Here is a 282,929-nt window from a genome sequence, read left to right as displayed (position 1 = left end):
CAAAGCAAGGCCAAACCGGGGCCAAGCTATGGCCAAGAAACCCCATACTCGCAGGATTTCCACCAACTAGTGCTTGCTTGAAGCAAGTCCACTTCCAACTTCACACCAAATCAAAACAAAACAAGATCAAACCAAATAAGGTTGGTTAAATTTAACAAGTTGGAATTCTGGCAAACAAGACAAAAATCAAAAGAAACAACAAGCTCTAACTTAATTGCAGAGTGAAATTTTGGACATAATAATTTAAATTTTTTTCAGGAATAATTGACAAAGCAGAGGCAATATGTTGATCCCTCTGAATCATTTTCCTACAGCCACCACAACCACCAGAGTCATCAGGTGAGGAAAAAAAAGGAATCTCTGCAATGTTCGCTTAATTCTTACACATCGACCTATAAAAACAACATAGATGTTCAAAGAGCTGGGCTACTCCTTAGTCATGGCAATCAACAGAGTAGCTCTTCAGCAACACAGAATGAGGAAAATAGTACATAGTCATGGCAATCAACAGAGTAGTTCTTCAGCAACACAGAATGAGGAAAATAGTACACATCAGTTACATGACTGGGAGCAAAACTTTACTGCCAATAACAACTGGCATTACCTAGCAAGATACACACCGTGGAAGATACTTCGCCGAATGGATATCACAGAACAAGATGAAACCTAAAGCAAAATAAGTCATTTTCCATTGAGCAACACTACCTACAACACTAGAACAGGGCAAAATTACAAATTAAATTTATGGCCCATCGTATATAGAGAGCCATGGCCAAATAAAGTACTGGAAGTAGACTGATCAAATCTAAAAACCAGGCATGCAAGCCTGAAAACAAAAAATAGAAACCAAAAAGGGAAGGTCGCTTAATCAACCTCCTCGATCTTCCCACTGCCGCCAGGAGCATCATAATCCATTCCACCAGCCATGTCAGCACCTGCACCCTAGTCCATCTTGGCAATAATAGGTTGCAGATGCTTTCCAGCTCCATTTTGTCCTCAAACTCATCAGCCTCAGCCAATCCGTTGCCATCCAGCCACTCAATAGCCTGCTCAATTGCATTCTCGGTCCTCCTCTTTTCTGCAGCAGCCAGCTTGGACAAAATCTCATCATCCCCGACAATGTTCGTCATATTGTAGGCATAAGTTTCCAAGGCATTCTTAGCCTCAACCTTCTTCTTGTACTCCTCATCGTCAGACTTGTACTTCTCAGCTTCTTGGACCATCTTCCCAATCTCCTCCTTGCTCAACCTACCCTTGTCATTGGTGATGGTGATCTTGTTCTTTTGTCGGGTGGTCTTGTCCTCTGCAGAGACATTCAAGATACTATTTGCATTGATGTCAAAGCAAACCGTGATCTGAGGAATGCCCCCTGGACCAGGAGGAATGCCAGAGTTCAAATTTACCAAGAGGTTGTTGTCCTGGGTCCTGGTCTTTTCACCTTCATAAACCTGAATCAAGACACCAGGCTGCTTGTCAGAGTAGGCTGAGAAGACCTGCTCCTCCTTGGTGCGAGTGGTTGTGTTTCTTGGAATTACGACGGTCATGACACCTCCTGCAGTCTCCAGTCCAACGGAAAAAAATTTTCGAAGAAAAAAAGATTCTGACGACAACCAACAGAAGAAGGTCCTGCACCTTCTCATTACCCTCACCACTCAAAATGGCAGCCTGGACTGCAGCTCCATAGGCTACAGCCTCGCCAGGGTTGATATTCTTGCATAACCCCTTCCCATTGAAGTCCTGCAACAACTGCTGCACCCTAGGAATTTTTGTGGGTCCACCAACAAGGACAACATCATGGACACTTCTCCACGGGCTCCATACATTTCCTGAATAGATCGATGTTAAGCTCCTCAAACCTGGCTCGGGCGGAGTAGAAATCAATGCCCGCATACAGGGAATCGATATCGATTGAGGTTTGTGCAGTAGATGAAAGGATCCTCTTTGCCTTCTCACAGGATATCCTCAGCCACCTAAGAGCCCTAGGCTTTCCGTGGTTGTCTTTCTTGTGTTTCCTCTTGAACTCTTGGACAAAGTGGTTCACCAAGCAGCTCTCAAAGCCCTCTCCACCAAGGTGGGTGTTCCCAGCAGTGGCCTTCGCCTCAAAGATATCCTCCTCGATAGTAGGGGGCGACATATTGAAGGTGCCTCCACCAAGGTCAAAGATAAGAACATTCTTCCCACCAACACTGCTTATCAAGACCATAAGCAATAGCAGCAGCTATCGGCTCATTGATAATCTGCATGACATTTAGGCCAGCAATAACTCCAGCATCCTTTGTTGCTCAGTACTGAGTCTCATTGACGTAGGCAGGTACAGCGACAACAGCATTCTTGACAGTAGATCCCAGGTAGGCTTCTGCAATCTTGCGCATCTTCATTAGGACCATAGATGAGATTTCTTCTGCCGCAAACTGCTTCTCCTCACCTTTTGTACTGGAAAACAATCATGGGCTTGTCCCCAGGGCTAGCAATAACCTTGAAGGGCCAGAGCTTCAAATCACTCTGGACAGAAGCATCAGAGAACGCCTGCCAATCAAGTGCTTGGTATCTGCGAAGCAAAGAACAGTGTCATAAGGCAAAAAAATACCTAAACAACAATGAGCCTAAAAAGATGCCATGTGAAGGACGCAAAAAGATCCAAATAAGAAATACGCTTATTTCAAATGCAAAAGAAAAAAGCAGCATCACAAGGGCCTATCTTGACCATGGTAAAAATTTCAGAACCAGTACGCCTAATTCTCTAGTTTAAGGATATTCTGAATTATAAAAGATGACATAAAATTAACTTCAGTAGAAACAATTCACGTGCATTAACTAAACAATTTCCCCAATCAAGATGTATCACAATGTCAAGACCACTATCTATCAAGGGCACTGGTAACCTCTTATCAGATATGGAAATCGTGCTCTTGACAAGATGAAATATTACCGTAGGCATATTAGTTTTTCAAAATAACCCAACTTCAGCTTATTGAACACTTAAAAAGCTATAATATATCTTATATGTCACAAGACAATTTTATGGAATCTATCCTGCTCCTAGATAATTTTCTCTATTAGATAATACAAGGAAATATAGAATAAGAAATGAAGTCATCCATAAATGGATGTAGCATTATAGAGGACAATTTGAGAGAAGAACGACTTAGATAGTTTGGACATGTACGATGTAGGCAATGGGATGCATCAGTATAAATAAGTGATTTAATATATTTAAAAGTAATGATAAACAAATAAAGATAGACCAAAAAATCACATTGGATGTAGTAATAAGAAAGTACTTGATATCTCAACATCTTTAAAAAACTTAATGTTCATGTAGCCAAATCCAACTAGAATGGGATTAAGGCATAGCTGACTTGAGCTGGGTTGGAGATGTGCCATTGTCAAAATCCAAACAACTTGATGGAAAAGACTTCCACTCATAGACCCCAAAGAAGAAAATATTAATTAAATATGACTATCTATAGTTTGCTATTTCAAAACCCTATCTATTCTATATGTGACATGGACACCTAGGACCATCCCCATATGCCCCCTTCACCATCCACTTGGACCCCACTACAAAAGTTACTCCACTTATGGCATGTTTGGTGTTGCTTTTGCTTTATAAAAAGAGGAGAAACCAAAAGCTAGAATTCTCCTAAAAGCACTCTTGTAACTTCTGTTCTTGTAGAAGTACCTTAAAAAGAATGATACCAAACATTTATATTTCCAGAAAATGCTTTTTTTTGCTTTACAAGTCCAAAAGACTTTTTATGCAGTACCAAATACATCCTTAGAGTTATCTTCCTCCACTACCTGATGAACAAATGGACTACTATAAAGAGTCAAATGTTAGTAAGCAAGAACCGCTTCTCAACTACTCGGTTGGAAAACACTAGCCACATTGGAAGAGGCCACATTGGAAGAGGGGACATGTAACAGGATAAAGGATACACAGAGAAACCTGATACTTAATTTCCTATTATAGATAGGTATAATAGACACATACACACATCTTCTAGCATTTATTCAGCCTCCGTATTTTACTAAGAAACAGAAGGAAAAACACTGCATAAACCAAAGCAAAGAGTTTTTTTAGTGAATCTACATTGAAAAATTGAGAATGATATAGCCATCTATCCTATCATATATTAAATAAAAAGATGCACTTTGATCATACGGCATCACAACCATTTACACTGCATATCTTGATATCCAATGCTCTCGATTCATTTGCTCTTAGTATCTTGAAATCCAACGTCCTCAATATGTATGTGTGTATATACATATAAAGCGCACAGGCAGCAAGAGGTAAAATGACAATTATTTTTGGAAAAGACCATGCATAGTTTAAATTATAAAAAAAATATACTCATATCAAGATGCTATTGCCACTGGATGTTCAGTGCTTGCACAACCACTGGTTCCATGGACAGCACCCATGATCATGTCTCCCTTAGAACCATGGTAGATTTTAGGCATCTAAAGGCATGAAAAAATTGTCCGGCCAACGCAACCAACCCAACCCAACCCTCTCCCCACCCAAACAGCAAAAGAACAAGAAAATGAAAAAGGAAAGAGAATATGACATAGAAACTGTCAATTAGGTCTGGCTCCAAACATAGTTATTTCACCAAATACAAAACCATGTCAGATCCATGTTACAAATTCAAATCTGTGTGTCAGATGGAGAGCTATTGTCCAATGTAGACCTAACACGACAGAGCATTAAATTGCATTGTGCTAATAAATCAGGCAAAGAACACCAGACCCAGGTCAACCATACTTAATCCAGGTCACAGTTGGGTCAACATCAGCCAGAAAACCATGGTTACAGGTTGCTGCCCAACCTAAAAATACTTAAACCCAATGTTCTGTACAGCTATGCATCTGAAGTGCTGGGTACATCGGTAGAGCCTCGCCTATGTAGCACCCATAAAAGCCAAAATAAAACCTAAGAAATTGCAAATTCCCACACGTGACATGCTAAACTCCTTGTTTTAATGGAAACAGGCCTAAAGACTTCTCTCTTTCTCTGTGTGAAGGTAAAGGCTCCCTCTTCTGATCATTTATGCAAGCTTCTGAACTGAGGCATTCTTGCAAAAATTTACGTTATTTTCCTTCTATGATGCATAAAAATGGACAAATTAATAATGCTAACTATTACAGGGAGAAAAAAAGTTGATATGACCATAAATGAAGAGTGAGAATTAATTTCTCAAAATATTTCATCTCGCAGCAATACAAATTTAGTGCTATAACAGTATGTTCAATATGATTCCCAATATGAACCTAAATACATATTCAAGGCAGACTGAAAGCATAAAATTTAGAAAAAAGGTTCTGGAATTGGCAAAGTGAAGTCTAGCATTTATCCATGTGTACATCTGCTTAGAATTTATGCACGCCTAAATAAACAGGGTGAAACATGTTTCCAATATGACGATTTCCTGTAAGTTAGACAAACTAGGGCATCATAAGTTTCAAAAAAGATTAAGCTTATATGACACCTTTCTAACTCTTCAATACAAGTTTTGCACAAGCGAGCGGTGGTTTCTATGTGAAATCACACAGAGTAGCATGAGAGTACACGGATTTAAAAACTAAAACTTTAATGTTCCAATAAGATTGTTTGCTAGTGTTGCTAGAGTACTCTATCCTTTGCTTTACCATCATCAATTTATTTTAGTATCACCATCAACCTGTTTGTATATAAAGAACTATTTCAGATTGAAAAGCAGATCTCGTTGTTATAAAATAATTAGATTTTCATGCAGCTTCCTCTTTCTCTTTCTCAACAATTTGACCTTTTCTTCTTTTACTTAAAAATATAGCATCTTACGAATAAAATACAATTTCATGAATTGAGCCACAACGAGATGAAAATAAAGATTATGCAGGCTAAATAATGTAGAATTCGGTCCCACAAATGTTGCTTTAATACATGATGTGGATCTAACTAATAGAAAGCACTAACAATTAATCAACCCCGCCAATAAATAGTTGGGAACCAAAAAAATCGCTTTTTTAATTAGTAAAAAGCATTAATAGATCAGATATTGAAAGAAAAGATTCAGGGAACCAAATAGAACCAGATACATCAACGCGATTCGAATCAACCTCATAAAACACGCACCAGATCATAGATCTGATACGTTTAAGATCGACATAACAGAAATCTGCGAAAATGAACACAGATCTACTCAATGTACCAACAGTAAATCGAACAAAAGAGACATCGGAGGGCGAGAAACTCACCGAAGATGGTGTTGGTGGGATCCTGGCAACCTCGTTCTTGGCGGCGTCGGCAACAAGCCGCTCGGTGTCGGTGAAGGCGACGTAGGAAGGGGTGATGCGGTTCCCCGGATCGTTGGCGATGATCTCCACCCGATCGTGCTTTCACACTCCGACGCTCGAGACAACAAGAAGAAGAAGAGAAGACGAGAGCGAGAGAATCGAGCGGGATTATTCTGCTAGGGTTTCTGAGAGGGAGAGAACGAGGAGGGCGAGGTTGCACTGGCTTGTATACGTGAGATTCTAGGGTTCTGAAACGTTCCGAGGACTGTGGTGGGCCGCCCGATCTAATTGGACGGTTGCTGCTGGTCCAAGGGAAGGAGAAGACTTGGACCCTGACTCTCACTCCTCTCCCAGAGGCTACCTCACGAAACCCTACTTCCGGGATCATTTTTAACAAGGATCTCACCAAAAGATATTTTTTTAGATTACTTAATTCTTTATAAATATCCAACATTTCTTCGATAAATAATTAATATAGAACTAAATACACGCTTGCATGGATCCTAACAATCTTCCTTCATTTAATCTCTAACATTTTTATCAGGCTAAGAATTCAACTCCATTCAAATCTAATCATAAGCACCATGATCGGCTTCGCAGTCAGCCTCTATTAATTTGTATTGTAGTATCTCCTAGTCCATATAAATTATAAGTCGAGTTCTCTGATACCATTTTTCGATTTATGGGTATCATCCTTGCGCAGGGACATGCTAATCTTCTCTGTATGCTCCAATTTTATCAAATATCTCCGACCGGCTTGCCGTGAATAAGACCAATCACGTCATGCCACGTTAGTAGAGGATCCAATGTGTTTTAGATAAATCTCGCATTGCCTGGATTAAAAAGCTGCAAATAAAATAAATCTGTTCTGGTATCACTTTCTCATAAAATTTTTATGAAAAATTTTGAACCATTCTAGTTATGATATCACCTTTTCTTTTTTTGATATATTACTTTTCATTGAGCAAAACATACCGGTCCGTATTTGCCCAACCATACCTCTTTTTTTTATGTGGTTAAAGTAGACATTTCATATATTATGTGTATGAATATATCCAATAAAGCTAGAAAACAACAAATCACGGAGTGCCCGAGGTAACTCCCCCTCTCCGGCCCACATAGGCTTCTGACATGGCTGGCCACATAGGCAGCCATCCAATCTGCAACTCTGTTGGCCTCTCTAAATACATGCTTGGCTTAAAAGGTTCCTCCATTTCTTACCATCATCCAAATACTTCGAAGTAAGAGGTGATCCAAACCAGCATCTCTCGAACCTCTTGGATCCGCCTGATCCCAACCATGCCTTTAGACCAAACTTTTTTTTATCTCCACCCAGTGAAAAGCCCTCAAACAGTTGATTTCAACTGTTGTAATTAGATATCAATCCTAATAATGGTTAAATAAGAATTTTTATTAGGACACCATCCATGCACTAAAATATCTTCCAAAATGCAAAACTAGATGACACGAAAATATTTTAGTCCCCCCCCCCCCCACCGCCCAAAAAAAAAAAAAAAAAAACTTCTCCCGGAACATTCCAGCGAGTTCTAGAGGATCTTAGGAATCTTCCCCCGTGGCTCGATCTCCTCGGACACGGCCTGACGGTCCCACCAGAAAGTTCTAGAAAAAACGCATCCTTAGATTAGAAAAAGCTATAAATACCCGCCTATCTCCGCTCTCCTTCAATGGTACCCTTCAAGAACCTACTAGGGTCTCCTCGCTCCTCCAAATCTCCGATCCTTTCCGTTCTCCCTCTCTTCTCCAAGGTTTTCTTACGTCTCGTTCCTTACCTGTTTTCTTCGTTCATTCCTTGCCGAGATCCATGGCAGGCAAGGGTGAAGGTCCGGCGATCGGGATCGATCTCGGGACGACCTACTCGTGCGTCGGCGTGTGGCAGCACGATCGGGTGGAGATCATCGCCAACGACCAGGGGAACCGGACTACTCCCTCCTACGTCGCCTTCACCGATAGCGAGCGGCTCATCGGCGATGCCGCCAAGAACCAGGTTGCCATAAACCCCATCAACACCGTCTTCGGTGAGACTCTCTCTGCCTACGATCTCAGTTTAAGCTCTTTCATTCCCCACCCTTTTTCTCGATTGCGAGTTTTTAGGGTGGAATTTGCGGTTAAAAAATGCATCTCATTTGAATGTTGTTAAATCTACTGTTCCTTAAGTTTAATTTTGTCATAAGCAATGCTGATTTCTGGCTAGATCTCTCCGATACATTATTTTGGTGTATATCATTGCCTTGATTTGATATCGTTGTGTTGATGCTTGTTATTGAAACCTTTCTGGCTAAATCTTCACAGATCTGGTTTATCTGTCGAGATCTTTATACTCGAATTATTGGTAAAGCTATGCAATCAACATGCTGAAAGTGAAGAATTCATGCGGCTCTGATCTGTTTCTTCTGATACTGTCACTTCTTAGCGTTTGATCTTATTATGTGCTACATATATTAAATCCTTATCTGCAAGACATTAAACGAATATGATAAAAGAAAAACTGAGAGCAGCCTGATATCCACCGGAGTGTTGTTTGTTTTTGTTTTTTAGTATTACGTTCTTCTCTATTGGTAGATACTATCTGTCTTCTTGTTCCCTCTTTAGCGAATTAAACTGTCTACTGTTGTCATTTTCCTTCTTCACTTGGCTTGTACATGTTAGGGACTTGCGATTGTTTACTGCTGAATGACTTTCACATGGCCCATGCTTTCTTAGTAGTCTGTCTCTCAAGATGTTTCACTGTGAAATAGTTTAGGTGTGGAAGAATCTTGATATCACCATGATCCAGTTGAGACCAAATTCTTTTCCAGACTTCTGCAACGTAGATCTTTTAGGTTTTGTATGTGGTGTTGAACGAAACCCCTCGTCCTAAGTTTGAGTCATGAAAGTTAGAACTTTTGGTAGGTCAAATGAGGGGAGGGAGAGATATATATATACTAGGATCAAAGTGGTGGGGCCTTGCCGAGGACCAGAAAGGTCATCATGGGTATGCTAAGGTTTGATCACTTCATATCTAAAAGTCTTCTCTTAATGGTTAACCTCATCATGGCAATCAATCTCAAAATGTGGGATTTTCATGGACGCCGTGCACGAGATTAGAACACAAGGCATATCTTGACATCCCTGAGAAGTCATTGATAATCGCTGGAGCAGTATCTTGCGGAAGAAGAAAACACAAGAATGGGATAGATCTTCCTCACCTTTTCCTCGTTGATTCCTGTCTTCTCAATTCGATAGGTGCTCCCTAATAGAAATTTGGATGCCTTACGGTTTCATATCAGATGAATATATATATATAAGCATGGAGTGGAGACCTAGTCCAATTAGTATAATGCTAATGGGTCCACCATTTCATAGCCCATTAACCAATCTAGGCCTACACCAATACTCACCATATCTTATAATTTAGACGGCATGGACTAAATTAACAATATAATCATTAAATTAATTTTGGGCTTCTTAAGTATTCATTTAGATGATAACTTAGCCCATATTACGTAATAAAACAAAATAAAATCAGTTCATAATCAATGGAATCCCACCTTTATGAGAAATTTCGACACAAAATCCGAATCCTTTCAACTTTAATCAATGGCTAGAGGACTTATATGTATCGGATTGTAGAATGACAAAGAATTGCTCTGAAATATGATTGAGCTATTCAATCAGAATAGATTATGAGACATAGACTTTGATTTGTTGACCAGATATTTACTACATGATGCATCTTATGGTGATCTTAACCATGATCGGTCGGAGTGGATTTTGCAATAAAGAAACAATTCTTATCATATTAACCTGTAATATATGTCTCTCCTGTTAGTACTCTTTGGGTTATTAACAAAACAATTATGTCCTTTGATGTTTATTCTTCCTTGAATTTTGATGTTATTGGAAAATGTTTCTTATGTGAAATGATTGTGTTAACCATGGTAGTTCAGAAGTTGATTTATCCTAACATGTGTTTCATGTTCATATTGTGTCAGATGCAAAGCGTTTGATTGGCAGACGGTTCAGTGATGCTTCCGTGCAGAATGACATGAAGCTATGGCCCTTTAAGGTGGTTGCTGGTCCTGGAGATAAGCCTTTGATAGCTGTCCAATATAAGGGGGAGGAGAAACAATTTGCTGCAGAAGAAATATCCTCTATGGTGTTGATAAAAATGCGCGAAATTGCAGAGGCTTACCTTGGTTCTACAGTTAAGAATGCTGTTGTTACTGTCCCTGCTTACTTCAATGACTCACAACGGCAAGCTACAAAGGATGCTGGTGTCATTGCAGGCCTCAGTGTCATGCGTATCGTTAATGAGCCTACAGCTGCTGCCATTGCCTATGGTCTTGACAGGAAGGCTGGCAGCGCTGGGGAGAAGAATATTCTCATTTTTGACCTTGGTGGTGGCACTTTTGATGTCTCCCTCCTCACCATCGAAGAGGGAATTTTTGAGGTGAAGGCCACTGCTGGTGACACCCATTTGGGTGGTGAAGACTTTGACAGCCGTATGGTGAGCCACTTTGTTCAGGAGTTCAAGAGGAAGCACAAGAAGGATATCAGTGGCAATCCTAGGGCTCTTAGGAGGCTGAGGACAGCTTGTGAAAGGGCAAAGAGAAATTTATCATCTACTGCCCAAACAACAATCGAGATTGATTCCCTATTTGAAGGCATTGATTTCTACTCAACCATCACCCGTGCAAGGTTCGAGGAACTCAACATGGATCTTTTCAGAAAGTGCATGGAGCCTGTTGAAAAGTGCCTGAGAGATGCTAAGATGGACAAGAGTTCAGTCCATGAAGTTGTTCTTGTTGGTGGATCGACCAGGATACCCAGAGTCCAGCAAATGCTGCAGGATTTCTTTAATGGGAAGGAACTCTGCAAGAGTATCAACCCTGATGAAGCTGTTGCATATGGTGCTGCTGTTCAAGCCGCCATCTTGAGTGGTGAGGGCAATGAAAAAGTGCAGGACCTTCTGTTGCTGGATGTCACTCCTCTTTCCCTTGGATTGGAGACTGCTGGAGGAGTCATGACAGTGTTGATTCCAAGGAACACCACCATCCCCACCAAGAAGGAGCAAGTCTTTTCCACCTACTCTGACAATCAACCTGGTGTCTTGGTCCAGGTCTACGAGGGGGAGAGGACAAGGACAAAGGACAACAACCTGCTAGGGAAATTTGAGCTTTCTGGGATCCCGCCTGCTCCGAGGGGCGTACCTCAAATCACTGTCTGCTTCGATATCGATGCCAACGGTATTTTGAATGTCTCAGCAGAGGATAAGGACACCAGGCAGAAGAACAAGATAACTATTACTAATGATAAGGGTAGGCTGAGCAAGGAGGAAATTGAGAAGATGGTTCGAGAGGCTGAAAAATACAAAGCTGAGGATGAGAAGCACAAGAAGAAGGTGGAGGCCAAGAATGCACTGGAGAATTATGCATACAACATGAGAAACACCATTAGGGATGATAAGATTGCGTCCAAACTGGCTGCAGCTGACAAGAAGAAGATTGAGGATGCAATCGAGCAGGCCATCAATTGGCCGGACAGCAACCAGCGAGCTGAGGCTGATGAATTTGAGGACAAGTTGAAGGAGCTGGAGGGCATCTGCAATCCGATTATCGCCAATATGTACCAGGGTGCAGGTGCTGATATGGCTGGTGGCATGGCCGAAGATGGTACTGCTGCTGGTGGAAGTGGTGCAGGTCCCAAGATTGAGGAGGTCGATTAGGAAGTTTCTGTTTCGGGCAGGGGGTCTCATTTCATATTAGCTTTTCCTAGGTTCTGTAGGATTTCTGGATTGGTGAACATTTGAGTTTGAAATTTTCACTTTCTATGTGGCCTTATAGAGATGGCCCATGGATTTTTTGTTGATACTTTTAATGCTGATACCCAGAATAATTGCTACTCTTTTAAGCACATGCTATGTGTTTGTGCTCTGGTTCTGGCTGCCTTTGCTATTGCCTTTAATATTCTGTCCTTTAGTCTTATTAATTATTTAAGGGTTAACAAAAATTTAGTTATTCAAGTATTTGGTCGACATCTTTGATATCTGATCAACAGTGGTAAACAGATGAAGAGGTTTAATTGGCTGGTATGATGTTACCATTTCTCATTGAAACTGTTTTATTTGAACTTTACTCATATGAAAGTATCTTGAATACAAACTTAAGCTGGTCCGCAGGGTCATTCTATGTATCCTGATTAAGTGCACATTGGCCTTGCTATGGTTATGTTTTATCAACATGCTTGGTAAAGATTGGACTGTACCAACTGATTCTTTAGCAAGGTAGTTGTAGGGATTTGCTATGACTGCAACTGCAGAACTTTCTACTCGGATTTTGTATACATGTACGCCTTTAAGAGCTTGCATCCCAGTTGGGGAGAGTTCAAGTATCTACTGCTAAGCCTTCACTTTGTTCATATTGTTCTCTCTTTTTTCTTGGATCCAGTATTGCATGAATGTTGGACGCAAACTATCTGAATGCTGGAGGTCCCCTAGATGATGCTCTAAATTGTGGAAGGATGTGATTTAATCTCTTCCCCCTTTGAGGAACAGATGTAATTTTCTCATCGGCAACAGGCAGCCTGTGTCCTTTTGGTCCGGTAGTTGGTTATCCCATGCACCTCTATTCATGGTGTAGGCTTCGTTATCAGAGGCTCGGACTTCAGGGTAGTTGTTGCTGGCAGGTGCCAAATCTTTGGCACATTTATTCCGGAAGTGGAGCTAAGGGCGGCATGGGCTGGTTTGGGTTATGCATGGCGTGTTCTGCGAGTTAGAGCAGTCCTGCTCGAGAGTAACTCGACCACGGTAATCGGCTGAATTCAGAGGGGCATCGATAGCATAGGTGGGTGCCACCTCCTACTCCGAAACATACGGGCCATGGTTAGTGGCGACATTACTTTCCAGGTCGAGCATGTTTACAGAGAGGCTAACGAGGCTATGGATTGGGTGGCTTCATATATGGCCGATCACCCAGGGAGGCCTGTGGGTTGGAAAAAGGAAGGTGCTTAGAGTACTTTGAGACTTGCTATTTTTTGATTTTTTTGGATGTATCCACACTAGAAGTGTATGAACCATGAACTGTAGGGGAAAAAAAAGGATAGATGCTTTAAGTGGTCAATATTAATTCAACCCAAAGTTGAGAAACCTTAAGCAGCCTAGTGGGAGGTATGCTTGCATTTTAGCAAGTCATGCCTTGTGAATTGATCCAACTCTTTTAGCATAAAAGTGAAATTGTAAGATTTGCGATGGTTGTTATTCACTTCATATAATTGATACTTTCATGATTTTGCAGTCTTCTTGTGCATGATGTGCTATTATACAATGCATCACACCAGACACATTTGCAGTAAGTTCTCAGCTCTCGTTTTACCTGGGAGCAATTTACCGGATTCCATGTTTTTACAACTTTCTAGTGATGGCACCAGCTATGTGTCAACAAATTATTGTATTCTGATGCTGATTTAACTGACCTTCAACATTTCGAATCCACATTGCCCCCTTAATTAGCTTATCATAAGTTACTTATCAGGACAGAAGGTATTTGATTCATAATGGTAGTCATTTAGAAACTATAGTAGTTTAATTGATGAGGAAGGTTTGCTCCAGCTTGTCCGGCATCAAGCTGGAGTCATGCTCTTTATGATAAATTGTTGGTTGCATGAATACACTTGCATTGTCAAAGCTGAGGTATAAAAATTTGCATTTATTTTTAATTGAAAAACATGTACCTTGTTTCTTTCCCAATAGGTGTTTTTTTTCCAAGAGAAGACTTTGCATTCTGTGTAAACATGCATATTCTATAGTGCTCCTTGCTCATTTGCACTATACTCTTAATTAAAGTAGGACATGAAACACACTTCCTTCAAACAAGATATCAAATAATTTTTCCATGTACCACAAGAAATCTCAAAAATTGCTTTTTTTTGTTATTCACATTTCTGTATTTCTTTATTTATTCGTGCTGAGGTGGATGTTTAACCTAAGTAGAAATTCAGGATCAGATATATATATAAGTGGTTGTCCAACTTGTTTCATAATTTTTTTTAGGAAAGAAATTATATACATCAAGGTGGTCCAGATAGTTAAGATAAGGTTAATTATGGGATATTCTTGTTGGTTTAATTAATTACTCTTCAATTTTTAAGTGTTGTTTAAAAAGGAAAACTTATAATACTAAATTGTTGTATTATGTCTCTAATTCTATGTGACTGTATATGTTCATATTTATCTGCCTTGTCATTTCCAGAAATTTATGACTAACAGGTGCTTATTTTGTTCTTTCCTGCTAATGGATGATTTAACAGGAGGGGAAAGCAACCCATCTTCCCTCATTTTCATGTTGACAGATATCCTTGTCATGTGGATCTGAAATTGAGGATCAAACTGTGGGTGCAAATTGTATCATGGGCTTATGATTTTACTGCTACTGTTTTACATATAGAGGTCACTTCATAGTCAATTTAAGTTACCGATTCAAATCGATATCTTTTAGGTAACTTTATGCCTTTTCACTGCAGCTAAACTACAGACTTTGATTTGGATATTTTGCTGGTAAATTAAAATCCTATTTGCAGATGCTTGTATCTTATAATATGTCTCTCTCTCCATATTTGTGGTTGCCAGAGTCATGTTTGATTTGATTTGAGCTACCTCTGCTTAGTGGTTGTGGTTGATGCTTGATAACTTTCTCCATTTGGTTATTCTAACACAAATTCTGTACTGCTTCCAGCGATTGCTTTTTGTCACATATTCGTGTCTATCATTTTGGATCTGGCACAGAACCTCATCCTTGTATTAGTAGATGATATGATGTCTAGCTCTACGGGTCCCTCTCATCCCCAAGCAAGGGTAATCAGCAGCTTAGCTTGGTGCGCTTTGAGAACGATGTAATCATTATAATTTGTTGAATTCGCTCATAGAGGCATAGCATAACATGCCGGACTCATTGGTCTCCAGGAAAGGTGGTCGTGAGGACAAGCCACGTAAAAGTACCAGCTTTATATTTTTGGTTTGATGCGTAGAAGTGGCGAGGTCCCCGGCTTCATTTATAGATTGAAAAGGTTGGGGTGGTCCTCCAACTTCTTTCTTTTGGTTAGATTCCCTCTCCGGAGAGGGAGACTGGAGAATAATACTACGTACGTACAAGCCAAGGGCCCAAGGGGTTGGGATTTTGATCTCCATTGCTTTTGTGTATATATTCTTCCATATTTTCCGCATCGTTTTCTTGCTTTAGGAATTAGGAAAATCAGTCCAGCGATTCTTCTTCGAACTTGTCCCCAAGGAAAAAACCTAAGGTGCATGAAAACTGTGTTTCAAGTTGTGAGTTCTGTGTTACTCTCTATTACATGAAAAGATACATTGCGTTCCGAGACAGTTTCTGTATGTGAGACAAACTTGGATGCGACTCTATTGGATAGCCAGGGAGGGGATAGCATGGTTTATGTTATCCTTCCTGGGTCCACTAGGCCGAGATATTATATCCTACGCCACATTGCTGCTCCATGCCAATCGTCTCATCTCATCTCATTTCTATGGGCTCCATTTGTTTTGCTCTTTTTTTGGATTGCCGAGCTGCCTTCCTGATCACCTCCTCTTAGGTTATTCCTGTGGCGCACTGTTGACGTGATACAGGATATAATTTCTCCTAGGTTGCCGGGGAAGAGAACACAGAAGAAAAGCCTCAAGCAAATAAAAGAGAGGTATCTTTCTGAAACACTAGAACTAGGGAATAATGGAAACTGGACGATGGCACCTTGAATCAGAGAATTTGGTACTAGTGCACAGTAGGATGAGTTGGCTGGATGACTTGCTAGCTGGAGGGATCCAATTCTCTACAGGAGGACAGGTTAGGCTCGTTTCCTCGACAGAGAGAAGCTTGTCGCATGCGACATGGGGTCACGGCGTATGATTCCAAGATAACCAGACTCTTTCATCAAAAGATAAAGAAGAGGAGCAGCAGGAGGATGACGATCAAGACTCCAAGATGCATTTATTCCTTCATCTTTTATTCTATCGGGATCGACCTCATTGCTCGCAGTTGTCACACATAACACTTGTCCCGAATCCTGCTTCAAGAGCGTGGAAAGATGTATGGATATCACGGTTGGTTCACAATTACAACCACTGCTTTGGTGCTTAGCAAGAGTCCAAGTGATCATCACCACCTCCATGGCTTTCCATGCTGTTACTCTGTTAAAAGACCTAGCTAGGCCTGTCCTGGGTAAGTCTCCATTAGCATTTCTTTTTGATGATTCTCCTAGCTTGCACCCACTGCCTCTAACCAACCATCCCCTATTCTAATGATTTTTTTCGGATATCTTATGCTAATACCATACATTCAACTAATACATACCCACCCACAAGATTCCATAATTTAGAGCATAATATTAATTTGTTATGCAAATGTACTAAAGACCTTGTCCTACCTGCTATGATAAAAATATTCATTTCAGAGCCAAGGTTTAAATTACATGGGAAATAAAATTTTGAATACAAAAAGGATGCACTTGTATTTTCTTTTTCTGTGCAAGGATGGAATAAAGGGTAAAGCCACTGAGTAAGATGCTGCAGAGCGTTGATGCTATTTCCAATTGAATTACCAAGGACCTGGTGCAGGATTATCAGATTAAAGAATTAAAGTTCGACCGAAAAGGAATTGGTCTTGGCTAAAAGGAAGCAGGGAATAGGGGTTCTGCCACAGCCTTGGTTGTTGACCATAAGTAGCACATTGTATTGCCGGTTAGCACAAACAAAGGTGCAGCAAAGGCTACAAATCCAGGTGGTTTGCATATTGCTGTAAGGTCACACCAAACCTGAATTGGGATTAGAAGAAGGCATTGGAGATTCCAACAAAGCAACACCAGCTTTTTAACCCTTTCCCTCCTAGTGGGAAAGCAATTAAGTCGACAGTAAAATTGTTCAATTGGGATCACACCAATCCTGAGGCTAATGGCAGAGAATTAGAATTTTTAACAAACAAAGAACTCAAGCATTCAATCCTTCCCCTCTTAGCAGGTAAAACTATCTTAAATTGACAGCCCCAGCTTCCCATCAACCTCAAAAACATCTGGTATATTTGCTTCACCTTGCAAGGGAATTACAAAGTCCCATTTTAAAAAATAGTAGTGACTTTACTGCAACTTTATCCCTACAGTAATCTTATCTTGAATACTGAAAACCTGCTCCTCTAATGTCAAGGGCCTTGCGTCTCCTTTTTGACCAAGCATTTCTACATCCCTTCCAATGGTGGGATGAATGAATAAGTGTAATATTTTACTATGCAACAAAGAAAGAAAAGAAAGGATTGATGGACTCGTCTAAAAGTAATGGAAAGAGTCGGTAGGGTCTTTCTCTTGAGATTAAAAAAAAAAAAAACACAGCTGCCTCTTCTTTTGACAAAGCAGCAGCAGCAGCAGCAGCAGCAGGCAGCACCAAGCACCACCCCGCATGAATAATTATAGGCTCAGACACTGGAAGACAAGAGGATGGAAACTATACTTCCTTTCGGTGTCTTTGCAGTAGGCAATCTCTAAATATCCAATTGGGGGCTTGAAAAATATAAAATTGGAATGATGGCAAACAGAACTTCATGAAAAAAAATCTTGCAGTATATGAGTGGAGAAACTAAGATACCAAAAACCTGAATGGGCTACTGAACTCACAGCCAAATTGAGAAGCAAATGAAAGCTTGCTTTATATTCCACACTCTACAACCTTCACAGAAAAATATAACGGCAGATTAAAGATCAAACAACAACTAAAAACACAACCACTTCTCATTCCTTGGAACTCAGGTGGGAAGTAGGCTTCCCATGTGTTGCTTTAACATTTGAAGGGGAAGAAGGTAATGGAATTACCTGGGAGGAGCATGAATGGTGTAGGTGCCCCTTCTCTCTATTCTTTCCAATGACTATATTGACGAAAGAACCATTCTCCTCTTCTGCTGGGCCTGTGGGAGGAGAAGGAAGAGAAGCATGTTGCTTGGCCAAATCCTCAACAACTCCCCCATTTCTGTGAGACTTCAGGGCTTCCTCCATCAGTGTCTTCCTTAAGAGCTTCTCCTCGGCATCCTTCAAAAACTTGAACTTTGGAGGGGGTGAGGACCTGACCCTGTTCAATTCATCTTCTTTTGAGGATTCAAAGAGGGGGTTGAATCCATGTCGACTGCAGCAATCAAAGGGGGTCAGAGGTGGGGTGAAGAAAGGAGGGGAAGAGAGAGGAGTTAAAAATGGGGTCTCAGCAGAGACAAGCACATCACTCAAGCTCCTCCCCCTCGAACCTTTCCTGCTCCTCCCTCCTCTGGATCTCCCATCCTCTGACTCCAAGTCCTCCTTTGTCTCCTCTTTGATGGTGAAGAGAAATCTTGGAGGCCCTGAGAGGCTGTGTAGCCTCATAAGCTCTGCCTCCATACTCTCTTCTCCTCCTCCAAATGGATTCAACAGAAGATCTTTTCCTGAGTTCGAGTGGAGGTAAAGCTGACTATCATCAGAGTGATCTGTAGCATTAGCTGAAGTGGAGATTTCTTGGGGGTTGAGAGCTGTGGAGCTTAGAGAAGATGGCTTCTTCCAGCAAAAGAGACAGAGTAGCTCTCTCCCTGGGTTGGTGTAGTTATCCTCTATATCTCCATTAGCTCCTCTCTTCTTCCACCAAAACAAGTAGTAAAGCTCTGCTGCCAGCGCCAAGAACAGGAACCCTGAGACAAGGCTCAGCCCTATGCCCAAACTGCTCAAACGTCGCATCTTTTTGCCTCCAAATCACGCCCCCCAAGCCACCAAAACACTAATATCGTTCCACAGCAGCCCAAAAAATCACCACCCTGGCTCTAAAAATTCCATTTTTTGGCTCATCCCTGAAGCCAATAATAGTTCTAGCAAACAGAACAACAACAAAAAAAAACAAAAAGCCTACTCTTGGGAGGAGGAATCTTCACAATCCCAAAACCCCATACATATGCTGAAACAAACGCAACATTTCCCAGAATCCAAAAGCAGAAATCAAGGCAGAAATTACGCCGATTCTTTTTCTTTTTTTTTTAAAAAAAAAAAACCGCACCTCCTTTTAAAACCCAGAAACACTAAAACCACAATAAAAATCCCAACTTTACCATCGAGACCACATTCTGAGAACCACCAGCCATTAATGGCACCTCCAAAGCTCCCAAAAAAAACTCAGCTTTTGCTGGAACCCGCCATTCCCACCCTAATTTCCCAGCTTTTGCTCCCAAAAATCCTTGCTTGGACCCGGCAATCGTTCATGGAGTGCAAGAAAACCGCCACCACCAACTTGCGAGCTCAGAAAGGCCGGTAAGCATCGCGACATTCGAGAGCCGATCACATGGGCTGGAGTTGAAAAGGGGACGGCGTCGTTTCTCCAAAGCCAGCGAACTCCAAAAAAATACAATAAAAACAGAGAACGACACCGCCTTTGGTCTTCGCCGCAATAAAGCTGCCCGTTACGTTACCTCGCGGAGACGCTTGTGCATCGCGGTATGACTCGATCTCGACCGTTGAATTGGCGAAGCTTACGCTTGGGTTTGTGATTAACTTGCGCGGGACGAGTTGTCATTGCACGTGATGCTCTCTCTGTTCTGCAGGTACACGGACCAATGAAAGACGGACGCCCGGAGGTGTGGTTTAAAAATGTTCCCGCATAACGGTCAAGTGCTGGGTTGGTGCTTTACGACCGTTGAGTTTTGGAAGAACGGCAGGGATTGGATGGACGCATGAGATCGCCACGGATGCCAAAAATAATTATATTGTTAAAACGGCGAACTTTTGAGAATTTAAACTGGAAACCGCTCCCCACCCCGCTCCCGTCGGATGTGGACGCGATGGCGGAGGAGAGCGCGGAAAAAAAAAAAGAAAAGGCTCGAGCAAAACCTTAGACGAAACTTATAAATTATATGAGATGATATCTATCTAACCAAAGCCTTGGTGTAATATCCGAATGGTCATATTTGTGGCGGCCGGCAGGTCGTTGGATCTTCAAGCAGTCTGTAGTCAGGGTTGAGGTCAGAGCTGTGTAAGAGAAGGTCTCCTACGTGAGGCAAGTGCTAGACGCAGACCGCATTGTCCTTGAAGAAAATTCTGCTATGGTGATATCGTGGATTCATAATTTGGGCGGTGCGGCCGGTGAGATGGACTGGCCTATGACATCCGTCAACTCTTAGGTGAGTACACCATATATCGAGCCACTCATGCCTACAGGAAGGTGAATAGTGCGGCTGACTGGATGGTATCCTTTGCAGCTTAGCATTCCGGAGGTTTTATTTAGGACAATCACTCTTTGGTTCCGACGTTTTCGTTTTTTCTTCTCCTCTTTGATTTTATAGGCTGCACTCACACCCACTGTGTGTGAGTCGCTGTTACACCAAAAAAAAAATGGTCATATTTGGAAGGTGTAAATTGAAGAGAATTTAAGCTGGCTTGTGGTGTGGTAGTTTAAGACTACCACATAGGATTTGATTGATGAAACGATCATTGATCACATTTTTTTTTTAAATTAAGCTATGCAGAAGCCGCTCCAATTATATTGACCCACTTGCAGATCACAGACATAGTTATTTGAGAGTTGGAATGAGCAAAAAATCCTATAAAAATGAACCCTCATGCCCTCCCTAACAAGGATGGTATCAAGATTTTTATTTCAGTCAAGATCTCTATCATACATGAAAAACTACCTGGCCAATATAAATTTGGATCGGTATTGCATATGTATCAACATATATTTTTAATTATTTTTTATTTTTAATAATTTTTAATTTATAAATATTGAAATTAATGCTTAAATATAGTTGATAATTTTAGATTTACCATGTAGGCCGAGCATTTAACATCTAGCCGAGATCTCGAAAAATTGAGATCTCTACTTGCCATATAAGCCATGATAAATCAAGATCTTGGCTCATCTATCAAGATAATTGAGATCCCACAATTTAAAAAATTTAGGATTATACCGTCCAAATAAAATTGTGCGGATAGTTTTTTTTAATTATATTTATATAACATTTTTTGATATTTTTTTTCGAAAAAACTCAATCAAGGACTGAAATGACAAATATCATTGGTAATTGAAGATATTGTAATGATAAATACCAACTTCACTATTTCAGTTAGAAGGTTCAAAGCTACTATGAAGTTCGAAAACTGCAAATTAATATAGTCCCTGAAAAACCTAAAATTCTAAAACCGAACAGCTAGGTAAATTGTACAAGGGCATATATGCGCGCATGAAGGGATGGGCCAGTGAATTGCCAGGTGTCAACCATCTGATCTAATACTCCATGGTTTAGATTGTCCTCGCTTCTAGGGTTAGGTCTGAGAATAGGGCAGAGGGAGATGAGATCTTGGTCGTCCCAAGCCAGGGCACCTCGCCATTAGGGCATCCTAACCAACGGCTTATAGATATTACCTTGACTTGAACAAAGGCATCCTTTTGGCTTCTAACTACTGGATCTTTTTCAATAGAATGGACCACAGCTTTCAAAGGGACCAGCTTTCAAAGGGACCACAAGCAACTGAGTGGATTCCCAAATATTCCAAAGCCAAAGCTACTTTTTCTCTCTAGCATTACTAACATGACCAAAGGAAGTTGTAGAAGGAAGTCATTTTTATGACCCAAAGAAGGGCATGAAAAAGATACCAAAGCAGAACTATATTCTTACAAGAAGGATTTATGAAGATGACTTCATGTTAGGTTGGATGCTAAATGTGAGGCATCTAGGAGCATCTAATAAACACACCCTGCCTAGCTCTCCTGCATAATTCCATGGAAATCAATGAAGGAGGGTTGATAAAGGAAGAGATTTGTGGAAGCCACTAATCAACAATTAGATTTTATTGGAAAAACATCTATGAAAAGTAAGCAGAGACATAATTTTCATGGAAGTTCTTTCCAGGTTTTATGACCAGTCTAATTACCAAAACCAGTTTTATGAAACATATAAAATATCTACATCTAAGCACATATATAAGGCTAAGAATTGAACTGGTCATGATGTGACCGGCCACATGCCTCACGTATGTGCATGGGCCCATGCTAATGTGCATTATTGTGCATGCAAACATAGTAGCTACTAGATTTTTATGGAAAATAGTTAAACAAATATTCTTCACAAGACTCATTTATTTTTGGTTCTATAGAAACTCATTCTTGATAATACTGGACGGACGACTGATTGGATGATGATATGGATTTCTCCAATTACCATTCCAGCAGCACCCCACAAATATCATGAGTAGGAATTCAAAGAACTAGGTCATTGTATGGATGCATCCAATTTGCTTTTCTTCTCCACTTCATTGAGTTTTCTAGAGCTGCCATGTCCGCAATTTGCTCTTTCATAAACAAGCATCATCTGAACCTCATGTATAAGGCCACAATGCAATGGCAATAAATGATGCCATTAGCTAACCTTTTATAAGACCTCTTATATATGTTTCTCATATAATCTCGAGCCTTCAAGAAAGCAAGCAGCTTGAAATAAGTTTACCTTGACCTTGCTCCTTCACAAAGTTACCCATTCTGATTTCAAAGAATTGCATGGTGCTTGCAAGTACGTACTTCTTGCCAAGCTCGTCAGAGAGTCAAATTTAATTATTTTGGAGGTAGGAATGATTGCATGTAGCTTGGAAACTCAAATTGATAGATTAGCAAAAGAAAGGAAGCTGGTTATGATCACTTTTCAGACCACTAAAAAATATGAAACTGCATCCGACGATTTTTCACTATACACAAATGATGTTTTCTTCCAGTTCATCTTAAGATAAGCACCTGCTCCTTAATAATATACTTTCAATTTTTCTGCCATGCCTGCGCAGAATTAGGGACTTTGTTCTTGCTGCTGCTGAATATTTGTGCAACAAATTAAGGATGCATACTAACAAAACTTGGAGGACCATAAGAGTTTGGCTTAAACTGGTCTTTAGAGGAAATATGAAAAAGCTGTACAGATCAAGTTGAGACAATTTATTCTGAAGTCCCACTAAACTGAAATTTACCGATCAGCAGCCTGGATAACCAATATGTACACCATATGGCAATCCCCACAAACTCAAAAGATTCGCAATAGCCTCACTATAGATTCTTATGACACATGCCTTATCCCAAAAGCCAGAGCCAGCTTTCTCTGTGGTTCCACAAGTTATATTCTTTCTGTTCTTCATCCGTGTTGTGCAAAGTGAGGGAGGTATCAGCAACATAACCCACTTGTTTAAACATTTGCAAGGTCTCTTCCAACTTTGAACAGAACTGCTGGACCTGTGGATGGCTTCTGTCCCCAGTGCCAAAGGAAGTTGCATCATTCTTTACCTCAATCCAACAGCAAGCTGTTCTCTCTATTTCAAATTGATTAACTTCATATGTATTCTCAATTTGTCAGCTGCATTACATTTGATGTAGAAACAGAAGCTGAGTGTTCTAAAGGGTCTAACTCAAATAAGGCATTGGGTAGCTTTCCTATCAAAATCTGAATTTCTGTGAGATCTGATGTTAAGACAGTGAAGTACACCGAATGACATAATTCGGCAACACGGGCATGTCTTTGATGAACTTCTCTGCTTCAACAAGCCTCCATGAATATCCAAGTAGATCAACCACACAAACACAGTGCTCTATTCCTGAGGAGATACCAAACTCTGAAGTCATAGCGTTGTAGTAACTGATACCTTTGTCTACTAGGCAAGCATGATTGGAAGCAGGGAGAATAGAAGCCAAAGGTAACATAATCTGGTTTCCACCTGGTAAAAGCATCCGTTTAGAGGTTTTTTCAACCTTCTCAAAGCAACCATGTCTTGCATGCATCTTCTTGGTATCAAAATACTCTAAGATTACCATGATTGATCCTTAAGTTCAGGAAGTAACTTCAACATATGATGCATCTCTTCCACATTTAACCATACATATCCACAGCAGCACTTATCACGTGAAGGTCTGACTCAAAACCAAATTTAGTAATCAGACCATGATGTTGCTCTCCATTCTCAAGTGATGCCAAACTTCTGCTAGCTGCGAGGCTCCTAGCGAGGCTGAACTCATCTAGAGAACTTTCTGCATGCTTCATTTCCATAAAAAGCTTTAAAGCATCCTCTCCATGACCATGGTGAACGGTTATACAAATCCTTGATTTTCTTTCAGTCATTTAATCAAACAGTTGAGTCACTTTGTATTATTATATGCAATTGGAGTAGATCCAGGTAAAGGCAAAGGAGTAGGACGAGATAACAATAGATCAGACAAAGTGAAACAAGAGAGGTAAGAGAGATGACGAAAGGGGATGAGGATGAAAGGAAGGAGGTAGAGACGATAATGCAAGTGAGGGATTTGGGAAATTGATTCGTAAGATTCGCCGTTTCGGCATCCGACTCCGTAACATTCGACTGAGTTTTTTTTAAAAAAATTATTATTAAAGCCTTGATCCAATGACTAAATATCTTATAGTCTATAATATTATAAATACTTTTGTGACTCTTGTTTTACTCTGAAACTGTTTCTCAAAAACATCAGCCTTCCAAGATATGATTTGTCACCTTATATATTGGCCATTCACGAGCAGCGCCAATAATTCATTAAGATTTTCTTCATCCTTCCATAACCATGAACTTTTATTGCCTTATAAAGAGCAAATAGCATTATCTTTAACTCTAGTTTTATGGCCTTATCAAGAGTTTAGTTGCCCTAGCAAGCAACGGGCTTTTAATTTATATCACAAAGCAGTTGTTGGCTGGTTGCTGGTGGGGCGGCTCAATTTTTAAGATGATTAAGACGGTCGTCTAGGGTCCCACCGTCCCAGTCTAAAGACTTAGCTATAAATGTATGGAGGCTCCAAAAAAATTCTTAGCTATAAATGCATTGAGACTTTTACGTAATTTCTAAATATATTTATTATTATTATTAGTGAGTTCGTCTTAGATCTCGATATGTATTAAGCCGCTTCTGATTGCCGAAGCTAAAGCTAGAGGTTGTATTTTTGGTTTATGAAGGACCGGGCCGTTAATGATCATGATAACAAACTGAAAGCACGTAGAAAGACGATCCTATGTCTTTGAAATATAAGAAAATTCACTCGAAAGATCATGTGCGATTCACCATGTAAGGAGGTGAGTCTGCTCATATTGCAATGTCACCAGAAAGACTTGTTAAGGGCCGTCTGACTTCATAGTTGTTGCTGGAGGTCACGAGGCGACGCTAAAAGGTGGCGCTGCCTCGCCCAGTTGGAAAATCCCCGGCCACCCTTTCTCCCACGCTTTCTCCGACTCCCTTCCCAACAAAACCACCACCATCTCGTCTCGTTCTCTTTCCCTCCATACATAACATAAGCATTTGCAGAGATTCCCAGTATCCCCCTCGCTGTTTGGTCTCCCTCTCACGTCCCGCCCAGCCTACTGCAAAAAGCCATCTCTCCATTTCCCAAAGCTCCCTCGTTTCTCTTCTGCTATCCTACGGATAGCTCCTCTCAGCCATAAGAACCTATTACCTATATCCTGGCCGCTGATAAGAGGCCTGACCCCTTCCTCTCCGTAACTCGGCTGCTGACTACCATGCACACAAACATGCCCTTTTCCGCATTAACTTTCTCTTTTTGTATTTGGCTGGTTTCTTTGTTTGCTTGCCTACGAATTCCCACCGAATCTCCTGGTGATTGGAATGGATTTCGTGCCATCATTCATGTCCCTGGGGGAAGCCAAGCATGCTGCGGGGCGCTGGCACTCATCCACCCTGAACTGCTGCTCCCTTTAACTATTTGGTGTGTACGGGTTGGTGCATGCGATTCCAAGAATAACCCTCCGTACGTGGTTTGCTCTGCTAGATTTAGTCCGATTAGATGAAAGAACGTATTTCATGGGCGCAAACCGGATTTAGGATGAAGCACAGGTTAGAATTGATGTATCCCTTATCCTTTGTAGCCTATCTAGATTAGGTGCCCCATGTGGAATTAATTATATTAGATTTAAGAGAAGGAAGGAACATTTAAAGACATTTAAAGCATGCAGGAGTTGCACGTTAGAAAAGTCTGCAAATAAAAGGAAAGAACATTTAAAGCACATTTGAAATCAAACTTTTAAGATCCAGATGAGCAAATTCGAGCCTCACAAACATATGTAGAGATTGCTTTTAATGCTGACAATTTAAATCTGGCACATGCAATACATGTATTTTCCATAAAGATAAATTTTCGAGCAGCCTCACACATCATTGGGGAGTTTCATTTTAATAATAAAAATATATAATAGATCATTTACAATAAAATTTTTTACGGATAATTATGTCGTAGAATAAACTTTAAGCCACATCATGTATTTTGTGTCAAGGTTATCCGACGATACGCGTGGATTGCACTACAATCCCATATAGTCACAAGTTAAGTAATACTTTTATGAGGGATAAAAATTAGAAAAAAGCATTAATTGATTTAAAGTAGGTCATCAACTCATTCTAACCAAGAGAAAGGAACTGAAGTGAAAAATAATTATATTATGCATCGTATTGGGTAATGAGATCACAATCATTCATTAACAACTACTTATCATGTATTATGCATCTTTGAGAATAATTTATTAGATAGTTTAATTTTGTTCTTAAAGTCGCCATTTGAACACTTATTGAGTTCGGATTCTTGTGCCATAGAGTCATGTCTGCCATATCCTCCATCTTGTAGACGAAAAGCTCTTATTTATCTCGGAAGATGTCCACGTACTTTTTAGTGTGATACACAATGCATCGAAGAGTTAAAGATGAGCCAAACATCTCCAAGATGGGAGATTTATACATCGCCAGGTGTACAATCATGATTACCATGTATATTAATGAAATCAATAGGTACGTTAAACTACATGATAATCATGAATATAATCTACCAAATGAATCACTACAAATACTACATAAATAATTACTTTTATATGCAATATATAGAAGAAAAGAGATCAAGGCCCGATCAAGTCTAATTACACAATGAAAGAGTTTATATCATCTCCAAGGGGATAAAAAGCCTACTCAGGGCTTATTCGGGTGCCTAGAATTTTATAACCTTAGGATAAAATTCATGATGGGATGTGGGTGTTGATCCTACAGGATTATACACAAAATCCTACTGGGAGAAAAAAATCCGTATAACCAATTCTACTCTATGTTTGGATAATAAATTAGGATTTCCTCACCCTCCCTCCTTCCTCTTGCCCTTTCTCTCTCTACCCCTTATTTTACCCTTTTCAATGTTTCCGACAATCAGGTACATGACTCAATTAGACATAGTTTTAAGTACCAAAATTATTGCATAGGTTACATGGAGAAAGATATAACCTAGAAATAAAATTTAATTTGCCTATCATTGGAAGCTCTTTAAAATTATTTAATTTAATAAAAAGGGTCTTGAATTTTAAAATATTCTTCTAATAAAAAAGATCTTTGAATTTCAAGGGCACCACATGAATCGGACGATCCAGACTGTTCCTTAGCACACCATTTGTGTCAAGATCGTGAACTTTATAGTCGCCCTTTCTCTATCCATGCTCCTGGATAGCTGCGGTTGTTATATTAGTGCAGCAGATTGAGGGACGTCTATTCAATGGTCCTCTATCTCCTCCATCTATCTCTTTTTTCCCACCTCTCTCTCTCTCTCTCTCTCTCTCTGAGGGTTTCGAGGCTCGAAGTCCTCTCTTCACCTTTTGGTTCTGGGAACGAGCTATGGGATCCGAATCGCCATCGATCTTCAGGAGAAATCTCCGCCTTTCTTCCTTCTCTAATCAGTCTTGAGCTCTAGAGTGAGGGATTTGGAGCTCGATCCTAATCTATATAGACGTGGATTTGCACAACCATAAGAATTTCATTGTTCTTCAAGCTTTGGCGCTAGAAATTTAGAGCTTTTCTATTGTGTTCTATTGTGTTTCCTTCCGATGGTGGTATTCCAATGGCAGGAAAGCTAGGGGTTGCAAGAAAAAAAAATCTTTCCAGATTTTATTTTATTTTTTTCTATAGGATTCTGGATCCACTTTCCATGGTTCTATTATCTCATGGTTCAGCCAGCCAGAGCCCAAAGGGCATCCAAGAATAGAATTAGAATTTTCATCCATTGGACCATTAATATGAGCTCCAATCCAAAAGTAACCCATAGTCATTGGCCATTCCCCAAAACCCAAAACCCAATTCCGTAATCTCCCATCCCAATTGCTGCCCACCTACAACATTCAATGCCCAGATCCGGGCCAAACAAGCGACGCGGCACCCGCGCCCCTCGGCCGCTCCCGGCCATGTTTTCAGAGCTGTCCGCCACCAGAAACCACCCGCATGTCAAACTCCAACCCACCCCTTCCCCCCTCTCACGCTCTTTGACCCCACTACACGACAAATACATATCACACTCCCAGCCCCCACCACCCTTCATGCATGCATAAAAGAGGCCAGCCCCTGCCCCCACAAAACAAAACCCTACTTCACATCAAGCAGCTCCTCCCCTTAGCTCTCTATAGCCTCCTCCAACCATGGAGGAATGCAAGGGATCGGCATCGGCCTCGCCGCCGTCGTCGTCCGCCTCTCGGTGGAGTCCGACCAAGGAGCAGATTGCGATACTGGAGGGTTTCTACCGGCAGGGGATGCGGACGCCGAGCGCCGAGCAGATACAGCAGATAACTAGCCTGCTGAGGGAGTACGGGAGTATCGAGGGGAAGAATGTGTTCTACTGGTTTCAAAACCACAAGGCTCGCCAGCGGCAGAAGCAGAAGCAGGAGAGCTTTGCCTCCTATAGCCCACTCCTCCACCTGCAGGCACCCCCGGCACCCGTCCTCTCACCACCTCCTCCACCAACTTGCACCAATGGTGAGCCTCTTGGGCTCTCTGTTCTTCGTTTATTCTTTTATTTTAAGTTGGCTAATTATTTTTTGAAGGGTCTAAGGTGATCCGTCCTTTCTTTTTTATTTGCTTGAGATAAGATTTTTTTCAGTTCTTGTTTTTACTCCCTCGCCTAAAAACCGTATTTATCGCGCAGGTTGTCATTGTGGTTCCATTTATATATTGGTTATATTTCCAATCTGTAATTAATGCATCATTTTTGCTTAAGCTGGAAATATAATTAATGATCCTTTACTTGTTTGCGTGCATAAGAGATTGTGCACTTCTCTTTCCTTGTGTAATTTCTTAAATTTACTTTTACCTTTCTGTTTGCTTCTTTGTTATAATATCTCCTTTCTCGTTTTGGGTCTGATGCTTCTCTCGCTTTACTACCATTCTCATGCTTTTGCTCATGTTTTAACTAGCCTTCAGTAACTGCATAATAATAATAATAATAAGAATTATAAAAACTAGCCATCTCTTCTTCCCTTAGCAGTTACTTTTTTATTTGCTCCAGATTGAACAACTATCCTATTCTAAGCTGTCCTTCAGGCTTCTCCCTCAATTACTTCCCCTTCATTTTTTTGTGTGAATTTTCAGATAACAGCAGATCTCCTACTTTTATCTCTAGTAGCTCTTATGTTAATTTTCCAGGCAACTTATAATTGTTTTTTTTTTCGTACACCGGAATAAAAATTTTGTACTGCTAATCACCTTTTGTATTGCTGTGTTACAGTTGGAATCATCTTAAAGTTTCAAGTAAAACTACATTATTTCTCTCTCTCTCTCTCTCTCTCTCTCTGTCATAGCTTTCCTATTTGTTAAACAAGCTCTCTTTTCCCCCCCTCATCATATCATCTATCGGATGGTTTTCTGGCCCATCTTTCACGCAGTTGTCCGCGGCCCATATTACTTTCCGGTACCACAGGTTGGTGGAGTTGGCTGGCACCAACCACAGTTCCCTAGCATTTTCTTACCCGGAGCTGGGAACATGAAACCAAGACCAGAGTTTCAAGTGAACCAAGAGAGAATCCCACAGGCATGCAGCAACTCACATCATCGAGCTTACCATTATGATCATCTTGCCACTGGAACGGACCACAGCGATGTTGGTCATGCCGACATGAACGGCCCCCATGAGACGCTGCAGCTGTTCCCATTGCACCCCACGGGAACATTGGAGGAGAGATCCGGAAGCACTCTAACCTCTGCCTCAGCAGAGGCCGAGAGCGTGGACGATGGAGAAGAAGAGGTCGGTGGTGATGAGAGCCAACCACCCTTCGATTTCTTCAGTGCTCCTAAGAAGCCATACTAAGAAAACCAGTACTGTTCTGGGTGTTTCAAAAAAAAAAAAGGACTGGACGTTTGCTGCTTGGATCTCATCTCCTTTGCCTTTTATGTTTTGCTACCGTTTTGTGTCTTTTAGGCCATGGTGAATAAATGAATGTATAGAGAGATTGGAGGGAACAAGGAATGGTTGGTTTTGTTGGCTTTGTTCCTCTAGTTTGAGGAAATGTCGTCAAATGTTCAGGACTGGTGATGTTGCCCGGCTTTGTTTATCTTCTTTTATTTTCTATGTCTGTGAACGCCGGAAGGGGCCGGACAGTGTGGGTCATGCGCCTGAGGTCGCATTTTTGGACTGAAACGTGAAATCGCTTGAAAACGAAGCGGGTTCGTGTGAGTTATTTATGATTTGGAAGTCCTACGATTGCTATTCGCCAATATAGTTGTAGCTTTGTATGGTTTCTTTACCGTCTGCAACCAGTAGTCCCGTTTTTTAATCCAAAACAAGACAGTAGTCCCGTTTCAGCGCCTGTCATTGGTGTAATACCAACAGCTTTGCAAATGGCTTAAAACATCTTTGTGCTCCAAGAAAGAAATTCCAAGTTGTGAAATTTTAAAAAAAAAATTAAAAAAATACATGTATGTACCAAAGGATTTTCATAAGAAATGAATTCTAATCAATATCCAATATCTAATCCTAACACTGTATAACAGCAGATTAATTTCTCAAGTTTTGAATTCCCATGATAACCCTAATTGGATTACTTTCTCGTCGATTTAACTATGCTAAATTTCTGTAAAGAAGGATTTTGACATTGCTGTACTCCGAGGTGTCCAAAGGAGAAGCTCTTCTTAAGTTGAAATTTCCATAATTTTACGTACAATATGCTGGAGGAATATGGCATAGAGACTGCTATGTTGCTATTGTTATAATTTTAGAATAGTATTATAAAAGAATAAAAATTATTAAAAGATCTTTCCCGAATCAATGCATATGATTAACACTATCCTAAAAATATAATTTACCTCACACACGTGCAGGTCTACGGTGATCTTATCCTTAATATCTAAATTGATAGGGGTTTATTGGTTCTAGCAAAAAAATAAAATTTATCTTAATTAAGTATACTAACTAGATCGATATTAAACAATTTCATGAACATGACATATTAATACCAAATCTACAATATTTTTTAAAATTAAATGCGTATACTTTATATATATGCAAACTTTAGCAGTAATCACATGTATTTGCGCATGCATTATAACTAATAAATATAATGGCAGGAAACTAAATATGGGTCCAACGTTGAAAGAAAATATATTAAAATTAAAATAAGGAAATAGAAACAAGAGGACATAGATTGGACTAGACATGCATTGGGAGCGTTATTGGACTTCTTAAATGCCAATACTATTTTGATCTTGAATAATGTTTTCGTATAACAACTTCCATACAAAGTGACATACAAATGATATAGATATGTTATCAATCGTGGAAATATGATGATATCTATTTAATTTTTCCTAATGCAATAAATGAATTTGAGTTTATGATATATGTGTTTAGGATATATAAACAATGAATTAGAATTTTAAGAACATATCATGGTTAAGCTTCTCAATTGTTAACACAGATAGTGCACTTATCAAGTTACCAATGAAGGTTCAACAATTATTTTATATATACCAAAGGTGGACATTGGTATTTGCTTGTTTGTATAGTATAAAAAATAGTTATTCTAATGGATTAAACGTCTTTTTTTAAGAAAAAAAGGACCATCAATATTATAGTTATCCAAGTCCATATTTTTTTTTTGGTAACATGGATAGTATCATACCATTATAGTAACCAACAAAATCAGAAAAGAGAAGAAGACGAAGGGCAAGAGGAGAAGGCTACAGGCTATCCCGCAATAGACCATCAGAATGCTGGGTGACGTAAGATGCCACCCAAGCAGCCATTCTATTCACCTCCTAGAACACATGAGTGATCCAAGTGTCCAGACAATCCCGTAGAAGACCACAAATATCATACAGTAAAGGATGGTCAACACTAGCCCTAGCGTGACTCTGGATCCATTGGATGACAGTCGTCTAATCTCCTTCAAGTTGAATCTGATCGACCTTTAGGACAAGGCAAGCATAACAGATACCCTCTCAGGCTGCTCTCATCTCCACCTCAAAAATGAAAGTGGCATGAAGTCGACATCCCCCTACCGCAATCAACACTAGCCCTGGCATGACCCTGGATCCGCTAGATGACAGTCAGCAAATCTCCTTTGAGCTGAATCCGATCAGTCCCTAGGACAAGGCGAGCATAAGAGATATCCTCCTAGGCTGCTCTCATCTCTGCCTCAAAAATAAAAGTGTCATGAAGTTGATATCCCCCTGCTGCAATCAAGCTGGACTTAAAATTTCTGATGACAAAAGTACTCTGAAAATTACGATCAAGGATTGCTCTATCAATCACCATCTACTTCAGAGATGCCTTCTGAAACATTTTTCAAATCCAAAAGTTCAATATCTTCCCACGAATTAGTGAATCAGGCAGGGTTTTTTTGTGCAGAATAAGAAACGGCGGGTCAATCTTTGAAAATTTCATTTGCCGCCTCCTCTTCCATCTTCCAATACACTGCCGCCAAAATTCATCTTAAGAAGGCTCGGGGATGGGGGCTCTCAGGTAATAAATATTGCCCGAGGCACCATCAGAGCTAAATGAAAGCCCCAGATATTCCTCACCATTTCGGTTCGATCGACGGACTCAGCCTAGTCATGCTCTGCTGCATGGATGAGTGCCATGTTTGCTACACACCTTGGGCACTACCACCTGCCCTCAAAAACTCTAGCGTTCCTGCTTAACTAGACATGATAAGCAATATAGGCGCATCTAGTACCACTAGCCGAGCTGGCAGGTCTCTTCACGAATTTCTTCAAGTAATCAAGAAAAGTTGTGGCCGAAGATGGAGAATGCAGAAAATTATAGGCTGCTCCTGTTTGGCGCCACACTAGTACAACCCTTGGGCAACCGAAGAGAACATGATCCATTGATTTCTCGACCTCCGAGCAACTATCATAACTAAGGGAGAGACTCACCATCTTCTACAAAGCACCCCCCAAGTCAGCAGCCTCGTCCATGCTACCTTAGGAACAAGGCTACCCTTGGGTGGATTCGGAGCTTCCATAGCTAGCTTCCATCAGTCGGTCGCAACGCTGTGACTCTATACAACACTCTAAAATCAATGCCCCTCACCTTACACTGACAGGTCAAGCCCTAGATACTTCTATTGTGCCCCCATCTTGCTGAAGGCCAACGGTGGAGATGAAGAAGGGGGTGGATGTACCATTCACAATGAAGGAAGGTGCTTGAACACATCCATAACCCAACAGATCTAGGCCTCACCAAATCCGAAACTCTCCATTTAAGGAGTAGGTAAGAAAACACCAGCTCATCCGATCATAAGCCTTCTCCATATTCAGCTTAACGACATTAGGCTCTGTCTGCATAAGGCTCTCGATAAGTCATGCATGAACTCCTAGACGATGAGGATATTGTCCTCAGGAACTCAAACTCGAAACTTTTACTTTCAAAGCAAATATGTGTGACTATTAGTGCATGCCCCAATTCATTGCATAGATTAAAAATCGTCATCATGTGCAACATGCGTACAAATTTTATTTGCTTTCTTAAAGGAAAAAAGAATCCATTTTGCTTAAGCATATTGCAAATATAACTGTATAGATAAAGTTTATTATGATACATAAATAGCTAGTAATATGATTATGTTATATATATGTGTACATATTGGTTTTATTAATATAAATCCTCCTTATATAAGTTGTATTTCAATATAGAAAGGTCTATGTTATTATTCAAAGAACAATATCATAATGAAGAAGTAACATATATTAGTTTACACCATATTTATAATATTATCTAAATTATCAAAAAAATCTTAAACTATTTTATCCTCTTGGTTGAACAATTCCGGAATGAATTAGTTCAAAGTTATTCATTTTTTCTTGAATTATAGACTAATTTTATGATTTATTCATAAGTTATTATAACTAATTTTAAAAATATATATTGCAAGTTAATGATATAGACCATATATTGTTGCTAAGAACGATGGTTTTATTATCATTCATTTTTTTTGCCTCTCATAACTTTTTGATTAATAAGTTTCTAAATATTCAAAAAATGCCGTCTGTTCAATTTTTTTCGTTATCCAAACTTCTTTAAAGTTGTCAGATTTTTCCAAAATTTTGAACCATTACCTCAAGCCAAATTGTTTCCAAACGTTGAAATTGTGACTATTGTTTAGGTGCTCAAATAAAAGGTAATAGATATCAGGGTAGTCGACATAAAATATTTCTCTAATGACTTAAAACTATGTCGTATAAGACTTATAAAAAAAGTTAAAATTAGAACTTTCCTCCAACATACCTCATATAATACTTGGCATAATAAATTAACAAGGGTCAAACAGTAATTTCATTTAAAGTACACGGCGTGCGAACTTTCTCTACTAGTAGACCTGAAAAAAAGTTGTAACATGTTCAGGCATCCCTGGATAATTCTCTTAAAGCAATTTTCACGTAAAGACGGCAGATCACGCGCAGTGTTTACCTGCGAAACATGCTTTAGAAGAATTATTTCTAGGTCCCTACATATTATGATAATTAATGTTAGGTGTCTACTAAGTTTATAGAGAGGCCGTATTGGATTAAAATTCCCAATTCGCCCGCTACCGACAGCCCCTTACCGCGTGAGGAAGGAGGAAGGTCGATCGATCGAACCTAGCCTTTTCGAAGAGAAATTTAAAAAAAAGAAAAGAAAAGGAAACAGCGGAGAAGAACGACGAGAGAAACGAAGAGAAGCTCACGCCCTTTCCTCTTATAATTCTCTCCATCAGATCGATCTAGCAACAAAAGGAGAGAGTGGAAAGAGAACAAATCGGAATTTCCAACTATGAGTTTTCTCTTCGGCAAGAAGAAAACCCCCGCAGGTACTCTTTCCCTTAACCCGTCCATGATCCTTTTGGTTTTCTTTTTGTTGATTTTGTAAATCTATTTGAACGCAGGCAAGTAAATATCATGTTATTTCCCTGTTTTTGTCACCAATTCGATAATGTTTTCGGCTTGCGATTCGATTAGGGCTGTTAACCATATTTTCTTAAAATTAAATTTATTTATTCTCTAATTTTGAGGTTTTTTCCATTTTTTAAGTACAAATGGATCTTTTGTGTATAATTTTATCTTTAGCTATGAAAAAAATTATGATTTCGTCTCTAATACCCTCCCAAAAGTGGAGGACATTTTGAGGATTTAATGGTTGCTATGTTTAATTACAGAGCTGCTGAGGGAGAACAAGCGAATGTTGGATAGATCGATAAGAGAAATCGAAAGGGAGAGGCAAGGACTGCAAACCCAGGAGAAAAAGCTTATCACGGAGATCAAGAAAGCGGCCAAGCAAGGGCAGATGGTATGCCCCTTTTGCGACTTCTCCGATGCTCCTATCGAACAGTTCAGATCTTTGAGTTTTGCTTCGGTCTAGCTTGGTCTTCAAATTATTATGTGTTACTTACTGCTCCAATACTTCCATGTTACCATTAAAATTCGTTCTGCATCCTTTTAAAGGTCATATCTCTTGTTGATGTTTTCTCGGTTGCCTTGGGATAGCTGGGGCAATAAGTGATAGTGTGATACTTTCTGGAAAAGGTAGATCATGGATGATTAAGCTGAATTGTGAATCATTTAGTTTACAAGTTGGAAAGAGAAAGGAACAAAGAAGTTTGAGGCTAGGACAAGCAGGTTGATTTGTCAGATAGGCGTGAGCTATATCCCATGATCCCACATTTTAGATCTGTTATATCTGGAATGATGAATAAGCAGGAATATACATGTAAAGGTCTGCCTCTTGTGTTTCCTTCTTATGACCTTTTAGGTTATGCTTCATGTTTACCTCAAGCAGTATTTTTTTTCCTTGAGCTCTCTAGTGATTTTCCATGCTGTTCTATATTTTCAATTAAATTTCATATTCTATGATGATGAATGAGTCGTGTTCTTGGCTTGTTTGATCCAGGTTTTGGCAGTCTTGGTTTATTTATGGCTTGACTTATGACCCAGACCCAGGAATTTATAGCTTTGGGTGGGCTCTGTTATTATAGATGATGAACCCATTGATCTACCTTGGTCAGGATTATTAGATGTAGACTGATTAGATCCAAATCCAACCTACTACATTCATATTTGGGTTGGGATTGGGATTGGGATTAAGCTGGGGGAAGTTATGTTGGTCGTTGGAGGGGGAAGAGAAGTGATGGTGATTATTAACATTGTAGGTTATGGACAATATGCAATGTAATTGCTGGTGGTAAAAGTTTGAGGGTAGCAAACATGAGAACCAATGATCAAGGCCACATATTGTATTGAAGCGAGATATTATCTTTATCTTTTTGAAGTCAGTACAACAGGTTAATCGTCACATAATATTTATCTTTTATCAGAACTTATTTATAAAAGCTAGATTCTATATCATGCATGCAGTCATACACATTGTAACATCTTAAGTACATTTTGATGCTGATAAACATAACTAAGACAAAAACTTTGTACTTATAATAACCATATCCATGACCAAAACCTTCAAGCTTTGCCCCAACTATCTTTGTGAATCCTTGTTTGCCTCCGATTTCTTTTAATGTTTACATTTTGACGCAACCAGAAGCTTTTGCAACTCTTTTCCTTGGATTTTAAATAAACTTAGGTCTTCCTCTCCTCTCTTTCGACTACTACAAGAAGTTCGAGCACCCGTCCCTATGAAGCCTCCTATTATCTATGCCAAACATGATCATGCCATCTCAATCAGTTTTCATTATTTTGTCTTCAATAAACCAAACATTCTATGACATACTGAAAACCCCAGTCCATTAACCAACACCTATCCAATTCTCTTAAGGGAAACAAATATTTCAGAAAATAGTAATATTTGAATTGAACAAATATTTTGTTTCTTGTACCTATCACTCCCTAGTATAGTATGCCATCCTATATATATAAATTCTGAACTGTGCTGAGCAATAATTCTTCTAGTAAGCTTAGAAACTGTTGTGGATAACTGTAAGTATTTAACTATTTATGTGGACACCAGGAATTTGAACATTCACTGCTTTTTTTTTTGGAAGTTAAAAATTAAAGGCAGCTCTGCTTTTATCAATGGATTAAAATTGATGCCTGTGCGGTGATTTCACCATCCTGCCATATCTAAAGATGGCTGTAAAATTATATTGCTTGCGTTTTCTGGCATTGTTATGTAACTACTAAGTTGGATGCTTTGTTACTATATTTTTAATGTCAACTTAGATTTTCAGAAGGCTGTATGAGTTCCTTGTGCAGCTGATGATTTAAAGTATTTGGACTTGCCATTACTGATGCAGGACAAGTCACTCTGACTTTCTTTCGTCATCAGATAAGTGGGTACACATAAACGCATTCAACATCGAACATGTCCCTTTCTTTTATCATAATATCAGCGAAACTGAGATATTTGACCCTGCTAAACCAACATATATTTCAAGTTTTCATTCTGAGGGCACCAAGGAGTATGCTTTACTTATTTTCAGAATGTATCTTGAATTCTGTGCTAATTGTTACTTTAAAGTATTTGTTACTCTCAATCATCTAGTTACTTGTATTTGGAACATCTGAAATCTTTTAGCTGTGATCTTTTTTTGGCTTCCCTGTTTACCTTTTTATTTGGTCCTTTGCTGTATTCTTTTGTTTGAGAATTAATCTATGAGCATTATTTTTATGTCTAACTTACAGTAAGCTTCACCGTTTCCTGAGCCGTATCTCTTTCTTGTTGTATAAATATTTTGTTATAGGGAGCTGTAAAAGTTATGGCCAAAGATCTTATTCGAACAAGACATCAGATCACAAAGTTTTATGCTCTGAAATCACAGCTCCAAGGTGTATCTCTTAGAATTCAGGTAAATCAAGTCTCTTCACTTGCTTTTGATGTGAAAATGGTGATGAAGAAGGCCAGAAATTACATTTTGTTCATTAAATTTTGTCTGATACGATTAGTTTGATTCTTTGATATAATAATAGTCAGTCGACCGTTCCTTTATGAAAGTGCCTATTATAACTACTTTTGATGCTGAGAAGGTGAAAATGTTGTGCACAAGCTCTGTTTTAAAACATACTTCATGCTTGTTAAAGATTCAATTCTTGTCATGCTTGGAATTAAAATGATCTGGAAACTGCAGACATCTCTCAGAGGGCCTCTCTAACAATTAAATAATTGAATATGCTATGATTATACTGGGGTGCTGAATACTAGAAGACTATCAAACTGTAGGATGCCTGTGCCTCCAATTAGAAGGTTTTGTGGACTTAAATAAAATTGAATTGAAGCAACAAATATCATGCGCTGAACGGATCAAGCAACCATTTAGGCTCTATATTGATGACTATAGAATCTTTGCAGTAAATGTGTGATGTATGGCAGGCATCAAATTTTTATATTGTATAAAATTTTTTGAGCAATCCACTTCATAGTAATACAATGGTGTTTAAGAGAATCATTTGTGCAATATCTTGCAATCCAATTTAGTTGTTGTTCTTCATGACAGCTAGAGCTGATCATGGGCCGGGCTTGGGCACAAAGAAGATCAAATTTTAAACAGGCCCGGCCCGAAACCCGATTAAAAAAGAATAAAATTTAGGCCCGAGGCATGGCCCGTGATCAGCTATATTTACAGCTAACAAAATGAAAGAAAATAAGTAGATCTAATTATATTATTTCTGGTAGTAATTCAATTATTAAATGTTTTCCAATGGTTGCAAAATAATTCAAAGCCAGATGAGCTGGCTTCGTTCCCATCAATTTACAAATTCAGCCATAAAAATGTGTAGATGTCGGAAAACAAAAGATTGGAGGAAAAAAAGAAATTAAGAATGGAAAAAAAGAAGGAAACAGATAAAAAGGAAAGAGAATGAAAAGAAAAAGGGAATAAAAAGAAATTAAGAGGTAGCGGGCAAGTTGAGATAAAGGCATGAAAGGAAAAGAAGAGAAAGATGAGTAGGCAGCTAGAAATGAGAAGAGAGAGATACAGATAGATAAATAGAGAGAGAGAGAGAGATGAGTGGAAGGAAGTTGGCTAGGTTTATAGATTCCATCGCTTTCTAATGGAAACAAGTGCTCATTGGACATGGGTAGGGCAAGGGGTATTTTTTTGGTTCTGTTGTTTGTGTGTGGGTTGGGATGTTGACTTGTAAATAATTAACAATTATTGTGTTAAAAAAAATGTAATATCCTTGATCACATAGGTGATCAATATAAGTGGTGTACAAGTTGCATTGATCGATGATAAGGCTGAAAACGGATTGGATATTGTTGTATCTATATTTTTCAACGAATACGGATATGGATGCGGATATTAAACAGATATCAAAATTAATATTCATATTTGTTCTAAATGGATACAGATATGAATCGGATATTAAGCGTATCCATATTTGTTATAAACGGATATAAATACAAATCGGATATTAAATATATTCATATTTTTTTATCTGTATACAGATATAAATCGAATATCTTTTCGGATATTAATCAAATTTGAGCAAAATTCAATGATGAAAACTAGTAATGAAGACATGATCGTAAAAGAAAGATTCAATAAAAAAAATAATTTTGACAAGTATTTATCGATAATAAAAACTAACAATGTCATAAAGGATATACCGCTCGAGGTTGCTCATCACCGAAGTAGACGAGCTCTATGCCGCCTCCAAGGCGTCTCACGGTTGTCACTGGTTTGCAATTGCTGGGTGAAAATTCAAAAGTGGACGGGATCTTCGAGACCCTAATAGCTTGAAGACGACGAAGAGGAAAAAGGGATGAAATGGATGAATAAGAGGTTTGAGCTTTTCAGGCGTGTGAGGTGATTCGAAAGATTTTATTCAAATCGAGTATTCTATATTCGGGTTATTGTCTTAAGTAACGGTCATTCGATATCTAAATTTGTTTTAGTTTAGGTTTGGTTAACCACTTAATTGGTTCTCTAATTTAACTTAATTTAAACTTTTTCTTTTCACCTATCTTTGTTATACGGATATCCGGATCCCGAAAATCAAATATATCCGCATCTGTATCCGTATCTGGGAGATTTTTGATCTGACTATCTGGATTTGAATCCGATCGGACCAATAAAATAGTATCCAATCCGACCCGAATCGTATACGGAAACGGATACAGTCGAATATAATCTGATATGCTTTCAGCCCTAATTGATGAAGTTTTACAATTTCCACTCCTTCAAAGTTGCTTGAGAGGATGATAGAACTGATATGAAAGTTGCAGAAGACTTAATAAGCAAGTCTGACTCTGAACGTGCAAGCAACCATACTTTTGCCAATTCCATGGAGAATTAAATATTCCGCATGCAGTGTGAGGTTCTCTAATCCAATATAAGTTGGTTGAATCAGCAGATGCATGCTGTTTGTGATTTTTTTTTTTTACTAGAGTTGGAACAGATTTAAAATTCGGAAGCTGTTAATCTCACCATTCGGTTTTCGACTGATGACAGCTATAACTATTTGTGCTTCTTGCAGACATTGAAATCAACCCAAGCCATGGGTGAGGCTATGAAAGGTGTTACTAAGGCAATGGGACAGATGAACAGGCAGATGAACATACCAGCAATGCAGAAGATAATGCAAGAATTTGAACGGCAAAATGAGAGGATGGAAATGGTCAGCGAGGTGATGGGAGATGCCATTGATGATGCCTTGGAAGGTGACGAGGAAGAAGAAGAAACAGAAGAACTTGTGAACCAGGTCCTTGATGAAATTGGAATTGACATTAATGCCGAGGTATATTTTTATTTATCTGTTTACCTTTCCCTTCCTTGAAACCAGAGAATTTTCTTAAGCTTGCTTCATAGATGATGTACTGAGATCCATTGGTTTTTGTAATTTGTGCACAGCTTGTCAAAGCACCAACATCTGCTGTGGCTCAACCAGTGGCAACTAACAAGGTTGCTCAAGCTGAAACATCTGGGACCGTTGACAGCGCAATTGACAGTGAACTGCAGGCAAGATTAGACAATCTAAGAAAAATGTAGTAATCTTAATAGCGTGTGACTGATGAAGCAATGACACAATGGATCACTAGCATCTAGCATCATGTATTGTAGTCTGATTGTGAAAAATTTCCCCCATACAAAGTTGCACCAGTGTATGTTTTATCAAGACATTTAATAAATTATGTTTTATCAAGACATCCAATAGATTATCGCTTGCAAGCCTATCATCTCCATTCTTGTTCTCTCAGAGAAGCGGTTCTAAGATTCTGAGAAACGACAGGTCTCTTGTTGAGGATCTTTTAACCAGAAATATTTGATAGGGTTTTCCAAAACTAAGGTGTGCTGGTAGGCAATTAGCTTGCTGAGGTCCTACGTCATACTTTTGTGCTGCCTCGCTCGTTGAGGATCTTGTGTTTCTTCTCTCTATTTGAAATAAATTTTGGGTCGTTTCACCTTCGTTTTTCCTGAAAAAAAAAAAAAGAAGAGAAACGGCTGTAGGATGAACAATTAACATATTAGCATGTGATTTTACAACTTTTGTTTAAAACTAATGCATTTCCTTAGAATTTGTGAACATCTCTGAAAACGCATGGAATTCATGTCACCAGTTTGCAGGTGAAGATGCTCTGATACTTCGGCTCTTGTATCAGGCAGATTGATGAAATTAGTCACACAGAACCTAAAAAGGGAAAACAAAATGAAAAAAATTAAGAACAAAGCTGATGATCATGTCACAATATCACACAAGATCGCCGGCGATGCTGACCATTTCGCCATATCTGGAACCCTAGCATGGCAAAGGGGACAATTTTATTCCTTCGGTGCCTGAAAGAGCTAATGCATGCAATAGTCTTCTTATTGTTTGCTTGATCATTATGCTAATAGATTGCATGAACAATTCCTGACTAGGTAAAGAAAGGGGATGGAAATCAACAACTGTCGAGTATCTCATGACTAAGTTTGTTGGCACTTATTGGTTTTTCGATCATAAACACAAAGCGAATGATGCTTAGATATAAGGAGGGAATAAGCTCAATGGAGAAAAGGTGATCAAATATGTTACCTAAACTTTCATAAAAATATTAAGCTCAAGAGATTATCCATCAAAGCTTGGCATTCCACCACTACCCTGATGCCTGATGGTGATGCACCGGAGTTGTCTCCGCACGGCACACCAGGAAAGTTGAATGCAACCGGAGCCGGGTATCAATGCAAGGCACATGGATGTAACGTACAACGTTACAATTGGTCTAAATGGAAGCCTAGCCACACATTTCTTCTGGTGTGACCAAGGCAAATAGTAGGATAACTTAAAAAGTTGATGATAATTGAAGTTTCCTCTTTTATCATGCAATGGGCACTCCAAAGAGAGAGAGAGAGAGAGATGGAGCAAATTTCGTAAATGCCTCAGTCTCTACCTCTAATCTCATTTCTTTTGGTTGTGCCCCTAGAGAGATGGATATACAGTGCACTCCATCCCTTAATCAGTCATCACAGTGAGGTGTAGAGCGTGTTACTGTAGCCAATCACGTCCTCATCGAGAAATAGATTTTATGGGTTCGCATGAGCCTTGATTTAACCAAGATTGCAACTCAATGTTCAAAAAACTCAAACAAGAATACAACTAGCCTGGATTTTTTGAGTCCATCAGTTGCCGACAACAACATTTAGTGGTGAAAGTCCAACTGAAATTTACCCTAAAGACGCAGAACATCCGTTTAGAGCCACTCTCAAACCTACGAACTGAGATAAGAGAAGATTTTATCTCTTTGGCCACACTGATTGGCTCCTATGAAGTCCTACAACGAAAGCCTAATTGAAGGAGAGAGCGGCATCCAATGAACCTATAAATGTCACATGATAGGCAAAAGCTATTGCAAAACTGCATTCGGACCATGTTAGATCACAGTGGCGTGCTCCCAAAGTTCAGATCCGTTCAAATCAATCACAAGCATCATGATTGACCTGTGGTCAGTCCTAATGAACCTATATTGATGTAGTGTCCTCTGGTGCATATAGGTCATGGGCCGAGTTCGCTCATTTGTAACAATTCATGACCTCACCTAAAATAGCTAATCGTAAGGTATTTTTTGTATTTTTTGTTCCTGTATAAATATCTAAAATCTTTCTAGTGAATAACTGATATGTGACTAAATATACGCTTGCACGGATCCTCACATCTCCATTTAGGAACTAGTACCATCCATTCCAAAAATTTTGTTGGCTGACTTTTGTTTGAACAACGAGGAGTCTCACATGGTATGATGAGAACAAAGGCAAGCCACGTAGAAAAGGTAACTATCAAGATGCAATAGACACAGCCAATCAGCCTACCCAGGGGGGAGTGCATTTGGGATCATCATAGACATACATCATTTGGCTCCTCAAAAGAACTCTGCTATCAATTGCTATTCTACTCCATTATGACATGTTCCCCTTTGTCCCTGGAGAATGCACCGAGGTTTCGTGCAGTTGGACGCATGGGAGCACCAAGATAATATGGACAATGAGTTCCCACTCACCCCTCTTTGGAGTAATATTTTAGGGTGGTAAGTATGCACTTTTACTCCGGCCTATTGTACTTTTGCTCGGGTTTAAAATAACTACAATTATTGGTATATTTTTTTTGGTGGAAACCCTAGTCATTGAGTCGTGGCTGATTGCTAATGTGGAGTGCGCATTGAACTTTCTTGCTTGGAGATCTTCAAAGCACGATGTGTGCCACTGCCCGAACGACAAGTGTCTAATGTCATTAGTCTACTTCATTTTTTATGATCATTAACCTACAAAATATTGTCTCTACTTTTTTGGTGTAAATTAAAGTTGTCTCTATTATTTCAGTAGTTATCCACAAGCTGGTTGGGGAACACGTCATGGGCCATGAATGTTGATCAATAGGAGAATCTTGGCTAAGAGAGTGGAAAACTAGTGGTTGCTAATACTAAACGGCTTGAGTTCTTGTTATATAAGATTGCTTAGATTGGTTTTATAGTGCAAATGGTCTCGAGGATAGTGATATTTTGTAGCTAGTCTAAGATTCCATAGCATGCAACACGTTAAATAAGCTTGGTTGGCGAAGTCAAGACGGAAGAGCTGCCTTGCTTTGATTGTCTCATAAACTTTGTTGTACCCCTAACCCAAATTACTTGTGCCAAGCTTCTTTTTTTTTTCTTTTCTTTTTTTTTCCTATGTGTTATATTTGAAAAGAGTAATACTACCTTTGCGCTCCCCCATTTTTAACTTAATGCTCCCCATTCAAGATATTTCCTTCTTCCTTTTGTGAACTTATATAAGGGGATGAAGTAGTTACCTCCACCTTCTACATGTGTGATGCAAAGCATTTCATAAATACCTCACAGGTCAGTTGCTTGGCCACTTCTACTCATCCATTAATGCAAGGATTTGCAAGTGGCAGTGGATACATGGGAATTAACCTTTTTTTTTCCTTTTGAGTCATCATTTTAATACTAACCACACCTCTATAGCCTAATCATAAAATTAAGCCCATTGTATTGGGAATACTGTTGGCAAATTAGGATTACTTTACTGCAATGCATAGTGGTCTTTCATCAACCAAGGATGGATAAAGTTGCCTTGTTAAGCTATAGTAATAGAGACGCAACCCATAATACACGCTATCCTAGACTCTATGCAACATGGCTCTTTCCACAACTTATCAAATAAGAAATCTAGCATATGCCACCCTCAATTTAGCATCTTATTGTATTTTATCAATTAGTGACAGCTAACTAGTCATTATCTCCATTGAATGCCTTCTATCAATTAAAATTATATCCTACTCTAGGTTACGTTTGATGCACCATGTCGGCGATTTTTCGTTTCTGTGGATTTCATTTATCATGCAACTTATCTCAAATTATCGCTCTTCTCATTCTATCTCAGCGGTGCATCTAGTGTAGGATATAATTTTTTTCCGAATCAGTAAAGCTATCCTACCGTCCGCGGGTTAGGTTATTCTAATTTTCAGCAAAAAGATCACAAACATAATTTTTTTTGTCAAGTCCATCGCCAACAACCACTTCTTTTCGTCAAGGTCCGTCGCCAACAACTACTATGATAAGAGGGGAGGGAGAGTTGATAGGGTGCTTTCATCATTTAAAAGCGAGATATGAGCTCACCGACAGCCACTTTGACGAGCCTCTTTTTTGACCCAAACACTCCGCCCCCCGGGTAACGGACCCAACCCTTTCGCCGTTTCGCCATATGATGGAAGAGAGTTAAACTTGGTCACCGTCACTTAACGGCGAGGTTGGCCTGGTTCTTTAAACAGAGACGTTAACGTTCTCCCCTTCTTTCTTCTCACTTCGCCACTTCGCTCTCTCGATCTCGGGGGGGGTGTTAACTCCGATGAAAACCTCGAATGGGGAAGGAATTCGAGTTCTAGCAGTCTCCTATGGAATCCAAGAGGTAATCATGATGCAATCTGTTTTTCAGGGTTAGGTTTTCGATTTCCTTTCGCTTTTTTTTTTTCTGCACCTTTTGATCTTTATATGGATAGTCGGGTTTGATCTCCCCGATTCGGTGTTTTCCTCCCGATTTCGGAGGATTCTGGGGACTTTGTGGTCGTAGGATGATAAAGATCTTCCGTCTTTTTTGTTTTGTGGGATTGCTGGTTTAAGGCTCGCGAAGGATTTGCAAGAATATCATGATTTTAGGGATTTTCTTTCTCGTTGTTGGGGGTTCTGGGATTCCATAGTGGTAGACCGAGATAGATCTCATCTTTTATAGTTATCTACTTAGTTTGTTAGATTAAGGCCTGGAAAGGGTTTCCAAGAAATTAACGGGGGCTCGTCTCTACGCTTATTGGAGGATTTGGGAATTCCTTCGCTGCAGATCGAGCAAGGTTTGATCTTTCTTGTCATCTGATCAGTTCATTTCTAATCCTAAGAGTTTGTTAAAGGGCTTCTGAGAAATCTCCAGGGCTAGCCTTTTTTCTCTCATAAAAATTCCGTTTTGCTTCTTCTGGCGAAGATTTGTTGGGTTTGGGGGTATTGGGTATCGTTTGGTTGATAGGATTTCGTGTAGTGGGATTTATGGAATGGATCTGTGAGTGTTTTCTATGGGATGCGTTCATTGAATGCGGAGGAATTCGAAACCCACCAGACAGATAGCATCTAAGGAAGAGGAGGAGGAGGAGGCTGTTAGAGAGCACAAAGAGATAGCAGAGAAAGAGCCATGGGGGAAGATCTCCTCACCACTTTGTCCATGGAGAACCACCACCCGTCCACTCTCCTTTCCATGGACCCATCCGGCGGCCCGGCCTTGTTTTCCTCCCATGAGGACTTCACCGACCGCGAGCTGATGATCCAGCGCCCGCAGATGGTCCTCTCCGGCCCGCCCGACATCAACCTCCCTCTCTCTGCCGAGCGCTCCCCTCCCCAGCAATCTTGGAACCCTGACCCCTGCGACATCTTGGACGTCGGCCTCGGCTCTCAGGTGTATGATACTGAGGCTATCCTGCACCTCCCCAAGGTCAGCGCCGCCCGCAAGTGCGCCAAGAGAGGCGACAGCATCTGGGGCGCATGGTTCTTCTTCAACTTCTATTTCAAGCCGGCGCTCTCTGAGAAATCCAAGGCCAAGGTAACAAGGGACGGGAATGGTTTCTTGGGCTTTGACAAGTCTGACCTTCGGCTTGATGTGTTCCTGGTCCAGCATGACATGGAGAACATGTACATGTGGGTCTTCAAGGAGAGGCCGGAGAATGCACTAGGCAAGATGCAGCTGAGGAGCTACATGAATGGGCACTCCCGCCTTGGTGAACCCCAATTCCCATTCGGCGTTGACAAGGGCTTTGTCCGGTCCCACCGGATGCAGCGCAAGCAGTACCGTGGGCTGTCGAACCCTCAGTGTGTGCATGGTATTGAGGTGGTGAGGTCACCCAACTTGGCGGTGGTCGCCGAGGAGGACCGCAAGAAGTGGATGGAGCTCACTGGTAGGGAGCTTAATTTCTCTATCCCGTTGGAAGCCAGTGATTTTGAGACATGGAGGAATCTTCCTAACACTGAATTTGAGCTTGAAAGGCCTTCTCCTCCTTGGAAGAGCACTTTGCATCCCCACCCAAAGAAATTGCTTAATGGATCAGGTTTGAACTTGTTGTCGCAGTCGAATCATTCCAATGGTGATGGGATGGACCTTTCTCCGGAATGCAGCAAACGCAGGAAGGATCTCTTCCCCCATAGGATAGATGAGGATTGCGGCTTGCCTATGAACTCTTTTTCAGAAAAAGCCCAAGATATGGACATGCACCCGGTCGAGCCATCGTGGCTGAATGAGTTTAGTGGTGTAATGAGGAATGCCTATGGGCCGGTGACTGCTGCGAAGACAATTTATGAGGATGAGCAAGGTTACTTGATAACGGTTAGCTTGCCCTTTGTTGATCAACAGAGTGTGAAGGTTTCTTGGAGGAACAGTCTTACTCATGGGATAGTGAAGATACTTTGTGTCAGTACCGCCCGGATGCCATATATAAAGAGGCATGATAGAACATTCAAGCTGACCGATCCATCTCCCGAGCACTGCCTGCCAGGGGAATTCATAAGAGAGATACCGCTTGCCACCCGAATCCCTGAAGATGCTAAGTTGGAAGCCTACTATGATGAGACTGGTGCCGTGCTAGAAATAATGGTTCCTAAACACCGTGTTGGGCCAGAAGAACATGAAGTGCGTGTGTGCATGCGCCCTCCTCACCTTGGTGCCAATAATCTTATGTTGACCTGAATAAGTGGGAATAATATGTGATGGGTTGTTCCTTTGGCCAGTTTCTGTTGTTTACTAACTCTGTAGCATAAAAGGATATCTGTGCAATGGAAGCGCATCCTTACCATATTTAACTCTCTTTTGCAATTTGGTGTTCTTTCATGTTTTTTGGATATTTCTACCGAGCTGCATGCTTGAAGGTCCCAACAAAATGTTGAGCTTTGAGGCCATACTCTGCAGTTCATGTTGAAATACTTTTGAGAATGTCTTTATGGTTCATGTTGAAATATTTGACATGATGAATCTAGTTAAATCAAAATTTTCTTCTGTCATCTGGTTGATTGTTTTGTTGGCATAGCTATAAACCAGATTTGTGGTTCAATGACACATTTGCTTGGAATTTCGTAAACTTCCAGTAAAAATCTATCAGGCTTCTGCTCTGTATGTGGTAGGGGGATGCCTCTGCGTCCTTGTATGCATTCTCAAAGTACGATTATCCAGTGAAATCCCTTATTCGTTTTTCTAATGGATATTTATGCTTGTGTCAGTTTAAAGAAGACCGGTGATAAAAAAATGTGTGGCTAGTTAAAGTGAACCCGTTACTTAGTATATCTAAAGGCCTTCAGGATATTTGGATGCATCTAATAATGGTGTAACACTGTAACTTTTGATTCCATCTGATGATGTATTTTAATATCAAAGGTTTCTGCCGGCGCCCCTCAATGTCAACAACTTCTCCTGTTCATTTTGTGTTTGTAGCTTCTTTGCCAATCAACTTATATACTTGTGTTCTGCTTACATACTTATATACTTAGTTCATTTGGTGTAGTCTTTGATTCAATGAATGTATTGGTTTTCTCTTCATGGTGCGCACAGGGTGTGTTGCCCTCTTGACCTGCAATTAGACATTTTATGTGAATTGGTGCTTGGAATGGCAGAAACGATTTTTCTGCACACTGTCCTTTTTTAATTTCTGAGCGCATCCAAACTGCTCTGCTTAAAGTCACTCGGCTGGACGGTCACGGATAATGTTGATTGACCCATGAGGTCTTTGCTTGTGTGGTTTTACTAAGTGCCCTCTAAATATGGAATTTGTGTTCATTGCTCAATGGTAGATATATTTGGATTGTTCCATTTCTTTCTTTAGTTTTTATGTCCATATGCATGTGCTTGTCCCACGTATGGGTTGTGTGATGAATTTTTTTTAATTAATGTTGCTGGTTTTTAGCTATTTCTTAACTATTTTTGTAACTTTTCTTCGCTGATAGCTTCTGGTGACTATCTAGGATAACCATCGATCTTTGTTTTTATGGTGTTAATAAGTGAAATTGATTATATTGGTTTCTCTTTTTTTTTTCTTTCCCCCATTTCTGGACACAAAGTACTACAGGATACACGATATCATAGATTGTCAGTTCTGGACGATCACAATTAGATAAGTGCTGGTCCTAGAGATCTTACGCTGTGTTAATCTTGCAATGAGAGACTAGCTTAGTCTCTGTTTGCAGCTAGATTTATATTCGTGGAAAGACTAAGGTCTCGAAATTGCTTTGACAATTTTCACAATTTAGAGTAGAATAATTGTAGGCGAAGATATTTAGGGTTCTAAACGAAGACTCCTCATCCAAAATTTGCTGACTCAGGTATGGTCCAAATCCAAAACACCAAATCCAACCACGAAACGGTATTTTAAAAATATTAAAGAAAGATATCGTGGAGATTGAGTTTTAAAAGGATATGCTAAGATTTGTCTCGATATCCTATGCAAATGTATGTAAATTGTCACACTAAATACAAGAGTCCTGAATTTCATAATCTGCAAATATTGCCATCGGCTGCCGTTTATCCCGATTGTACGCATTATAATATCATTGTATCCTGACGAACAGATCTTTGCAATTGAGTAGAAGAAAGAGGAAAATTCCTCTTTGAAGTCTTCTGGTACGCGGTTCTAAATTATTTTGACAGACCTTCAACCGAGACGCATTGAACTTCAATTTCCTCTGTGCCTCATCTTCGCACAATAGGCATCTTATTTTGCATTAGACCATTCTGCAAGTTCTTCCCAAATTGCTCGAGACTCGAAGCCGAAAGAACCATCTTCCGACCTGGTATACACGTAAATTATCTTCGATAAGAAACTTTATACACCATGGCAGTGACATTGTAAACATACATTAATCCATGGTCCACAACTTAGATTCATTTCCGGGCATTCTCGTATCTTGCCTTTTCTCCTTCGTTACGAGCTGAACCTGCAGCCTCTACCCCTTGCCACATACCATCACAGTTTCAATTTCCTTCCATCAATTAATAAAAAAAAATTCTCGAATATTTCGAGATAAAAATCATCTTCGGTTTTAGGGTCAATAATATTTAACTGCACGCATTAAAGACAAAGATAATATTATAGATGCAATGGTCGCTGCAGCCACCCAAAAGTTAAAGAAAAAAAAGAAAGAAAGAGAGCTTAAACAAAGAGGAAAAAATACAGAGCTCAAACTGAGAAGGTGGGGGGTGGGAACGAGTTCGGGTGAGAACTGCAAGAGACACCATGACTACAACGACAGCAAACACCTTAATCAACTTCCTCAATTTTTGGCCCTGCACCGCTGCTGCTGCCGCCGGCAGCCGGAGCATCCTCATCCATCCCGGCGTCCATTCCAGCGCCTGCACCCTGATACATCTTGGCAATGATCGGGTTGCAGATGCTCTCCAGCTCCTTCATTTTGTCCTCAAACTCATCGGCCTCAGCTAGCTGGTTGCCGTCCAGCCAATTGATGGCCTGCTCGATGGCATCCTCAATCTTCTTCTTGTCGGCCGGCGGCAACTTGGCAGCAATCTTCTCATCCTTGATGGTATTCCTCATGTTGTAGGCATAGTTCTCCAAGGCATTCTTGGCCTCAATCTTCTTCTTGTGCTCCTCGTCTTCAGCCTTGTACTTCTCGGCCTCTTGGACCATCTTCTCGATCTCTTCCTTGCTCAGCCTGCCCTTGTCGTTGGTGATGGTGATCTTGTTCTTTTGCCCGGTGGTCTTATCCTCAGCAGTCACATTCAAGATGCCATTCGCGTCTATATCGAAGCACACATTGATCTGAGGCACGCCTCTTGGAGCAGGAGGAATGCCGGATAGCTCAAATTTTCCAAGGAGGTTGTTGTCCCTGGTCCTGGTTCTCTCGCCCTCGTAGACTTGAATCAAGACTCCGGGCTGGTTGTCGGAGTAGGTGGAGAAGACCTGCTCCTTCTTGGTTGGGATGGTGGTGTTCCTCGGAATCAAGACGGTCATGACCCCCCCAGCCGTCTCCAGACCTAGGGAGAGAGGGGTGACATCCAGCAGCAGCAAGTCCTGGACCTTCTCATTGCCCTCGCCGCTCAAGATGGCAGCTTGGACAGCAGCACCATAGGCAACGGCCTCATCGGGGTTGATGCTCTTGCAGAGCTCCTTCCCATTAAAGAAGTCCTGAAGAAGCTGCTGCACCTTGGGAATCCTGGTCGACCCACCAACCAGGACAACGTCGTGGATGCCGCTCTTGTCCATCTTAGCATCTCTCAGGCACTTCTCCACCGGCTCCATGCACTTCCTGAACAGGTCCATATTGAGCTCCTCGAATCTGGCACGGGTGATGGTGGAGTAGAAATCGATGCCCTCGTACAGGGAATCGATCTCGATAGTGGTCTGGGCGGTGGAAGAGAGGGTCCTCTTGGCCCGCTCGCAGGCTGTCCTCAGTCTCCTCAGGGCCCTTGGGTTGCCACTGATGTCCTTCTTGTGCTTCCTCTTGAACTCCTGAACGAAGTGGTTGACCATCCGGTTGTCGAAGTCCTCGCCGCCAAGGTGGGTGTCACCAGCGGTAGCCTTCACCTCGAAGATACCCTCTTCAATGGTGAGAATAGAGACATCGAAGGTGCCACCGCCGAGGTCGAAGATGAGAACATTCTTCTCGCCAGAGCTGCTGGCCTTCTTGTCGAGACCATAGGCGATGGCAGCGGCGGTAGGCTCGTTGATAATTCGCATGACATTGAGGCCAGAAATGACTCCGGCATCCTTGGTGGCCTGGCGCTGGGAGTCATTGAAGTAGGCAGGGACTGTCACCACTGCGTTCTTAATAGTAGAACCAAGGTAGGCTTCGGCGATCTCCTTCATCTTCATGAGCACCATGGATGAAATCTCCTCTGCAGAAAACTGCTTCTCCTCGCCCTTGTACTGCACCACGATCATGGGCTTGTCACCAGGGCCTGCGATGACCTTGAACGGCCATAGCTTCATGTCACTCTGGACAGAGGGATCGCTGAAACGTCTACCAATCAACCGCTTCGCATCTGTTGTAGAAGAAGATAAGCACAAACAGAAAAAAAATTATCAGAAAAAAAATTGCAAAAAAAAAAAAAAAGAAGATGTAAGGTACTTCACAAAGATAAAATAAACACAAATCATTACAAGTAGACAAAATTCTTAATAAATCATGATAAGTTAAAGTTAAGAAACAAGGTTTTAAAGTTGATCGGATTTAAAATTCTAGCCTTCTTTTAATTTCTCATTGATAACTATATATTCCAAAACTAGACTACCTGCAATAGCTTTCAAAGTACATAACCTTACAAACAACACGGGTTATTTGATATAAAGCAGATCACTCGGACTAAAGTACACGCTCTCTCTTTTCATTTAAAAATCTCATTATATATATTGAATTTTTCACAACGAAAAATTTATGCATTATTTGGTCCGATCCGGATGCACAAAACTAGAACAAACACAGAATTTTCTGTTCACAATCATATCTAACATCCACGGAAAAAAAAAAAGACGCCTCTAAATAATAAACATCACAAAAACTACGCAAATCCCAAATTATTTCCCAAACGGACCCATGAATCATGCAAAAAAAAAAAAAAAAAATACAACGGCCCGAAAAAAAAAATGAAAAATTTCCGAATATCAACAGTAAATGAGCAATTAATTCAAACTTATGGAATTAAAAATTAACTTCATAACAACAAATAGAACTATTAACGCTATGACTACCCAAACATAGAGAAGAGAGCTCACCGAAGACGGTGTTGGTGGGGTTCATGGCAACCTGGTTCTTGGCAGCGTCGCCGATGAGCCGCTCGGTGTCTGTGAAGGCGACATAAGATGGGGTGGTGCGGTTTCCTTGGTCATTGGCGATGATCTCCACCCGATCGTGCTGCCACACCCCGACGCACGAGTAGGTCGTCCCGAGATCGATCCCGATCGCCGGACCCTCGCCTTTCGCCATGAATCACGATCTCTCAGAGCTAATCGAAGAGAAGAAGAGAACAGAGCAAAGAGAACAGGAAAAGAGATCAAAAAAACCACAGTGGAACGGAGACTTCTGCGGAGAAGAGTAGGAATTCGGTTCAGTATGAGTTGGGGAGGAGGTGTAAGGGCTCGCTTTTATTGGATGGCTCGTATTTCCGGAAGGTTCGAATGGGGGAATCGTGGCCGTCGGGTTGGTTGTGGATCGACGGTGGGAGAGGGGCCACCCGCGCTCGGAAGGCGTGGAATGGTTCTCGCGAAGTCTGGCGAATTCTGGAACCGTCTTTTGCTTCGTGTCTTGTGAAAAACCCGGGGGCGAGCGTGGGTCTCCTCGCGCCTGCCGCCTTACCGTATTCCACCGATGACGGAATCCGGCCCGTACCTGGCCCCACCGCTTCTGATTTTTTTGTGTTGGGTTCAGTTGGGCCGGGCCGACCGGCCTGGAGGACAAACCTGGTTCCACTAAACAGCACCGGCCCTATTTTTTTTCATAAATATTCTTGTAAATATTATTTTTTTATAAATATCCTTTCTAATTTATATTTACATATATATCTTCCTCAAACACTTGTTTTGTTATTTTATCCCATTTTTATCCTTATTTTTGCATATATACCTACACCATCTAATATGGTTAAAAATTAACGGTTTCAAATTAAAATAACTAAAATATCTAGAATGGATAGATGTGCAAAAAAAAATATTTATAAGGCGATCGCAATGAAAGATAAAAAGTAATTTCAAAGTTTTATTTTATTTTTAATTAAAATAAATATGATTGTTATTAACGGTGTTAGAAGAACCGTTATATTATGGGCATTTGTGTAAAAATAGTATTTTATGAGTTACATAAATAAATATAAATTGTAAAAGAATATTCATGTAAATTGAATGTTTAGAAGAATATTTATGAAAAAAAATATGGTAATATATTTTAACTATAGGATTGAATTATAATTAGAAATTTGACAAAAAGTTTATAAATTAAAAGTTGTAAATGTTTGCCGCATTTCTACATGAAGCAATACTTTTTGAATCCAAGTCCCTGGAGTTTTCTTATATAAACCAAGTGAGCTAAAAGCTAAAGAAATTATCATATATAACAATAACCAAGTTTGAGCGGGCAAATTATCAACATGACATGTGTGGACTTAAAATTAAATCACTGATTGTGAAAAATGTGGAACAAGCCAGCTAACCATTCACTGCATATTTGGGTTTAAGTAAAGTACTTTCTGTTTCTGGCAAGAAAATAAAACAGACTTTGAAGAAAAATTAGATTCCTCCCAAACCACAATTTGAATAGCTCTTGGACTAAACAACTCTTTTCATAAGGGAGGGGTGAAAAATAAATATTGCCTTATTTCTTTTCCTTCGTGCAACTTGTAATCTATTTCTTGTTTTCTTAAGATTTAAGCCTTTTGATGATGTAATTGATTATATGAAACAATTGCAAATGAGATAACTTGATAGACGACAAATTCCAAACAAATTAAGGCTAATCGTCTGGAGACTTTACAAGTGCAAGGGGGATCGATGTATAAGTGACTCAACTTGCAGAAATGGTTTGGCTAACCTCCTACTGTCTTCTAGTTGGTTGTTTAGCCATCCCCGACCTTAGGGGTCTTAAAGGTCAACTTTGATGGGTCAATGGAATTCCATTGCAGATGCTGGTTTTATCATCAGAGACTAATCGGGTAAGCTGATTCACGTTGCTTCCAAGTCTTTAAGTGATGTCTCTGCACCAAACAAAAAGCAGCATGTGAAGGACCGAGTGGATCGGTCTACATCTATGAAGCCTCTAAGGTGTGGGTTGAGGAAGATTCACTTACCACAGTTCAATGGCAGTTTAATTGGTCTCTATAGGCATCGAAAGCTACATATTTTTTTCGAGAGGGTAACCAATTAGCTGATTGGTTAGCTAATGTTGGTGTATCTACAAAAGCTTACATGGAGGACGGTATTCTTCCAACTCAGTTAGCATATTTGACAGCTCCTGAGGCTAATGGCTGCAGCTTTATCGCAAAATGCTGGCCTCCTGGCTCTAATCGAAAAGAAGCCCAAACCACCGTTCTCCTTAGGGTTGCAGTTATGCTGTCCCATGCTATAAGTTGAAGTTTCCTCTTATCCCCATAATTGCCCAATAAAAATGATTTGTATCTTAATTCCAATTTGTCCAAAATCCTCAAGGGTACAACGCAATAAGATGACATGGAGATAAGAATGCAATATAGCAAAGACTATAGCATTGCAGCTCTACTAGCGAAGGACAATACTTCGTTGAGATTCATTGCCAAGTTTTAATTTTATTAGGATTTATGTTTAGTTGGTCATTAGTTTTAATGACGTTATGATTCTATTTCTAGTTTTATTCTACTTAGTTATTCTTTCTATAATAGTTATTCTTAGCTTTTAATGGAGATCAAGTTTTATATTTTAGTAAATATTGGTTTTTAAATTTAAGTATAAGTCAAACATCATATCCATATAGTACTTTATTTAAAAGGACATTTGGTGTCTTCTTTAGTGTGGCGTGAGAAGAGAGAGAAGGAGAGAGTGTGAGTCGTCCTTTTGGTGAAGAGTGAGAGAGAGCAAGTTTTCTTCCAGTTTCTTTTTTTTGTTTTTTGTTTAGTGTTTGTTCTAGATCTTAGGTCGACACAGTCGATCTACTCCGTATAGCATGGCATTTTACATACTCTCCATTCCTGGCTATTTAGTTTGTTGTGCACCTTTTCAAATATGAAATTAGAGTGAGAAGATCATGAGATGGTGGATGGATTTTCTTGACAAGACCAAACTCCCATTTCAGTGGTAATTCTTCTACAACTACTGATGTCAAATTGAACAGCCTATGATATAGTAGACTACAATATGCAGGATTTTAAAATACTTTTAGAGTCTATTTGGATATTTCTATAGGATTGTGCAGAAAATTATATGAAAATCCAGTTCGTTAGCCCATCTATCTTATATTATCTAAGAGCCTATCCAGACTTAGTCCAGATTCTAGCATTTGTACTGCAGAAAGAAAGAAAAAATATTTTTTTGGATAAAATTCTGGCTAGGTGAAGTTTGGTTGATGCATGACTATACTTTAATGGAAAAAATATTTTTTTGGACAAAATTCTGGCTAGGTGAAGTTTGGTTGATGCATAACTATACTTTAATGGATAGCTGGGTCCATAAATCCTACAAGATATTCATTCCAGTTCTATAAAAATAACCAAAGAGATCTCTAGTAATTAATTAATTTTCTAATAAAGTTGGAGAAAGTGCCTCACTTCCTCCATTTTCTTCGGCCCAATTCTATAAAAATAGCCAAAGAGATCTCTAGTAATTAATTAATTTTTTAATAAAGTTGGAGAAAGTACCTCACTTTCTCTATTTTCCTCGGTCTAATTCTATAGAAATAGCTAAAGAGATCTCAGATAATTAATTAATTTTCTTATAAAGTTGGAGAAAGTGCCTACTTCCTCCATTTTCCTCAAAATACATGGAATTTCTGCAAATTGACTTGCTGACCCGAAGCTGTAATCTAGAATAAATTGTTTAAAACATAAGCAATCCTCCTTACTAGTTTGATGAACTTTACTGGTAACAAACACTCATCAACAAACAAAATATGGGAAACCTTGGGTCCAGTTAGAATAGTCTGATGAACTTCAATTGCCATTCCCCTACAGTCTTATTAAGAGTCATTAAAGAGAAATGGTGACAGGGGACACCCCTGTCTAGGTCCCATTAAAGAATCAAATCAACTTGTTGGGTTACCATTCATGTATGCATCCAGTGATCCGAGAAATAAATCCATGAGAAGCCAAGCTTGTGCAGTGCCTGCCAAAGATAATTCCAATATATCCATCCTGTCATTGAGTCCTTTTCATGTCAACTTTCACTACCATTAAAGCTTTTGATTTAGGAGCCTCGAGCCAAGCAAGTATTGTTTGATATGTTAATACTCTGAACAAATGCTCCTTAGCTCCCAGAAATTAGTTTGTGTAATAAAGGTTTCAATCTAATAACCAGGACTTCAGCCATTACCATATAGGTTGGACTCAAAATACTAATTGCCCTGCAATCTTTGGCACCCAAAGGACTACTTTTCTTTGGAATCAAAGTAATGATGGTTGCATCCCAATCTTAGGCATATTAGCTGTCCTTGAAAGGTCCTGGACTACGTCGATCATATCATTTCTTATGACAGGCCAAAATATTTCTGAAAAAAAAAGGATTGAAAGCCATCAAATCCATGGGCATCCACCAGTGCCATACCTGTCACTGTGTTTTCTATTTCATCTAAGCTAACAGCATACGCTAGAATTTCATTCTCCACTTCATTGACCTTACATGGGGTTCCATCGCCTGCATCAAACCATTTTCTTCATTTGTCATCATTCGCAGTTAAAACTTTCTATCCACGAATTGAAGTTTTATTATTTCTTCCTCTTATAACATGGTATAAAAAGGATGTGCTACAATCTTCCTCTCTGTAACGTACCTAAAAAATGTCTATAGAACGGAAGATTTAAAGACTGTTTTTAGAAGAAAGAAAGTCCAAATCCTGTCTTTTCCTTTTGTGATAAGAACTTTAAAAAAAAACATCAAACAAGTCCATTCAAGCCTCAAAAATCTACAAGGATAAAGAATTGAACTAATAATAATTTTTTTAAAAAAAATAAACTAGGGATCACTTGTAATCATCAGTTCACTGATTCGGTGTGGAAATCTGTGATTGGCTGAATGGAGACAGGATTCGACCGATACCAAGAACTCCTGTTCATCGTACAATTACGCTTCCATATGATATTGATAAACATAAACCGAGCAGTATTCACGGAAACACGGGCTCAAATTCATGTGCACCAAAACGGAAGTAATTAGCTGTCTTTCCTTTTCTTTTCATATCTCCTTCCTTTCACATACCCCGAATTAAAGGCACCGCGTAATGAGATTCAGAAAATATTCGCCCAATGATATTGAGATATTAATACTCGAAGTTTTCGTGATTCCTCGCTTCCGTCTCTCCTATATAAATCTCTTATACCCGGCCTGTCCTCCTCCCCAGGTCCTCTCTCTCTCTCTCTCTCTCTCTCTCTCTCTCTCTCTTTCAAGATGCATGGTCTCTTCGTGGTGGTTATGGCGGTAGGATTACTTGCCGGAACTAGTGTCTCGCATTCTTGTCCTTCGCCGTCCCCGTCGCCGTCAACTCCTTCGCCGTCCCCTTCGCCGTCAACTCCTTCGCCGTCCCCGTCGCGGTCAACTCCTCCTCCCTCCCCGTCGCCGTCAACTCCTTCGCCGCCCCCGTCGCCGTCAACTCCATCGACGCCCCCGTCGCCGACCGCGACACCACCGTCGATCGCTGCACCACCGTCGGAGCCTCCGGCGTCGGATGTCAGTGCGGCCGTTCTGCAGTCCGCTCCGGTCTTCGCGCTGCTCGGAATCCTTGCCAGTTCTTTCTTCTTCTACTATTAATTGATGGATGCATCGTCGCACTCTCTTTCTTTAGCCATCTTCATGGTCGTGCGGCTTGTGCCATTTCTGGTTGTCCAGCTTTTATGCTTTTCTTCGTTTAGTTCTTGATATCTCTTCTCTGGTATAAACGCGAGATTGGTTATATTTGATTATTGAATATTTGATCAATAATGGTACAATTATTTGTTCTTCTTACGTACCTCTATTTTCTACACGGCATTCAAAAAAAAGAAAAGAAAAAAAGAAAAAAAAAAACTATTTACAGTTTAGTAGTAGTTGCATTGGTGCCTATGCCTTTCTTGGTGGATCTCTGAAGACTCCGCTTGTTCTACTTTGTGATGGAAGTGAGAAATCGTTCTACTTTCAGAGTTCTCTGATAACAATTAAATTGGATGAGTTTGAAAAATCAAGAAAAAACGACATCGTCTTGCAATACTTTCGCATCTTCCCTGCAGTGTACCTCGCAAGCAAACTTTAGCGATCAAATCTTGAGGCTCAACAAAGGAAGTCCAGGTTCGAATCCTGGGAATTGCTTAAAAACAACACTAATATGCTTGATCATCTGGCACAATTAAACATGAAAAGCTTGTTCGAAGGCCAGTTATATTATTCATCGAATTATAATTAAGGTTGGAGAGAGAGAATTAGTTGTGAGAGTGAAAACGTCCATAACCTACACTCATTGGAACACCAGTATTATTTGGGTTAGAGAGAGAGGATGGAGTTGAAAGGCTAGATAGCCTCAATCCACTGTTTGATCCAAAAAAAACAAAAAACAAAAAAAATGGATGAAAAAAAGATAATTGTCCATACACCAATTTCTACCCTCCCAATAAGGATGGATGAAGCATGTGAATGGTGGATTTTTGCATTAACAAAATTACTTTTTATTAATTTTTTGACAAAAGATAAGCAACCCATATGCCATCTTTTTTATTAAAGGATAATTTAGTAAAAATATCACATAAATATGATTCATCCTCTCTTTCATTCTTCCCAAAATAAATAGAGAAGGAATCTTCGTCCATCCTTTTATATTTCACCAAAACACACCGAAGGATAGATAGAAGATCCATCCATCCTTCCTCCAATTAACTATGGCCCTTGTTCTTTCCTTCGTGCAGGCTACTAACAAACGCTAGAATTTGGGTTAGAATTTTGGTGGGCTCTTTACAAGATACATGCTAGGCAGAATATTCTTGCAGGAATATCCAAACAAGCCTTTAAGGATTGAACTTTCTCATTAAGGTTAATTATTCCCTCCATGCAACAAAACAAGGTTTATGCACTACAAGAAAATACATATTCCGCGACTAAGATTCGAGTCGCCGAATAACCATATTTGGTCGCCGAAACCTTTTCGCGACTAAAATACTCTTCGTCGCCGAACCCTAGTCACTGAAAGGTTTTGGCGACCAATATTGTGTGGTCACCTAAGGTACACCAACAACGACCAACGTTTGGTTGCCGAAGCAACTTTTCAGCGACCAAATTTGTTGTCGCTAATTCCCACGCCGACCAAATAGTTGGTCGTGGAATGTTTGTCTTCCGCTACCAAAAATATGGTCACTGAATGTCTATCTTCCCCCACCAATAGTTTGGTCGTAGAATGTATTGGAATGCATTGGCAACAAACATTTTTTGGTGGCAGAAAGTATTAACCTGTATTTAATTAATAATTCAAATTATAAGCTTAATATTTATTTTGAGCTCGTTCCAAATCCTGTACAACCAACACAGCCAGCCTATCCATTATGCATATTGCACAATACATTTGCTCATCCAAATAGAAGTATACACAATGTTGGAGAATCCATAATCATTCATTATAAATATCATTCATACACAAAGTCAAGCAAACCTATTAACCATTCATCAAAATGTTTCATCCATACCATATGTTAAGGTGATAATCATCACCAAACACATCAAAATGTAAATTAAAAATTCCAAAATATCTGATCTTGCAATTCATCCAAACAACCATCATGTAGATAAAAATATGAATAAACAAAAAACTGATTTCTGCTTGTAGACAACTCCACCATGATCATCTGAACAAAAGCTATCCATGTACCAAAAACTAGATTCACATGCTCATAACTCCACCATGTATCTGAGAAAGCAAAAAAGAATACACAATCAATAACCACATGTGAAAAATAATAAACTAAAATTCAAGTATAAGTTCACAATGATATTTCGCTTAACTTGGTCCAAATCTCTAAATAACCTACGTAATATAAATGAGAATACATACCAACGAGTATTTGTGCCACCAGTTGAATACATGGCCCCATCATGATGGATAGACGACTTATGCGTTTGAGTCTTTTCCTTTAAGAACTCTGTCACCAAACTTGTAAGATGTGCAATTTGCTTCTGTTCTTCCTCTCGCTCTCTCCTCTCCTGTTCCAATTGCCTCCGCAGCTCCTCACGCTCCATCTCACGCTCCATCTTCATCTCCTCCATCTCAGCTTTAAGTTTCTGTAACTCCCCAACATGGTCTTGTGACACACGACTAGGTGTGGAAGAAGATGAAGAGGGCTTCGGCCCATCCCCAAATCCAAGAATGTATCTCTTCCTTTTTTCAAGTGCCTGCCTAGACATCTCCTCTGATGTTAATTGCACACCGGATTGGGAAGATTCTTCTCGCAAGCTCAACATCTTTGACTGTCAATGCAAAGGTAACAACAGAATTAAATGTATATATAATCTTGCAAAAGCATAAAGTGATTTAAATTATTATTGAGATTTTAGATACCTACATGTTTCACGGCGCAAATAGGATCAATCCACTCTTTGTTCTTCTTGGTATGAGTTTTCTTATAGAATTCTGGAAATTTAAGGTTTTCAGAACCATTAAACTCCGGCTGCAAAGTGTAATTTAGATTAGCATATAGCCACTATATAATAAAAAAACTAGAATAACTGTCAGATCTACTTGCATAAATGATTCCAAAAATATACATGCAGCAAACTAGAATAAAAAATCTACTTGCAGCAAATTATCTGTTTTACAATAGCCAAAACTATCCCATAGACTGTTTCACAGGCAATTCACTAAAAATATAGCCAGTACATACTCAAAAATATATTACCTGTATAGTCATTGTTGCAACAAATGACCGAGATCCTGAACAATGATTGTACTCAAGCTTTTTCCTATTCTTTTTGCCAGCTTTTGATCTCACCTTCAAAAAAAATACAAATTAAAAATCAAAAGAAAACATTATGATCAAATATTTTACTTATAAACTCTGAAGCACTAAATATGTAAGTTACCTTGTGTTCTTTGCTTTTCCACACATCGTCAATTAAGTGGCGCCAATCCTCTTGAGTCACATGTTCGTATGGATGACTATAAGGATCCACATGTAAGACGTTCTTAACATGCTTGTAATGCAATTTAATATTGTGCCTCCAATTTCTGTGAATATTGTAGCATTTTCTATGGACAGCTTGCTGAGCTACTAGATTGCCATAATAATCATCCGAGATTTTGAACTTGTCCTAAAAACATAAGTAAAATCATTATGTAGTATGATCAATGCAACTATTACAAGTATGTAAAAAAATATTATGCAATAAATAATTACAAGGACAGATTGTATGATAGCAGATTGAGTAGCCTCGTCTACATGCCGCCACGTCGGTATGCCCTTAATTGGACACATTCCCATCTACGCCCAGTAATGTCCCAACAATATTTTCTGCAATGTTCTTTTCTATGTGCATGACATCCAAGTTGTGACGCAGATTGAGTGTTTTCCAATAAGGGAGATCAAACAAAATGCTTTTCTTGGCCCAAATCGTGTCAGCATCTTTGCCCCTTTTTCTTTTCTTATTAATGCTTGGATGCTTGCCCAACGGCTTGTATGTCCCTGAATTAATTTGCTCCAAGATCTCTTCTCCCGTGAACTCTCGTGGCCTTGACCTGTCCTCACTTTTACCATTAAAGAGCTTGCTCTTTCGCCATGTGTGGTTCTCAGGCAAGAAACGCCTCGCACCCATATAGCCAATCTTACTCCTCAAACATTCTGATGAAGCATCTTCGTTACAAATGGGACAAGCCAAATAACCTTTTGTTGGCCATCCAGACATATTACCATATGCAGGAAAGTCATTAATGGTCCACATGAGAGCAGCACGCATTCTAAATGTACTTCCACTAGAGGCATCATAAGTTTGCACGCCATCCTTCCAAAGCTCTTTCAACTCATCAATTAATGGCCTCAAGTAAACATCTATTTCTTTACCGGGAGCTGTTTTTCCGGGAATAAGCAATGACAACATACAAAATTGCTCTTTCATACACTTCCAAGGTGGAAGATTATAAGGCATCACGATAACAGGCCACATACTGTACGATGTGCTCATATTTCCAAAAGGATTGAAACCATCGGTGGCTAGCCCTAACCTCACATTCCGCGGATCCTTGGAAAACTCAGGATGTTGCCGATCAAAGTTCTTCCATTCCTCCCCATCAGCCGGATGTCTTAATATTTCGTCATCCACTCGCTTCTTCTTGTGCCATCTCATATCTACAGCTATTTTCGGAGACAAAAATAAGCGCTTCAATCTCGGTGTCAGGGGAAAGTACCGCAAAATTTTATGAGGAATCTTCTTACCGTTACCATCATTCAGCTTATATCTAGGCTCATCACATATAGGGCATTTCTCCAGGTTCGCATTCTCCTTCCAAAAAAGAACACAATCATATTTGCATGCATGAATTAGCACATATCCCAAACCCAAATCTCGTAAAAATTTCTTGACTTCATAAAGGGTCCATGGAACAGACTTATCACACTCCGGTAGAATTTCCTTGTATACCTTCATGTTCATGTCAAAAGAGGAATTGCTCCACTGGTTGTACACCTTAATATGAAGCATCTTAATAACGAATGATAATACTGTAAAAGTTTTGCAATCATTCTATTTTTTATTGTCATCCAACTCTTGTCCATTTTGACTGACCTACAAAGTACTTCATCAAGTTAAATTGATTAGTTTATAGATTTATTTTTGTATCCTGCAAAAAAAAGTTGCAGCAAAAAACCAGGGGCGGCCCAATACATTTGGGGGCCTAAGACAAATTCAGTGAATGAGGCCTTTTCTTTTTTTATTATTATAATAATAATAAATTTTAATAAGTATAAAATAGTTAAAAAAATGATATGAAAATAGATAGCTGTCAAGTATACTATTTCAACAAAGATGCATGAATCTAACAATGATAGACAAGAAGCCTCTTCAGTTTAATATAATCCTTAAATAGAAGCATGGAAAAATAATTAATTTAAAAGAAGTCCCATCCCACCATCTCCCATCTCCCATCTCCCATCTCCCATCTCTCCTTCGATACCCAAGCTACCTCACAGCACGGCAACCATTCAACCCAAACAGAAAGGAGTAGAAACAATTAAAAGAATCTCCACCCTCTAAGAAGTCCATCTCTAATCCCCATCTTTCTTCCCGATGGCCCAGCTGGATAAGGAGTAACGTGAGGGAAGGAAAACCAAGACCAAAACCAAAATAGTGATGGTCCCCACCCTCTAAGAATCTCCACCCTCTAAGAAATCCATCTCTAATCCCCCTACTTTCTTCCCGATGGTCCATCTCTAATCCCCCTATCTTTCTTCTCTCCACCCAAAACAAAACTACTCCACCCAAATCCCTCTGACCGGAAGCCCTGCGGTGGCTGCGGCGGCGAAGGAGGCGAAGCCCTCCCGCCTCACCTCCAAATCTCCTGACAACTCAGCCCTGACGACCCCCACCACTCCGCGGTGGCAGCGGCGGCGGCGAAGGAGGAGAAGCCCTCCCGCTTCGCCTCCAAACCTCCCGACGACCCGGCCCCAACGACCCCCACCTCTCCGTGGTGGCTGCGGCGGCGGCGAAGGAGGAGAAGCCCTCCCGCTTCGCCTCCAAACCTCCCGACGACCCGGCCCCGACAACCCCCACCTCTCCGCGGTGGCTGCGGCGGCGGCCAAGGAGGAGAAGCCCTCCTGGGTTTCTTCTTCTCCCGCCTCGCCTCCAAATCTCCCGACAACCCCCGACGACCACCACCTCTCCCTCTTCCTCTCCCTCTCCCTCCCGGCCTCTGTTAAATCAAATAACAGAGGACCCCCGGCCACCTCTCCCTCTCCCTCTCCCTCTCCCTCCCGGCCTCTGCTAATTAAATCAAATAAGGGAGGACACATACCTTGGACGCCGACGGCGAAGAGCTGAGCGAACGGGCGAACGGGCGAAGGCGATGGGTGAAGGTGACGGGTGAAGGCAAAAAGATAAAGCAGAAATTACCCCAAAAAAAAAAGTTAAAGTAGAGAAATAGGAAATTAGGGTTTGTTTGGTTTCTCAAACCCCCTACATACATACTTTTCTCGACTAAATTTTTTTTAGTCGCTGGAGGTGAACCTTTAGGGGCCAAAATTTAGTCGCCAAAAATTTCCGTGACCAAATATACATTTAGTCGGTGTAGGATAATTATTCTGTAACTAACAAGAATATTGGTCGCAGATAGCCTTATTTTCCGCGACCAAACTTTAGTCGCCAAACGTTTTACCTCCACCTCGCCAACTTGGTTTTGATTTTCCGCGACCAAATATACATTTAGTCGGTGTAGGACAGTCATTCAGTAACTAACAAGAATATTGGTCGCAGATAGCCTTATTTGCCGCGACCAAACTTTAGTCGCCAAACGTTTTACCTCCACTCCGCCAACTTGGTTTTGATTTTCCGCGACCAAATATACATTTAGTCGGTGTAGGACAGTCATTCAGTAACTAATAAGGATGTTGGTCGCAGATAGCCTTATTTTCCGCGACCAAACTTTAGTCGCCAAACGTTTTACCTCCACCCCGCCAACTTGGTTTTGATTTTCCGCGACCAAATATACATTTAGTCGGTGTAGGACAGTCATTCAGTAACTAACAAGGATGTTGGTCGCAGATAACCTTATTTGCAGCGACCACTATTCATTTAGTCGCCGAAAGTGGTCGCTGAAAGTGTATTTTCTTGCAACCTTACTCATGGCAACCTTCCGGCCGCCCAACGTAGTGATGATCTGGGAGGATTAAGAAAGGGAAAAGAATTGAGAAGTTAGGGCTGCTTTGTGTCCATCAGAAATTAAGCCTGCCCTTCCTTCATGCTTCGTATTGGAACCCAGGCGGTCTAGTATCTCCCCAGGAAAACCCGGCATGCAAAGGTAATACGCCAGGCAGCTCTCATGACAAAATTAATCGTACACATCCGAATTTGAAACCGCGTTCTTCGGCAAAGCGAAGGTCTGATCCCTAAAGCTAGTAACCAAACCTAATCACGTAAACAAAGCCTAAGATAGGAAAGAAGAGCGCTTTAATTGGTAACGTAGAGCCGTGAATCGTGTAATGACCTGCTCGCTTACTAATGCGGACATGCGTAGGTCCAAGCCTGCATGGGACTTGCCGATAGTGTCATGGTGCAACCGGCTCGGTCACCAATCACAATCCTAACTTAGAGAAACTTCTATGATATCATTCAGCCTCGGGTCCCGCTAATTAGGTTAACCTATTCCTAAATCAGCCCTCCAAGCTGTCACGTATCAAAAGTTGCTACAACTTAGCAGAGAAGCTTTCTCACAATTTTACAACTCACCATCTCGTTCTTTAATTAGTTCTACGTTTATTGGCAACATCACCGACTTTCTTTCCATCTCTATTGGTACTACCTAAACGAGAAAGCCGTGTCAAGAAACGAAAAAACTCTTCAGTTTTGGAATAAATATTTCTTTCGTTAATTTGATCTCGGCGAGAAAATTGCTTACCAAAACTAATCTCGGCGAGAATAAAGCAGGCACCACCTCCTCCTCTATACTATATAAACCCTGAACCCCCTCGCTTTCTTTCACTTCTATTCCAACCGCCTTTCTTTCTCTCTCTCACTCTCTCTCTCGCAGTGGCCATGTCGATCTCGTGCAATACTCTCCTCATGGTGGTTTTGATGGCGGTAGCATTACTCGCGGGAACAGCTGCGTCGAACTCACCGGCGCCAGCCCCTTACCACCCCAAGCATCCTCCAGCTCCGTCTCCGTCACCTTCTGCGGTTCCACCGTCAGGCAACGTTTCTCCCCCGGTTTCTCCTCCATCCCCGGCGGCGTCTCCATCATCCCCTCCCGGAGCTAGCAGCGCTGCTTCGGCTGTGGTATCGGTGCCTGCTGTCCTCGCCGGTGTTGTGGCCGCTGGTTTCTTCTTCTTGATTTAGGAGATCAAATAAATGAAGATTATTAGTTCTTCCCCACCAGCCCCAACCATTGTTCGTATGTTGGTGAATTAATTAAGTTTTATTAGTATTTCATCCTGCGGACCTTATGGTTTGGACTTTGGTGCTTTAGATTTATTTGTTGGGGACTGCTTAGTAATAATCCATTCATATTATTATATGTTTGTTCCTTCACTTTTTTGCATGATTTATTTGCTGTCTAGCACTTTAGCTTTATGTTGATATGAAAAGTAAGCTGTTGATTTGTTTTATCCCTAGTTTTTATTTGATTTAACGAGATCTAATGAATTTTGCATGCCTGATTTTTCCATGAGTAGTTGATTAGCGATCTACAGTGCTCAAAAAGTTTCCTTGGAATGGTTTGAGGTGTGGGCTTGGAACTTTGCTTATAAATGAAACACTGTTGATTGGAAACCCCTGGTGTCCGCTTCGACCGTTTGAGTGTTGAGGCAGACTTTCCGATACGTGTTCATGTGCATGATCACTTTTTCATGGAGCCTTTTGACAACGTTTTACGTAAACAAATTGAAGTTTTCTAGGCATCACGCATGCAGCTGGTGGAAACAAAGTGTTATCATTTTGCTTTCGATGAAAACCCCTCGTGGTCTTCCATTAAAGTTTTACTTCTTCGCAGGAATTTTTACGCGCATGAACAATTATTGGTACCTCTAGTTAGATGGTTAGGAGCAGTTTCCTGTTTTCTCCATCATTTGTGTCTCCGTTTGTCCTCGTAATTACTGTAGGACGTCAATTATTTGATGCATACATCAGTTATTTATTAAGATAACTCTACTTTTTCCCTTTTTCGCTTGGTAGAAATTTTGGCAGTCGGAAGCTTTTGAGTTGATTTGATCAAATTTATGGTTGGATATGAATCTTTGTATGTACGATTTTTTTAGTTTTTCGCCAAAATTAATCTTCAATCTACTGTCCGGTGGGGTCCATGTTTAAATCTTATTCCTTAAAAAGGTTGGCCGATACCAGTTTATAACATTATTTAAGTTTACTTAAGCAAAAGCATTGCTTGAGTTTATGCTGATTTGTTCCCAATTAATTGCATCTCTTTGTGACTATTTTTATAAAAGGAGTGGATCCATTGATAGTATATGATAGAAAAAATATTGGATATCTTGACCTCGGCCTTAACCGATCTTTTTGACCTTGGTATTAATCAAGGCGAACAACCTCATGTAAACCGAGGTGCCAATCGGCTTGGTCTAATAAAGACTAACAGCTTGGTATCAATGCATGATCAACGTAATTACCGATAATTTTTATGCTGTTAACATACAGCCGCTCATTACCTTACAATTAAAATACGTCACACCAAATTAGAAAATGAGGATCCTTAAGTAGTCTCATTTTGGAAATTTTTTTCTATATTTTTTTTCTCTTATATATATTATTGCTCTGTTATTTTGACTTATATTTGGTAGGTGGGACGAGTCCCACCCCGTCCTCGGCATGCTTTTTATTTTATTTTATTTTATTTTAAATAAATCGGTTACTCACATGGCAGTATAGCCAGCTAGATCATTAATAAGAAGATTATATAAAATAGAAAAAAAAGTCTATTAGAATCATAGAAAATTTTTCGAAAGATGAATAGCAAGGAAGACGATTTAATCTGGAACTCGATTTATCTTTCGTGTCACTGAGAAATGGATGTTCTGGGGCCTCCCGCCCTTTCTTTCGTAATTGTCCAATTAATGCAGCTTTTCTTCGGACGATACAGTGAACTTCTAGTACATATCTCGCGAAGCGTGCATTAAATGACATGGTAGAACTTGGGTTTACTGCTGAGAGCTCATCGTAAATAGGAAGTGACACCAACACCATGAGTGTAAAAATCAGGGAGCAGACACCTCCCAGTCAGCAAGCGCGTGAAGATAAAAACGAAGGCCACCCTTTCTTTTTTCTTTCTTTTTTTTTATTTATGGCAGTGGAGGAATCTATCCCCGCGGCGCGTCCTTATCCTCTGCTGGTGCTCACGCGGACATGTCTTTCGTGCGAACCTTCCCATCAAAAAAAAAACTTTTGCTTCCTTTTTTTTTGCTAAAAAAAAAAAAAAAAAGGAAGCAAAAGTTTTTTTTATGAGTTGGGTCCGCAGCTTTCGTACCTTTAGTTGTTTTTTTATGGCCATGTCCTCGACTTCTCGATTCTTCCGCATTTAATTAAATCCAAAAGAATATCCGTTGGGACACCGGTGCAGCACCATAATTTTGTCAAGAATATATGCACCGTGCGGCCGATATCAGTGAGTAAATTAGAGGAAGCCTGAAACGTTGCAAAATGGAGTTTCAAAGTTTTGAGCAGCTAGCTCTCTAGGGAGACTCCACTCCCGTGAACGACTAGATACAAAGATAGGTTGTCATAATAATGGTTATCCATTACTTTGCGAGACTTGTAATCTGATTAAAAAAATAAATTTTTTTTATGCAGCACATGTACATCAAGAGATGAATAGTATGGCAAGCTGGATCGTTTCTTATGTTGCTCGACATTTCAAAAAATATATCTGAATGAGTATCAGTTTTTTTTTAATATATTTGACAGGTAATACTTACATTCGAATAATTTAGATGCCGTTTTCACGGAAAAAAAAAAAGTTTGATATCAATTAAGCACGCTCTCTAGAAGTTTTGAAGTCACGTTCTTTACTAATTAAATCATTTTTCTGGCAACTAGCATAAGGACACATGATAAGAGATCGAATTTTTTTTATACCCAGCGTCTTGCGCACGTTGCTTTCATTTCAAAATTTAAAATTCAAAATTACATGTCGACGTACGACAATCTGAACATCTTAGTGATGAACGATGACCATTAATGCCCATTTCCTCTGGCATCCACTGTTCAAATACGGATACCCAGCAATGCCCCAAACAATGTGCATGCTTAGCCACTGGAAAACGACGAAAACCTAAATAAAGAAAACAAAGGGAAGTAGCACCCCTTTTTCAAAAGAAAACCAAAGCATCAAACTGCCTCAAAATACGAGCCCCAGACGCCGCATTCTTCCCCCTCTTCATTCGCCCAGAAGAAAACCCACTGCCACTGTAACACGATAAACACACTGAAAGATACGACAGTCGGCCACGTAGACAGTCAAAACCACGTTTAAATGGGCCGCCGGAACACCGCACTGCACACCTTCCCAAGAGCCCAGAAGCTCCTCGAAAAGCCTATAAATCCTCCCATTAGCCCCCCCATCTCTCTACCCACCAACCCCACCAACCAGCTCTCAGCCATGGCTTCTTCTTCTAGCTTTACGTTCTTCTCATTAACCTTCTACTCCTTGTTCTTGGTTTTCGTGGTCCAGCAGGTAGCGGCCCAGTACCCGGCGATGATGTTGACCGTGGTCAACAACTGTCCCTTCACGGTGTGGCCGGCCATCCAGCCCAACTCTGGCCACGACCTCCTCGAGAAGGGAGGCTTCGCCCTCCCGACTCTGACCCACCGGTCCTTTCAGGCCCCGACCCACCACTGGTCCGGCCGCATCTGGGCCCGGACCGGCTGCACCTTCTCCGGCGGCCGCTTCTCCTGCAGCACCGGTGACTGCGGCGGCCGTCTCGAATGCGGCGGCCTCGGCGGCGCCGTCCCCTCCACCCTTGCCCAGATCACCCTCCACCACGGCGGCCGCCGCGACCTCACCTCCTACGGCGTCAGCCTCGTCGACGGCTTCAACGTGGGCATGACCGTCACCCCGCACGAGGGCAAGGGCCAGTGTCCCGTCGTCGGATGCCGCGCCAACCTCCTCGCCACGTGTCCCGACGTGCTCCAGGTGCGGGCCCCGGCGGGGGGGGCTGTGATTGGGTGCAAGAGCGGTTGCCAGGCCTTCGGTACCGACGAGCTGTGCTGCCGGAACAAGTTCAACGACCCTCGCACGTGCCGGGCGTCGACGTACTCGGAGTTCTTCAAGCACGCGTGCCCGGCCACCTTTACGTACGCTCACGACAGCCCTTCCCTCACCCATGACTGCGCATCTCCCAAAGAACTTAAGGTCATCTTCTGTCACTGATCCTGAATCCTGCTTTCACTACATCTCTATGTTGTTAGGAACTTGTTGCTCTTTAACGTTCTAGTAGTCTATATGTTGTTATGTTCTTCTGCTAAGGTTAAGGTGTGGATGAAGTTGATGTAATGGCCGGCTATGGTTGTATGGTAATTTGGTTTGGTTAAAAGAAGATGTATTTAACTTTGAACTTCTACAGAAGAAGTGGTTTGATTTGGGAATGGGGAACTCAAGACGCCCATGCTTTCTGTAGGAAAGCCTGGCTTTTCCAGTGCTTGGAGGGGAAAGGTGGCGTGTCGTCTGTTCTGTTGTGGGGCAGGCTTTGTTGGTTTTCTTCATGGGGAGCGGTGCAAAGCGGAGCTGGCGGAACGGTGGTACGCCGCTTGGAAAAAAGAGAGATGTTGCGTGGCGCGCAGCAAAAAGCTTTTTTAAAAAAGTTGTTTAGACGAAAAAACTAAAAGTAGAAAAAAAATATTTTACTTGAACCAAAAATAATTTGTTAGAAGTACCGTAACTTTTTTTTAAAAAAAAATGGTTGTTTAGACGAAAATATGGAAGGGCTCGAAACAACTAAATGTAAAAAAAAAAAAAAAAAAAAAAAAACGGAAAAGTTAAAGGCAGAGGATTCGGGAATACGTTTCTTTTACTTAATTGTTTTGCTAAAAAGCTTCCACTTATTCAGACCAAACAGTAGAAGTTCGTGGGCTTTTTTAAATTAGGGTGCCGAAGGGTTCGCTGCCGTGAAGGTTGTACGTCAGACCCAGAGGGCGGCAACGTCTCTCTTCGTGTAAACGTTGTGGAAAAAGGGGCCCACATTTCGGTGGGACCCAATGTTTGTGCTCGGGACTGATGTACGGTTTTTTTTCCGAAAAATTTAGCGTCTTTTTAAAAAATTTTAGGGAAGGCTACGGGAACGGCTTCCTAAACTACGCTCCCTTGGCTTTAAAAGTTTCAAAAAAGGATGTTTCAAATTTGCAAGCCCGGATATCATATGACCGTCAGCACAAAATTGTATTATTATCAAACTTCTTTCCCATCAAAAAAGGATCCGGTGTTGGAATCGTTCGTTGTACAGTGCTGTTAGAAATTTTTGTATGTAAAGATCTTAAAGTGCTCCAATTTTTTTTTATTTATCTACTGTATCGATCTCAAACCATCCATGTAATCGGGATCACTTGTCCATCTACCAAAATCTTAAAGTGCAAAGATCTTAAAGCAACGATGATCTAAATTATTCATCCACTTGCATAAGTCTTAAAGTCATCCTATTGTTGTTTCAAATTATTCGTCTTTTTGCGTAGATCTTAAGGTGACCAATAGATGATTAGAATTATTCATTCAACTGTATAGATTATAAAACTTAAATTATTCATCCATCTGCATGGATCTTAATGCTAGATGAATGATTCGAATTTTTACGAATCGAAAGATGGGAGAGGGCTTCTCCTCCACTTAGGCCACCACTAGGGCCACCCCGTCCCTCGACGAAAGGCTCCAGTTATCAGAGATCCCAATGCTGCCAACGGAGACGAGATAGCGGGGGCTGCGGATGGTTCGAGCTTGAGATATTAGGGTTTGGTAGGGTGAGAATGGATCAAAGTGGCCATAAAGGTCAAAGCTAGGTTGTGTGGGAGATCATCAGGTCGGAATTCGGAGTCGGAGATTGAGAAGAAATTGGAGGGAATTAGGGTTTGGGCAAGTAGAAAGCTCTGGACTTTATGGAGAAAAGAGAGATTTGCCACAAACGGGGGAGTGATGCATCGGTACTCCTAATGCTGCTATGAGATGTTCACTGGTCTTGATAAATATGCTCTCCATCGGCCGTTGGCAAACGCGGAGAAAGAGAAAGAAGAGGCGATTCAAGGAGAAGAAAGGGATGATATATGCATAGATCTCTAAGTATCGGTGGATAATCCAGATATTCATCCGCTCACATAGATCTCAAAATGATCAATAGATGTTCGGGATTATTCATCCACTACACAGATCTTGAAGCAATTCATATATTCATTCGTGTGCACAAATCTCTAAGCAACAAATGGATAATTCGAATATTCATCCACTTGCATAGCTCTCAAAGCAATCGGTAGATGATCAAGATTATTCGTCCATCTATACAATTTGAAAACTTCAAACATCTGTTTGAAACTTATTAAAGCCGAGAGAGTATCTTTCAAATTGGCCCAAAGTTGAGAAGGTGTTCTTGTAATTTTTCCAAAATTTTACATGGTATCCGCACTCAAGCCCAGCCTGTCTCAGGACCTTGATAAATTGGATTTCAATCATGCTTAATCCAACCTAGCTAGAACTGTCATGAGTCAAAATTATATCTCCGGACATGACCTGATCCGATTACCTAACTTACGGGGCTTGGGTTTAAAACCATGAACAGAAAGAATAAACCAAGTTGGTTCCGAATCATGTTCGTCCTGACCTAGTTATATCATTTGCACTAAGCCCAGGAGGTATTATTAGATATATATGACCAGTTACAACAAGGAAGTGCATTAAGTGGACACCCATAGCCTTGCGTTCCTATGTGCTCTAATATATAACTCACCGCGTGACTGGAGATCTCAATTCTGGAAGAGAGAATCCATTCAAAACCGCACTCGTGATTGCAATTCTGCATGCTTCCAATTAGTGCTGGTTAAAGTCTTTGGCCAATTAACTTGCTGTAGTTACGGATATCCAGGGTCAGGTGAACGCACATTCTTGTGCCGACTAGGTTTTTCTCGTCTGTCCTTAGGTGAATAGTGTAGCTGATTGGATTGCTTTCTACGTAGCTAAGCATTATGAAGACATCAGATAGGAGACTTATGATGCCCTCTCATTCTAGTTTCAGGATATTTGTTTTTTAATTTTATTGAGTATATCCATACTAGAATTTTATGATCCATCCAATCTGAGAAAATTTTTTTTGTAACAACCATGCCCTTTTAGGCTGGGTTGTTCAGTGGGTTATAAGTCCGGCCCGCCTTGTGGCACCAACACTTCATTTATGGGCTGATAGTGAAAGACATGCCCAGCCCGGTAACCATGGGGCCGAAGCCTATTCAGTGAATCACAAAGGTGGCGCGCTTCCTTTTTAAGTCCTGGGGGATTTAGACAATGAGACATGTTAGTAAAATAGCTGCCTTTTTTAGAAAGAGTATTGTAACTTATCTGAAACCAAGTAGAGCATGAATCCTTTGCAAAGTCAAAGGGCTATCATATAAAACGGCTTTAAGCATTATTTATGGTGTGTTGCTATCTTACATGTTCATCTCCTGATAGCGGCTATATAGTACTCTGCGGTGCATTTCGTGCACTTCTGAAGATCGTAGGGCAACCAAGTTTCAAAAAACATAAATAATAGTATTTCTGAAATCAAAGAAGGCAATTATCATTGTTATCTTTTTCTCCGAGAATGCATTACTTGTATATATCTCTACAACGATTTGAACTAAACTCTCATGTGGGCTGCATTAATCTAGTTCTTTATCAATTATCATACTCCCAAGACTGATAAACGCACCTCCAATTTGGAAGATGTAATTCCTTGGTACCATATAGAGAAATAATCATAGTGAGAAGAAGAACACTTACATCCAAGAACAATGATGTCATATGATTTCATATCTAGGAATACTTGCTCATTTCATGAATGATCGGTTATCCTGGAATCATGCACCACTATAATCAACGTATCATTACATTGAATACTCATAATTATTTGGAATATTACTTTGGACTTGATTTGTCCCGATCAAACCTAAGTTGGCTATACTACCTCCTTGATCATATGCCCATCGTCTTGCATCATGAACATTATTGATAAGGATGGCAATGCTTAACCGTTCAACTTATTTAATTTATTTCAACCTATTGTGAGTCAAAGTAGATTATCTATTTAATAAAATAGTCAGATTTGGATCTAAGTTTTTGACATGTTTAATTAACCGTTCGAATTTGGATAGACCGGCTTGATCTATCATATATCCAATCCAACTCCAACCATATTCAATCTGACCCGATTGCCGTATGCCGCTGGCATCTAGGGCTCGTTTGGTTCGCGGGAAAAGAAGGGGGGAAAGTGTGGTCAACGGGAAAGTAATGAGATGGCTCTTATTTGGTTGGAGTTTTCAAAGGAGAGAGACAGGAAAGTTGTATTCCCGTGGAAATATGATTCTCACATTTCATGGGAAAGTCTTTTCCATTAGAAACTTTCCTATGAGACGGGAATCACTCTATTTTTACTTTTTCCCAAAAAGATCCTTCAGCATTAAAGAAGCATTAAAGAGGCATTAAAGAGGCATTAAAGACCTAATTTTTATTAAGGGCATAATAGAAATTATACATAACTTTTCCAGAAAAATGGATGGCCAACCAAACATAAGCACTTTGGAAATTTGTCACTTTTCCATGGTCAATCAAACATGCCAAAAGTACTTTCCTAGGCATTCTCTTTCTAAGAATTTGTTTTCCAGGAATTATATTTCTAGAAGAAAAAATGCTTTCCGCGAACCAAACGAGCCCCTCGACTTTAAGGAGGAGTCGGTGGCATAAATAATCTAAGGATATGTGACGTGAAAAACTAAACTGCGGCCTTGTAGTTTTTGTGGTCGCGGACTGGATTCCATTTCTCCTGTCCCAACTTACTGCGGCCTTGTAGTTTTTGTGGTCGCGGACTGGATTCCATTTCTCCTGTCCCAACTTTTTTTTCCTTGTAGCCTGTTGGTTTGATCTGGAAAAGCAGGAGGGAGAGGAATGGTCGCAACCCCCTTTTGCAAGCTAATGGTCACCTCAAGCAGCAAAAGAAGACAAAGGCTCCTAAACCTTGCCCTGTCCCACAACTATTCATGCTTTAAGAGGGATCCATTCATAATTGAACCAAACGATGTGGGGAAAAATCAAATGAACGGCTAAGGAACGTTTAAGGATAGAAAAGGTGGATGTAGCTGCTGCAAGTTGGAGAAAGGGAGGGTTCATAAGAATCCTTTTAAAAAGGTAACCGGAGACAGTAGGGTCACAGTTGTATGTCTGCAAGCTAAATGATTTGATCTTCCTTGGAGCCACCTCGGCGGATTTTGATCCTGCTAGCTTGATTTTTGCATTATGTTTTCTGTGGATGGCGACGGTAGTAATGATTTTTAGTTTTCAGAACCATCAGCGAGTCGAGCCCTCTCGCCTGATTATGTTCTTGCCTGAATTGGGTCGTGATGGGGGATGAGCCTAAATTTAGTCTCATACCGATTACCGACTAGGCAGCGGAAATGTCTGTGCCTTATAAAGAGGGGAAACCTCTTTCCTCACGAGGCGCCTTTTGAAGGGCAAAACTGTGAGGGTATCCCCCGTCAGCGTTGGACGCGCAGGCCGGAGAAAATTCCCTCCGTAGCGCTGGACGCGCGGGCCGGAGTCCCAGAGCGGACAATACCTCGTGAGGGACATGGGATGTTCCCTGTCGCCAGTTGGTTGGGGCTACGCTGTTGTTGGGTCGAAGATCTGCAACAGATGGCGCTAGAAGGAGGGCCCGAATCTCCGCTCTCCGTTGACTACCCCTCAAGTTGCCTGGGGGGCTAGTAAAGTCGGGTTAAACCGGCACAGGACCTTCCCGCTAGGGGGGCTATGTTGTGGAGGGGGAGGGGGCTTTGAATTTAGTCCCACATTGGCTAGTAGCGGAAAGGTTCTGTGCCTTAAATGGAGGGTGGAAATCCTTTCCTTTCGAGGGCCCTTTTGTGGGACAAAACCGTGAGGACACCAGTCTCCCCCCGTCTGTGTTGGACGTGCTGGCCGGAGCGCCCAAAGCGGACAATACCTCGGAAGGAATATAGTTCTCTTTCTCTGTTAGCTTAATGTGGGCTAACTATTGCATGAGGCTCCGGCCAAAGCATCCGTCCGTGAAAATTAAAAATCAAATCATAATTTATTAAAGAGAAGTATCATTTAGGTAACGTCATGTTGATTCAAATTATTTCAGCGAGGCTTGGATGCTTAAATTCGGACCAATCAAATACCGTGCTATCTGAAGTTTGGATCCCCTGCAGTGCATTGCAAAGGTCTTACAACGCTGGATAGCATGAATTAATTTGAACCTATGGCTCTTAAAATTCCTATGCTAGGCAATTTTTATTTTAAATTGAATAAATATTAATAACTTATAATGGATTGTTTTTATTTATATTTCTAGTATTTGTCAGCTCAAAAACTTAGCATGAAACTACATAAAATATTAATATTATTGCAAATTGACATGCAAGAAAACAAGAACGGGACAACGGAGAATGCTTTCAGCATGGATATACGGGTTTTAGAGATTTTCATATTGCTAGAAATATTAAGTATAATAAACATTATTGATCCATTCACCAATTAATTTAGGTCTTAAGAGTTAATTAGTTAGTTGGAGATAATTCACTGGCTTAGTTGTATTTCCATGCACATGAATTGGACCATACACAGCAGAAAGTGTTTATTTTTACAGATATTATTAATATATTCTATTAACCTAAAATTTTTACGTCAATTAATTAGTTCACAAAAAGAAGTGATCCATTGCTCGTGCTGCTTCTCTCTCTCTCTCTCTCTCTCTCTGCACCCCTTGATTTCCCCGTTAGTTTCTTCTTTTTTTTTTAAAAAAAAGCAATCTTGATTTATCAAGTTGCATGGAAGGTGAGTTATCTAGAAACTATTTGATGCTTCTAAAAAGATACCATGACGTGTTCTTTTTGTTTGTGCACAAATGCGTCAAATGTAACACCGCATCAGCCACACGACCCTATCCCAAAGTTCAAATTGAATTCACCCATGTCCTAGACCGACTAAAAATGCTATCTACTTTTATCGCAAATGGCCCATATATAAAATGGTGCACATTTAGCTATGCTATTTTGGTACTGAGCTTCATACCGATATCATTACTGTATCAAAATTGTATGAAATCGGTTCCGACTATATACCTTTCATATCATATATCAGTATCGAATTGGTACAGTATGATACACTCTATATCACATTCTTTGGTCAACTGAATTCTAGTGGCTTGTGACCTACAACAGCGCACCTACGGCCTAACTCGCTCCCATTCACTACCAAGTAACCCAACCCAACCAAATTATGACTCCCCTGCCCATCAGACGGCCAGGATCATCCGACCCAAAGTAGCTCCCGTTGCCAGCTGCCGGCAAAACGGCGTCGTCCCGACCACGCCGTTTAGTTTGCCCCGTAAGTTTGCGGGTTTGCGTTTGGATATAACCATTCGACGTCGAACGGATCACCACGCAATATATTTACCGAAAAAAAGGAAATCAAATAATATAAATGTATTTCTAAATTTTTTTAATATATTTTTCTTTATTTTATTTAAAATTAAAATTTTCTTCTCTTTCTCGCCCGTCGCCCGTCGCCCATTGCATCCCCTTCTCTTTCCGGAATCCGCACACGGCAACTCGTGTCTTTTTGGAAGCCCGGTCCTCCTCCTCCTCGCCTTCCCCTCTTTCCCATTTCGGTCGGAAGCTCTTCTTATCGGCCGCTCTCGTATCCCTATCTCTATCAATTGGGTTGGGTTGTTGATGGCCGCGACGAGCCAAGCGAGCCTGCTCCTCGCGAAGCAGCTGAAAGGTGCGGATAAGATCATTTCTGCGTCGATTCTGATGGTTTCAAGGGTTTTCTTTTGGAGATTTGCTTTCTTGGCGTGCATCGATCGGATGAAATGTTTTGTTTTTCTTGTTGTTGGATCAGATCTTACCAAGAATCCTGTGGACGGGTTCTCGGCCGGCCTGGTTGATGATACCAATATTTTTGAGTGGAACGTGACTATCATCGGCCCCCCCGATACGCTCTAGTGAGTCGTGGCTTCCCACCTCGTGTAATCATGGTTTTATCTCTTCTTTCTTTTGTTCATCTCTTTTCGTTCTAGTTATTGTGAATTCTGTTGGTAGAAACGTGAATCTTTTTGTTGTTTTCGCTGGTTGACTGTTTGGACTGCTTGAAAATTAGGATTTTTATGGATTCTGTCGAGCTACGGCTGGTTTGTGTGGTGAAGTTAGGGTTTTAGTTCGATTGCTTGGGGTTTTGCATGACTTGGAACATGGAAAGATAGGATCTTTGATCGCGATGCCTCAAAAGAAACTTTAGTTTCTGGTTATCTTTTACCTCATCCAAAGCTCTTTGATTTGGTCCTGCGAGGCCTTTATTATTCATTTTCTCGTAATTATTTGATTCTCGATATGGAGATGAGTCCGTCAGAGAATTTTCTAATCTGAGTTTTGGAGTGCAATTCATAGTTGTATGAATGAACTCATGATTTTTGAGGTCCTGGCTTGGGATAGGAACCCATAGCAAAGCGGGATCTTTTAAGCTAAGCCAAAATTGATGAGTCAGCGATTTGATGACACTGTGGGCTATGAGTGGGAACTGTAAACCATCTTTTCAATTTTGTTTGACCCTTTGTACCTGCAGAAATTAATTTTCTTACAATTGTCAGGTTCTCTGATATTTAGATGGATGTTTGTAGAAGTCCATACAGCGTGTTAGCATATGTTTAGAAGTGATTTCAAGGCGTTCTCCATCTTGATGGTGGCAATGATAAGGAACCAATAGTCAAGTGGGATCATGATGCCCACCCCACTGTTGATAGGCTAATGCCTGTATAATTTTTTATGCTAAGGCCCATGTATTGGAATTTGAAAATGGTTTTCTGAATTCAAAACTTTTGCAGGAAATTCTTCTCTTGCATCTTATATTCCATGACATTTGATGATGATTTGTTAGTGAACCTATAGGAATCAGAAAATAAGATTACAGTAAATGTAGGAGAGAATATCAAACTGTTATATAGTGGCTTAAATGTTGTTGTCATTTTTTATTATTCAAAGGCAGTTCTTAGACTTCGATAAATTTCCTTTTTTTTTTTGTTTTTGCTACCTTGTTGGTATCTAATCTTGCAGTGATGGTGGCTATTTTAATGCAATTATGAGCTTTCCTGCCAACTATCCCAATAGCCCTCCAACAGTCAGATTTACATCAGAGATGTGGCATCCAAATGGTTAGTTTCTAAAGCGTGTTTTTATAAATCATCCTGTTTACCTTACCATGTGAAACAGTATATAAGAATGTCTTGTTTCTTATTGGAACTTCAGTTTATCCTGATGGCCGTGTTTGCATATCAATTCTTCATCCACCTGGGGAAGACCCAAATGGATATGAGCTCGCAAGTGAGCGTTGGACACCTGTGCATACAGTATGGCTTTTCACATGTTATAATGGTGTATTCTCTTTTGTTTATATTGATTTTTCTTTTCTTAATTGGCTTCCTATTAAGAGTGTTCTAATTATCTCGCGAATGGTGCAGATAGTATCCCATATTTGTATTCATTTTTGATATTGAACAAATAGCCAATCCAAATGTCATATAAATTCCAAATTCTGCTAATTGTAGTAAATCTGAATATCATCATTCGCACATGATCTGGTCATCTTCAAGCTCAAAAAAATCGGGCCTACATTAGAAGTCGAATTTAGTGATATAAGGATTGTTTCACTGGGTAAGTAATTCCCTATGTTATACTATACAAACATTTTCTCTTTATTTGGTACAGCAATGAAGGATTATGTTCTAACATTCATCTTTTGGGTGATAGGATATGTATTCAATGGAACCTTTTCTGGTCATTTCAAATGACTGGAATCATTTGTTTTATAGAGAGGTTGAGATTATTTTAGCATAACTTTTGACATTGGAACTTCATTGATCGTTAACTAGTAGAAGAAACTTGAGGGCTGCTGGAACTTATGGAGATAAACCAAAGTAATTTTTAAATTTTGAAACAATGAAAGTTATTCAAGAATTGTGGCATATTAAAAATATTTTAAGGCTCCATAAATTTAACCATCAACAGTATTTAAAACTCAAAGTTTTTTCTTATTTTATAATTATACATTCTTGATTTTATTTCTACTAGTTGTCCCAATTTATAACAATACTATTTAACAGACACAAAGTTGATCGATTTGTATTGATTAATGATAAGTTATATGTAGTTGTTGGTTAATCCTATGTGGAACTGGTTGTTGTTAATGCTTGTATGTTATAATAATGCCTGTTTTTCAAGATTTGACCCAAAAATAACTAGATAGATCAATAAAATAAATCTCAAACCAATTCAACTTGCCCTGGAGGGAAGCGGACCAATCTTGGATTTATATCTTTTTGTGGCAATTCAAACATGGATGAAGCTTAGGTTGTGCTGAAACCACATCCTGCCTGACCTGCTTGCAGCCCTTCAAGTCAGAGGGATTAAACTTCAATAGAGAAAGTAAATTGATACCTAGGGGATCATAACTTCTGTAATTTTTAGGAAAATAGTCCTATGATAAAATAAATCAAGGAGTTATTTAAATGTGTGGGTGCAGTATTCCCTGTAGGATTGCAGGATTCATTTTCATTATTTTACCGATAATGGTTTGCCTATAATGCTTATTTTGACTGTAAAGATATCAACATTCTGCAGCATTGTGTATCTATTTATTTATGATTGCAATCATCTGAAGGTGTAAAATCTTCATCTGTATTTCAATATTTAACTTTCTATATATTTTGTTATTGGAGCATGTTACTACATCAGAATAATGGGATACGTGAAATATGCAGGTTGAGAGCATAGTACTGAGTATTATCTCTATGCTTTCTAGTCCTAATGATGAATCTCCAGCTAACATTGAAGCTGCTGTAAGTGAAAATTTTGCGTTTTTAGATACTGTTTTTCTAATTTTTATTATTCTTGGTTTCTCTTTATTAATTGTCAGTCATTTATTCATTATTTATGAAAATCTATCTCTGGGTTGCAGCCCATTGAGGGCTGCAAGAAACAGTGGACATAAGAAAATGTTTTGTTTTCAATTTGCTACGTTTTATATATATATTATAAATTGATGTGTTCCTTTTAAGATCTCGTCTATTTACTGATGGTGTCCAATATGCTGTAAAGTTTGTCTTCCTGGATATACTCTGGACTTGCATTAATAAGAGAATTTGAACAAATATCATTGTAAAATGTGAAAATCACACTAATATCATTGATTAGTTTTGCTTATTCATAGACAATTATCCAAAGTAAATCTTTGTTTGAGATGGATTTGTGAATATACTAGCTTATTAAATATGAAGAGTGAAAGGCCAGAAGTCTAGTGCAGTAAAAGTTGTCCCTAAGCAGTTAGTTATGAGTGTTTGTAGTAATTTGTGGCTTGAAGTGCTTAACCTGGTGAATGGAAAAACAACACTATATTTATAAGTTGCATCTCCTTTTATGTCAGAGGCAGTGCAATTAGAAAGATCATATAAACTTTTGTTTAAGATTTGACAACATTAATGTTGCCTAAGCTTGACCAATGGTCAATGATTCACTCTCACATTGATTATCAATGACAATGGTTTCTATTTTTTGTATATTTATTACATGAATATCAATATCCTTATTTGAATTTTAAAAAACCATATACATAGTTGACTCCATGGGATATATTCAGTTGAAATATGATACAAGCATTGCATCTGTTCAGATAAACCCTGTCTGGATCATAAGAATTGTTGTGATCCTCTGATGGACTTGGGTTTATTCTCCAATTAGGCTACAAATGGTTCCAACAACAATGGACCTGAGTCTTAATTGGCTATGATTAGAAGTGATTTGAGATGTCTCAAAGAATTTGGGGCCATAAGCTTGACCACTTCAATGCAACAGTTGGAATTATTCCATGCTCTAATTTGAAACATGTGAACAATTCAGGATTAGGTGGGGTCTACACCTTTATACAAGGGATTAGTCCAGGTCCAATTGCAGAATCTATAAGATACAAGTCAACATCAGACTTGACCAGACTGCTGATTGCTTATGTTGCTTAAAACTCAATTCTGAGCTGATCAGATATGTTATTTTGGGTTTCCGGTGGCTCCTGGAGCTGCCGAACCTATATGCTCTATGGTTTAGGCATTTGGCTCATGAGAGGGAATTTAATTTGGAATTCTAATAATTTCATATTGCTGCAGCACTCATGATGCCAATAAGACTTGAAATTTGAATTGTTTGACCATTGCTGGCATTCGCTGCTGCTGCCACAAACTGGGTCATAACAGTGAGACCAGCCAGCTGATGTCCAAAATGTTCTATACTCACTTTGCACTCCACGAAGCCAATGGACATTTACAGAAGAGTGTGATTGCTGAAGATTTGAAGATTTGAGATAATGTCTTAACAAAGAAGTACCTAGCTGAGTTAAATTTTCTTAGTTTATGTGTGAGGTGTCACTTGTGCCGCGGAAGTTTTGATTACCTAATGGTTCAAGTAAATAACATGTCCTCATTCAAGTTATTTTCTTTGTTCAAGTGTTATTTCCCAAGGACAGTAAAGCCCCTTCTTTCTACTGGAGAACAGAACCTGTCAGATCTTGTGTCTGTGCTGTTGAATGCTTAGGTGTCTCTTTTATTCTTAACAGATATTTTTCCTTAATGCACTTTTGAGTATTTGAGAATCCATCTGATGCTTCTACTTATCGATTTTCATGCTAGAGTCTTAGGACAGTCCAAATATGATGGTTAGAAAACTTTTGGTGGGAATTTATTTTAAATCAAGTAGAACTAAATGCTATCTTGGAGATATAAAGGCTGAATGTGATAAAGGAGCACAAAATCTCAAGCGAACTTAATGTACAGAAGCCTTGTTTTAGGTGCTGGAAGGCTACTGTTTCGTAGGTACCTTGGATCTTTTAAAGGGCAATTTCAAGAGGAAGGCTTGAGAAAGCAGAAAACTGTCTTGTACCTGTGCATTGTGATGATTTTGGATGTTGGTTTAAGGACCAGCATTTGGAAACATAATTTTTAAGTTACTTGTATCAATATGTTACTTTAGACATTGTTTTCTTTTGGTCATTTTTGGTTGCTTAGAAGCAGTATCTTAGTTTTGTTTATATATATTTTTTCCTAATATGTGTTCCGGTTGTATGGTGGAACAACATAACAACACATGCCCATGCATTTACCTAACTGGTTCCATATCTGACTGCTCAAGTGGCCTGATGGCCCTGGATCCTGTCTCTGATCCCTTGTGCCTAGAAACTAATCTGAAATTATATATCAACTTGTACCACGAAGTCATAAGTTTTTAGGTCTAGTTTTCGTTTACAGAGAGAAGATTATAAATTATTAAATTGTTCAATTAATTCTTATTTTTCTTATGATGTTTTTAGCTAAATTTATAAATTGTTGGTTAGAAAATGATGCTGCATTACCTATAATTATTGAGCACCAAAAAGGAAATGGCCGAATCACTTATTGTTGTAGTAACTTAAATGTCAAATGATACCCTTGAATTTTTCATCATATTTCTGGTGAGGGACACATTACACCTTCCAAGGAAAATTAATTTTAGAATGATGCTGCTGTACTTTCTTAATAATTTTGGTCAGTGTTTACAAGGGAACTCAGCTTCATTTGTTCTTCATGCACAAATATAGAATTAATATATGACACAATTGGATTTTGCTTAGAGTTTTTAGCAAAATGTGTAAAAATATTGTTCTGTATGTCAGGGGTCTTTGCCTCTGAAGAGCTGGCAAATCCGACAGTTTAGTGTGGATATTCCTCCCATACTTCAGCATTGGTTAAATTTGAGTTACATTGTAACTTCAGGTTTCCCTGTCAATTTTATTATTGGAATTTGATATTTGTTGCTTGTTTGGAATTTGATGCCATGTTCCACCATATTTTTAGTTTCTGATTTGCTTATCCTTCTTTCATACACCAGTGTCATAATTTTTCAATAAGGTTAGTCCAATCTGCAGTCGCCTCTGAATTTTGTCATGGAAGTTGATCCGATGTGAATTTACTTAAATTGCCATGCAGAAGGAATGGAGGGAGAGGAGGGATGAATTTAAGAAGAAAGTCAGCCGCATTGTTAGACGATCCCAAGAAATTCTGTAAGAGCTTGAAAGAGTGGAGCTTTGTCGGAGATAAAAGGGTCTGCCCAGCTTCATGCTGGTCTCTGTGGAAGTCTTGTGGTATGGGAGAGATGCTGCATATCCAGTGGCAGTCTCTTACAACTCTTGTAGATTTTCCATTGTCTTCCAGTGGTGGTCTCGTTTTTGTCTCTCAACAAACTGCGGTTGCACGCTATTTGGTCGTTTGCTTATCTAATGTGGGTTTGGTGAGTTTCAAGTGTCTTGGTCTGTTGTAATGATTCTAGGGGACACATCTCACTACTGTAACCCTCTTCATTTCTATAAATTATGATCGCTTCAGTTTAGTGAAGTTGGGCCTTCTTCTTTTTCATCTCTCTCTCTCCCCTTTTTGTATTTTAAGTTTGTGGCATTTGAATCCATATGTTGGTTGCAGTTTTTTTTTTTCAGACGTTAGTTCGTCATGTTTGGTTTGAACTGTTTTGCTTGTAGCAGTAAGTTACTGTTCAGATAATTATCATGGCTAAAACTAGGTGACTGTTGACTGTGGGTTCCACATATTCTGGTTATAGTTTATCGTTTGTAGCAGCAACAATACTTGTTATTTTTTATCGCAAGAAAAGTTTGAAAGATGCTGATTATTTGGCATCATCTTGCTCTTAAAGGGTTGTCGGCTATCCAATTAAAAAACTTTAATGAGTTCTCATTAGGCTTCACTTGAGTGATTTTTTTGAAAATATCTGCTTGTTTGCTTTTCATATAATCTCTGGTGGAAAGTCTGACAGGTCATAAAGTCCAAATGAAGAAATTTAGGACAAACAGATCTTTGTTAACTTTATGGAACCTTTTGTTGAACCTTTTATGTTACTCTATGGTATTGTAAATGTTGAACACACACTATGGAAGAAATCACTAAACTTGCACTATTTTAGCTCATCCAATGCTAAGTTTTCCAACATTCTGTGTTATTAACATAGCTGTTGGCTGACTTGTCGAGGATTCAATGTCTGGTAATTTCTGTACTCCTGCAATTAACTTCAAAATCTCTAACAAGGAAACGTGGCAGATAATTTTGGCTCTGACTTTGACCCTCATTCAACTCACCCTGGGGTGGTTGGTCTCAGGGGGAAAGGAAAAGAGTTTGGATCCTTTCAAGTTTGTGTGTGAACCAGAGTATCTTAATCCTGGACGGAGATGCAGCACCTTGAACTTTTGGTCTATCAATATGTGCATGTGCAACTTACTACAGTCCTTGTCCCTTGAACAAGGATTTGAAGTCATCCATGGAGCAGGTTGTAGTTGCTTGGACCTTGATGGTCTTTCAATATGAATTTTTCCTTAGAAGTCGGATTCTGGAAGATTACTTTGAGCTTTTTTTTTTTGTGAGAGGACATTGGACCAATAAGATTTAACATGGGCATGTTCTTTATAGAGCTCCCTGTCACTGATCAGTACGCAAATACTTGGAACAATGATTTGAAAAGTAAGAGGTTCTGTTTGTGGATCTCCTTGGACTCTGCCAGGTCTGATTGCTGAACAACTTTCTTCTGTTCTCGAGCTTCTCCCATTGACCAATCCTCAGACCAGTCTTGGCCCCCTCCTCCAAAGTCCATATTTACGGCATACAATTATAAATCCCCTCTTAATTGACAGAATTAATTATATAACTTATCATGGTTGACAAAGTGAAATTTTAATAATGCTCCAGTCTTTGGTTTGGCAGCTTAATGTTCAACTATTTCCATGTACCCTATCAATTGCTGCAAGTTACTGCTATTTTCTTTGGAAACACTTTCATATGTACCTTTAGTGTTGCTCTTAAAATTATTTCCAGCGCAATGCTGGGGGGTTGGCCATTCACGGGATGCCACATCCGTTTGGAACCAGTCTGCTATGGAATCATGTAAGAGTTAATGATGCGTGGGGTTGCGACATCGGATTGGAACCTTATTGTTTGTTCCGAGTCATAATAATAGGATCCATGATGCAAGTACAAGCTCATCAAAACAAATCAAATGTGACCGTCTAGCGACCTAAACAATGGCATAAATTCCCATTTCCCATTCACATGATGACTCCTGGATGATATGACTCGGGTTTGCGGTGTCCGGGAAGTTTAATTTCAAGTGGTGCTGCCTTTTTTTATTTTGGCTCCGACACATTGCAGTCTCTTTTCAGCGATGGGACACCCATATAACTCCACGGCATCTCTAACTCCGAGCCCCTTAATAGCATACTTCATTGGCAACTACATCTTTGGACTGAAATAGATTATAGACTTAAAAAAGGTTTGCTCCCTGACCTGATGATCTTTTGCAAACAAGAGATGGAAGATTTGTCGGACACCAAAGATTTACCCGTAAGCATTCATCCTTTGTCTTCATCCTGACTAGAAGAAGACAGTCATCTGCAAACAAAAAACAGAAGATCGGTCAGACATCGGGGGCTAGCCTGTAGGCGACTATCTTCCACTCCCAATACGCAGCTCGCAGAGCACGAGATAACACATCAGCGCAAAAAATAAATAGATAATGGGATAAGGGGCAACCTTGACGTAGCTCAATGGTGGAATGGAAGAACGACGATGACGTCCCTTTGATCATGATGGAGAAGGACGACCTCTATACACAGCCAAGAACTCAACCAATCCAAATCTCGTGGAGGCCAAAGCTCTCCAGCACAAACCTGAGGAAGTCTCAGTAGACTCTATTGGAGGCTCTCTCCATATCCAGCTTTACTGCCATGTAGCTCTGTCGCCTCGGGGCACGCTGTAGATCTCACATCACCTCATAGGCAATTAGGACGTTGTTAATACGGCGACTCCCCACAAACGCCTCCTGCTCCTGGCTGATGAGCTCAACAGCAACAACTTCATCCCGTCCACCATAATCTTTGCCACTATTTTGTAAAGAGTAGTGCAAAAACTGATCGACCCAAAATGGCTAAGCTCCATCGCATCCTAGCGCTTCGGAATAAGAGCGACGTAGGTTGCCTTCCAGGAATATGCCATCGACACCGTGCTGAAAAATGGTTGCACTGCCTCTATTACTATCCTCTAAGTGATGCACCAATACCTCCTTAAAAAAAAGGAGGAAACCATCTAGACTCGGGCCTTTGTCCTCTGCTAAGGCTCAAAGAGCCCCCATCACCTCACTCTTAGAGACCGGCCGAATCAGGCCCGCATTCTCCACCATCCCAACTCCGACGTCCGGCGGCGAAAAGCTGGTGGCCATCTCAGGCTGCTATCCCCCATCCACCTGGATCTAAAAAAAAGTCAATCAAGGAGATTAAAATTTTTCTATGGGTGTGAGAATGAATGAAGGGTTATGTGAGAAACGGCTCATGATAGCAATTTCCTTGCTTTATTGTTGAACAAAATACTGCCTAAGGTATCAAACAACTCTCACAAGCAGCCTTGAAAAAATAATATTAGTGTCTAAGGAATTAAATTGGGTTCTTAATATAGTTGGTTGGTACCTCATTCCTAAGAGCTTACCTTTCAGAAAGTTTGGGGTTCAAATCTTAGGTATTTTGAAAGAAAATAGTAATTACACTAGGGTTAAGACTAATGGCTTTATAAGTAGATAGTTTAAGGAGCGTTAAGCAAGGTTGGTGCTCTAAGTGGGGAACGTTGCGGTGCCCCATGACGCTGATCAGCAGTTTAATTTAATTGTTGCAAGTGCGCTATTAACATCGCAAGGTTAAACAATCAAAGGAGCCTTAAGCGCTTCACCAGGATCCTGGAGTTCGGCCAAATCAAGCCTTTTCAAGCCCATGGCCGGCCACCATAATAAATATATTTCTAATGAGGGAACCCCCTTTTTTTTTGATACTGAAAAAAAAGACCCAATCTAGGACTTTGACCGTATTCATTGTTCGCTTCCACGTCACCTGTAGATGGCAATCTACCTGAAGGGTAATCAACCTGCTGCTGAACCCAGATAGGACTCTTGTAACAGCGAAGACTCAATCTAACTTTACTCCCCATGCCCCAACCCTAACTGATTTCTTTCAACCAGCTTTTAGATGACATAGAGGTTCCTGAAAAAGTGTGATGCCTATCAAATTGTGTATTTCGAAAGATAAATTGAGCTGCTGATTGAGTCTGAAAATTTTTTTCTGAACCCACTTTGTATATGTTCCTTTACCTATTTTGTTTCTTGATTTTGATGATAATGCTCATTCGAGACTAGTATAAGCTGCCGATGTAACTAACAAAAAAAAAATAAATAAAAACAAATACACCAGTTCCGAGTTGAATCAAAATTCTAATCCATACTCTGACCTGTCTAACATCCAGGTCAAAGTATGTAATTTAAAAACTCCACCCGACAGACCCAAACTCAGACACTAATAAACCCGGTTCCAATGTCATGCGGTCAGACCAGGAAATTCTGCGTCGGCTCAGTTCTCACCTCCCCTTACGACGACAACCAACCAAACAAACAAACATTAAAAAAAATAGAGAGAGAGAGAGAGAGAGAGAGAGAGAGAGAGAGAGAGAGAAAGGCCTGAAAAGGATGTGGGTCCCACTCCGACTTCCTCCTCGTGCTCTGTCCTGTGCCGTTGCCATCTCCATCTGTCTCTTGCCGTCCTTTTTAACTCGTGACGGACCTCATCGCTCGTCTTGCGATTCCAACGGCGATCCAAGATCATTAGAAAAAAAGAAGGCTCGCTTTGTCTCGCCTCGCCTTTCCCCTCCCGCTGTCTCCTTTTCTCTCTCATGACCCTTCTTCCCCCACGATGCCATCCCCTCTCCGCAACGGCGACGCACCCCCTCCCCGCCTCCCCTCACCCGCCGTCGGCCGCCACCCCCATCACTTCCACTCCACCGTCTCCGAGCAGAAGATCCGCCGCCTCAACGCGCTTATCCTCCTCCTCCGCCTCGCCGCCTTCTGCTTCTCCCTCGCCGCCGCCATCTTCATGGGCACCAACACCTCCCGCTCCCCTGGTTCCCCTTCCTGGCTCCACTTCCACCCCTTCAGGTACTATTATATTCCAACTCAGTCCCTCCCCTTCCTCCCTATTTACCAAAACTGCCACCCCTGAGCTCCCGGCCTGCTGAGGGGCAAATCGGTAATCTCGCAGGCTCGTGTTCGCGGCGAACGCCATCATGGCCGCCTATTCCTTGTTCGCGATGGGGTTTTCCATCTCGGAGATCCTAAAGGGCGCCACCCTCTTCCCCGAGCCCCTCCAGCTCTGGTTCGACTTCGCCCACGACCAGGTAAATTACTCGTTGCTCTCTAATTAATTCCGTAAAGATTCGATTTTTTATGAAGATGGGAGTTTTATTGTGGCGAATTAGGTTTTCTCGTACCTGGTGCTGGCGGCGGAGGCGGCGGGGACCGTGGAGGCCCGGGGGCTGGTGGGGGCGCACGTGTGCACGGCGGAGAGCGCCTTCTGCGTGCAGGCCTACATCTCCGTCGCTCTCGGCTTCGCCGGATTCGTCTTCCTTGCCCTTTCCGCGCTCGTCTCCGGCTTCCGCGTCGCCTGCTACGTCATCACCGGCTCTCGGTTCCACCTCTAGGACGGTCACTTCTCCCTCGCTCGCTCGTCAAATGGCCTTCCATCACCTGACTGACGTGGCAGCAGTAGACTGGTGCACTACACGGACGAGCTCCGCCAATCGCTCAAGCAATCGCCGAACGGTAGACGATGAACTGAACGGTGATCTGATATGATCTCTAGTTTTTTTTATAATAAGTTTTTGTAGAAGAGTGTTTTTTTCCGAATCTTTGAGTCCATCGTGCGGTTGTGATCCCCTTCGATCCGAAAGACGAAGGCTCCACTAATTTTGTGTAGATATATTGTTTTAATCGCTCGTCACCTGGTCTGTACAAAATGTGATCCTGGGAGTTCAATTTGAAATATTTTCTTTGGTACAAAAAAAAAACTTTAGATCTTTTGTGAAGTATGGTGCCAGTGTAACACAACTTTCCCTGCCCCCGCCGGTTCTCGTCCTACGTGGCAGGAGTTCGGAACGTGTCAAGCTCGGGAAATTATTAATCGGGCGCCACGTTATCGCGACGCAATCGGCACGTCAGGCGGGAGGCGCCGCGTAGCCTACTTGAGTTTTTTTGATTGGACGTACCTCTCCGAGTACGGGCTCTTGCCGCGCTTCAGACGGAATAGTTTCCCAGGCTCCGTTTGAGTTGGTCAACGGCAGCAGCCGTTCCCTGGCACATGCCTCGCGAAGTGGGGCCATCGCATTTTTTTCGCCGGTCGGTGGACCCTGGCGAATCAATTGAGATTTTTTTTCTCTGGACGGTGATGCCATGGTTCGGGTTGTATCCTTGGCGCAGAATATTGATTGATTTTCTTTCGCCACGATGACCATTGGATCGCGCCCTGGCATTCCGATCTCGCGATCAAACCGTGGATTCTTACGAAGAAAGGTTGATCTTTTTTTTTCGTGCGAAAGGTATAACCCGACCCTGCATTGAATCGTGGCGGGCAATAACTGGGCTGGGGGTTTGGCTGGGATCGTGAAAGGAAGGGTGGAAAAGATTGAAAAAATAATTGGTCTCCGTCCGCGATCTAGTTTAAATTTTTTTAAAAAGGATGAATTAAAAAGAATAAAATTATTCATCTATCCTATTCCACCAATTTATATCCTTTCAAATAAAAAAATATAAATAATAATAATAAAGTATATAAAAAATAGATATTAATATTAATAAAAAATATCTTTATTAATTTTTTTTGGGGCAAAACTCTAACACAACTTCTATTTTCCTATTTATATTCACCATTTTTTAAAGTAAACTATTTATATAAAATTAATTAACTGTTTAAATTAAATTATAAAATATTTAATTATTTTTATATAAAATTAGTTTATAATTTTTTTATTTTTTTTAATGTAATAAAAAGTAAATATTTATATAATTATAAATTATAAAAAACAATTTTATATAGTGTTTTGCTTGTTTAGTACGAATAAGTATTATAAATTGATAATAATAATAATATTTTTATATTAAATGATAGTTTAATAAAAATATTATATAAATAACAAATAGAGGGAAAAATTATTCACATCCAATTTTTTTTATGTTTCACCAAATATATAAAAAATGAATGGATTTTTCTCCTGATCTATCCTCTCCCCCAATTTACTCTTCGTACGTACCAAAACAGAGAATACAGCATTGGAATTGGGGAATAGCCGATGGCTATGGATTTCTTTTGGATTCGAGCATTGCTTTTGGTGCTGCTCCTATTAGTGTTACATCAGCGCACAGTTTGCCAGAATAGCATCCAAAGTTTTTTTTTTTTTTTTTTAGTACACCAACCGGTCGTGCCATCCTTGCATGAGCGCAACTAGCTACATTACCATCAAAAAAATAGATAAATATGAAACGACAGAAGACAGCTAAATTTATAGAAAATTTTTAAAATAATGAACAATAGATAAGGCGTCTCAATCTGCAGCTCAGTTCGCTTTCCGAAAAACATGCCTGATCTAAACAACACGGCACTCCCGCAGCATGCCACGTAACTCAGTTTATTTTGATATATGCTTCTGAACATGCCACATTCGGATCAACCATAGCTTTCCGGCTTGATATCTACCGTATGTAGCAGGTAACGTTATCGGTTCATCTTTTTTTCTAATTTTCTCCTCATTGGCGTGTGTTGGACTGTCGTTCGACTCGTCAACTGCTGAGCTTTCAGCCAATAATTTCGGGTTGCTTATGGAGTTTTCTTAACGGGCAAGCCCACGGGGAGGCAGTTGCTCGTGTCCGAAATTGCCTTGAATCGAGCGAGGATCCCAGGAATTATTTCTCTTCATCTTTAGGGGAGGAATCGGTTGCTCAGGGTGATCAAAACTCCTACTATTTTCATATGCCTACTCGTATTCATGAAAGCAGAAATGCTATTTGGTCTTTTGAAATGCCTAATGGTGTCAGAATCCCTGATGGTAGGACAATTGAGAATGAATCTGCTCACCTTTAACCTGAACTTTGGGTTGCTTCTTCTAAATTAATTCTAATGATACCGTGCTTGTTGACTGCTCTGTGCTTCTTGTGTTGCCAGTTGGTTATCATGAGATGCTTGTTGGATCTTTCAATGTCCCAAAAACTTAAGTTAATAGGATGAAATAGATTTATTTATATATTTTATATATACCATATTAAAATTACAATTTGTCTCAAAAACTTAAGCTGATAGAATAAAGTAGATTTATTTATATATTTTATATTTTCTTATATTCATCAATTATTAATAGTCTATGGTGTTCTTTCTCCACTGTGGTGCAATATTTATATTGTATTGATACCGAAAACAGAACACGCACAAAATGTTCAAGATTAAGGTTCATTTCCTTATGTATTGTTTGCTGCCATTTATTAGCTATGCTCTTGTTCAATATTTCCGCTATTCGGAAAGTTCTATGTTCCATGAATGTTAATAGGGAGGAACATCCTATGTCATTCAAGTTTGATATGGAAAAAGCATATGATTGTCTCAGCCGAGAGGCTATTTATCCAAGTGCTTGGCAGTACGAATTTTACCCGAAACCCGGATTTCTTTGGATTCAGACCTGTATATCATGTGTTCACACCTCAGTGAATTACAGCTAGTAGATGTATTAAGCAAGGCCGCTCTTTATCGCCTTATCTATTTATCCTACATTTCTACCTCCCATTATTTAACTGCTTGGTGGTATCCTTGATGGTCAATTGCAGATAGGAAGAATTAAAGGTCCGAAGCTTGCTGATGATTCCAATTTATCTTTTTTTTTTATGCTAATGATGTCATTCGTTGTGCTAGAGCTTCATTGGAGGACCGTTGTTAGGTTTGGAAACCTATCAGGTGATATATAGATTAGAAGGTAAATAAGAGTATGTCCATTCTGTTGCTCACTAAATCTCATCCACCTCCAGATTGAAATGTATGATTAGGAGGAACCTTCAATTGGAGATTACTGATAAGTCCTTGAATTACCTTGGGGTCACTATATCTTCTAATAGAATTATCAAAGAAGGACTCTGCTGAGTTGATTGACAAGGTTTCATGAGAACGTAAGCAGTTGTGGTTGAAGCCATCTCTCTCAAGATGGCCAAATCACTTTTAACTCGATGTTTTGAATTCCATCCTAAATTATCGTACGGCAGTGACATGGATTCTTAATGGTATTCTCGATGAATATTGAAAAAGTAAAACGGGACTATATTTGTTGCAAAGGTGAGCCAAATTCTTGTATACATTATTGTTAAAGCAAAAAAATGAGACTGCATTCCTATAGAAGGTATTGTCCGCTTTGAGGTAGGTACCGCACGAGTTGGTCTTCCTCACGGAGTTGTCCTTTAAAAGACGCCCTTGAGATAAGAGTAATCGAGTCCTCCATTAAAGGCACAATCTTTTTCGCTACTTAACTGATGTGGGACTAAAGTTTCGGATCCTCCATCCACCTTCCAACACTAGCCCCCCAACGGGAAGGATTCGTGACAATCTGAAAGTTTTACATGGATGAAGACCCAACACTAGCCCCCCCAAACCAGAGAGGATTCGTGCGAGGAAGTTACGACGGGACCATTCCTCTAGCGCCATCTGTTAGAGCGGAGAAATGGGACTGCGTCCCCACAGGAGGTATTATCCGCTTTAGGCCAGATACCGCACGAATCGGCCTTCCTCACGGTTTTGCCCTTTACAAGATGCCTCATGAGGGAAAGATAATCGAGCCCTCCATTTAAAGCACAATTTTTTTTTTTGCTACTCAATCGATGTTTTAAATAATCTTTTTTGGACGAGCCATTGATTCTGGATGTGATACATTTGACTAGCACAAAGTGCCGGCACATCTAACATGCCGACAAAAACATGGGATGTGTTTGTTGTTATCCATATCAAGGAGATATCTCATTTTTCATGTGATTATTTAAAACATGAAAAATATTGGATTACTATTGCTGCTAAAATCTGAGTTGAACTATGGTTGGGTAAAGACCGATGTGAAGCAATGAGCTCGGCTCCAAACTGGAGAGTTTGGCTGGAGGAACTCTTATGATATTTCATGTTTCAACCTGAAATCAGAAAAGAAAGTCTATTTGTTGGAATTTACGTAGTAAGAGATCATCCGATACTTAGGCCAATCGGATTTGGATAGAATTAGGAAAAATATGAGAGAGCTCATTTTATAGAAATGTGGAAGTGGGCTTTGACTGCTCAGAAACGGCGTCATGTTGTACGCATAAGAAATATTAACTTTACTAATCATGTAGTAATGGCGGATCTATTTGGGATGAGCCGTAATTGCCTCTCGATTGGTGGAACCATGATCGTGTCTTTAATGATGGTTAGTTGCTTTAAATACATTTGAATTAGAGACATGATTTATTGCTGTTAGTTGGCCAGCTCACTTTGATTAGCTTGATGGTTCAAGTCGGCTTCTTGGTAAGCACTGAGGTTAACAGTTCAGTCGACTACCATGGCTGGTGGCTTGGTTCGCTACTAAGTTCGTCAGCTCAATTTATGCCGAGGTAATCACTTTGGCCAGCTGGCGAGATCAGGTTGATGAATATAAGCCGTATTAATTATTAAAAAATATTTAAAATAATCATATCCAATAGTTAAAGTTTATATTAATTCACTTTTATCCATGTAGATGTAACATATTTCATATCATCAGTATGAATCTTGTTGGTCATCTAATCTAATTGTTGTCGGTAGATTCTGAGCTGAGGTCAGTCTTTGCAGGTTGTGCACTAAGGTCGGTGAGAACCGAGGATAATTGAGGTCTAGTGAGACCGAGGAGAATTGAGACTGGTTGTAACTAAGGCCAACATGCAAAAAGTCGGTTTGCCAGAAGGTTTTCGACAGGAGACCCTCTGATGCCTAAGCTAGAAACCTAGAGCAGCGGTAGAAGAAAGAAAAAAATGTCGAGAGAAGTCTATGTGAGCTCACCTGAGGATCTCCAAATTACTCCTTTATATATGGTTAAGATAAACGTTCGTTATCTGATTTGGCACGACATGTCTTAACTGTGTGGTAACGATGAGTTGTGCATTAACGACGTAATAACCGCTTTGCGTAAGTAGCATGCGGTCACATTCGTGTTGAGTATGTCTTAACTGTAGCTTTGGCATAATTATTAATCTTTATTGCTTCGAATAGGATAATGTCTCGATCTACTTTGAAGTCATACGTCTTATTTACGACTAAAGTTAGGAAGGTCGGTCCAACCTAGTGTTAAGATGTCAAGATGTGCGGTATTTTCCTCCTCATCAACTATATGAAAACACAGGAGATGGTTGATAGCCAAAAAAAGAGAGAAACCAATTAAAATAATTAAATTTAGTAGTTAATTGTTTTTTTGGGTTACAAAGAGGAGCTGATGACGAACACCGTAGGTGACGGTAGTTGGCGGAGGGAGACGCGAGGTCGTAGAAGGGTATCGCGATTGGACCCTTGCGCGGAAGAAGGATTCAATTCCAAAGCGATCCGCTTGCACGGCTTTTAAAGTAAGCAGTAGATGATCCAACGGTGGATTCGTGCGAGGGAAGAATACAAGGACAAGTCCGCTCGTAGGTTCTGTGAAGGAGGGCGGTGAAGACCACGGGTCATCCCGTCACGTGCAGCTGACCTCCTTGGGTTCCCCTTGGGCCCCGCGCTCCCCTCTCTCGGTTACGACCCAAATCATCGCGCAGCTGAGAGAAGAGCAGCAAAATTCCCGGGTTCCAGAATTCTTCTCTTGTTTCAGCCCTATTTTTTCTTCTTTCACAGCTCAGATCTACAAATCGGCGAGGATCTGGAAGGATCATTCCCTGAATTTCTGGAGGCAAGTTTTTTTTAAAAAAATCCCCGATCTATTTATTTTTTCTGGAATTTTAGCTATTCTGTTCCGAAAATTTTCCATGATTTCGTTTCTCGAATTCATCCGTTTTAGGCTCATGCTTTCTTTGCGGTTCTTGATTTTCTCTTGTTGGATCCCTCTTTTAAATTCCAGTTGTAGTTGGAGTAATGAAATGGCTGGGCTTAGAAAAATCAACGGTCTAATGCTTGGACGATGGCCACGGGATCAGGATCTCGCGGCCACGAGGCTGACCTCCTGCGTCTGGGTTTCTGGAGATTTGTTGCCTCCATGGTTGGAGTGTTGCCTCGTAGTCTTGATTGTGTTGTTGAAAATTTACTATTCTATTTTTTTTCTGACACATTTTTGAACAGACTATGTACTGCAACAAATTTGAAGTTATAGATGTATTAACTTATTAGTGATTTAAGTATGAAAATTATATCATGGATGTGAATCATCAAGGTCAATAGCAGAGTGGCGATTCAACTGCATAGTGCACATAATGAAATAAAGAAAATTTGAGATTAAGATATTGACTTTAGGCATGTTCGTATGAATGTTAGGGTATCAATTCTGGTTGGCATAAAGGCAATACGGTTTGCTAAAAGGTGTCTTGATATTGTTAAAAACATCTGAAAGATAAATGTCCTCGAAGTTGTTGTCTGGTAGGTCTTTTTGTCATGGTGGGGCTTCCCCTATGGGTCTTAAGACCGCATTTTGTCAAGCTTTTCGTCATGAGCTTTTTGCTAATATAGGAGGAGGTGCCATTGTATATCTAGTTGAAGATGATTTAGTGTAGAAAAATCCCAACCCGAGGTAACGAAGAAGCCAACTCCATGATTTCGTTAACTGATGAAGTACAGTTTATAATTACAAAATAAAATTATAGAGAACATTTTGAAAGAAAAGGATCTCAAATGTGGTGGAAGTATTAAAACTCGAGCACAATGTTGATAACGCAATTTTAGTGCCAAGATAAATGGGCGAAAGAGACCATAATCTGTTAACTTTTGCTTTCTTGAAATATTTTCTAGAAAAATATATGTGCAGAGAGAGAAGGTAAATGAAGTCAGCGATGCTGTCGTGTAACTGTGACATCATTGAGACATAGAAAACATTTTATAATACAACTACAAGGCAATTAATGTTTCATGAATCAGAACTTCTGGAAATTAAGAGGTGCTGGCAATATGTGATACATGAGGATAAGAGCCTAGTACATTTTACAGCCAGAAGTGCATGTGCGTTGCAACAATAGCGAATATAAATTGCGATAAACCAGCTGAGTTCTTATAGGCATGGTGAGTGAAAATATGTATGCACCTCAATAACATGGATGAAGATTAAGACATAGGATTTGTAACGAGCTGGTATAGCCAAAGGATGTGGTACTTGATAGTTCTTAAAAAGGCGCTATTGTTACATGGCCCAAGATGGATGGTAATCAGATTTTATTGCTATGGTTAAGTTGCCTGAAACATTAATCATTAGAGTTATGCAATGGAAGGCATCCCAACTATGCATACAGTCTTACAGTGCTTACTAAATACATGCATCAGATATGTGCATACCTCACACACACAGAGAGAGAGGGGAAGTTTTCTTTTTTACTTGCTATCTGTTCTTCGACATGTCATATGCATTCTGTACTTTCTGTACTTTGGATTTGCTGAGTTTGATAACTTCTCACTTGGTTACAACTTTTTAATGGGATGATAATATAGAACGGTAATATAATTTTTCATTCTTGCATATGTCCTGAAATTCTGCACAGCAATAATAGCATCATTTTGGACAGATTAAAATACCAGATTAAATGTTGTTTTATCTATGTTGGACATATTAAGATACCTTATTAATTATTCTTTTGTATTTTGCAGGTCATAATTCAGTGAAACCTCGATCTATATTTCAACTAGTCAATATGGAGACAGTAAATGTTTACCTGTGAGGGTAATAAGGTACAATCACTGAGATGGAGTCCACCAGTATGGAACTTTACTGCTCCATTCCATTTTGATCTGTTTGCTCAGGCAAAAACCTTCAATCAAGAAACCTTACTGGGGAGAAGATGCCTAAAAGAACCCTAGTTGCTTCTTCCCCGGGATATATTTCTCCTAAGACTTTCAAACACATATCACCTCCAAAACCTCTAAGCTTGAGAAGAGGACCTACAAGGGAGATAGCGTTCTTCTTACTGAAAGTTGCTGCTCTAGAGGCTGTAAGAAGACTCTCCAGAGCAAGGTGTCCATTTGTATGGCGGGCTGTTCAGGCTTTTCAATGTCTTTGCTATCCACCATTCAAATGGATTCAAAGATGGACACCCCTTAGGATATTGGTCAAAGGTGCACAGGTTCGTTTGATTGAGTTAACTTTAAAATTGCTTAATTGATTTAGTCTATTCATTGTTCTCTATTCGGATATGCTTAGATGGTTAATGTTGTCTGTAATCCCTGACTAGAAAATTATGGCAAGAATAATTTTACTAACTGCTTTTTTCTGATGTTACATGGACGTGGCCAGAGGTGGTCCAAAATTTGGAAAACTTCATATGTTATTTTACCTTCTTGATTGTGTTTGATGTTCTTGGTGCATCTTCTCCCCCCTCCCTCCCTTCCTCCCGCACCCCCCCCCCCACCCCCCACGCCCACCTTCCCTCTCCCCTGCTCTCCCTCTCATGCACATGCATGCTACGTTGTAACCTGGGCAGTTTTGGTTACGGGGCAATCTAAGTATAACTTAACCAAGTAAGTATCCAATCATAGGCCAACTTAACTTGGTCATAGACATTACTTGCCCCAACCAGTTGAAGTTAGCTTTATGGATATTTCCTGACCAACAACATCCAGTGCCTTTGCTGATTTTTTCAAATCTTCTCTGGCATTTTGGCCTCTTTTATGTAGTATATTGAAATTTTAGGTTTATAGGATATAGAGATGCGACACCCTTTTTCCAAGTATATTGACTTCTATATAGTAGACTTTTACATTTCTGACCTATAGAAATTGACTTTCTTGTTTGTAAGTATCTTCAAAATTACTGACTAGCGTTTTATGTGTTATATTTTCTAACCTCTAATACAGATAGATTTATCAACGGATGTTTCCCACATATATTTGTTCGAATGAGAATGATGTATATTGGTGTCTGCCATTATATTTTAGTTCTTCTATTTTTTTTTCATTTTTTTCGTGCTGACATTGTTCATACTGACAGAATGTTTCAAGCCCATTAGTGTTTCTCTCGATTGCAACAACTTTTTCTGATCATTTTGCAAATTGTAAAAGGACATCTGATAGTGTGGATGATGCCGAAGCACATTGTGAATCACCTAGTAGGTCATCAGCTTCTGAGATGAGGTAGGTGAAAGAATATAAAGAGGTATTTTCATATTTGTCCCTGCTGTTCTAATTGCTCTGATATTTGTGACAATGTGCTCTGGATTCCTGTGCTGTGACAGAGTTTAAAAGCAATCCTTGAACACTGACTTAGCAAGACATGTTAGTAGGTGACCATAAATAATTGGAGAAATAAAATTAAGAAGCTGGCCAAGATGCAAGTCTTTACCAGTGAAAGGCATAGGTTTCACAAGAAAGGCATAGGTTTCTGTGTTAGGACTTTGGGCTAAAACAAAAGTTACTGCTGCATGAATATTTAATATGACTTTAGATGCTAGTATAAAATCTTCAGAAAGTTCTGAAACGTGGAAAAAAAAGACAAAACTGTAGCATAAATTGCATTCCACAGATTTGATTGCACATGTTTCCACTTGAATCAGACTAGCCAGAACAGCTATTTCTGACAACAGTTTTCAACTCTGTATAATTTTGATTAGAACTTTTGTCAAAAGTTCATTGATTGTTTATAGAAACCTCAAAATGAGAATGATGAGTACTAGCCATCTGTGTAAGGATATTATTGACCAATCATTGGCGGAAAGATAATGCTGTTCATGTTGGAGAGCAGTAGAAGAGTTAATGCAATATTCATGAAATATTTATACGCGTCCCCGAGACCAGCTGCTTCTGCTATATATGATAAGGCATCTATCGAGGTTCATCATTTCAATGGATCTCCTAGAGGCAGTTGACAACTCTGATAGATAGGTTGATTTTGTTATTCCAAATTGCTTCAGACCTGTTTATGCTTGAAAGTGATGGGTGATAAGTCAACTCCACTAATACAGAAGAAACTAATGAAGTGATATCTAAGGAATGTCTGAAACTTTCATGACAAATAATCTAATGCTTTGATTGTTTCTTCCTTGAAATACAGAAACACATGAATACTGTTTTTCCCCCTCAAAGAAAGATTATTCTACCAATAGCCTCTGATGCATTCTGATGGTTCATTGATAAAATTTGCTTTTCAGGAACTTTGATGAATCTCCTAAGGATACATTGCCCGAATCTTGGTTGGTTCAACTTTCTAGAGAATTGGAAAAACAGGGAATTACTTTACCTGAAAGGTCATCTTCTCATCCATGTTCCTGTCTGCTAATGATCTTGTATGTTTTGTGTATAAAATATGTAGTAGAATCTCTGCTTAGAAAGTTAGAGGCTGTTGGTCCTTTGCTTATATCTTGTATGCCATTGTAATTTAAGTTGTTCTCTACATATTTAAGAATTGGGAAGAATATACTAATTATATAAAAGGATAAAGAAATGAGGTGGTTGTATTTAGCTTGTGTTCCCTCTTCAAGTAATAGAATATTTGGTAATATGTTTTACTTATGAAAGGAATATATCCATGGATGGCTTTAACTAGTTTAGACATATTTACATGCATATATACATACATAGTATGTGCATACATGCATACATAATTGCATGCATACATATAATTTGAGAAAAGTTAACCGAATGTGGCACTGGATAGAAATAAACATACATGATATGTATGTCTGGCCATGTATTTATTTCTATATATGCACAAATGCACATATGGGTATGCACATAGGTCAGTATGTATTCGTGATATCTACATATTACCTAGCTTGAGCAGGCTAATCACAGCTTGCTATTAAAAAGCTACCTAGATATCAGAATCAAAGGGAAGACTTTGGCTGTCATTGCTCTGATATTTTTCAGTAGCACGAAGCTTCCAAATGGTACCATAACATTATTTAATAATCACCGGATAAATTTACTAAGTAATGACCATGGGTTAGGATTCTTGCACACTGGATCTGCTATAGATCTTGTCAGATTCTGACCTAATAAACCGACCCAGTTATTAACCTTGTCATATCATATGTAAAGTAATTCTTGTGAAATTCTACTTTATCTCCTTTTCAGAAGTTGCTTGTTGGAGTAGTGCCATGAAGTAAATTTCATGTGCTGAATCTCTTGATACCGCAGAATAACAACCAGAGGACTGAAGATAAGAATAGTTTATGCCTACACTTAGTCAAATCTTACAAACAATTTACAGGAAATGCTAGCGCCTTTTCTGTTTAGCTACTTGGCATAAATATATTCTTCTGCTTAATGCATATCAAATAAAATGACATAGTGCAATCTTTTTTTGTCTATTAATCTTGAAGGCTTGCATATTAATTTGAGGCTGGAGCATAATGATGTAATTATTAGCAGAATGCAATATGACCGAAGATTGCAAGTAGTTCAAGTTTCTGGATGCCTTTGTCAAGTTTGGACTATGAGCAGTGCAAAAAATTCTTTTCCCATCCTTTTGGAGTTGGCGCTATTCTATTTTTTGAAAATTTAAGTAAAATTGGTTCTATTTCCTCTGTCTGATTTGGGATCTTGTATCGTCAAGCGCCTTAGGAGATTTTATGGAGTTTTTGTATGTGAAATTCATGATTGTCAAACAATTCTTTGAGTGTCATTATAGTTAATGTTCTCATTCTTGGTCCATACCTCTATATAGGCATGGACAACACACTTTGTCTAGACATAGAGACCCATCTGACCCCAAGCCTCCCACTCTCTTTCTCTTACCAACCCCCTAACCCACATACGGTCTCCGAACTTTGTACTGCATCATAAATGTGTCCACAAAAGCAGCCTGTTGGATTTTTTTTGCTGATATCAACAAGACAGTGTCTAGCCATATTTATACCTTTGATTCATAATCATATATATTATAGGTATTATGATATAAATTATCATATTTGGCAATAAGTTTCACCTTAGTAGCATAGACATATATAAATGCATATATTTATCTGAACTAAAATACTGTTATTTTACCAATTTAAATGCATCCCATGATGTATGAGACAATATTAAGTGTAAGTTTTAGAGGCTCAGTAATTTCCACATTTTATGCTATAACCAACAAAAGTTATCATACATATTGCCTTTGAATACCTCCACAATTTTAGTGAAATTATGTTGAGGTCACAGCTCTTTTCATGTATAAAGTTCGAATTCTTTGCAAGTGCATACAATTTAAATTGGTTATCATGATGTACACAGCATGTATAGATGCATTTTCATATAGCATGTTGATGTGTTTACATTCAATATTCACATACTTCATATATGTACATAGAAAATACATATTATATGCGCGCACACACACACAGATACATATTCTGAGTGACTATGCGTATCCTTGTATCATTTAAATTTAATGCCCATCTAGAGGAAATGAGTGAGATAATCATTTTATACAGGATCGATGAGGATGAGCTTCACAGATTCTATACTGCATCAAATGGTGACATTTCATGCTTGCTTTCATCTCTCAAGAGGACCATTCGTTGGAGGGAAACTTACAACATACTCTCATCACAAGAACTAGAAACGTGGTCACATTTGATTTTTTGGCATGGATTTGATGTGATGTTTCGACCTTGCCTTGTCATCCGCATTGGACTTGCATGCTCTAGTTTAATGCCTCATAATAGGCCACGCTTTGTTCAAGCTATTGGTATGGCTTTTCTTTGAATTAGCCACTTTTACGTTATTTGTAATCATACTGACAACCATAACTTTTTACCAACTGCATACATTTATCAATTCATAGGTAGAATTGAATCTGGGTAAGCATGTCATGGGAACAAAGCCGAAGAAGCAAGCCAACCTAAACAGTTGAGAGGAGAACTTGTTATGGTTGTGGTCATGGATTTAGAACAAACTACAAGATTTTGTTGTTTTTGGGTTTTATTAGCTGCTGCATAATTGTGCTTGCACGTGTGATTGACCATAGCTGTTTCATGTTCATTTTACATCTCACACATTATATCAGGTGATACTGTCTGCCTTTTGCCAATTTGGTGAACACATCAGCTATCAAATCCCTTCAATCTGATTCTAGATAGATGGAAAAGGCTTCTTGATCATGACCCATGGCAAAAACATGACCATTTTCGCAGCTGTTTTTTCAAGTCTTCATATTTGTCAGGAGGATCTGTGGCCCTATGTTCATGGTGCATTTTTGTTGTTGCTGCAGTTTCTCAAATAGAACAAGGAGTCCTGCATTTGGTTCATGAAGAAAATCCACGCATTACAGTTTTAGTGGATTGTGAAGGGTTATCTCCACTCAAATTTCCAATGCAAATGATGAGATCTTGTTCCACTCTTGTACAAGATCATTATCCAGATCGCCTTGGGGCTTTATTCGTTATGCGTCTTCCTCCGGTTGTTCGAGTTATTGCACAGACATTTTTTCAAGTAAGATGCTTGTTTTGATTAAAAAAAATCTGTTTTGCTATATTCAAATATCTTCTTGATGTTGTAGATTTTTGAGGACTATATTGAACATGTGGAACTAGTTGTCTTTGTATTTAAATTTGTGCAATATCATCTGCCTATGTAGCAGAACATGATTTTGGCCATGCAAATATTTTTTTTTACATTTGTAGCATGATATGCATAGTTGTGCATGGAATTGACTTGGTTACTTGTTACTAGTTTGCTCTCTGGTGCAGTTAAGCACAAGATCACAAAATAATTGGGTCTGCATGTCTCCCAGATTTGGCCTTCTAAGAGATAATCACCGCCAACTTCAAACAGAGAACTGTCAATAAACTAAATTTTTTATAACATACACTTCCAAAGTTACATGTTCACAAATCTAGAAAAAGTGTATGGAATGTAGGCTTGTTGGATCTTAATGGTAGAATATTTTTCTTTTTTTTTTTGAGAAAAAAGATTTTCTCAGTTTTCTCCCAAATATGACCATGTTTCTTAGTTATATATATAGAAAAAGTCTGTTTCTTGTTGCTAGTATTGATAAATGCATTTAAGTTGTCATGTTACAGATGGCCTATCTTTTGACAACACTTTAGATTTCTACTTGTAGTTGGCAAATTTTGTTATGCACTGTAATTTTCTTCTACAAAGAACTCAGGTCCATATCTATGTGGCTGGTAGCATCTCTGTTAACCGTTGCTTGCTTATGAGACCATGCTTTGCTATATCATTCTGAAAAATGCTACCTACTCTAGTAAGCTATGGAGAAATCACTGCTTCCAGTATATCTTCATCTGAGGGACATTAAATTTACAGAGCTGAGTAGGTAGCTGTGATGACAGAATTTTATCTATTCATTGGATATTGTATTTTTCTTACTATGCATATCGTAGTGCAATTGCATCTCAGATCGGCATTAAGTTCACTTTATATGGATTACTTTGCATTATCTAGAAGTTGTTGTTGCTTGAATAAATTTTCTTTCTTGCATATATTCCATCATAAAGTAGCCACATGTCTCAATTACTGTTATAGCCAAACAACCATATGAAGGGCTAGAAGTAGGTAGTGCAATGGAAATCCTAGTAAACGCATTATTCCATTGTTAGTAGATTATATCTTATTAACCATCATGAGCTGTGATATGATGAGATTTTCCCTTGGTAATTAATCTTAATTATAGAAAAACTGAAAAAGGTAAAGGGTTAGGATGAAGGCTGCATTAGAGCATCATTGAGAGAAACAGTATAAATCAATAGATCTAACTTAGTTAAAATGACAAACTAACTTTAAGTTCAGAGGTCCAATGAGAGTGCAGCATATCGATTTCTCACATTTAGATATCAGGACTCGAAAGAGAAAAATTTTGGCCTGAGACTTCTGTTTGGTCCTCCGGCAGAAGGTAGAATCACTTAACAAGATCATCTTGTGCATCCTGTGAGGTAGTTGGAGAGAGGAATAACCAATTTCTCATGCATCCTATGTGGGCCTGGGGACCGATTTTTCCTATAACACAGCTGATTTGGTGTACGTCTTTCTTCTCCTGGTGCCCCTTTCGATATTTTACTTTCATAGTTTCAATATAGACTTCTATAACCTGTTTGGATGCCAGAGCATGGTATTTGCCTGTTATATCTCCTGCAGGGTAGGGATAGGTAAAGAGAGAATGGAGGTTGTTCATATTGATCAGGTGGAGGTTGAGAACTACAATCAGCTGAGGTTGTTCATACTGAGATTTCTTGGATAGCAAAATCAGCTTTTCATGCGATGCCATCCTTGAAAAAATTGGGATTCTTTCTGATTTTGAGCCTCCCCTCAATCCTGTTCTTTTTCTGCCTCTTCACTTGGGGACCCCTGAGCCTCCCATCAATTCTTTTCTTTTTCTGCCTCTTCACTTGGGGGGACCCCATATACCTAAAAGATACCTTTTGGTGGGACAACTATGTTTTCATGCAAGCATGCCCAGGAAGGGAGGGAGGCATGATCATCCTATTGCCAAGAGAGGTTTTGATAGATGATAGATAAAATGGCTTGATTCAGATATTGGCAAATGTACACAGCTCAGAGCCTCTTGCCTTAAATTGGGTTTTGGCCCTCTCTTTAAGATCACACCAATTAGGCTTAGGGTGGATCGTGTAGTCTTATTGGAGTAGATTTCCTTAGGGTGAATTGTCTAGCCATGTTTGGAGTTGATTTAGTTTCCTGTGCACTTGTTTTCGTTAGTTTTGTTCTTGTAGCTTCTTGCAAAACTTGGAGCTGCTTCTTGCCAAACTGTAGTTATGGACAAAGCATCTAGGGACACAGTTTGCATGTAAAAGTTGGCCCTTGCCTTTTGTTAAGCATGCTCTGAAACGCACCCAGCAAGCCCATCCTGATTTGTTTTCCAAGTTACAGTCATTTACTCTATTTAAATTAGAAATACTTAATCAGATGAGATTTTCTGCTATATTGTTTTATAGTTTTAGACGGAAGATTGAATATTCAGAAATATCCTGGGTGTTTAAACTGATTGTTCTATAACTTGTTCTGATCAAACATTGATCTGACAAGTTCCATAAGGATGTTGCCATCACTCAAATTACAGACTTGTGATTATTTTTATGTAATGACAGCCTTGTGATTGTTAAAAATTTAACGGAATAGGAACTGCATATTGTTCCTTGTTAAAAGTTTTATAATTTTTACTTAATGCAATGTAATTACTGGTTTGGAGTGCCTTGCGAACAAGTTAGGTATGTGTTCTGTCGAGTATAATACTACCTCATATGAAGCCTACCTTTATAAGATTAGCTAGGTGTTCATGTAATTTTTAGCTAATGATCATGTGTCAAGATATGCATGCAGCTTGCTATACTGGACTTGCTTAATTGGATTTACAATGCCTTGATATATTAGGTTCTGAAGCCCACAACTCGGCAAAAATTGCGTGTTGAGGGACCAACATACCTGAAGGTTCTTTCTGAATTCCTTCAGACTGTGCCGGCTTGTTTAGGTGGGAACTGCACTTGTTCACATTGCAGGAGGCTTGTTGCTGGCAGCTCTCTAGGCCGAATGGAAGATACGAGCAGAAGCCAGCATCACAGAAATGTTTCAGATGATGATGCAGCTGTCAATGGTTACCCAAACACTGATCTTCCAATGAATGTTAACTGCGACCATGTACTGAGGGCTGTAATAGTAGTCTTCCTCATGCTGTGGATTCTCATTTCATTTTTTGCAGGGATGAATGATACTGAATCTCCTTCATCGCAACTATCATAAAGTGCTACATTTGCTCAATTTCTTTTTTGAATATTCTGTCATTAGCTAACAATATCCCTACTAAGTATCTTTATTGAAAATAATGGATATATTACAGAGCTATGTGTGATTAGTATACCTGGTATGTTGTTGTCAAGTTGTCTAGAAATTATGTCTTACATATTTAGTCATCCATTTAACAGTGGCCTTTATGTGTATCTTTCTTGAATGAGTTACGACATGCCTTGTGTAAATTTGTTGAACTCTGAAGTGCTAGATTTAGTATTATACATCAGATCTGAATTTGTAGAACTGCTGCCGGAACAGGCCGCTAGGGTGATTGACATTCTACAAAGGTTGGCTGCGCGGTAGCCAACCTCTACATGCAGCAACTTCGGATGTGATAATTTGAATTGGTACTGAACCCATCTGTCAAGTTCCAGTTTTTGGTCTTCCTGAGATTAGGTTTAGATGGTTCAGCTCTAATCACGGTCTATGCTTTCATTTTTCTTGTTTTTTCAAAAATAAGGTCTAGTTAATTTTCACAAAAAGATAAGGTCTAGTTTGTTAGAACCGAACAGGATTGGGAATTTGATTCAGAAGCCGGACAAAGATTGACCTGCAAATCTAAATGTCCGAATCACAGCCCAGCAGATATCATATCCACCTGAGGATTCTCTATTCTTCTTTCTTCTTTGTTATACCGTTTATTTGCTACTAAATTAACTGTGCATCAACTTTGAACAATGTCCGGTAGAAGGCAATTCTGTATTCAATTTTAATTCCACAAAGAGTCAAGAATCTAACAAAAGCTGCAGTTATCGGTTATTCCTTATTGGCATACTGTTTATTTAGGAATTTAATTAGATTCTTGATTTGGTTTGTTGGAACTATGTGGATTATTTTGTAATTTTATTGTTTTTAACAATTCATACTAGTGCGGTAATCTTGAACTCCTTAAATGAGATTAGCGACCATGCGTGCATAACGCGCATTTGGGAGTAAAGAATAAAGAATAAAGCTTTAGGTTATGTTATATGCAAATTGTAGGTACTACTGATTACTGAAGCTATATATATATATATATATATATATATAGAGAGAGAGAGAGAGAGAGAGAGAGAGAGAGAGAGAGAGAGAGAGAGAGAGAGATTAAATTTTAAAAATAAAATTTAAAAATAAGATTTGATTTAGGGAAAATATTTATATATTTTTATCAAGTTGGATTTTCAAGAGTAATCTAATTTTTTTTTCATATTTTTATCACATCATTTAAAAAAAAATGATTTTCAGAAATAATCTTTTCAATCTCTAATTTTTAGAACCTGGTCCTATTTTCAAATTTTTGACTCAATGTACATCCAATATGATCAGTATCAGATTTGATCCGACCCAATTGCCGCTGCTAATTATGACATTTAACCATTCCATCAGAGAACGCTGCTGCTTGATGACCGGACCCGTTAATAGCGAACCCGTTAATCATGGCCGTCCAAAGGACGAGAGTTGGAACCGGCGTGCTCTCGAAGGTCGAGGGAGCCACAAGAGCGGTACAAATGGAACGGCGCGCGCGGACGGGTACATCAAAGCCGCGGCCGGATTCGAGGGCGTGGGCGTGGATCGGGTTCCCTTGACCCTTGTAGGAAGGCGCGGAGGCGGAAGCGGGCCTGGAGGAGCGCGGGGAAGGCGTGTTGGTTGGTGGGACGGCGGAGTAGAAGCGGAGGGCGCGGTCAGGGGAAGAGGTGGCGGCGAGGGACTGGACGATGGTGTTGCTCAGCAGGGGTTGGGCTCGCCGGAGCGGGGGAAGAGGAGTGCATGGTCGATGGCGGGGTCGGGCTGGCGGGCGTGGTTGGCGGCGGCGGAGTAGAGGGCGACGAGGCGGTTGGGGGGGGGGGGGGGGGGGGGGGGGGGGGTGCTGGTGTGGGCGACTCCGGCTTCGATGAGAGTGTGCCCTGAAGGTGTTTGATCTCCGAGAGGGTGGCGGGGCCGTCGTTGGACTCGGAGGAGTGTGGCCTTGGTCATGGCAAATCTAAATGGTTCCGGGGTGATACGGGTTTGGCAAAGAAGGTAAACTAGGATCAGAGCTCCGGGGAAACTTCCAACGGATAGTTTCCTGCCGGAGAACTGCCCGTCGGTGTCAACGCCGGCCTAGGCGAAGTGGTCTTCGGCGTCGCGGGAGACCGGTCGTCCATCCGGGTGGCGGGACTTGCGACGGAACAAGCTAACAGCTCGACGGAACTTGCCGTCTTCTTCCTTGCAGGGCGCCCAATGGATCGGAGGGGGAAGCAATCGACGGGGACGGCAACGGAGGGAGCGGCGAGAGGCACTGGTAAGGGGTCTGGAGCCTGGACGAGGCCGGGGCCGTGGGTGACTCAATGGCCCACGGCCGCGGAGGTCGAGCGGCTGAGCCGCTGCTTCCCGGAGGTGTTGCATCCTCCGGAGGAGCCGATCGCGGCGGCCCGGCTCGAATGGGAAGGGCGGGCAGCGGTGGTCCGGAGCTTCGGCCGCCGTGTCCCAGCCGAGTGGGTGGCGAAGGAAGTCGCTGCTCGGACCAAGTTGACAGAGGTGGTGGCCGTCCCGCTTGCGGACGGCTACCTCGCCCTGAGGTTCCGGTCGACGGAGGACCGGGACCGGGCGTTGAGCGAGGGCCCGTGGGTGGTGGCCGGGCAACTCCTCGCTATGACCCCATGGGTTCCGGATTTTGAACCTGGGGAGGAGGCTGTGCAGACGGCAATGGTGTGGCTCCGCCTGCCTCGTCTGCCGCCGGAATATTGGTCGACGTCGACCATCTTCTTTATAGCCGCTCGGGCGGGCCGGCCGGTAGCTGTGGACAGCTTCACAGAGCAGCGGCAAGCGATGGGTTTCGCCCGGGTGAGGGTGGTGGTTGACACCACCAAACCATTGCTGCCGGGCGTGCTTATCCAGGGGAAGACGAAGGTGAGATGGCCCTTCGTCTTCGAAAATGCCCCGGTGTGCTCCCGATGTGGGCGTATGGGCCACCAGGTAGCGGCTTGCCGCTCTCCGGCGACCGCTACCGCTGAGGGGGGCTCGGGTTCGGCGGGTTCGGCTTCGGCTTCGGCCTCTGCGGCGGCGGTGGACCCGGGGGGCGGGCCTGCCCAGCCAGCTTCGGGCGTCGGGGAGAACGTACAGGGACCGATCTACGGTCCCTGGATGGTGGCGACACGGCAGCGTATCTCGCGGGAGAACCGGCCCCCGTGGCCGGGGAAGACGACCGAGGCGCACTCGGGGCCCGGGTTGTCCTCGACTCGGCCGCTGTCTCCGGCGGCTCGACCAACTACGCCGGTGTCCCCGGCGGACACCGATGGCTGGCAGAAGCCGGCGAAGGTGGCTCGCCGCCGGTCCCCGCTAGCCGTTGGGGGGGACGGCCACCCGGATGCATCCTTCGGCCCCCTTCTGGTGGACTCGGCCGATGACCTCCTGACCGAGTCTGCGGACCCGGGGCTGAGTCGACGACTCGGCAAAGCCCCGATCGTGGCTGACTCTGAGCCCAGCCGGGCGGCCGCGGCCCGGGCCAAAACCCAAAAGCGGCCCAGGCCGCAGGCGGGCCTTGGCCCACTTGGGGGTACCGGGCGGGGGGCCCAGTTGGCCCTTGTACCTGTGGGCCGAGGGAACCCAACCGGGCCCCCCCAGCACAGCCGGGCCCACGAGGCTGGGCGCCGGGGTCGTAGGCCGGTGGGGGCGGGCCGGGGCGCGAACCGCGACGCGGGCGTGGCCCACGCGGTCGGCGCAACCGGCGCTGTTGGCGCGCTTTGCGCCAGCAGCGCGCCGGGTTCTAGGGACGCGCCGGGCGCGCTGAAAGCGCCCAGTGCTGGGGTCGAGCGGGCCCAGGATACGCTGGGCCCGTGCGATGATGCGCGCGGCCGATGGGCCGCACGGTCTGTTGGGAACCGCGGGCGCTGGGCCCTCAGGCCCAGCCCGCGGTTGGCTCTTTGGGCCACGCTGTATTAGGCCCACAGGCCCACTCAGATACGGGCCTGGGGGGTCAGACGGGACCTGCGCTGCAGGGCCAGAGCGAGGAACCAGCTGGGCCTTTTCGGTTTAGGCGTCCTCATCAGGGAGCAGATTCGGAGATGGGTCCCCCCGTACACGACGATCATGCTTTTCTCACTTTGGGTGTGACGAGTGGGGTTCCGCCTGGGGATGTGCGGGTGGGCACTGACCATGATGGAGTCTTCCGGTTTGGCCCTTGGCCTCCGGTTGGAGATGAGCAGCGGGAGGATGCACCCAGTGGGAGCGGGGCCAGGGACCACATCGTGCCGCTTTCGCAGGGGTGCCAGGCCGAACCGATGGTGACGGGAGGGGGCACTGACCACACGACTGCTGTGCAGCGTATTAGGTCGGCAGTCATGCAGGTCGTATCTGCTGAGTAGCGGGAGGGCCCAGGTAGCACGCTTGAGGCTGGCCCCGCGGCCCAGGGGGAGGATGGGTCAGAGGCCGACTATGTGGACTGTGATCCATGAGGATCCTAGCCTGGAATTGTAGGGGGGCGGCCAAGCCGTCCTTCATGTCATCCTTCAAACGGTTGGTGCAAGTTCATTGTCCGGAGATCTGCTTCATCAGCGAGACCCGGCTATCTGGTGAGGGGCTTGTACGCTTGAGACGGCATTTAGGGAGGGACTGGGAGTCATACGCAGTCGATTCCCGAGGGCTGTCGGGAGGTATCCTGCTACTGTGGAGGCGAGGGGTGGCGACCTTTGATGTCTTCCACAACTGCCCCCAACAGGTAGTTATGGTTGTTTCGGCACCGGATGTTGCCCCATGGGTTTTGTGTGGGGTGTATGTGAGCACGGATTATAGGGTCAGGAGAGTCCTCTGGCAGGAGATTACCAGCCTTACAGCCCAGGGTGTCCCGACAGTTGTAGTTGGCGACTTTAATTGCATATTGAGCTCGAGCGACAAGAGGGGCGGGGCAGCCGTTATGGATAGAGCGGATAGGAGGGAGTTTCGCGATTTTGTGTCGCGTACTGGCCTAGTGGACTTAGGGTTCTCTGGACCTCAGTTTACTTGGTGCAATAATCAGCTTGGCAGTGCTAGGGTTTGGGAGCGTCTTGATAGGGCCTTTGCGTCCCCGGACTGGATCCTCCGTTTTCCTACCTGCAGAGTTAGTCACCTACCTCGGATCGCCTCAGACCATTGCCCCCTGCTGATTTCCACATCATCGGGACCTAGTCATCATAGCCCCTTCTGCTTTGAGAAGGTTTGGCTATCATACCCCCAGTCCTGGGATATTGTCCGTGAGGCATGACGCATCCCGGTGCGTGGAGACGCTATGCACCGGCTGTCGCGCAAACTAGAATTGGCCAAGAGGCGTCTTCGGCAGTGGAACCATGAGACTGTGGGTGATATCTTCCGGAGAGTAGAGGGGGTAGAGACTGCGATCTCTGAATTACAGCGGAAAGAAGATCTAGAAGGTGAGCTCTCGGTGGATGACATGGGTGATCTCCGGGGGCTTCTAGCGACCCACCACTCACTACTACGGCAGCACGAGATCTTCTGGCGACAGAAATCTCGAGTTCAGTGGGTACATGAGGGTGACCGCAATACTAGCTTCTTCCACCGGTCTACGATTATCCGGAGGCAGCGGAGCACTATCCACTCGCTGCGAGACGGGTCTGGACATCGGGTGGAAGGTGAGCCTGCCATTCGCCAGGTCTTACTGGACTTCTTCCGTGACAGATGGACGGCGGATGAGGAGTCCGGCGACAGAGACCATCCCATGAGGATGGATGCGAGGATCGAGGACACTGAGAACGCAACCCTGGTCCGACCAGTGTCTGCTCAGGAGGTTCAGGAGGCAGTCTGGGCTTTGGCTCCAGACAAGGCTCCGGGTCCGGACGGGTTCCCCCCGTTCTTTTTCCGACAGTATTGGGGTATCATTCGGACAGCAGTGATAAAGGCTATTCAGTGCTTTTTCTCTCAGGAGAGGATGCCGGATGACTGGAAGGCTACCTTCATCACGCTCATTCCGAAGCGTCAGGAGGCGGCGGAGCCTGGCCATTTCAGACCCATTAGTTTGTGCACAACCTTGTATAAGGTTGTGGCCAGAATAATGGTCCGTAGGATGAAGCCCTTACTGCCTGGCATTATCAGTCAGGAGCAGGGGGCTTTTATAGCTGGCAGAAACATCTCCCATAATGTGCTGTTGGCCCAGGAGATGATGTGGGATCTGCAGCAAGCATCGAAGCGACGAAGCTTGATGGCTATTAAGCTGGATATGGAGAGAGCTTACGACAGGATCAGATGGAGATTTCTTCAGCAGGTACTCGAGGCATACGGCTTCCACAGACAGTGGATCGGTTGGATCATGGGGTGTGTCGGGGGGCCAAGGTTTTCTATCTTGGTCAACGGCACACCTTCTCCTTTTTTCGAGTCCACCATGGGGCTGCGCCAGGGATACCCTCTATCGCCTTATTTGTTTATTCTTTGTGCTGACATTTTGTCTCGTGATTTGCAGAGGGTGTGTGCCCGTAGAGAGCTCGAGGCCTATGTCCCCGCCCCGGGGGCTAGTCCTCTTTCCCATTTACTTTTCGCTGATGATTGACTTCTTTTGGCCAGGGCGCGGGTTTCTGATGCACGGGTCCTTCGGAGGGTAGTGGCGGACTATTGCGCGGCGTCAGGTCAGAGAGTTAATTTCCACAAGTCAGCAGTCCACTTCAGCCCGAGCACGGAGAGCAGGGTCAGACAGGAGATCCGAGGGATTCTACAGATACCTCAGCAGGAGGAGACATTGACTTACCTGGGAGTTTCTATCACAGGCCGCAGACTGCGGGTGGCAGAGTGCTCCTACCTAGTGCAGCGGGTGGAGAGCAGGTTGGAGGGATGGAGAGCGGCCTCCCTGTCTATGATGGGGAGACTGACCTTGATCAGATCAGTGTTGGGGTCCATGCCAGTATACCTCATGGCCAACACCGTGGTTCCGAAGATGACCTTGCTGAGGGTCGAGCGATTGCTGCGGTGTTTTCTGTGGGGGTCATACGGCGGAGGCCACGGGGTGCATTTGGTGGCCTGGGAGCATGTCTGCCGGCCTACCAGTGAGGGTGGCCTCGGGGTGCAGTCCCTACTGGAGCGGCGCGAGCTTTTCATTGCTCGGCATGCAGCTCGGTTCTTGTTACAGCCACACGAGCTGTGGAGTCAGGTGATGGCGGCCAGATATGGCCGTGGGGGCTCAGAGGCGGCACGGAGAGCGCGACGAGTCTCCTTCATGTGGCGGGAGATTGGGAGGTATCTGCCGACGGTGTCAGCAAATACCAGGTGGCTGATTGGCGATGGGCGGAGTATTGATATGACTACGGACCCATGGGTGGATACTGTTCCACTGAGGTGCTGGCCGACCATGATCGATGCTGAGGCAGCGGAGGGGTTGCGGGTCTCCGATCTTCTTGCCCCAGGAGAGTCTGCATGGGATGACGCTAGGCTATGTCAGCTGTTTGGAGGATGTCTAGCCGAGAGGATCCGGTCCCTTCCGGTGCCAGGTTGCGGGGGGCCTGATGTCAGGGTTTGGGGCACCTCTTGCCGGTCCAGTGTCAGTCTGGGAGACCTCGCCGATGTTATCCTGCAGGAGCATGAGCCGGGGCAGGACTATGCTTGGATCTGGAGGTCTGGGCTTCACCCGAGGGCGGCACTCTTCTTATGGAAGGTGGCATGGGACCGCCTGCCGACGAGAGCAATGCTGAGCAGGCGAGGTTGGGGGATCCCCGCGGAGTGCGGGACATGTAGTGTCGAGGAGTCGACCGACCACGTGCTCTTCCAGTGTACGTGGGCGAGGTCGGCATGGCTGTGGGCAGGGTTCCCGCAGGAGGTTTGGTGTGGGAGGCCTCAGTTTGTACAGATGATGCAGCAGTGGCTGGCCCGGCCTCGGACATGTCAGGAGGCTATTCGAGCGACCTGCACAGCACATCAGATCTGGCTGGCGAGGAACGCCCGCACCTTCGGTGAGCGCAGGGTGTCACCGAGGTTCGTTGCGGAGTTCGCGCGAGTCCAGGCATTGGAGATCAGACTTTCTTCAGATAGACCTCTGATAGCTCGGGACACCTGGGGTTCCCTCTCTGCTCCGGCAGCTCCTCAGCAGGTGTTTTTCACCTGGGAACCCCCACCCCCGAGCTTCCTCAAGGTCAATTTCGACGGATCGGTCATGGAGGGAGGCGCGCGAGGAGGTGCGGGTTTTGTGACACGGGATCCGCACTCCAGAGTGGTGGCAGCAGGAGGCTGTCAACTTTTCGGTACGTCGGTTCCCGGGGCAGAGCTACGGAGCCGCCTGGGCGGGTCTTCGATATGCGAGGCAGGTACTGCAGGCTGGTGCGATTATCTTGGAGGGCGACTCAGCCACAGTTATCAGTTGGATCCAGGAGGAGCTGAGGGGTGGGGGCTCAGACCATCCCTTGGTTCGGGATATAGGGACGATGTGTGGGGTTGGGGTGGCCATCCAGGCCAAACATGTATTCAGAGAAGCCAATGGGGCAGCCGACTGGGTGGCTGCCTTCGCGGCTCATCATTCAGGGTACACTTTTTGGGTGGGGGAGGGGGAGCTGCCACTGGCTCTCCGTGAGCTAGTCTTTTTTGACTTTATTGGGTGTATTCGTACACGTACTGTATGAAAACCCGTTTTTAGCCAAAAAAAAAAAAAAAAAAAAAAAAAAAGTACATTAGATGATGACAAGTTCTGAAAAGGGCACGAGTGGGTGGTGTATACCGAGTTAAGGGAGGGGGAGGGATGATTTCAAAGTCGCGGGATTTCAGTCCAGCAAACGCGGTAGCGGGAGTATGTTTAGCTTCGAGCATTTGGATTGAGTGGTCCAACTAGAGACAGGTACAGAACTACAAGATATTTACAACGGACACAAAACAAATCCAACGCGACGATCGCAGTGGGATTTGAACCCACGACCTTTAGATCCGGAGTCTAACGCGATATCCACTTCGCTATGCGATCCTTCCATCATTGACTGTGCTACATCAAAAATCTTTATGTACAATTTTGTAATTTCTTTTCTACCTATAACGTGAATTATATAAAAAAATGTGGAATAAACTTTTTATGCCTATAGTGTAAATTTGAAGGAAGAAATGTATGAGTTATTAATAATGGTCTAGAAGAGCAAGCCACAAATCTAGAACATAACATTAGTTTAATTTAGGCAACTATATTCATTATATTTATTTCTCTTGTCATTGAATTGCCTCGCAATCAATGAGCATTGGGTAGAAAGTTGATTAGCAAATATAACAAACATAACAATATATCAAGCTCCTAAAATTTCTAACTCATCAAATCTATACTATACTATTAAATGAGAGATATATTAAATATTAGATTCTCCCGGTCAAAATTTTTTGGTTAGAGTCTCTATTTATTTGTGTGTCTTAATCTCTTATCTTTAGATCTTAATTTAGCCGGACTCTAGTTTTAAAGAAATTCTATTCATTTCTCATTCACATTCTTAATCCATTGGTTTCTATTTAAAATACTAAAAATAAAAAAAGGTATTGATGCTCTTTCTCTAACCCATTTATTTATCCCTTAATTCCTTGATTTTTTTATTAATTTATTTTTTCTTATATGTGCAGTAAATTGATGATCATAAATGTAGGTTTGGTTTGACAATTAGTACAAGATAAATATGTTTTGAAGGTTGTTATATTACTCATCTTTTAAAAAGCAAGCGACAATTCAAATCTAAAACATTCGCAAAAATAAATAATAACTCAAAATGGATAGTTTGAAAGAGCTGCATAATTGTCTGTTTTTTTAAGACCTAGATCAATAGATATATAAATATTTATTACAACATATTTAGAAGATTTAATTGCTCATCCTTCAGGAAACAAGGGACAATTTAAATCAATAAAATAAAAATAGATATATTAATTTATTTTTTCTTATATGTGCAGTAAATTGATGATCATAAATGTAGGTTTGGTTTGACAATTAGTACAAGATAAATATGTTTTGAAGGTTGTTATATTACTCATCTTTTAAAATGCAAGCGACAATTCAAATCTAAAACATTCACAAAAATAAATAATAACTCAAAATAGATAGTTTGAAAGAGCTGCATAATTGTCTGTTTTTTTAAGACCTAGATCAATAGATATATAAATATTTATTACAACATATTTAGAAGATTTAATTGCTCATCCTTCAGGAAACAAGGGACAATTTAAGTCAATAAAATAAAAAATAATGTGGCTGCTGGGATTCGAGCCCAGGTCTTCACGGCCACAACGTGAAATTCTCACCACTAAACTACAGCCACAAGCGGTGCAATAGGATTTTAACTTTTCTATTGAGATCAAGTACAGTTAATAAGATAACTATTACATTTACTGCAATTGCTCTACAATGGGACCCATAGATTTGTATCAAAAGCTCATGCAATTCATTCATATATGTTCAGCTTCAAAATGATTTATAAAATGTCATTGGATTTAAAAGACCGACATAATTTTTGTTGGATCCACAACTGCATTCTTTATATTGGTATGCATGTTTGATTTCCTTTACCATCTGCATTCAAGTTTTTCAAGCAAATTTGAGCTGGCTACCAATTTTGAATACATTGCTTATTGGATTTGGCTGGCAAGGAATAATTTGCTCTTCCATGGAGTATCTTCTCCAATTTCTGTTGTCCAACATGCTATTTCATATGCTCCTAAATTACTCTCCTTGTCTCTAACTCCTGCAGCTCGATCTATTTCTTAAGAACTTATCGCTCACTCGGGATCTCTGGCTAAGCAAAGCTTCTTAAATCAATTTTGATAGAGGATCACGAAAGGATAGGGCAGGCAGGGGCTTCATCATTCATGATTATGGAGGAATTATTTTTCTTGCTGCTGGTTTTAGTTTATCTAAGTGTTATGTTCCTCTAGAGAATTGCGAGGAGCATGGAAGGGCATATCAGTTGCTATTAAACTTCTCAATGCAAAGCGGTGGAGTAACTTCTTGTATTTATGATCCTACATTTGGAGCTGTTCTTCTTTGGTTATTACTCTATATGTGTCGCATGTCTATCGAGAAGGCAAGCAAACAAGCTGCAGATTTTGGTGAAACTTGTTATGGAATTGGTATCAAAAGAAACTCCGTTTCTCAAAAAAATACTCTCATCTTTAGCATAAGTGGTATCACAAGATCTATTTGGAGGGATGCCAGTATCTGTTGTAGAACCATATTGGATCATCGATAGCCTTTGTGTGATTGAGATGCCATGTATGGTAGGCATGCATCCTGTTTTTTTATCTCAAGAATTCAGTGTCCAAACTTGCTTCTCCATATGCTGAGTAGTTGGCTTGTGGTTGAGTAAAGCTGCAACATTGAGTTCATATGTTAGATCCGATAAGACTTAAGAAGAATAAAATATTAAAGATACCTCTCTTTATTGGAGAGATAGTTGGCTTTGTGATTCACCCCTCAAATTGGTCTTCCCTACGCTCCCGGCATAAAAACAAAATTGGCACTGTATCTGATTTTCTTAATTGTAGAAGTATGTCGTGGGAATTTAGATCATCGAGCAATCAATAAGTGGAGATCTTTCAATAGCAAAATCATTTGCTCTCTTTGTTCGCCTTGGTAACTTTGATAGAGATGAGGATAAGATTGTTTGGAAACTAAGCAGTAAAGGAAAGTTCAACTCTGCATCTCACTATTAGTTCATTAATTTTAGAGGAGTGAAGGACAACTTTGTCTCCTTACTTTGAAACCTTTTAGTGCCACTTAAAGTAAAATGCTTCTTACGGCTTTGTTGGAAAAAACGGTTCAATACTAGAGATAGCATTTGAAGAAAATTTAGAAAAAATATGGGAGAATGCATATTGTGTTGCCACTCAATCGAATTTGTGAACTATTTGTTTCTGGAATGCAACTTTTTTTGCTACCATCTAGAAAGGATTTTGTCTTTTAACTGGTGTGCTGCAATCGCACAGAACTTTTGAAGAATTATGTTTACTGCCATTTCATAAACATGCTAAAAAGAAAGAAATATTAGAATTTTTATAAATAAACAATCTCTATAAGATCCATTGCTACAGAAAGTTTACAACCATTCTCTTTTTGGTCCAACCTCTGTAACACAAAATTGCTTAATAAGCATGCAAAAATTTGGCACAAAATAAGAAAATTATCTATCCTGATAAATGGAGCTTGACGTCGCTCATACTTTACCAAATAGGTTACTTAATATGAACAACAAGCTGATTTTTTGTTGAGCTAAAGTTGCATCATTTTTTTATTTTTTTTATTTTTTATTTCTGCAACCGTTTTATTTTTGTCATATTGCCTTCCTCTATTCTAATACCTGTTAGATGCTGATTTTTTTTTTTTTGTAATTTTTTTTTTCTTCAATAAAAGCTGTGCGGCTGTTATCATATAAAAAAGAAAAAGAAAAAGAAAAAGAAAAAGAAAAAGAAATCTTCACTCGCGCGATTTTTAAAAAGAAAGCAAACTCTTTTACAGTCTGCCAATTCTTTCATAAATCTCATATCCAATCCCATTCTTCTCGTCTCACCGCATCCTGTCACCATTTATCTCCTGGTTATTAAATCTGGATCAAAAATTCTAAAACTGCGGTAAATCCAATCCAAAGTATTTGGTCAATTTTCGCTCTAATTCTGTGTTTGTTAATAAAATAGTTTGATTTTTAGAATGCTGGATTCCGGAATCGTTTGGTGTCTAACGGGAGGGCTTTCGCTCTCGAGAGTTTCCTTTGCGTGTATCCTAAGCATTTTCAACTCCCCGATCTCTGTGCTCGCTTGATTTTTAATGGAATGTACGGATTTGGTTACATCGGTATCGGTTGGTGCCGGTGGTTGCGGTCTATATAAGCCCCTCTGGATCTCGAGGTTTTCTGCGAGCCTTCCTCTGTCCGACATATAGATATTATTATTTTTTTATTCCGACATTAAATAGGTTTTTCCCCTAATTTCCACCATTTCTTATTTTGTTTAATCATTCTGGTTTGTTTTCGATTAGATCTGAAGAGGTTAGGGTTTAAAATCATTGGTGCAGGCTCGTTTGTTCGACAAGTGATCGGAGCAATGGCGAAGGAATCTTCCAACGGGGTGTCAAAGCCGCCTCCGATGCCTTCCCCACTGCGGAATTCCAAATTTTTTCAGGTAGATTTGCTTCCTGTTTTACTACCGATCCGATCCGGTTGGTGCTGTTTACCTTCTTGATTTTATGAGTTCTATAGAAGTATGATCGAGGTCTCACCAAGTGGATCGGCTACGTATTCAAACGGACATTTCTGGATGTTATTTTAGAGAAGAATTATCTTAGCAAGGGGTTCGTTCTTCCCTCGTGTTGTCTAAAATAGAGGATTGTTTTCATGATGGAGACGCTTTTTTTTCTTCACCAAAATGTAGTAGGGATTTTTTGAACCACCTCATTTGGTGTAGAGTGGTATTTTTCTGGCAATCATATCTGTGATCTAAGTGATTAACTTGATATAAAATCTTCCCTCTCTGATCTCTCCGATCTGTATATGAAAATCGAAATGCATTGTTTATATGATACGGGCGGAGATTGGTTTGTTCTCGACTGAATATTTGGAAGGCATTCTTGTTTGACAGTCCAATATGAGAATCTTGGTGACGGGGGGCGCTGGATTCATTGGGTCTCATTTGGTGGACAAGTTGATGGAGAATGAAAAGAACGAGGTATTTCTTACTGTAATTTTTATGCCTTATTTTTTTCATTATAATTGGTTTTGGCTGTGTTTTGGTGGTCATTATGGAACTTGTGGTCGCTAGACAAGTTACATTTTTCGGAACGCGACTTATTTCTGAGCCAATACTTTGATCTCTCCTGTGGTTCCAACTGGACAAACAGACCTATTTGACTTGCATGCAGTCAACAAATAAGTTGTTGGAGACTTCACTCCTTTGCTGTGTCATAAATGGGATTATCTGTGCGCATATTGGTGATGATATTACATGCACATGTTGCCTCAGTGATATTAACATGCAATGCAGCATTCACACTCTTTGATTCTTTCAACTGCATTTATCGCATCACTACCTGTTATGATTCAGTAGTTCAGATTTATATGATTTTATATGGAGGGGTTTTTTGGATTGCAGCTACCATTGCCTGTTATCCATATGACATGGCTCATGCATAGACGGGAAGCATTATTTGAAATCTAAAACCAGTTATGAATGAGCCTGATAAAGGTTGATGCTAACAAACAAATTATTGTTCGATGTCTCCAAGCCGTATGTCCTTATCTAACTCTAGCTGTTGAATCAAATTAGGCTTGAATGAATAAGTATTTGGTTTCTCATCTTTGAATCATCCTTTTGTTGTTTTCAATCAATAATAAGGGAAAATAATCTGATATATAAGCCCACAATTTTGGGATACCACAATTTACGCTTGGGATGCATGAACTTTATCCTGTTTATACATCATATTTGTCGAGTGGAACTCCTAATCAAATTCATGGCACCCCTTCTGCTGTAATGCCACAGTTGTTTCTCCCATCCATAACTTGGGGTCAAAAAAATCCCCCAGAAGTACAGCAATGTATATGTGTCTGCTAATTTCAATTGTATGCATGTTCATCGTTAATTTTTCTGAACACACATTCATGTGTTTCTTTCTACCCATGTTGTGCAGGTAATTGTTGCTGACAACTTTTTCACTGGTTCAAAGGACAATCTTAGAAAATGGATTGGTCATCCAAGATTTGAGCTAATTCGACATGGTACTGTTACTTACATTCATCTGGTTAAATTAATCAAGACGAGCTGGAAGTTTATTTTTTGTAACTGATTGTGAGATTCTGTGCTCAGACTTCAGACCCTTGCTTAAGTACTCTTCTATCATCTTTTCTAATGTGAATTTGTTCTTTTGCCTACTTGCGACTTCTGGTTATGGTTCTCCAGATATAACATGATTTAGGAATTCAGTGCTTCTACCTTTTTTATGCAGTTTGCATTTTTTTGTCAGTATTGGAAGATTTTCCTGGTAGCTAACTAAATTCACTTTGCACTTGCCTGACTTTGCTTTTTTTTTTTTTCTGCTGACTCTCAGATGTCACAGAGCCATTGCTGGTAGAGGTGGATCAAATCTATCATCTTGCTTGCCCTGCCTCTCCAATTTTCTACAAATACAACCCTGTGAAGGTGTGTTTGTCTAGTCCAAAATTTAGGGTGACATGTCATGCTGAGCATCTATGTCAGTGACAAGTATGAACCTAGCACGGTTTTACTAGTTGATCAGTTGATTGCTGGAAGAAGCTTAGAGTACATAGTATGTATAAAAAAGAAATTACTTTATAATAAATTGGCCTGTCCGAATAGTTGCCAGCTCCTGAAGTGATTGAATTTTGAAACTCATGTTAGCCAGACAGTAATCAAAGAACATTACCTGACTTTGGGTGTCAGAAGTTTGAGACAATGTACATATTCTGGCACAGTGCCTCTTAGTTAAATTTTACCATTTCCCAGGTTTTCCTTCCTCACCTCCATTCATTCAGCTAGTATCTTGATCCTAGTTATGTCTTGTGCTGCACACACGTATTTGTATTCTCTCAACTAATCTGTGACATGATACATTTGCACTCCATCCCCCAGAAGGAAATCTTCTGCCATAGTCATATTTTTGCTTTATAAAAAATAGTAGCTTGAATTGTATTGTTTCAATTTTCTTCACGTAATTGTCACTAGTTGCCCATTCTGTTGCTGTAACATTACAGCTCATCTATTGTAGCTGTATGCATGTATATATGAATGACGAGTACTGAACTAGAAAGCAAATCTAGCTTGAAATGATTTTTTTTACAACAGACGATAAAGACAAATGTCATTGGCACACTAAACATGTTGGGACTTGCAAAGCGGGTTGGAGCAAGGTAGTGTTTAAACTGCTTTTATTGGACAATTTGAAATCTCTAGCAAGAATAACTAGTGATATTTTACTGCACTATTTTCTTCCCTTGCAGGATTTTGCTGACCTCAACCTCAGAGGTTTATGGTGATCCTCTTGAGCATCCTCAGAAGGAGGAGTACTGGGGAAATGTTAACCCAATCGGTAAGACTCTTTTCTTGAAGTGTTTGCATTTTGTTAGCGATCTTCTACATTGCTTTCCTGTCTCTGGCTCCTTATTGGTAATTGGTTATTCCTTGTACCACAGGAGTCAGGAGTTGCTATGATGAGGGCAAGCGTGTGGCAGAGACTTTAATGTTTGACTATCATAGGCAGCATGGCATAGGTGATTGATTATCTGTGAATTAGAAATCCAACTTGCTGGTTTTGCACATCCTGGAAGATGTTCTAGTGGCATGAGAGATGGGAGGCATATGATCATAAATCATCTTTTAACTTTGGACTTATTGTATTCAACAGAGATTCGTATTGCTAGAATTTTTAACACATATGGACCACGCATGAACATCGATGATGGTCGTGTTGTCAGTAACTTTATAGCTCAGGCGCTTCGGTAACCTCTTTGCCGTCATCTGTTATTTCCGCTTTGCATTCCATCCAAGATTGTCTGCATATCTCATTTATTCTGATTTCATACAGGGGCGAGTCCTTAACTGTTCAAGCACCTGGAACGCAAACTCGAAGTTTCTGTTATGTTTCTGATATGGTAAAAAAGTAGTGCTTTATTTGGTGATATTCAGTTTCTTAAGTACAATCTGGTTATTTAATGCTCTGGGAATTCACTTCTCTATAAACTCTGAAGGTTGATGGACTTATTAGGCTGATGGAAGGAGATAACACAGGCCCTATCAATTTAGGAAACCCTGGTAATTTGCTTAATTATCTCGAACTTGCATGATTGACTGTTATGTGAATTAAGAAGCATATTGCATTATTGCTGCATGATATCCAAGCATGCAGCTGACAACCAAATGAAACAAGTCCTGGACCTGGGATCTGTAGCTCTCCACATGGGGGCAAATGCTTGATGTGTTGGAATTCTCTTAATTCAAGACTATAACCTAACCAAGGGTCAGTGTTGATGATCATTTTATCTAATGTAAGTATGCATTGCCAATGCTGCAGGAGAATTTACAATGATGGAACTTGCTGAAACCATTAAGGAGGTAAGCTTTTACCTGGTCCTTTTAGTCCAATATCCAAACTCTGTTTTTTATTCTTAAATTGCACTATCCTCCCCTCATTTAAATAGTTTAATGACAAACTTTAACTTAAATGCAGTTAATTGATCCCACGGTGCCTGTGAAAGTAGTGGAGAATACACCTGATGATCCTCGCCAAAGGAAGCCAGACATCACAAAAGCCAAGGAGTTACTAGGATGGGAGCACAAGGTTACACTACGGCAGGGCCTTCCTCTCATGGAAGAGGACTTCCGACGGCGTCTTGGCGTGCCCAAAAAAGCATAAATTTGAGCATCAATTTTTCCCTCTGGATTGAAGCTTTGTTTTCAGAGATGCCAGCATTCTGCATCGCATGCCTTGTCATCTTAGAATAAATGATTGCTCATTATGGTGGTGGTTTGTCAACAAGGATTTTAAAAGAGAAAAAACAGTAGCTGTATGATGAGTAATTTGAGCAAAGGAGGGTCTTTTTTTGCTTCATTTGATGTTGTTATTTCAGTTATTGGATCATGTGAGGACTTATTTTTCCAGCAAAATGGCTATAGAAAATAATGGTTGTTCTAGCTGTTTCTTGTGTCATGAATGTCTACTGCATGGATATTTGCTAACTCAACTTCTGGAAAGATGCCAGGTTTGTTCTGCCATCTTACGCATGTTGCGGCACCTCTCAACCATGACATCATGTATATATTTATTATCTTTTTCAGAGCTCTAGAGCAAAACTATTGCAATATCATCAGGAATACTATTGAGTGTTGTAGGTAGGAAGAAGCGCCACATCCGCAATTCGTTATTGCTTTTGACATTATAACAAATGATTTGCAATTATGTAATTTAAAAAATCTTTTTTTTTAAAAAAAAGAAAGAGCTTAATAATGTTTCTCATCTGAAAATCTTGGTAACTTTGGAGTATGCTTTGAGGAATGGCAAAATCTAATGTGAATAGATATAATTTGATCTTAGCAGATATAATCAGATGTGAATAGACATTACTGGCAGAAATATGAATCAGATATAATCTGATCTTAGCAGGCTTAGGCTGGAAGAGCAAATGACAATTGAGGGATCACAGGCTGAATCGGCTCTGATCGAACCAAGATAACTGCAAATTAGAATTCGCAATAACGATCCTCTTCCTACTTAAAAATAACTTTCGGAAATCGTATTGAGGCTAATGAGACTCTAAGCTGGTCAGACCCGTGGTCTTCTCTGCACTTATTTATGATGTATCGGACAGCAGACAAGATTTCAGTCTGCGGACTGAATGGGAGATAAATCAAACACGATAAGTTTTATTTATTAAGAATAAGCCAAGAAAAATTACAAAACTTCTGCACGGATGGTATCACCTTTGCCACTTGGATCAAGCGGACAATTCTGGTTAGCGTTGGCCCTCGAGGATGGAAGTAGAAGGTGAGGATCAATTCCTCCTAACCTCAAAAAGAGAGAATAAAAAAAAGTAATAAAAATAAACAGAAAGGAAAATTATGTAAGAAGGTGAAGCAGAGGCATTGGCGATGGTGTAGGTTTCAGAATCTAAAAACCTATCCAAGGTGCTATGATGCAACTTGATGAGATTTGCGCAGAAAAATCCACTAAAATTCATAAAATATTCTTGAAGGGTATAGAACTCCTATCTGATGAAATCTAGGCCAGTTGGACCAGCATATGTTCTTGCCAACTGCGTTCACAAGACATCCACAAACTGATCATCAAAAAAGAGGGAAATTACTATGCAATTCAGGTAATCTGATCTTCCGTGTGTAATGCGTAAGCCCCCAAAAATGATTTTTTTCGAAAAATGAATTTTCAAAAGATCGAATCACTATGCACATCTTAGTGGTCGTGACTTTTGGGGGCCTTTATTTTATCCTCTTCCTGCTCTATGGATCAAAAGGCAGTGCCACGCCGGTTTAGAATTCGGATTAAGGCTCCCTACCCTTTTTCTTAAGAGAAAAAAAGAAATAGGACCAAACCTCCAAAAAGAAGTCTGAGCACTGGACTGGACGAAGTGTTTTTCACTGTATGATGAAGAAATAAAAAAGATGAGACAACGGTAGCGCAAACAAGCATGCAATGCTTCTCTGCTGACCTGATGAAAGAGCCAGTGACAACAACTCTGCGAGAAGATTTTAGAAGATGAACTGCCAAATGGAAATCAAAATGCCTCACATACAAGGAAGTTCCAATCATCTATTTATGTCCTATACCCTGTACCACTGTTAGCAACTGCTTTTGGAAATCATCTTTATATCCAGTCTTCCAAACCGAATGCAGCACATGAACCCTTTGGAGAGTCATTGAATCACACACTCTCCTATCACAACCTCAGCCAACTAGAACGTTACCTCAGCCAACTGGGATACTGGATTCACTTTAAAGTGGGATGAACGGACTAACAAAGATCATAACCTTGTATGTATCCCTTTGAAGCAACCAACAACATATCATTGTGCATCTGTTGAAACCGAGCACAGACCATAATTTCAAGTTACATGGAATAAGTGCAGTCATTCCAAAGGGGTTGTATTCAGCCAGAAGGCCGAACCAGACAGGCACAATCTGGAAGGAAGTCCAACAAATCATAGCTATGTTAGTCGATTTCCAACTGCGTTTAGGCATTGCCATCACCAGCGTCCACCAAAAGAAGGGAAGTTCATGTTGATGTCAGAACAGAGGCCAGCGGCTGATTCAAAGCATATATCAGCCGAGAGCACCAGCATGCCAGTAGTATGATAACCTTATTATAAGGCAACAAACATGCACAAATGACTATTAGACTAAGTGGCAGTTTAACACTCTTTCAACTTACAATAAAATCCTTCAAGGAACTGTCCATATACCATCCATCAGTCTTTATTTTCAATTGAAAAATACTAAGAAGTTTTCAACAAAACGCACATAGACCATGCTCAGTTTTTATGCAGAACAACGAGGGACTTGGCCAGCCTCATCATGGAAACAAACTCAAACTAGCAACCAAATCAGCTTTAGTTTACCTACAAAAAATTGACGCTTTTAGTCTGCTTGTTTACAATGGGAAATATACATATCATACATGTGTCCAACAAAAATAATTCAAACATTTGAACCCACTCGTTCAGCTGTTAAAAAAAGCATTTTGACAACAAAATTGAGAAAAATCAGAATAATCTTTGCATGATCGCTAGGAACATGGACTACCAGGCCTATTTTAATATAATTGTTAGAATGCCATTGCGCTTCCTCAAATCATCAAGACAGCCTTCTCTAAGTCTTGGAAATGTTGAATAACATTAAGCATGCGCATGGATACACAAAATTCTAATAAAACTGGATAGAACAACATGTACTGGTTGGCATGGCACGCAAGCAATCAGCAAAAGGCTAAAGACAAGAAAACACCCAAACCATGTATCGAGGGGCAAAAGACAGTGAAAGAATAGTTTTTTTTTTCTGAGTAAAAGGCTATAACAGCCACTTGCACACCACACTTGTTCATGTTTTTAATCTGAACTGACTTATCACATTTTATAACTTAGTATAATATTTTTGACACATGTTCCCCCCTTGCAATATCAAAGTAACAATTTGCTTTTGTCTCAGGAAATTCAACATATTCAAAAATAAAAGACAACTAACAAGCAGCTTAACCAATAAAAATGGCAATGTTGCAAGTGACCACTACGATCAGCAAGTTTGCTAAGTGCACGAACTTTACACTTGAATAATAGCAGTGGTGATCATTTTGCTATACCAAAATCATAGACGTGCAGCATGAATTCAAAATTATTCTTCAACGTATAAACATTTGCATCTCCAAAATGCGAAGGCTGTATCATACTACTGTTTGCAAAAGTGCGTTTTCATCTTGACAGAAAAACTACTGTACTTGCTCTATACCCCTCACGTGTTACATGATATCGAGACAGTCCTAATCATGAATGTAGGTTTACCATTGAAGTTTTGGTTAGCATTTCCAGATTTGGGAGTGCTAACTGCAGAGCAGTATGGAATGGTAAGGGCGTTGGAAGCAGGCAGCTCAATAAGCAAATCTGTCCCGGATTCAATAAGTGCATCGCTTGATGAAAGTTGGATGAAACAAGAGAGTGAGGTCCCAACGAATCGATTTTGGTTAGAATCATTAACCGAATAAAGAAAATAATTCTGTTGATACATTCGACGAAAATTGGAGACCAAAAAAAGATATCAATAATCCATTCAATATCTCCACAACACATTTTAGGCATCTCTCAAACCAACATTGTGTCCTGAGACTGCTCATCATTAACATCAACTTCTAATTACAGACATTGGCAATCTACATAGCCTTCATTGAAAAATGCGAAAGAGTATAATAGAACTGCAATTTAAATCCTTGCATAACCAGCCATCATCTAGAAAATCCTATTTTCCACATAACCCAGTTGCACGGCATTGATTAATTAAAACTATATGAAAAGGGTACTTTTTGCCACTCATTCCTTTAGAAGCATGCCAAATCTTTCCTCATTAAGTACTGATAAATATGGTTAAATCAAGTTAGGGTTTGTTAGGGTTTAAAATGAGTTTAATAAATATTTCTTTTTCCTTGTTAGGGTTTGTTACCTTGTTTTCAGTAATCAAATAAGCTATCACAAGAACTCAATTTGCCAGCCTCATTTGACAAAGCAACTCCTGTATATCCTTTCCAAATTATGGTGGTTTCATGATAGGTACCTTATGGTCAGTTTTTCAATTCCTGTGGGCTTCTGGCACAACTGCACGGCATCTAAATCTTACAAGGCATCATAGTGAAACCGCACTAACAAATTGGTATCCAGTCAACTTAGTTCTTCTTGCATAATCAGTCAATACTGTTGGCACTACCATTACCTTCTTGCAAATTTCGATTAATCATCTAATGTCACAATGCTTCAATCAACAAATTGTTATCATTCCTTAGCAACCAATGCACTTACGGATTGAAATTATTTATTTTAAAAAAAAAGAATGAAATGAGACTTGCCTTTCCATACTCTTCGATATATTCCAAGAAACATTAGGATATCATCAGCATACAAAACTAGCCTCTGTATTAGCTCTTAACAAATAAAAGGGAACAGATAGAACTTCTTATGGCCCTCTGCTCTACACCTTTACTCTATCAAAATATCCTTTCCAATATTTATTAGAACTGAAATCCCTGCAATCATTTTGTTCTTGGATATTTCTAAAGCCATATAATCCAAGTGCCCTTCTTTCCATCTCTAGATTCATATTTTTGTAATCATCCCCATGAATTCTAGACTTCATCCGGGAAGAGTAACACACACCAAATTAGAACTACACCTTTGGTAATCAAAAAGCCTTAGAATAAGATACGTCCATGTCTCCTTAAATTTTTTGCCAAAACACATGCGACTCTCAAATCATTCATTTAGCGGACATTATCTATAACACAAAACCGGTCGTTTGTAAAACTTGTTTTTACCAGCAAAATGGGAGAACAACATTAACAATAAAGAAAAGACTTCACACTGAACTCCAATACAAGGGAATCCAAGATGCAATCATTAGGGGGAAACGGAACCAGAGCAATTTTTAACTTGGAGATTCTGTACAACATATATGCCACAAAAATCGAACAAAAGAGAAGACGATGCAACCTTTGTTTGAAAAGAAAACCCAAAAACATTTGTACCAGATGTAGCACCAAATCTTCGCTAATCTAACATATCCTAACACCCAAACATCAAGCACCGCGAGATCATACGTCCATATAAGGTGATAAATCGAAATAATATCCAAAGGGCATCCAAAATTTCTTTTTTTAAAAAAAAAAAAAGGAAAAGAAAAACTAGGATTTGAGATAAGACTGAACCTGTTGTGCTCCTGCACGAAGCGAGAGTTCTTGGCGTCCTCCTCTGGCGCACCAAAGAAAAAACAAAGAAGAAAAATTAGTAGACAAGACAAAAATGACGAAGACAAAAAGGGAGGACGAGATCGCCGCGGGGGGGTAAACAGGCGGAAATTTAATCACCGGTGAGGCCGGCGGTGAGCTTGACGATGACGGCGCCGGTGATGGCGAAGCCGACGAGGAAGGGCCAGTTGCGGTTGAACTCCCTCCGGAAAAACACCGGCCATGGATCGAACTTCCTCATCCTTCCTTTTCTCCCCCCCCCCCCTCTCTCTCTCTCTCTCTCTCTCGCCCAAGCGAGGAAATGAAAGACGCAGTTCCGGGGACAACTTTTGCTTGTTTCCATAGCCAAATGAACGGTGCCGATGAATTAGGGATTTTCGCATTTTTTACTGCTGGATGTTCTCAACTTCAAGTTAGGGCTATATGAATTGCTGTTTTCATAAAAATAATAATAATAATAATAATAATAATAATAAACAACAACCACCGGTGTCGATGTGATGCTGGGCCTTCGTACGCATCAAATGGGCGCATCTATGATTTCATTTTAGGTCAGGACCCAGTAGTAGTTGACCGGAATATGGGCTAAAAAGCTAAGGCCTTGAGTTGGGCTGGACTATGTCTTCGGTTTTCGGGCTCGAAACTTTGGGCTGCGCAAGGTGAGCTTCAGCCCAGGCCTTTGGGTCCAGCCCCTGGATGGGCTGGGGTAGAATGTTATAACCATGTTTATCTCAGCATTTTGCCTATGATCAAGTTGTATCTATTAAGTTTTTATGAGCCCCACGTTGGAATGCCTTTAATATCTACGCTGGTAAATCCTTGCCATCATACTTCACATGTCATGCCAACACATTAATTATTACATTTGCAGGATGAAATCATCACACATAAACATTCACTCCATCTCGATATCTAAAACAAGAATCACTTGTGAGATGTACTTATGCAAGACACCATATAAACATTCAAGGTTTCTTATACTTCAGTGTGTATAAAGACAGTGTAACGGCATGTAGGAACAATACAACTACATAGAAGATCTAGCATAAATATATATGATATACTTGTAAATGCGCGCAGATCTTGTTTAAATGCATGCATGACTAAAAACTAAATGCCAATGATCAAGGAACCCCATATTAAACTCCAGTCAAAGAAACGATTGGAACTGTGGTTGCCGCGCAATAAACACGCTTATAAGCTGTGCGCGTTGGCCATAAACCCAGAGCCATGACGCCATTCAGGGCTCTCAGAGGCGGCTCGGGCGGTGATTGCCGAGAGAATCCCTCCGTTGACAAGATCCCGGTGCGACCCATCATCCATCGAGACTACACGACGCAAAACGCCTACCCCGACGAGATTGTGCCCAGAGGGTCAATTTCCGTCGTCAGGGAAAGAAAACGGAGTGCCGAGTCCCGATCACGTCCCCAAATCCACCGCCATGGAGGTTTATCTTGTCCGTCTGTGGAAGTCCTCTCTTGCCCCCGTGCATTGCTCTCAATCTCGATCGTGTTTCTCTCTCTTCAGAGCACCGCGGCCAAGGGGCGAGCCTTGATCGCTTCGGACCTCAATACACGGTATCGGCCCCCCAACTCAATCCCTTTTTTTTCCCGCGATTCGATGGCATTTCTCTCGCATTTTAGGTCGCACTCGAGATTTCTTGGGACTGATTTGCGGGAGGACGGATCTGCTTGTTAAATCTTTCTTTAGGTTTATGTTTCCGAGTCTTCCGATCGTTTTCTGCTACGAGAATTAGTTTCTAACGCTCTGGTCTTTGATTAGTTGCACTTCTTGAAGACTTTTGGGGTTTCTTGAAGAAAAGAGACCGGATTCTTGATAAATTGATTGGTCTAGTTTTGTTTATACTGTTTATATTCATGACAAGGTGTGGGCTTTTTTCTGAAAAAAAAATCACTAGAATGGAGTTTTACGACAGGATAAAGTTTGGGTGAGAAGCTGGAGCTGGAGTCGGAGTAGCAGGAGGGGTTGTTTAGTGGAGAGGTTGTGATTTGTGGGGTTATCAGTATGAGTCCGGACAGCGGCAGAAGCCCTCCTCGAGCACGTCGGTTCCGCACCGAGCGCATGTCCTATCGTGACGCCCCCTACGAGAGGGAACGCCGCAGCTACCGGTGAGCTTGCGTTTATGTTACTGGATTTGCTTTCATGTATTCCACTCTTCGAACTCGTAGTAGATGGAATGTTGTTCCTTTTGTATTCGAATGAATTGGACTTGCCCTTTCTAACTCAGGAGTCAATCTATCCACATTTGTTCATTTTAATGTTGTGAAATGCGAAATCCCTTATTTTCAAAATTGCTTGAGAACTACTACAATAGATGGATAGATAACTAATGGATGGTCATGAGCTTAAAATTCCAATTCACCACCTTGTGGGATCTGGCATTTAGAGCCCTTAAATGATTGATATTTCATGTTTTTTTAAGGAGGGGAAAAAAACTTGATGCTGATTCTGATAATGATATTTCTTTGTCAGTACATTTGTCAGAATGTTGATTAACATTTGCCTTCTTACTAAGTATAGCACAAACTTACCAGCATAGGCAATAAACACATTGTAGCATCAATAGCATGTATTTGCATAAGAAGATCTCTGTCAATCTCACCAACAAAATTAGCATCAATATCAATGTTACTTTCATTGCATTATTTTGACCAGAACAATCATAGTGGTGCAATATTGTTTTAATATACCAAACCAATGTTGTCATCTTTGTTATCGGCTTGGCTTTTAGTTTTACATTATTGTTATGAACACCCTTCTCAGTATTGGTATCTGTTGTATTATCTTTACAATACCATCTGTATGTACATGCACATTGACATACACACACATAGAGAGAGGGTGAGTGTGTGTGTGAGAGAGACAGAGAGATGCACAGATGGGTTTTGTTATAAATTTACCAAGTCTTAAACATGTTAGCATATTTGCTCTTATCTTAATTTATGAATCTTGCCTTTGCATTATAGAAATTTTGAGTACCAAGCCATTTGTAGCACCACATAAATGCAATCTATTGAAAAAATAGTTTCGAGTTATCAGCCAAAAAAAAAAAAAAAAAGTTTCGAGTTAATGTGATGCTTCTTCCAAAAAACCATAAGTTGAGTCTTGGAACTCTACTCTGTCAAGGACTTCCTTAAGAGCCACGTGTGATGTTCCCCCTCCTAGTTTTCATTGAATGTTTACCTATTTGGCCATGTGATTGCCTCCGACCAGCTTACTCTTAACTGTTAATTAATACGATGATTTCAGCATGGTACATCATACTGAATCAACAACCAGCTAGCTTGCATCCGCAGTATGAGAAATACTGAATCAACAACCAGCTAGCTTGCATCCGCAGTATGAGAACATTTGAGGTAAAGATAGAAGTACATGGTTTTTTATTTTTTTCTTTTGGTACAAAAGATAGAAGTACATATTCACACGCACATTTCATGACACATAAGAGTATGCATCCTTTTTAAGATAGTGTGGTATTCTGTTGGCCTTGATGCTTCCATTGCCTTTATCAGGGAACATTATTATGGCTAGAACAGACTGGTCTCCGAAACATAATGCTATCAATACCCACCAACCTGCCTAGCTAAAAATAGTGATTGACAACGACTGCTACCAAATAACAGGGGCTTGCAAAGGCTTTGGAATGCCATCCAAAAATAAATTTTGAAAGGCATACCAAATAGAAGTTTCAGCCATCTGAGTGTCATGGCATAGTTTAGTTGACTGCAGAAGATAAGGGAGCCCAGTCACTAATTGAGAAGTAAAATACTTATGCAATGATCAAACTATCTCAAGGACAACAGAAACCATCTATTTAGGTGATCAATTATATAGTACGCAAGCACTGTAGCCAATGTTATAGGAGGGAGAATATAACAAAACCTTCAAATCAAGATCTGCTGAACCGGCCCAACCCGGCCGGTTCAGCGCGTACCGTACCAGTACCGATACCCACCGGTATGATTCGACTATTGAAAACGGTTCCGGCACTACAGGGGTCGGAATTGACCAATTTCCGCTGTGTATCGGGGCGAACCGAGCCGGTTTGCACAGGTCCAAGCGTGGGCGCTCTGCGCGCCCACGCGTAGGGAAGAGCACCCACGCAGGCGCAGGGGGCAGGTCGCCCATGCGGGCGCGCTGGACAGCTCGCCCAATTCAATGCCTCAGAGTGGCATTTAATGCCACTTTGTGGCATTTAACGTGGACCGCATCCGCGCGCGCGTCCGTGCGTTAATTTTTTTTTTGTCTTCGCCGGTTTGGTACTGGTTTGGTTCGGTATTGTACCGGTATCGACGCCCACCAGTATGTCGGTATAATCGGTACGGTAGACCTTGCTTCAAATGCTAAGAAAAGTATTGCTAGTTTTGTTGATATAAAATTATCTTATTTGCCTCACAATTTACCAGACACGCAACTTCCTAAAATAACATCTATTACCACATAACTGAATCATACAAAGGCTCAACAATCTCAAGAATCAATGGTATAGACCTAATGATGCCCTAGAACCTAAAGACTTAAGGCTAGCTAGAAAAACAATAGCCACGTGTGCCATAGTTATTGTCTAAATGTTGATGCAGAACAACATTTCAGACAATGCAAATACTAGAAATCCACCAATAGAGCGTTCGGAATCCACCGAACAATGGTAACTAAACCTACGAAATCCACCAATGGGGTATCGGGGTTGAGGCGGGTGGCGGTGTCGAGGTAGATGGGATGTGGCATCGAGTTGGGTGGCGGCGTAACAAAATCATGTGGATTTGGGTTGTTTGGATTGTTATGGATAGTTAGAATTTGAGGAGCAAATTTAGTTTGAAATATTTGGGGGAAAAGGCCAAATCTGAAATTTGTTAGCCAAATTTTAATTCTAAATGAGCTGTAATTTGTTAAGAAAACTAATTACACTTTTCTTGGGAGGTGGGACACGCGGAAGAAAGAAAAGGAAGGAAGTGGTGATGGATTTCAAAATTTGGGGAGAAGATTATGGATAGTTGGAATTTGAGGAGCAAATTTAGTTTCAAAGACATTTGGGGGGAAAGGCCAAATTCAAATTTGTTAGCCAAATTCAAATTCTAGATGAGTTGTAATCTATTAAGGAAACTAATTACACTCTCTTTGAGTGGTGGCACACATGGAGGGAAGAAAAGAAAAGCAGTGGTGATGGATTTCGAGATTTGGGGAGAAGATTAAGAAAAAAGAAACTGAAATCTGCTAGTCTTTTTTTTTTCTTTTTTTTTGGTGCTCTCTGTTTGCCTTTTTTTTCAACTAAGGCGATGGCGACGATGAAGATGGGGAAGGACTTGGCAGCCGGCGTCTATTGGATGACGCAAAAACAACACGACAGTGACGACGGAGGAACCGGAGGAGATGGCTGTCGAATCTCGCTTCGTGGTTCGGCGGTGACGATGAGTTCTTCTTGTTGTTCGATGAGGATGATCTCTTCGTGCGGCTCGGTGATGGCAATGATCTTTTCTTGCGGCTTAGCGAGGGCGTCGAAGTCTTCTCCAAGTTCGGAACTTGTGCTTGATGAGCGACGGATTTTGATACGATCCGGCGTTCGCGGTGCGAGTGCTTGATCGAAGAACAAGTGAGGAAATGCGTACACGTGAGGAAGTGGGAGTGGGGGTGGACCATCCATAAACTAGGATCTTCGACGAAGAAGCGAAGGATGATCAAATGATGAGTAGTAGGATCTTCGGCTCTGATACCAATTTGATGCAGAACAACGCCTCGGACGATACAAATACTAGGAGTCCACCAATAAGGCATCCAGAATCCACTGAATAATGGTAACTAAACCCACAGAGTCCACCAACAAAAGAAAATATGAGGAAGCTCTCAAAATTAATCATCATCCTTTTAACAAAGCCTTATAAGCCTTTATATAGGCAAAAACTAAAAAAAAAAAAGAGAAACCAAAATATCCCTACAGAAAAGATCAATGTACCCAACAAATAAAACATAAAAAACTCTCTCTCTCTCTCTCATAATCTGTCACCTAGCCAAAGTGCCACTGCGTGGGCTGCCCTCCTATGCATGCGATTGTAGACATGTCTAATTGATGATCTGGGACTAGTGTCCGCACCAAATGTCCTCATATGCTTCCGTAGCATCCTGATGAGGCATGGTATTTCTTGGCTCAATGATCATTAGAGGTTTAAGGATTGTAAGGAAGTTGGATGTTGATAGGAAGAAAAGGGAAGAGGTGACTAAATTATGGAAAAGGGATTTTTTACATTTTTTTTGCATCATCTTTAAGGAGAGTATTCAATTGGTCTTTTTCCCCACATCTTCACATCCCACATTAGTAAATAATCTTTTTAAAATGCAGATGCCTGATTATCCGTCTCGTTATCTTTCATCCGAACATCATATAATGAAATGCTGAACTCATTTTCTTTCCATTCTTCGAATCATCACAATGGAGATGGAATTTCTTGCATGTTGGAAGAAAAAGACCCAAGTGACTATGTTTTTGTTTACTTTTTTTATGGAGCTGCCTTTTAGGCACCCTGCCTAACGCTGGGTGATTTGCCTAGGCAACATAGATCTTGGGGCACGTACATGGGCAGTTTGCTAGGCCTAGTGCAAGTCTTTGGCGGCATGCTTGGACCAAGGTGCATCATGATATGTTGGTCGGGTGCATTTCAAGGTACCATAACCATCTAGTCTTTTCCCAACTATTTGGGATTAGCTTTATGGATTCTCAATCGCCTAGTTATTCCTATTTTGGATTTGGTTCATCTCTAGGCATATAGATTAAAAGGAGGAAGAAGAAAGGGGGGTGGTGATGACACCAAAGTTCCAATGACCAATGATGACACTGAACAATGGCGCTTTTGCATAACTGCACACACTGAACCTGTTTTTCTCCCATTAAATCTTGTCCCCACTTCCTCCATCTCTTCTTCTTATTCTTCTTCCATTTTTCGTCCTCCTGCCCTCAGCACAACCTCCCACCTCCAACAAAAAAAAACACTAAAAAAGGAACAATTATGATCATTGTTGCCATGGTGATGGTGGTTGCTGCAGCAGGTCTTGGTGGCAGAAAATGTGTTGGATATCAAGCAAAGAAGCTCATTTACAATAGGCAACTGATATTGTGTGGCTTGGGATCATATCAACTTCATGCATTTAAGGTAGGAAACAATATTGAATGGATTGTCTATCATGGATTTGTTTCTAGCCTAACAAGGGGGTAAGAATAAGAGGAAAAAGAACAGAAATGGAAAGAGAGTAAAAAAATTAAAAATTACAATCTGCTTATGGATTTACAACCATTAGGTCTGGTGTTATGCTTATTTTAAATTTAGCTAGTTTAAAGCCCTGATTGGGTTTGTTACAAGCATAATCGTGAAAGTCTGATTCTAAATTTCATTGCAGCCTCAGTTATAATAAGGAGTTCATGATATACTCTAGAGGGGCATAGGTTTGAAATCCCTTTGTCAATTCTCTCATTTTTGTATATGTTCAATGAAAAAGAAAAACTGAAAGTGTCAAATTACCAGAAGAGTCTGTCTTGACAAAGTTATTGGGCCCTACATAGTCAATATGCTAGCCTTTTTCTTCTGTTCTTTTTATCCTTCTCGCATTTTGTTTGTTTGTAGATGGCTCAGATTGATCCAAAAGGAGCTGGTTTGGATTGTTATGAGGGTTAACTCAAGTCTCCCAAATAATTGTTTATCTACCGTGAATATACTTTTTCCCTCTTTATTTATTTATTTTTTAGTGTTGCGGCTTTGTCATTTTGGTGCTGCAAGCGCATGGAGGCCTTGGTTGAGAGCTAAGTTAAACACTTCAATCTTGATTGAAAAAAATGGGTGAGAATCCTGGAATTATCCTTCTGATTCTTTTTTATACCTAAATCCTAGTCTTGTGTTCTGCACTTGTTCTTCCGGTGAGCTAATTGTTTGTAGGAGGCTGGGATCCTTGGTTGATAAGGTGTAAGCTCTGTTCAGAATGTATGTTCTATATAGACAGTTGCTGCCTTCATATATAAATTAACTCTCCTTTCCCTTTGACGAATATGTCATGTTATAGTTTATCTGTACATCATTCATTTCTGTCACCTAAAGCTCATGCTTGTCCTTTATACTTTTGGAAAAAATATTTTTGAAAGGTGTTTGTGACGTATTGTTACATGTTTCACTTTGTTCAGTTGGTTAACTTTGATTTGTTAATGAAATTCTATATGAGATTCATTTTCATGTGCTGAAATCAAATGCCATCAATGCTGATTGCGACCTGGATGAAGAACGTGGAATGTATACATTAAGTTGGATCCTAGTTGTAGAAAGAAGCTCAAACTATAAATTGTTTTGAAATGAACATTACTTCTGCAAGAAATAGAGTACATTTTATCTGACTATAAATTTTATGAGTAAATTTAGAAAGAGAGTCCGTCTTATTTAATAAATAGTAAGATATCACTATCAAGGTTCTTTCATCTATGAGCAATTTGATGTTGCCATGTTTTTTTTATCATAAGTTTGCACATTTTAACTAATTTATAATAACCGCTAACCATTATAGTTGCCTTTATCTTTTTCCCTTTTAAGATGGTAATGGATAATGTCTCTCTTAAGTTACGTGATTTGGAGTGATGATACATTGCTCACTGGCATCGAACATGTCATGCATTGTTGGCAGCGATATTTCATCAAACTATTTGCACGAATACTTTATTGTACACATGGGATTGTTTAAAGCTGGTGGTTCTATGTTCTTTGTCGTTGTCTTCCAGGGATTATCTCTGCAATAACTGTAAGCGTCCTGGACACTATGCTAGAGACTGTCCAAATGCAGCTGTCTGCAACAATTGTGCACTCCCAGGGTAAGTGATCATATTTGGTTTCAAAAAAAAAATGTTCAACAACTTTAATGGATTAAATCATCTAAAACTAAAACAAGTGCCGAACATGGGGGGCCTTCTATGAGTTGTTGGGTCATACAGTAATGCAGAATAGCAACCATCAGTTTATTTCCAACATGACCATAAATACTTGCTGTCGGCGCTTTGTCTGCAGGCACATTGCAGCAGAGTACACTACAAAGACCCTGTGCTGGAATTGCGAGGAGCCTGGACATGTTGCCAGTGAGTGCAGCAATGAACCTGTCTGCCACATGTGTAACAAAACAGGCCACCTGGCTCGAGATTGCCACAGCTCAAGATTAGTCCCCTTCAACTCCAGGCTCTGCAAAAACTGCTACAAGCCAGGCCATATTGCCACAGACTGCACCAATGACAAGGCTTGGAACAACTGCCGCAAGACTGGTCACCTGGCTCGTGAATGCCCTAACGACCCAGTATGCAATATCTGCAATGTTTCAGGCCATGTGGCATGCAACTGTCCCAAGGCAAGCGTGGCATCAGAGATCCAAGGTGGGCCCTTCTGCGGCATCATATGCCATATCTGTGGCCAGCCAGGTCACATCAGCCGTGACTGTCTTGGTATTGTTGTCTGCAACAACTGTGGTGGGCGCGGCCATCTGTCTTATGAGTGCCCCTCTGGCAGGTTTTTGGGTGATGATCTTCGAAGATACTTATGGTAAACTTGGTTCCATTGTTGGGTATCGGATGCTGCAAGGTTGGGCTGCTGTGACTATTCTAGTTGATGCTTTTTCCGAAATTTTGGGTTCATGTTATTGAGGAGGTGTTTACTCTGGTGGGCATATATTTTGGCCAGAATTGAAGATTGAAACTTCTTTGCTTGAGCTGATATAGAATATTCTGACATTTTTACGTTTTTCTTTTCTTCTCTTACATGCTCCTGCAGCCTGCATGGTTTTGTTCGCTGTGTAGTTGGTAACCAGTTAGTGAGTGCTAAGTTTTTGTTGCATTGCAGTGGTAACACGCCACCAAGTGATGACAGGTTCTCTGGATTCTGTTAATCCATTCCAAACTCCTATGGATAAGAGCAAGTTGGACTGCTGATCCATATATGCTTTTTTGGTAGTCATATGCACCTGATCTGCATGGTATCCTTTACAGTTTCAGTTTCTTTCCAGGTTCTTGAACGTGATTTGTGAAGATGTCATGGTAGCCCCACAGTTATGGTTAATATTATACGGCTTTGAAATCTCGTGCTTGCCTCAATACTTTTGTTTCCAGATCACCTCCATATTTCTGGTACAGAGAACACTTTCAAGCCAACTCTGATTTAAGGACAAATTCTCTGGCTTGGATACAGATGACAATCTCAATGTCGCTTGGGTGTTTGTTGACGTGCATTGCATTGATTCACAGTGATGATAACCCAAAGACTGCCAGTTAATTCAAATTAATATAACAGCCTGACTAGCCAATACGTAACAGCACCAGGCTCAAGATCGTGGTCTTTTATGTACGAAGCTAAGACAAGACGGAAGCGTAGTTCATTTGGTCCACTAGTCAGTTAGTTTGATTATACTTTAACCGAGCAGGATCTTCTTGCGTGTGATCAATTTATGCCATACTTCATGGATTCATTCAGAAGGGAGAGAAACTACCAGAAAATGAGTTGTGAAAATGCAAAATGCATCACCAATCATGAAAAATTATTGTACAGACATCAAAAATGATAAATTGTTGGCACATGGACTTGCCTCCTTTCTTTTGTATTTTTGTGCAATATAATAGTAAAATGCCATTTCCAGGGTTAAAACCTGGACCTCTCCCGTGGGCGAGAGATGCCCATCACCTGAACCAACAGTTGATTCGAGTTATTATAGCCCAACTCAGAGTAATGTCATAAGATACACGACTCGCGCTTCAAAGACGACAGCTGAATTTCACGGTTTCCTACTCTCCCCTCTCCCTTATGGCCAAACTTAATGTTTCCTTGATGCTCGTGCTGTTCCCAGAAAAAAATAAGCATAAGAAAAAGAAACTTCACTTTGATACATCCGTCAAATAACCTGACAGAACTGTGTCAATGTCTCCTGCTTAACTACTCTTTCACAGAAGATGTAATGGCATGACAAAAAATAATCTGCAAATACATCGACTTCTGGGGAAAACTCACTGGTCGCTGAATGCTACGTGTTTTATACCAATTTTCCATCTGTCAAATGCTTTTCCACAACCACGCCCCAGGGCGTTCAACCGGATGCTGCCAGGATACTGTGAAATCCAAAATTTTCCTGAACGAGCAAATAGATACACAACCATGTGCCTTGACATGAGCACCGAATTCAGCTTAATCAAACTATCAGCTACTGCAACGATACCCAAGTTGAGTAAGCTTGAAGTCATCAGCACCAATTGATGTCGCTCAAACTTAGTTCATAGATTTGGCTTTAGTAAAAACACCAAACATTATGGCAATTGGCTTTATGGGGAAAATCACATTGAAAAGCAAATCATCCATAGGTATTGATTAGCGTAGTAGTTTGTGCAATAAAAAGGAATGATAATCTCGGAAACAACTCCAACACTCAGGTATATGCTGAAGTATCGGTCCTCAACATACATAAGGGATTAAAACAGAAGTTTACAGACTCAGCTTTCAGACTGAAACACAAACCAAAATACATCATCAATATGTAAAAATAGAACAAAACATAAAGATATTCAGTTGTTATGGTTTGGGAATCAGGAGAAGAAACTACGGATTCACATGTATCAGATTGCTCCAAACTGATTACCTCCAACATATTACTTCTTGGCTGCATTGTGCAAGCATTAAACCTAATGGGAGAATATCTAAGCTACATGAATCCATAACGGCAATCACTAGTTGTCCATTTAACAGATGTAGCACATTGAAATCAAAAGGAGCAGATAACAGTAAAAACCAAAGTCCCACAAACCAGTAACAATACTAAAGATTCATGATCCCCCTCCCTAATGTCACACAATTATAGAAATATACCACTTTCGAGCAGATCCAACCAAGTGGACAAAACATGCAAAGCACCAAGGTGTAATAACTTTCAGTTGATTTGCATTGCCTCTGCATGGTATTTTTCCAAGTCAGCATCAAGATCTGAAGCAGAAAGCTGATCACCACGGCCTCTACCTCGTCCACGACCTCTTGCCCGTCCACGGCCACCACCACCTCGTGGCCATCCTGTAGAGCCACCCCTTCCAGGTGCACTGTTACATTACAATGGCAGTACAGTTAGGACCAGATTGTTTGCTGTAGTAATGGATTTTTAGAAGAAAGACATGATAAAACAAGCTAAACTAGCACGACAAAATAGTAGAGTGGGAAGAGATGAGAACATTAAGTAAAAGAGCAAACTCGGACCTTATACAACATGAAGAACCTTGTTTAGGCATAAAACATAAAGAACCTTGTTTTGGTATAAAACAAAAGCACTTCAGCAATCAATCAGCATTTCTTTGTAAGATCACCAGTCTTTAAATTAACAGTGATTACAATGTCAAGCCAGAGAGGCTACTAAAACTAAAACGTTTGACAATCTTCAGACCTTATTGCCACGACAGCGCTAGAAGGGAGTAATCCAAGCAATAAAGCATAGGCACCACCCCAAACTGCTAAATTACGACACCAGTTGATGATGATTCCATGTGTTATTGCTTCAAATTGATGAAAGATTCAGAAGTCCTATCAGATCTTGTTTCAGAGATAAATCTCATGATAAACAACAAGACATATCCAGCTAAAGGCAGTAAGAAATATAATGAAGAAGTTTGGTGGGGGGAAAAAAAGAGCAGGTCTCGCGTCCTTGAAATTCCAAGAGGAGGAAAAGAAACCTCAAACTATCCATCAATCTGTTTTCAGTTAAAAGATAGAATTCAACTAATTGAAGGGAGCTTTTGTCGCTCACATAAACAAAATAGGACTTATGATTTGCCAGGATAAAAAACAAGTGCATAAGATGAACTGGAAACTGGAACAGTTATTCGAGGCCAAATAAGTTTCACGGGAAATATGAAACATTCCGGAGAATACAAAGAATTGCACAACCACCCAAATAAACAAGCAAACAAAGTATGTGGACTCGTTCCGTGCAATCAAAAATTATAAATTTATTAAAAAAAGTCACTAGAATGTGCCGTCTTAAATATCACAATCAAACACAAAAGTTAGCATGAAACTTTTAATAGCCGCACTGAATTGGACATTATGTCTCCCACGATGTTTCAAACATGTAAGCAAATACCATTTCTGAAGATGTTGCTTCTCACTTATGGAAGAAGGCTGCAGTTTCTAAGACAAATACACAAGAAAATGCTGAGAGTGAAACAAACTTCTTTGCAACCATGCATTTAATAGTGTGTATTTAGAAAACCAGCCACTCCCTCTATGTTTATGATGCATCACTCAGCCCAAAAAGCTGAATCATACAATGCTGGTTATACAACAATTCAAGCAAAGTAATAAATTGATCAGGCCCTGCCAAATCCTTTCCCCCAAAAAAAGGAAAGTAAAGAGCATAAACTGGTGGAGGATAGGATTATTGAAGACATTCATATTCTTTTTTGAGGAGAACATAATACAAAGACAATCATATCAAAATATTCAATCTCGTTTCTTCCATTTTTTGCCACAAGTTAATTAAAGGACAACATTTGCCACAACAACTAATGAAACTCCAGCAAACAGACCAGTTATTCCCCTGAACCTTCCACTAGGAACAATGAATTTATGATATGTTTGCACCCATATATTGCACTCCACCAGACCTATAGGGTGGAAGAATTATAAGCACCATCATAGCTCTAAGAATCAATTCCCTTAATACAAAATGCAATAAAAGGACTTCAAAATTCAAATAGAAAATTAATGGAATTTATAACAGGATGAAACAATGCTCCAACAACAGTTTCTACAGTCACTAAAGATAAACTCCTAGAAACAAACCTAACTTTTATTCCCGCTTCCCATAAAAATATTTTTGTAAGATTTTGGGGTTGAATACTTGTCTCCAATCAACCATTCAAATTAACCTAGGCACTTAGATTAATACTTCAGAATCCCCTTATGCATCTAAAACAGAATTCAACTCAAAATAGCCAGATTCAAAAGATGACAGTAATACTATTAGAAGTTCCTGATTATATTAACTCTTAAAACACTTTTCATACATACAGGGAATTGAATTTCACCAAACTCTAAGACTGAAGAACAGAAAAGCATAAAACATGCAAATTAATGGTTATGCGATAGTGCCGACAAGTGGCCAATGCAATAACTATAGATCAAAATTTTCAAGGTTTTCACCTTAATTAACAAAAGTGAGATAAATTTTGCTGTCATTTCAATGATAGAAAAAAATTGAACTGGTGCACATCTGTGGAATACAAATTTGGCAATCTGATGTTTTAACTTTAAGCTCCAGAAGTGCCATGGAATAATTGCTCATTACACAAAGCATGCAAATAATAAAACATAACTTATTGATTAAAAGAGTGAGATTTAGATAATATATGTTCTCTGTATCCGTCAATCAATAGAATATAACTAATAAAGAGTTATCTACTCTTGCAAATTTACAAGGGTTAATTAGCCAAGCCAACCTCATAGTTCAGTTCTAGTCGATAACCGAGCTGCATGCCTGAAGCCACATGCATCTTAGCACAAAAGAATTGATAGTAGGTCCTAACTTTCAATGATGGAAAATGAAAGAAGTTCAATGAAAGATTAGTTAATAAATGTTTACCTTTATAGAAAGAGGCAATTCCATATAACAAGTATGCTGTCAAAAGATACATCATGTAATATTGGTCACCCCAAAACAACAATTCATCATTTTTTCATCCACTCCAAATATTGACACTCCTTCCAGGCAAGGAATACATAATTCATATGGTCATTGCATAGCTGACCACCACCAATCTTGATCCTTGAGTAAACATGCAACTGGTAAATCATAACCTGCTGCCAGCCGTACAAACCTCGGAACATCCACTCTGTTAATACAGATCTTTTCAATTTGATTTTTGTTCAGTTCTCTCCCCCAATTCAACTCACTTACATTTCAACCAAAGCCTCCTGTAAGTTTATCTCAATTATGTTTATCATGACATTCCTAAAAAAAATACTAACTTGAAAGTTTCCAGCAAAGCCAGTCTTACGGTGGTTTTATAGAAGTTCACTTTAAGTTTCTCCACAACATTCTAGTGATTATGCACAAAACCAAAAGAATGTACAGTCTTCCGACTACAATAGTACATTATTATTTAAGAACATCTTCAGCTTATTACTCTGTTCAATGTTGATAAATGATAACAAAGATCAATCACAACAGGAATCATTGACATGAAATAGATCCTCATTTTCATTTGTATTCCTCTAATAATTTGATATAATTTGTTGACTGATATTCAACTACTCCCCAAACAGTGTGCTCCATATTTCCATATCAGCATTGACAATGTTCTCATTTCTTTGATATGGTTTTCATGTGATGGTTCAGATTGCCATTACCACTTCTTAAATATTAAACACAGAACACATAAATGCATATTTTGTAGAATTGTCTCAAAGTGTGTTATACTACTGAGCTGTATTACAGCAACAAGAAGAACTATAACAAGATATACGGTGATACTTTGCTACCGATCATAATAATTGAACATGACCTTTTCAAAGTAAGTTCTCTTAAAATGTTCTCTTTTCTTCGTTAATGTCATTTTTCTCTTTCTAGATTTGATAGCTGGTAGAGCATCTTGTTTCTTTATGATGCTTATCATAAACAGCATCATGCAACTCAGATGATTTGCTATTTGTGATGTATCTACATGGACAAAATGAATTGTAGAAGTGTTCAAACAATTTCCAACAAAGAGTCAAAAATAGTTCAAACTATTTAAAACGGGGAGGGGGGAATTTTGGGGTTCCCTTAGGGTATCATGAAGAAGATAATGTATTACTTTATACCAATCGGTATCAATGAACGCAATATGCCATGGTACAGTGCGTCTCAGCAAACTGATTCAGGCACAATATGTGATACTCTGAAACAAACCTGTAGAAAGTGGCATATTGACATAGGAATTGTTTTCAGGTGCATAACACTAGTTTGACTTTTTAGGTAGTACAAACAGAAACGAGCATACACAGCCTATGACGAGTAACCAAAACACATTATTATATAGGAACCTTCTCTTATTTTCCTTCCTCCTCCTTTCTGAGTATCCTTAATTTTGTTTCCCTCTTTGAAAAATGAAATTTGCGTTCTACTATTTCAGCACAACCAGATATTGACAAAGAGCCACAAAATACATGCCAGGTCACACTAGAACAATTCTTTTAACAGGATAATCAGGAATTTTAAAACAGAATGCATGCATGCATGCATGCGACAAGAATACCAAGTTGCAAAAGTCAAAGAGACTATGAAGACAATTCTCCAAATAAATGGAGTTTAAAAGCAACAATATCAATATTAAGATTCTGAAAAACATCATATCTTAGTTGAAGAGCTATAATTACAAACCTTTTAGGAGGGCCATTAAGACTTCTAAAAGCCCCGTTAGTAATCTGGGGCACAGCAGCAGGTGTCGCAATATTTGTTCCTACAATCTCAATTTTCATTGGCTTCCCATCAAGTTGTACATTGTTGTATCTCTTTATGGCAGCTACAGCATCTGCCCGCCTTGAAAAGACAACTTCAGCCGTTCCCTAAAAGAATAGATTCCAAACTACGGCAAAATAGAAAAGCATTAAAACATCCAAGCTAGGTGCAAGCTCAATGAGATACCTTTGATCTTCCACTCCGATCATAATGGATCGAATAACGTTTGAGATCACCAACCTCTGCAAAGAGTTCCTGAAAAAAGGAAATATGTAGGACCTTTTACTCTATTAGAAAAATAAAATAAAAACAGAGGATTTTAGTTAGAAATCAACTGTATGGAGACTTTAATAAGAAAAAGAAACAAAAGAGTACACATTGACATGCTATGCCTTCCGATAGATGCATTAACAAGTTGGACTAAAATGGATTGAATTATCAAACTTCTTTAAAATCACGCAAGCAAATCTTAATAAGCACAATAATGCATTGTTGTGGTTTGTTAATGTGATTTAATGCAGCATGTGGTATTGTGTGGCATCCAACATCATCTATGTTTCGTTTTCCTTTTCAATTCAATCCTCCTTTTCCATCGACTAATCAATATAAAAATGACTTGGAAACTCATTCCAAAGTTACTCCTATCTTCATATTCTGCTAGTATGCATGGTGGTGGGCTAATTACATCATATAAGGATGTACCTTTCTCCTAACATCTTCATACATTGTCCAAAATATGAAGGGGACTAGACCAACAGGCTGATTTCTCAGAGTTTCCAACAAGGGAGAACAGAACATTACTAAAAACAACCAAGTCGCTCATATTCATTCCTCCTTTTCAAACTGATCTGATCATCTTTTCTTATGAGGAATGACTGGACTGACACGGACAAATAATATGCTGGATCTATCTACAAGTATCGACCAGTGGTGACATGCCTGGCATACTGAGGAATGCGAGATCTATGTTCCCTTGCATGGAAGAACACCAACATTCACTACAACCAAAGATCTCCTTAGTTTCTTTTTTTGAGTCCAAAACCAACAACCAGCATTCCTCAGGTAGCAAACAAGGACAGAGGAGTTTGGAATTCCCAAACTCTCAAACTTTCCAATGCAAAGTCTAATACACTTTTTCGACAACAAGCAGTACAAAGAAGCATAACGAAAAGCCTGAATCCAAACTACATGCAAAACAGAGGAGTTTGGAATTCAAAATCTATAGGTAAAACTATGAATCTCAGATAACCCTATGCACTGAAATAGCAAAAATAAGACTTGATGCATGCTCAGCAAGCAACAAACCATGGGCCATAAAAGATGTCATCTTGCAAGGATGTTTAAGGAGCTTTTATATGAGGACCTTGCTATTATAATCAAACATAAATCATGTTATGATACGACTTCTAATATTACAAAGAAACCCTAAGCAGCTGCTTAATAATGTTTGCCCTTATTTATTTTCTATTATTTATTTTATTTGGTTTTTCTAGTACTTTTAAGATTGGATCCTTAATGTTGGTCAAGGCATAGTGGTATATAAATATGTAAGCACCTTAGGCTTAGAAATTCAAGCATTAGATTAATAAACTTTGCCTACTAGATTTGGAGGTCTCAAACCCCTTGAAGTAGTCGAACAATCCTTCTTATGCTCTTTTCTTCTATTTTCCTCTATTTTTTGCTAGAAAGTACCACTAAAAGACTCTAAGTTTCTATCAGCTTGGTATCATAGTATTGATCCTCTACATGACGAGAAGCTTGGCATTGCCTCAAGTCCTAATGCTATGGCTTTGGGAGACTTGTCTCAACAAAATAACCAGTTGGGAGCACAAAGAAATTCAACTGATCAACGGATTGTTGAGATGAAAGGGTTGCCCACAAACCTTTCCTAACAAGTTGTGGCACTTAGTATGACTCCAAAAAATAGCCGAACCAACCAAGAATTAGGTTTGGTTAACAACAGAAATCTTCATGATCATGATGATAGCGGTGATCATGATTTTTGTCCAATTAATCATAACGATAGAGAAGGTAGTTTTCATGGAGAACAATATTATCCTAGCATAAAGGTGGAGGTTTCTTGATTGGAAGACAATGATCTGACCAAATGAATTTCACAAGCTAGGAAATTTTTCGCTTCCACCAAACTCTAGCTGAACTAAGTTGAGATTGCTTCCATTAGTCTCGAAGGAGATGCAATCTAGTTGCATGGTCGGTTCAAGTCACGCCATGGCATACCCACTTAGGAGTAATTTTTTGATGGTCTTTCGGTGCACTTCGGACCAACTGAATATGATAATATCAATGGCAAGCTTGCAAAAATTTGACAAACAACTACCATGCTAGAGTATCAAAATCAACTCAAGCAGATCTATTGTGCACATAATTGGTCCGAATAATAACTTCTAGAAAAGTTCATCGATGGACTTCTCATGAAGTTAAAATAAACAAAAACTCGCACTATGAGAATCGATGCCACAACATAACTGTCAGCAGTCAACCACCTGAGGCAACTCATGATGGCACCACCAATCATGATAGAAATCTTTGCAATGATAGTAGCGACCATGATCCTCATTTAATTGATTGTGTCCTTGAAAAATATATAAATAGCAAGCTTCTAATGATGTGCAAATATTGGAGGAGATGGAGAGGAACGTCTCAATCATGGTTGATCTGATAGACGCTAACTTAGAGAGTTAAATTCCGCCACTCCAATTGGTGGTGATTAATAATCAACAATTCACAAGTAGAATCATGGAAGATTCGATCAACAATGAAAGCATGGAGACGTAATCGAGGAAGATTTAACTATTGACTAAACCATGAAAGGTATGGTCGTGAAATATTCGATGATAGAAACAGTAATGGACATTATTGAGGATCCAACTATCAAAGAGATAAAGGATATTCAAATGATGATCATGATTGAGCTTCAAGAACATGAAGATCTCTTTTACATAGATCCACCAATAGTTGCCCTTGTTCAATTGTTACAAAGTGGGTATGGAAATCATCATGATCAACAATTTCAAAGTATCCAACAATTCCATCAATGATCTCACATACAAAAGAAAAATATTAAGATGAATAAAGTAATCGTTATACCATTTGATCTAGGAAAAATATTTGTTACAGCTCAACCTTGAGATCAAGGTTTATTTCAAGAGCAGGAGAATGATACGACTCCTAATTCATAAGAAAGCCCCGACTGGCTTCCTTTTTTGTTCTTGCCCTTATTTACTTTTTATTACTTATTTTATTTGATTTTTCTAGTATTTTTAGGGTTGGGTCTTTAATGTTAGTCAAGGCATAGTGGTCTATAAATATGCAAACCCCTTGGGCCTAGAGGTCCAAGCATTGGATTAATAAAATTCGCCTATTAGCTTGGGAAGTCCCGATCCCCTTGTGAGTGGTCGAGCAATCAACCTTCTACTCTTTTTCTCCTTTTTTTCGCTATTTTTCTGCTGAAAATACCATTGATGGGAACTGGGTTCCTATCATGTTAACCAAGAAAAAAAAAGATTTTGATAGGAAAGATAGAATCTTTGGTCAAAAATTGCAAAAGCAGCACTAATGTAGCAGATTTGGATGGAAAAAGAAAAGAGAATGCAGTCAAATCATCCCAAATTTATTAGAACTAATATTAGAAAGATTTATTACCTTGACGTCCTCATTGGAGACACCAAAGTCCAAGTTGGAGATGTAGAGCTTGGTGCCTGTCTCAATAGCAGAAACCCTCACCGCTGGAGGCAAAGAACCCTCCGTCTGATTCGCATACATATCGTGCTGCCACGCTGAGTCGGGCGCCTGGATCGAATCGTTTCCATGAACGATAACAAGACGGAAATCAGAAACGCTAGCCTAGCTTCTAGAGGGGCGCTATCAGATAACCCAACCGCGCCCGTGGAGATCGAGATCGACATCGAGATCGAGATCGAGATGGAGTCTTTTTGGGAATTGGGATCTGTGGAGTAAACCCTAGGCGTACCTTTCCCATCGAATACGGCCCGAGGCGGTTCCCAGCCCGGTTGGGGACCCGGCGGGCGGCGCCTCCGGTCCCTCTACCCCGCCCCCGGCCGCCGGAGGCGGCGGAGGCTGACTTCTTGTTGTTCTTGATGAGGTCGTCGAGAGACATATCCAAGGAGCTCGCCATCGTCGTCGATGGACCTCGGGAGATCAAGCAAAGATCTTATGGAAGGGTGGTGGGGGATGGGATGGAGGGTTGGGAGACACGAGGTAGGGTTTCCGATGGGAGAGGGAGAAGGAAAAAAGAGAGGGAAGGGGACGGAGGTGCTCGGACGAATAAAGAACACGTTCCCGTTTAATCACGAATTAAATAAACGGAGCATTGAATATCCGAGCTGTCGTCGTGTAATAGGTTAATTTCCTTTTAGCCTTCTATATTATGCATTTTTCAGCGAAACTTATTATAGATATTTCATCCTAATCTTTTGCTAACTTTTTTTTTTAGTTTTTTTTCCCGATTGTACAGTCCAATTGCACTGCCCTTTTATATATATATATATAAAACCACTAGCATCGAGAAAATAAAATATCTCACAATGGAAAAGGTACTAATGAGCTGGCTCCAACATCAATGAGCCTGTGTGGACTCACAACGAATTGCGTTGAGTAATCGCAACATAAAAGTCAACTTCCTCGAGTCTCCCCACCATGGTGTGAAGCATCACGTAAAATGAATGGCTCGGAAATCCATCTAATCATAACCTTTTTTTTTTTTTTAAGTAATACAGAATACAGAATCCATCCAACGAAATAAAAAAAAAATAAAAAGAGAAGAAGGCTAATGTTGGACAACATACTAAGTCACACAATTAGCTCTCCTATTCGCCTTTTGGTACATATGGGCAACACAAAAATCCGCAAAGGCTTTATTTGGGAGGGCTGTTGGAAGCAGAGCTTTCTGAAGTATAGTTTTTATAAAAAGTTATTTGCTATTTGGTAGCTATATTTTCAAAGTACTGTGGCACTGTAACATGTATTTGGTAAATAAATTGCAAAAGTGCTTTTATATGACAAAATTATCATAAAAAGCATTACATAATATTATACAACAGAGTATAATAAAATATAATATATATTAATATATAAATATATGATGTAGTATAATATTACTATAATATAATATAATATTATTATAATATAGTAATATAATATTATACACTATAGCATAATAATTTAATATAATATTAATTATTTAACATATACATATCAATGTATTATGGTATAATGTAATATAATATTATATATATAGTATAATACAATAATAAAGGTACAAAATATTATAATTATTAGTGTACATTAATTTTTCATAATATAACATAATATTAAATTATTTAACATAACATATCAATGTATTATGATATAATGTAATATAATATTATATTTATAGTATAATACAATAATAAAAAATAAGAATATCTTTTCTTGCATGGAAGAAAGTTTGATCCATGGCTAGGGTTTTTTGTTAGGACTCCAGCAGATTTTTAGATTTATAAAAGAACAAAGTATTTAATTATTATATTTTATTATGGATATTTTGGTAAAAAAATAGCTTTCCGACAAAGCTCAAAATAGTTTTTTCGAAAAGCTCCAAAATGGAGCTTCTCCCAAAAAGCTATGTTAGCTTTCTTAAAAAACTAAAACAGCTTCTCGAAATTTTTACCAAACACACTTTTTCATCCAAAAGTGCTTTTAGAAGGCCAGAAAGTGCTTTTTAGCCCTCCAAAAGCTCCGGCCATAGTCCCACAATAGGCCATAAATATTATGCAAAAGGAAATGCTCAACACCCGCCCTGGCGTGACTATGGATCCACTCGTCCTTACAGCCTTCCTCTAATCTCTGATTGGAGTCATTGCCTGTGTCACCTAAAGTCTTGCTTGATAAATTTGTGTAGCTCTTTTTGCCTCTTCGGGTGCCGGGTGTCAAGATTTCTCCGCGTGGCTGCTAGAATAGCAACTTTTGTTGCTAAGTGGTGCAAATACATTCTATGGATTGATTCATCATGATCTTATCTACAGTGTGTGGCTGAGCCAGTGATGGCATGTCAAACAGTAGGATTTCCAAGTAACCTAGAATAGATGGTTATCTGGTAGCGGAATCATATATTATGTTCCACAAATTGGCTTTATTTTTTTGACATATTGTCTTGCCATGCTACTGAATTCATGTATGCAAGTGGTGTTAAGGCTTATGATTCCTTACATCAGTGGATGCAGATGGCTTATGCTTCAGCAGAAGCAGTAGATAGAGCCTTTGCCAGTATGCAATTGTTTCATGAATTATGGAAGTCCAAAACTGGTGTGGTCAGCCTCAGCAGCCATGTTGATGGCCGTTACTGGATGGAGTAGCACTAACATAAACTGACTGAAAAATCGTTTCTGGATTTAGAATCATCTGAGGAAACAAAAGAAAGGAAAATGATTGATTTCCAAGAAGTGGAAGAAGATCAGTTCTCTATGGTTAGAAAAGCTCTGCTGATACAAGATTGTTCATCAACTATTTGACATCCTGTTTCTAACAATTGGTAATCTTTGTACCCAAACTGATCTTGCTCCCCTATGACAGATTGAAGTCTTTTTGTTCCTGTAGGTTTTATTTCTTATCTCCCTTCAGCATTTACTCTTGTAAAGCTACTGTCTCCAACTGTGCAATCTTTGGCATTGCAACTTTAAGCTATCTTGGAGAAAAGACGAAGGTAATATTTGGTCTTTATCATGGCATTGCAACTGCTTCATTTCTTGTTCTCAGCTGATGTTCCCATTTGTTGGGTATGGAACGAGAGAATAAGCATGGAAATGCCAAGAAAGCTGCAGATTCCCTGGAAAAAGAAAAAGGAAGATCTGCTTCATGTTAGAAATTGTAAGCTAGACATATGTTTTGTTTCTTTGACTTATGGTTTTGTCTTTTTGGTTTCCGAGGTTAGTTAATGTTGTCTCTTTGGTTTTTGTGGGTTATAAATTTTCTGATTCATAAATTTCGTTGTTTGGGAAGAATTTATGTTTTGTCTCTTTGGTTTCTGTGGTTCATGAATTTTCTGTTTCATGAACTTCATTTCTTGGGAAGAATTTATTATTACTTTGAATATGTTCTAGGAACTTGGTTCTTGTCTCTTAGAAAGTTGTGTCATTAATAAGTGTAAATTCAAATGGAAATTTGCTTATAAATTTTCCAGCTTTGTAACTTCAATAAACGCACTTGAATCAATGAAATTTGAGTCTATTTTCAAGTAATAACATCCTAGGCTCCTAGCCTCATTTCTCCATTATTCATCATCAAGAATACACCTTTCTTGATCAGTTCTTTGTGCTGTTTATCTTCTACACTTCAGACTCGTTCTAATCCCTCCCGAAGTAGCTATAATTCGGAAACCAACCTCCACTAAAATGTTAAAACTGGAGAAGGTAGAGAAGTGGTGGTTGCCTGGTCCTTGGTCTAGGATATCAGCATCATGGAAGAACCCTCCGCACAATAGAAAAAATGGTCTGGATCTGATTCTGCTGAGATTCTAGCATAGGAGGCGTAATTCCTTTGGTTTCTTTGATCTCTCCATTCAAAAGACATCAGTCTTTCACCAAAACAGACATATGTCTGAAAATTGCCACACTGGAAAGGTACAGTATCTTGCAGTGTCACAGCTTACACAACTGTGCCTTGTTTTTCTTGGTGGCATTTCCAAATGCATGCGCTCGCGTAAGTTTGGATAACAACTGATGGCAATACTTGGATGGCTATGTCAAAGAAGTGGAATCTAAATCTAAATGCCAGATCTTGGCAGAGCTAGCTGTCAAGAGTTATCTAAGTAGCATGGCAAATCAGAAAAACTACTTCTGAGAAACTGTTAGCTAATTTTTGAGCTGAATCGAGATAAGGTCCTAGGGCTCGGAGTTATATGGGACCAAACAAATATTTATAAAAATTTTAATATGATTTGGAACTTAGTGCTTGCATGTCCAAGCAAAGCATATCGTGTGGTAGGCAGAAAGAATAATGAAATAAGAAAAAAAATAAGAAAATAATAAGAGCACACAATATTTATATGGTTTGGTCTATTGACCTACATTCATAGACATAGACCATGCAAAAATTTTACTATAGAAGACTAGAGATCATAGAGTACAATTGCTCTTATCTTTTAAGGTTCTATGTCAATTTAGACTCGAACTGGTGCCTTATAATAATCAAGTTAGTCCGGCTGTACCCCTGGCTAATCTGGCTGGAGGGATCTCATCCCTTTGGTCCTTTCACTTCGCTCAAGGGGCTCCACTCCGAGAAAAGATCCCTTTTTGATTTTCTAGAGCTTATCAGTGTAAAACATACTGCAAATAAGGAATTCAATTTTATAAATCCTGACAGAATACCCATGAGCATGCCATCGTCCCAGGTAACCGAAAGGAAAACACCACCAAAGAAATGTGGCACCTCCCTGCACCTCATGCTCGGCCAGCAAGTTGGTCGCATGAGTATTTTCAGAAAGGCTGAAAATTTTCTTTTAACATTTTTTTTCAAGTAAAAAGGAGCATCCTCTTTGCTGATTGATAAAACCTATCAAGTGACCAGAAAAGGAGAAAACTCCACTTAGTTTCATGGAATATGCATCAAGATAAGCCACTTGTGTTTGCAAGAAAGATGCGCTTGTGACCAGATAGGGGGAATAAATTGAGAAGCTGGCATTTCAAGTTCTATTGTGTGACAAGCAAGACTAACATTGTTGATGTTGTTCTTGCAATTCTACCTTTATTTCGACATAGAGTTGGTATAATGATTTGATTCAATTCAAGAATAAAATGAATGATAAAATAGCAAACCAACCTCATGTTTGAGGACATGAACTCTAGACCTCTGCTCTCATATCATATTAAAATCACTACGTGTTCCAAAAGTTTAAGTTGATAGAATGAGGTAGATTTATTTATATATTTTATATTTTCTTATGAGAAGCCAACGCACTAGACATTTCCAACTGGACATTTCCTTCTCCTATCATATCAAATCGGGATTTTAGGAAGTTGACAGGCAACAAAATATAACTGAATTGGGATCCACAACCCATGAAGCCATGACACAAGCAGACTATATTCCTTTCAACTTTTTCTCCAAAGCTTTATGCAAACCTTTGCTCCCATGTCTATATAACAAGCCCCAGCCTTTCCTCTTTGAGGCGCACAAGCTATCCCAGACTCCCTGCATCATCGCCAAACGATGGCCACGGCAACCAACATGACCACCGTCAAAATCTCATCAGACGGTGCGTGGCAGGGCGAGAATCCACTCAAGTATGCTCTTCCACTGCTCATCATACAGACTACGCTGATCCTCGTCCTCAGCCGCGCTCTCGCCTTCCTCTTCAAGCCCTTACGCCAGCCAAAGGTGGTGGCCGAGATCGTGGTATGTACTCTGCTCTCCTTCCTTTCACAAGTAGCTCTGGTTGCATGCTTGCATCTGTGCCTCTCCCCCGTACCGTGTGGGCCTAGAAGTGTCGATGGGCCTGGCCGAGAATCACACTAGCAACGGCCCAACTTATTCACCGAGTAGGCTCTGTCTCGTAAACCTGAAAGGGGGCCTGTTCGTTTATTCCCAACCATAACCTCGACCGTGTGAGAGGGGTTACCCATTTGGGCCGACAAGGCCTGTTGAGACATCCTAATCCGTCCTTGCCCCGGATCAAGCTTAGATCAGTTGATCAAGCACACAGATAGGAGAAGACCAGCGTCGTTTTTTTTTTTTTTTGGCACATCCGCATCCCCTCCTCCCCATCTAGTGTGAACACAGCCCAATGAGTCAGACAATAGAAGAAAATACAAAGGGGACAAAAAAGAGTGGTAGGTCTCCCAAATAAAATCTCCGAAATGATGAACCACATATGATGTCATAATATGCAACGCTATTGGCCATTGGTCTTTGGTCTGATATCTAGGTTCAAATCTTACCTAGCCGCTGGGTGGACCGGATTCTGTGTTTAGACTAATTGATCGGTACCCATACTTAACTAATTGCTCACGTACTTGTTGAGCTACGGTTTTGAACTTAAATGATATCTCTCATATAATATGAGCCACCTAATATCCTTGCTTCCTCAAAAAGACAATAAAAAGCAACAGTGTGAAATCTCTCACGCGAATCTGTCACTGGTTAATTGTGGTGATAGCATGCGTGCATGACGGCACGTGCTGTGAGAATGAGCGGAGCTCTAGTGTCACTACTGACAGTCTAATTGGGGGTTGTGGCCTTTAACCCTTGTCATCGATCCCTGTCACAATTGTAATTTATGAAGGAGACAAAACAAAATAATTTAAGTAAACAAGAAGACTGGAACAAAATCTTTACCTTCCTCTGTCTTCTCTCTCTCTCTCGGTTTGAAGGGCGGGATCGTTTTGGGACCCTCTGCGCTCGGCCGTTGGAAAGCCTACTTGCGCGCCATCTTCCCGTCCTGGAGCTCCCCGATTCTGGACACCATCTCCAGCGTCGGCCTCCTCTTCTTCCTCTTCCTCGTCGGCCTTGAGCTCGATCTCCATTCCATCCGCCGCAGCGGCCGCCGCGCCTTCGCAATCGCCGCCGTCGGCATCCTCCTCCCCTTCCTCTCCAGCATCGGCGTTGTCCTCCTCCTCCGCCGCACCACCCTTTTCCCCTCCTCCAACGACATCGGCTTCTACCCGTTCCTCGTCTTCGTCGGCGTCGCCCTCTCCATCACCGCCTTCCCCGTCCTCGCCCGTATCCTCGCTGAGCTGAAGCTCCTCACCACCGGTGTCGGCGAGACCGCCATGGCCGCCGCCGCCTTCAACGACGTCGTCGCATGGATCCTCCTCGCCCTTGCCGTGGCCCTCTCCGGCGACGGCGGTTCCGGCCGCGCCGGAACCCCTCTCGTCTCCCTCTGGATCATCCTCTCCAGCTCCCTCTTCGTCGTCTTCATGATGACCGCGGTCCGGCCGGTCATGGCCTGGATCGCCCGCCGGTCGAACCGGGCGGTCGAGGAGGCTTGTATCTGTTTGACGCTCGCCGGGGTTTTGGTGTCGGGTTTCGCTACCGATCTAATCGGCATCCATTCCATCTTCGGAGCGTTCGTTTTCGGGCTGACGATACCCAAGGAGGGGGAGTTCGCGGGAAAGCTGTTGGAAAGGATCGAGGACTTCGTGTCGGGGCTGCTGCTGCCGCTCTACTTCGCGTCCAGCGGGCTCAAGACGGACGTGGCCAAGATCAGAGGAGCGCAGGCATGGGGGCTCCTCGTGCTCGTCATCACGATCGCATGTGTCGGGAAGATCGCGGGGACCTTCGTGGTGGCGGTGTCGAGCAAGATCCCGGCGAGGGAGGCGGCGACCCTCGGGGTGTTGATGGGGACCAAGGGACTGGTGGAGCTCATCGTTTTGAACATCGGCAAGGAGAAGAAGGTACGTGAGACATTTTCCTTCCACTATTTGCAGCGCTAACATTGCATTGCGTTTCTCTGCAATATTGTTGATATATTTTCTAGCAATTCAAGCTTTTCTGAGTCTAGTAGTGTCTTCACATAACGATATCAGAGATAACTAGCTTTCGTAATGCCTGTTTCCCAATGTCTTGGAGGTTGATGACCATCATAAAGATAAACAACCAAATGACCATCATATCAGCCTTTATAAATCCTGATGTTGATTTTTTTTTTTTTGTTTTGTTTTGTTTCTCTGTTGGTGTTGCCGTTGCTATATATAGGTACTGAACGATGAGACGTTTACGATTCTGGTTCTCATGGCGCTCTTCACGACCTTCATCACCACCCCAACCGTCATGGCCATCTACAAGCCCACGGCCCGCTATAACAGCAGGTTCCCATCCGAGTCGCCATCATTCTCCTCCCCCTCGTCATCAGGCAAACGCAACAAGTACCTCCGGATCCTAGCCTGCCTCCACAGCCCAGCCAACGCCCCTTCCATCATAAACCTCATCGACACAATTCGAGGGGCCGAGAAGGCTCGCCTAAAGCTCTACGTGATGCACCTCGTGGAGCTCACCGAGCGCCCGTCCTCCATCTTCACGGCTCTTCGTGCCCGCAAGAACGGGAGGCCGGCCCACCACTCGCACCGGATGGAGACCTGCAGCGATCTGGGCCGGGTCACGGTCATGGGTGCCTTCCAACTATACGAGAAACTCGGCCATGTTAAGATCCGGCGTATGACGGCAATCTCGGCATTGGCCACCATGGATGAGGATGTGTGCCATGTGGCGGAGGACAAGAGGGTAGGACTCGTGATCCTGCCCTTCCACAAGCGTGGGGGAGCTGAGGGAGGGATGGAGGTAGAGGACCTGGGGGAGGCCTGGGGAGGTGTCAACCAAAGGGTGTTGGCCCATGCACCGTGCTCGGTGGGCCTGCTTGTGGACCGCGGGTTTGCCGGGCCGATGAAGACGGCCCGTGGGATTTGTGTGGTGTTCATCGGGGGGCCCGACGACAGGGAGGCACTCCTGGTAGCGACCATGATGAGGGGCAGCCCGGGTGTCAGTCTTGCAGTGATCAGATTCTTGAAGCGTGGAGACATCGACGGGCAACAGCAATCCGAGGAGGAAGAGGAGGTAATGTTCTTTAGTTCTACTTCCATGGTTTCCATTAAGCAGCTTTTTTATCTAGCAAGCGACGCGCTAAAAGCCCGGTTGTTAAACTGCTATTCTGAAAAGTTTATTTGTTCGAACTCCTGTTGGGACTTGGGAGTGAATGACAGCACTCTCCAAATTAATGTCGGGGAAAAAATAAGCAGCTTCTTATTAGTTAAGTGTACGCTTTGATGAGCAGGAATTGGACGAGGAAGCTGTGGCAGAGATCCGGAGGAGCGACGGTTATGCAACATATGAGGAGAGGAGAGCAGAGGATGCGATGGAAAGCGTGTTGAGCATTGGGAGAAGTGGGGACTACGAGCTGGTTGTGGTGGGGAGGGGCCGGAGTTCTTCCAAGGCGGCAGCCGCGGGACTCAGAGGCTGGTGGACCGAGCACGCCGAGCTGGGGCCAGTTGGGAATATCCTGGCGTCGCAAGGGCATGGCCTGGTCTCCTCTGTGCTTGTGGTTCAACAACACAGCATCCTCCACTCGATCCCGATGCCACTTCCCGGGACCATGGATGGAGAAAGGAGGAGCCCTCCAGGTCTGGCCATTTGCAGCACCGTGTGACGTTATGTTCGTACGTTATTGTTGGTTGGTCCTCTCCGTTGACTGTCGTAAAATATGGGAGCATGTTTCAAAGCTACGTCTATACGCTGAGCCTGTATACAATAAATATTGAAACATTAGAAGACCTCTGTCTCTCTCTCTCTCTCTCTAGATCTCTCTCTCCACATACATACATACATACATATATATATATATATATATATATATATATATATATATATATATATAATCACAATAATGGTAGCGGAGAACTTCACTCAGAAAAATAGTAGCAGAGAACAGTATGTCTTATATCCCATCATACTAGAGCTTATCCCGCGGGTAGCAACTTACTCCACTTTATCGAATATCCGACCTAACCCTAATAGAACAGGCTTACCCGACTCATGGTAGATCCTGAATGGATATGAGTAATAATAAAATTCAATCCGAATATATATAAGCCTTCATAAATCTCCTCCTTAAGATTAAAAAAAATTAATTTGCATGCCAAAAAAATACTGTCATAGATTTATCCAATACAACCCATCTAACCTGCTCTATCTAACTCTATCTACTCCATCCAAAACTCTACCCACTTCGCCCAACGCCCTGAGGCAAATATGGAATAGGTACAAGTAATTGCCTACCCAACCAATGTTCTTTTTTTTTTTGGGCAAGCATGCTGGTGCTTGTCAACAGTCACAAACTTAGAAGCAATAGCTGCTGTGCTTGTAATTAATCATGCCTTAATTTTGGTAAATCAGATTTACCACACCAATCTAGAATAAATACATATATAGAAATCAGCAAATAAAATATAAAAGCAATAATTGCTCCTTTTCATTGAACCAATTTTTAATCTACTAAAAAAACAAGTATATGGAAAGCTGGAACATAAATAAATATCGTTCTGTTACAAACACGAAAAAGTCAAATAGCAGAGAAAATCTTCAGATCATTGTTTGCCAAAGAGATAAACTTGATAATACGTATTCCTGCAGTGAAAAAAGGTTAACTGCATTAAGAACATGTCTCTTCTTTCCATTTGTAATACATACCAAGATAAAAGAAACTACGAAACAAACGGCCCTTTCATTTGAGGAAGCCATCGTCTGCCCATGTAGAAGTAGAATTAGATTTTAAATTCTGATTAATGGCCTTGTTTGACGAGCTGTGGTGATAATTCTCGTAGCAATCATCTTTCACATCGTCCCACCCAGCCCAGCCATCTCGACTTTGGGCCCCCTTCCCATGCTCTTCCTTCTTGTCTCTTGCATCCCAATCATTCCAGGAGCCTCCACCAGAAGGAGCACCAGGAGAATCCCAACCCTGCCAAGCTTTTTCCCGTCCCAACTGATTATAGTATCCATTTCTCTCGTTCTCATTTCGCTGCCAATCATCCCCATTCCAGCCCATCCCTTCCTTTGCGTATGCATCCACCTTCTGCGATGCCATTTCCATGACTCCTTTCATAATTCCCCATGTTCTCTGTCCAACTTCAGTAGTTTTTGTGGCAACCATATTCACTGTTTCATTCATCCTAGAATCATAGCCTCCCTCCCGCACCTGTAGCAGAGAATCTCCATTTATATTTATATACTAGAAAGGTTCGACCGATAATTATACAGAATTTACCCAAAACGTGGATGTGGCATGCAAACGGCAAAAGATACATAGTGCAGATACGGAATGCGGGCTGCATATATGGATACATATATAGTTAATATTTTTTACTAATTAAAGATAAATAAAATATAATCATATAATAAAAACGAGAATAAACACTAATAAAATTTTGGATAAGTAATTCAATATTATTATTAATAAAAACTTACAATTAGTGCTTGTTATTTCGTATTTAATACCTAATAACAATAATCATAACGTAATTAACATATTAAGTGCCCATGTCAAGGCAACCTAAAACCCTTATCAAACCTAACCATGCTCCGACCCACTTCATGCACATGGACTCATACAAGAGTGAGCTGTATATGTGGCTCCAAAATGCCGAGTAGGCTATATATACAGCAGAACCATGCTAATAAAACCACATATATGGCCGTATAATGCTAATGAACTGCCTTTTCGGCTAACATGTAACATGGTCACATATAATAGCCATATAAAGACCATACGGTGAGGTCAAGGGACCTAATTAGCAAAGGCGGTCACATGCACCGCAATTTAAAACACTGCCAGATCTTAGCATGTCAAACTTGCGTAGCCAAATTATCAGGTTGGGCAAAGGTGGTATACAAGTCTTATCTTCTTGATAAGAGAAGCATGTTGCCAGCAGGAATTTGTTATTGACTAGAGAAGACAATGCAGAGATTGAAGGAACATGAAACTCCTAATATCATCTCTTTTTTCAGATTAGTTCTGATTTAAAGAGTTATAACATATTGTATAGATAACAGAAAGTAGAAAATGTGAGGCTTTTGAGATCCTTCATCTTTTTCATATTGGAAAGGACTACAACATGGTCATGTCAGTCATTCTTATATGACTAGTCCACCAAATAATGCACATCAACATGGAAAATAAATAAAAACCCTCAGACATTAAAGTTAACCAATTTAGAACTATTTTAGAACTATTTACTTACGGAGAAATATTTAATAACAACAAACAAGTAGTACCTTGGAAGTCAGCTCCTTTGTGCCAGCTTGGACAACATTAGCAGCAGAAGCTGCAACCAGGGACAGTCGGCCGAGACCCTATAAAAGCAAAAAACAAGGAAAATTATCCCACTGAAAATAAGTAAACACATAATTCACTGGTTCAAGAATGCCAACAAGAATGCTTACTAATGTTTTAAAAGGAAGAAATCCAGAAAGCTTCATGAATGAAAATCAGCAGTTTGACAAAACATAGCATTACTTTTTCTCCAAGATGAAGACATGTTAATGAAGAATAAAGCAATCGGATTTTCTAATAAAATGATAAAATAATCTAAAAAGAGATGCAACAGGATCACATTAAGAGTACATAACAACTCTATCACAGGCTCCATGCTCAGCTGAAAGAGTCAGATGGTTCAGAAAGGTGATCAAAGTTCTGAAAAAAGATTCATATGGTAACTGTAAATTCTGACGAGGGATTCAAGAACAGGATTGCCAGTGAACAATTATGCCAATCAACAAAAGAACTACTAAAAAGCAACCACTCCTGGGAAAAAATGACGCCAACGAGCTCTAGCCAACCGTTCTCCCTTTTTTTTCCCCTACAATCATAAAATTGATTACCAAAGACCCCACCACCAAAAGCAATTAGAGAATGACATGATATTTTCCATTTCTTTGCTTTTTTTCACCATAGTCATTCAAGGAACCATAATCCACAACAAACAAGCCATAATAATAATTAAGAAGAGAAAAACCAGACCTTGAAGAAATAATACAGTTACAGACTTATTTTATCTTGGTCTAAATGGCCGAAAATACATTTATATGTCCAAAAGATCTGAGTTGAACATCCCTGATATCTCAAAGAAGAAGCAAGCAATGCATTACACTACAAATAGATCCCACATCACTTGTTCTGTGAGTTCCAATTTTGCATTTAAGGCATCTGAGAGAGCAAACAGCCCAACCATCAAAAAAAACACCAGTCACTCTGTGCATATGCATTTTTTTTACTGCACCCTGGTTACACTAAAACTCTTTTTGGAAAGCACTTGCCCAATCATCTAGCATGGCATCTAAACAAGATAAGACAAAGGATAATTTACAATGACCATGTTCTTTGCTCGACCATCAACGAACATATTCCAAGTATTCTCTTTCATTTAAGTTGAATATAGCCCCTTACTAGTTGCTAGTTTCACTCATCATTCAAAGAAGTTGTGCACGCTATATTGCAAATTTGTACTGGGGCTGGACTAAGTCTAAGGTCTATATGATGCAATGTATGATGCTGATTGCACAATGGGTGGCAATCAGAGGGTAGATTCTACATCCAGCTCATGTAAAATTGCTTTGCTAACAGTTCGTGTTTCCAGAATCAAATGTCCCACCTCTGTTGAGCATCATAGAGAAAGCTGCCAACTTGGCATTCGGCAGTTTGTTTGCCTCAACATTACATTCACTAAAGGAGAAACCTGAGAAGAATTCAACAAAAAATATGTTTATTTCCTCATTGTCTTATTTGGGCCAAGAAAGTCAATATGCATGGGGTTACACTTTAGTTGGGTAGGCTTGGTTTTCATTGCGCTCTTGTCACATGATATTCGACTTCCAGAATCATCAATTATCATGTGACATATACTGCAGTGACAAGATAAACCTTAGAATGAATAGTGTAATCGGTGTTGACAAAACTTCCACACCAACTCTTCTGGATTAGCTACATAGACTGGATCCTAATCTAAAACGAATCCTCCTTGTTGACTCTGAATTAAGCATCTCCCTCAAGTACTATGTAAGTTTATTAGATATATGATTCATGGGTAAGGTCAGCATATTAAAACATGAGCTGTAGAAATTATTGGTTGATTCCTATTCTCAGGCATGCTGATTGAATTGGCACAAACATTTCTTGAGTGACCTTGATTTTCTAGTAGTATTGAATTTTGAGGGAACTACAATTGAGCTATTCGATTGAAGTCATACACTCAAGAACCTCTTTGTACTGTTGTTCTTGGTCACAGGGTGACACGACGAAATGTTTTCTAAAATAAATTATAGTATAATAATAATTCTACCAATAACGACATAGAAATAGCAATTCAGAGAGCAAATAAAGCCTTTATGATGCCCAAAAGCAACTGGGAAAAAAAAAGAAAAGAAAAGAAAGGCATGCAAACTGTCACCTGAGAAACAAGGGAGAACATGTCTCTCTGGGAAGTGCTCCGTGGCGGCAGGGTTGACCCGAATCCCACGTACTTCCCTCCCTGAGACGGCGGGATCGCATCGGGCCGAGCCTCATTCTCTGCAATCTTCCTCGCGAAGAAGCTCTCCTTGTTCGCCGCCGAGGCCTCCAGCTGAGACCTCATGTACATATCCTCCGTGGACCTGGACCTCGAAGGAACATCTCTCCCCCCTCTGCCGCCGCCGCCGCCGCTCCCTCCCCTGAGATCGCCGACCGACTGGTGCCGCCTGATATCGGACGACGACCGGAAGCCGTCATTGTCCCAGCTATCCCAGCCCCCATGAGTCACCGAGTTGCCGGTCTTGCCGCCGGTCTGCCCCAGCGGTGGTTTTCGGGCCCCAGCAGCCCCGCCGGCAGTGGAGAGGGATAGGGTTTCTTTGACGACAGGGGGGTCCTGCCAGGGGCGGCCCTCAGCGAGGGCCTGGATACGATCGCGGTAGACGGCGGCGGCCTTGGTGCTGTACTTGGCGACGATGTCGGTGTCCTTGGGAACGCCGTACTGGGCGAGGAAGGCGTTGAGGCGGTCGTTGCCTCCGGCCTCCATCTTCTTGAGCTGGATCTCGGACCAAGAGTCCATGGTGACGGAGCGGACGAAGCTGATGTGGACGCCGAGGCCGCGGTGCTTGCCGGAGCACTCGAGGCACATGAAGACGCCGTAGGAGACGGAGGCCCACTGCGGGTTCTTCTGGGCGCAGTCCACGCACGTCTTGTTCCCTGCCTGGGACTGGAGCTCGCGAAGCCGCCGCGAGGCCGTGGCCGCGGCCATCTCCGGCCAAGATCGATCGATCGATCGATCTTTCTAACGAAAGAAATCTAAACGATAATCGAATCGAGTAGAGAAAAGGAAGGGAAGAAAACTAGATGGAGAGATTTCGGGGGTCGTTCCGGATGGAGGTGAGGAAATCCGGTGGAGGATGGAGCGGGTGGCCTCTGCTTGGTTTCCCCTTTCTCGGAGGGTTGGATGGCTGGCTGATATAAAGGGGTCGGGCGTTTCCTGCGAGCCAGGGGGGAATGCGTCCGGTTTTTTGCACCCGGGAGTCGGGGGACGGGTGGAGGCTGGAGGCATGTAACCGACGGCCACCTCATCACCACTGGTAGGAGCAAAAGGAAGTGGAGATCCAACGTGGTGTTCGGTCGGAACCGCCGCAAGCATGGTTGGACGAAAAGAATTTAGCTTCGGGCGGTGCTTAAAAAAAGGAGTGCGGAAATGAAAAGTGAGGAATGCTGCGCCCAAGTGGGCTTCTGCAAGTTTAAATCCTTTTCTCTCTCCAATGAGTTCACTGTTAGATTCTTTCTTTATTGTGCGGGTGCACCTAGGTCTGCCAATTTCCGTTTGCAAGGTCAAGTTTTAGGATATATGTGCTTAATATAATAGCTTTGATTGCTGGAGAGATGCTGGCCTTTTCTCTTAATTTTGAGGACTCAACAACATAAATAATCAAGTTTGCTACCATGTAACTGAAGAGTACAAACAAATTGTCTTGATCAAAAAGATTGAGAAACAAAGAATAAATTAGATGGCGCAGGATATGAGTTGGTCGCACTAAGACACAACTAATAACAAAAAAAACAGGTTTTGTTTGCTAAGAGCCAAATACAGCCTTAGTGGGAAGGATGGAGTTAATCTCATTCAAAAGCAGCAGATCAAAAGGAATGGACAAACTATGATGTGCTAGAATTGAGAGGACAGATTTTGCTTTTATAATTTACACTATAAAAGTACGATCGGCCCATTTTCCTAACTTGTAAGCCCAACCAATTCTAGCTAGCCCAACTAATTTTGAACATATGTAGTCCCACCAACGGCCCATTTTCCTAACTCATGAATCTGGCCAACAAAGTCTTACATTACATCAGGGGTTCCGGCCGACTACCAATTTGACCGCCATAGAATTCCCTCTGAATCACATCTTTTATGTTACATCCTCCCCTGATTTGTAGTACAGGATTTTTTTCTGCTGATGCTGAAATTGTAACCTAAAACTGCAATTATCTAGATTTTATTAGCCGCATGGCATTCATCGGACATAATTCAATTACAAGGCTTAACCCATTTCAAGCCTTATCCATGCAAGGGAGTATCAACTAGAACATGCAGGAACCGGTCGAGCACCAGAATCGGACACGCAACGAAGCAGCTAGACATATGATGAGCACGTACCCATAAAGGATTCCATGAGCCAAGTTTGGTTATTAGAGATGCCGATACAGTTCAGAGTTGGTTCTTCAAAAGTGAGTCATTGTGGTTTTCAAGTGTAAAAGAAAGACCAGGACCATGTTGCTGCGCCCCAACACATTATCTAATTGATTACCATCTAAAATTACGATGAATTCTCCAGAAGAATGGATGACTTCTTGTATCTTTGTTCTCTTACTTGACAACCATTCCATCCCGGAGAATCTTTTCTTCGCACTCAATTATATTTCTTTCATGTAATCGGTTCGTCATTTATTAGTTTCTCAATATAAGTTATTATGCCCGTAATTGCTTTATTACTTCGTTATATGTCGTTCTATTTGAAATTTGAAGCTCTTTTACTGAGACAAACAGTGAATCCTATCTCCTAATCGATCTAGATCGACCGCTAGTTTAATTTTTTCAGCAAACAACATTATAATCGAATCATTGTATGATGCAGCAATTCACAAGAGGGCCCATTAATCGAACGGCCATTATTTTTACAAATCCCATATCCAACGGCACTGTGAAAGGAATTATACAGGGGCTCTGGAAGTTGCATGTACTTATGCGCCCGAAATTCGGCCCGAAGGATACGACAAATTCTCGGTGTCTCTCGGTCTCCCGCAGGAATCAACGGTCAGAAATCACCATTCACCCGATCGCCTCCTCCACGCTCTCCCACAGCCCGACGGCCCGGACGAACAAGGCGGAGCCCCAAACCACCAGGCCCGCGAACAGCGGGGGCACGAAGAGGTCCACCTTCGACCGCCCGAAGAGCTGCGCCGGCACGCACACCACCTCCCCAGCCGGCCCCTCCACTGGAACCCTAACGGCGCCGGCCCGGCACCGCTGCGCGAAGCCCGACTCCGGCGACAACGCCCGCACGAACGCGATCTCCGGCGCGAACGACGTCACCGCCACCGTGGCCGTCAGGACGGCCGTCCACGTGGCCGCGTACCGGAGCACTGGCCGCCGGTGGAGGAGCATCTCCCGGATCACCGCAGGCAGGAGAGAAATCTTCATGGCTCGAGCTAGGGTTAGGGTTAATGTTTGGAGAAGAGAACCGAAGATCAAATAGGAGCTGGGACTTAGGTAGGGGGAGGGGGGTTTACGGTTGAGTTGGTGACCAAAGACGCGACGGAGGAGAGGGGAGGAGAGCGTCTAAAAGAGTCCTCGAGATATTGGGAGAATGACGAAAATGCCCTCGAGTGCGCTACGTCTCCGCCACGTTCCGGCGGCCCAGTGGTTACTTTTCGTATTTTTAAATGCGCCCTTTGCAGGGCGGGCATTTATGTTGTTGGGGAATAGGATTAGGACGAGGCTTGATTTACTACTTCGTAATTTCTATGTATGCCGTTGGAGAACGGAATCAAGGAAGGGCAATTTAATGCTTTCATGGTTTTTGAAATAGCCCACAAAGAGAGAGGAAAGAAATCTAGCAAGTCATTGAGGTAGCTCTGGTGAAATAGGCGTAAAATGTGACAAAGCCTCCAAGGTCATGCAGATTGTCCTTGGAAATACTTGTAGATATGCCAGGATATTTTGTAGAAACGACTCCAAAAAAATATGTTAAAAATATATGTTGGAAAAAAGATTAGGACAAGGCCTGATTTAATGCATTCTGATGTCTAATTATATAGTTAGGAAAGGGCTTGATTCAATGCATTCTAATGCTTAATATAGTAAGAGAATGGAATCAAGGATAAGGCAATTTAATGCCTTCATAGTTCTAGAAATAGCCCACAGAGAGAAAAGAAATGCTAGCAAGTCATTGAACTACCTGTGCTGAAATGTGGATTTGGTGCTTAAAGGGTTCATTTCATGTAACAAGCCTCTTAACTGAGCCCAAAAAATTTAAAAAAAAAAAGAAGGTAACAAGCCTCTAAGGTCATGCAAAACGTCCCTGCTTGCTTGTAGAGGTTGATATTAAAAGGGCGTCCCGGGCATCCCCTGACCAGATATAGCTCAAAAGAATTCAACCACCAGGACAATAGTTGAAGCATGATGATAGGCTTGCTATATTATCGTGATATTTGGCGATATCAAGAACAACAATCCACGGCATATTGCCCATTTTCTTTAAAAAAATAAAAGCCTGATAAATATTGAAGCTTAGAATGAAATTCCACGCAAAACCTATTCATAAGGGATTGATTAACAGTTAAAAAAGGCAGACCAGTATCCAAACGAGTCTTGCCCGGTTCTTCCTATCTCTGGGCTCAGCAGAACTAATACCCAAGCTGCTCAGGTATAAACGCCCTGAGCCAGAAGCAACACATTTTACTCACCTCGAGCTTCCAACTTCCAAAGGCAAGTAAGATCCGTGCAATGGCATCTAACATTTGTGTGACTTCAATTCAGTGGGCATAAAAAAGAAACCCAAAAATGAATACAAATCAGGGCACTGAAACATGAAGTGAATGGGACAGCAACATGAAATAGCAATAGTTTTTTTTTTTTTTGGTACAACTGGGACTCACGCATGATGTATGCAGGTATAGCCCATGAAATCGGAAAAAAGTACAAAGTGCTGGTTCTTCCAAACAAAACCTCCAGAATGATGGGCTGCAAAGGACAATGATCTTTCAACATGGAGGGTAACTAAAAAAAACCTGTAGTGAGATGCACAGGGCAGCACACATTGGTATCGACACAGCCTGTAAGGTGGTGTATGGAGTCAAGAACTAGACAGCAATTGAAGCACTTTGCAGCCACACCTTCAATTGTGCAAAAGCCACCTCCCGTTCAGCATTTCACCTCCAGGTCTCAGTACCCAAATAATGATTATAGTCTAGAATTAACCTTGCATCAGAAAGAAATACCAGACAGTTGCAAACTGTCAAAACAGAAGACAACAGGAAACCCTTGGACTAGAATGGAGAGACGCATGCAATCAAAATACATCTACCAAATGTATCGCATTCACCACACCCTTCGAAACAGAAATCCCCACAAACCTCCCACATCAAGGTATCAAATTGAATACAAAAACAAAAGGTAAAAATTAACTGACATCCCTTTCAAACCCAAGAAACCACATTTATTCACCTAACACTTGCTCCAAGATGCTGCTGCCGCACCCATAGTCACTTCAAGGCATATCTAATTAACCTTTTAGGCAAGTGGATTCTTTTTCCTCACTTTATACATGCCAAAGTACAACCTAGTTGTCATACATTAATAGTTTCATCAAATTTATAATCCACATGTTATGATGACATCGAGGTATAGAGGGCACTAATCAATCTGCTCGATCTATGATGATGGAAGGCAGAGCACCAATCTGCCGTGGAGAGTCACGGACAAAAAAGAAAGGCCCATCGAGTGGCTCCAACTAGGCCTCCTCCAATGTTTAAGTCGGGTAGGGCTTGAAATAATAGCGAGAAATAGCAAGAGAAGAGATAACAAAAAGCATTAGAGTAGAGTGATCTCTTTAGATCATTAGGCCTTGAATGCTCGACCTAGGAGCCCGGTATCAGCCTTTGCGAGCCCGACCATCGGAGACTCAGTCCGGAGTGCTCGGCATGAGACTTCGGCCCGGAGTGCTCGGCATGAGACTTCGGCCCGGAGTGCTTAGTATGGAAGCTCGGCTTGGAGTGCTCAACATGATAGCTTGGGTTGGGAGCTCGATCTGCAGAGCACAACATGGGAGCTCAACCTAAGAGCTTGGCCTGGAGTGCTTGAGGTGGGAGCTCGGCCTTGAATGTTTGGCCTAGAATGCTTGGTATGGGAGCTCGACCTAGAGTGATCAGCATGGAAGCTCGGCTTGGAGGGCTCGACCTAAAAGCTTGACCTGCAATGCTCGACCTAGGAGCTCAACCTAGAGTGCTGAACATGGAAGCTCGGCCTGATTATGGTCGGCCTTCTAGATGCATAGGTTTCCCAAACGAAGGTGTTGCCACCATGGAAGCTCCCCAAAGAACTTTCTAGACACAGGCTCGCAGGTCGGAGTCATTGAATGGCACGTCCAATGAACAGATGTATTGTTCCTGCAGAAGCTCCTTAAAGAACTTCCTAACTGAATATGCTTGCAAGTCAGGGACGTTGGATGGCTCGCCCAACCTGTGACAGCCATCTAGGCTTATAGGATGGAGGTGTGGCCTCCTCAAGACCGTTAGATGGCTCGTCCGGCATGTAGTAGCTATCTGGGCTTGTAGGACGGAGGTGTCACCTCCTCGGGCCATTAGATGACTCATCAAACCTGTAGCAGCCACATGGGCTTATAGGATGGAGGTGTTGCCTTCTCGAGGCCGTTAGATGACTCGCCCGACTTATTACGCTCGAGAGTGCCTTCATCAGTGGTCGTAGTGGGATGTGTCTGACTGGTAAGCTTGTTGCTAAAGGCACTTAGATCCCCAAAAAAAAAAGTGGGATATGTCCTTGTTTTCCATAAGGTCGGAGGTTCGGGCTCTTCCTCTAACGCCAATTTGTTGATGCCCAAATCCTACTCGACCATATTCTGATGATCTCAAGGCATGTAGGGCGAAGATCAATCCGCTCGATCCACGATGGTGGAAGACGAAGCGTCGATCCACCATGGAGTTGCGGATCTGCATACAAAGAAGAGAAAGGCCTGCCAAGGTGGCTCCGACTAGGCCTCTTCTGATAATTAAGTCGGGTAGGGCTATGGAATAACGAGAAATAATAAGAGAAGATATAATAAAAAGCATCATAGCAGAGTGATCTCCTTAGATCATCAGGCCTTGAGTGCCTGACCTATAGTGCTCGGCCTTTGAGAGCTCGGCCATCGGAGACTCGGCCTGGAGTGCTCAACCTAGAGTGCGCGGCCTGGAGTACTCAACATGAGGGCTCGGCACGAAAAATCAACCTGGAGTGCTCGGTATGAGAGCCCGGCTGGAAGTGCCCGACATAGGAGCTCAGCCTAGAGTGCTAGCTTAGCATGGTTTTGGTTCGCCTTCTAGTCGATAGTTGCATGTCCTGTGTGCACGACACTCGTGTCTCGGTCGGCACAGAAGAGGGGCCTCCAGAGTCTCGCACACTAGTATCCAAGGATGCAGGCCCCATACACACGACGCTCGTGTCTCAGGTGGCATAGAAAACCAACCACCGGGAGTAACATTCTGATCTCCAAGGATGTGGGTCCCATATGCACAACGCTCGTGTCTTGGGTGGCATGAAAGGGCAGTCTCCATGAACTTGCGTCCTGGTCTCCAAAGACGCACGTCCCATCTGGAGAGGAGACAGTATACAAGAACGGCAGTGGAAGATGAGTCAGATGCAGAGTTAGTCATGAGAGCTAGAAAGCCTCTGTATGGGAGCCTCTCGCCATGAGAGCTTGAGAACCTCTCCTTAGGAGCTGCTTACCATGAGTTATTGAGAGCCTCTCGCCATCTGTGTTTGGAAGTCTCTAGCCGTTCTCCTTCCTCCTTCCCCTATTGGGATCCGTTGGCTCTGTTTATATAAAGAAGGGAGCGTAGATTTGTCACAATTTCAAGGTGAAATTAAGAGATTGTCGTAACCTCCTTTCATATATTGATTCAAATCTATCATAATCTCCTTTCTAGTGTGATGAGATCATGTTCCACATAAGGAAAAGCTATGCTTAAAACACATAGATTAGATAGAGAAATAGAGAGAGGCGATGCCATCCCTTACAAGATCAGTCAAACAATTATGTTGTCATAAGCTGAAACATAATAATGCTATAGTATTTGTATTATTTGTTCTAAAACCAACCAATAAAGGTTAAAAAATAACCCTTTATACATTTGATATCAAATGATTTTAATTATTAAATCTGCTATAACAGTTACGTCCATCTGTTTTACATAAGATTCAGCAGCAGCAGCAACTAGGGTCCCATCAACAGCAATCAGTTATGGAGCAAAACTAAGCAAAAAAAGCCCCACAAAGGAACTGACCATGATTTTCAACCGATTTGATGCCAGCCAAACTACGAATAATGCAACTTTTATTACCAAAATAAACAAGATAATGCCAATAGGCAAGTAGGAAATTCTACCCTCACTACAACCAAAAGCACTAAGGGTGTAACAAAATAAGTATAATAAGTAAATAAAGAAAAGCAGGAAATATACTTGAAGAATAATGAACAGCACAAGACTCCTTCCAGAGTACTATACTAGAAAGCATATAAAATCTAATCATTCCTCATTATTTTCTTATTATGAAAATGATTTTCCATATAATGATCTTAATATTCAGCAGGATAATAGACATAATTCCCATGTAGATATTTTCACAAACTGTAGCTAAGAATTAATCATCATCATTAGAGTGTGATGTAAATAACCAGTTAGTCACTCATAGTGATACAGAGGACATGATGTAAACAGTAACTGACCTTTGCTCCTATCAACAAAGCGAGCGTGATAAAATTACCAATGACCTGCACAATAGCAATGGAGTATTTAAGTGGATATCATCATGATAACATACTAATAACTCTACCCAACACCAAAAGAGTTGTAATGAATGTAGAGAATTCCAGTACATGTCAAATCTTGAAGAATATGAAAACAGACTTGTAAAAGATAAAGGGGATTGATCTAATAAATTTCATCATAAATGTAGAGACCTTCTTTCAAACAGATGAAAAATTGAGAAACTATCACACCTGGTGACTTGCAAACCTCCCCAAAATTCTCTGCTGAAGCAACCAATTAGCGTCCCTTCATGCAACTGGCAATCCTTTGCATGGCTGTGTGCAGTGGAAGTGAGATATGTTCCTTAACGTAAGAGAAGATACACATCCAAAAAAAATGAGGACAAAGTATAGTGCGTAACCGACAACATATGATTGCTGACCTGCCCAACCCAATTAATAAATGGAGCAAACCCAAGATATAGAGAAGCTGGCACAATTGTGTACCTAAAGTGATGTCATTATTAAATATTGAACACATAAGGACTGAACATTGAGAGAGTGAGAGAGACAGAGAAGGGGGCTTGGCTAAGCATGAAGAATTATAAAGTTAAAGCATAGGAACAGAAATATATATATTAAATAAACAATAAAACATTTATGTTACTCGGCATTAATTTTTACACATCAATGGCTCTTCAGGTTGCAGCATAGCAAAATGAAATGGTGCTCATTACTTATTGCATGTCACAACTCCATGTGTCATAGAAAATGTAGACAGAGTAAAATGCCTTACCATGCTGTAGAGAAACAGTACATCGGCCACCAATTTAACCAGAATAAAATTTAGCAACACTGTGCTTATGAACCTTTCTAAAAGTTAGCATTGCCAGAAAATTGAATTTAGAGGATCATGCTATGAAATTTGTTCTTTTTCCTCATTTTCTCCCTCATAATTTCGAAGAACATGACAATACATAATCATGCCTTAAGCCGACTACTTCAAACCTCACCTTTCAAAAACTTAGAAGTGCCAGCCAAGACAGATTCCTTAACGTGGCTTCCATGAACTGCTCATAATTTATTTATTTTTTTGGACGGGGCAAGCCGGAATCTTCAAAATTCATATAGCCATAAAACAATTCAAACACAGAGAAACATATGCTCAAATTCAACAACTAGGAAACTCGTCAATACGATAATATGTTCATTTGAACTCATAAGTCCTAAAAACCCATGAAGTGAGCGAATGTTGACAGCTAAAAAGTCCAATTCAGAGTAACATATATCATCAAGAAAGGTAAGTCCCAATGGCGCACCAGGAGGGCTTCAAATTGAATGCTATGAACAGCAAGTAGCCCCTGGTACACCACTGGCAACGCCACCACAGAGAACAAAGTGAACAAGGTATACGATATCCCTAAAAAAGAAGCAAAGATTAATGACAAAACAGAGCCACGGCAAGAAAACAAAAGAAAACAAAGGATGACGGGAAGGCTTAAACAAAAACTCACCATGTTCACAGTGCTCCCCAAATTCTGAGCAAAACCAAAAGCCAAGAAGGCGAACAAGAAAGCAAAGCTCGGATGCGAACGTCCCTGGGATGATCCTTTGCATGCCGTGCTTCAGAGGATGAACGACAACCGACCTCCTGCGTCACAACCACCAACAGGGCAGCCTCCTCTCCTCCCCTTGGGAAATCCACACAAAGCCCCTCGGAACCCCAAACATAATACAGCAAGCATGAGGGGATTTGGACCGGTTGCAGCCAGAATCCACGTCTGGACGGCACCGAAACCGCACGAGATTCAGCTAGGCTCCAAATTTGTTCATTAATTTCTACCAACGAAGCTCGAAAGGCCCGACAAACAAGTTATTATGAGGACAAAGAATAATTCAAAGAAGAAAATGACGGACACCGCTTGTCTGTTCTTACCCTTTATTACTCCAACCATCTTAGACTTACGTACGCAGCTCGATCGTACACGCAACGCAACATCTGCTCGAAATAACTTGAGCTACCAGACAAGGAATTAAGCGGCCAAGAAGATCAAATCAACCCCGCTGACGCAAAAATTCAAACACATAATAAAGCTTTCTTCGGCAAAAGTGTCATCCAGAAAAGAAAAGTAAATAGAATTGCATCAAATTACAGCAAAACAATTTTATTTAGCGGGAATAAAAAAAGAGCGCTGGAGATATAAAACCATGAAGGCCAATAGATTACATTCGACCAAACCAGATACGCTCCATGAAGAGGGTATAAAGATGGGTATAAGAACAAGAAAGATCAAAAACCAAAGAAATAGATTTTTATATCGCACCACAAAGAGGCCACGAAACCCCGCTTACGGATCAAGAACTGGTGAACTTGGTGACGGCCTTGGTGCCCTCGGAGACGGCATGCTTGGCGAGCTCGCCGGGAAGGACGAGGCGGACGGCGGTCTGTATCTCCCGGGAGGTGATGGTCGGCTTCTTGTTGTACCGGGCGAGCCTGGAAGCCTCCTGGGCGAGCTTCTCGAAGATATCGTTGATAAAGGAGTTCATGATGCCCATGGCCTTGCTGGAGATCCCGATGTCCGGGTGGACCTGCTTCAACACCTTAAAGATGTAGATCTTGTAGGTCTCGATCCCCTTCTTCGCCTTCTTCTTCTTCTTCTCGCCCGCCCCGCCTTCTTTGCTCGGGAGACGCTTCTCCGCCCTCGGCTTCTTCTCGGCGGGGGCCTTCTCCGCCACCGCCCTCTTCTCCTCCTCCGCCGATTTGTCGGAGGCCGGCTTCTTCTCCGGCTTGGGCGCCATCAAATCGTAATCGAAATGGAGATGGTAACGTAGAAGGAAAGAGGGGATTTGGGGGATATTTAGCACGCCTGGGGAAGAGAGAAGAGCCGGGAGGCTTCGCGAGCGGGAGGAGGAATTGGGATGCAGGAGTATATATAGGCGAAAGTCGGGGACGGGTGTTGGACGTGGGTTGTGGCACCGATGGATGAGCTGGTAGCCATTATGTCCGTTGATTATTGGCGAATGGAAGATGAGCGGCATTGAACGGCTGAGATGCGACCAAATCGCTTCGGCGGGCGGATGGATCCCGCCAACGGCGCCGAAAAGGCTTGTCGCACGTGAAACAAAACAGCGGTCTGATTTAAGTTCGCAAGTGGATCGATTCTACGCAACCAAACGAAACGTGTAAACAATTTAGGGAAAAAAAAAACTTGTAGGTATGTTTACCCCAAAAATACGTATAGGTACTTATAAAATAATAAAACTTCATGAGGGCGGATTGTTTCTAAATCCAAATCTGGCTAGAAATAACTACATCAACAAATAAGTCGAATTGACCCATGATCCGACCCATTTAGCCCTAATCTAACCTATTTTGCACGACCTGTGGAGCCGAATCGGATTCTAAAATTGGACCCATTCCATTTTGTAGATCAGATTTCGATTTACTGAATTCAGACCCGACTCGTTTGAATTTTGGACAATTTTGGATTTCCAACCCTACGACTCGACCAGATCGAAACCGAACCCGGTAAACTATTTGGGCCTAAAAATGTCCGAACTTATGTTGTTCTCTAAGTTATGCATTTTTAACTGATGTGCGCGTCCTACATGTAAGCAGTATTTTGCATCTTGAGTTTATAACTCCATTTCAAAACATAGAATGATTCATGCAGTTTTATTACTTGGTTTTGAAGACTTATTAAAGAGTAATAAGCATTTGTAGCAACAAAGTAACAACTAAGCCTCAAAAAGGCCTTAGCATGAAGACATGGCCTACTCCTAGATAATTTGATTTGATGAACACTGCATATTGTTTTTGCAGTCAGACATCCTTATTTAGTTTGTGGTTTTTTGTCATTCAATATACAAAAGAGAAGTCATTGAGGTTGCTTTCTACTTCACAAACATAGTTATACTCTTTCAGATTCATTTGGACTTGACCTAGACCCAAATCGGATCTAACACGAACCCAAATTTTTTGAGTTGGGACCGAGTTATAAATGGACTCGACCCGATCTGAATGACCCATTGGGTTAGAAATTTTAGTAATGGATCTGACCCCACCCGATCCGATCTTCTATTGGATTGAGCCTGGGTCCAACATTAGGACCCGAATAAAGAACCGAGTTGGGTCGGGGTCCCTTGATATATGTAATGTATTTGATGAAATAAATTTTTAAAACTAACATGGATGGACCATCCACTCTCACTCTCCTAGTCTTCATGATAATGGTCATGATCAGCCTATGGCGAGCCTTAAAAGAGGTTAGATCCTGACTATAACATTCCGTCCAGCGATCATGAACCAATAATTGCCCCACTAAAAGCTTAAAAGAAAACTAGCTTTGAGATTATACGAAAGAAAACATGCTTCTATCGGCATGTGCCAGCAATTAGCTTCGATTGACTAAACCCGAAAAAAAAACTAGCTCCTAACTACAGTACACTGTCAACCAGCATGTACTAGTGATCGCCCCACTAAAGGTCCAAAAGAAGTTTAGATATTAATCTCATACGATCATAGTCATATTAGAGAGTAGCAAAATCATCACATAATATATACGATATCAATATATTTATTAATACTATAAAATACAATTCATGCTCAAGTAAAGCATATCATACTAAATCCAATAACTTATAAATTATTTTTATGCAGCATGCATATGATAATTATTTTAAATGTAATAAAATAGCAATAGATAAATTTTCCCCTTTTCTTCTTTTGATCATATTTTTCCCATGCCGCCCAAGCTTGCAGGCTTAGAGCACACCTTTCAGCCGTCAGCCAATAAATATTGGGACTTTTTGCTGCCCGCAAGTGCGACTAGAGTTGTGGAACAAATCAAACAAAGAACTCCACAAAGCGGAGCCTTGTGGAGAAGGATTTCACGATCTGCGACACAACCTCAGGTCCTCAACCATGCTAACCAGAGAGTTTCGCGGTCTCTTAAACCAGGTGAAAATTCTCATAAAAAATTAAAGGGAGAAACTGAAATATTAAAAAGTTGGACTAAGCTGTGGAAGTTATAGTAATAATAAATTTTCCGTTAAATCAACCGAGCGAATGGAAACTATATGAGCTAAGCCGTCAGTCCCCTACCCACTCTACAAATAGGAATCCAGGATTCGACTCTTGGGTGGTGTTAGCATCAAGAACTTACCCCAAAATATGGTTTGGAAGCTCTCTTCAAATAAAAAATTCTGGATTCATATATATAACAAAGATTTCAATGTCCTCTGTTCTTAAAATAGCGACGGAACTATTTATCAGGCCGAAACCCAAAAGAAAACAAAAATCATATAACCGGACTAAGTAGATGTCAATTTGAGCTCGGCAAAACATAAATTTAAGTTTCAACTAATAAGTAATAAACTAAAACAATTCCTTTATTATGTAATAGAAAATTACAAGCTAAGCAATCCCACTCACTCCTCAAGAGACGGATTCTTCCAGCGGGAAAAGGATATCTCAAGCCATGCCAAATGAACCGTGATGCGGTTCGCTGCGAAGTGGAAACTGGAAGCCTAGTTTCAGCTACGGGTTTGTCATCGGTGGATTCTAATATTCGAAGGAGGTTCCATCAAGCTTCCACTTATAAATTTCCACCTCAAAATGGGCAGAAACTGACAAACTGAAACCATCAGAAGGATGGGAACATATTGCTCAACCAATGACAAGGCCTACGAAGAACGGTCGAACCCTCCCTCGACACAAATAAATTACAAACCATCTCGCATGGCTGAGAGTATACTTGGAACATCAGCTCCTGAAGTTGCATCATGAAAATTAGGATACAGCAATTGCTGGTTAGAGCATAACAATAACAACTGTCTCGCATTAAATGCTCTATCAAATCAGGTTCACCCTAGGATCAAGTGGTGCACCACGTACATAACAACTTTAATCAAGATTTATGGAAACAAATTCATCCATAACTCCATATATCATAATCAGTACCTCACTCGCAATCTTAAATGAAAACTATCACAAGCGGAATAACTCATCTGCACCACCAAAAGCACTCAATCAATGCAACGGACCCGACAGAGGTTCCTAGCAAGCTGAGATAAAATGCCCAAGGTATAGCGTAAAGTATGTTGGATGCTGGAATTGGTTTCATTTGATGGATTACAGCAATCAGCATGGGACTTAATGCTACACTTCTCATAATGGTACATCCAGTCACCAACTAAATGCAGACAATACAATTTGGATAATATTATTGTTTCACTCTGCAAAATACGTAAGAGCTGTTTTAAAATCACAATCATCATAGCAAGTGCAATGCTCATCCCCTAAAAATCTTGAAGTCAAATAGCCAAGAAGAAACAAAATAATTTCTAGAAGCGTGCAAATGAGCAATCAACTTGTTATTGACTTTGTTGACTACGTGACACTCCAGAACAGAAACAAGGACCTGAGATAACATTTGTCTCAAAGTCCAGTCCCGGCAGAACATTCTGCAAGACATTGAAGTGGAATACCATCCCAAGTATCGGGACAGGACCGCCCCGCTGCAATTAGAATGCCTTAGACATCCCCTCTCCCAAGTGCCGAGACAGAGCGAAAACGGTGGCGCATCTCATTCTATGAAAAAACCAGAACAACCCATCGCATGAGATTTAAAACCTTGATGGAGACAAAATCATCCAAAATATTTAAAAGTTAGGAACACTGTTATGGTACCACTTGTATCATTGCCTTCTTGTATTATTGCCTTCAATCAAACACAATTTGTAATCAATAAAACGAAGAGAGAAAACAATGCAAAACTGCTGTGTTAATTGAAAACAAAAAAAATGAATCAATTGACCAATAATGCCACGAGGCTGGCCAACAAAAGGCACCCCACCGATACCATGTCCACCATCTTAAACTGCCTCAACTATATTTCTCACGATATCAGGATGTCCACAAACATACACGATGCCTCTGACAAAATAACAGCTGCCTTTTACCAACATGAAATCTCGTCTGAATCATTATGAATGCCTTATATATAGAATCTTCCCAGTCAAATCCATAATCTGTACTACATGGATATGATACTTAAATATACCTAGTACAGAAAATACACCAAATAAAGAATGTAAGTGCCAAAATTACAGAAATAATCTTTCAATTTCAGGGTCATGATCCCTACAGCCTGAAGTTCTATTATTCGCCAGAATAATTGGACTCTCATCACACATAAAATTGCATACAAGTTTAAACTGGAACTCTCAATATGCTGTCTGTAACCTTGCAGTAAGGCCTCCACCCCCTCCCCTACTCTGGTCAAGCATAGATCCTTCCACAGGATGTTTGCCAGCCAAGCCAAGCAACAAAAAGAATCCCCATCACTATCAATACCAGATACCACAACCAATATGACAAAATAAGGCAAATTTTTTAGTGAATCATAAAACACCTAATGTATATACTGTTGCCCCAAGCAAATAAACAAAGGAAAAATCTCAATCACCAAGTATCTAACACATCTACAAAACTATTTTCAGTGGAAAACCAAATATCCATCGACTAGCATATATCTCAGCAGGGACCATGAATTTAAAAGTGACCATGACTAATCCTGACAAGCAACAACATAATTGATGCTACCGCTGTCTCTACAATCTTACACCCCCATCACATACTAACCTCATTAGCTATAGGATTAGCATCTAGCACTCCAAGAACATATTATCACAATTCTCACCTAAGAACAATTCCTAATTGCACCTTTCACCAAAGCCAATTTGATCATGCTCTGGAAGACGCCTTCAACCACATGGTTACTACTACCTTCTTTCAAAGTGAAAAGCTCCACTTCATCCAATATATTTGGGACCAGAAAATTTCTCTAATCATCTTTCAGATACTTGAAAGTTTGATCTAAGCAGTCAAGCTTAGCAAGCCATTATAAATAAAGTGGCCCTTTTGGTCAATGTTGATAACTCAACAAACTAAAGTTGATAAGAATCATAATTCAACGAAATAGAGTTGCTTATAAGATTCCGTTCGGCGAACTTAAAACATGGAGGTGGTTATCCCAAGTAAACCCACCTGCAATTGAGACTGTAAGATGAACCTTCCAACCATACTACTCATATCATTGTTTAGAATTTGGTTAAATACCCATTGACAGTCCACTATAATTGTGCTAGATTCCGATTACAAAAATTGGTCAACTACTTAGCTATTACACCAAGTCATGATCAATTTGCATGCCTTTTGGTATAATTATCAGGAAAAAGGCATAACAATGCATGCCAATTGAATTGATAGCAACCAATATCCAACAACAAACATTTAGTCCTATTTGATCTCCATTAGTATCTCCAAAAAAAACATCTTCATCTCAGATACAACATACCTCAACATGTTCTTAAACATTCTCAACGAACAGCCTGACCATTTTAATCAATTTCCTAACACTTTAAGCTCTACTTGTATGCATTCCATCCCTAGTCAAGCAGCACCTTGATTAAATATCATCCTCTATGCAAAGCTCATTTCATGTGTTGATGGAACATGTTAGAATGAAACCTTTTCAAAGATTAAACAACAAGGTCACCAAACATGATGCATGAAGTTGAGCAAATTGAGCACCCAAATTATGCATCACCATGAGAATTCCAAATATATAGACAATCAACAAGACATGAATAAAGATACTGACCAACAAGTGGCTGTGATATACTAAATCTGAAAACATGACACTGCATCCAAACAAACATTGCTGCACCCCCTCACTCTGATTTCTGACTTAACAAAAACTAATGCTACAAATAATTAATGTATCATGAGGCAAGATTATCTACCACTACACACCACCCCCAACCCCCCCCCCCCCCCCCCCCCCTAACCCCTAAAAAATAAAATAAAAATCATTCTGCTCGAGCTTGCAAGCAGAGATTGGCGGAGTCCCTATTAAAGGTTATAAAAGAAACAAAACATGATCATGTGAAATTGATTGCAAAGGAGCAGATAGTTTTGATAGACATTTACAAAGGTCACAAGAACCGCAATCAAAACCAAAAGAACACAAGAGTGGTCAAGCAACCATTTCAAAGGACACAAAGGTTTTGCCTACCTGGCTGCCACCACAAACAGTCACATATCATCAGCTTGTAGACATCACCCTACAAGAGATTATCCATCATATAAAAAACACAGAATAGCAATTCATATGGTATACCCAAAATCAACACTGTTTCGGAGGACGAAGGTCGTTGAATTATGATCACCTGAACAGCAACCAACATAATACCTAGCAACTTCACCATTACAGGAAACTATAAACATTTCACTTAAGCAAACAGACTACGAGGAGTAAGTCTCCATTGCACAACCTGGTAATATAACTCAATTGGCACGGCCTCGAATGACATCCAGTCCCATCTCAGTTGGATCAGTTGCTTGCAATTCCACCTGGATGCCATCCAACTCCCTCTTAAATCTGTCCTTTGAGCTTGCATAAAGCATCTTACTTCTCACTTTTGATGTGTCAGGTGACCTTCATAAACGGCCAAGAATGGATATCATCTACAGGCAAAATGTTATAAACAAGACTAAAGTTAAACTAAAGATAAGATTACCATGCAATGAAGAAGATCTTGCTCTTCTGGCAGTTCTCCTCGGTGACAAAATCAAAGTCATAGACCGCATATCGACATTCATTTGCAGGAAGAGCGGCAGTGAAATCCTCATAGCTCAGAGTGGGTTCACCAAGCTTCTCCACGATGACCTGCTTCAGTTTCTCCTCAATCTTAAAGATTATGAAACGATAAGTTCTCTTGGCCTTCAACTCCAAGAATTTCAGCTTACAATCATCATTCACAGCCATCCCTGAAGCTGCATTGGCCTATATGCATCGTTGGGCATATGTAAATAAAAAACCATGAATCTTGCGAAACGCACAAACCTTTAGATCCCAAATTAAGCCAAACATCATGTCTGATCACCATGCATGTAGAGAATAAAGATTCAACTCAATCTATAGCTATTATGGATCAAAAAAATGGATGAATTTGAGAGTGAGCATAAGCACAACTCTCAACTTACTGATATCAAAAGTGAAGCACAGAAGAACAATCAATTGGCTGCAACTTAATTTTTGCGATGATCCAAAATTATACAAGGATTTTTTTTAAAAAAAAAACATAACTCTGATCTGACTCTGCAAATGTTACAGCTTACCAGAACAGCCCAAAGGACATCAGATCCCTGGGGTGGATTCCTAACCACGAAAAGAGCAAAAACAAAAAACAAGAAGATCCACAAACCCTGACCACTCCAATACTAACATTTCTGCTGAATCCTAAGAAATTAGAGAAATTATTAAATGATGAACACCAAAGCCATATATCAAGAATCATAAATACGACACCTAGACCACTCAAACAACAGGAAACGATATCACATCAGCCCACCGACCCTCTAGTTCGGAATCTAGGAATATTGCGCGATCAAGAACGAAAATTCCGCCATAAACTCAAAAATCCAAGCGCCGTCGACGAACATCCAACCACCAAAATTAGAATCGTAGATCGAACCCTCAAAGACCAAAATCAAAGATAAATAAGCGAAAACAAGAAAACAGCAACAAATTAACATCGAGAGAAGCTGGAAAATATCAGAAAAGGCCTGACCATTTCTGGAGAGACGATCGGAGCGCAGTGAGACTGGATTCTTTTTTTTTTTGAGAGAGAGAATCTAGGGCTCGAGAGAGAGAGAAAGGAAAAAAGTGGCTCCGATATCAGAGGCTCGGAGGGCGCACCCCCTGTGAGATATGATACGGAGAGGAGAACGGCATTAGGCGTGGGGCGGCACGGCAGTAGTCGAAACACTCTGACACGGTCGTCACGCGTCGTCGCCTCGCACACTGCTGCGTCCAATCATAGCGCGCCACGGCACGTACGAACCGTAACGCAAAAGAAACGGCGCCGGGATTTTTCCGCTACTTGCTTCTGAAAAATCTTGAGATATCTTCCGTTGGTTGTGAATCTTGAGGCAGCGCACACCTATTTTGTATGTGCCCGCGCGTCAGCGTTGGGCCCAGCCGCCTGAGGGACTAGCCGAGCGCACGAGCCACTAAAAGTTCCTAAGTTTACCCGGCTATAGAGTTTGGCATGACCATATATTTTTGTCAGCTATGAGCAAAATTCCTAAGTTCTGGTCAAGCATCTTAGCTTGCATTTTGGAATATATGAGAAAAAACGTTACTCCAGAGGTGTTTATCCATGCAAGCTTACAGAGCAATTAGCAATGGTTACCCAGTCATATAAAGGAACAAAAGAGTCTCAACCACTTCATCAGCAGGAAATCAGCACATGTGGTAGTCTTTCTTCGAGAGATGTGAATTGAATTGTAGTGTAGACGATAAGAATTTGGAATTAGCATAATTGGCAGCTCTTTGATAGGTAAGAAAGAAACAGAGCAAGAGCCATTACAAATTAATGTTGGAAAAGAGAGAGAGAGAGAAAGAGGCTAATTTTTTAAATTTTGAGAAGGGGTGCTGCTTAGCATTTGTGCGCAAGCTAAAATAGCATGTCTACTCGACAATGCATGTCATGTTGACCTGCAGGGCATTCTTTAGGAGTGCAAGCAAATTAATAGATTGCATGAACAAGGTTCGGGTTAGTAGCCACATTTGCAATAAATTATATTCTATATCATATGGTTGTGCACGCAGGCACGCAGCCAATCATCACCGCTCATTTTTATGAGTTTTATCCATCAAATATATATTTTGGTGTACCGTTATAGAAACGAGCGCTTGTGATTGATGATATATACAACCATAAAGTGTAGTTACTCATTATACATGCCAATAGTCAAGATGCATCATGAGATAATGGAATAGCATTTAATGGCTCCAAGCTGGCAGACTTGCTCTCCCATCACATATGGCATGAGATACTTAACCATGTAAAAGATTGTTATTTGGATAATGTTCAACATGATCATTGCCCACATGCCATGCATTTCGAGCAAGTATATTGTCATTGCACATCTTGTCTTCTCAAAATTTGTATATCCACTAATATGAAAAAAAATCTAATGATAATAATTGACAAGCAAAGCATTTTCATTTTAATTTGCTTAGGTGGCATGGTTTGGCATATGTACAGCCCATCTGCTTGTCCTTGAGCCAGGCAATAATCTTTGATTACTTGGTACAATTTATGGCTGCATGATATGCTCATTGCTGGGCCATGACCTCCGTAAATACCACATATGATAAGGCACTGCACTAGTCCATCTTCACTATTATAATGTTAACTAAATGTACCCCCTCGTTTATAAAATAGTACAAAACATGGTACCCACTCAATTCTTTATTGTGATATAAAAGAGTTTTGCAAAATGAGAAGTGCGACTAGTGCAATAAGCACAAAAAAACCCGACCTTGTCAATGCATTTGATTAAGCTAATAAATCAAGAAAAAAAATAATTTTTAACTTCTATTTGATTACTAGCTAAGAAAAAATAATTTCATGGTCCTTAGTGAGATTTTATGTAATTTTTTTTATTTTTTCCTAATTAGATTCATTCATTTTGCATATAAACTTTATTCAGAAGTCACAATAAAATAAGTTGTTTATGAATAGCATCAAGCTGACTTTATAATAAGCTTGTTTAAACTAGTTCAACAAGAAAACAAGTCCAAGCCAAACCTAAACATTAGACTCTTAAAATATGCAAAAACTCATACTTTATTCAATAATATCAAAAAATAAATTATTGAACGAACAAGCCATCGACTACTTGTCAATTGGAAAAACCACGAGGTCTTAGATTATGATTGGCATCTATACTTGTGAAGTGGTGTGGATATAAAGTAATAATTAAGGATTAGCCGATCTTAATCTAAAAAAGTAAAAAAAATATTAAGTTCAACTCAAGCTAATTTAAAGCTCCAGAAATGCGGAGCTCCACCAAACTCTTTGCCAAACCTAGTTATTACATACACATTTAGTGATCCCTAATTATGAAATAGATACCATAATAAAATGCTGCTAGCCGAGCTCTTGTTCTAATCTTCTATCAGGGAGTGGGAAACAAGCAAAATACATGTAACAATAAAAAAAATGGCGAGATATATTTTCCAATAAACACTATATTAAGAGATATTCTAAATTCCATATAGCATGCTTTTTTTTTTTGGCGGATCGGCTGCTTATACTGCTCTCGCATGAGCACAGTCAGCTACATCACTATCAAAAACACTACACAAAGCAAAAAAACTGAAGACTGCTGGGTTCATAAATTTTTTTTGGAATGATAAACAGCGAATGAGGCAACCCAGTCAGTAGCTTGGTTCATCTTCCGAAGGACGTGCCTCATCTGGACAGCCCGGCACTTTCATAGCATCTGTCGTTTATCGCCCAAAAGCGGGTGCTCCATCTCTTTTCGGCCTTTTTTTTTTTGGTGAATCGGCAGTTCACACTACCCTAGCATGAGAACTGCCAGCTACATCAGCATTAAGCAAACAACATAAAGCAAAAGGAACAGAAGCTTGTTGAGTTCAAAAAAATTCACCAGAGTGATGTGCAGTGAAAGAGGCGACCCAGTCAGCCGCCTGGTTTGCCTCCAGAAAAACCCCGATCTGAAGAATTTGGCACTCCTATAGCATCCGATGAATATCACTCAGAAGCGGGTGCTCCACTTTCTTCCATCTCTTTTCGGCCTTGAAGATGCTCAATTAACAGGGCTGAGTCTTTCTTCGGAATGATCCCGCCAGTCTCACAATCGGACAGATCGAGTGCATCACAATGGTCCGAATTATTCCCGCCTTTCTCAAGTCCGTCCCTTCCAGCTTCCTCCACACCGCTTCCCAGCCCTTCTCCAACCTCCGCTACGCTCAAGACTTCTCCGCCCTCGTCCGAAACCTCTCCAGAAACCGCAACAACCCGCGTCTCCTCGCAGCCGTCGACTCCACCCTCGCCAAAACCCCCCTCCTCGACTCCACCACTTCCGTTCTGGTGCTCCGCGGCCTCTCCCGCTGCAAGAAGCTCACCCGAGCCAAGGCCGTCCTCTCCGGCCTCAAGGAGAGGGGCACCATTCCGGAGCCTTTCCTCTATAGCCTCGTCCTCCAGTGCCTCGTCCCCGAGAGCCCAATCCGGGACGTGGAATCCGTGTGGAGGGAGATCGGATCGGGACCCTCCAATCGATGCATGGACGCTTCGGATTTCGTCCTCTACCTCTGCCGCCGCAGCGAAGACGCCGCCGAGATCGAGCGGGTCTGCCACCGGGTTTCGTCCAGCCGGTGGGATTTGAGACGGGAGGGATACGTTGCTCTGATCGGTGCAATGTGCGAGGGAAATAATCCCAATCCTGGTTTAGCGAGGAACGTTTTAAGGGAAATGGAGGAGAAAGGATTCGAAGCCGATGAGTTGACTTACTTTGCTTTGTTCCAGAGCTTCTGCCGGACTGGAGATGTATTGGAAGCTGATTCCGTCTTAAGGACTTTGGTAGATCGGTGGGATCATGAATTGGATATCTCGGTCTACGGGAATTTCTTCTACAGCTTATGTAAATCGGGCCGTTTGAGGGAGGCACGTAAACTGTTCGATAAATTGGCGAAGAAAGATCGAGGACTTGAAGTGAATCCTGCTCCATGTCTGAAACCCGGGAGGAGGGTCATCTTTCAATTAAGTCCTTCAAATAAGGTTACCAAAGTGATGACATTCGAGGCCTACGTCCGGTCGCTTTGTAGTGCCGGGAGGGTGGAGGATGCCGAGAGGATGTTGAAAGAGGCGGCGAGGAAGAGCATGGTGCCGGAGATTTGTGTGTGCAGGTCATTTATAGAGGCTTTGTTTCGAGCCGGCAGAGTCGACGATGCTATCGGATTTTTCGAAGCTGAAAAGAGGAGGCGGCATGCAGAGGCTGGAGCCATGGCAGCGGCTGTGATAGAAGGTCTTTGCGAAATGGGCAGAGTGGATGAAGGCTGTCGGCTTCTTTGTGAGATGGTGGATGAGGGGTTTGTTCCAACTGCTAAGGTTTGGAATTGGATACTAGAAAGTTACTGGGAAGAAGGAAGGGTGTGGGAGGCGACTGGTTTGTTTGATAGAATGAGAAGTGGGATCTGCGGTGGCGGCGGTGCGAGGCCTACTGCCTCGACGTATAGTGTGATGATCCATGGGTTTTTAAGGAAGGGGGATATCATGACAGCAATTTCGCTTCTTGAAGATATGGCTAGGGAGAAAATGCCTGTGAGCTTTAGCTTATGCAGTGGTGTAGCTCTAAGTATCCATGCACAAGGAGAACTTGAGCTGCTGCATGACTATTTGAACAAAATGATTGAAAATGGCATCTTGGTTTCATATGCTGCATGGGAATTGTTGTTCGAGTCCATGACAATCAGAAACGAGGTCCATTATCCTTTGATGCAGGAATAGACAAGGGAGTGGAAATGAAAAGATGGAGTGATACGTAAGCAGTTTTTGACCATGCAAGAAATTCAGACAACTGAGCATGATCGAGGCATCATTTCGAATTGTAAGTTATGGATTGCTGCTTCTCATCTTTTTTTTCAGGAAATTCGCTGCTTCACATCTCATGTCAATAATATTCAAGGATCAATTTCATCAAAAAAGAAAAATCAGGGACCAAAACTTGGGGCAGGTCCTAATTTTCTCAGTGGGGCCGTGCCGCTTCTATGATTTTTTTTCTTCTGCTTTCCTCTGTCCAAAATGTGTTTGAAATACCAACCAGAAAACCCAATTAACGATTGTTTGTAAATTATTATTTATCAAATAAGTAATGCATCCACTGCTTCGAATAATAGCCTTTTGACCATTGGAGAACTGAAACATATCGTTGGACGTGCAAGATACAAGTACTTATTTGAGCATCGTGCGGACATATATTTAGTTTTACATTGGTTATTCGTCGAGAAGATTTTGGATATTTATAGAAAATTAAAAAATTTTAAAAATATTTTTTTGGAGGGAGGCCGTAGATTGTTATTAAAGGTATCAGAGTGGACTCGACCTATAGCTTATGTAGATTAGGACATACTGTAATACAAGTTAATGGAGGTTGATTACGGATCGATCGTGATGCTTGTGATTAGATTTGAATGGATTTGAACTCTTAGGTTCTGGGTTGTTACAACTTATCTATCACCTCTTTTATTTTCGTTCTGCTGGCACAGTTTGAAAGTTTCGATTATTTCAGCGCAAAAAGAAATGGGAACCCATTGGCATTAGCAGAGAAATAAGCGTGGATGATCCAAATTTGGTTGCAAGACTTCGTATGAAGCGGCCCTCGCTCCAGCGTCTTGTACCTTACTGTTTTGTACAATTGTACCTCGTTTTTAGTTATGGTCCTTTTAATGAAACGCACGTTAACCTAATCAACCCCTCCTTAATGTTATCCAAGGCAGCTCGGCTAAGGATTTATCTTTTAGGAAATCAAATCCACTACTCTATCGAACGCCCCACATGACATGGAATAGAAAAGAACTGAACCTGGTGCATGTCAACTGTAGACAACCCAGTGATGCATGATATAGTGCATTGGGCGTCGCATCTTTTGACTTAAAGAAAGCAGCTCATAGGAGCATAGTGTTTGGTCCCGATCGCTTGAAACAATGGATCGAACTCAGACGGGCACCCAGGTCCAAGATATTTGCTCTTGCCCCTCAAACGGATTTTTGCCATTCTATTGGAGCATTGATGGGAACCGAGCAATAAAAGTGGTGGTTAAGACTTTTCAACAGGGCAAGATTGTACAAAGCTAGCCACACATTTCACAAGCCATTCAAAACTGCACACAACCACTAGTACGATAAAATCTAGTAGAAATTTATACTAAACATCCAAAAGACGTTTATTCTCCGAAATACTAATCACTTAGGCAAAGTGAAACCTCTCCTCTCCAAGCGTCAAACTAGATTGTCTCAAGATAAGAAACAACAACGACGGCAGAAATTTTAAAGCATTGAGCATCCATTGCGAGAGAGTGAGAGAGGTTTAGTTCTGCGACTTCTTTGATATGCCTTCCTTCAGCTCCTGGCTCTGAGAGGCAGGAAGAGGCAGAGGATGAGCAATCTCTGATGATGTCTGAACCGAGTTGGATGTGGCCTTTTTCTCGCCAGCTTCCATGCGAGGAGGGGCTTCAAAGCTGGAGAAATTTTCCGGGAGGTGGAAGACACCCTGTGATGGCTTCCTCTGGTGACGATTAGGCCTCTCAGACATCCTTTCAGAGCAAAGCTTATGGAGGGAATGGATGGATAGAAGAGATCGAGGCCGGGGGTGGGGGAAGAGAACGGCACGGGGCGGGGAGAGCCACCAACCAGTTTTATAGGCAGGCACGACCAATCCTCTCATTAAATGAGGAGAATAGTAAAGATAAAATGGTGGGCCTGGCTTGTCAGTATATTTACTCTAGTGCCTTGTCTAATTGTGACCAGGTGCACCGAATTGCCCGTAAGGAAATTTACTAAGCAGTTGGTCGCTTTGGTGAAAATTACTCATGGCCCACCCCAAGTCATGGCTAAAACTTAAGCCCTCCTTTGGTATGATATTTCTTTAATATATATATATAATCAGAAAAGCACCAAGCGCCTATTTGGTATGATCTTTGTATTTTTTTAAAAAAATATATATTATTTTTTAAAAAACTGAAAGTGAGAAATTTTTACTTCAACTTTTGTTTTAAATGAAAAGCCGCTTAACATACCATCACAAGAAGCAGTGCACCAAGCGCCTCTCCCCGTTACCATCGAGGGTCGTGCCTCCTCCTCCTCCTCCACTGCCGAAGGCTGCACCTTGTCCTCGAGGAGAAGGCCATCGCCACCTCTAATTCGAAGGCCAAGTTTGCTTGCCTTGGCCATGCTAAGTAGATGCTCTAGGTTTGCATCATCCACAACCCTACCTAGACCACTGTCGATAACCCCAACTCATATCTCTTTGCTCGGGCCCATCTCCACCTCACCTTTCCTGCTCGCCTTTGCAGTAATGTCCGAGGCTTCGTCCTCCAAGTTCTTAAGATATTTGATATCGGCCCTTTCTTTGTCCACATCGACTTCGCTATGGAGCTCTTGGAGACGCTCTTCCATCCCCACATGGCCTTTATTTTCGAGTGGTACATTAAGGCCCACCATTAGATCATGGTGGAGGCCATCCTCGATGCAGATAACCTTTCATCGACAGTAAATCTCGATAACCAACTATTCTGCGAGTTGCTGGTACTCTCGATGAGGCCGAACCAAGCAGAGAATTTGAGAGAGTTGGAGAAGCGGTGATGCGAGATAGTTTTTTAGTTTGATTTCTTTTGTTGAGAAAAAATAGCGACCACCAAACATATTTCTCATATCGAAAATTTAAAAAAAAATGGAAGCAAAACTTCTATTTCTATTTTTTTTCTGAAAACAATGGTGACAGCAAAGCCAAATATAACCCTAGTAAATAAATTAGGTGACCGGTGGGTGCAAGTTAATTCTTGCAATTCCAATAAGTAGTAGCTTGTACATTGAGTAGGGTTCGATTTGTTTACGTAACGATCTAGGATCATACACGAAAAGACTAGTCTTAAGGTAATATTGGTTTTTTAGTTCTATATACTACACAAGATCTCTCTAGTATCTCACATTCTTGGCAACTTGATTTCTTTTAAGAGTTTTGTTTTGTTTTTAATATTTCATTCCATGATAATAAGATGTACAAAACTCTAAATTATAGAGGTAGTACTCTATTTTACAAAAAAATAAAATTAAAAAACAAATATGTGCTACAAAAGGGGTATCTTAGACAATTCCAAAAAAGCCCTACCTAGAAGTCACCAACACGATTCTGATCGCAAATATATCTTTTGCTGTTAGGAAAATACTCACTTGTCTTGGCTGTCTGCCATACTCTATCCATAACAAGCTATGACTCTTTATCTTTCAAGGTCTTCACATGGTCTTTCATTATTTATATGCATTGCACGTAGAAGTATAGAACCACTCCAGATTACCAACATCGCCCTCACTCTATCAATCTATTCTCACTTTAAACTTGAGCCTTCTTTTCTTATTTTGAAGATAGGGTTTAAAAAAAAGATAAGTGTCAAGGATATTTTGGGCAGCTACTTAAGGTTCGGATTGGTTGTAATGGATCTGAGGGCACTTCCGATAAATGGCTGTAAACAAACAAAAAAAAAGGAAATGCTTGTCTCCTTCCATGAATGCAGAATACTAGGCGTGGGAATATGCTGCTCGTGGAGAGTCCGATCCACGTGGGAGCATTAAAGTGGGCATGGGTCGTGCCGCAAATTGGGAGTCTCTTTCTTTGGTGCGGCCCCTTTGGTTTTCGCCAAATTCCAAAGTGCTCCTCTGAACTGAATTCGATTGCACGGTGCCGTTCTTGCAGGCGACGTGTTCGTCTTGTGCTCGACCGGTGGGTCAGAGTCTAATTTGGACTCAAGACAATCAAGGCCTCGATCCACCATGGATTCTTTCCGACGACGAGTTCTACCGCGGTAGGGCCATGGCTCAGGTCCCTCCAGAGCCGATTTGCAAGCAAGTTCCAAAGATCTATGATGAATGAACATTTCAGGTCTAAGTCCAAGTTTGAGGTTTTTAGACCTACCTTGACTCGCTCATGACTGATTAACCAAATTATCAAAGATATTTTTGATTTCAATTTATCCCACCTCATCAAGCCTCATGATCTTTGGGAGGACACCCTTTCCGGCCTTTATAAATTGCCGGAAGAGCCTCGCCACCATATCTCTTGGAGAAACGTAGGGCTTCATTTCTCCGATCTTTTTTTGATCGAAGGCCTTGGTTTCTTCGCTCGTTATATTAGTTTTAATTACAAACCATTCAACTTCTAAATTTTTGGCATATGAAATTTTGTATTATGATCTAATGACATAGAATCAGGAGTGACTCAATATATTTAAGGCCCCATGGCAAACTCACTAAGGAAAATCTTTTTTCTTTCCGTTTTTTCTTTGAGGCTTTTCTTGTAGTGAGCCAGCCTAAAGAGAATTCACTAAGGGAGCCTTTTTTTTTTCTTTCTATTTTGTATTTGAGGCCTTTCCTGTAATGGGTCTTCTTTGGGCCGGGGTCTTAGGCCACCGCCCCAAGTCGTCTAAGGATTGAGCCGGCCCCGCATAGAATAAATAGAATCACATATTTGAATATGTTTTGGCATTTGAGTTTAAATTACAGGTCTTTTGAAATTTTAGTCAATTATTGTTATATGATTAATTATCAAGTGTTCGTTGATCATGATTTAATTTCGGAGCATAAAATTGGTTATTTCATAAACTTCCCAAACAATAGGTTGTTTTAGCTTCATTACTTGTTCACGATGCATAGTTTGATATATCTCGTATAAATTTAGGTTTGACATGTCTAAGCCTGACTTGAGAACCTCATCTAATCGATAATATCTTTATTATCGAAACCCTGGCATAATCAGATTCTTCGGTGAGCTAGTTAGGGAATAAAATATGAACCCCAAACCCCAACGGTTTTGAGCGTGGGTTTATTGAAACTTGGACTCGACTCGACTCACCTTGCACCAACTCCCAAGATATTCTCTCTATTGAAGGGGTGCACTAGTATATTCACTTCCTTTCCTTTTCTTTTCTTTTTTCCTTCTGTTGGGGCGAGGGGAGGTAAAGATCAAGAATCTAAGATCTCTTTGAATAACAAACACCTAGCCATATGGCAGACATCAAAGGAGCAAACAATTATAATATTTATCCATGGGTCTTCTAATTAACCAATCTTCCATTATGTTACATTCTCAATTAAGTACGAGTAATCTTGAAACATGAAAGCTGGGTAGAGAATTAGGATATCAATATGCTCCAATTAATGTGCTTGCAATTTTATCCAAGATACTGTTAGCATGAAGATATTGTATCGCTTGGCCATAAAAGGCTATGGCAAAGGCTATACGCAAAATCTAAGATGGTTTATTATGCTGCTCCCATTCGTTACGTGGACGTCTATATTAATAATTGCATCAATATAATTCTTTATTTCGGATAATAAACAGAGCTTTTATACTATTCTATTTTATATATATTATATATATATATATATATATATATATATATATATATATATATATATATATATATATATATATCCTTCTTTTATTCCATATGATCATCAATGATCATTAATGGCAAAAACTAGATATTCAAGAATAGTTATTATTGTGGTTCAAATTTGGCCCGAGGGTGACCATGTCGGCGGAGTCGAGGGAGCCGCTGGTAGTTCGAAGGAGAAGACGGGAGCTACCTCTTGCGCAACGGCCGTAGATCTGCACAAAGTCTCACCGGTGTTTCCGGCGAGAGCCCTCCGACGATCAAGTTAAAATGGGATAAATTTCGTCCAGCCAAAAGTCCCTTAGGTGTTACCTGATGGGGTTATTTATAGTCTCTGTAGGGGCGTCCAGATGGCGGAGGTATGGCTCGTTCCCAACATGAGTGGGGATGGCGCGCAGCCAGAGCTTACTTGTGGCGCACGGTGCAGCCCGTCCTTATGAGTGATAAGGCATTGACAGTCGTAACAGGGTATGGCTGGAAAAGCAGGGCATGGTCCCTGATTGATATGTTGTGGCGTGGCCAGCAAACAAAGCATGATACGGTGAGACTGCTGCAGAGCATGGCCGTAGCATATGGACGACGAGGTCGGCCTTCTAGGCTCGGCCTCTCGGAGTTGGCCTCCTGAGCTCGGTCTTCTGAACTTGGCCTCTTGAGCTCGGCCTCCTGGGATTAGCCTTCTGGGCTCGGCCTTATGAGGTCGGCTTTTTGAAGTTCGGCTTTCTAAAGTTGGCCTTCTAGGGTTGACCTCTTGATCGGTCTCCAACCCTCCCGAGTTTGGCCTTTTGAGATGGGCCTTCTGGAGTTCAATCTTCTGAGGTTGGCCTCCTGAGCTCGGCCTTCTAGAGTTCGGCCTCTTAGGGTCGGCTTGGCCAAAATTGGATGATTGTGCCAAAAAATAGGACGACCCATTTTGCCCCTCATCAGTTATCATACTTGCGGATTATATGCTTTTTGACTATAATAGTTGATACAGCAATGGAGTTTCTCTATGCGGTTGTCAACAAGGACCAGATTACTAGGCCATTGATGCACTAGGGAGCTCTTATGGTACGTACATACATACATACATACATACATTCATACAAGCATGTATGTATGTATGTATGTATGTACACATATACAACTATCTTGAGACTCTTCCATACTTGGCTTAGCTTGCGCATTGGAAGCACATATTATCCTACGATATCTGTCTCCTGCTAAAAAAAATGTTATTAACCATTCTAACAATTATAACAACCATTATTTAACACAAAATAGTTTTTAAAGTTTTTATATTAAAACAATTATTAAAATAGTGTCCTTTAGTATGAGGAAAATAACATACAATAACAGAAAAATAATAATAATATTCTTTTGTCTTTTTATTGAGAAAAATAGTATGTTTTATAGCAAAAAATCATTTTTGTAAAGCACTTTGAAAAAAATTAAAATTTAAAAATAATGTTATTTTATTTAGAAATACAACGAAAAAACAATAAATATTATTTATGTTACAACAATCCGTTATAAGAGAAAATAATAATCAAAAATAACTTTTACTATATTTTTTTCCGCTTTACTTATCTTCATAATATGATGGAGGTCGCCAAACCATTATATAAACGGTTATAATGCCATTATCTAAAACAGCAAAAGCCAGTAGCCCGTAAAGCTTTCCCATGTCACGTTGTTTTCATGGTCTGGACGGAGATGGACGGCCAAGATATCGCCATCTGCTGCGGCATCTTCTTTCCCACGACTAATGGCAGGGTTTGTCGTCAGAATAAAATATTTGCCACTTGGACCGCCTCCGCGAATTTTCCTTCTCCTCATCATGCAACATCATACCGCATGAGACGACCACGCATCGAAACAAACCATTCGAGGTCCCCAATCAGCGTCCAATCGGATGACAGGGTCCACACGGGAAGGTTGCCCATTGGTTAGAGGCGAGAATTGTCGACTTGATTGTCATGATGTATTTCTACCTAGTATTCTAATAACAGAAACTTAAAACCCTCACCGGATTGGTCGAATCCCTACCGCCACGGATCGCCATCCAAGATACTCTCAGCCGTGGATCAGAAGCGAATCCAACGGCCAATATTACCCGATCCGGAAGAGGAGACCTCCCTCCACTTTGATATATAAAAGGAGCCTCATCCTCCGGCTGGTACCTCCCAACTGCTAATTTCCAAGGAGAGAGAGATGGAGACCGGGGGGAAGATTAAGAAGGGCGCAGGCGGCCGGAAGGGCGGAGGCCCAAAGAAGAAGCCGGTATCCCGGTCGGTCAAGGCCGGCCTCCAGTTCCCGGTCGGCCGGATCGGTCGTTACCTCAAGAAAGGCCGCTACTCCCAGCGCGTCGGCACCGGCGCGCCCGTCTACCTCGCCGCCGTCCTCGAGTACCTCGCCGCCGAGGTAATTCCTTATGCATTTTGCGGTTCACTCTTATTACGATGGTAGATCTGGAGTCGCCTGACGTTCTATTCCGTTCGCGATGTGGGATTAATAGGTTCTGGAGTTGGCCGGGAACGCGGCGCGGGATAACAAGAAAAACCGGATCATCCCGAGGCACGTGCTTCTGGCGGTGAGGAACGACGAGGAGCTGGGCAAGCTTCTCGCCGGGGTGACCATCGCCCATGGAGGGGTTCTGCCCAACATCAACCCGGTGCTTCTCCCGAAGAAGACGGCGAGCAAGGAGCCCAAGTCGCCCTCTAAGGCCACCAAGTCCCCCAAGAAAGCTTAATAGCTGATCACCCGTGTGTTGCTATTCCAACTTTCGTATTTCTGTTTGAAATTCCGTGGATCTTTTTTTGACGGTTTTCTTCTTTCGTTTGTATCGGAGGGGGTGTAAGGAGGAGGGAACGAAACTGGAAAAAAAGGATTTGTATCAATCGTCTTTCCTTGCAGGAAATGTTAAGAATGGTGCTTTTTGTTAGGAAAGACCCCTTCACTAGATGAAAACTTTCCTATCTTTGTGTGAGTAGAATGAGAATACCATAATAATTAATCAATGTAAGAACCACCAAAAAAAAACAAACCACAAGAAAGAGACAAGAATTTTTAGGTGGAAAACCCTCCAATATGAGGGGAAAAAACCACCGGACCTAAGTCCACCACAAACCTCCACTATCAACAATAATGGGCTTACAAAGTATCTTCTCTAGGCTAAGCTAGAGGATCACATACATCAAGGATCTCTTCCTTGGATCACAAACAAAGAGTTTATATGAAAAAGAGTTTAGGCTCCAATAATAAAATGAGAACAATCTCACCGAGTGTAGGTTTGCACAAGGTTCTTCTTCCTCTTGAAATGCCTTGAATAAGATCTTCACCTCCTCCTTGAGATGGATTCCACAAGCACTTCTCTCAAGACGGCTACCTTCTTTTGTTTTCTTCTCATCCACCCTCTAATAGAATAATTAACCCTAACCCCTCTTTTCCCTCTTTTTGTTTCCCCTTTTTTTTTCTTTATTTAAATTGCTGGGTCCCACCTCACATAAGGTGGGACTTGGCCAACAATTCTCCCCCTCCCATCTTATGTGAGAGGCTCCACCAAGCTTGCCTTAAGCATACAAATATCATGCTTCTTCTTAAGCAAAATTTTAGTCATCATATCCGACCCATTCTCATCGGTATGGATTTTCTCTAGATGCAAAAGCTTTTCTTCCAACACATCCCGAATCCAATGATACCTCACATCAATGTGCTTCGACCTTGAATGAAAGCTGGGATTCTTGCTAAGATGAATGGCACTCTGATTATCACAAAAAAGAGTATACTTGTCTTGTTTCAAGCCCAATTCTTGGAGGAATCTTTTCATCCACAACATTTCCTTACATGCCTCTGTCACCGCAATATATTCGGCCTCTGTAGTGGACAAAGCAACACATTTCTGCAATTTGGACTGCCATAAAACAGCTCCCCCTGCAAAAGTCATCATGTATCCCGATGTAGACTTTCGAGTATCAATATCACCAGCCATATCTGCATCTGTGAATCCTTCTAGCATAGTTTTTCCATTTCCAAAGCATAAGCAAGCTTTGGAAGTACCTCTAAGGTATCTAAATATCCATTTAACTGCAGCCCAATGTTCTTTGCCAGGATTCGAGAGAAATCTGCTCACAACACCAACTGCATATGCTATGTCTGGTCTTGTACACACCATGGCATACATCAAACTTCCTACTGTTGAAGCATAGGGTACCTTTTGCATCTCCTCTTTCTCCCTTTCATTTGTAGGACATTGCTTGTTTGTGAGTTTGAAATGATTTGCAAGTGGAGAGGAAATCGGTTTAGCCTTTTCCATATTAAACCGCTCGAGCATCCTTTCAATATACTTTTCTTGTGATAGCCAAAGCTTCTTGATCTTTCTATCACGAGAAATTCTCATGCCAAGCATTTGCTTTACGGGCCCCATATCTTTCATGGCAAACGACTTGCTTAAGTCTTTCTTCAACCTATCAATTTTGTTAGTATCACGGCCAATAATCAACATATCATCTACATAAAGCAATAGAATGATAAAATCACCATCACTAAACCTTTGCACATAGACGCAATGATCGGATTTTGTCCTCTTGTAGTCGTGGCCCATCATGAAAGAATCGAACTTTTTATACCATTGCCTTGGTGCTTGTTTAAGCTCATATAAGCTTTTCTTCAACTTGCAAACAAGATGTTCTTTGCCCTTAGTTTTAAACCCCTCAGGTTGCTCCATATAAATTTCTTCCTCAAGGTCTCCATGCAAGAAGGCTGTCTTCACATCAAGTTGTTCAATCTCAAGGTCCATACTAGCTGCCAAACCCAATATAATCCGAAGAGATGACATTTTCACAACCGGAGCAAAAATTTCATCAAAATCTATACCTTTCTTCTGACCAAAGCCCTTCACAACTAATCTTGCTTTGTACTTAGGTTTTAAGCCGCTCTCATCCTCCTTTAATCTGTATACCCATTTGTTCTTGAGTAGTCTCTTACCCTTAGGAAGCTTTACCAAATCAAAAATATGATTTTCATATAAGGATTTTATTTCTTCTTGCATAGCTTGAAACCATTTATCCTTGTCCTTATGATTCTGCACTTCTTGGATGCATTCTGGCTCCCCCTCATCTGTAAGAAAAATATACTCTGAAGCAGGATATCTAGATGATGCTCTGTGCTGTCTAGTAGACCTTCTGACCTCTGGTTCTGTCATTTCAGACTGACTTGATAGTTCACCATATTCTGAAGCTTCACTGTGACCATTATCACCTGTAGAACCCTCACTAGCACCTGTATCACTATGCTCACTGTCATCCTGCACATCTCCCCTATCATCATCATGGACCATAGGTGGAGGAACTGGATCAAGATTAATTGGAGAACTGTTCAAATACTTCGGCTTCTCTTGCTTTCCAAAGTCTTCAATAAACTGATCTTCAAAGAAGACAACATCTCTACTCCTGATCACCTTTTTGTCTTTTGGATCCCACAACCTGTATCCAAATTCTTCATGGCCATAACCTAAGAAAATACATTCTTTAGACTTTCCATCAAGCTTAGACCTTTCATCTTTTGGAATGTGAACAAATGTCTTGCATCCAAACACCTTCAAATGACTGTAGGATACATCTTTTCCTGTCCAAACTCTTTCTGGCACATCACCATCCAAAGGAGCCGATGGAGAAAGGTTGATCAAATCCACTGCAGTCCTCATAGCTTCACCCCAAAATGGTTTTGGCAACTTTGCATGAGAGAGCATACATCTGATTCTCTCTACAATTGTTCTATTCATTCTCTCTGCAACTCCATTTTCTTGCGGTGTTTTAGGAACTGTCTTTTGGAGCTTAATGCCATAGTCTTTGCAATATTTTTCAAATGGCCCTCTGTACTCACCTCCATTATCTGCCCTGATGCACTTTAGCTTCTTGCCTGTCTCTCTTTCAACCATGACATGAAAGTGTTTAAATATATCCAAGACTTGATCCTTGGATTTCAAAGCAAAAGCCCATACCTTTCTAGAATGATCATCAATAAAGGTAACAAAATAAAGTGCACCACCAAGAGTTCTACTATCCATCATGCATACATCACTATGTATCAAATCTAGAATGTTAATTTTTCTAGATATAGGTGTTCTATGAAATGCAACTCTATGTTGTTTTCCGGCTAAACAATCAACACAAGTTTTCAAAGACACACCTTTGGTATTTGGTAGCAACTCCTTCTTGGCTAGAATTTGAAGTCCTTTCTCACTCATGTGCCCAAGCCTTTTGTGCCAAAGCTTTGTAGAGAAATCATCATCAATTGTATTCACCTCTCCTTTCTTTAGCTTTGCTTGCATCATGTAGAGAGTATTATTTTTCTTTCCTCTTGCTATCAACAAAGAGCCTTTTGTGAGCTTCCATTTTCCTTCACCAAAATGATTGCTATAACCTTCATCATCAAGCTTGCCGGTGGAGATTAAATTGAGGCGGATATCCGGAACATGTCTAACATCTTTGAGTAGCAACTTGCACCCTGTATTGGTCTCTAAACATACACTCCCCATGCCAACAATTTTGGATAAACCATCATTTCCCATCCTAACACAACCAAAATCACCAGAAGTATAGGATGTGAAGAAACCACCATGTGGAGTGATATGAAAAGAAGCACCAGAATCAATCACCCAGTTACTATCTTCATATGCAAGGTTGACACAACCATCACTAACAACAATGACATCTGCATCAGCTGCAACTGCTGTAACATCCTTTTCCTCTGTCTTTGCTTCACCTTTTTCTGTGTTCTGCTCTCTTTTCAATGCTCTGCACTCTCTTTTCATGTGTCCTAGTTTGCCACAATGATAGCATTTTATGCCTTTCCTTGACTTTGACCTGCCCCTGGATTTATCTCTATTGTAAGGATACTTGCTTTTGCTTCTACCTCTTCTTTCTGTCACAAGAGCCTCAGCTTCAGGAGATATTCCCTGTTCTTTTCTTCTAACCTCTTCATTTAGCATGCTATCCTTTACCATATCCAAAGTGACCTTGCCGTCAGGTGCAGAATTGCTTAGAGACACCACAAGAGTCTCCCAACTGTCTGGCAAAGAACTAAGAAGTAACAAAGCCTGCAACTCCTCATCTAGGACAAGCTTCATAGTAGTCAACTGATTCACCAAGCCTTGGAAGTCATTCAAGTGTTCTGTCACACTTTTCCCATCTTTATACTTCAAGTTGACAAGCCTCCTAATCAAAGAGGCTTTATTCTGTGCAGTCTTTCTCTCATACATGGCCTCTAATTTCTTCCACAAAGAGAAGGCATTGGTTTCTTGAGCAACATGATGAAACACAGTCTGATCAACCCATTGTCTAATTTGTGCAACTGTCTTTCTATTCATTATCTCCCATTCCTTGTCAGTCTTCTCTTTTGGCCTAGCCTCATCTCCATGGATAGGTTCATACAAATCCTTACAATAAAGGATATCCTCCATCCTAGGTTTCCAAATGGCATAGTTGGAAGATGTCAATTTAATCATGCCTCCCATAGAATCCTCCATTCGAGTCACACAAGAATTTTATCAAACACCTTGTAGGCACAAAACCTTGCTCTGATACCACTTGTTAGGAAAGACCCCTTCACTAGATGAAAACTTTCCTATCTTTGTGTGAGTAGAATGAGAATACCACAATAATTAATCAATGTAAGAACCACCAAAAAAAAAAACAAACCACAAGAAAGAGACAAGAATTTTTAGGTGGAAAACCCTCCAATATGAGGGGAAAAAACCACCGGACCTAAGTCCACCACAAACCTCCACTATCAACAATAATGGGCTTACAAAGTATCTTCTCTAGGCTAAGCTAGAGGATCACATACATCAAGGATCTCTTCCTTGGATCACAAACAAAGAGTTTATATGAAAAAGAGTTTAGGCTCCAATAATAAAATGAGAACAATCTCACCGAGTGTAGGTTTGCACAAGGTTCTTCTTCCTCTTGAAATGCCTTGAATAAGATCTTCACCTCCTCCTTGAGATGGATTCCACAAGCACTTCTCCCAAGACGGCTACCTTCTTTTGTTTTCTTCTCATCCACCCTCTAATAGAATAATTAACCCTAACCCCTCTTTTCCCTCTTTTTGTTTCCCCTTTTTTTTTTCTTTATTTAAATTGCTGGGTCCCACCTCACATAAGGTGGGACTTGGCCAACACTTTTACTGTGGGCGATACCTTTTTTTTTTGTTTTTTGGGGCCTGGAATCAATCAATTGTAGCTTTCCTAGTTCCTTGTTGATGTCTGATGCCCTAATTTATGGAGAAATATTGTACCAGAATGGCTACTTTCGTCACATTATACGGGAATGGATATCAATTTCAGGCCATTTTCTTTCTCGCAACCCGTGTTTTCACTTGATGAGCTACGACTTCGAGTGTAGCAAGCAGAAGGTATTTGATTTCTTTTTCTTCCCTCGCCAATTTGATGTTATCTTTTGCTTCCTAAAGGAGGCTGGGGATCTTTGACCATCCACTTAGAGGATGTCTTTCAGGCCCGGTATATGTTTCGGATCATTATTTTTGAAGAAATTTTTTTGGACTTGTGTACTCATTGTGTACTTGCTCATTATTTTTTGAGAAATTTTTTTGGACTTTTTGTGTACTTATTATGTACTTGCTTATTATTTTGTCCCTTGACTTGGTATGCCATGCTCATGCGAGATTAGGTGTTAAAAAAAAATGTAGTTACTATAATTATGGTCAGATTCTTTTGAACATAGAGGGGAATCACCCAGATTTTAATGACAATTGTATATTGTGTTGTTGATATTTTTTTGTTAGGTCATCGCATAATATGGTGTGAAGAGGAATCTCGAATGGGAATTGTGAACTGTTTGATTAGCGTAGTCGGTGGTGGATGCCTTGAATGTGGATTAGGTATATAATGACTTAAAGAGTGTTGCATACTTGCATTGAATTCTTGTTTGATGTGTTTGAATTCATATTCACATAGTAAACATGACTTTGCTATATAACATGATGCGAGCGACTTGACTCCTGCGAGTTACTTGGGTTATACGTTTTATGTTTTCTTTATGTTTTTCTATGCTCTGTTTTCTGTTGTCTAGTCCCTGATTCTGGATGCAGTCTTGGGTCTCATGCTTGTAGTGCTGTAATTTTACAATCATGAATTCAAATCCACTTGTGCAAATTTGCATTCATCCAAGCCACTGATGTTTGTATAGTTTGTGATCTAGGAACTCTGAAAAATTGATTTGCGTGTTATTTGTTGCTGATATTTGTTTTGCTTGTACCTTAAGAAAATTTGACCATGGTTTTTTTATCTCAAATAATGAAATTTACCTTAAAATAGCATGGCCAAATCTACTTAGGATCCAGGCAAAAGAAATATTAATTTGTTTAGCCCTAAAGCAATGCTCCTTGTGATAAATATCAATTACATACATGGCAGCATTTGGATGGGAGATGAGAGGTAAAGCATGCAGGTTAATTCAAGCTTTCTGATTTTGTTATATTTCTCTTGTTTGATGGATAATGTTATTTGTTTACGATGTTGTCTCCTAACGTTGGTAGTTCATAGTACAGGAGATAATTGGTTTTTGAAAAGAAAGATGTTTTATGGCTTCTTTGTCATATAAGTAGTCTTCTGCTTCACTTTATGGGCTAGTTGTTATTGTACAATGATGTTGTCTTGCTTGCGATCTTTGGAATTTCTGTTGCCATATTGGTTGCTTGTTGAACTCTGATCCGATTTTTTTTCTTTAACCTGCTTGCTAGGAAAAGGTAGTGGATGCTGGCGACAAATGTTATTCATTATAATAACCCACAAAAATGATTGCCATCATGCCATGAGTTTTCAGCGACGACTTGCATGTTCGAAAATGCCTTCTTTCCTTCTATCCAGAATTTTCAACTATCAGAAAGTCTTCAAATATTGACTTGGTGTTATAAAAATCTTCTGCGAACCATTCAATATGCCTAGGATGTGGATGAATAGCATAGATTCTTTTTGTGGCATCACTTTTCACGTCACAAATTACAAAGCTTTCCCCTCCTAATCCTGTGAAGTTTTACCATTTTATGCAAGCAGGGAACAAGTAATATATGGTCTGCATTAAAAGGAACCAAGGTGCCTTTGCTTATGCTTCATGTTGTAAAGACTAGCCTCCGTTTCCTGGTCGGCTGGATTGGCCGCTACCTCAAGAAGGGCTGTTGCTTCCAGCATTTACGAATTCCTTCTTAGATGGTGGTATATCTAGAGTCCCCTGATGTTTTATTTTTGGTAAAGCGGCTTTGTAACAATCCAAGATTTTATCCAAAATAGCTAACCGAAAGGTATTATTTAAGCTTCTTGATTCTGTATAAATATTCAAAATCTATCCAGCAAATAACTGATGAAGAGCTCGGATCACTGCAAGGCACATGTAGCTGGTCATGAGGAATTGGTGTGGAGCTGGGAAAGCCAATTCTCGGGATGACCATCGCCCATGGAGGGGTGCTCCTCAACTTTAACTTGGTTCTTCTCCTGAAGAAGATGGAAAAGAAAGCAAGTCGCTCTCCAATGGCGGGAAGTCCCAAGAAAGCTTCGGAGCTGATGACACCCTGTTACTATTCCCATGTACTCTCAGTTCTACAAGTATTTCTTTGTTTGATGTAGGGGGAGGGTGCAAGGAGGGGAGATGACTGGGAAAAGGATCTCTATCGATTGCTTTTCCTTTCACGAAACATCAAATATGGTATCCTGTGTGGAAGCTAAGTTTTCTTTTATTTTTATTTTCATTTTTTTTTTGGTTGAAGTCTGTACTTGGGATCCATGTTGTGACTTGTTTTTGTTGGCTAATTTATGAAATCAATTTTAATTTTGAAAAGCTGTTTTTAAAAGAGAGTGGCTTTGTGAAGACCGTACGGGCGTGTATTTGTTCCACATCTGTTATTCGCTGGATAGATTTTGAGTATTTATACAGGATTAAGAAATTCAAATAATACCTTCCGATTAGTTATTTTGGATGAGATCCTGAATTGTTATAGGCTTAATGTGGAAAGTTATGAGGGTGGAATTGGTCGAGCATTTTTATTACAAGAATGTTGGTTGACTCCGTTAGGAGGGGAGCATTGGAGGTTGTTAAATTGCTATAATCCTTTAGGATTGCTTCTGCTTTTGCTTCGCAAAAGGCCCATTTTCACATCACAACTAGAAATGCCTTTGCCTGTAATTCCTTAAAGTGTTACTGTCTTATGCAGCTAATATACTTGATAAATAAAAACGAAGAATGATTTGATTAGCTGCTTTTAAAGAGTCAAGGTGCCTTGCTTAAGCAACAAGTTGTTATCTAATTATTCAATATCCATGTTACCTTTTCTGGTATCTTAAGCAGAATAAAGTATGAATTTTTATCCTCTTGTTTCTTACGCTTATCTTCAAGGTCTAGTGAGGTATTCTTATCTCTGCTTTGATGGTTTAGAATCTTCTGTTCCATTAAGTGTTCTTTATTTATTATCAAGGCCTTTGTGAAGAAAAATTCGTAATTCCTTCACTAAATTTCTCATGTCCGTTGTATCATGTATACAAACCTCTATTTCTTTTGTGTAATCCTTTTACTAGTAATTGGATGTGCTCGGACCAGCATACCGTGAGCAGCGGACGGAAAAAAAAAAATAAAGGAATGGCCATCTACCATAGATTTGCCCGTCATCTGCGGATATTTACGCCTGCACTTGCATTTGAAAGTATGGGCACGTTTTTCAACCAACCACTTTCAAATTAATGAGTGTACAATTACACTGGCCTTATCCGAGGATTTTTGTTTATAAAATTTAATTTACTTATCTACACATGGGACATAGGAGTCAACTGAAGGTCATGATCCAAATGGCACTGAGGTGGTAGCTTAGTAGAGCTGAACTTTACTTTTAACCAAGTGGTTTCGAGTTCGAAATGCATAAGCATCGGTTAAATTGTGGAGACCAAATGTTTTCTGCTTGGACACGTAGTCTAAAAGAGCTTATTGACCTGCTGATAGCCTCGATGATGCTAGGTCTGACGTACTCACACGGAGGATAAACGTATGGGAGCCCAATGGGATAATGAGCCGGGCCCATGGATGGGGAGGATATGAGTAAAACCGGCTGGCGTGCCCAACTAGAGATGGGCATCGGGCCGTGCCGGGCCTGGCCCGACCCAGGCCCACCGGACCACAGACCAAACGGGCCGTGCCTAGCACGGCCCTAGGCCCGTGGGGTGGCGAGCCGTGCCAGGCACGAGACGGGCCGTGCCGGTCTGTTTTGTGGCTTTTTACCCATTTTGCCCCTCTCAACAGCCATAAAACAGCTAATTTGAGGGGTATTTTAGGGAAAAAATTGTAACGGGCCATGCCGTGCTTGGCCCACGAATTGTGCTAGCCCAGGCCCTTATGGGTCGTGTCGGGCTCGGCCCGCGGGCCAGAAATCCTTAACCCAGCCCGACCCCTTTTTATGAGCCGTGTGCCTGGCCATGGGCGGCCCGACCCAATGCACACCTCTATGCCCAACACACGGTCATTTCTGTCCGCATCAAACATTCTTCTGGCAGGATGGGGGCCCAGTGGGGCTGCTACGCGAGGGTGGGCTTATCTCTTCCTCCCCTTCCCTTTTTCCTAAGCAAAAAAAAAAAAAAAATCATGATCCAAATTCCATCGAAGGTTCAACTCCTCAGCGATGAACTCCATTGAGAAGGCTTGCATGAACATCTTTTTTAAAAAAAATATTTAAAATTATATAAAACATATGTTATACTCTTAATAAAAAAATTATCTTATGTTATATAAAAACTTATATATATATATATATATAGTATTTAAATTTTTGGACATCGAACTTTTTAATATTCTATATTGATTTTTCTTTCACATGGCAATCTTATACCTAAAAAAAAAAATTGAAAACTTTAATATGAAGTTTTTTTATTTTTTTTGGTACAACAGTAGCTCATGTCAATATAGCATGAGTGCTAGAAATAAGATGACATAAAAGTAGGGAGACAACATCAATCTCAATCCATAAAATCTCTTTCGAAACAAAAGAGGCAATTTAGTCTGCAGTTCTGTTTACCTCCTGAAACATATAAGCAATCTGGAGCGGATGGTAACCCGACACCAACTTTTGAATGTCCCCGAGTATGGGGTGGCTGTCTCTCTCGTGCTCCACATAACGAATCCACTCAATTACAGAGTTTTTTCTAATTTTTGTTGCCCCATTTTCTCGGCTTTTTGTTGCCTGGATGCCAATGAAATAGAATTTCTGGAGCTTCTGAGGTATCAACAAAACATGTCCTCGTGATGAAGCAAGGCCTTTTGAGCTGGCTATTGCTTGCGTTATGGTTTCGTGACAGAAACTGAGCTGCAAAGGAATTTCCATTTTGCAACAGTTAACCATCTCTTTTATTTGTTAAATTCTCATTCTTGTTCTTCGCCATGGCTCCGACTACCATAGCACAGAAGGTACGACGACGAGGAGGTATTGAAATACTACCTGTCTCTATCTTTCTTTTACACGTCCATTTGATCACCAAATCATGAAACCGTTTCCATTCAACCAGTTTACGAAAGCTTTTATTTGGCGATAGTTAATACGATGCAAACATCACCGGACAATTCAAACAAGCAACGAGATAAGACCCTCCCCCAAGTCTTAATAGAAACAAAGCCATCCACTCAAAAAAGTTAAAACCACCAATAGTCTTAATTTAGAAGGGATGCTGATATATCGGATCACAGATGTATGAGCAATAACCATCAGTTGCCCTCTTTCGAGATTATGGTCTATTCCCAAATTTAGGAAAGATTACTACCAAACATAAACGGATTCGATATTTCCCCTCAAATTGAAATTGCTGTCTCAAATATTCATCTGAAAAGAGGGAAAAATGCAATCCGCTCGCGCGAGAGAAATTTCTCGGAGGAAGAGGCGGCAAAACGAAAGTAAGAATAGGAAGAGCGAGAACCATGAAATCAACACGAAAAGCCCTTTTTTTTTAAAGCATTTACAGCACCACCTACATCCATCTCTCCACCACCGCCCATCAAACCCACAATAGAGAACTTAGAAAAAGATAGTCAAGAACAAACCCTAGAAACTACCAAACGAAAACCCTAACCCTAGAACACAAATTTAAGAGCTGGTGAACTTGGTGACGGCCTTAGTGCCCTCGGAGACGGCGTGCTTGGCGAGCTCGCCGGGGAGGACGAGGCGGACGGAGGTCTGGATCTCCCGGGAGGTGATGGTCGGCTTTTTGTTGTATCGGGCGAGCTTGGAAGCCTCCTGGGCGAGCTTCTCGAAGATGTCGTTGATGAAGGAGTTCATGATGCCCATGGCCTTGCTCGAGATCCCGATGTCCGGGTGGACCTGCTTCAACACCTTAAAGATGTAGATCTTGTAGGTCTCGCTCCCCTTCTTCGCCTTCTTCTTCTTCTTCTTGTCGCCGGCTCCGCCCTCCTTCGTCGGGAGACGCTTCTCCGCCTTGGGCTTCTTCTCGGCGGGCGCCTTCTCCGCGGGCGCCTTCTTCTCCTTCTCCTCCGCCGGCTTATCGGAGGCCGGCTTCTTCTCCGCGGGCTTCTTCTCCGCCCTGGGCGCCATCGGATATCGAAAGAGGGCTGAGGGATACGAGAGAGCGAAAGGCAAGGCACCAAAAAATGAATCGGCGACAGAGGATCAGCGCGATGAAGGGTTTATATAGAGAGAAGAGAAGCATAATCATTGGACATTTGCGTTTGGTGCGGATTGTTGAGCTGGCCCTCCTGTAAACCGTTGGATCAGTCGAACGGCCGATATCCGATGAGGTTCTATCGAGCGAATCGGTGAACAGTAGTTTATAAGAAGCCCCCGAGGTTCGCTTTAATTACAGAAATGGCTCGACAGGATTTCGCGCATTCGGCCCCTCGTAATTAAAATAATAAAATAATACGAGTCTGTATTAGAGCTTCAACCCTACGAGAAAACGTTCAAAATCGAAGTGCAAATTTAATCCCGAGTGCACCGTGACAAATAGGGTTACAAGGGAACGAAGACCTCCTTTCACGGGTTAGAATAATGATATGTGATCACCATTTCATAAGAAATAAGTCAAAAAAAACTTTGTTTACTTCGTCTCTAATCTTTGCATCAAGTCATTAGTTACGTGCGAGACCCACTAAACATTTCCAGAATTGCATTACTACGGCTAGAAAATAGAATTATCATTGCATGCAATTTTCTTTTGATTTGGCCTTTTATTGGGATCACATTATTTTTAGACAATATTACTACTGTCATTTAAAGAAAAAGATAATAGATTTGGTATTGCAGTATCTTAGAAACACCGCATGCATAAACTTCCATTCCTTACGTTCGCAATTTTCTCCTACATCAGAAATTGTGCATGAATCCATGCACTGCTGATTAATCTAATCCTCTGGAAAAAAATTAGCAACATGTAAAGTGCCGGTTGCAGAGGGATTGAGCAAGGATAATATTCTAAATGGCAGCCCCCCCATAGAGATAAAAAGGAGAAATTAAATGTGTTTGTCCCATGAAGCAAGAAAGAGTCGTCAACTCTAAAAATAACCAAGTCTTCTGTTTGAATAGACCATTTCTCCCATTCTCATAGACAGCAAACCACAATGAAAACATTTAGCCCCCTTATCTTTTCTTTCTAGTTAAAGAGATAATTGCAGTATTACGACATAAAGAAATAATAAAAGTGAGAGCAGCATAAGAAGCAGTCTGTAAACTAATAAAACAATGTTGAAGGAGAACTAAGGCATTAGTTGAAGGAGGGCAGCAACTGCAACCACAAAAACAGTAAGGCAACAAGCTATAAGCCTAGAACCCACGCAAGAAACAAAGAAAAGCATACACCAACAACGAAAAGGAGAAAGTCCCACAACCACATAAGAAGAGCCTTTGCAACAGGTAAAACATTCCACCAATCTAAAATCGCTGAGAAGAACCAAATATGCTTGATGATCAGCAGGAGAATAAGAGAGAACCTTCCATTATCCAAAGACCAGCTCGACGTGCAGAAGAAAAATAACTTTACCATAGAGCAACTCCGCAACGCCCTCCAAAGTATCCTTCTGCATAAAAGTTTTGTGCCGCCAGCTGATATTGCTAGAGGAAGGAGCAAAGATACAAGACCAAGGATCGATAGAAGAGTATAAAGAAAATGACACTCTCCTTAGGGAAGTCTTCTACCAAAAGGGGGAAAAAATGAAAGGTGCGTTTTATAAGAAGACCTGACACCGTATGCACATGAGTTAAAACATCTTCGAACTTCCCTACCTGCTAAATTCATTAGGAAATATTTTGTATATTTAAGACCTCTAAACTCTTTGGCTATCCCAAGTTAAGAGATTTTTACAAATTGTTTCACAGATCACCAATAAAACCAACATATCATCATTGTCATCATCCAACAGAAGTCAGATGGTCTCAGGTTTCCAGAAAAGCTACAGAAATTTCCCGAAAATCTTGCCTAGAGATCAGAGCTTCTCCCAGTACCTTCTCCTAGTAGGTCAAGAGTTTCGGCGAATGAAAGGTCTTACCCAGATTAAAACCGAGAACAATCAGCTTGCCAGCAAGGGTGATCAATATTTACAATGAAGCATATGGAACACGAGACAAACATGTCATGACAGAACAGCTTCCAAGGTATAAAATTGATAGAAGGAGCTACTTTATGCGTCTTCCCTAAGGTTTTCTCATAACAGGGATAACAATTTGCAAACAATTAAAGGTATGGTATCGAAATATCATGCCTCTATCAACTCCCATACTAGAGCAGGATAAGTGGATGATCATATTGTGGAACAAATAAAGAATGAAAGATGAGAAGATTGAATATTAAAATCATGCAAAATAAGACAGTGGATTACAAATGTATAATCAAGATAACAAGGATGAAACAGACTCCCGGTCAAAAATATCATGATTCTAGCAATTCACTAATGACAGCAGGTGGATGATTATGGCTCGGAGGAAGAATAAATTGCTTGAAAATTTATAAACTGAAGTACTGTTCAAATTAAGCATGAAGGATATAAAAATGCGATCTAGAAAAGAAAAAAGGTGATAGGAATCATTCACCTATCTATTGCAAAGATATAATTTTACCACTCAGAAAAGAATAACACAATAACTCATAAGTTTACGTAATACAAACGCTGCAGGCAAAAGATCCACATATCATATTCCACAAAAAGAATCCAAATCAACCTACTAGAAGGCAATGACCTAAGTATCTCAAATCAAAAGCGGACTATTCTCATTCTAAACACTTCATGTACTGCCCAAGGCCCTAAAGGAGGAGGCGTTTTGAATCATAAATCTAAAGCTTAAAGAGAAGAATGTGACTGCAGGTCGTAAATTACCCAATCTTAGTTAAAATGACTTGGTAGCATATTTTGCACTATAACAAAAAGGTAAGTTTCCTTTGAAAGAAAGCACTTTGATATACGATTCCTTGTCACTTAATAAAAATCTCATAATGACCGGTCTGGAATAAGAGTATGAACACAAGCAGAATAGTACAATAATGACTTAAGCAGAATAGTAGAATAATTACTTAAACAGGGCAATTGAAATAGGAAAGATGTGATTACGCCAAGGTTCAACATAACAAAAGATAGAAAAGATCGTATCAGGCATGCTTCAAATATAGCGTTTGACATCCTTTTATGGATATTGCTAGCAAAAGCTCCTTGGTTCCCCCTTCCTTCTAATAATAAAATCAAAATTAAATAGATAAAACAGGGACACCATGCACATCTCCTATATTTTTTCATAGCTACGAAGATGCTATACCTGAGAATTAGCATTTTCATGGACAACAACTTTATTAGACTCCACAAAAAGACCGGAACACGCTAGTTAACATTATTAAAAATGGTAAGATATGTCATTTTCTTAAATATATTTACTCATCAAATATAAAAGAGTGCATGCAGAAAACAAAATAACCTTGAATTTTCAAGAAATGATAACAATTTTAAATGAAGGTCCAATATCACACAATAGAAATCAAGATAAATGATTGCAGGACAAAATGTGTGTTTCGTACATTGCCTGCTTTCTTGTAGCTCTTTCCTCATCCTTTGAGACAATGGAAAGGAGAGGCAGTGGAAGAATACTTGTGGGAAAGGATCAAGTCACAATGTAGTGGTAGTGGACATATGGCACCATGATTTTCATCTTAGCCAAGGTATCAGTCAGAATCTATATAAGATACTCATCAATTTGAAATTATATATAGCCTTTATTATCACGGCCGACATAAACAATCTGTCCAAACATATACGCTCAGATGTTTAATGTAACTAACCAAGAAATTTTCATTTACAATGTGAAGAGATGCAAAAATAAGACCCTAAATTACATGCTACATTCTAAATAACAAAACTATCCTTGCCAATCATGAAAGTAAAATAAAAACATAGAACATTTGTCTTGCTGTGATGCTCACTAATTTCTTTTTTTATATATAAATTACAAACATCCAAACATAGGCATGTGCAAGACTATGTCCCACCAAGCTACTCCTAGCACGAGATTTGTTAGAGGGCTAGAGCTTCTTCACATGATATCTTGTCCCTAAATAAGCAAATAGTTTAGTTTGCTTCATAAAAATGGCTTAGCCATAAAGTAATGTTAATTGTCTCATGATACTTCTAGAATCCAGATTCTGTACAACTATGTCGACAGCCTGTAAAGTCCTAGCACCAAGCTCATTATGGGTGGCCATCCTTTGAATTTATTATGCGAGCATTTGATCATCTTCCGCAAATTATGAAGATGGAAACCTTGTCATAACTGATTGACTAGCATTTTGGAGAGGGTTGATTTTTGTCATATCCTAGTCCAGAATTAATCTAAATCCCAAAACACATCAAAAATACTTAGTCTCAATGCAGAAGACATCGAAAAGATAGAGCTAGTAACTTGTTTAGTTTCACGTCCTTATTCATCGATCAATCTAGGGGAAACAGAAACTAAGCAGATCAACCTAATACCTGTTGAATAATTTTTTAGTTATCTGTTGTCCTATTCTTTGGGTATTAGTTGGCTACGTGTCTTTAAGCTTCCTAGTTATCAGGATTACATGTTATATTGTTTTTTAGTGGCTAAGTGGTTTCTAAGTAGTTGCTAGGTGGTTTCTAAGTAGTTGCTAAGTGGTTGCTAATTTCTAGCTTAATTTAGTTGTTGTTTTTAGCCCATTTTGTAAGGTCGTTTTCTTTCTCTTGAAGAACATGAACAGATGAATTTCCTCTTCCAATTGGCTTGAGTTTACATTCCTTTAGTTTGTTTCACTTGTAAATCTGTTTATGCCCAGCAGGTGTTAGCTTTAATTCCTCAAAGAATATTCACCTTAAAGCTTTTGTTCAACTCTGTTTTTCTACATTTGGTATCAGAGCAGGTTCATTGAGGGGACCAAACGCAGCAGCTAATGGCGTCTGAAACCTTTGTGCAGCCAGCAATTCCTCGCTTTGATGGTCACTATAATCATTGGAGCATGCTGATGGAGAATTTCTTGAGGTCCAAAAAGTATTGGGATGTGGTTGAGTCTGGAGTAGCAGAACCAACTGCTAGGATGTCAGAAGCTCAGAAGGCAGAGTTGGAGGCTTTAAAATTGAAGGATCTCAAAGCAAAAAATTATCTTTTTCAGGCAATTGATCGGACAATCTTGGAGACTATTCTTTGCAAAGATACCTCCAAGCAAATTTGGGATTCAATGAAGAAAAAGTACCAGGGAACCACAAAAACAAAGAGGCAGCAGCTTCAAGCACTTCGTTCGGAGTTTGAAATACTTCGAATGAAAGAGGGTGAGACTGTTACTGACTATTTCTCTAGGACAATGGCAATTGTCAACAAATTGAGGACCCATGGTGATAAGACACAAGATGTTACTGTTGTTGAGAAGATACTGCGTTCAATGACACCAAAATATAATTTTGTTGTCTGTGCTATTGAGGAGGCAAATGATCTTGATGAAATATCACTTGAAGAACTTGAAAGTTCCTTGCTGGTACATGAAAGGAAGCTGAATCGACAAGAGCAGAATGAGCAAGCTTTAAAGGCCACAATCGGCACCTCTTCTTCATTTTCAAATAGATCAAACAGAGGAAGAGGCAGAGGTAGAGGAAGAAATCAGCAAACTCAGTTTTTTGAAGGAAGAGGAAGGGGGCGTGGCAGATTTCAGATTTCCTATAGACCAAAGTCAGCAGACAAGTCCAAAGTTGAGTGCTTTCGGTGCCACAAGTATGGGCATTACCAATCTGAATGTCGAGCTAATTTGTCCAAAGTTGAGTGCTTTCGGTGCCACAAGTATGGGCATTACCAATCTGAATGTCGAGCTAATTTGCCTAACAATGAAGGAGAAAAATTAAATTTTGCAGAAACTGAGGAGGAAATATTCTTGCTGATGGTATGTCATGCTGGAGAAGGGTCAAATAAGAACCTGTGGTATTTAGACACTGGTTGCAGCAATCATATGTGTGGAGACAAGGCAGCTTTCTCCACATTGGATGATTCTTTCAGAGATAATGTGAAGTTCGGAGACAATTCTAAAGTCTCGGTCATGGGAAAAGGACAGGTGATCATTCAAATGAAGGGTAATGCCTCTCAAAAAATTTCTAATGTCCTTTATGTTCCAGAATTGAAGACCAATCTGCTAAGCATTGGTCAATTGCAAGAGAAGGGTTATGAGATTATCATCAAAGATGGAGTGTGCCGGATTCAAGATTCCAAATTGGGCTTAATTGCTCAAGTTAAAATGACAGCTAACAGAATGTTTCCTCTGCATCTAAATTGTGCTAGTCAGTCATGTTTCTCAGCAAAGACATGGCTTGGCTGTGGCATTCTCGCTATGGTCATCTAAACTTTGGTGGTCTCAAGCAACTTCAACAAAAGAACATGGTGACTGGTCTGCCTAATTTTGAAAGTCCCTCAATTGTTTGTGAAGAATGTGTTATTAGCAAGCAACACCGTGATCCATTTCCAAAGGGGAGTTCAACCAGAGCAAGGAGGCTATTGGAGATTGTACACTCTGATATTTGTGGACCAATTAATCCAGTTTCCAATGGAGGTAAACGCTATTTCATTACTTTCATTGATGATTTTAGTAGAAAAACATGGGTGTACTTCTTACAACAAAAGTCTGAAGCTTTAATGGCTTTTAAAAGCTTTAAAGTAATTGTTGAGAAGGAAGCAGGGAGTCAAATACAGGTGCTGCGTACTGATTGTGGAGGAGAATATAACTCACAAGAATTTGCAAATTTCTGTGAGACACATGGAATCAAGAGGCAATTGACAGCAGCCTATACGCCCCAACAGAATGGTGTTTGTGAGAGGAAGAATCGCACTATCTTAAATATGGTGCGGAGCCTTTTGAAGAAAAGCAACATTCCCAAGAATTTTTGGCCTGAAGCAGTCAACTAGAGCATTCATATTCTGAACAGAAGTCCAACTTTTGCTGTTCAAAATATGACACCTGAGGAAGCATGGAGCGGAAGAAAACCAGGTGTGGATTATTTTAAGATTTTTGGTTGTATTGCTTATGCTCACATTCCAGATGAGAAGAGGAAGAAGTTAGATGATAAGGGAGAAAAGTCTATCTTTCTTGGTGTTAGCAATCATTCCAAAGCATACAAGCTGTTCAATCCAAACACCAAGAAAATCATCATCAGTCGGGATGTGATTTTTTGATGAAGGAAAATTCTGGAAATGGGATGAAGGCAAAGCTGAACAGAAGATACAAGTTGTTTTTGATGGGGAAATTGAAGAGGAAAAACAGCAGCAACCTAGGGAGAATGAGCAGCAAACACCAGGGAGTCAGAGCATCATTCCAGTAGCTCCAGCAACTCCACAAGCTCCAGAAGCTGAATTAAATGAAGGACAGCAGTCTCAACGTGTCAGAAGAAGACCAGCATGGATGATTGATTATGAAGTACCTGGAATTGAACAATCTGATGAGGAAGAACTGACATATTTTGCTCTATTTTCCGACTGTGATCCTACAGTTTTTGAAGAGGCTACCAAAGAATCCAAATGGCAGAAGGCAATGGATGAAGAAATTGCAGCTATTGAAAGAAACAATACTTGGGAGTTAACTGAACTTCCAAAAGGGAAGAAGGCTATTGGAGTAAAATGGGTCTACAAGACAAAGTTGAAGGAGAATGGTGAGATTGACAAATACAAAGCTCGTCTAGTTGCCAAAGGTTACAAGCAAGAATTTGGTATCGATTATAAAGAAGTTTATGCACCGGTTGCAAGGCATGATACGATTCGCTTGGTAATTGCTTTGGCAGCACAGAATTCATGGCCACTCTATCAACTGGACGTTAAATCAGCCTTCTTGCATGGAGACTTGGATGAGGAAGTATTTATTCATCAACCCCCTGGTTATGTTAAGGCTGGAAATGAGCATAAAGTGTATAAATTAAAAAGGGCATTGTATGGACTAAAACAAGCCCCACGAGCTTGGTATAGTCGTATTGAATCTTATTTTCTGAAGGAAGGTTTTGAAAAATGTCCTTATGAACATACACTTTTCATAAAATCAGAAGGTGGGAAGATGCTTATTGTCTGTTTGTATGTAGATGATTTAATCTACACTGGAAATGATATGGTTATGTTTGATAAGTTTAAAAAGTCTATGATGGCTGAATTTGAGATGTCAGATCTTGGATTGATGCATTATTATCTTGGAATAGAGGTGAATCAATCTGCTGCAGGCATTTTTATTTCGCAGAAAAAGTATGTTCAAGACATTTTGGACAGGTTTAGAATGAAGAATTGCAATCCTGTCAGCACACCAATTGATGCAGGAATGAAGCTTGTTAGAAATCCTGAAGGGAAGAAAGTCAACAGCACTTTGTACAAGCAAATAGTGGGAAGCTTGATGTATTTAACTACTACAAGGCCAGATATCATGCATGCTGTGAGCCTTATCAGTAGATACATGGAGAGTCCAAAGGAAATGCATCTCCTGGCAGCAAAAAGAATTCTCAGGTACTTGAAAGGTACAGCTGAGTATGGTTTATTTTATAAGAATGGAGAAAAGTCAGAGATGTTTGGCTTCACAGATAGTGATTTTGCAAGGGATCTTGATGACAGAAAGAGCACATCTGGTTATGTTTTTATGATGGGAACAGCAGCTGTTTCATGGTCATCAAGAAAGCAACCGATTGTGACTTTATCAACAACTGAAGCTGAATTTGTAGCAGCAACTTCATGTGCTTGCCAAGCAATATGGTTGCAAAGAATTCTTGAAGAATGTCATTTCAAGCAAGAGGGACCACTTATTATTTTCTGTGACAACAGCTCAACAATTAAGATGTCCAAGAATCCAGTTTTTCATGGAAGATGCAAATATATAGATGTGAGGAATTATTTCTTGAGGGACCTTGTGAAAGAAGGGGTCATTGATCTTGTCTACTGCAGAAGTGAAGACCAGATTGCTGATATTTTTACCAAACCTCTCAAGTTGTCAACATTTCAGAAACAAAGGAAGTTGCTCGGTGTTTGTATGTTGGAGAAGTTATTAAACTGAACTTTGATATAAAGTTTAGTTTAAAGGAGGGTTTGTTGAATAATTTTTTAGTTATCTGTTGTCCTATTCTTTGGGTATTAGTTGGCTACGTGTCTTTAAGCTTCCTAGTTATCAGGATTACATGTTATATTGTTTTTTAGTGGCTAAGTGGTTTCTAAGTAGTTGCTAGGTGGTTTCTAAGTAGTTGCTAAGTGGTTGCTAATTTCTAGCTTAATTTAGTTGTTGTTTTTAGCCCATTTTGTAAGGTCGTTTTCTTTCTCTTGAAGAACATGAACAGATGAATTTCCTCTTCCAATTGGCTTGAGTTTACATTCCTTTAGTTTGTTTCACTTGTAAATCTGTTTATGCCCAGCAGGTGTTAGCTTTAATTCCTCAAAGAATATTCACCTTAAAGCTTTTGTTCAACTCTGTTTTTCTACAATACCACCATTGTCACTTTGCAGCACTTAAATGTCGAGCTATCACCTCTCATGGTGAGTTCCTAGTTCTTTTTACCCGACATTGCGATTGTTGTTGCACGAGCACCTAGACAGACAGGTACAGATATCAAAAGGCAAGGTTAGTAGAATAGTTTAGGCCAAACGGCATATTTGTGTTGTGGAAATTAGCCATATATAGTCTTTTTTATTTTTAAATTCGGTACACAATCCAAGATGCCAATCCAATAGTACCAAAACTGAAGCTCAATACATCTCTACGTATAAGTATCTCATAATCATTTTGGAATCCAGTTCTGGTGATTTTAGAATTTCTCACATCAAACACTTTGCTTCAAGGACTTGTCAACAAGCTGACTACAAAGCCTTTGCTTCAAGGACTTGTCAACAAGCTGACTACAAAGCCTTTGCTTCAAAGACTTGTCAATAAGCTGACTACCACTAATTTAGAGATACAATTGGAAATTTAAGGGATTATAAATCTACAACAAATTAAAAACAAAATCTTGAAAAATTTGAAGCTTTCTTTGGCAAGCATTAAATATCCCATGGTCAAGAAAAATACAAACTAAAAACTTTCCAAAATCTATGAGACCCCATGTTGTCAAACAAAACTTACGAAACAGGGCATTAACCAGTAGCGAAATCTAGCAGCTTGTTTCTTTACTTTTCTAAGAAACTTGCAGCGTACAAACAAATATTACAACCTCAGTCTTCTGACACATCTAACTATTTCATATACGACAAATATCCATTCAAAGAATAATTTTATATTCATTAACATCTTTTCCTAGTGAGCAATATGCTCTCTAATTTGCTCATTTCATGTACAAATTTAGAAACCAGATTCTATTAGTAACATGAGAGAAAAAATATAAAACTACAACATTTTATTTTCCTTGCCCTTGGGTTTCAGAATGTAAATCACTGGAAGAAATTTTTCAAATGAAGACACGAATATTCGCATGATTTTGTGCAGGGATGTCCTATGCCTAGTTGGTTTGTAGAAGTTGTAAAGGTATGGATTTTTCAGAGACAGCCTTCAACTATAATCTAGAACTTTAAACGTATCAACCACTCCAGGGCCAAGAATCATTAAGGCAGCAAATCAAAGTTGACTCTCTTTCAAGAATGACAGAATGTCTCAGAGAACTTCATTACATATATCTTTAACAAGAGAAGGTATCAATAGCTCCATAGCATTTACAAAATCCGTTTTAAGAATGCCTCTCTTGCAAACACTGGCTAACTCAAAATTCATGAGGGGTGACCGTAGTTGGGGGAAAAACAAGATCTTACCCATAAACTGTCCATTGTTTTCCACCTTTGTCTGCTGATTAACTCGAAAAAGGCTGTATCTCCAAAATTCGAAAACATAGTTTTAAGAGATAATCAATAGAAGAATAATGTATCATCTAACAGCCAGAGTATGAAACGTCACCTTACATTGTACAATCAGAAGCAACTTAACATGTTTCATCCAGCTATAAGCCTACAAACTCATTTGATTTGACCAATAAATTTAAATGAAAGCTCACACGGACCAAGAATGCAAAATAATTAGAAATGCAAAAGAATAAGCACACAACCACAAATCATAAATATTCACCACTATGACCATGAGACCAGCCTCCAAATCCATAATATTATATCGTTATTAGAAGACAGTCCAGATATGGATCAAGTTTAGTAGGACATGGATACGGAAGAACATCCGAATATAAAAACTATGGATGACAGTATGTTCTTTCCGAATTCCATCATCTTCATAACATATATCACCCATTACCTCGTCGACGACCCGGAATTCAGAGAGTTCCTGTGGAGCACCCTCCCTGCCCCATTCCCAATGAAATCCTTCGAGTCTCCGATCAGATCTCTCAGTCCAAAGTTTGCTCCAGCCTTGACCTTCGTCCCCTCCTCGTCCTCCTCCTCATCCTCATCCTTCCTTCCTCCCTTCTTGTCAGGCAGCCGCTCGAAGTAATTCCCGTAGATGTACTCCGCCGAGTACCCGTTCTCCTCGTCGAACAGCATGATATGGCCATGCCACTCCCAGACCCGGTACTCGGACCCCCGCTCCTCGTGGGCGCCAACGCAGATGTTGTGGTCCCCGATGGCCACCGACTGGCCAGAATTAGCCTTGAGCTTCTCCTTGGCATCGCCGGAGTGGACAATTTTGATGATTTCCTTCTCCAATCGGGCCTCCTCCTTGGCGAGGAGCCGCCGGTGCCTCGCGCCATCGCCGAAGAAGGCATTGAGCTGGCCATCCTCCTCCTCCTCCTCGGCGTCTTCATCATCGTCGTCGTCTGTATGGAGCTGGTCGCGGAGAAGGAAGTCGTCGAGGCTGTGGGAGAGAAAGGAGTTGGTGTCGAGGTACGGAGGGCGGAGCTGGAGGCGACCCATGAGGCTTTGCAGGAGGAACTGATCGAAGGCGGAGGAGGAGGACGAGGAGGAGGATCCCTTGGGATTGGACGCCATCAGGGTTTGAGGTTCGAGCTCTCCCGAGTCCAGGGGTTAGGGTTTAGGAGGAGAGGCGGAGCGGAGGAAGGTCTTATGGGTGTGGGAGGTGGGGGCCCGGTGACGTGTGATCTGCACGTGAGGTTATCTTGGGCTATCCTGGGTGCAGTGGTGGTATTCCTGGCTTTCAGTGTGCCCGTTTGCGGATGCGGTTGCGTAGGCGGATATGGTGTATTAAAAATGAATTTTAGGACCCGAAACAAACCCAAACCCGCACCTAGGGCCGTTAATGAGCCGAGCTGCTCGGGCTCGGCTCGGTAAAAGCCCGGCTCGGGCTCGGCTCGTTTGACTAACGAGCCGAGCCCGAGTCCAATATGAGGCTTGTTTACACCCGAGCTCGAGCCCGAGCCCAAACGAGCTCTAGTCTCTCACTGAAAAATTTTATTTCAGCACCATAATTCATAAGAATCTGACTATATAGAGAAAAATAACCTGTTATCGAGCCCGAGCTCGAGCCCGAACCCGAGCTCGGAATCGCTCTGGAGCTCGTAATTGAAACGAGCTTTACGAGCTCAAGTCCGAGCCTTTGCTTTGCCAAGCAAGCCCGAGCTCGAGCCTAATACAGAGCTCGTTACCGAGCCCGAGCCCGAGCTTCTGTGAAACAAGCCGAGCCGAGCTCTCTCAAGCTCGGGCTTGGCTCGGCTCGTTAACAGCCCTACCCGCACCCCGTCGGCCCGCATCTGGGTGTCGCAGTGGACTTTGCGCGTTGTGGCTTGTCCATCGAGGGAAATAACTGGATTGTGCTCGTCACAAAACGCAATTTCCAGCCCTCTAGAGACCATATTTGTTTGTTTTCCGAAAAAGGAAACATATGAAAAAAGAGATTCCGCAAGTCATGAGCGACGCATCATACGTGCCCAAAAAAAAAAAAAAATTGGCATTGGATGCTACAAGTAGTAACGAATTAAGATTCCACGGACACATCTGAATAATAAGGTTAAAATGCATGATAAAAACCGAATCACATTTGTTATTTTTGCATCGCATCATTTTGCCTACTTATATTCTATCCGCTCATATCAACCAAACCATGTCTAATATGGATACATGCTGTATTAGAAAGAAAAAAAAATATTTTTCTGTGCACCCCAAAATCATTAACAACATATGTAGGGCTAGCAAAATATGATCCAACCCATCGACTCGCCTTGTGTTTGATCTGCAATAAATAAATTTGGATTTAGGTAACAGGTTTGGGTCGTATAATGAGTTGATCCGTTTAAACTGTTCAATATTTCGGTCAAGTTTAGGTTTTAACTGTTTGACCTATTTAACCAGTTTAATAATTGAATCGGGTAGGATTGAACAAATTACTTTCTTACTGATCAAGCTAATAGGTTAAGCATATTAACATTTTATATATATTAATGAGTTAAACATGTTATATATTTATTAAGCAGGTTAAATGAGTTAGATCGGATTATCTATTTATTAAGTATAGCAGGTGTGGATTTTAAATTCTGACGTATTTAATAAACAAATCAGATTTAGGTTTGGAATTTTTTGACCTGACCAGCATTCGATCATATTTGTATATGATCCAATTCAACCGACTGTGACCCATAAACATATGTACTGCATGAGCAATAATGTTGTTTAGGAAAAACTTCAATTCAAATATATACTTTATTCATAAAAATATTTCTACTTCCCCAACCAAGTAAAATTATTTTAACCCCCCACCAAGCAATAGTTGGATGAGATTAAAATTGAGTAAATATCTAACAGGTTCTTTTCCTTTGTGCTAAACTTCGAACATTACCTCTTATTAAGGAGACTTTACCTTGATGGCAAAAAAAGCTGTTTAGCTGAATATGAACAAAGCTAACAAGAGGAACTCTTTTTTTTTTTTTTTTTGGCAAAACGATTGCTCACACTACTCTCGCATGAGCACAGCCAACTGCATTACTATTAAAAAGACTACATAGAGCAGAAAGAACATATGACTGCTGGGTCCACAGAAAATTTCTAAAATGATGAGCAACAAATGAGGCGATCCGATTCGCAGCTCGGTTCGCCTCCCGAAAAAAGTGCTTGACTTGGACAACACGACACTTCCACAGTATGCGTCGTGTATCACCTAGGAGCAGGTGCTCATTCCCCCGCCCCTTCTCCCGTAAGCGCTCTACCAACACAACTGAGTCTCCCTCCAGAATGATACAGCCGGTATCAATTACATGTCTCGCATATGAGAGCCCCTCCTATATGGCTCTGAGCTTCGCCCCAAAAACTGAATCCTCGAAAGAACGACATCCCTTGCAACAAACAACCCAGAGCAGTGGTCTCTGATCACAAATGCTGCACCTGTGCTCCCGCCCCCGGCGGTAGAATCCTATCAAAATTCACCTTGAGATGCCCAAGGGGTGGGGGCTCCCAATAGACAAGAGCAAACCTAGCCGCTGTAATAGCGAAGAGGGGGTCCAGATGTCCCTAGCCAACTCAGATGAATCAGATCCAACAGCCTTAATGATCTCCACAGCCTGACGAAGAGCATGTTCTACCACAGACCTTAGGGGTGCCCTCCTATTCTCGAAAACTCTATCATTTCTGTCCAGCCAACAGCGATAAGCTAAATAAACAGCAGCAATACCCCATCCGACAGTGCTCGGCGATCGAGTAGCATCCCTAACTAGCCGTAGAAAGTCTCCTAGCATAACACCGGGCCTCGAAAGGGGAAACGATGCCCTCCTCCACACTTGAACTGTCCTAGGGTACTTAAACAGAACATGGCTGATAGTCTCCACCAAATCTGGGCACTCCCCACATATCAGGGAAATCCGGACACATCCGGGCGCTCCCCATACATCGGGCAACTTCTTTCAAGTTCATCCGGGCCCGAGTGTTTCAGCACATATAATCACAAGCCTTCTGAGCCCGATCCGGCGGGCCCAGCCCACGACGACCCAGGAGTAGCCCTGGAGCAACGTGCAGGGGAACTGCTCCCTAGACCATATCAACCACTGGATTATAATCCAAGGGTCGGAAACTATTGATACGAGTTAAATCGCATCATAGTGTTGATCCACCATTCTCTCTTAAGGCCACATCGTTGCCCTCTCTTTGCCACTCTCATTTCTATTCCTCTCTGAGCTAGGGTTTTAGGCTTCCAGCCGCTTTGTCCTCGGCGGCGCCCTTCCTCAGTTCATATCAAAGGTGAGATCCAATCTATTCCCTTCTCGTCAATCTCGATGTTCGATGATCCTTGGATTTGTGGGAATCCCGTAGAAATTTGATGGATCTTATGTTATATGTCGCTTGTATAGACCAATCTTCATGGTTTCTTAGATCTGGAGTGTTTAATCACCCATCACTTTGTTTTTCTCCATTGAATCTGATTCCTGCATGCCTCCTAGGTTTTCCGGAGCGCATGTGGTAATTTTTTAACTATATCTGTCAATTTGTTGCTTTATCCATGCTGAATTTCTGGAGTTTTTGTTTTGTCATGTTTGTGTATGCAATTTGTCTGGCCTATTTGTGGGCTTGATGCGTTTGTTCTGGCTTCAAGATCTATCATCAGTTATAGTATTATAAGTCATGCATAATTAATGGGTATTTGATACATCCTTCTCTTGAGGTAATTGCTTAGTGGAGTCAATATACAACTACTACCATTCTGTCGTGCATTTTCTTTCCTTTCTTTTTTTTTGGGATAAAAAGGCACATCATGAAGAGTTTTTGGGGTTGCTTCTGTTATAATGTTTCCTTATCTTTTAACCTTTTAGATCTCCCACTTTGTTCTACTGTAAATTGCACCATGGGATTTCTTTTTTCCAGAAGCTAACTTTTTAGGAACTTGTGTATATCAATATATTAGAACATTGAGCAGCGAAGATATTTTGGTCTTGCAGTGAAGTTTCTGAATTGGTGTTTTTTTATTCTTTTCCAATATATGCAGAATAGGAAAGTGTTCGAAACTGGTTAAGCAATTATCTAAAATCCATGGCATGGAAGACTGTGGGGTTTGATGGAGAAATTTTTAAGAGTAATAATACAGGCAGATGGAGTGTTGATGTTCATCTAAATTGTCTTGCGATCCTTAAGTGTTTTTAAGGCTGAAGGAAGATTTTCCCAGAATGATGATTGTGCCAACAGTGTTGTAAAAAAATAACCTATAAGGTGATCACATTTACTATGTCAGAGGAAGGATCGGGTCCGGTTGTGGTATGGTAGTCTCATTTATTGTCATGCTCACCTCATCCACTGTGAACCGAGTATCTTCTTTTCGAAATGGGGCTGTAGACTGTATTGTCAGTTCACAACACTGTTTCTTGCTTTGTTTCTAGAGCAAGATGCAAAGCGATTGAGTGTCAAGAATGTTATAAAGGTACTTGGTGCTTCATCTTGTGCAGTTAAAAAAAAGAAAGTTGAAATGGGAGGCACTGTTAAGAATTTTCTTGGGTTCTTTTACATTTTAAAAAAAACAATTTTGAATAGAAAGTATTCAAGGTGGGAAGGTAGACAAGATTGGTATAAATGATGCACCGATGTTTTGGGAGAATTTCTGTAAAGAACTTCTTATTGAATGTGTTCTATTTAGGGAAAGGCTGAGTTGTGATCATCCATCATGTGAACCACCAGCCATCTCAGCCTTCAATAGTTATGCACCTGAATAGGGCCAGTATCAAAATCGATCTAATCAATCTCAATAGGAGCTGACTAACATAGCTCACATTCTGTAGAGTGATTCATGATTACTTTTGTTATTTTTGCTTCTGAAGTTTAGGTCTGCAGATATTGCAATTTTAAGGAGCTTTGGACAAAAAATACTTTTGAATCGAGGTTGGTATGGGACATTAGTTTTTATAATAAGTATATAGTTGATGAGTATCAGCTATTTGTGATTATTTTGTTCGAATGATCTAAAGTGTTTCTTTAACTCCTCCCCCCTCCTTAAACTAGATGTGTTTCTGTGCATCCATTCTTCCATATATATCGTGGCATGGTTGTCGATCATTAAATACATGTTTTCACCATTTATTTTGGTGCATCGGAATAGCATACGTAATCGAGTTGGTTATGCCTTGGAATATTAAAAACATGCGTTCATGTTAAAAAATTGTTTCTATACATCTAAATTCTTTCCAAGTCTAGTTGATCACTGCTGGTCTGCTTCTTAGTTGCATGGTCTTAAATGGCACGGCTAATTACATATGTTTCCTATGCATCAAACAACCTTGTAAGTATTGCGACAAGCCTCTCATTTGCCATATGTTATGCTGGTTTGATTTTGATGTCCAATCTGTAGGCTTACATTGGATTGATAACTGATTGCACATTATTTGCTGAACCTCAGTGGATCACACTTATCTAGCTTTGGTTCAAGTCTCACTGGGTTGTAATATTTGTCTTGGTGGATGAACTAGCAGTGCCTAGGCTTGAAAAGCTGGCCTTAAATAACCAGTTTCATATTCATGTTTGTCCACTGTTTTTGAGACGGAATGTTCCTTATTTTAATTATATAAGAACTGCTTTTATCTCTTGTTTTTGATCAGTTCTCTCTCTCTCGCTATCAAACGCACATATCTATTAATTGGTGTTTCCTGCACTGTTTTTTTTTTTACCATTTGTTATGTTAAGATGGGTGTTAGTTTGGTAGGTGGCTACAATATGGCAGAATAATTGGTTGCTTTTTCCTCCCTTTCATGCATGCAGTGTAAAGACACGTTGAACGGGCCAACCTATATTATTTCACTTGATATTTGGTGGTTATAGGAATAGTTTCACTGTTTCTGCAATTCTTTCTAAATGATAAGAAAGTGTATTACAAGACTTCTGCTTTTATCTGCAAGTAGTTGGCACCTCATTAGTGAAGCACATCATTTTGCATTTCCGTTATGTTGCCTACTTTTATATGCTTAAGTTCTTTTTTTAGTTTTGGTAAGGATGGTGAGAGTCAATGTCTTGAATGATGCTCTTAAGAGCATGTACAATGCCGAGAAGCGTGGAAAGAGGCAGGTGATGATTAGACCCTCCTCCAAGGTGATAATCAAGTTCCTTCTGGTCATGCAGAAGCATGGTTAGTCCTGTGATATACTTGTTATCAATATTGCAATCATTTGTTTACCAACAAAATGCTGCAATCATTTTATTTCTGATTATTTCTGTAATGGTTCTCTAGGATATATTGGTGAGTTCGAATATGTAGATGACCACCGAGCCGGCAAAATAGTGGTTGAGTTGAATGGGAGATTGAACAAATGTGGTGTTATTAGTCCTCGGTTTGATGTGGGTGTTAAGGAAATCGAGCCCTGGACTGCAAGACTGCTTCCATCACGACAGGTCAGTTGCTCTATTTAGTTATTACTAACTGGCCTTCCATATAACTTGGATGATTTTTTCTTTTAATGTTGAAGTTAACCTCCTAGTTTTATGTAACCAGTTAATATTTTAACCAGAATTCTCTTTCGATTTTTGTGTCTTGTTGGTGAAATGGTGATGAGAATTCTACTTTGTACTTGATGTGCAGTTTGGTTACATTGTGCTGACAACATCTGCGGGCATTATGGACCATGAAGAAGCTAGGAGGAAGAATGTTGGTGGCAAAGTGCTTGGGTTTTTTTACTAGATGTGGCTTTTGCGAGACAAACATGATGGATTAAGACCATCCTTATTTTTTTCTATAAGGAATTTTGAAACTATGTATCTGTTGTTTATCCGTTGGTTTTCTTTGGTTTAAGTTTGATGTTGAATGCTGTAGGTGTTTGCAAGACCTTTATTTTGGAGGTACAAACTTGATTTCTGCTTCACTAGTTTATTCACAATCATTTTTTTCTCTCATCGACAAGCCTGGGTCAGGCTCTACAGTTCTTTCAGCTGGTAGGCTTTAAGCGTTTCAGTTGTCGTGTATTTTTCATCAGAATTCATGGCCTTTGACACCAGGGGAAGGTGCGATATTTCATTATCTTTGCTTAGCTAAATTTATTAAGAAAAGATTATATCACCAATAATCTACTACAACTAGTGTTGATATTAGAATGAGTAATTTGGGAAAGAAAGAAACCCAGTCCGTGCAAACAGGGACTTGTTACTCTCGTATTTGCCTCCTTTGGATGAGTTAGGGATTTGAGTCTATATGGTTTTCTTAATTGTTTTTCTTTTTACAACATTTCATCAAAATTAGTTAGGTGCCTGTGATGCAATAGGTGCGGGGGGCCGGTTATATGCCTTTCTGGGTGTGGCCTTTGTGGAGTGCTTCTTGATGGCGGCAGCCGGCACGCTTTGCCTTGCTTTTGCCCTGAACCCTTGGGCTAAAAAGATTTGGTATTCCCGGTGGAACTCTTGGGAAGGTTTCTGGGCAAGCAGTGTATCAAGTCCCCATCCTTGTAATCCCCCAACCTTTTCATTTGTTTCGTACATCTACAATATATGAAAAACTTTATTGGCACAGCCTAGTCCTAATACTGTGCTTTATCAGAAGTATCCCACTAACCAGTTAGTTCAACCTGGATTTAGGCTGAGAAAACCTTTGTTTTTAATTATGGCTCTCCTTAATCTGTATATATTTTACTTGCATAAATGAGCTCGTTCTACGACCTAAACTGTAGAGAAAATATGGTTATTGAATGGGTCGATCTGAGCTGTTTCCATGCCAAGCCTTAAAAGAGTTAACCCCAGGAATCTACAGGAAAACGTCGCAATCTAAGTCGGAGAAATTATTAGTGCCATGGACCAGTCCAACCACAAACCAATATGCACAAAATAAAATAAAAGAAAAAGACCGATGAATTTTTATCTGTGTTGATTTATTGGTTGGATTGGTTCATCAACCTGGCGGTGGTTCGGTCCAACTAAAAAATTTCACCAAGTGCAAGGACCGACTGAATCCACCCACCCAACTGGGGGAGGCCACGTCTTGCACCACTGCTACCCCGAGCCGCCGCTGCCGTCCGGCCCACTTTCTCGGCCGCTGGCCCAAGCATGATACCACCATGTAAACATGAGAGGGAGCAAGAGACGAGAGAAAAAAGGCAACACGTCTTCCATTCAGAGAAAGCACATGAAAAGGACTCACTCAATGCTATTCTCAAGGTCTTTTGTTTAGAAACAAACCAACACAACCATGAAAGAAAAATAAGGGACATCTCTCCATGTATACATGTTTATATAATACTATAGACGGGATTCCATAGCCACCTCGGCAAAGAGATGGAGGACTGCCAAAGATTCTAAGTTGCCCTGCATGGCTGCACCGATCGCCGCCTTATGGCCACCTTGGATGTCGCCGGCTATTGTTCTTGCTCCGGCCATTGCTGGGGGAGTCCAAGAAGGGACTCCAAATCCAATCGGAGAGGAAGAGGGCGTCCATGGGTGAAGGGGGACAGACTTTAATAAATGTTGGAATACGGGGATATGGAGACTTGGTGGCGAGGGGGTCTTTTGTAGTCTCATTTGGTGGGGGATCTTCTCGGCATATGCTTCGAGCACAATTCCCCCACCTCTTTGCTTTCCGTTTTCTTTTCATGGAAACTTTTCCTTTCTTTATTTTGTTCCATGTGGCAATTGCGGAATCTAGCTAAGCTTTCTTGTCCTTTAGTTTTTTTTTATTACTTGTCAGGAGCTTTTCATTGGATGGTTGGATTGAGTTCTGACAAATGTAGATGCGTTTTTGTTGATCATGAACAGATTCAAATGAGAGAATATGTATCCTATCCCCCAAAATATGTTCAAAATAAATATTTTAGAAAGAAAAAAAAATCAGTATAACCAAATTAGATTAGGGGACCTATATGCAGTAAATTATGCTGACAGGACTAAACATAGTTTAAATTAATTATATTAGTTTTCTGAACGTCAAAAGTTTGACACAAGAGATGTCCTTCATTCTATTTCATATTCATACTAGTACACCCCATGGTTTCTTAAATTATATGGCGTACGTGATCTCTTAAATTGACTTGGCCTGATTGCGAAGGCATGCGGTTCACCTTGTGCCATCACCAATGAAGCTCGCAATCCAGTTTGGAAATTTTTTTTCATACAAGTTTGGGCCATGTAATGGGCGTAGCTGTGCTCAGATAACGATGGACGCTATGATGCTTGATCCCAGGTTTCCATGTCAAGTGTCCGAGAGTCCTTGCAAGCAGGTTGGTTGGCACTTTGTTATCCATTCGAGTCACTTAATGTTATGTGCCATTCTTTTATACGCTAGCATCTTGCTAGCTTCTCCTCAAACTTCCAGCCTTTAAGCATTACACACTCACACAAAAAATTCTAGCATAGCCTTCTTCCCCTATAAATTTGCTAGTAGCACCTATGACCCTTGCAATGCACAACATTGATGAATCATCGCTAGAATTATCTAGCATTAGGGTCCATCTCGCCCGGTGGTTGAATATTAAATATTAATAGAAATATTATTAATATAAATAAAAATAAAAATATTAAAAAATATTTATTTTATTGTCTATATTAATATTTATGTGTTGTGTACAAAACACTACTGATCAAACAAGGAAGTAATGCCCCTTTAACTCGCATTGAAGAAGAGATTGATGCACCACCCTAAGGACCCATTTGAATGTTGCCATGTTGATGCCATTGGAGGCCATCAAAAACCATCATTCTGGTAAAATGCAAGGTACAAAAGGATCGAGTCTCAACGAGCTCCAGAAAATGATGCATGCTCTCATTTGATTTAACCACATGGTTTTAGAAACCCCATACAGGCTTTTCATAATGCATTCAGGCCCCAGCTTGGGCCACAGAGAGACTAGCAATCTTTTTGACATGATAATCTTTAGTGTGGTTGAAACAGCAATGGCATTCGATCATGTAGCGGCAAGAATAGGGAATAGCATGACCTGCAATGCCGGAAATTTTATTGAAACAGTCCAGGCCATGCTCTTAGATCATGCAAAAGCAAACCTGGTATCCTCAACATAACTACCTTCCACTTTCAATGGCTGCATTATCTCAGGCAACATTGTTTAGATCTGCATGAGAAGTGTCTTGCATTCTATGGACCAGTTATGACTTATGAGTCTTTTTTCAGCTTTTTTTTATTTTTTTATAATTTTGTTAAATATATTATACTAAAATGGTACGAAGTACACTGTGTCATCCAACAAAAAAAAAAAAAAAACAAATGCATCCACCTTATTTCCCACCTCGATCCGGCTACAAGCAAGGTGCTTCCTCAATCCTCTCACCATTTCCGCATCTTTTCATTTCCCAATTGAAGCAAAAAAAAAAAAAAAAGGTGACACAAGCACATAATTTCCACGGTTTTCAGGGTCCGACTCAAGAAGAAGGTTCTCTGCTGCAACTTCGCCGAGCTTATGATTTGACTGGACCCTACAAGCCTCAGGCAGTGCACGCCGCACATAAAAACAAGGCAAATAATGGCCAGGGATGGCGGCCCCGGGGTCAAGTACACAAAAAAAGAAGATGTGGACATGACATGACTTGGGGCGAAATGCACATCAACGGATGCAGAACACAATGGTGGCTCCCATGCAATTAATAGTAATCGTGAATACTTTAAAATGACTTGAAAATCCTGTTATTGGTTAAAATTTAATGTTACTATTAGCAATTGGATAGATAATGAAATAACAACACGCCATACTAACCCCAAAAAATGGAGGAAAACACACACACTAAGTTATACAATGTGGCAATGCCAGTATTCGATGAAATAACATCGAATCAAGCAACACGTTATTATTATTTTTATCGACTGATGGCCAAAACAACCACAGTGACACTCTTACAATGTAATCCCCAGATACATCAAAGGAAAGCCAAAAAAAGAAAAAGCCAAATCTTTATGTACATATTCTCTCAAAATCCATGTATATTGCAAAATGTTGACACGATTGGCTACCAAGTCCGCATATTTGCCTCCGGTTGGACATGTCTGATTTGCACATCTTCAAATCCCTTCATAAGGTTACAATAATCGGTCAAATTACCCAGCTGGGGAAGGTGGGAAATCTAAGAAAATCTGAGTTGAAATCTTTCCTTGGGCTACAATGGGCCGAACGCTACCGAAGATCCAACAACCGCACATCCATGTTAATTTTCAAATAGCTGGTGAGGCTCCCATCGACCCAGTTATGATCCTTTCGATGATTGTGGGCCTTGTGATGGGGTGGAAATAGCCATACCCCCAGTTTTGGTCAGAGATATATTTATGAAGCAGCAGGTTTGCAAACAAACATATGACCTATGTGGCTATGTGGGATTCTAAATCCATTGACATCACATTATTGTCTCAACCGACTGTTTCTATTTGGCCTGTTCTTTCACAAGGGTTGATATTTAATAATTTATCTCATGTTCAACAAAGTTGAGGGTCAATTTCTGGACCGTAGATATCCCAAGGCCCGCGCAGATCTGGCTTCACAAGCCAACCGACTCAACAGGACCAACTGATGATGTCGGATTGCTTAGTGGAACCACATATTAGATTCTGACCCCTGCCTGAATGGTTGCTGCAACCAACTGAAAAATTCAATCTCGACGGCTAATTTGAAGGAAGAAAAAGAGGCCATAGGATCTCTGAGCATTTCATAAAATTAATATCCTCCATAAGTTACTAGTAAATCACCCACTAAATCGAACCATTTCAGATGGTATATAAGTTGGCTCTGGCCCTAAAAATAGAGCGCGGAAATTTTAGATCCGCCTCAGGTCCATACTTAGCCCAAGTCTGACTTTAGGCCGAAAACTTGAAGCATAAGTCAGGAGCTGGGCCCGATTGACAATGGACGCTTAGGTGGCTGAGTACTTAACAGAGCCGGAATAGGGTCAGCCATGCGCTTGCCTAAGCCCAACCTGAGTTTGTTTCGGGCTTTGAGTCGAGCCAAAGTCCAAAAACTTGTCCAGATTCAAGCCCGACCAGAACCCAACCCATGCACACATTGCATTGGCACCATAGGTGTCGTCTAATATGATGCCCCGAAGTCGAGCCCATCTCATTCTTAAGCCCACAGACCTCTCGCTTTGAGATAGCTGCCTACCCACTAAGCTATCACTTGCCGGTCTGGATATTATAAAACTTTATCACGATAAAGTTTTTGATTTCATTCGCAGGAAGGAGAAATGGCAAGACCAAATACAACATTCTATGCCGTTAAGGGAGACGTAACGCCTGTCATAGATGCATGAGAGTATGGAATAGACAAAAGAAATCTAATATCAAATTTTTAGAAAAATAAGCGGTGGTGGAAAGCAGGAATTCATCAACTGCAACTTCCGTGTTTTCATTTTTCTTATCTAATTTGTCAAACGTCAAGAAGATCAAACAAAAAATGAGAAATTGGCAAATTTAAATAGAACAGTCATTGAAAAATTTAAACCACAAGGACCATAAGATGTTAGCGTCTGGTTGTGCGTAAAAAATAGCATGGGACCCGAATATAAGAGGATACGTACACTCTTCAAAGAAGCTCCTGATTTCAGCTATGTGGTGTGGTGGGAGCGGGTTTTTTTTTTTTTTGTTGGTACAATGGTTGCTCATGCTACTCTGGGTTGGATGTAACCAGTAGAATTAAAAAACAAACAATGACTCAAAACTGGGGGAACAACCTCCTGGTTTGTCCAATGGATTTCTCTTGAGTCCTGGGCAGCATAAGCGGTGACCCAATCAGCGGTCCTGTTCGCCTCCCGATGCACATGCATAGCCCGGAAGACGCTGTAGCTCTTCACCATCCATCGGAGATTGCGAAGCAGGGGGTTGCCATCCTCCCTCCTACATTTTTTCTGAATCCAATCGATCACCACCGCGGAGTCCTCTTTGAGAAGAATGTACTTCGCCCCCAACACCCCCCTCGCATAGGAGATGCCTTCCTAGGCCGCCTTGAACTCTGCCCCGGCCACTGACAAGCCGGCGATACTTTGCCTCACGGCAACTATCAATCTAGAGTCATGGCTCCGAATCACAAAGCCAATACCTGCACTGTCTCCATCACCAGATACACTACCATCAAAGTTCACTTTGAGATGACCCGAGGGTGGAGGCTCCCAAGAGACAAAAACTGTCCTGAGCATTGTAATAGCATGAGGGGAGTCTCAGATGTCTCTGGTGGGGGCTCCTTGATAGCATTGTAATGCCGATGTTCCGGATCATCAGCACACAGCAATGAGTTTATCATCTTCCTCCCCCTGTTTTCAACAATACCGGCTACATTAGAATCTGCTACCTGTTTCACCTACCAAAAGCTCATTAATTAATTACGTGAAAAGGTTGTAAATTGATTGAAATCAATTGCTACAAGAATTGCATGTCCCACATACTAGGATTTATAAATACCAAGCACTGCCACTACAACGAACTTCAAAGTATTATCGCCCCATAAGTTTATACCTGATCGATCGTAGGCTTGAGACCAACGGCCTTAGCACGCCAAAAAGACCCTCGAAGAACGGTTCCTGTTGAATAGAGATAAGCATGAAAGTCAAATAGAACATGTTATTGCTTAATGGGAGAGGGAAGAAACTTTTTAGAAGAATTAAAATGGTCACACACGACACGTGACTGTGACTGGTGTGTACTACTTTTAGAAGTTCGTTTTTTTTTGCCCAGCTGTAATAGGAGGCACACACGCATTACCTTATGTGATTCTTTTGTACATACATCGTAGAGTTAGTTAGAATACTCTCTTTTCTCAATTGCATATATATACGCAGAGATGTAAGAGCAATAGGGAATCGAATGAAGTATTTTCTAATTCCTTCCAGCTGTGTATCTCATTTCCTCTTCCTTTGCTCTTTTCTTGTTCTTTGTTCACCGCTTACATTTCTTGTGAGTTCTAGTGGTGTTGACAGAATTGGCAGCCGGACTATATTTTTGATAAAACTTGAGAAGATGTTTCGTCTAGTCGGTACAAAGCATACATGGATGGATATCTCTGAGAATGAGAAGACTGATTTTGCGTATCATTCAGCCTCTAACGGTCCATTTTTCTTAAGAGAGATTTTTCTAAAGAAAAGATGGACAGATTTTTGCAACCTTGGTGCTGCTTAGTATACGATGTGTATGGGTACTGAGATCAACATCTGCAACCATGCAAGAGAAATGAAGTGTGCAACACAACATACCTGCATGAGGATCAACACATCCATTGGATCATTATCTTCACAGAGAGTACGTGCATGGGATGAAACCATAGTTGTGAGGGTAAACCCCAGATGGGTACCTAGAGTATGTGGTCCACCTGTAACATATATGAGACGTAAACTACATGGTGATGTGCACTTAATGCAGAACCAAAGCAGGTGGTACCAAGAGTTGATAGCTCACCCTTATCAACCCAGTATTATTTTCGTCAAGTTCATATTTCACATTGCTTCCCTTTCCTATTTCAACCACCCGCATAGATTAGTTAAATCATCCATCCACCAAAATTTGCCAGTTCATTCAGAAATATGGAGCTTTTCAGAAATATTTTGTCCCTTCTTGATTTTTGGCTTTACGTTCGTTGTACAATGAAAAATGGTTCCCACTCCTACGTAGAATATTGTCAATTAGATTTTAGGAGGCTTAACATATGCACGCTAGGGCACAATTGATGTCTTAAGTTATAACTTTAAGGTTCATCATCATGAAAATTGCCCATTCTTGATTATTTTAGATATGAATTTTGTAGGTTACTATTGGATGGGGTTGGATACTAAGTAGGTGCAAAGAAACTTAGCCCATTCAAGGAAAAAGTCTGAAGTATAGCTTGATCTTTGATCCAATTGCAAACCGGTAAATAATATAATATCAAGTTTCACTCATTTGGATTGTGTACTGTTGGATTGGTTTGATCTCCAAATTTCTATAGGATAATTTCTGGGTTTTCATCAATAATTAAGTTATAATCATAGTTAGATAACAATTGATTATATTCATCGGGATAGTTTGAGTTACTTGTGATTAATATGATTTTTGATTGGTTTCGCACTTAATTGCATTGCTTGATCTTTGCTTTTTAATTCTTCACATACATGCTGATATGCATCTATGTAACCTATTTACTTAGGATATCCTCGTTGAGCGTAATGATCTTGAACAAGCACCATATGTCATAACTTAGAAGTGATAACTTCTACAAGTAGACAAAAATTATGATCTCATTGATAATGAGGATTAGCAAAATAATGCAAGAGAAGTATATATATATTCAGGCCAGTTTGGTCTAATTTTTCATGTTAACCTCTTGGTTCGCATGCAAATGAATTTTGCTAAACCCAAATTCGTGTTTTGATAGAATGTTCTTAATGAAGCCAATATATCAAACTCATAAATTACAACCAAGTATTCGAGTAGGTAGCCATTTTCTATTTCGATCATAGCGGTCGGCAAATGTAGCAATAACCAACAAAGTAGCAATATTGGTGACTCCAGCTAGATGCACACAATTTAAAAATCCTTCATTGCAATTTCGCACTTAAAGCTCCTCAAATTCTGTAGAAATTCTTTTGAAAGTTGCTATCATTTAATCTTGAAGCCTACATCTAGAAAAATAAAATATTCCCAAAACAAAACATAAGCAAATCAGGGATACACAAGATATTTCCTCGTGTGTGGGCATAACCAATCAGGGATGGTAGACCAAAAAAAAAAATAATACTACTTCTATCTAGTTTTTGAAAACAACAATGCCACTTATCAAGAAAATTGTGATGTATACATAATAACCAAGTCCAACTTTCACTCCATCACTCAGTTCATGATTTCGAACCAAGTCATACTTCATGTTAAAATCCATCCATATTTTGCCGTCAAAAAAGCAAGACCAATGCATCTTAACTTCTTGTTCCAACAACCATTTAGGTCTATCAATTTGAGTTTCCACAGCAGAGTAAATATCCTATTCATCATGACATAAGTAAATTAGAAAGAAAGTAATTTTTAGCACCTATCGTAGCATAGAACCTAACTCTCAACTCAATTGCCCTCATACAAATAAATAATCTTTCCAAGCCATCACAATCAAAACCAAGTCCATCACACGTTTTTTTTATTTTATTTCCTCATTGCAGGCTTGGACACTACCTGACGCCAATCCGTACACAGCATCCGGCTTCCAAAGGGTCGGAAGGGCTTGAACGAGTCCAGACGCGGTCTTCCGACGACGGACCAAAAGAACCCGGCGATCCCAAAAGCGACGACCCGCCGAGCAAAACGCGGCAGTTATTTTGCGGAAGCCTCCAGGAGGACAATAACAAGCCACCGGGCGGTGACTGCACCGCGACCGCGAGGCGCAGGAGTCTGGGTGTGACTTGTGAGAAAGGTAGAACTGATCAAGCTCATTCTCCGATCTTCTAAAATAATAGAAAGAGGGAAAATCGCGAGCCCTCCCCTCCCTCTCTCCGACCACGCTCAACGGCCGGACTTGCGGCCAGCGACGCTTCTTCCCTTTCTCTGTCCCTCGATCGATCCCTTCCTTTCATCTTTCTAGATCTCTTTCTCTCTCTCTCTCTCTCTATGATTTCATTGAAATCTGGTATTTTTTTTCTTGTTTTCCTCTTAATTTCTTCTTCGATTTTCTCTCTTGCTTCTTGTTAAAAGTGATGCTTTTTTTTTTATGATGTTTTTCACAGGTAGATCCGTGATCGTGGCGGGGAATTAGGGATTTCGGCCCCTCGATCGGTTGTATTGTTGTTGCTGTTGTTATTGTTGTGTTTTGATTTGATGGCTGCTCCACCTGCTAGGGCTCGGGCGGACTACGATTACCTCATAAAGCTTCTCCTGATCGGAGACAGCGGTAAGGTTTCGTGTTTCTTTTCTTCTGATGTATTTGGTTGCGATTTGGTATGCTTTTGATTTTGGATTTCGTTCGGGCTTTGTTTGGGATCTCGTTGTTTCGGTCTTAGTTTCATTTCTCTTTGGTTTGGTTATGAGTTGACAGAATTGTGATGATTTTGGGATCCGAATGGTTGCTGTTTGCTTTCTTCTTCTTCTTTTTTTTCCCTTCCTTTGATGTTAGATTTGATTGGTGTTAATGGGGGATAAAGATTTAGATTCTGGGATGTTTCAGTGGCTTAAAGTTAAGTGGTTCTGAATGGAAGTGATGGTTCAAGAGGGATCTGGCATTTAGGCTGTTTGAAAGGTAGATCCTTTCCATTTTTATGGGGATCATTTTTTGGATTTCGGCGCCAGGGTTCTGGATGGTATCCGAAGCCACCCTAGGGACTTTAAGATCTTTTGCTACCATTGCTATTAGGGAAAGAAAGAAAAAAACCCCCTTTTCTTCAAAATCAGTTTTGTGATTGGCTCTTGATCTAGTCTTTTGTCTGCTCAATATGTTTTGTATTTTCCGTTGGTAATCAACGAGATAAACAAAAGCGAAAAGAGAAGATACGGGTGTACATCACTGTTCCGTGTAATGCATAAAAAGCCAAAAGAGAAACAGATGTAATTATTTTCTATCGTGTTAAAAAAATGTTCAGATTTGAATGTATTGTTTTTTTTTGGAAACATTGAAGAGCACATATTCTATAATAATTTAGCCAAGCCTTTGGAAATACAGTGTTTATGTCCTTACTGTACTGTAGCTTCTATTCGTAAATTTTGCACATGCTACTTGCGAGCAACATACTATATTTGGAGTTGCCATAGGTTGTTAATGTTGCGAACCATGATCCATTCTTTTCGTGATCGTTAGTCTGGCCTTATAGCATTGTCCAATATGTTTGTTTTGCTTGCTGATGAAGGTTGTTTGGGTTTTGCTATTACTTTGTGTTTTCAATTTGAGAATTTATCCTGTATTTCTGTGTTCATTGTTTTCTTAATGAACTTTTTTCCTAGATTTGATGGCTTCTCCAGATGCTATGCAGCACTTCTGGGGCTGCTGCTTGTGATAGAATCTCTTCTAAATCCTGCTCATTATGTCGGAGAGACAATATGATGAAGGGAAAGGCATGTTGTTGGAAGTCGTTAGAAAGGGTTTTGGAAAATGCTTGTAGTGATAATGGTGGAGTCCCTAATAGGAATTACTAGCAAAATAGGACTTTGTTTGCCTCTAAGGATCACTCAATTGTAGACTGGTCTTCTGGACTAGTACCTAATTTTGATAATTGATTTAATTTATAGTTTTTTGTGAAAAAAGATTTGCGGTCGTGAATAGTAATCTTGTCTCACCTGTATTTTGCTTGGCTTAGAACATTTTAACCTTCTAGTAGGGATTCTGCCCCTTTTATTGTGTTAATAGACTTAATGAGCATCTTTGTTTGGAGCTCTGTTTGTGTCATATATATATATATATATATATATATAATGCATGGTTGGTGCTAGACATTTCCCATTTTTATGTGTTTCAGATATTCATTTTGAAAATTCTCTAAGGGTCATGCAAGTCATGAGAAGGTGTGCATCTTGGATGTAAGTAACATAATTCAGATATGGTTCAAAGTAATAAGTGATGCTTCACATGTATCAGAAAGGGAAACTTAACTCAAAAAGGAGAAAAGACTTGGAAACTTGGTCTAAGTAGTTTAAGCATTCATTTTGGAGCCCACATAAGTTTTCTACCTGGAGATTCTTCTTTCATGTTAAAAGCTATATATCATGCAATCAATGATTGATGTAGAAGTGTGATGGTTTGGTCTTGTTTAGGAGATAGTTGAGGTTCAATTCAATGACCAGAAAATTACAATATTTGTAATCAGCAAGTTTCATGCTTTGATCATGCTCGGATAAGCATGGATCTACCATTTTAATCTAACAAATAAAAAGTCTAGCCAAAGCCCCTTGCATTTTCTAGCAGCTAACCCCAAGTCTGAAGACACCTCCCCCCCCCCCCCCCCCCCCCCCACAAACCCAAAAAAAAACAAAAAAAAGATGTTGCTGAAGGCATCTGTAGAAGGATGTCACCATCTGTATGGTTATGCAGTGTAACTATACATGGTCTAATCATTAATTTTGAGCAACTATTTATCTATAATTGCTTAAATGCATGTCTACCGATCATTTGTTCTGCTTAATCATTTAGAAGAATGACAGTGATACTTCCTAAACATTCACTATGCATAATCGTCAATACAGTACAATTCATCATTTAATTTAATGTTATTTGCTCTGAGAGTTTGTATGGTACAGAAAATAGAGAATACTTGAAAAAATGGTTCTCTGCATAACCATACCCGTCCCATGCAACATTTTCACAGGAAGTAACCTGCCATGGCAGCCTCATTAGTGCAGACAGTTCTTCCTAATCCCCTGACAGATGACTCTGGATGATGTAGACCTCTCTCTGAATTTCTTGTTTTGATATTTCTTTTATCACCAGTACTTCCAGTTCTATTAAAATATCCAGCACAGCCAAACTCTTTTTGTTCTTCCTCCACTTTTAACTTGGTATGCATATACATATCCATATTTTTATACATAGATTTATAATAAAGCTTAAATAATTAGCCTCTGATTACTCAGGTCCTTGTGTTTGATATTATATATCACTTGTGGATTATTACATTGATAATAAGATTGTTTATATTTATAGAAGTTCTTTTATTTCAACCGTTACTATGCTGGAATTACATTTTGTCCTTACACGAAAATGGAATTGCGGTGGAGGTGGGAGAGTTTGAAGCCCTTACTCTCAGACCCGTTTATAAATAGCTCTCTGGTGATGAGAATAACTGAAAATATGCAAAGTGAACCTGTATGCTAGGTGCTTACATGTCTCCCTCTGGTCTTCATCTCTTCATCTATGTTTTATGTTCTACCACCAACTTCATTCTTAATATTTCATCAAATTATTGAGATAGGCTTCATATAATTCTTTTATTTAGTTCCAACTTGCCTGTCAGTAGGTGAAAGGCAATGACTTGTAGAAGAATTAATTTCTGGTGGTGAATTTAGTACTGCACTGATTTGAAGAAACTTTGTTCTGTGGTTGGTCGGTGCATGGATAGGATGTACTTCTGAATGCTTCCTGAGGAGAGTTTGTCTTGCAGAAGCCTTCATTGATTTGGGTTGGTTAGCTTGAAACAAGGCGTGTCCAAAAAATGACTGTTAAGTAGGAGAATATAAATGTTGCTTGCTATACAGCATCTAAGTGGAATCTTTATAGATCAAGAAATAATCTTGTACTCCAACTTATTGGGCATTCAACAAATCTTTATGTTCCAAGAAGAAAAAAAATGAATTTGCTGAAGTTGGGTGGAAAGACAGATTTCCCTGTTAAAATGTTTGTTGTGGTTTTCTTATTTACAAGGTCATTTTTTTAGTTTGTGCTAAAATTGATATTGACAGGTGATTTTTGATTTAAGGTTTAAAAAATGCTTTGATTGCATAAACAGGAGATTTACCATAGCCATGAAATGTTTTTTTCATTTTCAAAAATACTTAATTGCTTAAGTGGTATAAATACATGTACTATTCAAGAATTCCCACTCTGTAAGAAAATCTCTATATTAAAAGCTTCAGTCATGGTTTATGAAAAGCATCATAAAGACTGTAGGATGGCAGCATGAACCAGCACACTTCCTTCTCATTTCTTTATCTTAATTACTTTCTTTAAGAAATTCTAAAGCTGGATTGATTATAGAACCACTTCCTTCAACATTATGAGGTGGTTGTGGAAGGTGCTCAGCGGAGCCCCTGCAAGCAGGCAGCTATTGGATGTGGAAGATTTTTGTGTCTTGGTCAACATCAGTCCATTTATTGGACCACTCATTTGGGAAATGTTTGTGTCTTGGTCAACATCAGTCCATTTATTGGACCACTCATTTGGCAAAAGTTTTATAGGATAACTAAATAATCAAATTTTAGAATTGACATCAGTATACTTACTAGTGCAAGATACTGTCTATTTGTGATACACTGAAAATCTTCCTTATTCTTCTTTTGCTTTAAAAATATGCTTGCCAGTCATCTGAAAGAAGATGAATGCAGCCTGTGCCCCCCAAACTTTCCTTCTTTATGCTTTGCGAGCTTGATGTTAGGACAAGATCATTTAGAATTGGATATAATCCTATGACAAGTTTAGTTGCTTTCTAGAGTTCTTTAAAGTAAAATGTGGTAAACATGCCCATGAACTCGTGGCCTAGTTGACGTTTAAAGTAGTAGGGCATGGATATCTGTATAGCTGCGGAAAGAATCTTAATTGGCATGAAAGCTGAAAGCTATTTGGATCTCAAGAAGAAAAAGTGTTGAAAAACAAAGAGGCAATGTGAAGGGGGAAAAATTAAAATAGAGGATCTTAAACTGAAACCTCTTGTCTTAAATATATATTTGAACAAAAAAGAGGCCAGTTCCAGTCCGAGGGTTGGGGGGGGGGGGGGGGGGGTGGGGTGGGGTGATGGTTGGTTTTGACATTCCTTATATTTAGTTGTTTCATATTACTACCTAATATTTCTTATTTCGTGGACTTCCATTTCTTTTCATTAACTGTTTTCATTAGTAATTTTTTACTATCGAATAAATCCATATCTTTAAGTTCATATAAAATCAATAAATGATTGCTATGGCTAGCTGCTGGTATAATTGGAGATTCCTGGATGTTTGATCCATTCAATTGGACCAAGATTGCAACATATTTAGATACCTTATTTGATTGAAACATTCTAATGGACTACATACACCTTTGCTAGACTTGTATTCTCTTTGTACCCACCATTCACGAGCCTTGGAGTGTTAAATGTGCTAATTTTCCTTCGTGAGGGTCATTACATTTCGGTCTTTTTTGATCCTTTCATTCTCTGTGATATCCCATTATCCAACCTGGCTTTATGAATTTTTAGATGTTCCACATGTCCCTATCTACTTAAGTGATATTAATCTCCTTCCGATTGTAAATCTGTTTTTGCCATGGCATGTTGACATAATGAGTCATGAATCTAATTTCATATGAGTATTTCTGATTCATTAACTCAAATATTTGCTTGCTTCTGCAGTGCCTTTTTATTCATTACTTCATTTAACTTTATTTTTTCACTTGTAGATCTTCTTATTGGAGCTCTTATCTGTATATGATCTTCGATGAACTTGAGTGGCTATGAAACTTCATCGGTGACTGAAATATGCTAAGGGTTTTCTTTATCTCATAAAAGTCAGTTAGGTGTCATCTTGACAAAGGCTATGGTTTTCTGTTTATTGTTTTTTGAGTCAGTATTGGTACCCAGTGCCCTGAAGTATTGTGGGTTTTTGGCCACGAAGTTTCAAAATACATTATGATGCTGAACATTATGCACTTGCATTTGTGGCCAACCATGAGAAGTAGTCTATATAACACTTTTTTTTAATATTAAAACCTGTCCTATCATAGGGATATTATAAATTTGCTTTTTAGATTTGAGTTGTCTGCACCAATTTTGGTGGCATGGAACTAAATTTATGATTGCAATTTTTTCTAGAATTTAATGTTAAAAATTCTTATTTGTCATGTTGGTTTACTTGGAAGTCTTATAGTCAATAGAATTTTTAGAGAAAATTTGGTGTTTCTCTATATGTTGTTCCATGGGGATCCAAGTTTGTAATGTTAATAGTGATTGCTTTATAAGTTTAGAGGGTTTTTTTGATGCAAATCACCTGTTCTTGTTTTGCGAAAAAGGCATCGATTAAGGGAGCGTATTCTGGATGCATGAAATTGCATAATTTAATTCTCTCTTCTAGCCTTTTCCTTTGTGTTGTTCTTCTTTTTGGTCCTTTTCCTACTTGCTTGTTCTACTGTAAGTCTGTGACCTTATCTATAGGGTGGTGAAACTGAGGAAAGCTTCTGACAGAACTGTGCTCTAATTCTATGATCTTGAAATGTTCAAAACAACATTACACGATGTTACTCTGAATCCATTAGGAGAGTTATGATGTATGTTCTAGCTTAGAAAACAGTAACTATACCAGAATGATAAGAAATAGAAAAATCAGAGTGAATGTTTCCCCCAAACATGACATATCAAAAGCTTTCTGATAGTCCAAGTGAAAATAAAAAGAACCTTCTTGTATCAGAGAATTTTTGTTGATATGTAAATTCTGTACACTTTTTGGATTTCAAGCACCTTGATATCAATTACTCCTTTTGTAGGTGTTGGTAAAAGTTGCCTCCTCCTGCGTTTCTCGGATGGCTCTTTCACCACCAGTTTCATTACCACAATTGGGTGGGTTGTTTTTCGAGCTCTTAAAGTTTGCTTTTATTAGTTCTTAATTTGAATAGCATATTTCTTTTTTTTTGTCCTATCCTATTTCAGTAGTGTATGCTAGCTCTGATCCCGCAGTTATGGTCTTTGTGCAGCATTGATTTTAAGATAAGAACAATTGAGCTGGATGGCAAGCGGATTAAGCTTCAAATATGGGATACAGCTGGTCAGGAACGGTTTCGAACTATTACGACTGGTAGGTTGGTTGCTTCTTTTCATTTGGGCCTTTGGACTGGTTATAATTTTATGCATATAGTAGATTCTTTTGCCCAAAGGTTGCTGGAGTAACCTTGTTTCACTTATTCGTTCTGCAGCTTACTACCGAGGGGCCATGGGTATTTTGCTCGTCTATGATGTCACTGATGAGTCATCTTTCAACAGTAATCACTTCGAACACTATTTTCCCCCTTTATAATTTATGATTTTATACCATTTTCTCTGATTCTCATCAATTGTGGTTCTTGTACACAGACATAAGGAACTGGATCCGAAACATCGAACAACATGCTTCCGATAATGTGAACAAAATTCTTGTGGGTAACAAGGCTGACATGGATGAAAGCAAAAGGGTATGCTCCATGAACACCCACTTTATTTTAACCATCTGACTTGTCCATTCTCATTGCCAGTAGTTTATTTGATCTTCTACCATCTTGGTAATCTTCATGATTACCAAGGGTGCTTAATTGTCTTTTCTGGCCATATGTTTGTTGCATCTCTTTGTAATGAACTTCCTTAAACCAGGCTGTGCCTACTTCAAGGGGCCAAGCACTTGCGGATGAGTATGGCATCAAGTTTTTTGAAACTGTGAGTATCGACGCCCATTCTCCTTCTCCGCGAAATATTTTTTATCATTTACACTTATAATATATTGGATATCATATATTGCAGAGTGCAAAGACGAATCTAAATGTGGAGCAAGTCTTCTTTTCAATAGCTAGAGATATCAAGCAAAGGCTTTCAGAAACTGATACCAAACCTGAGGTAGTAAAGACTGTTTTCTGCGATGAAAGTCCATAAAACTCTCTGCTAAGTTACTAAATATATCGCCTGTCGCAGGACCGAACAATTAAGATTAACAAACCGGACCAGGCGGCTGCTGAGGGCAGTGCACCAGCGAAGTCCGCTTGCTGTGGTTCGTAAGTGAACAATCGGTGGTGGCGTTGGGGTGGGTGTTGACTTTGTTGGGAACTAATTATCTTGTTATAGGTCAATGTTGTTATGAAGATAATCATTACATGGCGAGTGCTTGTATTTTTAATCCTTTCATTCTTTGCAACTACTGGTCTGGTGTGTAATGTAGTTCTTCCAGTGCTGGGGAACCTATTGACTTTATTTTTTGGCATGGGGCGGCGAACTGTGTTCCTTTTATTCCATCTTTCCTATGGAGGCCATGGCATTCTCTTACATTTTCCTCTAGCATGCACGCGTAATGGGGCGGGTGTTCTGTTGGTGACTTTATTAGTAAAAACTTGAAGCAGGCGTAGCTACAATATTGTGTAATGGTCTAACTTCAGTTGCCATATTTTTTGTGTCCTTCCAGCGTGGCCAAAATTTAGGGAACTCTACTTATCATGGGATACAAATTGTAATCTCAAGTATTCATTTTTCCCCGTAAGAGACTTGATTAAGTGAGCTCATTAACTCAACTCTACTTGGTAAAAGCCGGATGCATTCAGATTAGCCATCAAACCCTTCAGCTGCAGTGGCCGCCCGCATCATTATTGTATGTGATGACATATAAAATAGATCCCCGCCAGTTTTCTCTTCTGGTGTTGACGATTTGGTTCCAATTTGTCGCCACTTACAGCTTGTGCTTTGCTTGCTCTTGTGACATGGCCTTGAGGAGTGCTTGAACTAGAAGGTGAAAAAAGAGAGTATGCTTGACTAATTTGATAGGAAGGTGAAGCTAATAAAATAGACCTGGGATTGGTCGTAGGGTGAAAGGAACTTTTGACGGAAGCAGCAGGTGCTGGCTTGAATTGTTACCTGCATAATAGAGTTGACGTGTGGTTTCTATCCAAAATAAAAAAAATAAGTGAGCAGAGCATGTGCACCATTCTATTAGCATATGCATCGACAATCTAAATATTATAATGGCGATGTGTTGCACTGTGGGTGACGGTCCAGTTCATGAATTCTAGCTTTCAAGATCTATTTTTAAATGAGTGGGCGGCTGGCTGTTTACTTTTGAGCAAGTTGGAACTACAGCATGTTTGTTTGACTATTAGCTATGTTACTTCTTTAAGTGCAGCTTCGTGGGTCTCGAATCCGTCATACGTGACCCCTCTCGAGTGTTTTCTGTGGCTCTTTGCATTTGGTTGCCAATGCTCGTTGTGCATTTATATGGATGTAACCTGAATTTGGTGTTTCGTGAAAATTTTTGCCATTTTATCATCCCTGTTTTGCGATGCTATCACTAGATTTCTTCATCATCCCATTCAGGAAATCTGCTGCGACACAATCTTTCCCATCCAGCTTTAAGAAGATTTGGATCTCTTCCCTATTTCCTTTCAATCAGACACAACACCAACGTATATAAACCAACCATATGAAAATGAAGACTAATGTGCATAAGCCTCAATCTATTCCTCGCTTTTTTATCCTACCCTCTCACTCGAGATACAAAAACAAACAAGAAAGCAAAGGAAAAACTGTCCATGGTACATAAAAAGGACTTCACATTCCATATTCTTTCCTCCTCGCCTGAAGGCCAATATGATTAGACCCGCCAAAATTCGATGGCTCATGTGCTGAAGCTAAAGGCTGCCATGCGCGCTGGGCGGGGCGTCTTTGGGCCCGGATCCCCGCACGTCCATAAGAAGAGCTGGCGGGCGGCCCACTTCTTTTGTTTGAAACCTCCACTTTTTCTTTTTCTTTTTGTTCCACCGCATCGCTTTACGGAAAGAACGGAGGAGTATTGGAGGTCCAAAACAAAGGAACTAGCATGGTGAGGGGTGGATGGGCCTGAATCTGGACGTGCCCAAACAACTTTTCATTGTCGTTTCGAGCAGCTCCTCTGCCTGGACCCTTCCACATGATGATGCTGATGAGTTGCTACTGCTACCGTTGGCCATGGCGCTTGTGTTTGTGGGCCCTGATCTCCTGGCCCTACTGTAGAAGCTGTGCCTTGGGTCCTTCTCCTTCACTGTAGAAGCTGCTGCCTCCTTGTGGTCGCAGTTGTCAAGTTGCACAGAGAAGAGGGAATGAACAGGTCTATGGTCAGAGAATCGCAGCTCGCCTCTTATGTACCACATCTGTTTCATTCCCTTCCCTCGCCATAGGATCCGGTCGCACCTGCACAAGTCCCATTTAAGTTAGAAGTCCACTAGAAAAGATATTTTCCTTTCTTTTCTTTTCTTTCCCCTTCACAAATCAAATAAAAAAGCTTTTTGTCGAGTCCAGGCCATTTGTTCGTTGCAGAAAATATGCTAAGCTTCATTTGGCTCATGCAAGCAGTAGAGTGAGGAAAATGATAGGAGGACTGGGCGTACCAAGCTGGGGTCCGTCTCTTATCTCCAAATTTCGCAGGTTTGACAGCGTAACGATCAGAATTATGAAGGTATTTGTAGGTTGGAGGGAAACATATCCTCCCTTCCTGCCATCCTCTAAATACCCTGCCGGCTCTCTGCTCGATGTGAAGCTGTAAATATAGCATCGAGTTTAGTCTCTACCATGGCGAAAGAAACAAAAGTAGTCCAAACTTAAGAGCATGTGAGAAGAACTTGGATCATTGTTGCTCGCCTGATCTTTTTCTAGTAGTGCTTGCCAGTCATTCTTATGTAGCAATTCATCAGTGTCACCACCGGCACCGCCAGCTGCGAGACGATAATTGAGATCTCCAAGCCATAAGATCTTACTGCAAAGTTGCAAGTCTAATTAAGTAAATTGTTCTAGAACTTCAAGCACTAATTAACTGCATGATCTTTTTCTCTAGTTTTAGCCATACACGGCATCATTTCACTATGTTCTCTATGATTACTAATGACATGATGTTTCTAACTTTAGCTTAATAAAATTGTTTTACAGCCAGCATAAGAGAATGAGAAGCTAAGCTCCACGCCTTCTTCATTTCAGCTATCATATTCTAGCTGGAAAAAAAATTATAAAATATATAAATCAATTTACGTCATCCTATCAGTTTAAGCTTTTAGGACAAATGATGATTTTATCACTAGCTACTGAAACATCTGAAAGCATCATATCTATGAACCAGCAAAGAACAAGGGACTCACTCATGTCCCAGTATGGTAGCCGGCGAGACTGCAGCTGATTCAGACAATCTATGAGATGGGGGGAACCTAGTCCTCCTCAGAATCTCCATCACATCCAAGTTCCTCCTTGTTTCATCACCATCTTTTTCGCCAGAAGTCAGATGCGTGCACACAAAGCAAAATGTTGCATGACAGAGGGTCATGCTGATCGAGATCGATCCCTACAATCCATAAAGCACACATAATTAACAAAACCTTGCATCCATCACTTATCTGACAAGAGACTGATAAATATCACGGCTTACCTTGTTCCCCATGTAGCCCATGATGCCTCTCCCAACACAGGAGACCTTAAGGCTGGTCACCTGCTGCATGAGATCAGCTCGGACCCACACGCACAGGAATATCCCCACCATCTGCTTGCCGGCAGCAAGGCAGTATCGGCCACCACGCCCTGATCCTAACGAGCAAGCTTCAGAAAAATCCTCATCATCGCTACTGCAGCTAGTAACATTGCTGCTGGTCTTTCGATCCACCTCGCCATCCTCCTCTCCTTCCTCCATCTGGTCCTCCATGGAGAGGAGATCGGAAAAGCTGAGCCTTGGTTTCTGGGTTGCATCGGTGTAATTATGAGCAAGAAAAGGCCTCTTCTTTTTGTTGTTGAGGGCTTGGCGCATCAGGGAGAGCCACTGGAGGGCGGGCTCCCTGTCCTCGGCACCCAGTATATTGCCTGTATTCAACGGGACAATTTCCTGAAACCTGTTCATCCCAAAAGAAAGCACAAGGGAATGCATCAATCTTACAGTTAGGCCCTCATGTTGGGTCAAACGAACACGCTCAACTCTTTAAATCTATGACAAATTTTCGAAACCATTGTTGCTAGCTATTGCTTGCTGCTTGGATGAGTTAAATGAATTTTCATTGACTTGCAACAACATCCTACTAACAATATAATCTAGACAGTCATTAGGGTTTGAAAATTTGTGTATTAGCAAGAGAAATGATGTGAACTAAATGAGGTTGCTATTGCCACTAGTTAAATCTACAACGTAGTTGTCATAGCTTTGAAGCATGTCTCACTGAAAACCAGCATATTCAAATTCAAATTAGAACGATGAGATTTATACATAAACTATCGATATGTAGAATTTGTTATTTAATTAAGGTTTGCAGCTTGATGCTTCTAATTTAATTGTTGGTCACACTGAAAATCCTTCCCTTACTGAGAGCAAGGTATTTTCTTTTTTCTTTTTTTTTCCTGAGTGTTTGTTTTGCCTTAATTGCTCCATTTCAGGGACTACTGGTCCTTTTTTCCCATGTTAGGCTAAAGATTGCAATGCTAGTGACTAATAGCAACCACTCACAGCCAAAGTATAAGTGCACATACCCGAGAACGTAGATATCAGCAGGAGATGAAGTGTTCATCAACCAATCCTTCAAGTTGATCAGTTCCCCTTGGCGCGGCGATCTCCCTCCCACATTCCACGTCCCGACGAACATCCTGTTGCCATGAACAAAGTAAACCATCATGAAGCTGGGTTAAGCCATGGTCTCTTGTTAAGAATACTTGATGAGTTTGCCAAGTCTAAAAGAAAATTTACAAGGCCTAAACACACTAATTTCTCGATACTATTAATCAATTCAAAGCCACTGAAAAGAGAGTGAGGGTTGGTAGGTGTTCAGTACTTGATGTTGTGGGAAGCAACAGCTGGCGGATCCGGGCCAAATGGAGACGGTTTAAGACTCTCAGAGCTCTCCATCAACCACCCACTTCCTAAAATCATGCAGGGATGAATCCAAAAGAATGGAAACCCGTTACACATATATTAAATAGTAAGTGTAAGGCTGCTAGTTCTATAACAACTGCCTCCCTCCCCAGGCTCAAAGGCTGCACCAGCCTCAGAGAGCAGGTGATGGAGTAGAGAATATAGAATCAAAGAAAGACCAGAGAGAGAGAGAGAAAAAGAGAGAGTACCTGAGAGGTCTGTACTCGAGAAGATGCTCCTATCTTTATCTGAGCAGCTCTTCCTCCTCTCCTGAACAACTCCCACTCCACCACCTTTTGGAATTAAATCACAAAAAAAAACAAGTTGTTAATATATAATCTCATTGAAGCTTGAGCTGTGTGCAAAATGGGAAACAAGTGATGGTAATCAAAATACAGGGAAAGCCAGAAGGCATGGGTTTGCCTTCAGTGTTAGTACTCATGATTAGCATAATTAATTGGATTTAACTATAGAGAATTTGAAGTACTTACTGTTGTAATCGGAATGGAAGTCGTCACCGCTGGTCTTTATGTTGAGCCATTTCCTCATCACCGTTTTCGGCCATGAAGACTGAAAAAAGAAAAAGATTTTTTGAAGATTCAAACAAATATACACCAGAAATATTGTTTTTTTAAAAAAATTCAAAATTTGAAGAACGGGAATCCAATTCATACCAAAAAAAAGAAAAAGAAAAGAGCACTCACCTTTTGATTTCTACCAGTCTCTGTTCTCATTGTTTCTTGAAATACAGACGCAGCCCTGGTTAAAAAAATAAAAAAAGGATCAAAGAATGAATTTTCTGTAGAAAGATTCGTAATGTTTCCTTGTTGATTAAAATGAGACAGAGAGAAGATGGTGGCAGGGTGCTCCATGTTTTTGATTCATGCTGTCAAAAGCAAGGGATGAAGAAAGCAGCGGAATAAAGTGATCAGATAGTGTGAAATTAAGTAGAACCAATGAGGAAGAAGGCAAAGGTTTCCTACTCTCTTTTCTCCTCACAAACACTCGTTCTAAATGACGAAAAATGCGAAAATTTTAAACTTTACAGTTTGGAGGAGTTGAAAAACCTAAGGAACCTAGAGGAATGACTCTAAAAGTTTTCACCTTTCTATCGTTGTTTAGATCTTAATACTCCCGGAAAGCAGTAAAAAAGCTTCAAAAGCCTATAAAAGTGATGTGATCGGAAGGGATCAATATGGAAACTGCGAATAAACTAACTCACTGTTCCACTAAGCCAGCAGAAAGGTACCAAATATGGAACCCACTAAGGTAGATTTCGACTCCTCTTATCAGTTCTAGAGCTCGGGATCACGAGCAGAGCAGAAAAATGGCCGCTTTCCCAATAACATTGCCCCCAGAATCCCCGAAATCACAAGGAAAAAAAAAAAAAAACGGAAAAGGATCTCACACGGCCAGGGACATCAATCGACAATGCTCTTTACATTTCAGGAATTCGCCCAAAGAAGGGAAAAAAAGAAACTATCCCCATAATAGATTAATCCCAGCAGGCTTCAGCACATCAGAAAAAAAGGGGAAAAGGCTTCTTTTTCTCCAAAATTGAGGAAAGAAGAAAGAAGCAAGCATCTCAGAGCGACAAAAGGGGAGTCCGTTCATCGAATTTGCCTCTTACCTCTCACGTACTCTCCTCCTTCCTTCGAGTTTTTTCTCGAGACCAGAGCGAAGGGGAAGGAAAAGAAAGAGAGACAGAATTTTAGGAGGGACGAGAGCGTCGGGGCCCGTGGTTTTATTGAGAGAGAGTGAGGGGGGAGCGGGAGGCGAAGGAGCAAACGGTCGCGTCGGAGGCGGGAGCTGAAGTGGGTCCCACGGAGACCTCTTCGTGTCCTTATCTTCTTCTCTCTCGGTCAAAGCAAGCTCGATGAGGTTTTCGCGATTTGCCTGCCCGCTGGGACTTGGGGAAATGCCCGAGATTGTGATGGGCGGCGATGCCGACTGCGGGTGGTGCTCTCCGGACCAGAGAGACCGCCGGCGAGAGAATAAACGGTCTGTTTGAACCAAGATGATGAAAAGATGGCTTTGAGTTGTCTACTCTGGTGGGCCTTTGCTTTTGCTTCCTGGCGGGCTAAAACCTGATGCTAAAAGGCTTATCTAGTTGGCTATGTTCAATTGTTTATCTTAGAATAAAAACGCAGTCTAGTCTACTGCAAGTCTAGCGAGTAAAGATTAACCGGGCATGGCTCACACAAATGTCCCACTTTTGCACAAGCACAAGCAGAGAATCATGTAAGCTGCCAGAAGACATCGTCGATTTCAAGATATGTATCAAAGAAAATAAGCTAGTAAAAAGTTTTACTATTTAATTATTGATTCGACAAATTATTATGATGGTTGTTGTTGCTGTAAGAATGATAATGGTTACTGCAGCGTTTCATAATATCACCAAGTTATACTGCCAGCATGGAGAAGAACTACTGAGATTCATTGCAAAGTACTAATTTTATTAGGATTAAATTTTATGTTAAGTTAGGTTGAGTCTTAGGCATGGTATATTCGAGTTTTTTCCGGATGAAATGTAATAGTGATGTTTGTGTTTTTTTTTAGACGATGGTGATATTTTTTTTTTTAAGCGAGTGCCAAATTTAATATTTTAATTTTTATTTTCTTTCAAATTAATTTATTTTTTAAAATTTTTTTCTCTTCCAGCATTTTTTAATATTTGTTCTATATTTTGAGCGATCGGTCAATTTTGAGTAGGGTGCTATGCAGGTATATTGATGGTGGATGGGGCGAGAGTCCTCGTGATCCCGACATATAAAAGTTTCTTTTATACGATGTTTTATTGCGTTGTCAATCATATTGCTGTTGAAAGAAATAAATTCAGATGCTAAATTGTAAAAATAGAAAAAAATCCTTATATATCTAGACAAGGACATCCACAATTATGTTGTAGATCCTTTCCAATAATTTTTTTTAATATTGGAAGTGGGAGGCAAAATTGCTGCCCTGCATTTTTCAATGATGCAATAGAAGATATTTAGAACGGTGTGAGGAACAAGAGCAGTGATACTGGAAGATGCTGCTGCTCTTGGAAGAAGGCTGTGGAAGAGTTTACGATGAAACGGAGGAAACACGAAGTGACGGAGGAAGAAAATCAATGAACGCCCAGCTATTAATGTTGATTCTTCAGTTCCGCCTTAAAATGGCCAGTCGTAAAATAATTTTAATTTTTTTAGTTTTATATAAATATTTAAATTATTTTAACTATTTAAATTTAATCATAAGCATCATGATCGATTCGTGATCAGCCTTTTTATAATCCATATAGACTGTAGGCTGAGTTCGCTCTGATACTATTTATTACAACTTAAGATTTCACTCAAAATAGTTAGTTTGAAGATAGTTTTTTAATTTCTTAGTCCAGTACAAGTACCCAAATTATCTTAAGTGAATAAACAGTGTGGGACTAAATACATGTCTGCATAGCTTCTCACACCAACTATCCTGATAAATCGACAAACTCAGTCTTTATTTGTTTTATCGTATCAACCTTCAAACTGGATGTTAAGATAGGCCTCTTTTTGTTAGGAAGGAAACTAATGCACTAAGGATCCAAGGCTACTCCAAAATTGAGTAGGCTGCCGGCTACTTTTGCAGGACATGGATGCTCCCAAAAGTAAAAAAAATGTGTATTTTTTTTTTTAGTACAACGGCATCTCACATGTAACGAGTATAAAGGTGGCCTACAAGATTAAGAAGAATAAGAGAGTATAATGGAGATGGAACCAAAGAATGGTCGTCCCAAATAAAGTCCGCAAAAGGATGCACCCAGTCCTCCACATTATTTGTTTTTCTGTAAGAATAAGTAGTCTGATAGGAGATGTACTCATGCAGAAATCAGCAAATATCGAGGAACAGTCGCATCGCATCCCAGTGTATTGCTTTCTATAGAATGGTATAGATAGAGGGGTTTCTCCAGGTAAATATTTTAGTATTTCTTTTCTTCCAAATCTTCCGACGTAAAGCCGCACAAAGTTGGTCCGCGCCCACTTTAGAGTTGGTTGAAATTTCTTCCGCCTCCAACCGGTCCAAAGATTATGAATACTAGATGGGTTAGTTGAATTTTCATGGAGTTCCTTGAGAAGGGGCATCTCCAAATTAAGTGTGAAAAGGATTTTGTCCTCAAGCTGCAAAGAACACAACCCGAGCTCACTTGCCAACCTTTTCTAGCAAGTATCTCGCCTGCGTGGAACTCATTCCTCAGGGCCAGTCAAAGGAAGACTCTAATTTTCTCGAGTGTCGGTGCTTTCCAAATAACCTTGCATTATGGACGTCCACGACCGCGTTGTTGATAAGTCTATAATAAGACTCAGTAGAGAAACTACCATTCTGAGTGGGATTCCATGAAGGGATATCTGCCAATTGGTCAGTGTATTTAGTTCTACATCGGTTATTTGCCGAAGAGATCTTGGGTTCGGAACTAAAAAATTCAAAAAATATATTTCGGCTAGCTTTTTTTGGATGAAGTCATGGATTGTTACAAATGGTATCAGAGCAAACTCGCTTATACTATGTCGATTAGAGGACACTGCAACACGAGTTCATGGAAGTTGACCACGGGCTGATCATGGTGCTTGTGATAAGATTTGAATGGATTTGAACTCTTAGCCTGATGAAGATATTAGAACTTGAATGAAAGGAGCATGTGAAAACATACCAAATGAGTGCCCTATATGACCATTGAGATGCTTTCCAATAAGATAATTGGAAATATGATAATCAAAGTGCCGGAGTTGTACACTCTACCAGCACCTGTACCTAAAAGAAAAAAAAAGAAAGATTAGTAAAAGAAAGAACGTTAAAAATGCCTAAGGCTAGAAATCATGCATGCCACTGTTGAAACATTTTAAAATATGAAGTACATATTTTGTTAATTCCTAATCGATTGATCCTTCTTGCCTCTGCAAAAAAGTTCATTGACGGACAATTGATGAACAATCATGGGAGGGCCTAATTCATCAAATTCTCTTGATTGCATCCTTAAGATATAATCCTAAGGACCCCAAGCATTGTCGGTCACATGTCATCCTGCTCGTGGAGCGAATGATGCATTCAAATATTTAATGACACTGCAAGGGAGATTTTGATGGAGTAGGGATCAACCTCGCAACCTTCCACTATATTCTATTCATGCGTTTGACAACAAAATTAAGCATTAGATGCACTAATGTCTGTTGTCCTAATACTCTCCTATTTGGCCATTTATAAGCACTATGACCTTCAGATTTTGATCTCCACTGAGATTGTAAGAAAATATAAAATATATAAATAAATCTACCTCATCCTATCAGCTTAAGCTTTTAGGACAAGTGGTGATTTCTACATAGTTTCAGAGCAGAGGTTTAAAAATTTCACATGTTGGGCTCGCTCATTAAAGAAAAGTCCAGCCCACATGTGAGGGGGAGTGTAAGAAAATATAAAATACATAAATAAATCTACCTCATCCTAAAAGCTACCTCATCCTATCAGCTTAAGCTTTTAGGACAAGTTGTGATTTCTACAGAGATTCCATCATAAAACTGCAACTTCAGAGGAGAGTGTAGCCTTGAAACCCTATATATGTCTCATGTTTTTATGGTCTCTTACACTGTACGTGCTAGTAAACTATAATTTTTGGATCAAGATGTTTTTTTTTTTTTTGATGTGAAATGGAGGAAATAAGGAACTTCCCCGATTTATTGATTTAAGAAAGAATGTACAATGTAGAATATATACAGAAAAGGAACAAAAAAAAAAAAAACAGATGTTTTCAGCTTCATACAAGAACAGGATGTCTTAGATGCTGCTGGGATTGTGATGTGTTGAAGACAAGATTTCTCAGATCAAATCTTTAACCTTCTTTCTCTTTTTTTTTTTTTTTTGGTAAGCAGAATATATCATGCCGTCCTAGCATAAATACATCCAAAAAAACTTAAAAGAGAAAAGGTGACGAAGAGGGGGTGGTGATGACTCATAATTATTACATATTCGGGCACCAGAATGCTGCACAACATATAAGACGATCCAATCAACAATCCTATTTGTCTCTTGGTAAATATGGATGACTTGGAAGTCACACAGTCTCTCAACAGGCTACGGATATCTTGCAATAGCGGGTGCTCATCATCTGCCGTGGCCCTGGATTCATCCAATCACTTCATGTGGTCCCCTTCCCCAAAGTGAGTCGTGCCTGGGTAATCTCTTCCTATGCTGCTCTGAGCTTGGCTTTAAGAACAAAAGTGTCGTAGACCCGACCGCCTCCAACTGTAACCAAGCTGGAGTCTGTATCTTTGATCACAAACCCGGCACGTTCTTTCTCTTTTTAGAGCAGAAATTTTCCAAGTGACAGAATGAAGGATCTTTTGCATTGTAGCATAGATGGAGTTTTTATACCTTCACCTTCTCTGGACCTCTGTTTTCCAAATAATCCAAACGACAGAGTAGACAGCCATTGTTGATAAACTCGAGGAGTTGACAGATAAAGCATCATTTCTTGTGATTTTCCATACTGGAGCATCCTCAACTCTTATCGGTCTTATAGGAGAAAGCAGATGTAGTAATTTGAAGTGTGAGGGGGCCTGGTGAAGTGTAAGGGAGCTTTGCAATTTGATTCTCTAACAATGAGATCTCCAATTTTTTTGCAAGGCCATCGAAACATTTTCTCTTACAGCTCTAGAAAAAGATCACTGAAAAGAAGGGCAAAAGGTACTGACCCAATCCACGAATCTACCAAAATCTAATCCAGTTTCCATTTCCCAACTTGAAGGTTGTGTAGTGCCAAAAGGCATCAAGATCTTTACTGATATCCTTCCAAATTGGTAAGAGATTGATGAAACTTTTTAATCACTCTCATTTCAAATCATTTGTTGGGAATAGTAAGCATTTCTAATTTGTCAGAAGCAGATGGCACCTGGACCTAAGAGTAACGTCCATGCCCACTTTGCCAGCAGGGCAAGATGTAAATCCTTGACATTTTTTATTCTAAATCCTCATTCCTTCTTTGAACAGTATGCACTATCCCAATTAACAAGACAATGAAATCCATTGATGCTCGCTTTTCCCTTTCATGAAAAGGCTGTTCTTATCTAGTCAATTTTATCGGCGACCCATCGCCAAAGCTTAAGCTGTGAGAGCTGCATTAATCAAGGTTATCCTGCCACCAAAAGAACGAAACTTCTCCTTCCGTGATGCAAGCCTCAAGCTAATCTTTTTCCAGGATCAAGATGTCTTGCTTCCAATTATGCTATATTTTGAGAGGCCAGAATTGGGCCCTATTCAATAAATAAACTAGGTATTCAACAAGTTTTGTACAGTGGTTCTTCTATCAAATCTTCCATCAAATTATGGGACTAACTCCCTGAATTTTTTTTTTTTTGTTTGTAAACTTCTAAGAAGTCTAACACCATTTGGATGAAGTTACCTATTACCGAGAATGCTCTTGCTGGCTAACATCTATTAGATGCTTGCAAAATCCTTAATGATCTACTAGTTCAAAGTTTGCTAGGATGTCATACCCCAAAATATTTGTTCCATTTAAATTGGATAATTCTTTTTGCACAAAAAGCAAATCAACGGAGAATTTAAAATGTTTGCATTAATATACAAAATACGAATTTTGTATTTGTTGGGGAAGCAAGGGAGGAGGAAGCTAACAGTGCCCTCTCTTTTGACCGAGAGAAGCCCCCACCATCCACCACCGACTACCGCCACCACCGCCACCACCACCAAGACTAGTCACTTTCCTGTTCGCTGCGAAACAACAAAAGAACCATTTATTATGATTAAAATCCCTTGATTAGCCATTAAAAAAGATTAGTTACACAATCAAACATGCGACGAGGTTGATGTTGATGCCAAAAATGGATTACATTGGCCAAGATCTTAGCTGCCCTGAAGGGTGACCAAATCATGTACTGTACCCTAATGGACAAACAACACAAGGATCTTCCTCAATCGGTTGTCTTTGGTCCTCCTGAAATTTACCTTATTTCGTTGTTTAAGGTGTCTATTTACTGGAGTGCATGATCTCTAGAGGCCTCGTGGCCAGCCCCAATTGCTGCCAACGATTCCCTAAATCTTGCCCACCAGATATACGTAATCAAATGCCACTAAAGTAGACTTTACAGTCAAGCGTAGAGTATGGTGTTTTGTTTTTTAAACCTTCTTTACACTTATCTTTGGGATTCTGGCATATCATTAGAGATTACTTATGCTTAAACTAATCTTGCTCTTTCTTAAACTAACATTATTACCTTATCATTGATGCACCCTTCGGCCACGACTAACCATGGTAATACAGGTGGAGGGCTTGCATCCTTTGTTTTACTTTTTTTTTAGAGTGAAGGAAGGTATGCATTCTTGTCATGACTAATTTTTGAGATCTAACTCTCGTAATTTCATATCCTAAAGGTCGATATAGGTTACCGAATAGCTCGACAAGAATTAATTAGTGGAAGATTAGTTCAGACATCGTCATCTAATTGCTGACTCATCTACTATCTTCTACTCGGTTGTTTTGACGATGGAGACAATATATATCTACTCTCTACCGGTAAGATTTATCCTTTTAAAATTAATCGTCCTCTCCTGGAGAAATTATTAGATGGATCAGGTCTGATGGACCTGTTCAAATCTCGGAGCATGTGTATGATGGATAACAGGATGAATTCTTACCCTGTTGTGATCCTGAATAGTTTAATTACAAGAGGGGTACTGTGGCAAGCGACTATTAAACTAGTCCGCTAGACTTGGTCTATCTTAACTCCTCCCTCTATTGCCATGCTCCTTAGGTTAAGTCCATTAGCTTCCAAGCGGAAAGAAAGAGGCTTTTGATGTGCTGTATGGCTATGTTTTCGTGTCACCAAAATCTCCAATATTTTGGTGAAGCCATGGATGCTAGCCCTGCCATGGCCCTTGACGACAAGGTTCTTGTGGTATGCCCGAGGCACGACATTCATCTGAACCAACTGCTCATGGCTGGCTACAATTGTGGAGTGAATTTTATTAGATATATAGAGATAACAACATAATCTTCTTCCATGATTACAACGATCGTAATTACAAATGGATGCATGATCTACCCTACAAGTTATGAATTGTATGTGCCACGATCTTTACGAAAAGGAACCAGCCTGATGAAGGAAGTTTGACCATCTTGATAAACAAAGCTCCTTGGCACTGCCAGTTTTGAATTTGAATCCAAATTTCCAACACCCTCGTAATTGGAACGCTGAAATCTGAAACGTCCAAAGTGCTCAACAAATCATGTAAAAATGTGTACTGATTGTTTTCAAGGTGAAACAAATGATGTGGAAAGTAGTTGCCATGTTTGTGCATGCTTATCAAGTGCAACATACGTGCAATATTTAGTAGCGTGTAGTTGTTAATTTTGAATCTGGACCGAACATGTGAACATCAACGGCAGTAAATCGGGTTAGGTCTACGTTGGGCACGATCTAGAAATTTAAACTAGCTCACTTGGGTTGGATCCAGTACTCGCCTAAGGATGAACTCTAACCTCATCTAATCCATTTTATAAGCTATACGATAGAATTGAGAAGATGATCGACCATGACCCTCTCTTAAGCTCAACCCGACTTCCTTTACCTTCTTCTCCACCTCTAACTTGATCTCTTCCAACATTGGCGATGATTGAGAAAACAATCCTTGGGTTTTCTTTAGCTTAACTAAGGAAGCAAGCCTTCGCACATCGTATTTTGGGTTCTTCTAAGATGGGCCATCTAAATTACAAGCTCAATCTTTCTTTCTTTTTTTTTTTTTTTTTTTTTTTTTTTGCTGAAAGCGGGTGCTTCATACAGTGCGGGTACGAATACACCCAATAAAGTCAAAATACAAGACCTCACGGAGTGCCAATGGCAGCTCCGCCTCTCCTACCCAAAGGGCGTACCCCGAGTGGTGGGCCACATGGCCAGCCACCCAGTCGGCAGCCCCATTGGCCTCCCTGAATACATGTTTGGCCAAAGTGGCCCCACCCTGACTCATCATCACAATATCGCGAATCAGGGGATGGTCTGTGGTCTCACCCCCCAATCCCCTCTGAATCCCTCGGACAACAGTGGCCGAGTCCCCCTCCAAGATAACCGAGCTGGCCCGCAAAACTGCCCTCGCATGTCGAAGGCCTGCCCAGGCGGCATGCAACTCTGCTCCAGGCACCGATGTATCGAACAACTGACAACCACCTGCGGCCACTACCCTGGAGTGTGGGCCTCGTATGACAAAGCCTGCACCGCCCCGCGTGCCGCCATCCAGAACCGACCCATCGAAGTTGACCTTGAGGAAACTCAGGGGTGGGGGCTCCCAGGTGAAAAACACCAACTGGGAAGCTGCCGAAGCAGGGGGGAACCCCAGGTGTCCCGAGCTATCAAAGGTCTATCTGTAGAAAGGGCGGGTCTGAACTCCCAAGCCTGTGCTCGAGCAAGCTCTGCCACAAACCTCGGTGACACCCTGCGCTCACCGAGAGTGCGGGCATTCCTTGCCAGCCAGATCTGAAGTGCTGTGCAAGTAGCTCTAATGCCCTCCTCGCGAGTCCGTAAGCTGGCTAACCACTGCCGTGTCACCCTGAGAAACTGTAGCCGCTCACTCCGGGCCCTCCGCGGGATCCCAGCCCACTGCCATGTCGTCCGCGCCCATGTACACTGGAAGAGCACATGGTCCACTGACTCCTCAGCTCCGCACGTCCCGCACTCAGCTGGGACCCCCCAACCTCGCCTGCTCAGCTCTGCTCTCGTAGGAAGTCGGCTCCAGAACACCTTCCATAGAAAGAGAGCTCAATCTTTCTTGACAACATGACAGAAGCTTAGCCGACTCTTTCACAAGTGGGCTTCTTCAGCCTAACTAATTAAACAAGGCTTTACACATTCATTTATGTCCTGGGACCTTGCATCATGGGCTCTTCTAAGATGGGCCACTAAATTGCTTCACCATTTTTATATAGAAGAACCATGTAGACGACAGATCAAGTTCAACTAATACTTATTGATGCTCATGAGCCATCACTTTAACATTTCTGGCGAAAAAGTTGGGCCCATGAACAGGTCTAACCAACTTTCATGAAGGAGGTTAAAAATATTATTTTTTGATTTTTTTGGATGTATCCATGGTTATATGATACATCTGCTTTAGCAAAAAAAAAAAAGAAAAGAAAAGAAGAAGGTGAAAAATAGGCTGCCTAAACATAACCATAAGATTCTCTCTAATCCTTCTCCAGGGGGTCATTGCCCTTGTGTTTTATAGAGTCATTTCATTAAGATCATGGAATAAGGAATACTAAAGCATTAAGCATCATGATAGAGATTCTTATAAGATGGGTTGCCTTTAAACTAGGCTCACTTCATTAGCATCAGGATGGGTCTATTCAAGGAATGGTGGTAGTGGCTAAGGTTGCTGCCTTGCATGAAATTGTTGGTGGTGCTCAAAAAATCTTTGCCGACCTAACGCTCCAAAAAAATCTTTGCCGACCGGTCAACAGATTTTAATTTAGGGGCAGGTGATTGGGAGCATCCCACCTGAACGGTTGGATATCCCAAGCAATCGAGCAAGAAATCTTCCTGCCCCGTACTGCCGTACAAACACAGTAACGAAGCTGGAAGTCATGGTGGTACGCGGCTGTCATTATTCAAATCACTTGCAAGGAAACTATGTTCTCCTTCAGTCTTTTCACACTAACAGAGACGGTAATGTGATGCTTTTTTTTTTATTTTTTTTTTGTGTGGACCGGCTGCCCATGCCGCCCTCGCATGAGCACAACCAGCTACATCAATATTCAGAAAACTATATAAAGTAGAGAGAATTGAAAACTGCTGAATCTATAGAAACTCTCTGGAATGATGAGCAGAGAATGAGGCGGCCCAGTCAGCAGCAAATGTGATGCTTTTACTTGGTTGCGCATTTGATTTATGGTTTCACCTTCTCTATGTGGGCTGCACCCAGTTTGCACAAATCTCAAAGTGATCAATGGATGATCCAATAGTGGATCCTGTTGAAGAAAGGTGAATCTTCCTTTTGCACAAAAAATACATATCGATCCTTGATTGAAATCGACCTAAGTTATTGCTATAGTTTGGCCCTTGCTGCGGTACCTTTACTTTTCACATAAGAGAAACTAATAAACGTGTAATATTCTCTCAAAAAATTAGAGAGAGTGCAAATACAAAGAGCATCAAACAGCCAGGGAAGATAGAAGACCAAATTCACACCTAATCTCATCATCAGACTGTCTGAACTTATTGGATTTCTTTCTGGATGGCGTAGCTGGGAGAATCAGTCATGGATATCACAAATCATCACTTGAGGATGGTAGAGAATAAATGGAAACTTATCTTCTACAGCATATGTTTTTCGATATTCAAGGAGAAAAGTTTTCAGATTGGATTTTAAAGCTAACAGAGCAACAAGAAACATCCATTAAAGTACAACAGCAACAATAATGAGGCAAATTAAATGAAAAATAACAAAATTTATTTGCTGTCAAAGGGGAAGAATTCTTCAGATAAACAAAAATAGATATACAAGTAAAATTAAGTGATCTTTTGCGACGAATGATCGATGGCGAAACTCCGACTTCTATATATATATCAACAAAATGTAACTTTTCACCAAGCATGGCGAAACTTTACAGCAACAAAAAATGGTGCAGCTAAATTTAGCTTTCCTAATTCCCCATAAGACTAAAATACCATTTGCTGCACAAGATTACACCACACAGCTTTTTTTTTAAAAAAAATGGAGTTTCAGACAGGAAACTCTGATTGTTAGTTAAAAGCTATCTACAGTCTCAATTCCAAAACTATCTTCCGGCACTCGATATCATTCTCCGACGGCGGCAAGTTCAAATCCAAAGACAGCACCCTCGCCTGCTCCTCCATAAGGCCATGCCCGGCCCCTCGGTTCGCCGGCCGGTGCCGCCGCATGTGGCCTCCCAAGGCCTGGCCGATGGCGAATTCGAGCCCGCATATCGAGCACTCATGGGCCCTTGGCTTCGCGAGCCCGCCCCGCAGGTGGCCGTCGGCCGTGAGCCTCGGTTTCTTGTGGCTCGCCCTGTGGCCCCCAAGCGCCTGAAACGAAGAGAACTGGCGGTTGCACGTCTTGCACTCGAAAACCCGGCCCGGTGAAGTCTGGGCCAGGCGGGCGGTCCCCTCGCCGCCGCCTCTCGAGAGCATCATCAGCACGTTAGCCATGTTGCTGATGCTTTCTGCTTCTCCTCCTGCTCCTCCAAATCTAAATCTCTCCATGTCTAAAAAGAACCACGGAAAGAGAGAACTTGTTGCTCAGCTAGGTGGGCGGGCGTATATGGATTGGTTGAGAAGGTGATAATAGAAGGATAAGACTTTCTATATTTTTATAGGCTCGTTTTGTACCAATGGAGGTTGCGAAGCAAGCAAGCTATGTGGCATAAATGTGGCCAAACTGGAACTGGGCTTGTCGTTGCTTGGTCGACACGTAATCTAGAGCTCGATCGCGGCAATGAGAGCGCATACGAATTTTTTGGGGCTCGACGCCAGCGGTGACGAGGCGTTTTTAATCAAACCTCGGAGTCTTCCTCTTCTAGAACTGGTACTTGAGACTTTCTTTCGTTTTCAACCTTTCTTAGCTAAGAGGGTTTGAAACGAGAGTTGGACGAGTCGGCAGATGGCGTGTTCTGCCAGCGGCTGGCAGTTGAAACGCGTTCGGGGCCAAATAGTACGCGGGCGTAGCTTGCATGGAATGCATAACTAGATTAAAAGTCTATTAATCTGGATCCAACTTATTTATTAAATGAAACAAAAATTCGAACCAAAACCTGATAGGTAATTTAACCCAATCTACAATGAGTAGAGACGGGTTAAATGGGTCAGACGGTATTGCTTCCTTACCCTCGTTCCTTAGTTCAGACTACTATTTGCTTGCATTGACGATGACCAAGCACAGAGGAATATATACTATGAACTACCCAATTGCAGTGGAATATATACCATACTCATACCCAGATCGCAGTTTGGCTTGCATGGCTGTGTGCTGTTTTTGATGCGTAGGGCAAGAGTAATGCAGAAATTTCACACAAGTTGAATAAAAAATGTATAGCTTTTTGTTTGCTCTATTCACCGACACACTTTATAGTGCTAAATCTTGTCAGTTCAACATCAAGAAGTAGAGAACTTATACATCAACAGTATCTTTTCTTAATGAGATTTTGTATTATTCTTGCTTCTTCTTTTTTTTTTTTGACTAGGGCTACTATAAAAATATGAACCGTTGCTAGATCACATAAAAACTAACAGGCCAATCCCAGCTATTAATAATGTGGGCGTATGCACATACGCATGCAATGCATCCATCATCTTCAAATAGAGCTTCACATAACCAAGACTTATAGTAAGAGTGTAAGACTAGGGTAGTTCCGAACCTTCCTTCACATATTCAATACCCTTCATGCTACCTAGCTACATCAAATCATCTAACTCAACCCAAAATCACCAACTTCATTCACTTATAGCACAAGCATCCATGATGAAACCGAATAACTATTAATAAACCGTGGTGTTTTTTTTTAATAATTGTCCGAAACTGCCATTTCTAGAGAGCCCACCTCTTCCCACTTGATGTCAACAATGACATCAATGAAATTTTGACTTGTCAACAAAAGAAGTCCATCCCATTGAATTGGATATCTGGACATGCTCGTTGTTTTTTCTAAATAATCTTGGTGCTCCAGTCAATTCATTTTATCTTCCTTAGATATAACTTTGACTCCAAAAACAATTTTTTTCTTCTTCTAGAGTCTGTGTTATGGTTGGTCGGCACAGGTGCCGGTCAAATGATAATCCAATATTTCCATCTACTTCCAGTATATGTCACCCGGACAAATAATTCTCCTAAAATCACGATAGCATGCAAATCTTAGCTTGTCTTTCTACTTAACATGAAACTCTTTTGAGCCTTTATTCATCATGAGGCATCCTTGGAGTCCCACATCTTGAGTATTTTCTCTTCTTTCAGTATCTTCCCAAAAAAAATGTTATTGCATTATAATATATATATATATATATATAAATAATTTCATGAGAGAGTATATGTATAAACTAAAAATAGGAGTAAATTTATCAAATTAATGAACAGCAATATCAAATTATGGGTCACAACCATCAATCAAATGCTCTTTATTACTAAATAAATCAATGTGAATAAATCACACGTGCTGCACGTGCCAATATCTACTTATTTACGAATCAGATTACTGGGTAATGGGTATGATGATATCAATCTCAAGCTTGAAACCATGAGCCTGATGTAAAGACAAGCTCCCTCACAATTACTTGCCTGCATCCAATGCTTCCGATCCACTTGGTTTAATATAAGCTTCAGGTTTTCTTTGGCATCTCCTCTGTTCTAGTTTAAGAAACCTTCAACATGCTATCAAAGACATTAGAATGCCCGGTCACGTTACATGCTTCGTTATGTAGTCAAAAGTCCAACATCAGGCCTTGCCTGGTTCCCCACGATATCGGATGGTTCTGATCGATGAAATCCTCACCCTGGTCTAGGTCATTCATGGTCTGGATAGAATTCAACCCGTCTTCTCCTCACCGCCCAATCTCCATCAGATGGGTTAGGTCTGTGCCGCTATCCGGCTCATCAGATTTTTTTTTTCTTTTGACCTTTTATTTTATATTCCATTAATAACTCGTCCCTCACCATTTTTTTCCCCTCTCACTCCGGTGTTGGATGATTGGATCGGATCGGATCTGTTCGGCTCCTCTCGTAGTTTTTCTTTTTGATGTTTTTTCCTACCAAGAGTTGATCGTAGGCTAGGTCTCGGTCCTAAACTATTTATTTTTAATCAGGCTTCGGGACGAGCTTATGTAAAATTTGATATTTTCTATGCCCAAGCCTAGCTCATGATCAGCTATGTTCCTACCCTACCACTTTGTTGTTTGTAAACCTCGCTATTTGATGCGATGAAAGGGGTTTCAAGATTCGAATGCTTCCAATAATAGTTGGAATTTGATTCCTGATGTAATGCGCTTTAGATGGAACTGTTTTTCACATAAAGATGGCTCTAGAGACGGTGACAATCTTTAGAGAGTCTGCACAAGAAAGATTTAGACAAACTTGGTAACTATAGACTAGCTATTTGAAGCTGTGCATAAATCTCATCCTAAAAAACTATCCAAAAGATATAATTTGGGTTTCCCGATCTCACCCAGTGCATGACTGATGTGGGACTAAATATATATCCATATGGATTCTCGCATACTCCCTTTGTGTTAAGCACTGACGTTCTTGCTAGGCTAAAGGTTCAAATCCATTCATCCCTAATGGACTTGTGTTGTAGTGTCTTCTAGTCCATACAGGCTATAAGTTGAGTATGCTTTAATACTATTTGTCACAATCTATCTTTACCAAAAAAGTTAGTCGTAAAGTATTATTTAGGTTTCTTGGTTATATATAAGTATCCAATATTTACTCGGTGTATGGCCAACATAGGACTAAAATATATCTTTGCACGGATCCTTACATTAGATGGATCTACCAACATTTACATCAAAAAGGTGCAAAGGATAAGAAAATTGAAACTCCTTTTCTCAATTATTTCAAATTCTTACTACGAATTATGTGCGCTTGTGCGTTACGCACATCTGTAGTTCTAGTGGGCTGTCATAGTTGGTTGCATGATTAAACCATCTCCTTGTATCTAAAAGGTTGTCTACTTTCCGAGCCCGTGCAATCCTCACGGTAAAAATGGAGGAAAAAATAGTGCTCGGAAGGGCAATTTTGGAAAATATCATAAAAGTATAATAAAATGAAATCCACTCGCAGTGAAGTTATGCGTGGACCGAGTTGAGAGAGGACATATGATATTTTTGTAAGAAAGAATGAGACTAGGGAGAGAAGGTCAGGCAAGATGGTCTTTCTTCATGTACTATTGATTGGTATTATTAATAAGAGCAAGATGCAAAGTTTTCCACAATCTTCATATTATTTGTTTTGTTAATCTCTTATTTTGTTCGCGTGAGTAAGCATAAAAACTCTCTCTATTGGTAACATGGAATCCTTGACTTAAATTATAACAACATATTAATCTTAATTTCCACTATTAAGGAAAGAAGATTTTTATTTAGAATTTGGTAGTTTATATAATAAACCGAAATTATATAGGGGTAGGATTTATAATACATCATAAGATAGGGGATAAACTTACTACCAATCACTTCAGGGGTGAATATACCTCATTACATCCAATACAACCAAACAACAGAATAAGCTGGAAGTTAGCTTCCACTCTAGCCACTTCTCAGCAATCAAATACCAGGAGTTTCAGAACTACAATTTTCAATATTCACTTCCTAGGCAAACCAAACATGCAAATCACTCCAATAAAAACAATTTCTTTGAACTCACTTCTCTAGAAATTGCCACTTTCCAATTTGATCACTTCGGCACAACCAAAGAGGGCAATGTGCTATAACTTTGAACTTCATAACATGCTCATATGTGATCTCAGAAATTTATTTGGCTTAGATATATCCCTGATAGGGAGAGCCCAAGTACATCAGGATTGTAAATGTGAAAGATGTTCCGACTCCTTCAATTTAAATTTCTAACTTGTGAAACCCTTGGAAATTGCCCATTCAAAGAAATTTCTAGCTCTTGCCTCATTATCCATCCACTTTCCTGTTCCTGCTTCATCATCCATCCTCAAATTTGTTAGTTACTGCCAAAAGCCATAAACAATTGGACTTCAATTCCTCTAATTTCTTGCTTTCAAAAATTGGAACATTTCAGAATTTGAGACATTCGGATACTGATGTTCTAGGGCTAATTAAAATACTAAGTTGAGAGAATTTGGGTTGTAGTTGTGAAGGGCAAACACAATCAAACTAAAAACTCTCCTACACTTGCAAACAAGACCGGGGTAACCTACATTAAAAAAAAATGCAAGGCACTTAGATGGCAGTTACATATGAATTAAAAAGAGTTCCAAAATTCTCTTTCTTCTTTACCACAGCATCGCTCACTAGAAGATTTATCAAAAAGAAGGTACAACAACAAAGTCAGATTAAGACCAGTTCCTTGCTAAAAGTGACGTTTGTTTTCAATTGTAAAGTTTCCTACAAATGATAGTCATCAACAGCATTTTGCAGGATGCTCTTCCATACTTGACTACCGTAATTCCCGCCCTAAGACAGATGAATGGAAGAGGCCAGCATTGAAAACAGAGAACCTGAGTGCCTCTTAGCCACTGAATTCGGCACAGAAAGCTGAATTTAAGTTCATCATCTATCAATACTCATCTTTGGCTATATAAAAGACAAGCAAAAGATGTTGAGCATTCATTTCAGCTTGGCAATCTACCAGACAAGTACTGAGTTAACTCATCTCTCAGTTCAACTCCAAACTCGTCCGCCACATCACAGTATTGCTGCTTGTAGTTGGTGTCATGATGGTGAGACAGTGGCATCTCATCCCTCACTTCATCTTCCAAGTCTATGACTATGTTGTGCAGCAAGCAGCAAACAAGAATAAACCTTGGCAATCTATGTTTATCAGGTCTCCACATTTTCCCCTGAACAATCTTCCACATATCTTTCAGTCTTGCCAATGCCCTCTGTGCCACCATTCTGGTTGCAGAGTGTCGCTTGTTGAACTCAACTTTGGAATCTGAAAGGTCCTTCCCTTGGTAGGGAGTGAGAAGCCAGGGAAGGAGGGGAAAGCTGGCATCTCCGATCACATACTCCCTCACCTCCGATCCTTCTGAAAGCTCCATTTTTTTCCCATTCAGCCTTGCTCCTTTCTCACACAGTTTGGAGAATCCTGAATTGTGCAGCACTAGTAACTCATTCATGCTACCTGGCCAGCCAGTGACAATGTCCCGGAATCTCATCTCAGGGTCCACAATAGCCTGCAGGACCATGCTATGATTTTTCTCATAATCAGTCCACACTTTGTTGGAAGAGTCTACAGAAGGCAAGCACATCAAGATGTGGGTGGTGTCAAGGGCACCGCAGCAGTTGGGCAGACCGCGGATTTTCTCAAATTTGAACTTTATAATTTCCATCTCTTCAGAGCTTGGCCATCGGAGGTGGTGAATTCCTCTCTTTTCCATAGCCTCCACAAATTGCCAAGTCACTTGGGAGACAGTTGAATGGTTCATACCAAAGGATATTCCTATGTTCAGTAGTGACTCACCAGAACCCAACCTTCTTAGAGCAACAGCTACTTGATCATCCACAGACAGGACCTTTCCATCTGAGAATGTAAAGTTAGATGTCTTTGCCATCAAGTCCTCCCTCACCAATGAGCATATGTAATTGAAGGTCTTCCTTGAAATCTTGAAAACAGACTCAAATCTTTTTGGTTCTTTTAATGAAGATAAAGGTCCTAAGAAGGTACCATGAAGGGAACAATCATCATCATTTATAGCACAATGGTTTAAATAGATTCAAAGTTTATCATAAAACTGCATAATAGAATGAATGTCAGTGTCAGTACAGAGACTCATCACCCAAATGTAAAGCTAACCAAGTGGAGTAGGAAAAAACACAATCATGAAGAAGAAGATAAATTTAGCTGCGACAGAAAACATAACACCTCTGCTAAGAAGCAAATGACAAGATTTTTGTGAATTTTAGATTCCCATTGGGATGTGAACAAAGCATTTTAGGTTCCAAATTTGGGCATGCAACCAAACTTAAGATTATAGCAATCTTATATGCAATTGCAAAATGAAGGCATTTTGATTTCTAGCATTTGCATGAAATGAGTTAAAGCAATGAATATTTGTGTCATTTGTTAACTATAATAATATTAAGACTGGACCTTTTAGTACTACCTGCTGCAAGTTAAGCCTTAATTTTGTCTCGTTGGTTTTTACTCCAGACAAAAAGACAACCATTTGCTTGATGTAAAATTGTATAAGTCGTACCTGATAATAGCACCATATTGTGTATGTTGCATCAATGCGAATTTGTCACTGTGTTATGCTAAAAATACAAAGTCAAGGTTGTTTAAATTTTAATAAAAAAGAGGAGACCGTAACATTTACAGTTCTCACACTGACCTTAAACTAGAATATTTGAAGCAAACAATATTAGCATCAAGATTTGCCATTAGAAAGCTACATTGGTCAATGGTGTCCACCGGAGACTGCTTTGCTATATCAATCAGAGAAAGTCCTCAAGCAATGATGATGACTGTCAGAGGCCACAGCAATCTGCCTCTCTGATAGCATGCCAATTCAAGCCAAGAAATAAAACTGATAAAGCCAAGATCCTTACCATGAAACTTGACAATCCAGAAACACCTTGATTTTACATAATACTGGGCTGGCAGTTTCACAATTGGACCTGCGAATCTGCCCGAAATAAGCAGGTTTTGATAAGAGTCCTTATAATTTGGTTGGGTTATCTTATGAGCTGCACCCACACCTGTTGTGTGTGAGTCGCTGTTGTACCAAAAAAAAGATAATTTGGTTGGGTTTGGGTCATACTTAAGATGAATGATATATTGGTTGGGTTCAGGTGTGGCTCTCAGAACCAACAAGTCACCCTAGGTTGGACAAGCCTTTAAATTATACCCTAGTTCCCTAAGACAGAATTAACATTTCGGCCATGGCTAGTCAAAGCTTCATTCTAGCGAGCAGGGAAGCCATGTCAGTCATGGTTTACAAAAAGAGCAAAAATCATTAAGAGAAAGTTAAATAAGACACCAGTACTTGGTTAGGATTTGGCGAGTTTTCTCTCCCCACTCCACTCCCCTCTCTCTCTCTCACTTTATTTGGACACCTAACACTAGATCCCCTCCTTTTACCCCACTTTTTTTTTGAGGCATATAGGTCATGACTGAAGCCTTAATTGGGTCGATGTGTTGGGGCATAACTGTACGAGTCCATTTTAAACATATTTCTGGGGTTTAATATTTTTCAACTTGATCATAAGATAGTTAGGTCTGGATTGAGATTCCTTTGACTGACCTGAGAACCCATTGCCACCCCCAATATAATAGAATAGCATGCAACTAAACATTGCAAGCAGGTTTTCAAGCTGGCTGAAACCTGTGGATCAGTGCTTCCACCACCTTGACTCAATACTTGCACCTCTAGAAACTCCTCAATTGAGATACTAATGGGCACCTACATGCTGAAGCCTTGATGTTGTAACTTCACCTCAAGCTATTTTGCACACAGAATCGTTTCTCAAGAAGTGCAATCCAAGGAGCAGTTTGCAATATACAACTTGCTCCCATTAACATAAGCAAGCCTTGTGCACTTTACAATCAACGCCTAAAGAATCCTCAGTTGCATGTGTAGAAGGGCAAAAGAAGAGGGAGGGTGGCGGGGTGGGAGAGACCTGATGCTGAGATGGTTCAACCACCCCCTGGTGTGGAGGCAATTTGTACATCATAAATTTTCTATCCTTTTCTTTGGTTAGAAATTTATCTTTTAATTATGCAAGTCAAAAACACCTCATTTTCTTAAATGGGTTAGTTTTGCCAAGTTCACAAGATCTGAGAAATTAGTATTAATATTCTCATGCACAAGGTTAGTGTTGCAGAAGGGAAGCCTTGGTGGTGAAAGGACTTGATAACATATTAGAACCTATCTCAACCTTCCTCCTACTAATTATTCCATGTGGGGCTGAACCTCATATGTGAACCTCAAAAGTTAGTTCATAATCTCTAATGAACAGTACATCACCGTATGATCAATAGTTAATGAAGTAGTTGTGAATTATACAACTCAACATGCACCAGATTTTCAGTATTTTGTTTCTATACATTACTTCATCAAATACTTCATTCAAGTTACTCCAAGATCACTAAACTTGCACCAAAAGTTCAGCTAAGATACTGGGATTTATTTCTATATGTTTATTTATTAGATTTAAATATCTCCTAAAATTTACTGATATAAAAGACAACTCATAATAAGGAGTCACATAATCAGTCAAATTAAACTTCTACAAGCACCACCAAAGTGATTTTACTTAACATTGCTACACCAAATAAATCCAATATAAGCAGCCTTCATTTTTTCGCAGATCGACGGACTTATTTCTTTCTGGAACTATAACATCTAGGGGTGCATATTATATGGTAAGCTCCTCTCTAGGATTTTGCATGTGCCAAAGATAAAAACCATCAATCTGGAGGCATAACTCCGGTAAAAGAAATGCAGAACCTCCTTTTATTTTGTGTTATCATCACCTTGACAACCTTTTTCTTGCTATTTATGTTATCCGGATACTCTCTGCTCTTAAGTTTTAATAGCAGGAAATGGGAAGGGAAAGCTTCTTTAGTCATGGCCAAGGTAAGTGCATATTTTCCTACAAGAAGAATCATGAAGAAACTTAATCCCAAGATAGGCAACCACGAACAATGCTTCAGAATGAACTTCATGATACCAATTTACCAAAGAGTGTCTTGCATGATTCCTAAAGCTTTTGGTACACCTTAAAAGCTATTAGGAATATGAAATCTTTATCTACACATTATGCTTAATTAGAGTTTAGTTTATTTTACCCAAGGTCTGCAATCTCAATACCAGATCCCGTACCGGTACCATGTTGGTACAGTGTTAGTATGCTTGGTATGGGGTCAGTTCGGTGTATCGACACTTCGAATGCCCCCACACCGAATACTGGTTTAATACTAGTATGGTATGATATACCCTGGTATGGGGAATCATGAACTGATAATGTGAATCTTGATTGCACCTAGTGATTGATGTTTGATATCTTTGGCTCTTCAATTGTTTTATTGTTTGTAGAGGTATTTGGAATTTATTACTTTGCTACATGCTAGTTTGTGGATCCACTTTGTACCTAGTGCTCCAGTTTACAATAGGATTCTTTGACTCATTACAAATTGAAGTCATCCAATTTACTAATTGTTGCTTCTCAATTTACCAAAACCTTCCTGATAACTTCAAACATGATCGTTTTAGGTCTCCCCCTTCTTTCTGACCTTTCAACAAACTTTCAGCTCTACTTTAGTCAGCCTTTCCATATCAAGAAAAATTCTGTTCCTTGGACAACACAAATAAAAGTGGAGCACAATCGAAGAAGACTAGGTGCTTCCACTTAACACAAAATAAATAAATAAATAAATTGATAGAACTATTTTATGCAATGAATACTATAGGAGGAGCAAGTAAAGAGAAGAGACCCAGATTGGCTGTATCAGTACCGGGACTTGTACTGGTTGCCCAACGGAATAGAATGTTCTAGTACTGTGCAGTGTCGTTCTAGAGTTATCAACAGAAGAAGAGCTGGAGAGGGAGGGGGAGAGGGAGAAAGAGGGGGAGAGAGAGGGGGGGGGGGGGGGGGTGGAGGAATGGAGGGACGAAGGGAGGGGGGAGAGAGAGACCGAGATAGAGATGGTGGGAGGGCCGGAAGCCTTTGTCGAAAACAGAACCCCTATTTTATTTCGAAATAGGGGGCTCCTTTTTATTTTTTATTTTGCAAAATAAAAAAGGGGCCCCCGTTTCGAAATGAAATAGGGGTCCTTGTTTTTGAGGAGAGCTTCTGGCCCTCCCACCGTCTCTCTCGGCCTCTCTTTTCCCCCCTCCCTCTCCCTTTCCTTCCTCCCTTCCTTCCTCCCTCTCTCTCTGTCTCCTTCTCCCTTGCTTGATTTCTGAAACTGAAGGGTGCAACTGTGTCGGTCCACCCCTGATACGGTTCGGCATATGCCCCCAAACACTTCAGGGTGGTATGACAAAACATTGGAAGGGACAAAGTTATGCAGAAAGAGTTGGAAATAGGAAATGAGGTAGAGGAACCCAAGAAGATTGTGTGGAAGGAACTTTTTTTAAGGCTTAATTGGCTGACATGTAGTACTTGGTCAATATGAGTGGTACTAAAACAATAGATTAAGGCAAAGAGGTAGGCTTGGAATACAACTTGTCCAGTAAATATGCCCAAATAGCAAAAATGTGAGATACATCACCCGATTTTCATGAATAATGCCATTCTTAGAACTCATACATCTATGATCAAATATATAAATATTTTATATCATGATAAGACTTAAGTTTAACACTTTTCATACTAAACTTATTTCCTTTCAATATGGACATTGTTATTCATTTGTATTTAATAATCCATTCTTTTTAACTTAAACATTCATACATAGTTTCACATATTTATGCAATCAAATACTTGTCAACCACGGACTGAGAGCAATAACGGGTGTTTCACATCAAAAAAAGTCTACTTGACCACTATAGACACAACATGCTGTTTGGTATTCTATATAAGAGAACTTGCCTTTATGATCTGTTTCAGTGAACAGTTTCTAGAAAACCATTAAGTATATTATCTTGCATAGAAATGTGGTCTTTATAATTTATACCGACAAGTGCACAAATCATCATTCAATCTGCCCAACAATGTTGAGATCAGAAATTATTCTTTTACAATAATTATTAAAAAAAAGGAATCTTATTTTGCTTCGCAATGTATTGTTTTCCCGTACATACACATATTCCTTTCACAAAGCTGAAGGCCTGTGATCCTATAAATGACATGTGATATGAGACTCTGAGAATCAGGAGATCTACATGTTTTTTAATATTTATATATTACTGATATGGCCAGCCTGACATCATATCTTAAGTGTCCGGACATTTCCTAATAATTCTTCTACCGCCCAAGATTCTAAGCTAGATACCTATCTAGCATTTCATACCAAACGACCACATCCAATGATGCTAGATCAATGACTATAAGAACATTCTCAGTTAAGGACCTAAATTTCCTATTTTCAACAGGGATGGAACACCTCCACCCTATGATTCCAGCATATAAGTTACAGATTCTTCTAGAGAAGCAAAAAGATCAACAGGTGGCTGACTTTGCAAGGGATGGGTAGTCAGGAAAATGGTTATGGAACTTTAAGCAATAAACTAACGCTTAATCTTTGTAAACATATTGTTTTCTCAATCTTCTGAAAAAATAATATACTAGAGCTTAAACTTGATTGGAGGAAGAACTGGCCTTCTTTGCAAGGATGCTCTTTGCGTGGAAGACAAGGGAGACTGTAAATAACCTGCTCTTGAGTTGTGGCTTTGCCAGATCCATTACGTGACATGTTGGGCATTTGACAGGTGTGAGAGGTTATCCTTCTATTTGGAGCTTGGGTGGAGTCGAGAAAACAAGGATCAAAAAGCAGTGTCATCAAGCTTGGGTATGATTGTGACTGGAGCATTTGGCTGAAAAAAAGCTAGGGTCTTCAGTGGAGTGTCTGGACATTATTAAGAGTGAAGTAGTGGCAAGTACTGGATCAGAGAATCTAATCTCAAGAGATAGAAACAGACTGCACCTTTGTTTGAAAAGTTAAAGATTGTGTTGAGATAATTTGTCCTGTTTTTTGTGTTCTAGGCCCTAACATGGGGTTGATTTTGTATCTTTTGTTTTCATCTTCTTAACAAAAACCAGTTTGGCCTCTTAGCCTAACCTTTCTATCAAAAACGATGTACTTGAGCTTAAACTTGAAGAAAAGATGTAGAACATTGAGATATTAGATAAATCACCAATATGAGTACACAAACTAACTTTATATGGTCCATAGAATTCAAGCTATACATTTCATCTTGCAAACTACCCTTCTGATGCATAATGGATCACAAATCAAGCATTATTTTGAAGATGTCAAAGAACTAATTAAAAAAATTGATTTGTTGAAGCAACAAATTTGGGCGATAAAGTGGCAAAAAAAAGTGTTAGCCAACCAGCCTTTCCTCTTCTGCTAGATAAAATTCATAAAGATGGCTAGTAATAGAACTTTGATTACCAAATACAATGAAGTGGAAACTGTAACAGTGTTGAAAATAAAACAATAAAGCAAAACCACCAACAGAGCACTATGTGATATATTGGCTGGTATGCAGGCCTATACAATTTAAAAGACAATAAACAAAATGAATTGGGGTTTTCGTTCCTTTTTGATGCTAAATATGGTGAAGGAAAATACCTTTCTTCATGTTGAATCTCAGGAAAATTCATGGAAGCAAATAATAAATAACATCACCATCCAAATCAACAACGATAACAAGCTCTGTTCTCCAACATTGAGGTGGAAGAGAAGTGAATATCGTGAATTGTGGTCCCTTAAAGTTATTATTGAGTGTGTAAAGGAGCCTTGTCAAGTTGCAGGATCCTAGAGGTGGTCGCTATCACAATGTAAAGTTTTTGCTGAAGGCCCAAGAAAGTAATGGGGATCCACGTTACGGACCAAATTGATCTATTGGCTAGAGGTGGGATCAAAAATTTTTCTTTTTCAATAATTATAAAAATATTCTCTTGCTTCCTCAGAGAAAAAGCAAGATATAAGAAGAAGCAAAATGACTAAGGAACTTCATCGAAGAACATGATAGACATGTTAAATCAGGTGGAAGTTTCACAGTAACATCATACTAACACAAAAGCGAGAGAACTGTAGGACCATACAAATTTCTAGTGAAGAGAACATAATCTTGATAGGCATAGGCAAAGATAGCATCAAAATGGTATGGGAAAAGAGATAGACTCAGCATAAAAGATCTCTCTACCCACGGATGGCATGTCAAAGGCAATGATACTGAAGAAGGTGCTGAGGCACAGATTTGCATGTAAATCTCTTCAACAATCATATATCAACACAAAGCAAGAGAACTGTGAGATCACACAAAAATTTCTAGTAAAAGAAACATATTTTTCATAGCCATAGTTGAATCAACATGAAATGGCACAAGAAAAGGACAAACTAAGTTCAAAGGATCTTTCTGAACCGACGAATAGCATGGTAAAGGACTAAATATACATTCAACAACAAGCTTCAAATAGCAAAATATTTCATGGCCGAGTGTGCCACTAAAACAAAAATTTTGTTTTCTAATGCATATTCAACACAAGTTAGGCCACGGGCCAGGTTTACCTTAAAAAGTTGGAAGATTTAACCATTTATTTGGTTCCTTTACTTTCTAGGGCTAGGAAGCTTAATTTAAGCGAAAATCACCTAAAACAAAAGGAACCTACATTTCATTTTTCTGAATTAATTTAGGCAATTCCTCGAAACATTGATTCTAGTTGTTAGTGCATGGTGGTATCTTTCAGAATTGGTAATTATATAGTAGTAAATCTTGAAGTAACTTATCTAGAATATAGCAATTTTCTAAATCAATATTTTGCAAATCATTCCATCACAAGTCTTCTTGTTCTTCAATTTCTTCTTATTATCAACATCTTTTCTATTATACTTGAAAGGTCATCATGCTTACACAAGATCATTCTCGTATCTTTAGCTTTGTTTCAAATATTTTAAACCTTCAAGATTTTGAGATTCCCTCCACATTTTGAAATTAGCATTCATTTCTAGGGTGTTAAAGTAATTTTGAAGCCTCATATTTGACACATGAATAAATCAGCTGCCGTTTAAAGAGATATGTCAATAAGAAAGAAGACTCTCTCTTCATTCTTCAACAAAAAACCCCCCCAAAAAAGCAGGCTTTATTCGCGATCAAGATTTAGCATAACCTAAAGAGGCTTTTAGTATTAAGAAGACATTGCATCAAAATTAGAGAGGAACAAGAAGAAAGAAGTTTAATTTGGCTTGTTATACTCCTGCAGGTATCTGCTGGAGCAAAGAGCATTTGAACAAAGTCAATTTGTTCATTTCAACTATCATTCGACCTAACCTGAAACAGTGGCTTATGCCAATAGGAACAAACAAATTGAATGTGATAACATCATTTATCACTTGAACTCCTTGTACAGTCATTTGCTGTGGTTGGGCCCATTGTCTTCAAGATTCTGTCATGTCGAAGAGTTCGAGCATCATGAGCAAAAGTAACTTCAAACAATTTCCACAGAGGTCATGGATTCCACATGAAGAATGATGGGCATCAAGATCCAAACACTACCCTATCAAGCTACCATGTCGCTAACAACGGAAGAACTTCATAAGGGAAATTTTGTAATATTTGTCATTCAAACAATTAAACGTGCACCTCTAAGATCGGACAAGATGAAACCGAGAAGTGTTTAAACGGTAGCGCATAACATCCTCGAGCAAATCCGAGTAACAAGCATCTGCATTATCTGACAAATGCAACATTACAGTAGGAGATCCGTGCCTGAAAAATACCTCCCCCTGCGTGACCTCATCATATATGACTTCAAATCACATTCGATCAAAGAAGTGCACCTAAACGTGTCAACCCATCTATGAAAACCTAATAAACATCGTGGATGCAAACATATTGCAATCCAAGAAGATCACTCCTTGCTATCCAACTTCGTGATGGAAATCCATCACCCTAAATGTCAACAAAAGCAAAGATTTATGATACGGTGATCATATAACATTTGCACAAAACACAATCAACAAAGAATAAATCTCTAATCCAGACCCATTTGCATTACCGAAAGCACTTTACATTACCCAATCTAACAGACCAAGATATATGAAATCGATAAACTGCAATTTCCGCGGCGCTAATTGCAAGAACTAAAGGTAGACAAAACAGTGGCACAGCAAAATAAGATAAGCATCACAAGAAAGAGCGAACGAGAACAAGAAAGAAGAGAGAAATATACCTGTAATCCTTCTCGAGAAGTCATCCCACCAATCACCAGTTCCCTGTCCCGACGCCGTCAACGCAGCCGCGGCGCACCTCTCCGCCTTCTTCTCGGCCCTCTTCCTCTTCCTGAATCCTCTAACCGGCCCCATGATCACACCTCCACCACCACCACCCACCCTCCCACCCGACCGATCTAAAAAAGCTCGAAGAAACGACCGACCGTCAGCCCAGAAAAGAACAAAGAACAGAAAAGGAATGGAGACAGGAGGAGAGAAAGACAAGGCCCAAAACTCCCTGCCCAAATTCCTTACGACACAAGGAGAATAGCATAGAGAGGGAGAGAGGGAAAAGGAGGTCGTTGGGAGAGGATGTGGGTCGTGGTAAACTAAGAACTGGTTATAGAGAAAGAGAGCGAGAGGGAGAGGGAGAAAGGAGGGATGGTTAGCAGGAGAGGGAATGTTGTAGTTGTGGAGTGGGGTGGTGTCGTTGGTGTTTTATTGGCATGCAGAGTGGCTTCATGGATGGGCTTGGATTTGAAATGGGTTTGAGAGCAGCAGATGAGTATCTAATGAGGACATGCGGGTGGGAACTCGTCATGGGGGCATTGCGCTAAATGGAGAGATAGGGAGAGCGTCAGAAAAAAGAATAGGCAAAGAAGCTAATTACAAGAGGGAGTCTCTACTTCGTAGCCTTTGGGTTTGGGTTTGGGGAGCTTGGATTTGGAGTTCTTGAGCGCCTAAAAGGCTATAATTGCTTGGTATAAAGCATATGGCCAAACCATTCCATGCCCTGTTAAAAAGATAAAAGGTATCCTGTCTGCTAAAGCCTAAAAGAAACCAAACTCTGCAACTCAACAGACCATAAGATAGTGATAAGATCAATTGCACTCCGGCATAGGCACAGAGATGAGTCCTGATACAATGGCGTAACAAGATCTGGTAATATTCATGTCATCCATGGAATGGGCTTAGTCCCTTGATGCTCTTTGGGAATGGGTCAATCCTAGACCATCACGTCTCGAGATATATCCATTGGAAGAAAGTAATTGGATGACGACAATGCCCTCATCTCAAATTCTAGTTGGAATACGCTCCTTTCTTAATTCCACGGTTTTGTAATTGGTCAGGTTAAGGTGGCCTTGTGTGTCAAAAAAGAGGATCGTAAGGAACTTTCGGTAGCATTGGATGGTGAGTCTATTTGGGCAATCAAGAGTCGCTTCCAAAATGTTTTTTTAGGGCAACGTTCCTTAGGGTCGCATCTATTTCAGTGGAAGGGTATTTTGGTAAAAAAGAAAAGTTCCCATTAGGACATACGTGCCACATGCGCAGCATCAGGCCGTCTCAGCATCTTTGGTAGTGACGGCTCGTGCGGGGAAGAGATTTCATGTGGGATGGGAATGAGTGTTTAGTCCAGAACACCGAATACTAAATCAGCGAACGGATGCTAAATACGTGTAATTTTTCGCAGAGGGGCGACCGCTACCGTGACGCAAGTGGCAGGTGTGAGTTCGCTGGATTTTAATGGACGTGTTTTGGGCTCATCACTAATGGGATTTTGGGGCATTTTATGTTGATGTATGAAGTACTGTACGCTTCGATGATAGTAATGAGATGATGGTTGTGTTCAGATGTTACATATTTTTTATACCATGCAGTACAAGAGGAGCGAAGTAAATGGTTTAATTTGCTCTTAAAACTGAGGTCATGGCCATATAAAATAAATACATAATGGCGATGACAGCCTCTTCATCTCCCTCAAAGCAAGAAGCTGCTCGAGAGAATTTATGGGCAAATTGAAGCTATGCAAAGGCATTAAGTTGGTCTGAAAATCCCATGCTATGCGATAATTTGGAAGAAAATATTCCTCATCCTTCTCCTGGTCTTGACAAAGATCACAATGGTTGATCGTGCAATCCATGAGATCTCTCGATTTTTTTTTATGAAGAGAGAAGCAAAACCATCCGTCCTTTATTAAAAAATGATAGCGTACGCAAGCTATGAGATCTCTGTTAATGAGAGTTTTCCAACATAGCGATCTTGTCCGCAAGATTATACACCTAAAGAATTTAACCCGAGGAGAACCTTGAGTCTTTGCATGCCCAAGGCTTCAAGATGCTTAAAATGCTTAGCTGCAAGTAGATCTATAGCCAATTACATTCGAAAATATCGCTATAACTTTTCAGCCATGAAAAAGACCCAAAATGATGCATCATTCTGGTTCCAGGAGATGGCCACTTACATAAAGCTCCAGAAACTAGTAGGTTGAAGTTATGATCAAACACCTCTTAGTTACTGAGTCAACCTTGTTTCACTCACTGTCCATGATTAAGGTTGATGTGTAAAACTACTAGTTTGGACCAAGTTAAACTGCAGAATTCAGAATTCAGAATTTAGGCTAGAGTTGGATCTAAACTGCAGCTTGACTAGGTAATGTGTAAGTTTGATCTGGCTCATTCCATCCAGGATCTGAGATGGGATTTCGGAGGATTGAATTGAGCCCAAAGTTGAGTCGTGCAACTTTAACCGATGAAAAAAAGTCTAGGTTCTGGTGGGTTCAGGCCAGTCATGTTCCAGTAGGGTTTGCGTAAATCGATGAGTAGTGGTGATGATTTCGGTTCGCATCCTATCCTCAACTAATTTGGGATGAGCTTCTTCCTACTGTAGTTCTCGTCAAAAAGGAAAATAAAACTAAAAAACAGATATAAATCACAAAGAATACGCATAGTTGTTATAAAATTATACTCAATAATTTCAACCCCATGCACTTAGATTAAATGAATTCGATGCTTCGTAATTATTCTTAAACAAGATAAATAAATTAACTAGTGCTATTTGAATTTCTTTATCTTATTCCTTTACAAAATTATTGATTAGACAATAACTTGTTGTTGCTGTTGGACTGGAAGGAAAACAAGTCATACCCAGGGCTTTTATATTTATAGGATAGCATGCGATATCGGGTCAAAGTTGGTCAGCTTCAGGTTGAGCCGTGATGCCTTTGCTCTCAACTTAAACCCAGTCTTACTTGTATTCAATTGATGTTTGCTAAGCGTAGGCCTAACCTAACTTTTGTTATGGGCTGGGTTGGGTTGGGTTTGGTTATACCTGTTAGAGAGCTACTACAGTGCTGCTAGCTTGGGACTTTCCCTGTCTGTCCACAAGTTGGTAGCCTGGAAAAGCCTCTCAATTCATAAGGGTTGGACACGAAACTCCCACTCCTCCAATGCCTTTACACCTCATTTGAGCTTTTCCTCCTTGCCTTTTGGCGTCAGGGTTTCTATGTAAAGATTTGTCAGTGGTCATACGTACCTACGTAACATGGTTTTTTTTTTCTTGGCAGGACAACCTGCTCAACTAACATCGTTCCCGTTGGTTGAATTCAGCTGCAAGAACGCACAATCCTCTCTATTTTCCGTGATATTATCGGTTGGACAAAATCCACCGACTCAGTAATGGACCAGTCCAACCACATAGGGACACGCACAACCATGTTTGTATGGCTCCTTATTCATGATATACCGCCGAAGTAGTGGCACTGCAGGAACATTTGGTATTATCGTTGTTTTTTTAATATATTTATCGGCGCGAAAAAGGCTCCGTGAGTTAAATTTCCGACGCTTTCTAATATTTTCTAAAGCATCGCAAAAGCGTCAATAATGCCGTCGTAGAAAAATAATTTTACAATTTTTTTTAATTCGTGTCATGAGTTATAACAAATGGCGTTCATAAGTGTCACCAATTGCCGATGCATTTAAATAGCATCGGCGCTAAAGTGTCTTATATTAGCGACGTTTATTTGCATCACTAATTATCGACGTAAATTAACATCTCTAAGGTATATTTTAACGGCACATTTTAGCATCGTAAGTGTATATTATTTTTTTTAAAAAAAATAAAACTTTGTATACAAATATATACGCCAAATATCTATAACAACAAAAGCCAAACGGAAGTCATATACACCAAACACATAG

The 282,929-nt window shown here is 40.5% G+C and overlaps 29 protein-coding genes, 2 long non-coding RNA genes, 2 other non-coding genes and 3 pseudogenes across 46 annotated transcripts; 16 read left to right on the top strand and 20 right to left on the bottom strand.

Moving 5' to 3' along the window:
• Positions 1–864: 864 nt before the first annotated feature.
• On the bottom strand, positions 865–8,089 carry LOC103697855 (annotated as a pseudogene).
• On the bottom strand, positions 6,931–7,049 carry LOC113461425 (annotated as a pseudogene).
• On the top strand, positions 7,959–12,202 carry LOC103696760 (heat shock 70 kDa protein 4-like). The gene is made up of 2 exons (XM_008778477.3): positions 7,959–8,318; positions 10,275–12,202. The coding sequence occupies exons 1-2, from the start codon at positions 8,105–8,107 to the stop codon at positions 12,005–12,007; spliced, it is 1,947 nt and encodes a 648-aa protein (XP_008776699.2). The 5' UTR covers positions 7,959–8,104; the 3' UTR covers positions 12,008–12,202.
• Positions 12,203–17,950: 5,748 nt separating this feature from the next.
• Positions 17,951–19,692, bottom strand: LOC103696750. Its single transcript, XM_008778467.3, has one exon. It carries the CDS (start codon positions 19,018–19,020, stop codon positions 18,058–18,060), a length of 963 nt encoding a protein of 320 aa, XP_008776689.1. The 5' UTR covers positions 19,021–19,692; the 3' UTR covers positions 17,951–18,057.
• Positions 19,693–28,245: 8,553 nt separating this feature from the next.
• On the top strand, positions 28,246–30,762 carry LOC103697847 (WUSCHEL-related homeobox 5-like). The gene is made up of 2 exons (XM_008779789.3): positions 28,246–29,089; positions 29,995–30,762. The coding sequence occupies exons 1-2, from the start codon at positions 28,756–28,758 to the stop codon at positions 30,414–30,416; spliced, it is 756 nt and encodes a 251-aa protein (XP_008778011.1). The 5' UTR covers positions 28,246–28,755; the 3' UTR covers positions 30,417–30,762.
• A 4,328-nt stretch (positions 30,763–35,090) lies between these two features.
• Positions 35,091–41,682, top strand: LOC103696740 (vacuolar protein sorting-associated protein 2 homolog 1-like). The gene is made up of 5 exons (XM_008778456.4): positions 35,091–35,394; positions 35,740–35,870; positions 38,272–38,376; positions 41,006–41,266; positions 41,380–41,682. Exons 1-5 carry the CDS (start codon positions 35,358–35,360, stop codon positions 41,515–41,517), a joined length of 672 nt encoding a protein of 223 aa, XP_008776678.1. The 5' UTR covers positions 35,091–35,357; the 3' UTR covers positions 41,518–41,682.
• A 3,982-nt stretch (positions 41,683–45,664) lies between these two features.
• On the top strand, positions 45,665–48,527 carry LOC103696732. The gene has a single exon (XM_008778445.4). The coding sequence runs from the start codon at positions 46,675–46,677 to the stop codon at positions 48,214–48,216; it is 1,542 nt and encodes a 513-aa protein (XP_008776667.2). The 5' UTR covers positions 45,665–46,674; the 3' UTR covers positions 48,217–48,527.
• A 2,026-nt stretch (positions 48,528–50,553) lies between these two features.
• LOC103696725 (heat shock cognate 70 kDa protein 2-like) lies at positions 50,554–53,597 on the bottom strand. Its single transcript, XM_008778434.4, has 2 exons — positions 53,243–53,597; positions 50,554–52,512 (listed from the first exon to the last, which is right to left on the bottom strand). Exons 1-2 carry the CDS (start codon positions 53,451–53,453, stop codon positions 50,774–50,776), a joined length of 1,950 nt encoding a protein of 649 aa, XP_008776656.1. The 5' UTR covers positions 53,454–53,597; the 3' UTR covers positions 50,554–50,773.
• A 7,405-nt stretch (positions 53,598–61,002) lies between these two features.
• On the bottom strand, positions 61,003–62,356 carry LOC120112733. The gene is made up of 5 exons (XR_005514384.1): positions 62,231–62,356; positions 62,047–62,139; positions 61,714–61,781; positions 61,206–61,618; positions 61,003–61,061 (listed from the first exon to the last, which is right to left on the bottom strand). It is a non-coding gene; the product is annotated as an uncharacterized LOC120112733 (long non-coding RNA).
• A 7,957-nt stretch (positions 62,357–70,313) lies between these two features.
• LOC103696718 (osmotin-like protein) lies at positions 70,314–71,440 on the top strand. The gene has a single exon (XM_008778421.4). It carries the CDS (start codon positions 70,329–70,331, stop codon positions 71,223–71,225), a length of 897 nt encoding a protein of 298 aa, XP_008776643.3. The 5' UTR covers positions 70,314–70,328; the 3' UTR covers positions 71,226–71,440.
• Positions 71,441–78,593: 7,153 nt separating this feature from the next.
• On the top strand, positions 78,594–85,521 carry LOC103696704 (ubiquitin-conjugating enzyme E2 7). The gene is made up of 6 exons (XM_008778404.4): positions 78,594–78,818; positions 78,939–79,041; positions 80,147–80,244; positions 80,339–80,439; positions 81,850–81,927; positions 85,096–85,521. The coding sequence occupies exons 1-6, from the start codon at positions 78,770–78,772 to the stop codon at positions 85,171–85,173; spliced, it is 507 nt and encodes a 168-aa protein (XP_008776626.1). The 5' UTR covers positions 78,594–78,769; the 3' UTR covers positions 85,174–85,521.
• Positions 85,522–87,087: 1,566 nt separating this feature from the next.
• On the bottom strand, positions 87,088–90,553 carry LOC113461297. Its single transcript, XR_005514385.1, has 3 exons — positions 90,466–90,553; positions 87,697–88,411; positions 87,088–87,555 (listed from the first exon to the last, which is right to left on the bottom strand). It is a non-coding gene; the product is annotated as an uncharacterized LOC113461297 (long non-coding RNA).
• Positions 89,360–91,041, top strand: LOC103696696 (CASP-like protein 4C1). Its single transcript, XM_008778392.4, has 3 exons — positions 89,360–90,133; positions 90,237–90,372; positions 90,454–91,041. The coding sequence occupies exons 1-3, from the start codon at positions 89,892–89,894 to the stop codon at positions 90,673–90,675; spliced, it is 600 nt and encodes a 199-aa protein (XP_008776614.2). The 5' UTR covers positions 89,360–89,891; the 3' UTR covers positions 90,676–91,041.
• Positions 91,042–96,670: 5,629 nt separating this feature from the next.
• Positions 96,671–107,994, top strand: LOC103696681. The gene is made up of 7 exons (XM_008778372.4): positions 96,671–96,933; positions 98,829–99,301; positions 100,165–100,307; positions 101,321–101,416; positions 103,589–103,845; positions 104,368–104,588; positions 107,505–107,994. Exons 2-7 carry the CDS (start codon positions 99,020–99,022, stop codon positions 107,868–107,870), a joined length of 1,365 nt encoding a protein of 454 aa, XP_008776594.1. The 5' UTR covers positions 96,671–96,933; positions 98,829–99,019; the 3' UTR covers positions 107,871–107,994.
• Positions 107,995–113,139: 5,145 nt separating this feature from the next.
• On the top strand, positions 113,140–118,821 carry LOC120112787. Its single transcript, XM_039132674.1, has 4 exons — positions 113,140–114,179; positions 114,325–114,327; positions 114,426–115,823; positions 118,737–118,821. The coding sequence occupies exons 1-4, from the start codon at positions 113,140–113,142 to the stop codon at positions 118,819–118,821; spliced, it is 2,526 nt and encodes an 841-aa protein (XP_038988602.1).
• On the bottom strand, positions 116,727–116,799 carry TRNAR-CCG. The gene has a single exon. It is a non-coding gene; the product is annotated as a tRNA-Arg (tRNA).
• Positions 118,052–118,123, bottom strand: TRNAH-GUG. The gene has a single exon. It is a non-coding gene; the product is annotated as a tRNA-His (tRNA).
• A 1,538-nt stretch (positions 118,822–120,359) lies between the features above and the next one.
• Positions 120,360–125,497, top strand: LOC103696667 (UDP-glucuronic acid decarboxylase 6). 2 transcript variants are annotated; one of them, XM_008778355.4, is made up of 14 exons: positions 120,360–120,428; positions 120,504–120,768; positions 120,868–120,974; positions 121,431–121,517; positions 122,479–122,566; positions 122,896–122,987; positions 123,651–123,715; positions 123,806–123,894; positions 123,998–124,075; positions 124,210–124,303; positions 124,390–124,456; positions 124,553–124,616; positions 124,876–124,916; positions 125,032–125,497. In XM_008778355.4, exons 3-14 carry the CDS (start codon positions 120,897–120,899, stop codon positions 125,215–125,217), a joined length of 1,029 nt encoding a protein of 342 aa, XP_008776577.1. In that variant the 5' UTR covers positions 120,360–120,428; positions 120,504–120,768; positions 120,868–120,896; the 3' UTR covers positions 125,218–125,497. The 2 variants fall into 2 exon arrangements, with proteins under 2 accessions (XP_008776577.1, XP_026656941.1); XM_026801140.2 differs by having other exon boundaries at positions 120,504–120,701; positions 125,032–125,496.
• Positions 125,498–127,673: 2,176 nt separating this feature from the next.
• On the bottom strand, positions 127,674–131,118 carry LOC103700457. Of its 2 annotated transcripts, none has more exons than XM_039132467.1 (3): positions 130,934–131,118; positions 130,775–130,817; positions 127,674–127,931 (listed from the first exon to the last, which is right to left on the bottom strand). In XM_039132467.1, the coding sequence occupies exons 1-3, from the start codon at positions 131,052–131,054 to the stop codon at positions 127,928–127,930; spliced, it is 168 nt and encodes a 55-aa protein (XP_038988395.1). In that variant the 5' UTR covers positions 131,055–131,118; the 3' UTR covers positions 127,674–127,927. The 2 variants fall into 2 exon arrangements, with proteins under 2 accessions (XP_038988395.1, XP_038988394.1); XM_039132466.1 differs by lacking the exon at positions 127,674–127,931 and adding an exon at positions 127,956–128,992 and having other exon boundaries at positions 130,934–131,110.
• An 857-nt stretch (positions 131,119–131,975) lies between these two features.
• Positions 131,976–140,602, top strand: LOC103697838 (zinc finger protein GIS2-like). Of its 5 annotated transcripts, none has more exons than XM_039132461.1 (4): positions 131,976–132,390; positions 132,750–132,942; positions 139,581–139,670; positions 139,864–140,602. In XM_039132461.1, exons 2-4 carry the CDS (start codon positions 132,839–132,841, stop codon positions 140,387–140,389), a joined length of 720 nt encoding a protein of 239 aa, XP_038988389.1. In that variant the 5' UTR covers positions 131,976–132,390; positions 132,750–132,838; the 3' UTR covers positions 140,390–140,602. The 5 variants fall into 5 exon arrangements, with proteins under 5 accessions (XP_038988389.1, XP_026656932.2, XP_038988392.1 ...); XM_039132464.1 differs by having other exon boundaries at positions 132,071–132,390; positions 132,732–132,942; XM_039132463.1 differs by having other exon boundaries at positions 132,257–132,390; positions 132,699–132,942.
• A 1,759-nt stretch (positions 140,603–142,361) lies between these two features.
• Positions 142,362–151,688, bottom strand: LOC103696658 (THO complex subunit 4A-like). Its single transcript, XM_008778346.4, has 5 exons — positions 151,296–151,688; positions 150,968–151,114; positions 147,491–147,559; positions 147,227–147,411; positions 142,362–142,913 (listed from the first exon to the last, which is right to left on the bottom strand). Exons 1-5 carry the CDS (start codon positions 151,458–151,460, stop codon positions 142,751–142,753), a joined length of 729 nt encoding a protein of 242 aa, XP_008776568.1. The 5' UTR covers positions 151,461–151,688; the 3' UTR covers positions 142,362–142,750.
• A 4,800-nt stretch (positions 151,689–156,488) lies between these two features.
• On the top strand, positions 156,489–160,607 carry LOC103696649 (cation/H(+) antiporter 20-like). Its single transcript, XM_026801128.2, has 4 exons — positions 156,489–156,715; positions 157,690–158,712; positions 159,014–159,868; positions 160,086–160,607. The coding sequence occupies exons 1-4, from the start codon at positions 156,530–156,532 to the stop codon at positions 160,455–160,457; spliced, it is 2,436 nt and encodes an 811-aa protein (XP_026656929.2). The 5' UTR covers positions 156,489–156,529; the 3' UTR covers positions 160,458–160,607.
• Positions 160,608–161,255: 648 nt separating this feature from the next.
• On the bottom strand, positions 161,256–166,534 carry LOC103696641 (ADP-ribosylation factor GTPase-activating protein AGD7-like). Of its 2 annotated transcripts, XM_039132460.1 has the most exons (4): positions 165,253–166,534; positions 163,082–163,159; positions 161,525–162,005; positions 161,256–161,434 (listed from the first exon to the last, which is right to left on the bottom strand). In XM_039132460.1, exons 1-3 carry the CDS (start codon positions 166,075–166,077, stop codon positions 161,532–161,534), a joined length of 1,377 nt encoding a protein of 458 aa, XP_038988388.1. In that variant the 5' UTR covers positions 166,078–166,534; the 3' UTR covers positions 161,256–161,434; positions 161,525–161,531. The 2 variants fall into 2 exon arrangements, with proteins under 2 accessions (XP_038988388.1, XP_038988387.1); XM_039132459.1 differs by having other exon boundaries at positions 161,256–162,005.
• A 1,328-nt stretch (positions 166,535–167,862) lies between these two features.
• LOC103696631 lies at positions 167,863–169,131 on the bottom strand. Its single transcript, XM_008778319.4, has one exon. It carries the CDS (start codon positions 168,514–168,516, stop codon positions 168,145–168,147), a length of 372 nt encoding a protein of 123 aa, XP_008776541.1. The 5' UTR covers positions 168,517–169,131; the 3' UTR covers positions 167,863–168,144.
• Positions 169,132–170,301: 1,170 nt separating this feature from the next.
• Positions 170,302–176,755, bottom strand: LOC103696617 (probable histone H2B.1). Of its 5 annotated transcripts, XM_039132457.1 has the most exons (5): positions 175,776–176,755; positions 175,354–175,678; positions 174,283–174,346; positions 174,092–174,175; positions 170,302–173,863 (listed from the first exon to the last, which is right to left on the bottom strand). In XM_039132457.1, the coding sequence occupies exon 1, from the start codon at positions 176,636–176,638 to the stop codon at positions 176,195–176,197; it is 444 nt and encodes a 147-aa protein (XP_038988385.1). In that variant the 5' UTR covers positions 176,639–176,755; the 3' UTR covers positions 170,302–173,863; positions 174,092–174,175; positions 174,283–174,346; positions 175,354–175,678; positions 175,776–176,194. The 5 variants fall into 5 exon arrangements, with proteins under 5 accessions (XP_038988385.1, XP_038988383.1, XP_038988384.1 ...); XM_039132455.1 differs by having other exon boundaries at positions 174,092–174,346; XM_039132456.1 differs by lacking the exon at positions 174,283–174,346 and having other exon boundaries at positions 174,092–174,203.
• A 6,043-nt stretch (positions 176,756–182,798) lies between these two features.
• LOC103696598 (actin-depolymerizing factor 7) lies at positions 182,799–184,680 on the bottom strand. Its single transcript, XM_008778280.3, has 3 exons — positions 184,478–184,680; positions 183,425–183,690; positions 182,799–183,342 (listed from the first exon to the last, which is right to left on the bottom strand). Exons 1-3 carry the CDS (start codon positions 184,478–184,480, stop codon positions 183,192–183,194), a joined length of 420 nt encoding a protein of 139 aa, XP_008776502.1. The 5' UTR covers positions 184,481–184,680; the 3' UTR covers positions 182,799–183,191.
• A 2,923-nt stretch (positions 184,681–187,603) lies between these two features.
• Positions 187,604–189,229, top strand: LOC103697829 (putative pentatricopeptide repeat-containing protein At1g12700, mitochondrial). The gene has a single exon (XM_008779770.2). The coding sequence runs from the start codon at positions 187,604–187,606 to the stop codon at positions 189,227–189,229; it is 1,626 nt and encodes a 541-aa protein (XP_008777992.2).
• Positions 189,230–197,028: 7,799 nt separating this feature from the next.
• Positions 197,029–197,803, top strand: LOC103696590 (histone H2A). Its single transcript, XM_026801117.2, has 2 exons — positions 197,029–197,288; positions 197,383–197,803. The coding sequence occupies exons 1-2, from the start codon at positions 197,079–197,081 to the stop codon at positions 197,614–197,616; spliced, it is 444 nt and encodes a 147-aa protein (XP_026656918.1). The 5' UTR covers positions 197,029–197,078; the 3' UTR covers positions 197,617–197,803.
• An 11,026-nt stretch (positions 197,804–208,829) lies between these two features.
• On the bottom strand, positions 208,830–209,544 carry LOC103696582 (histone H2B.11-like). Its single transcript, XM_008778257.3, has one exon. The coding sequence runs from the start codon at positions 209,457–209,459 to the stop codon at positions 208,995–208,997; it is 465 nt and encodes a 154-aa protein (XP_008776479.2). The 5' UTR covers positions 209,460–209,544; the 3' UTR covers positions 208,830–208,994.
• A 10,876-nt stretch (positions 209,545–220,420) lies between these two features.
• Positions 220,421–221,427, bottom strand: LOC103696571. The gene has a single exon (XM_008778246.4). It carries the CDS (start codon positions 221,319–221,321, stop codon positions 220,629–220,631), a length of 693 nt encoding a protein of 230 aa, XP_008776468.1. The 5' UTR covers positions 221,322–221,427; the 3' UTR covers positions 220,421–220,628.
• Positions 221,428–224,368: 2,941 nt separating this feature from the next.
• On the top strand, positions 224,369–228,106 carry LOC103696556 (40S ribosomal protein S15a-like). 2 transcript variants are annotated; one of them, XM_008778238.4, is made up of 4 exons: positions 224,369–224,513; positions 227,233–227,376; positions 227,479–227,639; positions 227,827–228,106. In XM_008778238.4, the coding sequence occupies exons 2-4, from the start codon at positions 227,244–227,246 to the stop codon at positions 227,923–227,925; spliced, it is 393 nt and encodes a 130-aa protein (XP_008776460.1). In that variant the 5' UTR covers positions 224,369–224,513; positions 227,233–227,243; the 3' UTR covers positions 227,926–228,106. The 2 variants fall into 2 exon arrangements, with proteins under 2 accessions (XP_008776460.1, XP_017696296.1); XM_017840807.3 differs by having other exon boundaries at positions 224,408–224,513; positions 227,242–227,376.
• Positions 228,107–233,457: 5,351 nt separating this feature from the next.
• LOC103697820 lies at positions 233,458–235,680 on the bottom strand (annotated as a pseudogene).
• Positions 235,681–237,346: 1,666 nt separating this feature from the next.
• On the top strand, positions 237,347–245,801 carry LOC103696546 (ras-related protein RABE1c). Of its 2 annotated transcripts, none has more exons than XM_008778216.3 (9): positions 237,347–237,583; positions 237,894–238,057; positions 244,319–244,391; positions 244,526–244,626; positions 244,745–244,810; positions 244,902–244,999; positions 245,175–245,237; positions 245,322–245,414; positions 245,490–245,801. In XM_008778216.3, the coding sequence occupies exons 2-9, from the start codon at positions 237,985–237,987 to the stop codon at positions 245,571–245,573; spliced, it is 651 nt and encodes a 216-aa protein (XP_008776438.1). In that variant the 5' UTR covers positions 237,347–237,583; positions 237,894–237,984; the 3' UTR covers positions 245,574–245,801. The 2 variants fall into 2 exon arrangements, with proteins under 2 accessions (XP_008776438.1, XP_008776447.1); XM_008778225.3 differs by lacking the exon at positions 237,347–237,583 and adding an exon at positions 237,603–237,796.
• A 1,181-nt stretch (positions 245,802–246,982) lies between these two features.
• On the bottom strand, positions 246,983–251,511 carry LOC103697811 (type I inositol polyphosphate 5-phosphatase 8-like). The gene is made up of 10 exons (XM_026801102.2): positions 251,115–251,511; positions 250,902–250,980; positions 250,620–250,703; positions 250,331–250,418; positions 250,032–250,145; positions 248,950–249,403; positions 248,666–248,865; positions 248,175–248,289; positions 247,925–248,073; positions 246,983–247,727 (listed from the first exon to the last, which is right to left on the bottom strand). The coding sequence occupies exons 1-10, from the start codon at positions 251,280–251,282 to the stop codon at positions 247,373–247,375; spliced, it is 1,806 nt and encodes a 601-aa protein (XP_026656903.2). The 5' UTR covers positions 251,283–251,511; the 3' UTR covers positions 246,983–247,372.
• An 11,457-nt stretch (positions 251,512–262,968) lies between these two features.
• On the bottom strand, positions 262,969–263,734 carry LOC103696539 (zinc finger protein ZAT11-like). Its single transcript, XM_008778209.4, has one exon. The coding sequence runs from the start codon at positions 263,652–263,654 to the stop codon at positions 263,190–263,192; it is 465 nt and encodes a 154-aa protein (XP_008776431.1). The 5' UTR covers positions 263,655–263,734; the 3' UTR covers positions 262,969–263,189.
• A 4,582-nt stretch (positions 263,735–268,316) lies between these two features.
• LOC103696531 (protein ALP1-like) lies at positions 268,317–279,111 on the bottom strand. Its single transcript, XM_008778195.3, has 2 exons — positions 278,973–279,111; positions 268,317–269,781 (listed from the first exon to the last, which is right to left on the bottom strand). The coding sequence occupies exons 1-2, from the start codon at positions 279,103–279,105 to the stop codon at positions 268,739–268,741; spliced, it is 1,176 nt and encodes a 391-aa protein (XP_008776417.1). The 5' UTR covers positions 279,106–279,111; the 3' UTR covers positions 268,317–268,738.
• Between the last annotated feature and the right edge of the window lie 3,818 nt (positions 279,112–282,929).

Source organism: Phoenix dactylifera, chromosome 12 (genome assembly GCF_009389715.1).
Source record: "Phoenix dactylifera cultivar Barhee BC4 chromosome 12, palm_55x_up_171113_PBpolish2nd_filt_p, whole genome shotgun sequence".
NCBI lineage: Eukaryota > Viridiplantae > Streptophyta > Magnoliopsida > Arecales > Arecaceae > Phoenix > Phoenix dactylifera.
Note: the sequence above shows the minus strand (reverse complement) of the source record. Positions and strands in the feature narration are given on the sequence as shown.

Coding starts and splice junctions, on each gene's coding strand:
- LOC103696718 (XM_008778421.4), top strand. CDS start 70,329: ATGGGCCGCCGGAACACCGCACTGCACACCTTCCCAAGAGCCCAGAAG.
- LOC103696582 (XM_008778257.3), bottom strand. CDS start 209,459: ATGGCGCCCAGGGCGGAGAAGAAGCCCGCGGAGAAGAAGCCGGCCTCC.
- LOC103700457 (XM_039132466.1), bottom strand. CDS start 131,054: ATGAGGAAGTTCGATCCATGGCCGGTGTTTTTCCGGAGGGAGTTCAAC. Junction 130,818..130,933: donor GCTCACCGCCGGCCTCACCG/GTGATTAAATTT, acceptor TTGGTGCGCCAG/AGGAGGACGCCAAGAACTCT. Junction 128,993..130,774: donor TTCGTGCAGGAGCACAACAG/GTTCAGTCTTAT, acceptor ACTTTCATCAAG/CGATGCACTTATTGAATCCG.
- LOC103696631 (XM_008778319.4), bottom strand. CDS start 168,516: ATGAAGATTTCTCTCCTGCCTGCGGTGATCCGGGAGATGCTCCTCCAC.
- LOC103696750 (XM_008778467.3), bottom strand. CDS start 19,020: ATGCGACGTTTGAGCAGTTTGGGCATAGGGCTGAGCCTTGTCTCAGGG.
- LOC103696590 (XM_026801117.2), top strand. CDS start 197,079: ATGGAGACCGGGGGGAAGATTAAGAAGGGCGCAGGCGGCCGGAAGGGC. Junction 197,289..197,382: donor TCGAGTACCTCGCCGCCGAG/GTAATTCCTTAT, acceptor TGGGATTAATAG/GTTCTGGAGTTGGCCGGGAA.
- LOC103696658 (XM_008778346.4), bottom strand. CDS start 151,460: ATGGCGAGCTCCTTGGATATGTCTCTCGACGACCTCATCAAGAACAAC. Junction 147,412..147,490: donor ATCGGAGTGGAAGATCAAAG/GTATCTCATTGA, acceptor CTATTCTTTTAG/GGAACGGCTGAAGTTGTCTT. Junction 142,914..147,226: donor CTTAATGGCCCTCCTAAAAG/GTTTGTAATTAT, acceptor GTAATGTAACAG/TGCACCTGGAAGGGGTGGCT.
- LOC103697811 (XM_026801102.2), bottom strand. CDS start 251,282: ATGGAGCACCCTGCCACCATCTTCTCTCTGTCTCATTTTAATCAACAA. Junction 248,866..248,949: donor TGGGCTACATGGGGAACAAG/GTAAGCCGTGAT, acceptor TATGGATTGTAG/GGATCGATCTCGATCAGCAT. Junction 247,728..247,924: donor AAGAGACGGACCCCAGCTTG/GTACGCCCAGTC, acceptor GGACTTGTGCAG/GTGCGACCGGATCCTATGGC.
- LOC103696725 (XM_008778434.4), bottom strand. CDS start 53,453: ATGGCGAAAGGCGAGGGTCCGGCGATCGGGATCGATCTCGGGACGACC. Junction 52,513..53,242: donor CCCCACCAACACCGTCTTCG/GTGAGCTCTCTT, acceptor CTTCTACAACAG/ATGCGAAGCGGTTGATTGGT.
- LOC103696681 (XM_008778372.4), top strand. CDS start 99,020: ATGCCTAAAAGAACCCTAGTTGCTTCTTCCCCGGGATATATTTCTCCT. Junction 100,308..101,320: donor TCATCAGCTTCTGAGATGAG/GTAGGTGAAAGA, acceptor TTTGCTTTTCAG/GAACTTTGATGAATCTCCTA. Junction 104,589..107,504: donor TTGCACAGACATTTTTTCAA/GTAAGATGCTTG, acceptor TTGATATATTAG/GTTCTGAAGCCCACAACTCG.
- LOC103696667 (XM_008778355.4), top strand. CDS start 120,897: ATGGCGAAGGAATCTTCCAACGGGGTGTCAAAGCCGCCTCCGATGCCT. Junction 122,988..123,650: donor ACAAATACAACCCTGTGAAG/GTGTGTTTGTCT, acceptor TTTTTACAACAG/ACGATAAAGACAAATGTCAT. Junction 124,457..124,552: donor TCTGTTATGTTTCTGATATG/GTAAAAAAGTAG, acceptor TAAACTCTGAAG/GTTGATGGACTTATTAGGCT.
- LOC103697847 (XM_008779789.3), top strand. CDS start 28,756: ATGGAGGAATGCAAGGGATCGGCATCGGCCTCGCCGCCGTCGTCGTCC. Junction 29,090..29,994: donor TCCACCAACTTGCACCAATG/GTGAGCCTCTTG, acceptor TCTTTCACGCAG/TTGTCCGCGGCCCATATTAC.
- LOC120112787 (XM_039132674.1), top strand. CDS start 113,140: ATGCACCGGCTGTCGCGCAAACTAGAATTGGCCAAGAGGCGTCTTCGG. Junction 115,824..118,736: donor GAGCGCAGGGTGTCACCGAG/GTTCGTTGCGGA, acceptor ATGTTCCTCTAG/AGAATTGCGAGGAGCATGGA.
- LOC103696649 (XM_026801128.2), top strand. CDS start 156,530: ATGGCCACGGCAACCAACATGACCACCGTCAAAATCTCATCAGACGGT. Junction 158,713..159,013: donor ACATCGGCAAGGAGAAGAAG/GTACGTGAGACA, acceptor TGCTATATATAG/GTACTGAACGATGAGACGTT. Junction 159,869..160,085: donor AATCCGAGGAGGAAGAGGAG/GTAATGTTCTTT, acceptor TTTGATGAGCAG/GAATTGGACGAGGAAGCTGT.
- LOC103697838 (XM_026801131.2), top strand. CDS start 132,044: ATGACGCCATTCAGGGCTCTCAGAGGCGGCTCGGGCGGTGATTGCCGA. Junction 132,391..139,580: donor GCTTCGGACCTCAATACACG/GTATCGGCCCCC, acceptor GTTGTCTTCCAG/GGATTATCTCTGCAATAACT. Junction 139,671..139,863: donor AACAATTGTGCACTCCCAGG/GTAAGTGATCAT, acceptor CTTTGTCTGCAG/GCACATTGCAGCAGAGTACA.
- LOC103696740 (XM_008778456.4), top strand. CDS start 35,358: ATGAGTTTTCTCTTCGGCAAGAAGAAAACCCCCGCAG. Junction 35,871..38,271: donor CGGCCAAGCAAGGGCAGATG/GTATGCCCCTTT, acceptor ATTTTGTTATAG/GGAGCTGTAAAAGTTATGGC. Junction 41,267..41,379: donor GAATTGACATTAATGCCGAG/GTATATTTTTAT, acceptor ATTTGTGCACAG/CTTGTCAAAGCACCAACATC.
- LOC103696732 (XM_008778445.4), top strand. CDS start 46,675: ATGGGGGAAGATCTCCTCACCACTTTGTCCATGGAGAACCACCACCCG.
- LOC103696539 (XM_008778209.4), bottom strand. CDS start 263,654: ATGGAGAGATTTAGATTTGGAGGAGCAGGAGGAGAAGCAGAAAGCATC.
- LOC103697829 (XM_008779770.2), top strand. CDS start 187,604: ATGGTCCGAATTATTCCCGCCTTTCTCAAGTCCGTCCCTTCCAGCTTC.
- LOC103696546 (XM_008778216.3), top strand. CDS start 237,985: ATGGCTGCTCCACCTGCTAGGGCTCGGGCGGACTACGATTACCTCATA. Junction 238,058..244,318: donor TCTCCTGATCGGAGACAGCG/GTAAGGTTTCGT, acceptor CTCCTTTTGTAG/GTGTTGGTAAAAGTTGCCTC. Junction 245,000..245,174: donor ACATGGATGAAAGCAAAAGG/GTATGCTCCATG, acceptor TCCTTAAACCAG/GCTGTGCCTACTTCAAGGGG.
- LOC103696556 (XM_008778238.4), top strand. CDS start 227,244: ATGGTGAGAGTCAATGTCTTGAATGATGCTCTTAAGAGCATGTACAAT. Junction 227,377..227,478: donor TCTGGTCATGCAGAAGCATG/GTTAGTCCTGTG, acceptor ATGGTTCTCTAG/GATATATTGGTGAGTTCGAA. Junction 227,640..227,826: donor GACTGCTTCCATCACGACAG/GTCAGTTGCTCT, acceptor CTTGATGTGCAG/TTTGGTTACATTGTGCTGAC.
- LOC103696696 (XM_008778392.4), top strand. CDS start 89,892: ATGCCATCCCCTCTCCGCAACGGCGACGCACCCCCTCCCCGCCTCCCC. Junction 90,134..90,236: donor CTCCACTTCCACCCCTTCAG/GTACTATTATAT, acceptor GTAATCTCGCAG/GCTCGTGTTCGCGGCGAACG. Junction 90,373..90,453: donor TCGACTTCGCCCACGACCAG/GTAAATTACTCG, acceptor GTGGCGAATTAG/GTTTTCTCGTACCTGGTGCT.
- LOC103696760 (XM_008778477.3), top strand. CDS start 8,105: ATGGCAGGCAAGGGTGAAGGTCCGGCGATCGGGATCGATCTCGGGACG. Junction 8,319..10,274: donor CCCCATCAACACCGTCTTCG/GTGAGACTCTCT, acceptor ATATTGTGTCAG/ATGCAAAGCGTTTGATTGGC.
- LOC103696617 (XM_039132455.1), bottom strand. CDS start 176,638: ATGGCGCCCAAGCCGGAGAAGAAGCCGGCCTCCGACAAATCGGCGGAG.
- LOC103696531 (XM_008778195.3), bottom strand. CDS start 279,105: ATGGGGCCGGTTAGAGGATTCAGGAAGAGGAAGAGGGCCGAGAAGAAG. Junction 269,782..278,972: donor CTTCTCGAGAAGGATTACAG/GTATATTTCTCT, acceptor GTACCTTCTTAG/GACCTTTATCTTCATTAAAA.
- LOC103696598 (XM_008778280.3), bottom strand. Junction 183,343..183,424: donor AAGATCTTCTTCATTGCATG/GTAATCTTATCT, acceptor CCGTTTATGAAG/GTCACCTGACACATCAAAAG.
- LOC103696704 (XM_008778404.4), top strand. CDS start 78,770: ATGGCCGCGACGAGCCAAGCGAGCCTGCTCCTCGCGAAGCAGCTGAAA. Junction 78,819..78,938: donor CCTCGCGAAGCAGCTGAAAG/GTGCGGATAAGA, acceptor TTGTTGGATCAG/ATCTTACCAAGAATCCTGTG. Junction 80,440..81,849: donor GTTGGACACCTGTGCATACA/GTATGGCTTTTC, acceptor TGAAATATGCAG/GTTGAGAGCATAGTACTGAG.
- LOC103696641 (XM_039132459.1), bottom strand. CDS start 166,077: ATGGCCGCGGCCACGGCCTCGCGGCGGCTTCGCGAGCTCCAGTCCCAG. Junction 163,160..165,252: donor TGTTCTCCCTTGTTTCTCAG/GTGACAGTTTGC, acceptor TTGCTTTTATAG/GGTCTCGGCCGACTGTCCCT. Junction 162,006..163,081: donor CAAAGGAGCTGACTTCCAAG/GTACTACTTGTT, acceptor TCTCTGCTACAG/GTGCGGGAGGGAGGCTATGA.
- LOC103696571 (XM_008778246.4), bottom strand. CDS start 221,321: ATGGCGTCCAATCCCAAGGGATCCTCCTCCTCGTCCTCCTCCTCCGCC.